The sequence below is a fragment of the Chiloscyllium plagiosum genome, unplaced genomic scaffold, assembly GCF_037043375.1.
Source record: "Chiloscyllium plagiosum isolate Xiang-an unplaced genomic scaffold, Cpla_swu_hap1 HiC_scaffold_2, whole genome shotgun sequence".
Taxonomy (NCBI): domain Eukaryota; kingdom Metazoa; phylum Chordata; class Chondrichthyes; order Orectolobiformes; family Hemiscylliidae; genus Chiloscyllium; species Chiloscyllium plagiosum.
This window is the reverse complement of record NW_028270140.1, coordinates 128,782,839-129,045,787: the sequence shown is the minus strand read 5'-3', so window position 1 is coordinate 129,045,787 and position 262,949 is coordinate 128,782,839. Positions and strand designations below refer to the sequence as shown.

General features: G+C 40.9%; 1 protein-coding gene across 2 annotated transcripts; it reads left to right on the top strand.

Annotated features, from left to right (window-relative positions):
• The first annotated feature begins 29,127 nt into the window (after positions 1 to 29,127).
• On the top strand, positions 29,128 to 259,975 carry snx25 (sorting nexin 25). Of its 2 annotated transcripts, none has more exons than XM_043705938.2 (20): positions 29,128 to 29,402; positions 29,672 to 30,049; positions 59,080 to 59,164; positions 106,688 to 106,904; positions 123,848 to 124,023; positions 134,821 to 135,007; positions 157,431 to 157,501; positions 186,479 to 186,663; positions 198,336 to 198,467; positions 202,698 to 202,973; positions 210,112 to 210,276; positions 214,246 to 214,377; positions 226,379 to 226,516; positions 229,790 to 229,903; positions 231,377 to 231,541; positions 233,776 to 233,893; positions 238,544 to 238,610; positions 244,130 to 244,311; positions 246,483 to 246,583; positions 259,364 to 259,975. In XM_043705938.2, exons 2-20 carry the CDS (start codon positions 29,774 to 29,776, stop codon positions 259,457 to 259,459), a joined length of 2,883 nt encoding a protein of 960 aa, XP_043561873.1. In that variant the 5' UTR covers positions 29,128 to 29,402; positions 29,672 to 29,773; the 3' UTR covers positions 259,460 to 259,975. The 2 variants fall into 2 exon arrangements, with proteins under 2 accessions (XP_043561873.1, XP_043561864.1); XM_043705929.2 differs by having other exon boundaries at positions 29,129 to 29,543.
• Positions 259,976 to 262,949: the final 2,974 nt, after the last annotated feature.

The following is a 262,949-nucleotide window of genomic DNA, read 5'->3' as shown; positions in this document are numbered from 1 at the left end:
AGGAGGAAGAGAGGTGACCTGATCGAGGTATACAAGGTAATGAGAGGCATGGATAGAGTCAATAACCAGAGACTTTTCCCCAGGGCAACATTGACTGGCATGAGGGGTCATAGTTTTAAGATATTAGGAGGAAGGTATAGAGAGGACATCAGAGGTAGGTTCTTTGCGCAGAGAGTCGTGAATGCATGGAATGTGTTGCCAGTGCTGGTGGTGGAAACAGAGTCATTAGGGATATTTAAACAACTGCTGGACATACACATGGACAGAAGTGAATTGAGGAGTACGTAGGTTAAATTATTTTATTTTGGATTAGGAATAATCTTCGGCACAACATCATGGGCTGAAGGGCCTGTTCTGTGTTGTACTTTTCTATGTTCTATGTTCTAGATGTACAGCATGGAAACAGACCCTTTGGTCCAACTTGTCTATGCTGACCAGATATCCCAACCCAATCTAGCCCCATCTGCCAGCACCTGGCCCATATCCCTCCAAACCCTTCCTATTCATATACTCATCCAGATGCCTTTTAAATGTTGCAATTGTACTTGCCTCCACCATTTCCTCTGGCAGCTCATTCCATACACGTACCACCCTCTGCGTGAAAACGTTGCCCCTTACGTCTCTTTTATATTTTTCCCCTCTCACTCTAAACCTATGCCCTCTAGTTCTGGACTCCGTCACCCCAGGGAAAAGACTTAGTTTATCCTATCCATGCCCCTCAAGATTTTATAAGACTCTGTAAGGTCACCCCTCAGCCTCTGATGCTCCAGGGAAGACAGCACCAGCCTGTTCAACCTCTCCCTATAGCTCAAATCCTCCAACCCTGGCAACATCCTTGTAAATCTTTTCTGAACCCTTTCAAGTTTCACAACATCTTTCCGATAGGAAGGAGACTGGAATTGCATGCAACACTCCAAAAGTGGCCTAACCAATGTCCTGTACAGCCACACCATGACCTCCCAACCCCTGTAGTCAATACTCTGACCAATAAAAGAAAGCATACAAAACATCTTCTTCACTATCCTATCTACCTGCGACTCCACTTTCAAGGAGCTAGGAACCTGCACTCCAAGGTCTCCTTGTTCAACAACACTAGGACCTTACCATTAGTGTATAAGTCCTGCTGAGATTTGCTTTCCCAAAATGCAGCACCTTGCATTTACCTGAATTAAACTCCATCTGCCACTTCTCAGCCCATTGGCCCAATGGATCAAGATCCCATTGTAAGCTGAGGTTGAAGAAACTTTCACGCGGCTTATAATTGATTGTGTATGTCCCCTTACGAGAATTAAAAGTGGGAACTAGTACTTGTTAATCATCTTGGATGTGTCTACCAGATTTCTAGAGGCAATTCCATTACGGAGTATCAAGACAAAAAGATAGTAGAAGAGTTAGTAGCTTTCTTCACACAGTATGGGCTACCCAGAGAGATTCAGTCGGACCAAGGGTCAAATCTTATTGCTAGGCTGTTTAAGGAATTTATGGATATCTTAGGTATACAGTGCTTTAAATCCAGTGCATATCATCCTGAATCCCAGGGAGCTTTAGAAAGGAGGCATCAGACCTTGAAGGAGAAAGTGAGGTCTGCAGATGCTGGAGATCAGAACTGAAAATGTGTTGCTGGAGAAGCGCAGCAGGTCAGGCAGCATCCAGGGGACAGGAGAATCAGGATTCTCCTGTTCCCTGGATGCTGCCTGACCTGCTGCGCTTCTCCAGCAACACATTTTCAGATCAGACCTTGAAGACCATGTTGGGAGCATACTGTCAGGATTACCTGAAATAAAGGTATCCCATTTGTATTGTTTGCCATTAGAGGAACGCAAATGAATTTACTCAGTTTACTCACTTTGAGTTAATATTCGGGCATGAAGTGAGAGGCCCTTTGAAATTAATTAAAGAAAATTTGACAGGACCAAAGTCGGAATCTCACACTTAGATTATGTATCGGAGATGAGGGAGAGATTAAACCGAGAAAATGAGTTAGCTAAACAGAACCTAAAGAGGGCACAGTATAGAATGAAGCAGGTGGCAGATAAAAACTCTGAGACTTGGACATTTCCCAAGGGGATGAAGTGTTAGTCCTGTAACCAGTGACAGGGGATCCTTTCAAGGCCAGGTTTAGTGGTCCCTATGAAATTGAGAAAAAGTTGAGTTAGGTGAACTATTTAGTAAAGGTGCCAGATATAAAAAAAAATCAAGTATGTCATGTGAACATGTTGAAATCGTATTATATTAGAGAGAAAGAACTGGAGAAACAGGTGTTAGTTACTGCCCTGCAGAGTGAGGAATCAAATCCAGATGATGTGGATTTTGATGTGCCTCAAAATAAATTTTAAAATGAACAAGTCCTTAAGGTGTGGGATAGATTGGTAAGCTATGTGTATCAGGAGCATAGAACACAGTTGAAAGATTTGTTACTACAGTATAAGGACACATGTAAGAATCAGATGGGGAGGACTAATGCTATTGTACATGAAGTAGACGTAGGAAATACAGCTCCAATAAAACAACACCGCTATTGGCGTAATCCTCTCAAAGTCAAAGAGGTCCAGAAGGTGGTGGAGGCCATGCTCGACAAGGACATCATCAAACAAAGCCAGAGCGAGTGTAGTTCGCTGATCGTCTTAGTTCCCAAACCAGACGGGACACAATGATTCTGCATGGATTATCAGAAGATCAACACCATTCCAAAATTGGACTCATATCCAATTCCTAGATTGGAGGAGTGTATCGAGAAAGTCAGATAAGCCAGTTAGATCACTAAGGTTGACTTAATGCGTGGTTACTGGCAGGTACCTTTATCAGAGATGGCAAAAGACATTTCTGCGTTTGTAACCCCAAATGGGCTATATCCGTTTAAAGTGATGGTCTTCGGAATGAAGAATGTGCCCACACATTCCAAACACTCATGAACAAAGTTGTGGCTGGGTACAAAAGTGATCTTTAGTAAGTCCCTGGACAGATCACATGGCACAGTTGGCAAAGCTCTTTGAACGACTATGAGAAGCAAAACTGGTGGTACACTTAAACAAAACTGAATTCACGAAAGCAGAGGTGACATTCTTGGGACATAATATCAGTCATGGAAGGCTGACCCCATGGAATGCAAAGACGAAGGCCATCGAGGAATTTCCACAACTAACCTCAAAGAAAGAGGTACTTCAGTTCTTAGAACTCCACGAATTCTATCGGAAGTCTGTTCCACACTTCAGCAGTGTAGTGACACCATTAACCGATTTGCTGAAGAAGAAGAACTTCTGTTGAAGAAGTTTCGGTGGACAGAACAATGCCAGGAGGCATTCGGCCATTTGAAATCGATATTAACCACCAAACCAGTTTTAGCTACACCAAACTTTTCAAAACCTTTTAAAGTCACCATTGATGCTAGTGACATTGGAGTTGGAGCTGTCCTCCTACAGGAAGATGAGGATGAGACTGAACTGCCGGTTGGTTACTTTTCGAAGAAGATTAACATCCACCAGAGGAAATACTCCACAATCGAAAAGGAACTATTGGGTTTGGTACTGGCCTTACAACATTTTAATGTGTATGTCAAAGTCAATGTGTGGGAAACCGTTGTGTACACTGACCACTGCTTACATTCTCAGAACATTTTAAAGCTCGGAATATGAGACTATTTCATTGGAATCTTATGTTACAGAGTTTTAATTTAAAAATCATACATATTGCAGGTCAGAAGAATGTCATCGCAGATGTGTTATCGTGGATTTAACTGATAGTGTTTAGATAAACACTTTATTTAACGGTTTATGTATGTATATGGGATAAAGTTAAGAACTTATCTTAAAATTACCTGTATGTTAGGGTAATGTGTTTAAAATGTAGAGAAAAAAAATGAAGATGTCTTTTCATTATGATGGTTCATTTTTTTCTTAACTGGGGATGTGCTATGAAGATGTGGGGAACTGTACTTTTTAAGAGAGTTTTCTACACCAGTTCACGTTCAGTCCAACAGAAAGGACTTGGTTCTTGGGAATGAGATGGGCCAGATCAATCATAGCGTCATAGAGATGTACAGAATGGAAACAGACCCTTTGGTCCAACCTGTCCATGCTGACCAGATATCCCAATGCAATCTAGTCCCACTGCCAGCACCTGGCCCATATCCCTCCAAACCCTTCCTATTCATATACCCATCCAATACAGGAACTTTTGGGGGACAATGATCAAAAGACTTAGCATGATGGTGGAAAATGGCATTGTTAAATTCAGAGGAACAAGAATCAGCTGACAGAGAGTGAATTTCAAGGATGGAGTTGGGCTGGATAAACTGCAATCAAAGATTGACGGGAAAACCAGGAGCTGAATAATGGGCAATTTTCAGAAAATATATTTAATTTGCTAATATACAGCAGTTTCGAAGTGATGCAGTATTAGACATAGAAAGGAAACATGAGGTCCCTTTACTGATGGTAAAGGCGTTCTGTAGAATGGAAGAGCAGAGGTAGCAGTTTTGGATTGGTGTGTGTCTCTTTCTCTGTCTCTGTCTTTCTCTCCCCTCTACCCACTCTGTTGATATCCCTTCTTTCCAGGGCTGGTCGCTTATGATCTCTTAACCATTAGTCTTAATCCTGTCGGCCAGTAACAATGGGGCAGCTGCTCATGACATCAGATGACTGTTGTACCTTGCCTGCCTCCTATTGAAAGTTGCTTTCATTCCTTCTAACAACAACAACAACTTATTGTCCTTAACACTACACTCATAATAGGGTAATGTGGCACTCATCTGATTACCTTTGTAGAAAGACTGTAATGTTTGAACTTTCAGTTTCATATCTTTCTATTTTAGCTTAAAAGTAGGTCTGTAATGTGTAATTTTTAACTTTATTTTATATGTTTTACACTATACTATAATTACTGTCATGCTTAACTTTTAACTTTGTTCTTTCTTTCTACCTTGTTCTTAAGACTCTGCACATAGATATTTGTACCTAAGATGGCATCTTGTGTGGCAATATTATACACTTTTCACTGTACTCCTGTTCTTTTGGACTTGGGTACACATTGCAATAAAAATCGAATCAAATCAGGATGGTTACTACTGTAGGAGAAAGTGAGGTCTGCAGATGCTGGAGATCAGAGCTGGAAATGTGTTGCTGGAAAAGCGCAGCAGGTCAGGCAGCATCCAGGGAACAGGAGAATCGACATTTCGGGCATAAGGGCTTATGCCCGAAACGTCGATTCTCCTGTTCCCTGGATGCTGCCTGACCTGCTGCGCTTTTCCAGCAACACATTTCCAGCTATGGTTACTACTGTAATCTGATGAGGTGTCCTCTAGCTCCCATATGCTTCATAGGATAAGTTGAACGGTAACAATGATGTAGGTACAAACTTTGCTGAGGTATAGGCAACTATATTGGTGAATGAATATTTTTATGGCTGGTAGAATGTTTGTAATAGAATATTCCCCCAGGGTTGTTATTGGGACCCTTTCTTTTCATAATATATGCGGGATGGAAAAGTAGGGAAGTTTAGGTCAAACTATACAGACCACAGCTGGAATACTGTGAACAATTTTGGGTCCCTTATCTCAGAAAAGATGTACTGGCATTGTAGGTACTCCAAGGAAGGTTCACTACACTGATGCCAGGTATGAAGTGACTGTCTTATGGGGAGAGGTTGAATAGGTTACTCATTGGAATTTCAAGCAATGAGGTGTGATCTTATTCATATGTGCAAGTGTCATAGGGGATTTGACAGGGTAGGTGCAGAAAGGTCGTTTTCTCTTGTGGAGAGTCTAGGACTAGATGGCATAATCTCAGGATAAGGGATCGCATGTTTAAGACAATGGGGAGAAATTTCTTATCTCGGATAGTCATGAATCCATGGAATTCTTTACAGAAGAGCGCTGTTGCAGCTGGGCTGTTAAGTATATGTAGTCTGAGATAGTCATCTTTTTAATCAGTAAAGGAATCAAGGAAAAAGGTGGGAAATTGGAGTTGAGGGTTATCAGTCAAGATCCAATTGAATGACAGAATGGCCCATTCTGCTGCTGTGTGTTATGGTAAGTAATCTCGAACCTGGTATGCAGGATCAATTTCAAATTTTGCAAATGTTGCAGAACTTGGGAGAATTGTGAACTGTGAGCAGGACAGTGTAGAAAGTCAAATTGACAGTGACATGTTAGAGTGGGCTGATAAGTGGAAGATAATATTCAAATTGGAGAAGTTTGAGGTGATACATTTTGGTATGAAGAAAATGGGGAAGCAGTATTAAATAAAGGGATCTATTCTGAGGGGAGTGCTAAAGTAAAGAAATGTATTTGCACATATGTCATTAAAGGTGCCAGGACAGGAGCTGTTAATAAATCTAGGTGCATAGAGTACAAGAGCAGGGAGACTATAATGAAGTTATATCAGACATTGCTTAGACTTCAGCTGCAATATTGTGTGGAGTTCTAGGTGCCAATGGGTTCTGGATGCAAATTGGAGATAGTGCAGAAGAGCTTTATGAAAATGGTTCCAGGAATGAGAAACCTTAGTTATAAACAAAAATTGGAGAAATTTCTTAGAGAGGAAAAAGCAAAAAATAAATTTCATCCTCGTTTACAGATTGGAGAGAAGCCTGGACAGAGCAGATAGAGAGAAGCAGTTCCCATTTATAAATGCATTGAAATCCAAGAGAGCACAGTTTTCAAGTGTTTTACAAAAGAATCAAATCTGAGGTGAGAATAAACTTTTTAATAAAATAAGTATTTAGGATGTGGTATGAACTGCGTGGAAGTTTGGTGTAAGTACATTTAATTGAGGTATTCAAGAGGGCATTGGAGGATTAGTAAATAGAAACCACAAATATAGTTATTGGGAAAAGACAGGAGACTAACTTAAAATGCTCAATGAGCCTACGCAGCACAATTGTCTGAATGGCTTTCTTCAGCACTGTAATAATTCAGTGATTCATTGCACATGGCAATCTTTGACCTCATAAAGGCATTTTGCACTGTTAATAGTGAAGAATTATAGCGCATCTGCCTCAATTTTGGCTGTCCACAAAAGTTTATCTCCATTGATGCTCCACAACATGCCAATTGTGATCCTAAGCAATGCATTCGCCACAGAACCAATTAATGGTCAGACTGGGGTCAAACAGGGAAAAATCTTTGCATTGGAGCTCTTCGTGATTTTATTTGTTGCAATGCTCCACCTCACCCATAGCAAGCGTCCCACTGGAATGGAGATAATCGACAGAGCAAACAGGGACCCATTTGATGTCTGCCACCTGTCAGCTAGATCCAAGGCTGTGTCATTCTCTCGGCATTGAACTAAATCATAAAGACAATATGTGCATCTGCACAGACTAGGAGGCTGAGCTGTGAGCTGTTGTCCTCACTCTCACCAAGCATTAAAGGGACTTAACCTTGCTGTAATGAAATATGAATTCAATAAAATTTGCAATAGAGACCACATGACCATTGTCAATTGTTGTAAAAACCTATCTAGTTCACTGATGTCCTTTAAGGAAGGAAAATTGCTGCTATTATCTGGGCTGGCATACATGTGACTCCAATCCGACAGTAATCTGTTTACCCCTCAACTTCCCTCTGGGAAATTAATGTTATGAAGATGTGGGTGTACTGTACCTTTAAGAGATTTAAAGCTAGCAGAACTACCTGATAGCACCAAGTGTTCTGAATTTGATATAATGTAATGTGGCCCAGCAGCTAGGGTAGCTGGTTGCCAGGAAACCAAAACAAATCTGAATTAGGCCAATCAATTTAAATTATATTCCCCCCAAAAAAACAAACTCCAATCAAGTTTGAATTTAGTATATTGACAATATTAAAAGCCAATGACACAATCTGATGCTTTGGGGGTATAAGACCAGGAAAAATTGAACAGTTGGGAGAGAACTGCCAAAAGACCAACAGGTGAAGGCTGCTAATCAGAACTCTCTGAGAGGCACCTGTCTAGAGAAGGAGTTTTCACAGAGAAAAACATCAACACAGACCTGAAGAGCAACTCTGCAGAGGAAGATAAAACGAGAAGATTTGACCGCTGGCTGGTTTTAAAATTTGAATTTTTGGTAAATCTTCATCGTGGGTTTTATTGGATGAGTATTATAGAAGGGAAAGTAAAAGATAGCTTAGAGGAAGGAGTTGTAAATAGTTGTTAATTAATTATTCTCTTATATTTTAAGAAATAAAGTTGTTCATTTTTATTTTAAATTGCTCTTGAGTCTCAAATTTTCACAAATTACTGCACAGGATAAATCTTTTCTGTGTTTCTGATTTAAATTAAGCAGGAGGGTTTACCCCATGTTGTAACAGTTTGGGGGCTCCTCACTGGGATTTGAACGGTTTAGGCGGCTTTTGTCTGTGATTCGAACGTTTAGGTCTTGGATTTGTGATTTGAAGTGCTTTAGACAGATTTGAATAGATTTGTGGGTACAAAACGTCCCAGCAGATTCAAACACTTGCAGGTTAGCATCCTAGATCTTTAAATAAAATGTAGGTGGGACAATTTGTTTAATTTCAGTGACTTGTGGTTGATTAAAAATGAGAGAAATGGCTCTTAAAATTTCTAAACAGGTTCTGGGATTTGAAGATGACTCTCAAATTTGCGAAGACAATTTAGAAAGAAAGAAAAAAGGCCATACTTTCAGAAATAGCAAAGAAATGAGATTTGAGTTTAACTAAGGGCAAAAGTAAAGCTGAATTGTAAGGGAATTACTCAAACACTTAGGTGTATCAGAGAAACAGATAAGTGCAGTATAGGTAGAAAAACTTAAATTGTAATTGAGGAAAATGGAGTTAGAAGATATACAAAGGGAGAGAGAGAGGAAAAAGAAAGAGAGAGAAGGTTCATAGCTGAACAAAGAGAGAGAGAGAAGAAAGGGCGAGAGAAAGAAAGAAAATTTGGATTTGAGAAGTTGCAACTTAGTCAGCAATTCCTGAAGAAGGGCTTATGCCCGAAACGTCGATTCTCTTGTTCCCTGGATGCTGCCTGACCTGCTGCGCTTTTCCAGCAACACATTTCAAGCACTTAGTCAGCAAAGTCAAGTTAACAGCATGGAGATTAGAAGAGAAGGTGGTGTTATGTACAACTATGTCAAAACTCTGCCACATTTTGATGAGAACGATGTTGAAGCCTTCTTTATTTCATCTGAAAAAATTGGCTAGGCTGTTGGAATGGTCCAAGGATTTATGGTTAATGCGAGTTCTGACTAAACTGTTAGGCAGAGCTAGTGAGGTATTTGCTGCACTGTCAGATGAGGGGTCAAGCGATTATGAAGAGGTTAAACAGGCTATTTTAAGTGCTAATGAAGTGGTACTAGAAGCATATAGACAGCGGTTCAGAAACACAAAGAAGGAACCAGGTCAGACTTATGCTGAGTTTGAAAGAATTAAGCATAGTCATTTTGATCGATGGGTGCTTGCTTTGAAAATAGATAGTATGTTCGAAACTCTACGAGAGATTATTTTGCTGGAGAAATTGAAAAACTCACTTCCAGAGATGGTAAGAATTCATGTGGAGGAACAGAAAGTTCAGGAAGTGAGAGAAATAGCAGAATTAGCAGATGAGTACATGTTGGTGCATAAGACCATTGTGCAGCCAGAATTTCGTCCTGTGAATGATAGAAGTTGGGAGAAGGGCAGATCCAACACTACTAAACCACCAGTAGAGAACATTGGTAATAATTTACCATATGTTAAAGAAACCCAAGAGGCTGAAGAGGAGGTGAAAGTCCTCAGGTGTTTTCATTGTACTGGAATGGGACACAGAAAATTACAGTGCTGGTGGTTTCACAAGGGCACTGGGAAAGGTGTTTTCATTGCCAGAAAGTGGAATATGTAAAGTCACATTGCTGGTCGTTAAAGAAAGCCACGATGGGAAATGATGTAGTAAAAGAAAATAAACCAGTGTCATTAGTGAAGATAGTAAAGGAAACCCCAAGAAGAGCTGAGAAGCTGCAGGAGAGTGCCCAATCTAGGCAGGGACAGGGTATAGAGTTTGTACCTGATCCCTATAAAAAATTTACATCTGTGGGTAAAGTTTACTTAGAAAGAACAGGGAGAGGATGACAAGAAGTTACAACTTTGAGGGATACAGGATCTAACCAGTCACTGATGGTAAGGGATGAGCAAATATGCACTCTTTCTGATTTATTACCAAAGAGTGTGGTAATTTGTGGGATAGATGGACAGAAATTTAGAGTCCTCCTATATAAGATCAAGTTGGAGTGCATTGGGAGTGATTGACAGAGTGTCAGTTCCAGGAATTCAGTTTGTTCTTGGGAATGGTTTGGCAGGATCCAAGGTGAGATTGACACCACGTTGTGGAGAAGCCCAAGGAAGACCAAGAAATTGAGGGGTTAAAACAGAAATATCCTGGTATTTTCCCAGATTGCATAGTAACCAGATCCTACTATCATAAGTCACAGCACAAAGTGAAAAGTAAAGAGAAAGATAAAGGTGTTGAGGTTCAGTTAGCGGACACCCTGTTTGACGTAATGGTGCAGGAAAAAACTGAACAGGCAGCGGGTCAGTCAGATGTGTTTAGTCCTGAAAGACTAAGAGACTTGCAACAGCAAGACAAGATAATAACAGATATACATATGAATGTGTACTCCGAAAAGGAGGCAGAGAATATTCCGGAGGGTTATTATCTGAAAGATAGAATCCTAAGGCAGAAATGGAGACCATGGCAGGTTAGTGCAGAGGAGAAATGGGCTGAAGTGCACCAGATTGTGTTGCCTATAGCATACAGACAGGAGGTGTTACAGGTAGTACATGAACTACCTGTAGGAGGTCACCTAGGGGTACGAAAGACACAGGCTAAGGTACAAAAACATTTTTATTGGCCTGGGAATGCACAAGGATGTGGTTAACCTTTGCTGTACATGTCATACACAGGTAAGACACAGGCGGTAATAAAGCCAGCACCTTTGTTCCCAATTCTTGCATTTGAAGAACCTTTCACACGGGTTATAATTGGTTGTGTAAGTCCCCTCTCGAGAACTAAAAGTGGGAACCAGGACTTGTTAACCAAAATGGATGTGCCTCCCAGACTTCTGGAGGCAATTCCATTACGGAGTATCAAGGCAAAAAGGATAGTAGAGGATTTAGTAGCTTTCTTCACATGGTATGGGCTACCCAGAGAGATTCAGTCGGACCAAGGGTCAAATTTTACTGCTCGGCTGTTTAAGGAAGTTATGGGTAGGTTTGGTATACAGCACTTCACATCCAGTGCATATCATCCTGAATCCCAGGGAGCTTTAGAAAGGAGGCATCAGACCTTGAAGACCATGTTGGGAGCATACTGTCAGGATTATCTGAAAGATTGGGATAAAACTAATCCATTTGTATTGTTTGCCATTAGAGATGCCCCCAATGAATCTACTCAGTTTACTCCCTTTGAGTTAATATTTGGGCATGAGAGGCCCTTTGAAATTAATTTTAAAAGACTTGATAGGACCCAAGTCAGAGACATCACACTTAGATTATGTATCGGAGGTGAGGTAGAGACTAAATTGAGAAGATGAGTTAGCTAAACAGAACCTAAAGATGGTACAGTGTAGAATGAAGCAGGTGGCAGACAAAAGCTCTGAGACCTGAACGATTTCCCTAGGGGATGATGTGTTAGTACTGTTCCCAGTGAAAGGAGATCCCTTCAAAGCCATGTTTTGTGGTCTCTATCAAATTAAGAAAAAGTTGAGGCAGGTGAATTATCTCGTAAAGCTGCCAGATAGGAAAAAAAAAGATATTGGGTATTTCATGTGAACATATTGAAACTATTATACTGGAGAAAAAGAACTGGAGAAACAGGTGTTAGCTAATGCCCTGCAGAGTGATGGATCAAATCCAGATGATGTGAATTTTGATGTGCCTCAAAATAGATTAAAACATGAAGATGTCCTTGAGGAGTAGGATAGGTTAATAAGCTATCTATTTGAGGAACATTGAATGCAGTTGAAAGATATGTTACTGCAGTATTAGGACATATGTAAGAATCAGATGGGGAGGACTAATACTATTGTACATGAAGTAGATTTAGGGAATACTGCACCAATAAAACAACACCCCTATTGGCTTAATCCTTTCAAAGCCAGAAAGGTCCAGAAGAAGATGGAGGCCATGCTCGATGAGGACAAGATTGAACCAGGCCAGAGTGAGCCGATTGTCTTAGTTCCCAAACTGGACGGGACTCAATGATTCTGCATGGATTATCAGAAGATTAACGCCATTCCAAAATCGGACTCATTTCCAATTCCTAGATTGGAGGACTGTATTGAGAATGTTAGACAAGCCAGTTACATCACCAAATTTGACTTAATGCATGGTTACTGGCAGGTATGTAAATCAGAGATGGCAAAAGAAATTTCTGCGTTTGTAATGCCAAATGGACTATATCAGTTTGAAGTGATGGTCTTTGGAATGAAGAACGTATCTGTCACACTCTAAAGACTCATGAACAGAGTTATGACTGGGTTAACAAACTGTGCAATCTATTTAGATGATGTAGTGATCTTTAGTAAGTCCTGGAAAGATCACATGGTACAGTTGGCAGAGCTCTTTGAATAACTACGAGAAGCAAAACTGGTGATAAACTTAAATAAACCAGAATTCGTGAAAGCAGATGTGACGTTCTTGGGACATAGTATCGGTCATGTAAGGTTGACTCCATGGTATGCAAAGACGAAGGCCATTGAGAAATCTCCACGACCAACCTCGAAGAAAGAAGTGCTTCAGTTCTTAGGACTCAGTGGGCTCTATTGGAAGTTTGTTCTAAACGTCTGCAGTGTAGTGACATCGTTAACCGATTTGCCGAAGAAGAACACAAAGTTTCAGTAGACAGAACAATGCCAGGAGGCATTCAACCACCAAACCAGTTTTAGATACACCAAATGTATCAAAATCTTTTAAATTTACCATCGATGCTAGTGACATAGGAGTTGGAACTGTCCTCCTATAGGAAGATGAGGATGGGATTGAACTGCCAGTTGGTTACTTTTCAAAGAAGATCAGCATTCACCAGAGGAAATACACCATGATCGAAAAAGAACTATTGAGTTTGGTACTAGCCTTACAACGTTTTAATGTGTATGTCACGAACAATGTGTCGGAGACGGTTGTGTACACGGCTCACAATCTACTTACATTCTTAGAATGCTATAAAGGCAAGAATATGAGACTATTTCATTGGAGTCTTATGTTATAGATTTTTAATTTAAGAATCGTACATGTTCTGTGTCGTAAGAATGTAATCGCAGATGCATTATCGCGAATTAAACTGATAAAGTTAAGATAATATTTGTATTTATTTAAGGTGAACAGACTGAGGTAATTGGTATGTTAGGATAATGTGTTTAAAGAATAGAAACAAAAAGCCATTTTTCATTATGATGGTTCATTTTTTCTTAATGGGAGGAGGTTTATGAAGATGTGGGTGTACTGTACCTTTAAGAGAGTTAAAAGCAAGCTTTAAAAAAACCTATCCAGTTCACTATTGTCCATTAAGGAAGGAAAACTGCTGCTATTATCTGGGCTGGCATACATATGACTCCACACCGACAGTAATCTGTTTACTTCTCAACTGACCTCTGGGTAATTAGTGTTATGAAGATGTGGGTATAGTGTACCTTTAAGAGATTTAAAACTAGCAGAAGTACCTGATAGCACCAAGTGTTCTGAATTCGATACAATGTAACATGTGGCCCAGCAGCTAGGGTAGCTGGTTGCCTGGAAACAAAAACAAATTTGAATTAGGCCAATCAATTTAAATTATACCCCCAAAAATACCAAACTCCAATCAAGTTTGAATTTAGTATATTGACAATATTAAAAGCTAATGACACAATCTGATGCTTTGGGGATATAAGACCAGGAAAAAATGAACAGTTGGGGGAGAACTGCCAAAAGACCAACAGATGAAGGTTGCTAGTCAGAACTCTCTGAGAGGTACCTGTCTAGAGAAGGAGTTTGCTCAGAGAAAAAACATCAACATAGATCACAGAAGAGCAACTCTACAGAGGAAGATACGAGAAGATTTGACCGCTGGCTGGATTTGAAATTTGAGGTTTTAGTAAATCTTAAACAGGGGTTTTATTGGACTAGTATTATAGAAAGGAAAGTAAAAGGTAGGTTAAAGCAAGGAGTTGTAAATAGTTGCTGATTAATTATTATCTGTTATACTTTAAGAAATAAAGTTGTTAATCATTATTTTAAATAGCTCTTGGTCTCTCCAAATTTCACAGATTACTACATGGAATAAATGTTTTCTGTGTTGCTGGTTTAAATTAAGCAGGAAGGTTTACCCCATGTTATAACATTAGGGATGGCTGATTGTTGGCCAAGCTCACAATAAACAAGTAAAATAAAAATAAAGCTACTTCAGGCAATGGCTGAGGTGACAAAAACGTGTCAGTTGTCTTGCATTTGTGCAAAGATAAGAAATAATCTAATCAGCACACCTTAACCTTCAATGACATTACTATTGCTGACTGACCTACTATCACTATTTGGGGTGGCACGTGGCTCAATGGTTAGCACAGGAACCCAGGTTTAAGTCCCACCTCGGCAACTGTGTAGAGTTTGTGTGTTCTCCCCAAATCTGTGTGGGTTTCCTCCGGGTGCTTCGGTTTCCTCCCACAATCCAAAAGACACGTAGGTCAGGTGAATTGGCCGTGATAAATTGCTCATAGTGTTAGGTGCATTTGTCCGGGGTAAATATAGGGTAGGGGAATGGGTCTGGTTGAGTTACTCTCTGGAGGATTAATGTGGACTTGATGGGCCGAACGGCCTGTTTCCATACTGTAGGGAATCTAATCTAATACCCTGGAAGTTTACCATTATCTAGAAACTGAATTAAAATAATCCTGGATCAGAAGCAAGGAATTCTGCAGCAAGTAATTCACTTCCATACACTCCAAAGCCTATACAAGATGCCAATCAGGAGTGTGATGAAATTTTCACCATTTGTCTGGATAAACACTCAGCAAAACTCAAAAAGCTAAACAGAATCCAGGTTAAAGCAGTTGGCTTAATCAGCATCTCCCTCAAACATTTCCTCCACTTTCCAATAGCAACAATGTGTACCATCTTCGAGATGCACTGCAGAAATTCAACGATGCTCCTCAGACCCACAACAATTACCATCTAGAAGGGTTTTCGTCATTTATAGAAATGATTTGGATGTGAGCTTAAGAGGTATAGTTAGTACGTTTGCAGATGACACCAAGAGTAGAGATGTAGTGGACAGTGAAGAAGGTCACCTCGAATTACAATGGGATCTTGATCAGATGAGCCAATGGGTTGAGGAGTGGCAGATGGAGTTTAATTTAGATAAATGCTGCATTTTGGGAAAGCAAACCTTAGCAGGACTTATACACTTTAATGGTAAGGTCTTAGTGAGTGTTGCTTAACAAAGAGACTTTAGAGTGCAGGTTCATAGCTCCTTGAACATAGAGTCGCAGGTAGATAGGATATTGAAGAAGATGTTTGGTACGCTGTCCTTTATTGGTCAGAGTATTGAGTACAGGAGTTGGGACGTCATGTTGCAGCTGTACAGGACATTGGTTAGGCCACTTTTGGAATATTGCGTGCAATTCTGGTCTCCTTCCTATCGGAAGGTCACTGTAAAACTTGAAAGGGTTCAGAAAAGATTTACAAGGATGTTGCCAGAGTCGGAGGATTTCATCTATCGGGAGACGTTGAATAGGCTGGGGCTGTTTTCTCTGGAGCGTTGGAGGCTGAGGCATGACCTTATGGAGGTTTATAAAATCATGAGGGGCATGGATAGGGTAAATAGAAGAGGTATTTTCCCTGGAGTGGGGGAGTCCAGAACTAGAGGGCATAGGTTTAGGGTGAGTGGGGAAAGATATGAAAGAGACCTTAGAGGCAACTTTTTCACACAGATGGTGGTGTGCGTGTGGAATGGGCTGCCAGAGGAAGTAGTGGAGGCGAGTAAAATTGCAACATTTGAAAGGCATCTGGATGGGTATATGAATAGGAATCGTTTGGAGGGATATGGGGCAGGTGGTGGCAGGTGAGACTAGATTGGGTTGGGATATCTGGTTGGCATGGATGAGTTTGACCGAAGGGTCTATTTCCGTGCTGTGCATCTCTATGACTCCATGGCAGCAGATTCATGAGGACATCACCTGCAAGTTCCTGTCTAAGCCACTAACCATCTTGACTTGTAAGTATATCACTTTTCATTCAAAATGAGACTATGTCAAACTTCTGGAACACCCTCCTGAATAGCACTGCAGGTCTCCCTACACCAAATGGACTGCAGTTATTCAGCCGACAGTCGCCACATCTTCTGGAGGGCAATTCGAGATACTGCCCCATCCAGTGAAGTCCACACCCACGAATGAATTACGAAAGAGCATGTGGCTTCTCCTTGTTGTACTGGCCAATACCTAACCCTCAATCAATGTCACTACAATAGACATTTACACTGCCACTTGTGCCGTCTTGCTGTCTGTAAATTCCTTGTCACGTTTCATACACTATGTGTGACTGTGTTTCAACGGTACTTGGTTCCAAAGTATTTTATGATGTCCTGAGTTGATGAAAGGTGCTTTATAGATGCAAGATTTCTTCTATTATGCATGTTATGAGTCAATTATTATTTTTGACTGTTGAATTACTGTTAGTAATAGTCCTACCTTCTAGCAGTAAATTAGAAAATAATTTTTTACTACTTATTCAGCAAGTTAAACATTTAACATTAGGAAAACATTTAATTTTTGATTAGATTACCTACAGTGTGAAAACAGGCCCTTGGGCCCAACAAGTCCACACCGACCCTCCGAAGAGCAACCCATCCCTACACCTAACACTCTGGGCAATTTCGCATGGCCAATTCACCTAACCTGCACATTTTTGGACTGTGGGAGGAAACTGGAGCACCCGGAGGAAACCTACGCAGACACGGGGAGAATGTGCAAACTCCACACAGACAGTTGCTTGAGGTAGGAATCGAATCCAGGTCTCTGGCACTGTGAGGCAGCAATGCTAACCACTGTGCCACTATGCCATCCATTTTAATTTGTATGGGCCAATTGGTTTATCATAACAATTTAGTGTCTTTTTTAAAAGAACTCTGCAACAGAGGAAAGTGTATGTAGTCTTCATATTTTTTTTAAAAAAGCTTTACTTCAGTTTTTAAGCAATGCCACTAGATGGGGCTCCACGCGACACAAATCTGTTTAAAACGGGTTCGAAGCTCAGTCCTTTCCATTTACTATCGCCGATTCTCTTCAGGTCAGTGAGTGTGTTACACAAAATTAAATAAACATTGAAAATAATTTGTACAACTTAAGAACATGCATATCATAAAGCAGCTCGTGGCTATTGTAGACGTCATTTAGCTCTCAATAAAATGACGAGTTGGTGATTAGTTCCAGTTACAGAATTAAGTTGGATCTCTTGGTGCAGGAGTCTTTGTGCCGTCCCCTATACTGTTTATCAGTTTTGTTGCGCTGAGCATGTTTACTAAATTCAGAACAAGCTTAATTCACTTTTTACTTAAACTGGCAATTTTCCTTCTGTATCATTGTCAGTTGGCTTTTGAGATATAAATCATTTTAAGCTGTTAAAACATGACGACTGAATTTTATGCGAATGTATTGGCCAATCTTATTGTCACGAACTGATGTTCTGATAGGACTGGGCTCGTAACCCATAAACTCCAGGTCAATTGTGTAAGGAACAAACGGAGGAGAAGAAATAAATATAATGACTCACTAGAGAAAAATGTGCTCGGGAAAGTAATGAGGTTAATCACAGATTCCCTACAGCGTGGAAGCAAGCCATTCAGCCCATCAAATCCACACTGACCCTCTGAAGAGCAATCCACCCAAACCCATCTCTACCATATCCCTGCATTTCCCATAGCTAATCCACCTCGCCTTCACATTATGGGCAATTTAGTATGCTCAATCCACCTAATCTGCACATCTTTGGATGGTGGGAGGAAATCAGAGCACACAGAGGAAACCTATGCAGACACAGACAGGGAGAATGTGCAAACTCCACACAAACAGTCGCCTGAGGCAAGGATCCAAACACGGGTCCATGGCACTGTGTGCCAGCAGTGCTAACCACTGAGCCACATTGCCACCCTAAAGACAGATAAATACCCTGGACCTGATGGGATGTATCAGGATGTTACAGGAAGTAGCTACAGAGACAGTGAATGCACTGGCAATAGCTTTCAGGAATCCTTAGATTCTGAAAAAATCGTAGAGGCTTGGAAAACTGCCAATATAACCCCTTTATTGAAAAAGGGATGGAGACAAAGAAAAAGGTAACTATAGATTAGTTCGCTTAATGTATGTTATTTGGAACTATATTAGAGTCGATTATAAAGGATTTAACAGCAGAATATTTATAAGGACACATATGACCGAGCAGAGTCAGCATGGTTTCAGAAAGGGGAAATCATATTGAATATATTTATTAGAATTCTATAAGCAGGTAAGAAACAGGATCAATAAAGGTGAAGCAGTGTATTTGGATTTTCATAAGACATTGATAAAGTACCATTTGTTAGTTCTTTAATAATTTAAGAGCTCATGGTGTTGGAGGTGGTATGTAACCATGGATAGAGAATTGGATTGCTAATACAAGACAGGGAGTTAGGATAGAGGGGGCTTTTTCAGGATGGCAACCTGTAACTAATGAAGTGCCATGGAGTTCAGTGATAGTGCCACACAGTTCAGTGCTAGTGCCACCAGTTATTTACAATAGACATTAATGACCTGAATGGGGAAAGTGAATGTATTATAGTCAGTTTGCTGGATGACAGAAAAATAGATGAGAAATCAAGTGGTGGGGTTAACTCAAAGAGTCTGCAGTGGGATAGATACAGGTTAAACAAGTGGTCCAAATTTGACAGCTGGAGTATGACATGGGAAAATATTAAGTTATGGACTTTGGCAGGATGAATAGAGGAGCTGAACATTATTTAAATGAAGGGAAGATGGCAGAGAATTGTGGCAGAAACTGATTTGCGGGTCCTCGTGCATAAATTAAGAAAAGCTAGCATACAAGTCGGGGAAAACAAATGGAATACTAATCTTTATTTCAAGGGGGAGGGTATAAAAATAGAAAAGGCTTGCTAAAACTATGCAAGGCACTAGTCACACCACAGAATACCATGAACAGTTTTGGACTCCTTATTTGAAGAAAGTTATACTAATGTTGGAGACAGTCCAGAGAAGATTCACCAGGCTGATCCTGAGTTTTTAGAGACTGTCCTATTAGAAAAGGTGAAGGAGGTTGGACTGTACTCATTGGAATTTAGAAAAATGAAAGGTAATCTTATTGAAATGTACAATATTCTTAAGGGACTTGACAGGATTCATATGGAAAGGCTGTTTGACTTGTGAGAGAATCTAGGAATGAGGGCAGAACCCCAGAATAAAAAATTGCCCATTTAAAGAATGGAAAATGAATCTGTAGAATTCTTAATTGCAGGGGCTGTTTGTGCTGGATTGTTAAGTATATTCAAGGCTGGAATGCCAGATTTTTAATCAGTAAAAGAATCAAAGGTGATGGAGAAACATCAGAAACGTGGAGTGAAGGATTATCAGATCAGGCCATGATCTAATTGAATGGTGGAACAGACTTGACAGCATGAATGGTCTACTTCTCCAATGTTTCATGGTCTTAAAATTCTGGGAATATGTGTTCAAATTCCACCATGGCAGAATTCAATTTAAAGCTGGAATTGAAAGATAAACTAGTGGAAACCATGCAACCTAAGTTGTTTGTCATAAACACCCATCTGGTACACTCATGCCCATTGGGGAAAGAAATCTACCATCCTTTATGCCTCTCAGCAATGTGGTTTTCTCTTAACTAACTTCTGGACAACTAGAGATGAACAAAATATGCTTGCCTGGCCAGTGAACATCCCATGAATAAATAGAAAGAATCATTGGCAGTACTCGTTGCCCTTAAAATGCATAATCTGTTTTCTGTGTCCGTGGTGATGTCTTCATACCCAAATACTGAGAAAGAATAGAAAATGTGTGTGGGAAAGTGGACACTGCTCGCATCAGAACCCAGCAAAACATATTTTTAAAACGCTCAGCTTCTTAATGATCAGAATCAGCTAGCATAACCTAACATATAAAGTTCAAAAGATCAAATTCCACTGTGTGCTGATGAGTTGGTTCGAACAGAATTGGTGCCTTGCAACAGCTGAAGCATTGAAAATCATCTGAGGCTAGGGAGTGGAAAAATAAACCAAGGTGCCTGTTCCTGATTGGTATCCAACTCTTCCTGCTGGGAGCCAGTATGTATTGCTGTCTGCTGACACTAAAGAAGTAACTGGACCAGCCACATTAATACTGTAGCAGCAGGTCAGAAGCAGGGAATTTGCAGTGAGTAACTCACCTCCTGACTCCCTAAAGCCTGTCCAGAATCCACATGTTACAATTTAGGAGTGTGATGGAATCCTCTCCACTTATTAGGATGAGTCAAAACAACTCAATTGATTAGTACTCCATCCAGCATCTTTCCATTCTCTCTCTAAACCCATGAATCATACCAGCAGCAGTGAGTCCACAAGATGCAATGTGGCAATTTGCCAAGATTGTTTGACAACATATTCCAAATCCACCACCGAGATAGACAACAGCAGCAGATGCATAAGAACAGTGCCAGTTGCAAGTTATGCTCGAAGTTACACACCATCCTGATCTGCTTAACTTTGCTTCATACAGAAGACAAAGTTGTGATGCTGTTTTGTGACTAAAGCCATAACGAAGCATTTTAAGCCCTTTCATGGGATGTCAGCATTGCTGGCTAGGCCATCAATTATTGCCTAACCCCAATTGCCCTTAACAAAGTGATGCTGAGTTGCCTTTTTGAACTGCTGCAGTCTTTGGAATGTATTAGGAACACCTACAGTTTGGAAGGGAGTTTCAGAATTGTGAGCCAGCGACAACAAAAGAATGACAATATTGTTGCAAGTCGTTGATGGCTCTACATTTAGCTGACAATGGCTTAGTTTTGGTTCCTTAACTGAAGAAGGATGTTTTGCTGTGGATGGAGTGCAACAAAGGTTTACCAGACCGACTTCTAGGATGGCAGAACTGACACATGATGAGAGACTGGATTAATTAGGACTATATTCATTGAAGAATGAGGGGGATCTCAAAGGGACCAATAAAGGTCTTACAGGACTAGCTAGACATAGTAAAGACAGGAAGGATGTTGTCGATACCTGAGGAATCCAGCGTCACAGGTCACAGTTTAAGGATATGGGGTAGGCTATATGAGGAGAATTGTCTCAGAGCACCACACAGCCAATCAGTACTTTTGAAGTGTAGTCACTGTTGTAACATAGGAAAACCAGTACAAGTTTGGTCACATAAAACTCACAAACAGCAATGTGGTAATCAGATAATCAGTTTTTATGATGTTGATTGAGGAGTAAAATTTGACCAGGACACTGGAGGTAATGCCTTTGTTCTTTGAAATAGTTGTTTAGGATCTTTTACATTCACCCCAACAGGCAGACTGAAAGACAGCACTTCTAATGATGCAGCACAACCTCAATGCTGTACTGGAGTGTCAGTCCTTGACTTGTGTGTTGAAGACCAGAAGTGGGATACGAACTCCAAACTCTATGCATGGAGCCATAGTTGATATGGTATATACTTCTCTTCTTTAATATTTTTCATCTCGGCATGGAAATAAAAGTTCCAAAATATATCAACATGTGCCCATTATATTTTTATTAGCTTTGTGAAAGAGCTATCCAGTTTGTTCCATATATTTGCCATTTCCCCATCACTTTCTAGATTTCTCCTCTAATAAATTTATTCCCTTGTTAATCACTTGATTGGTTTGGTTTTGCAAACTATGATTGACCTCTTATTTAAAAACAGCTAACAATAATATTCCTGCCCTTATATGTTGTTGGTTCGCTTAGAAGACACTGTGCTGTGTAGTGTGGGTTGTGATTCCCGTGAGACATGGGTTTCTCAGGGGCAGGAATGGTTGCTGGATGTTCCAGGGTTAGAGCATTTAAAAAGAATAAGGAGGTGGGAAAAAGATGAGGGGGTGTAGCACTACTAATCAGAGAGAGTATCACAGCTACAGAAGCTTCCATTGTCGAGGAAGATCTGCCTACCGAGTCAGGATGGGTGGAAGTTAGGAACAGCAAGGGAGCAGTCACCTCGTTAGGGGTTTACTACAGACCCCCCAATAGCAGCAGGGAGATGGAAGAAAGCATAAGTCGGCAGATTTTGGAAAAGTGTGGATGTAGTAGGATTGTTGTAGTGGGTGATTTTAACTTTCCCAATATTGATTGGAACATCCTTCGAGCAGAAGATTTGAATGGAGCTGTTTTTGTAAGGTGTGTTCAGGAGGGTTTCCTAACTCAGTACGTTGACAGGCCGACGAGGGGAGAGGCCATTCTAGACTTGGTGCTCGGAAACGAGCCGGGGCAGGTATCAGATCTTGTGGTGGGAGAGCATTTTGGTGATAGTGACCACAACTGCCTCACATTCTACATAGCTATGGAGACGGAGAGGATTAGGCAAAATGGGAGGATATTTAATTAGGGAAGAGGAAACTATGATGCGATTAGACATGTTAGGAAGCATGGATTGGGAGCAGTTGTTTCATGGTAAAGGCACTATAGACATGTTGAGACTGTTTAAGGAAAAGTTGTTGCAAGTGATGAATAAATATGTCCCTCTGAGACAGGCAAGAAGTCGTAAGATAAAGGAACCTTGGATGATGAGAGCGGTGGAGCTTCTCGTCAAAAGGAAAAAGGTAGCTTACATAAGGTGGAGGAAGCTAGGGTCAAGCTCAGCTCTAGAGGATTACAGGCAGGCGAGGAAGGAGCTCAAAAATGGTCTGAGGAGAGCCAGGAGGGGGCACGAGAAAGGCTTGGCAGAACGGATTCGGGAGAACACAAAGGCATTTTACACTTATGTGAGGAATAAGAGAATGGTAAAAGAAAGAGTAGGGCCGATCAGGGATAGCATAGGGAATTTGTGTGTGGAGTCTGAGGAGGTAGGGGGAGCCCTAAATGAGTTTTTTGCTTCTGTCTTTACGAAAGAAACGAACTTTGTAGTGCATGAAACCTTTGAAGAGCAGGTGTGCATGCTGGAATGGATAGAGATAGAGGAAGCTGATGTGCTGAAAATTTTGTCAAACATTAAGATTGACAGGTCACCAGGCTCGGACCAGATTTGTCCTTGGCTGCTTTGGGAAACGAGAAATGCAATTGCTTCGCCACTTGCGAAGATCTCTGCATCCTCACTCTCCACTGGAGTCGTACCTGAGGACTAGAGAGAGGCAAATGTAATTCCTCTCTTCAAGAAAGGAAATAGGGAAATCCCTGGCAATTACAGACCAGTAAGTCTCACGTCTGTTGTCTGCAAGGTGTTAGAAAGGATTCTGAGGGATAGGATTTATGACCATCTGGAAGAGCATGGCTTGATTAAATGCAGTCAACACGGCTTTGTGAGAGGTAGGTCATGCCTCACAAACCCTATCGAGTTCTTTGAGGATGTGACTAGAAAAGTTGATGAGGGTTGAGCTGTGGATGTGGTGTATATGGACTTCAGCAAGGCATTTGATAAGGTTCCCCATGGTAGGCTCATTCAGAAGGTCAGGAGGAATGGGATACAGGGGAACTTAGCTGTCTGGATACAGAATTGGCTGGCTAACAGAAGACAGCGAGTGGTAGTAGAAGGAAAATATTCCACCTGGAAGTCTGTGGTGAGTGGTGTTCCACAGGGCTCTGTCATTGGGCCTCTACTGTTTGTAATTTTTATTAATGACTTGGATGAGGGGATTGAAGGATGGGTCAGCAAGTTTGCAGACGACACAAAGGTTGGAGGTGTCGTTGACAGTATAGAGGGTTGTTGTAGGCTGCAGCGGGACATTGACAGGATGCAGAGATGGGCTGAGAGGTGGCAGATGGAGTTCAACCTGGATAAATGCGAGGTGATGCATTTTGGAAGGTCGAATTTGAAAGCTGAGTACAGGATTAAGGATAGGATTCTTGGCAATGTGGAGGAACAGAGGGATCTTGGTGTGCAGGTAAAATCCCTTAAAATGGCCACCCAAGTGGACAGGGTTGTTAAGAAAGCATATGGTGTTTTGGCTTTCATTAAACAGGGGGATTGAGTTTAAGAGTCATGAGATCTTGTTGCAGCTCTATAAAACTTTGGTTAGACCACACTTGGAATACTGCATCCAGTTCTGGTCGCCCTATTATAGGAAAGATGTGGATGCTTTGGAGAGGGTTCAGAGGAGGTTTACCAGGATGCTGCCTGGACTGGAGGGCTTATCTTATGAAGAGAGGTTGACTGAGCTTGGACTTTTTTCAATGGAGAAAAGGAGGAGGAGAGGGGACCTAATTGAGGTATACAAGATAATGAGAGGCATAGATAGAGTCGATAGCCAGAGACTATTTCCCAGGGCAGAAATGACTAACACCAGGGGTCATAGTTTTAAGCTGGTTGGAGGAAAGTATAGACGGGATGTCAGAGGCGGGTTCTTTACACAGAGAGTTGTGAGAGCATGGAATGTGTTGCCAGCAGCAGTTGTGGAAGCAAGGTCATTGGGGACATTTAAGAGACTACTGGACATGCATATGGTCACAGAAATTTGAGGGTGCATACATGAGGATCAGTGGTACGGCACAACATCGTGGGCTGAAGGGTCTGTTCTGTTCTGTACTGTTCTATGTTCTAGATCTGTTGGGGTGGTGAGAGGAAGAGTGCCTCTGAGCACTCTGTTAAAATGAAACACAGCTGATTTAACTTGGTCAGAGCTCTTTGGCAGCCCTTGCTCTTTGGATTTTATGATACTAGAATTTCAGGTTGCAACTGTACTTGGGTCCATTCCCATACTTTGGGAAGATCAGCTGTAGGGCTTCTGAAATGCCCAAGAAAGGATGTAGTGGCAATCAAACATAACCATCCTGTTTATTCAACACAATGTGTCCTGCCATTGCATTGGAATGGGATGCCTGTGTTACTGGTGTTTTCGCTGTGTACCTGGAACATTAAATTGGAACCAGCCTGTCTGTACATGTGGTGCAGCTGAAATCATCATTGGGTGCCTGGTGTCTACTGATTGCTTGTCATCCACACTTTTGTCCTCTTTGCCTGCCCAATTAGCTGAATTGCTCCCCACTTCCTGTGTTGCTTTGCTTACTGATCTGCTCACCTCCCTTCTTACCCATTGACATGTGGCTCCCCTTGCCACATTCCTTACTCACCACCTCACTCGCCAACCCCCTTACTGAGTCACTCAATGTCCCACTTACTGCTATAGACAAGATCTGAACACTTCAGTAAACAAAATATGAACCTGAAATATATATCTAAGTTTTAAATAGACTGTGCTTTTTGAATTACAATTAGTTCTATTCCATGTTCATGCAGATAGCCAACTGCGACATTGTTGGTAATGATGTCACATGCACTATGACTCCAGGCACGGTGAGTCAGTTCACTGCAGTTTCAGTGGCAGCAAATACAGACTTTTTTGAAATAACAGGGCTGTTTTCCCTGGAGCGTCGAAGATTGAGGAATGACCTAATAGAGGTTTATAAAATCATGAGGGGCATAGATAGGTATAAGACAAGGTCTTGTCACTGGGTTCGGGAGTCTAGAACTAGAGGACTTAGGTTTAGGGTGAGAGGGGAAAGATTTAAAAAGGACCTAAGGGGCAACTTTTTCATACAGAGGGTGGTGCGTGTGTGGTGAGAGCTGCTCGAGGAAGTGTTGGAGGCTAGTAAAAATTGAAACATTTAAAAGGCATCTGGATGGGTATATGAACAGGGACGGTTTAGAGGGATATGGGCCAAGTGCTGGCAAATGGGACTAGACTAATTTAGGGTATCTGGTTGGCATGGATGAGTTGGACTGAAGGATCTGTTTCTATGATTGTATGACTATGAATCTCATAACTAGAGTGTTGTTGCAGCATAACTTTTTATGAAGATAGATACTGTTCACAGTTATTTCACTAAAGCAGCTTTCTAACTCTTCAGATATTTAAAGTTAACAAAAAATTGATTTTTACTTTTGGACTTTTCCAAATTAACTTCTTGTTTAAAAATGAAACATAACAAAAGGTGAAATGTTTGAAATTGTTTGACAAAATATTTAAGGAATTACATAAATGTTTTACAATTATGCACATTTTTATGACTTGGCTTCTATAAATATTTTAATTTGAAATCTGGGTAGCTTGTGGTAACAAACTATACTTTGAAAGTTGTAGGGGATTTTCAGATCCCCCAAATCTTAATTAACTGATAAATACGGTATTTCCTTCCTATCTTTCAAAATGCACAGTTATTTTCCTCTATCATGCATTATTCCCCACATAAAAATGAAAGACTTGCCACAGTTATCATGTCTACGAAAGGAGTTAACAACCACTGGACCACTTTTGTAGTGTAGCCCCTGTTATAAAGTAGGAAAATATTGTAATGTAGCCAATTTGTACAGAGCAAGCTCGCTCAAGCAATAATATAGTAATGACCTGTTCATTTTTTTTGTGATGTTGCTTGAGCTAAATTCTTGACCAGGACACTAGTGGAGACTCCACTAATTTTCTTCAAAATGGCTTTGTAGGACCTTTTGCAGTCACCTTTGACAGTAAGTGGGAACTCTGTTTAATGTTTCCCCCAACCACACAACATTCTTTCTGTACTGCACTGGAACGCCAATTTAGGTTTTTACACACAAGTCTCTGGAGTGGGCCTCAAGGCCACAATGTGCAATTGAACTCACAGGCACGAGAGCCACAGCTGATGAATAAGGAGAAAACATAGGTCATCCAAAACTGGAATTATCTGCATGATATGAAAATAGGAATTAAGAACAGGAGTAGACAAGTCATCCCCCCGAACATGTCCCACCATTTAGTACAATTATGCTTGATCTCATGTTGGCCTCAACTCCACTTTCCTGTCTGGTCTGCATAACTCTTAGCCCATTACTAATAAAAAAATCTATCTATCTCCTCCTTAAATCTATTCAGTGTCCTGAAGTCCACCATATTCTGCGATAGTGAATTCCACAGATTCACAACCCTGTAAGAGAGGTAATTTCTCATCTCCTTTTTAAATCTGCCACTCCTTTGTCTAAAACTATGATCTCCCATTCTAGATTGCCCCACAGGGGGAAGTATCTGCATTATGTCTACTTTTCAGTCCTCTTTAAGATCATATATACCTCAATTTGTTCTCCTCTGAATCTTCTAAACTCTAGCACGTTTAGGCTTAAACTGTTCAATCTTTCCCCATAAAACAAGCCTTTCATCTCTGGATTTAGTCTTGCAAACTTTCTCTGAACTGTCTTCAATGCAATTAAAGGAAATTTTCTTGGGAGGCAATGGGCAACTGAATGTGAACTTTGTACTTGTCTTCTCTTCATAAAATGGTTGAAATCTGACTTTTTAGGAACTTTGAAAGGCAATTTGGCATGTACTTGGAGAAAATTAATTTGAAGGGTAATGTGGAAATGTGGGATCAAATTGGACAGTTGTTTCAAACAGTCAGCACAGGTAACATTTTTCTATGCTGGATGAATTCTATGGTAATTTATAAAATATAATTTTCTACTGCACTATTTTGTAAATTAACAAAATTTAGTAAAATTCATTTACATATCCACAACATATTAATTGTAAATAAAGTCTAACTATGTCAAACTCTGGTGAGCTTATTAAACAAAACTTACCTCTCATAAATATATTTGATTTTGTCTTATCTCAGTATGGCTAGAACTATTTGAGTTACATGTAGTATAATAAGCACAGATATGATAATAAGATGGTGATGCATATAATGATGCAACAGTGACGACAGCAGTAAAAGGCAAGAGACTGTGAAAGAAGGAATGTTTATTCTGTATTAGTGACAGATGCAGTTACAGGGAACAGTGTTAGCTACAAGATAAATTTGTAAATAAAGGATTTTTACAGAAATCTACCACAGTCAGACAGCAGTTACTCAAGACTAAGAAGATATCATTACAGGCCACAAACCACTAGAAGAGACAAGGATGGCCATTTCTTTAATGTGGAGGATAGAACCCCAAACCACAAGCCTCGAGACAACATTCTCAAACTATTATGTACCTTTTTTTTTAACCCTTTCCATTTCCTCACATATTTCTTTTAAACACCCATAATCAGTGGGAATAAATTATTGTGAGAATATATGTTGAATTCTAAACTAAACATTACATTATGTTCAATTGAATTGTTAATGCTACCATTACATTGCTTAATTCAATATGTTAATGGACCTCAGCCAAGGCTTTTAAGTAGTTGGTCAATCTGGCAGATTTTGTTTGCATTCAGTTACTTATCCCTGCTCTAATTCTTGAAGGAGCACTAAGGTGCGCAGGGAGATATTCAAAAGGGAAAACACAGATTTTAAAAATAAGCTGAAGAGGGAGTCAAGAAAATTAACGACACCTGCAGCTCCCCTCCAACACTAAATTTCCACCAAATTCAGGCACCACAGGACACCGGGCCTCATCAATGATCAACATTTGGCACACATTTTCAATTTGGCTGTTTTGCACTGTACTGTCCTCACTTTGTTGGATAGCTTTGTAATTGCATTTGTCTGCTGGCAATTGATATGTCAGCCAAAACAGAATAAGGCCTCCAAGTTTCTGAGGAAGGGTCATTGGACTGAAATGTTTCTGTCCAAGATGCAGCCAGATCTGCTGAGCTTTTCCAGCAATTTCTGCTTTTGTTTCTGGTTGACAACATCCCCAGTTCTTTTGGTTTCTACAAACTTAGAACCCTGGTGTAACATAGGTGAAAATCTTGGATGTTGGGTGCTAATGACTGCACCTTTACAAGCTTAACTGTTGCCTGGGAGTTGTGGCCTCGATCAGGCGTTTCTCTTGATTTTGGTCTCGAAGTTGTGGGACCCACAACCTTTCATGCGCATCACTTCCCTGTTCCCCCCATAGAATGAAAGTAAGAACAGTTGACTAACTTTAAAAATCAAGTCAATTCCCTTAAGATGTGCGGTCAGGAGGGGCCTGGTGGGGCCCGGTCAAGTTTGGGAGCTTGCCCTTTTAAGAGGTGGTGTCCTTTCCGGATTGAGCTGAGGCGAGGGTAGGGAAGAGGCGGACTGAAAGTGACGGGCACATCATCAGCCCTGCAAGAGGGGGGAAGCAAGACCCAGAGACACACATTGTCTACCAGTTGATGAGTGCAGTGGAAAAGGCAAAACTAACTCCTCTCCCTTGGATGTTTTGAGAGAGGGGGAAATTCTGTAACGTTTTTGGAGGAATAAGCAGCTACTCCTGGAGGTTTGAACACACACAAGAAGAATATTTCAAACATTTAGAGGGAGAGAGACAGAGGGGGAGAAAAAAAGACACCCCCCCTTCCCCCCAAGTGATTTGACAAGAAGGTAGGAGAGGTTTTCATTCACGGGAGAGGAGACATGGTAAATTTGTGATTTTTTTTTACCCTTTGAACAACCCACATGTGAACCAGAGAGAGAGAGAGACACTCAGGAAAATGTAGGATCTGCAACAGCAAATAAGAGAGGGTTGGTTGGCCGTCTTTCTAATTTTATCTTGTTCGTGTCGTTATTTTTTTTGCTGGTTGTCGATTGTAATTTTAAAAGAAAATCGTTCTTCTCCTCCTTCCCCCCCCCCCCCCCCGCCCCCGGTCCAGGTGTCGGTTCCCGAGTCTCTCTGAAAGTGCCTTCTACATGTTTGCAAGTGTTATGGACGTGAGTGTGTTCAAAAGGAGGAGAGGGTCGAGTTGGGAGATGCGATGGTCACTATGTGTCCTGATGGCAGCCGCGGTTACTACTTGCTCCTGGCCGGACTCTGCCTCTTCGCCGCCTCTTGCTTCCACTCCGAGGACGAGTTTCCCTCCCTTCTGGCCTGGCTCTTCTGCAGGCTCCTCTTCTACTCGGCCCTGAGCCTGGGCAGCCTGCTGCTGGGCACCCTCCTGGTCCTGGCCAAGCAGAGCCGCCTCAAGCCACTCCGCTTCCCCAGAGAGATGGACAGGTCGCCCGGGGCTCCCCAGCTTCTGCGCCAGCTCACGGTAAGGTGTACAACTCTCGGACACGCAGGACTTGCATTTATGTAGCGCCTTTAACGCTGATGACACTTCACAGGGAGCATTCATGACCCTGCGCGAGCATAAGGATAAAAAACATTCAAATAGTGCTAGACAATTCAGATTGTGTAAGGGCAATATTTCTTGATTTCTTGTCAGACTTAAAGCAAACCTAAAATGTCATTGGAGGTCTGTACTATTCAAGCCAACGCATTTGGAAGTTTCTGTTGTCTTTCAAATCACTTAATACCGTTTAGGACCATGTAGTCAGATTCCAATTTGGTCCAGTTTGACTAACTGGACTGAACGTGGAACTATTATGTCAGTTGACCCAAAAGTTGGGTTAAAAAGTAGGCGTTGCCTTAAAGGGGGAAAGTACGGAGAAAATGTGTTGGGGAAGTAGTTCTACAATTTGGGACTTAAAGTAGCTGAAGGTATGACCACTGAAATTGGCAGTACATAATGCCAGAATTATAGGAGTCCATGTGGGGCTTGAGAATCTGGAAGGTTTTTGTTTCTAGGGAGAGGGGTGATAGTGTGTGAAGCCTTATAGGGATAAGAGGAAAAAAAACGAAAATTTAAAATTCAAGCCATGCTTGAATGGGAGCTGGGGAGATTGGAATTTTCTGTGACATTGGATAAGAGCAGAAGAGTTTTGTCAAACTTCAAGTTTACAGAGGGTATAATGTGGGAGATGCCAAGATTGTGTTGGTGTAAGAGGATATACATTTTTCACTGAGACGTGAGCTGAGACAGGTGGTCAGGCATTGTAATGGAAGTGAAATGAGTTGGTGTGAGTGATGCATAAATATCAGATTGGAAACTCATCTTGTGATCAGATATGATATCAACACATGTACATTTAAAAAAAAGTTGGTGATTTATTTGGATTCAAAGTAAGTTCTCTCCAAAACAGTCGAGGAAAGGAACGAGAGGGGAGGTGATTCTCTTTTTTTATGAATAATGGTCCATTCCCTGAAAGAAAGCAGATATAAGAAGGAATTTCAAAGGAGGAATTGGATGTATAGTTGAAAGGAATGTTTTTTATAAAAGGGCTACGGGGAAAGGTTTTATTCTTGAATTAATTGGATAACTTGACTAAAGAGGCAGCAGAGGCTTCCTTCTATGTTGCAAGGTTCTATGATACATGATTATGATTCAATTGGAACCCTACTCTAACACTAAAGCAAAGAACTGTAGATGTCAAAAATCTGAAATATCAACAGAATGCTAGAAATACGCAGCAGGTCAGGCAGCATTTGTGGAGAGAAACAAGTAACCCTTTGAGGCTAAGTTTTTTTTGTTAGAATGAAATGTATTCTCTTGGTGACTTGGCATTTACTTCACCTCCAAACTTTATTCCTTTCTGGCGGACATTAATATGATCAGAACATTGTTGAGAATTCAAATAAGACTGGGTCCATGTATGCTGATATTAATATGGTATATTTCATGCTGGCCTGAAAAGATGGCTATCAATTTGATACGGAAATTAATTTCCACTTCTATGCTAGGCTCAAATGCAGGTTCTGCTTTGGTATTAAAGTACGTTTTGTTCTCGCTGTCCGCAGCTTGTTCTCTCTTCCTGACCTCTTCCTTTTATTCCTGCTATCTTTGTCTGCAGGCTCATATTTGGTCTCTCCAGTTATTGCTCCTGGTCAGCAGTTTCTCATCCATTTTTCCTCCTGTTTATGCCATATTAAGAACTACAGTATACTTTCCTCTTTTAAATTATAATTGTCGTGGCCTGAAAGTGGGTAGGTTGGTGAGTGTAACTTAATTGCACCCTGATTTTTGAACCTATTCTGTAGTGAAGTTATTATTTTCTGTGAACTCGATGACTCCTAATGTGCATTGGTGAAATGGAAAGGCTCCATATATAGGTATAAGTTGTTAACTGGTCACCCTGTGATGGAGCCACATGCAATCATATTTGTGTTTTTCTTTCTATGAATTGTCTATTTCAAGGAAATAAATTATTTAAAAACCTCAATTATCATCACTGCCATGGAATTCTTTGGTATCCTTTTGTAAACATTCAATTTTGGAACTAGTGTGTCAAGTTGTTTCATGCAGCAAGTATATGGAGTATTTGTTGTGTCTTCAAAACCAGTTACAGAGATGCCAGTCTCCTCATGGGTTAATAATTCTAGAGTTCAGTTGCAAAAACATTTTACTTTTGCAAGATGATGGATAGTGGCACCAATCATCTCTCCTACATAGTGTTTAGGCAGATGATTATTGGATCAACCGCACCAAGTTCTGTTTGCTTTATATCAGCTATGATATCAACACATTTACATTTTATTTATTTGGATTGAAAGTAAATACTCTCCAAAAACAGTCGAGGAAAGGAACGAAAGGGGAGGTGATTCTCTCTTTTTATGAATAATGGTCCATTCCCTGAAAGGAAGCAGATATGAGGGAATTTCAAAGGAGGAATTGGATGTATAGTTGAAAGGATTTTTTCTTCTTTTTTGAAAGGGCTATAGGGAGAGGTCTTATTCTGGAATGAATTGGATAACTTGACCAAAGAGGAGCAGAGGCTTCCTTCTATGCTGCAAGATTCTATGAAACGCGATTATGATTCAGTAGGAGCCCTACTCTAACACTAAAGCAAAGTACTGTAGATGTCAAAAATGTGAAACCACAACAGAATGCCAGAAATACACAGCAGGTCAGGCAGCATTTGTGGAGAGAACCAAGTTACCCTTTGAGGCTAAGTTTTGTTAGAATGAAATGTATTCTCTTGGTGACTGGCATTTAGATGCAGTGAGAAAAACAAAGTGAGAAGTTACAGGAGGGAATTGCAGAGGAGGGAGGGCCAAGAATAATTGAAATTTGCCACAAGAGAAGAACAGTAGAAAGATTATATATAAAGAGGTATGAAGTGCATATAGGAATTATAGTCTGTGTAATTGACTTTGAAGACATTACAAATACTCTGCACTTGCAGCTTGAAACAATCCCAAACCATATTGAACACTCGCCCCAAAACTCAATGTTAAAAGTAGTGAAGAAGAATTCCAGGGCATTGATATTTTTTAGGCTGTTTGAACGATAGCATGTTACTTCATGTGAATCATCAAATGAGTCTTAGAAAGTGTTCTATCTCTTTGAAATGGACTTCTTTTTTCTCTCCGACCACAAAGAAGGACGCAAGTATACGACTGTAGGTGTCACAAGGTGGCCACTTAACAGCTCACATTTATATAAGGTAGAGTGAGGCAGTGGAGGGATTTAAAAATAAAATTGAGAAGTTAATGTAGAGCAATGAGGACGAGGACATTGGTGTACAGAATTTGATGCGAGGTGTTACAAACACTTTCAGGGTAAAAGAGTAACTAGAGAGAGAATAGGGCTCCATAAAGATCAAAGGAGATAGGTGAGGTACTAAATGAATATTTTGCATGAACTTGGGGAATTGATGTCTTGAAAGGAATTCATATTGCAGAAGAGGAGGTCTTAAAATGCATGAAGGTAGAGAAATTCATAGAACATAGAACAATACAGCACAGAACAAACCCTTCTATATTGAGTATAGAAGCAAAGAGGTGCTTCTGCAGCTGTACAGGGCCCTGGTGAGACCATACCTGGAGTACTGTGTGCAATTCTGGTCTCCAAATTTGAGAAAAGACATTCTGGCTATTGAGGGAGTGCAGCGAAGGTTCACGAGGTCAATTCCTGGAATGGCAGGATTACCTTACACTGAAAGACTGAAGCGACTGGGCTTGTATACCCTTGAGTTTCGAAGACTGAGAGGGGATCTGATTGAGACGCATCAGATTATGAAAGGATTGGACACTCTGGCAGTAGGAAACATATTTCCACTGATGGGTGAGTGCCGAACCAGAGGACACAGCTTAAAAATACTGGGTTGACCATTTAGGACAGAGCTCAGGAGAAACTTCTTCACCCAGAGAGTGGTGGCTGTGTGGAATGCTCTGCCCCAGAGGGCAGTGGAGGCCCACTCTCTGGATTCATTTAAGAAAGAGTTGGATAGAGCTCTCAAAGATAGTGGAATCAAGGGTTATGGAGATAAGGCAGGAACAGGATACTGATTAGGAATGATCAGCCATGATTATATTGAATGGCGGTGCAGGCTTGAAGGTCTGAATGGCCTACTCCTGCACCTATTGTCTATTGTCTTTGGCCCACGATGTTGTGCCGAACATTTGTCCTAGCTTAAGCTATCCAATTGCCGCTTAAAGATCACCAATGATTCTGACTCTGCCATTCCCACAGGCAGCGCATTCCATGCCCCCACCACTCTCTGGGTAAAGAACCTACCTCTGACATCCCCCCCCCCCCTATACATTCCACCCTTCACCTTGAATTTATGTCCCCTTGTAAACTCTGTTGTACCCGGGGAAAAAGTCCCTGACTGTCTACTCTATCTATTCCTCTGATTATCTTATAAACCTCTATCAAGTCACCCCTCATCCTTCGCCGTTCCAATGAGAAAAGGCCTAGCACTCTCAACCTATCCTCTTACGACCTATTCTCCATTCCAGGCACATCCCGGTATATCTCCTCTGCACCCTCTCCAAAGCTTCCACATCTTTCCTAAAGTGAGGCGACCAGAACTGCACACAGTACTCCAAATGTGGCCTAACCAAAGTCCTGTACAGTTGCAACATCACTTCACGACTCTTGAATTCAATCCCTCTGCTAATGAACGCTAATACACCATAGGCCTTCTTATGAGCTCTATCCACCTGAGTGACAACTTTCAAAGATCTATGACCATAGACCCCAAGATCCCTCTGCTCCTCCACCTTACTAAGAACCCTACCGATAACCCTGTATTCTGCATTCTTATTTGTCCTTCCAAAATGGACAACCTCGCACTTGACAGGGTTGAACTCCATCTGCCACTCCTCAGCCCAGCTCTGCATCATATCTAAGTCCCTTTGAAGCCGACAACAGCCCTCCTCACTATCCACAACTCCACCAATCTTTGTATCGTCTGCAAATTTTCTGACCCACCCTTCGACTCCCTCTTCCAAGTCATTAATAAAAATTACAAACAGCAGAGGACCCAGAACTGATCCCTGCGGAACTCCACTTGTAACTGGGCTCCAGGCTGAATATTTACCATCTACCACCACTCTCTGACTTCGACCGGTTAGCCAGTTCTCTATCCAACTGGCTAAACTTCCCAATATCCCATGCCTCCTGACTTTCCGCATAAGCTTACCATGGGGAGCCTTATCAAATGCCTTACTAAAATCCATGTATACTACATCCACTGCTCTACCCTCATCCACATGCTTGGTCACCTCCTCAAAGAATTCAATAAGACTTGTAAGGCAAGACCTACCCCTCACAAATCCGTGCTGGCTGTCCCTAATCAAGCAGTGTCTTTCCAGATACTCATAAATCCTATCCGTCAGTACCCTTTCCATTATTTTGCCTACCACCGAAGTAAGACTAACTGGCCTGTAATTCCCAGGGTTATCCCTATTCCCTTTTTTGAACAGGGGCACAACATTCGCCACTCTCCAGTCCCCTGGTACCACCCCCATTGACAGTGAAGACGAAAAGATCATTGCCAATGGTTCTGCAATTTCCTCTCTTGCTTCCCACATAATCCTAGGATATATTCCGTCAGGCCCGGGGGACTTGTCTATCCTCCAGTTTTTCAAAATGCCCAACACATCTTCCTTCCTAACAAGTATCTCTTCTAGCTTACCAGACCGTTTCATACTCTCCTCTTCAACAATGCAGTCCCTCTCATTTGTAAATACTGAAGAAAAGTACTCATTCAAGACCTCTCCTAACTCTTCTGACTCAATACACAGTCGACTGTCCTTGATCAGACGTACCCTCGTTCTCGTCATTCTCATGTTTCTCACATCCGCATAAAAGGCCTTGGGGTTATCCTTGATCCTACCCGCCAAAGATTTTTCATGGAGGAGAAAGTGAGGGCTGCAGATGCTGGAGATCAGAGCTGAAAATGTGTTGCTGGAAAAGCGCAGCAGGTCAGGCAGCATCCAGGGAACAGGAATCTCCTGTTCCCTGGATGCTGCCTGACCTGCTGCGCTTTTCCAGCAAAGATTTTTCATGCCCTCTCATAGCCCTCCTAATCCCTTTCTTCAGCTCCCTCCTGGCTATCCTGTATCCCTCCAACGCTCTGTCCGAACCTCGTTTCCTCCAACCTTCTGTAAGCCTCCTTACAAGACATTCAACCTCCCTCGTCAACCAAGGTTCCTCACACGACCATCTCTTTCCTGCCTGACAGGTACATACATATCAAGGACATGTCGTATCTGTTCCTTGAAAAAGTTCCACATTTCAATGACATCCTTCCCTGACAGCCTATGCTCTCAATTTATGCTCCTCAGATCCTGTCTTGCAGCATCGTATTTGCCCTTCCCCCAATTGTAAAACCGCCCTGTTGCACGCACCTATCTCTCTCCATAACCAAGGTGAAAATCACAGAATTGTGGTCACCATCACCAAAATGCTCACACGCTAACAAGCCCATCACTTGTCCTGGTTCGTTACAGAGTACCAAATCCAATATGGCCTCGCCTCTGGTCGGGCAATCTACATACTGAGTTAGAAAAGCTTCCTGGACACACTGCACAAACACTGCCCCGTCCAATCTACTTGATCTAAAGAACTTCCTATCAATATTTGGGAAGTTGAAATCGCCCATGACTACTACCTTGTGGCTCTTGTACCTTTCCAAAATCTGTTTCCCAATCTGTTTCTCCACATCTCTGCTGCTATTTGGGGGCCTATAGTAAACATTCAATAAGGTGACTGCTCCTTTCCTATTTCTGACTTCAGCCCATACTACCTCCAAAGGCAGATCCCCCTCGAACTGCCTTTCTGCAGCCGTTGTACCATTTCTAATTAGCAACGCCACCCCCTCCATTTTTACCCCCCCCCCCCCCCAATCTTACTGAAACATCTGTAACCAGGAACGTCCAACAACCATTCCTGTCCCTCTTCTATCCACGTTTCCGTGATGGCCACAACATTGTAGTCCCAAGTACCGATCCATGCCTTAAGTTCACCCACCTTATTTCTGATACTCCTTGCGTTGAAGTATACACACTTGAGCCCATCTCTGTGTCTGCAAGTATTCCCTGTCAGTGCTATCTTCTCCACAGCCTCCCTACATTCTTGGACATCCTGAAAAACAGCTAACCTACTTGCTGAACTGCAGGTCCGGATCCCATCCCCCTGCCAAATTAGTTTAAACCCCCCCGAAGATTGCTAGCAAACCTACCTCCCAGGATATTGGTGCCCTTCTGGTTCAGGTGCAACCCTTCCTGCTTGTACAGGTCCCACCCTCCCCAGAATGCAGTCCAATTGTCCAAATACCTGAAGCCCTCCCTCCTACACCATCCTTGCAGCCACGTGTTCAACTGCACTCTCTCCCTATTCCTTGCCTCACTGTCACGTGGCACCGGCAACAACCCAGAGATGATGACTCTGTCCGTCCTAGCTTTTAGCTTCCAGCCTAACTCCGAGCTCCTGAATGACCTCCCCACCCCTCTTCCTACCTATGTCGTTGGTGCCAATGTGCACCACGACTTCTGGCTGCACACCCTCCCCCTTAATGATTCTGAAGACACGGTCTGCGACATCTCGGACCCTGGCACCCGGGAAGCAACAAACCATCCGAGAGTCTCGCCCATGTCCACAGAACCACCTGTCTGTCCCTCTAACTATAGAGTCTCTTATAACTAGCGCCCTCCTCCTCTCCCCCTTTCCCTTCTGGGCCTCAGAGCGGACATCGTGCCAGAGACCCGGTCACTGCAGCTTACCCCTGCTCGGCTGTCCGTCATCTCTCCCCCCCCCCCCCCCCCCCCCCCAAACAGTATCCAAAGCAGTATACTTATTGTTGAGGGGAACGACCCACAGGGGATCCCTGCACTGCTTGCTTCCTCCCCTTCCCACCTCTAACTGTTACCCAGCTACCTCTGTTCTTTGGTGTAACTATGTCCCTGTAGCTTCTATCTATCACCCTCTGTGTCTCGAATAATCCTCAGTTCATCCAACTCCAGCTCTAGTTCCCTAACGCGGTCTGTGAGGAGCTGGAGCTGGCTGCACTTCCTGCAGGTGAAGTCGGCAGGAGCATCGCTGGTCACCCCCTACCTCAAACATCCTGCAGGAGGAACATTCCACTGCCTGCGCTGCCATAACTCTACACTTAGTCTCCAAAACAAGAACACTAAGTAGTTTACCTGTTCAGCCGACTGAGTCCTTTTTTTTAGGTTAGAGGAGGAGGGAGGGTGGGAGACACTACACGTGTAGTGTCACGGGTTCCTTCTCCACTCAAACTTCTTACCTTCTCAGAAGCCTCTGTTGACGACTTCCGTGTTCCCGCTCCTAATTGGAAAAAAAACAGACTCCGAAAAGAAAAACGTTAATTTAAACTGGTCTCCGCTTACCTTCCGGCTCCCCTCTCTGTGTGCCCGCTGTAGCACTGAGGTCGAAGCCTTGGAGGTACGCGCTTTTAAATCAAACTTCTTACCTTCATGGGACCTGCTCAAGTGTAATCCAGAGCTTTGTGAGAAGCTATGGAAGAGATTGTTGGGCCCCTTGTTGAGATATTTGTACCATTGACAGCCACTGGTGAGATGCCAGAAGGCTGGAGGTTGGCCAATGTGGTGCCATTATTTAAGGAATGCTGTAAGGAAACGGCAGGGAATTATAGACCGGTGATCTGATGTCAGTGGTGGGAAAGTTTTTGGAGGGGATTCTGAGAGACAGAATTTTACATGCAATTGGAAAGGCAAGTACTGATTAGGAGTAGGCAGTAGGGGTAGGGGTGACTTTATGCATGGGCAATCGTGTCTCACTAATTAGAATACAGAACATTAAAGCACAGTAAGGGCCCTTCGACTCTCAATGGTTTCACAGCTCAGCGCAACAATCTGCAGCCCGTCTAACTTACACTATTCCATACTTGTCCATATGCCTATCCAATGACCATATAAATGCCCTTAAAGTTGGCGAGTCGAGTTTGATCATTCAAAGTTAAGCTAAAGTACCAGATAGGTAATGAGATTTATAGCAATAATCGTCAGTATGTAGTGTATTTGTTATTATAGTACTAATTATGTTGAAACAGATAAAGATAATTTATTATTAAGAGGTGATTGTCAATTCTTTGCTGAATATAAAGTTCAAAACACACTGAGTGGCAGACGCAACATTGTTTTTTCAAGAGTGCTGGTTAGATTTTTTGAAGATGGGACAAACCAGAGTGAAAGCAGTGTCAGATGTCATATATATGGACTTTAGCAAAGCGTTTGACAAGTTCCATATGGTAGACAGGTTAGAAAGTTACATCACATGGGATAGAGAGAGTTAACCAATTGGATACAAAATTAGCTTGAAGGTAGAAGACAGATGGTGATGATAGAGGGTTTTGGACTGAATGCCCAAGGATTGGTGCTGCATCCACTGTTTTTTGTCATTTATATAAATGATTTTGATGTGAATATAGGAGGCATGGTTAGTAAGTTTGCGGATGATACCAAAATAGGTGGTATAGTGGACAGTGAAGAAGATTATCTCGAGTACAACAGGAGCTTAATCAGATGGGCCAGTGGGCTGAGGAGTGGCATATGGAGTTTAATTTAGATGAATGTGAGGTGCTGCACTTCGGAAAAAACAAATCAAAACAGACTTCTACAGTTAGTAGTAGGCCCTTAGGGAATGTTGACAAACAAGGAGACCTAGGGGTGCAGGTGCCTTGAAAATGGAGCCTGAGGCACACAGGATGGTCAAGAAGGCGTTTGACTTGCTTGCTTTCATTGGTCAGTGTATTGATTATAAGGAGTTGGGAAGTCATGTTGCGGCTGCACAGGACATTGACCACAATATTCCAAAAGTGGCTTAACCAATCTGGTCTCTCTCCTACAGGAAAGATGATGTTAAACTTGAAAGGGTTCAGAAAAGATTTACAAAGATGTTGCCAGGTTTGGAGGGTTTGAGCTATAGAATAGGCTGAGGCTTTTTTTTTCCCCTGGAGCTTCAGAGGCTGGGGGCATGATATTATAGAGGTTTATAAAATCGTGAGGGGCGTGGATAGGGTGAATAGCCAAGGTCGTTTCCCCAGGGTAGGGGAGTCAAAACTAGGGGTCGAAGGTTTAAGATGAAAGGGAGTTAAGTGACCTGAGGGGCAACTTTTTCATGCAAGTGAGGGTGTGGAACGAGCTGATGGAGGAAGTGATTGAGGCTGGTACAATTACAGAATTTAAAAGACATCTGGAAGTGTATATGAATAGGAAAGGTTTAGAGGGAAGTGGGTTAAGTGCTGTCAAATGGAACTAGATCAGTTTTAAGATAAATGGTTGGAATGGCCGAGTTGAACTGAAGGGTCTGTTTACAGGTCATTCCGCAATGATGCGCAGTTCGTCAGTGCGAAGTGGCTATAATTTGATGTTTGTATAATGTGAACTTTCTACTGAACGGGTATAGTGATTTTCTATTAGTGATCTTGTGCAGTGCGATTTAAAATAAAAATTTAAACATGGTTTTCCTTAGCGCAACCTTTGCAGAGGGACACAACTATCGTGTTATAGCAGAACAACCTGTATATGCTGTAGGACTCTGATTCTGTGTTATGTAAAGGAAGAGCTTTGGACAAATCTGAGCTTGTACAGGCAAGAATTTGGCAGGCAGCTGAACAGGAGATTTGTAAATTCATGGCTTGAGAGTAAACGATTATATAGCCTCTTCAACAGAAGAAATGGGGAGATTGGTAGTTTTGCAAAAATTATAGTATGTTGTTTCTGTCAAGGGGTTTCAAAGAATTTCTAAGGGTGGAATACCAATGTTATATACATTGTCTGATTCAGTTTGAGTGAGTAGCTTGGTAGCGGATTAGAACCAAAAACAAATATGCCATTTTTCTTATGGAAGATAAGTAAGGTCGTTTGGGTTTTCAGCTCTCAATTGATGCTAGTGTAATCCTAATCCTAATCTGAATAGATATTATTGGTAGGCTGTGTAACCACTTAGCCATGTTGATTCACTGCACATTGCTAATATTTCACTCTGGAAGATGGCTTCGACATTGCTAGCAAATGGCTATCTTCAAATTTTACCATTGAGGTTTAACAGTATAAAAAGAATGCAGTGAAGGAGTATTGATATGTTTCAGCAAAATGTTTACTATAGCAAACTGAACACCATTAATTCATAACCTAGTATGTAAAATTCTGTCTTCTCTCCTTCATTTCTCAGACACACCCATGCACATCACTGACCTTCCCCACCAACAATTGTTTATAAACTTTCATTTCTCGTCCAGTTTTAGCACTGGCACCTTGTTTTGTGAGCCTAATACTCTCATTAAGATGCCTCTGGTGAGGTATATCATGACCAGTTGTAGGGAACTTGCTCTGTCACGTTCTTCAAGTGTAGCTTTGTAATTTTTTCCCATTTCTATGCAGCATTCTTCTGAGTGAGAATTGATCATTTGTGACAAATGGTGGTTTTGCACAGAGAACTTGTGCCCACAAAGAACTATATGAAACTGATTCACTATGCCTTAGGGTTTGTGGAATTAAAACATTTGTACCATAAGTATGACCTGAATTCAAATGTATGACCCATAAGAGAAAATATTGTGGGCTGTTGAATTGGCAATATTTCATTTTTAAAGTAGCGTCACCTCCTCCCAAGTTCAGTGGTGGACTGTGACTTTAAGCTCTTTGAACAGGACGGATCATCTCTGAAATAATGCAGTGATTTGAATTTACCCTTCATGGCTAATTGTGGAAATCTGAAATTTCCCATTTTTAATATCTAATCTGACATTGTCCTCACAGCCTTCGTTTGAAAGTGCTAGAAAGAGTTTTTCTTTGGGGGGAAAAAAAAACACCCAGTTATTATATAAGTAGATAAAACATTAGGAAAGAGGCTTGCAAAGGACTGCAAATTCTTAGGCCAGCTCACCCCCTTTCTAGGCTGGCAGTGTAAAGCTCTCTGTAGTAGGTGGTGGTGGTAGTAGGAATAGGTACAAAGCCTCCTATAATGAGGGCGGTTCCTTCAGGAGGCCAACACCTTGTTCCCCATTTAGCAATTGAAGGGAACATTTCACCTTGCTTACTGAAATATGTTGCAAATCAGAGCTAATAGTTAACCACCTTCAGACATGTGTAAATAATACCTTTTGTACTGGACACTTGCACTATCAACCTACATGGTTTAGATAATCTTGTAACATGTGTAATTCTGGAATAAACCTACATAATTATCATTTACAGTAAAATATTTGGGGTTTAATCCAAAGTACAAAGATCATCAGGTTCCCCCTCCCATTATATGAATGCTGGAGGGAATGTGTTCTTACAACACTAGTTCAATAATTCCCAAAATAATTGGATTTGTTGTTGGAATTTGCAAAGCACAATACCGTGTAGGTAGCTTTTTAGACCCACTTTGCTATCTCCAGTGGTGTGGTGAAATCAATTGGAGATCACTTAACATTTGCAGATAGGGGCAAGAAATCGCATCCTGTGTAAACACAGCACTAGTGAGAGCACATCATGTACAGCTCCCACCTAAAAATGGGCAACTGCTAAGAAATTTGGGCTGTTACCCTGGAGGCTTGAATAAGTTCTCCCCTAAATTGAACAGTAGATGCTGTTGAAGGAGGAATGCATTTATGTCAAAGTGAACATGTAGCCATTAATTTCCAGCTTTTACGAAATCAGTGCTAATACACCAACAGCAAAACTGAGATAAATCATTTATTCCTGTGATCATCTTTGCTTCCTTGACTCTGAAGAATGTTAAACTGATGAATGATTATGTGCCAGTAATAGTCTCCATTGCAAATGAATCCAAATCATTCCCAGAAATGTTGAAGCTAGTGTGTGTGTTGTATCATGTTTCAATTTTTAAAATTCATTTGTGGAAATTGATGGAGTGTGGTCTATTCTTTCACAGTAATTTGTTTAATCAGTATTAGCAGAAGCTGCAAATAGGTTGCTGTCATAAACAGTGGAATTTTATAAATTTGGAACTAAATGAAAAATATTAAAGAAGAAAGCAGCTACTTATGTGTTTTGGTAGTAGGAAATATTTTGGATTATTTGGTGATCTCTTGCTATTTTCTAGTGTGAGGGTGATGGCCTACTATCGCGAGGCTATTAATCCAGAGATACAAGTATTGTTCTGGGTACTTGGGTTCAAATCCCACCATGGCAGGTGTTAGAACTTGAATAAAATCTGGAATTAAAAGTTTAATGTTGACCATGAAATCATTGATTGTCAGAAAAACCCATTTGGTTCACCTAATATCCTTTTAGGAAAGTAAATTGCCATCTGAGACCAGACACACCAGAATGTGGTTGAATCTGATTTGCCTTTTGAAATAGCTGAGTAAGTTACTCAGTTGTAACAATTGCTAGAATGTTTTTTAAAAAAAAAAGAAACTGCATGGAGCGCTCATTGATCTAAGCCCTAAAAAGCCAAGGCAAACACCTCTCTGTCAATTTAAAGTGCTCCTTACTGACACCACTTGCGCCAAAATTGGAAGGGGTATCTCCGACTAGTTAAGCGACAGCCTGATATAATCATACTCATCGTCATAGCCTACAGACCTTTCATCCAGGCACCACCATCACCAACAGGACACACCTGGCAGCAGTGCTGGCACTGTGGTATGCAGCCCTGATGTCCTGGGTGTGCTCAACATTGACTCCAGACGCCATGAATCTCATGGTACCAGGCCAAACATGGGCAAGGAAATTAGAATTAGAATCCCTATGGTGTGGAAACAGGCCCCTCGGCCCAAGTCCACACTGACCCTCCGGAGAGCAACCCATTCCCCTAACCTATATTTACTCCTGACTTAATAATCTACAATATAGGCATTCAGCATGGCCAATTCACCTCACCTGCACATCTTTGGATTGTAGGAGGAAGCCAGACCACGTGGAGGAAACCTGTGCAGACATGGGGAGAATGTGCAGACTACACACAGGCAGACAGCTGCCCGAGGCTGGGATCAAACCTGGGTCCCTGGTGCTGAGGGGCATCAGTACTAACCACTGAGCCACCATGCTGCCCAGAAATCTTATGATGATTATCACATGCTATTCTCCTTCGGATGTTGAATAATATTTGTAGGAAGCATTTGAGGATACTAAGGGTGCAGAATGTACTGAGTGGGGATTTTCAGTATCCACCATAGAGTGGCTTGGCAGGATGACTAGTGATTTGAGCTGATCAAATCCTAAAGGACAGTGATGCACAACGGGGTCTGTGACAGGTAGTGATGGAAGACTGTACTTGACCTGATCCTTGTCAGCCTGCATGTGCTGATATCAGTAAGGGAGATCACTGCACGGTTCTTGTGGAGATGAAGTCATGCCATAACATCAAAAATACCTTGCATTGTTGTTTGGTGTGGTACTATCATAGTGCTAAATGGGAAAGACTTTGAACAAATAGAGCAACTCCTGTCTAGAAATCGGAGGGTCATCTGCAGCAGAATTGTACTCCAACACATTCTGCTGAGGAACATTTCAACTCCCTCCTCCCACTCTGCCGAGGACATGCAGATCCTGGGCCACTCCCTCACCACCCGACGCCTGGAGGAAGAACTCCTTACCTTCTGCCTTGGGACCCTTCAACCCCAGGGCATCAATGTGGACTTCACCAGTTTCCTCATTCCCCTTCCCCCACCTTACCCCAGTTCCAACCTTCTAGCTCAGCACTGCCCTTGTGACCTGTCCCACCTGTCAATCTTCCTTCCCACCTATCTGCTCCATCCTCCTCTCCGACCTATCACCTTTATCCCCATGTCCATCCACCTATTGCACTCTCAGCTACCTTCTCCCCAGCCCCACACCCCTCCCATTTATCTCTCCACTCCCCCCAGGGCTCCCAGCCTCATTCCTAATGAAGGCTTCTGGTCCGAAATGTCGATTCTCCTGCTCTTTGGGTGCTGCCTGACCTGTGCTTTTCCAGGAACACATTCCCAACTCTGATCTCCAGCATTTGCAGACCTCACTGTTGCCTTGCAAACGTTGAGTCTCTATATGCTCTCTTCACCACTTACTTTCCTAACTATGTGTCATCAGCAAATTTAGTAACTGTACCAGATGTGCCTTCATCAAAGTCGTTTGTATAAATTGTAAACAGTTGAGTCCTCTGAAGTGAGTCCATTTCTGCAGGAATTTGCTGAAAACTCAGCAGGTCTGGCAGTATCTGTGGAAAGAAATAGTCGAAGTAGAGTTCAATGACACAGTTCTTAGTTTTACTAAATTTTCCAAACTTGCCATCAGCTTGATGGAACTCTGTGCTTTGTTACTGAAATGGCTTCCTAAAATGTAAACCAACTGTGACCAAATGATTGCCTTGCACAAATGTAGTATTGATTATTTTCTCTCGTTCTTTCTGCCTCCCTGTGGGGGGAAAAAAAAAGTGTTTGGCCATTCTTACTTTTTCCACTGGCACCATTTGTATAGAGTTCTTGTCCTGTATCGAATTCATGCAGTTTTTCTTTTTTATTTCCTGTTTTATACTATTTATTTACTTCCATCACTGTCTTTTTCTTTATAATTTCATTGCTGAGTAGAGAGCTATCTGCTGCAGATCTGGAAGTTCATTGTATAACTCCCGGTCCTTGTTTTCCACTCCACATGTATGCCAAACGTAAAAGCACACTTTGCACTGACCCTTGGGGTCGAATACCAAAGCCTTTGTAAAGCAGGACAGTTGTGAGTATTGTTTGTTTCTATTGGTGTTAATTTGAACTAATTCCTTCTAATGCTGTTAGTATTGCCTTGGTGTTTTTCAGTTTAAGTTAATGCCTTAACTCAAATTAATAAGTGAATTTTTTTTTAAAGAAACAAGTCCCTAAGGAATTTAGAAAATTGCTCTGGCCTAAAACCAATATCTTGTTTTAAAAAATTTGTTTTAAGTGTTCCAATGCAAGAGCTCATGTAAACTGAAAGATGGAAAAAGTAGTAAAATCTGGAACTGAAGTATGCACTGTTAAGTCATAGTGACACCAAAGGATTTTAAATAAATAGAACAGAAATTTCTGGGGAGGCTCAGCAGGTCTGGCAGCATCTGTGCAGAGAAATCAGTATTAACATTTTGAGTCCAGTGACACTTCTTCAGAACTTTGTCAAAGGCTTTTTAACTTCTATTTGCACACTTAAAGTTTAATTTTATAACTTAAAAAAATAAATGTTTGTTAGCATGTTATTTATGTTAATGTAACTGGGGATACAACCAAATCAAAACAACCAAAAGGAGTTGATGGCTTTTGACAACTTTAAAAAAAAATTCATTGAAGGGATGTGGCCTTCTCTGGCTGAGCCAATATTTGTTGCCCATCCCAAATTACCCTTGGGAAGGTGGTGGTGAGCTGACTTCTTGAACCACTGCAGTCCATTTTTGTAGATATATCCAGTGTTGTGAAGTCCTTCATATTTTGTGTAGGGAAAGTCCCCAGTTCATTCCAACCATGGGTTATCTGCTCAGCTAGTTGAAATGGCACATACTTAGCTACAGGAAATTATGAAGTCAACTTTTGTTTGATAAGGCTCTGGAGAAACATCGTGAAGATTTTCACTTTGCTTCTGTGCTTGTCAGGTCCCTCATTTTTACACAGTCAACATAATGCTCCCTCCTCTACCATTTCCTCCTGTCAATCACTAAATCTTTTAATCTGCTGTATTCTTGTCACCACAGTCTTCCATCTGATTTTAAGTTTATTCTTTTCCTTTCCTTCCTGGCAATCCCATTTCCATCACTTGGCTCATTCCATAACAAATGGCCATAGAAATCGTTGTGTCATAATGCACGTTTCGTTAAAGTGAATTCGTGGTAACGTGATTGACTAATTTGGGATGCTATTTCTACAGCGCGAACTTTTAAACTGTGTGTTGGCAGTAATGCATTTACAGCTCCAACACTTTTAAGCGCTGTTTCTGAAGCGTGATTTTTCTATAACACAGGATTGCACAAGCATGCAACCATTGTGTTATAAAAGAATTGACTATTTCAATTTCTTGATAGTTACTGTAGTGGATGCTTCCACAGACTTCACTGAGCCCCAATATATTTGTTCCTGATTTTATCCGTCCTTGTTGTTCCACATGTCCGTCTCAGCATCCACATTTTCATCGTGCTGTAGGAGCTATATAAATGTTCTTGTATTATCTGAAAAAGACTGCTGCAGATAAGTTAGTTCTCTTGTCAATAGTAAACAAATTGCATTAAATGCTATTAAAGGAATTTGTTCAGCACATTTTTTGAGATAGCAATTTATAAACATTTTTCTTTTGTATTAAAATATGTTAAGGTATTTTTCCACAAGTTTGATTAAAAAATCTGTAGTTGTGATTTGCTCTTGGGTCAAGTACAAGAAAAATAAAGTGGGATGAGTTCCAAAATGTTGATTTTAAAAAAAACAAACTAATGTCATAAGTGCCATGATTGTGATGATAGACAAATTATTTATTGGTTTGTATGCAAATATGTGGGTACAAGTTTTTCCTAATCTACATAAGCATGTGGTAGTTCTAGGCACTAGTATACTTCATTTTTTTTTCAAATTATTGCAAATACTATACAGGTTATCCCCAACGTTTTGCACGTTTGCTTAATGCCAATTTGCTTTTACAAAGGATGTACTTTAGTACCTCTTTTTGCTAGCCAAAAGAGGATTTCGCTTTTACAAATAAATGTGCACAGCGAGAATGGCACCACTAAGCACCTTCCCTGGAAACTACACTCAGTTTAAGCTGCCATAACTTTGAACCATGTCTATGAGCATCCGTGCTTTGTCTCTATTTATTTTGTGCGTCCGTTCTGAAGATATCAGAAAAGCCCGAGGCAGCTCATAAGGCTGTTACACTTAGCGTAAAACTGGATATAATTAAGCGTTTCGATCGAGATTAACGTAATAAAGATGTGCGTGCATTGAACTTCCCTGCTTCCACAATTTGTACTATTTACACGCAGAGAGAAAGAATCTTGAAAGCTGCTGAATTTACTATTGGTTCTGCTTGTAGCAGAGTGGTCTCTTTTAGTCGGCATCCTGTAATGGATAAAATGGAAAGTCTATTGCTTGATTGAATTGATAGGTATACAAAAAGTGGTGTTCTGTTAAGTTACCTTAAATTTAAGGAGAAATCAGTCAGTCTTTTTTATAAGCTGAAACTGATGATGATGAAAGTGTTGCGAAAGTGGAGTTTAAAAGTAATCGTGGGTGGTTTGATCGGTTTTTGAGGTGAGGGCGGCTTCCTAGGTTAAAGGCTACTGGAGAGTGTGCTTGGGCTGTTACTGAAGCTGTCAAAGTTCCCAGAAGAATTGAAGAGAATAATTACAGAGGGTGGTTATTTGTATAAGCAAGTTTTTAACTGTGACAAAACTGGAGTTTATTGGAAAAGAATTGCTGAGCAAGACATTTATTTCGATAGGAGAAAAGCAGGCTAAGGGTCACAAGGCATCAAAGGACAGGTTTACCCTAATGCCTATTATTAACATCACTGGTGATGCTGTCTTTAGGCCTCAACTAATGTACCATTCAGAAACTCAGAGAGCACTTAAAGAATACACTTCCTGTTGTGTTTCGTTCACATCCCAGTGGTTGGAATACCCAAGTGATTTTTTTTTATGACTTCCTGAGTGGATTCTTGAATCCTTTTTGTTGAAAAATACTGTAGAGAAAATAACACCAATAATAGCTGACTTGTGATTGTCGATAACTGTGCTGCTCGTCCACTTGGCATCGCCGAGTATGGCGGTGACATTAGTGTTGTGTTCTTACTGCTGAATACAACGTCGTTGCTGCAGCGGGTGACCAAGGCCTAATAGCCACAATTAAGGCTAACTATATGCAAAATGTGATGCGTTTTATTGTAAGCACCATTGACATATTGGGCAACTCTGAAGCATCTTTGCGAGAGATCTGGAAACAGTACAATATAAAATTGGCAATCACCAAGCTTGGAGATGCTCTTGATAGGCTAGCAGTCTTGATGAGAAATGGCGTTTGGAGAAAAACTGTGTCCCGAAGTAATGAACAATTTTAAAGGCTGAGAACCAGAAACAATAAATACAGCAATAGTGACTTTGGCTAATGAGGCTAAGTTTGTGAAGATGATGTTGAAGAGGTTTTGGCATCCCATGGCAGATAACCAGCTGATGCAATTGAAAGAGGAAAGGATACGACTTGAAACCGCATGCAATAGCGAACTGCCTAAAAGTGTAGTCATCCAGGAACTGAACGTGAAGCACTTGCTGAGATTTTTGCTATGATTGACAGTGCTGCAATGATTAATGAAAAGCATGACTTTAATTTTGAAAGGGCACGTAGGTTTAGGGCAGGTTTGCAGGACATTTTGAGTGCCTAAAAGGAACTGTATCATAGAAAAATGCGCGAGGCTACGCAGTCAAGCACACTGTCGTATTTCAAGGCTTCCCTCAGTCGTCGACAAACCTATATTCAACATCGAAGCAGGCAGGCATAGAAGAAACTGTAAATGTTAGTGACCTGCCTGTTCTGATGAATTTAGATGATGTTGAGCTGTTAAAAGATGACCCTCTTCCTCTCTCTCCTCCGCCTCAGTCTCCTGTACCTCCCAACACCCCAACTGCTGCTCTTTAGTGTTAGATCCGGTTTTATGTGTTATTTGGAGTGATTTAGTGGATTATGTTTTACATTTGGGAACACGCAAAATTTTCCCATATAAACTAATGGTAGTTGCTTTTTCACTTTACGCCATTTTGGCTTACAAACTGTTTCATAGGAATGCTCTAGTTTCGGATTCAGTATGTGGATGTACCTACTAGAGAAGGTGCAAAACTTGACCTACTCTTGGGAAATAAGGCAGGGCAGGTGACTGAGGTGTCAGTGGGGGAGCACTTTGGGGCCAGCGACCATAATTCTATTCGTTTTTAAAATAGTGATGGAAAAGGATAGACCAGATCTAAAAGTTGAAGTTCTAAATTGGAGAAAGACCAATTTTGATGGTTTTAGGCAAGAACTTTCGAAAGCTGATAAGAGGCAGATGTTCACAGGTAAAGGGATGGCTGGAAAATGGGAAGCCTTCAAAAATGAGATAACGAGAATCCAGAGAAAGTATATTCCTGTCAGGGTGAAAGGGAAGGCTGGTAGGTATAGGGAATGCTAGATGACGAAAGAAATTGAGGGTTTGGTTAAGAAAAAGAAGGAAGCATATGTCAGGTATAGACAGGATAGATCGAGTGAATCCTTAGAGTATAAAGGAAGTAGGAGTATACTTAAGAGGGAAATCAGGAGGGCAAAAAGGGGACATAGCTTTGGCAAATAGAATTAATGAGAATCCAAAGGGTTTTTACAAATATATTAAGGACAAAAGGGTAACTAGGGTAAGAATAGGGCCCCTCAAAGATCAGCAAGGCAGCCTTTGTGTGTATCCACAGAAAATGGGGGTGATACTAAATGAATATTTCACTTGATTGAGTTTTTTGAAGAAGTAACAAAGAAGATTGATGAGGGCAGAGCAGTGGATGTGATCTATATGGACTTCAGTAAGGCGTTTGACAAGGTTCCCCATGGGAGACTGATTGGCAAGGTTAGATCTCAGGGAATACAGGGTGAAGTAGCCATTTGGATACAGAACTGGCTCAAAGGTAGAAGACGGAGGGTGGTGGTGGAGGATTGTTTTTCAGACTGGAGGCCTGTGACCAATGGAGTACCACAAGGATCGGTGCTGGGCCCTCTACTTTTTGTCATTTCCATAAATGATTTGGATGCAAGCATAAGAGGTACAGTTAGTAAGTTTGCAGATGACACCAAAATTGGCGGCATCGTAGACAGCAAAGAGGGTTACCTCCGATTACAACGGGATCTGGACCAGATGGGCCAATGGGCTGAGAAGTGGCAGATGGAGTTTAATTCAGATAAATGCGAGATGCTGCATTTTGGGAAAGCAAATCTTAGCAGGACTTATACACTTAATGGTAAGGTCCTAGGGAGTGTTGCTGAACAAAGAGACCTTGGAGTGCAGGTTCATAGCTCCTGGAAAGTGGAGTCGCATGTAGATTGGATAGTGAAGAAGACGTTTGATATGCTTTCCTTTATTGGTCAGAGTATTGAGTACAGGAGTTGGGAGGTCATGTTGCGGCTATACAGGACATTGGTTAGACCACTGTTGGAATACTGTGTGCAATTCTGGTCTCCTTCCTATCGGAAAGATGTTGTGAACCTTGAAAGGGTTCAGAAAAGATTTACAAGGATGTTGCCAGGGTTGGAGGATCTGAGCTACAGGGAGAGACTGATCAGGCTGGGGCTGTTTTCCCTGGAGCATTGGAGGCTGAGGGGTGACCTTATAGAGGTTTACAAAATTATGGATAGGATAAATAGGCAAAGTCTTTTCCCTGGGGTCAGGGAGTCCAGAACTAAAGGGCATAGGTTTAGGGTGAGAGGGGAAAGATATAAAAGAGACCTAAAGGGCAACTTTTTCCACACAGAGGGTGGTATGTGTATGGAATGAGCTGCCAGAGGAAGTGGTGGAGGCTGGTACAATTGCAACATTTAAGAGGCATTTGGATGGGTATATGAATAGGAAGGGTTTGGAGGGATATGGGCCGAGTGCTGGCAGGTGGGACTAGATTGGGTTGGGATATCTGGTCGGCATGGACCGGTTAGACCGAAGGGTTTGTTTCCATGCTGTACATCTCTATGACTCTATATCACAATATATGCTCTCAATGGGTGACCTTCTAATTTTTTTTTCTCCCTGTTTACTGAACTGGATAACGTTCTGATGAACTGGAGGCAGTTTATTTAGAATATTTTTGTTCTTGGCTGGTTGGGAGGTTTGGTTTGATAAATGTTTTGTTTTTCCCCTCACAGCTACTGATGGCACAGTACGATCTGAAGTTTCTGCCATCATTCAGTTTGTTTTTTTTTGTTGCTGATTCCTCAAATTTGGAGATTGTGTCATATTCAACTTGGAATAGTTGCACATTAAACTTCGAAATCCACAAAATCTTTTCTGATTGCTTTTGTGTTTTGGTGAAATGTTACCAGCAGGCTAACTATGTTTGAATTGATGGGCTGCAAGTCTAACTCTAGCTTCCAGCTATTTCAATCTTGTTGGCTGGAGAACTGCTGCTTTGATTTATACTCTCACTGAATACTCTGATTTCTAGCACCAAACTGGTTATTACCAGGTGTCCTCTAGTCTTTTTTGGGTAACCCATTTGCAAAATAGCAAGACCAAACCTTTTGATTTGCAGTCACAGCTAGTTTAGGTAATATTTATTCAGTGACTCTAATTATTGATAATTTGTGGTGACCCACCGTGAGTAGGTGTCATTGCTGTTTAGAAGAATCCAAATGGAGGGATTACTCCATGATGACTAAGAAAAGCTATTTTACTGCAGCTTGCATTTTCATTCTTCTTGGTTTGAGCAGTGTTGGAACACATGTTAATTTAATTTATTTCAAATCATTTGCCTGCAAGTGGATTTTTTTCAACCTTGTTAACTAGTCTTGCGTGTCCCTGGAGCTGATTTGCAGCCTGTGATGTGAACAGATGGCAGCAACCTTGTCAGGGGTGATGTAATCTGTGCTGTCCTCAGGGAATGCTATATTGTTGAAGGCACCTGCCTTCAAGTACTTCAATTGTTTCCTAAAGACACTGTGGCACCTTTCGAAGAAGGGCAGACCATTCTGTTTCTAATGGCGCATTTCTCCCTTGAGCAGTACCACCAAACGCAAATGAATTAGTGATTCATTTATTGCTGTTTGTAGGAATCTTTTGTTTTTAAAATGGATTCCATATTTGCTTACATAACAACAGTCAGTTGAAAGGAAATAATTGTCTTTGATGTACTGTGAGACGTTATCCTGCTGTATTGATTCAACTCTTCATCTCTTGGGCAGAGACTTAAAAGGTCCACAAATTTCTCCCTATGATAGGTGTATTGCATGGTGCTTTTTCTCAGAGGTTATTTTTGTAGTTTGAGCAGGAGCTGCCCAGTGGTGTTCATTTATGTGACTTCTGCAGTGCATAGACACAACCACTGTATACTTTAAGGACTATCTATAACAGTCCAGGCTTGGTCATGAGAAAGGTTATTGCTGCTGAGAATTAGGTCTGTATTAAGAAGATACAAAAGAAAATAAACCCTTTATAGCTTTCTTTATTATTGCATTTAGGAAGATTTAATTTAGTATGACCTCCACACATTCCTCCCTCCTCAGCCTTTCCTGTGCCACAAACTGTTATCTGACAAAGTGTGGGAAGTCAAGCTGTTTTCAAGCTTCTCTGACTGCAGTGCCATAATTGGATTGAGAGATGGCCTGAGTCGACTTGCTCAATTTATTTGATCATGGTGCCATTTTCCCCTGCACCATTAATGCTTCCTTTCATTGTTGTGCTCACTGAAGCTGAGTGCTCAGCATGAAAATCAAGAAAAACACAAAGCCCAGAGATATCACCTATAAACTGAGCCACAGTATTCAAAGACTGAGCTTTGTTTGTAGCAAGTGCTGCACAGAAGGGTGTTACATTAAGTTTTTGACAAGGTTACCATGTAGGTACTGAACCTAAAACCATGGTAACACAGTTGGGATTAGCGGTTAGCTCCTGTCTTGTGATAAATTTAATTTGACTTTATTATAAATTCAGATTCAAAGTAGATAGGCGTCCCTCCAAACTGAGATACTTGGATGCTTTTCTGTAATTTCGAAAAGGCGCGATGCAATTTATTCATCAATCTCTGCACTTCAGTATAAAATATGATTTCCTATTTTTTAACGAAGGAACACTGTTCGCAACTGATTTGGAAACAAGCAGATGCCACTTACGGAACGTATATAGATAGTAAGATGGGCACTGCCCTATAATTTTATTTAATAGACATATTCCTGTAGTCATAAAGAAACATTAATTTTCTATCCGTTTATACATCTTAAATTTCTCTGTGATTTACCACCTCTGGTGTTAAAGAGACTTGTGCATTTTGGTTTCGTGCTCTTTGTGTTGATTTTGTTCTTTGTGTTGTCAGCAAAATTTACATGAATTTACTCATGTATGTGTCTCTCTACCACCTGGCCTACCCCTCCTTGCTAAATGGTTTCATTCATCCAATCTTTCAATAAATAAGAATGGATATAACTGATATCTCTTGATGGATAGTTTAGCTTTTGATTTAAAAAAAAACAAGATTTGATTGTCAAAGGTTAATCTTTGTTTTGGTTGCCTTGTGATTTTCTTTTTGTTGCCTTATCAGCAGATACTAGTTGCTCAGCGAGAAAGTTGTGAGTTCAAGTTTCACTCTTGAGATGGAGAGTAGAAGGTCCTGTCTAATACTGCTGTGGAGTGCTGAGGGAAAGCTTAGTGTCCCCAAATGGCCATAAGTTTCCTCACCCTTATTTTGAAGTTCCTTGGGTCCGAGCTGATGTTTACTCTTCAAATGATACCACTTTAACCTAAAAAAATTCACATTGCTGTTTGTATGATCTTATTGTGTGTAAAATGCTGCATTTCCTACATTACAACAATGATTACATCTTAAAACTATTCCTTCAGCATTTTGGAACACTCTAAGCTTGTGAAATGTGATATAGAAATGTAAGTTGAGTCATACAGCATGGAAACAGAACCTTCAGTCCAACCTTAATCCCAAAGTAAACTAGGTCCATCTGCCTGTGCTTGGTCCACATCTCTCCAAACATTTCTTATTCATGTACTTATCCAAATATCTTTTTAAATATTGTAACTATACTTGCATTCACCACTTCCTCTGAAAGTTCATTCCAGACACAAACCACTTTATAAACAAAAAAAAGAAGCCCCTTATGTCTTTTTTTAAATCTTTCTCCTCTCACCTTAAAAATATGCCCCCCAGTCTTGAAATCCCCTACCATAGGGAAAAGACACCTGCCATTTGCCTTATCTATACCACTCAATTTTATAAACCTTTATAATGTCACCCCTGGATATTTTGGCACATACATACCTAAATATTACATTATTTGATAGCAACATGAAAAGGCTAGCCTAAATTTGAAATTAAATCTGTAGAAAATTCCGTCCTCCATGCTGTTAGCCAACAACATACGTGATTTCGGAGTTTGAATTGTGACCAGTCACCAAGGTATGACATTCAAAAAATGCACTTAGCCTTACCAAATTTGCAGGATTGTTATACTGAATATGACATGAAAGCTATGGCCTTAATTTCATAAGTCATCAGCTGACCTTATGGGAGCTGACTTAATGCAGGTCACGCATCAAAGGAAAGAAAGAGGGGAGAAGACACATTCTTGTGGCTGTTTTGTTGCTGTGATATTGTCACAATGTGCTGCCAATGAAAGTAGCAGGCTCCAATATCTCTGAATTAAAAAAAGAAATCTGTTCCAGCTTCAAGTATTCCTTTCCTTTACTATTAATAAATGTTTAGTGTTTGCATTGAAGTGCTGATCTAAATGTGCTGAAAGTCCTTGTTATTCTGAGTCCTTGTTAATCCTTTGTATTCTCTCGGTTCCTTATTATTGGGCGAGTAACTTAATTTATAATTTTTTGGTTGATTTCCTTTGTTAAATTCTGCACATAATGTGCTGACCTTTTCAATTTGACCAATTCAAGAACCATTAGCTTTCATATTAAGAATAAAAGGACTGATGACATTCTATGTAACTCTATAATGAAAATTTTATTTCTGCAGCATGTGGCTAAAACTGACTTTTTTTTAAACGAAATGACTCGTCTGGTTTTATCGATTAAACTTTCGTAGACTCAAGGAAAATATCTGGGTGACTGTAGATGGGGCAGGTAATCTGAGAGGGTGTCTCCTGCAACTACCTCTGTCAACAAGTATTCAGTTTTTGATAGTGATGAGGGCGATGGCCCATCAGGTGACATCAGCAGCAGCCAGAGCAGGAGAACCATGTCTGGCACTGCTGTACAGAGGGAAGGGATAAAGCATAGTGGAACTATAGTCAGGGGCACAGATAGGCATTTCTGTTCACGCAAGAGTGAATCCAGGGTGGTATGTTGCCTCCCTGGTGCCAGGGTCATGCATGTCTCTGAGCAGGTACAGGGCATCCTGAAATGGGTGGGTAAACAGAATTGTCCATATTGGCACAAATGACATAGGTAGGAAGAGTGACAAGGTCCTGCACTGACAATTCAAGGAGTTTGGTAGTAAACTAAAAAGTAGGCCTCTAGGATAGTAATCTCAGAATTACTCCCTGTGCCACCTATTACTGAGGCTAGGAACAGAGACAATACAATTGAACACGTGGCTAAAGAGTTGGCATAGAGGGGAGGCCTTCAGATATATGGATCATTGGGATGCCTTTCAGGGAAAGTGGGACCTGTATAAGAAAGTCAGGTTTGCACCTAAACTGGAGAGGCATCAATATCCTGACAGGGGGGTTTAATCGTGCCATTTGGGAGGGTTTAAACTAGTGTGGCAGGGGAGTGGGAGCAGCAGATCAGGAAGTGTGGAGATGGGGGAAGAGCTTGAGACTAAGGCAAATATAGCTAAGAGGAAGAACAGTTAGGGAGAGGTTGCTGAGTTCAACAGAACTGTATTTTCTTCACTGCAGGAAGTACAATGGGTAAAACAAATGAACTCAGAGCCTGGATAAATGAATGCAATTATGATGTTGCTATCATATAGACATGGTTGTGAGAGGAAGAGATTTAGCAGCTTGACTTTCTGGGATATCGTTATTTTGTACGAGACAGAGGAGGAAGTAAAGAGGTGGGGAGAGTTGCATTACTGGTTAGGGAGCATATCACAGCTGTGTTGAGGGAGGACACCCTAGAGGGATCTTGCAAGGCATTATGGGTAGAGCTCATGAATATGGAGAGTGCAATTGCAATGCTGAGATTGTATTACAGAGCTCTCAGCTGACAGCAGGAGATAGAGAAAGAAATGTAGCCAGATTCTGGAAGATGTGAAAATGGTGTTATTGTAGTGGGTGATTTTAACTTCCCCCATATTGTCCGAAACTTCATTAGTGTGTGGGTTTGGATTGGGAACAATTTTAGGTGTGTCCAGGAGGATTTTTTTGAAACAGTATGTGGATAGTCCAATGTGGGAGGGAGTCACACTAGACCTGGCATTGGGTATTGAGCCCAGCCAATGAGTGAAGTTTCAGTGGGGGAACATTTTGGGAATAGAGACCATACTTCCATAAGCTTTTCAGATATTTATAGATAAGGACAAGAGCGGACCTTAGATGGTTGTGTTAAATTGGGAGAAGGCCAACTATGACAGAATTAGGTAAGAATTGGAGAATGTGGATTCGGATCAGCTATTTGGGGGTGTGGGAATATTTTAAAAACCAGTTGATTAGGCTGCAGGGGAATGGCCGATGTTGTTTCTTTGTTTAAAAGGGAAATAGAATCCAGGTAATTATAGCTTAGTGAGCCTGACATCTGATGGGGAAGCTGTGGGAGAAGAAACTGAAACATTTAGAAGCGAATGGACTTGTTAAGAATGGGCAGCATGGGAAAATGTAGGTGGTCTGATTATTAAGTTTGTAGATAATACCAAAATTGGCAAAGTTGTAGGTAGTGAAGAGGATTGTCAAAAGATAGAGTGGGATACAGATTGTAGATTAGCAAAATGGCAGATGGAGCTTAATCCAGACAAATGCGAGGTGATGCATTTTGCAAGGTCAAATTCAGATCTGAATTTGATAATAAATGGCACAACCTTTAGGGGCATTGGCATACAGAGGGATCTGAGCATAACAAAAGTGGAATGGGGGATATAAACAATGTAAAGCCAAAAAGTTAGTGGGTCTAAATAAGGGATAGGAATTGGCACAGGCTTGTGGGCCAAAGGGCCTGTTCCTGTGCTCTACAGGTATTTTACTGTATTGTATAACTTCCTGCGGAATCGAATCTTGGATCTCTCCATCACCCTCGACATGTATTACTAATACATTGCTTCATGGGTTTCTATTGACCAGAAATGGTGATTATTCACATAATCTAAAAGTAATTTGCATGCAGATGTGCATTGAAACAGAAGAAATAGGAACAGGTGTAGGACTTTTGGCCTTTTGAGTCTCTCTGCCTGTGTGGAATAAATTTCCTGAGGAATTGGGTACAATTACAATGTTTAAAAGGCATTTGGATATATACATGAATAGGAAAGGTTTGGAGGGATATGTGACAGGAGCAGGCAGGTGGGCCTAGTTTTGTTTATGATAATGTTCAGCATAGATTGGTTGGACTGAACGGTCTGTTTCCGAGCTGTATGACTCAATAAACAAAAGAAATTCAAGAACCCTTACCAGTAAGATGAAATGTAATAAGTCTTGTCTAAATTGTATAAAGCCATATGTCGTGAAAGTGAAATATTGCTGATAGTAGAAATCAGAAATAAAAACAATATGTTGGAAAATGTCAGGATGTCCGACGCCATCGAGAGAGAGAGAGAGAGAGAGAGAGGAGTCCGGAGTCCAATATGGCGCATCTGTGGACCCGGAAGAATCATTCAGAGTCCAAATACTTTTTCTCTCTGGCTCTCTCACTTGCTCTTTTTGCCCTCTCCCTCATGCCCCCCACACGCAAGTGCCTGTAGCGATTTGATATGACCATCGTGGTAGATTATAATTGCCAACCTTCCAAGCTTTGAAGATGAATTTCCAGGCACTCCTGCAAGTAACCCAGGAAATCAAAACATATGAGCATTAAAGAAATATTTTGAAAAACATTGCTTTTGTTTGAACATTTGTCTGTTACTTTAAAGCAAAATACTGGCATGGATGTGGTGGTGGAAAGATCCACAGACCATCCTATTGAGTCTTTTCAATTATTGTGAGATGATTTATGTGTCATGAAGATGTGGTGGGAATGGATAACGGGAAGCAGGATGTCGGATAACGGGAAGCAGGATGTCAGATAACTAACACCCAGAAATATAAACAGCTGACAGACTGCAGTGGAAAAGTTTGTAGCTTATTTTCTCTAGAAGGGAAACAACATTAAATCAAATGGCATCTATCCTGTGGACAAATTAGTTCATGACACTTAAATATTTAATTTCAGGGTCGTCTGTCGGGCAGTTCATCTGAATCTGTGCACACAAGAAGAGTGGTCCTTTCACACAACATGGATAAAGCTTTGAAAGAAGGTATGTTTGTTTTTGATACTTGGAGGATAATATTTTTCATGCGAAAGAGAATAGTCAATTAATGTAACAACATTTTCCCTATTTAGATCGGAAACTGTTTTTATGAGATGGGTCTCATTATCTAGAGGCATTGAAAATAATTGGTGCAGAAATAACATTTCCTTTGTGATGGCAAATAATGCAAACACGGTATGTGTATGTTTCAGTTTGCACATGGAGATAAAATGGCCAATATTGAGCAACTTACTTTAATTTCTTCTTCTTGTGTGACCAGAGTAGCCTTTCATAATTTTTTAAAGAAAGAGCGCAATTTTTTCCAAACTTTTTCATGTAGCTAAGCTGGGATCACGGCCTATCGGTAATTCTTGAGTAGTAAATGATTCATTTGGATTTCCAACTGTTCAATATTACTTATTGAAATTTGGAATAAATGGCAAAGGAAGGACGTGTAATGAAGAAACTACTGTAATAAATGCTTTCAGGTCATCCTGAATAGATACTACATACCCTATGATTCAAGATGGGTCAATCTGGCAACTGTTTTTAGGAGCGTGTGAGCATAGAGACTGTATCTGATCATTGTGGAGGGAATTGCAGATCAGCGTGCCTTGCGTCACAACAGAGGGTTCAGATCTTTGGAGAATTTTAACCAGGAAGTGTTTGATGATTAAAAATTATGTAAACAATAGAAATACATATAACAGTAAAATCGTATCTTCTGGCATTGCGGGCAACATTCGCAAAGAAGTGTAGTTTCGAAATATTCAGTGGTGAGATGGGGTCACGTGAGCCAGGAGACTGGAGGTGTGGGGACACAGGATAGGGAGAGGGGGTCAAGGGATCCAAGGTGAGTCACGGGACCGTGGGGAGTGACAATAGGGTTCTGTTTCCCAATATCCCCTTCCTATCCCTCTCTGGCCTCGTGATCTTAAGTGAAGCATTTCGCACATGCGCTGGTGTCAGCAAACTCAGCCTAACGGAAATGAATCAAAAACAGAAATTGTTGGACAAACTCAATAGGTCTGGCAGCATCTGTAGAGAGAAAGTAGACCTAATGTTTTGGGTCCAGTGACCCTTCTTTGGAACCTAACACTGGATCCAAAACTTTAACTCTGCTTTCTCTCTCAAGATGATGCCAGGCCTGCTGAATTTTTCGAACACTTTCTATTTTTCTGTCTGATTTACAACATCTGCAGTTCTTTTGTTTTACTTGTCCAATGGTAATGAACATAGATTTTGTGCAACGTAATCTGTGTGGATTTATTTTTATGAGGCAACTAAATTGGATGAAAATAAATATTTGTTTCTTTTCACCAGAGTTTTGTTTTTCCCCCATACAAAAAAAAATGACAGGCCCATTGATTAAATATGGATTATGGTACTCAATCATCCAGGCCAGAGAGTTCCATGTCAAGTACCATTTCTATGCTGTGCTAGTATAACTGCTTTCCGTAATATATATAAATGATTTGCATGTGAACATTGGAGGTCTGGTTAATAAGTTTGCAGATGTCACCAAAATTGGTGGTATGGTGGATAATGAAGAAGGTCACCACAGACTACCACGGCACCTTGATCAGATGGGCCGATCGGCCAAGCAGTGGCAGATGGAATTTAATTTATATAAATGTGAGGTGTCTTTTGGAAAAGCAAATCAGGGCAGGACTTATACACTTAATGGTAAGGTCCTGGAAGTTGTTGTGAATAAAGAGACCTTGGAGTGCAGATTCATAGCTCCTGGGAAGTGGAGTCGTGGATAGATAGGATGGTGAAGAAGGCATTTGGTATGCTTGCCTTTATTGGCCAGTGCATTAAATATAGGAGTAGGGAGTTGTGGCTGTACAAAACATTGGTTAGGCCAATTTTGGAATCCAGTGTGCAATTCTGGTTTCTCTGCTATGGGAGCAATGTCGTGAAACATGAAAGGGTTCAGAAAAAAAAAAATTACAAGGATTTTGCCACAGTTGGATGGTTCGAACTATAGAGAAAGGCTGAATAGGTTGTGACTATTTTCCCTGGAGTATTGGAGGCTAAGGGGTGACCTCTTGAGAAATTTATAAAATCATGAGGGACATAGGGTGTATAGCTAAGGTCTTTACAGGGTAGGGGAGTCTAAAACTAGAGGGCATAGATTTAAGATGAGAGAGGAAAGATTTAAGGGGACCTAAAGGACAGCTTTTTCATGCAGAGTGTGGTGTGAATATGGAATGAGCTGCAGAGAAAGTGGTGGAGGCTGGTACAATTGCAACATGTAAAAGGTATCTGGATGTGTACTTGAATAGGAAGGGTTTAAAGGGATATGGGCCAAATGCTGGTAATGGGACTAAATTAATTTAGGATATCTGGTTGGCATGGATGAGTTGGACCAAAGGGTTTGTATCCATGCTGTACATCTCTCTGTCTCTCTGCCTCTCTGACTCCACCTTAGTCTGTGTGAAAGGAGAGTGGTGTACACTCTACAAGTGCTAAAGTTTATTAGAAAAAGAGCAATCCAAATTCTGATTATGTACTGTACTGCACTGAGAGAAGACTCGGCAAATAGATACACAACAAAAAACCATTATCAAACCAATTTTAGTTGCAGGTGCAGTGACGTTGTCCGGTGAAAGTTTTGAGGCTGCATAGTCTGAGGTAACAATGGGTCAGTTCGGTTCTCTTAGCTTTTCTCTGACCACAATCCCTCACTGTTACTGTCACAAATCTCTCACTTGCAACATGCCTTGACTCTCACAGGTCCCAATCGCTACTCTTACAGGTGTGGGGAACAGCAATTTCCTATCACCAAATAGATTCACAATGGTTTATAAAGGTTTGGGGTGCTGGATGCAAGTTTGCTTGCTGAGCTAAAAGGTTTGTTTTCAGATGTTCTGTCATTGTACTAGTTAACATTAGTGAGCCTCCGGTGAAGCACTAGTGTTATGTCCCGCTTTCTATTTATTTGTCTTGGTTTCTTAAGGTGGGTGATATCATTTCTGGTTCTTCTCTCAAGGGATGGTGGATGGGGTTCAAATTGATGTGTTTATTGATGGAGTTCTGGTTAGAATGCCAGTCCTCTAGGAATTCTCATGTGTCTCTCTGTTTAGCTTGTCCTAGGATGGACGTGTTGTCCCAGTCAAAGTGGTGTCCTCCTTTGTCTGTATGTAAGGATACTAGTGATAGTGGGTCATGTCTTCTACTGACTAGTTTGTGTACATGTATCCCGGTGGCACGTTTTCTGCCTGTTTGGCTGATGTAGTGTTTGTAACAGTCCTTGCATGATATTTTGCAAGTTACAATCATCATTTTGGGATGCATTTTATTAGCCAATAAACAATCTGTTGTAGATTGTTGTGAAGAGACATAGCCTTTGTCAAAGAGCAAAATGAAATTATTGCCTTGCTTGTCACATGGCAAATACTTCTGTAAGCACTTAGCAGTCTGTACAAAATCCTGCTTCTGCAGAACTATTTTATGCTGGGTGTTATTGTAGTATTAGTGTATTTGACTTTAATCGTGCAGAGATATTTGGAACTCTTTAGATAACTGTGGACCGTTATCTGACACCAACACCTATGACTCATAAAGTGCAAAACAACTTTGTAAAGCCTAAGTAGTTTTGACATTCGTGATATTGGATGTGGACTCAACGTTTGTCCACTTTCTATGGTTTTGACCAAAATGAGGTACTCTTTCCATTTCATTCCATGATTTTCTGGTGTTTGAACATGAAACAAAAGAGACTGTAGTTGAATCATTTCTCACTTAGTGACCAACTTCACAGCTTTTCACCTTTTTATCAAAACAAAATACTCTAGGTGCTAGAATTATAAAGTACAAAGTACTGCAGGTCTGCAAGCATCTTTGGAGAGAAAAACAGTTCATGATTTGGGTCCAATTTGAATCTTGTTCATGAAGATTACTGCTTATACTGGCTCAGCCTGGTTTAACCAAATCATATTAAATCACTATCTTCCCATCAGGGAGACTTTTTGTTCCCTCCAAATACCATCAATAGCAATTCATAGGGTAGATTCTGATGATTCATCCAAACAATAACTTGACCCAAAAATGGATAAGTTTTGTAGAAGGCCATGTGATATGGGGGCTGCTTATACTTTTCTTCTGAGAGCATAGGCAACTGTAGTTTATTTTTAATGTCTGACTTGCCTTTCTACTGTGGTTTTTGGCATTGTAGCTTCAGCCTTTATTACTTCTATCTTCCATATGATGTTTTTCTTGCTGAGTATAATTTTTGATCTCTGTGCTCAAGAGCATCTTCTGTTTCCACATACACCATATGAAGGTTTGAAGGTTTTTAAGCTTCTAAACTAGATTAAGATCCACCATGATCTTAGTCTTGAGCATAACTCTTTATGCTGCTTGACCTTCGCAGAATAATTTGATTGGAAAAGGGGCTGTTTAGATGTTTGGTTTCCATAGCAAGAGTGACATATAAATTTCTGACACTGAGACTGTAAATGTGGCTACCATGGCCTTGATACCTCAGATCTGGTGGAATTTCCCTGTTGTTTTTAGAAAAGAGCATGTTGTAATCTGCAACTATTTCTTTCTGCCATTTCCATGGCTGTGGCCTCATCGCGGGGTGCCTGCTATGTCTTCACTCAAAAGCTTTACATGGATTTTATTTGAGTGATGGAATTTTGCAGCACAGAAAGTTGTCTCTGAAAAAGGTATTTTTTTCTTTCTATATACCTACCCCCCCACCCCCCCTCATAAATTTATATACCTTGCTCATGATCACTTCAGACTTGTCTGTTCTAAGGAAAGCAACCCCAGCCTATCTAATGTCTCTGCATTGCTGAAACACTCCAGTCAAGCAACATCTTGGTGAATCTCTTCTACACTCTCTCTAGTGCAATCACATCCTTCCTGTAGTTGGTAACTAGGTTGTCTGTTGATATCTTACACAGCTACATTATAACCTCTTGATCTTGAATTCAATTCCGCAACTAAGAAAGCAGGTGGATTGCTTACTTTTCATAATCCTCTTACAAACCTGTCCTATTGTGCTTCATGGAAGTGCAGACATGTATACCAAGGTCCCTCTGATTCTCTGTACTTCCTAGAGATTCTACAGTTCGTCATGCACTCTCTTGCCTTGCTGTTCCTTCTACACTGCATCACTTTACACTTTTCCAGATTAAATTATTTTTGTCACTGTGCTGCCCATCCGATCAGCTCGTCTATTTTGACCTATAGTTTGAGAACTCTTTCTCTTGTGACATTATGGATGTACCTAGGTCAAATGCTTAGCAACGGCTCAAGAAGGCAACTCACCATCATCATCTTAAGGGCAGCTAGAGATAGGCAATCATTGTTGACCAAGGAATGAGGCTCGTTTAGTTTGGAAAACCTGATCAACATGGACGAATTAGATCGAAGGGTCTATTTCCATGCTGTATGACTAACTCCCACAGCCCATGCAGTGGAAAGTATGTGCATGACATTTAGCTCTGCCTCTGTTGTAGTCGGTTTGTGCTCTCACGTAAGACTAGCATATAAAGAATGACACCTAAAATGGTGTGTTGGGGAATTCCTGTTCATTCATACTGCCGTGCTCAGGGTGCCTTTTGTATTGTTTGCATTGCAAGTCATTACCATGTGTTTTTCTCATTTGTTTTTTCTTTCCAAGCTAAATGACAACCCATTGAACTTCATTTTGTAACCCTACACGGATTTAAATTTTTCTTAACTGTATTAAGGTTTCTAATGAATTAATGAATGCATTGAAGAGAGTTGAGAGAAAAATAAAGATGGCCTCTTGGATTCGATGAGTTTATGTTGACTGTGAACAAAGGTTTGAGAAAAGTGGTTATCCAAGACTGTGCGCAAAATTTTTGGACTCAGAATGGAAAGATGTTTTCCCTACAGATTACAAAAAATTTCTGTCCATGTATAAATTAAAATATTTGGAGCACATTCCCATCAGAGAATCAATGTTGTGTTTCAAATGTCAGTAGCAATGAATGCACAACTGCAGGGCATGCATTTCTGAGTGAGCAATAGTTTGAAAATTGAGCAGGGAGTACCTTGGTTACCTTATTAATGAGCGATATCCGCCTGAATTCTGTAGTATAAGAACGTTTGCAAGGTTTAGAATGTGGATGACATCACCACTGATGGTTACAAATCACCTGGTGAGGATTTGCCTAGCGATTTAATGGAAACAGACTTGTCTCAAGTATCTTGTCAATATGTGGTAATAATTAGTGATTAAAATACAGAAACATTAGCTTCTTTACAAGTTAGGGCAGACTAATCATTTGAGGGAGCATTCCTATAGTAAATTTGTGAGCCCAAAATCTGAATCACATTCACTGAGGTACATATTTGTGGTTTTCAGTTTCAAGTATGCTATTTCAAGTGTCAGATGTATCTCAATTGGAAACAACTTCACCTCCCAAGTCAGATGGCTGTGGGTTCACTTTCTGCCACAGGATTTGGGATAAAATTCAGGCTGACTTGGTAATTCAGCACTGAGTAATACTCCAGTGTTTGAGGTGCGATGTTTCAGATAAATTATTAAATGAGGCTGTGTGCATCAGATCTTTTGCATTTACTTAACACAAATAGAAAGTGGGTCATGACACCAGTGCTTTACCGGAAGCTCACTGATGATGCCTAGTATGGTGACAAAACGCCTGAAAACGAACCTTCTGGCTCAGCGAGCAAACTAACATCCAGAACCTTAACCCAAGCAACAAATCTTCTCCAAACTCGCTGGGATGATGTTATTTTATTGATCATGGAGTTTAATTTTATCCAATCATACAGCACGGAAGCAGACCATTTGGTCACTAGTCCCACCTGCCTGTTCCTGGCCCATATCCCGCCAAACACTTCTAATTCCTGTATCTATCCAAATGTCTTTTAAACATTGTAATTCCACCATTTCCTCAGGAAGTTCATTCCACACACGAACCACCCTCTACATAAAAATAATTTGCCTCTGGTGTTTTTTTTTTTAAAAAATATCTCTCCTCTCTCCTTAAAAATGTGCCCCCTGGTTTTAAAATCCCCCCCATCCTAGGTCACTGAAGAACAACAAGCAGATGAGTGTAAGGGCTAGGTTATTAATTGAAAGCTGTGATATGGGATGTCAGTTTATCTTTCATATGAATGGAAGATATGAAAATTTGTTAATTCAAGAAGTATCTGATCGCAAAAATGACGCTAAGTTTTGATTTATGTTCCCTGTAAATATAACTGTGCAACTCTAGTCTAATTGCAGGCTAAGTGCAGGTTTTGTTTGCACAGATTCTTTAGCGTGGAGAGGAAATAAGATAGAACATACAGTGAACATTAGTTGTTCCATGAAAAATGATTTGGAGAGAGAGCTTGAACTGGTACAAGATGAGTAATGGGGTTGGGGGGGTGGTGGTGGGGGGAGTGAGCATACTCAGAAGTTCTGATCAGTTGTGGAGTTGCTTCTTTCTAAAATAAAGGTAATCGATCAGAAGACAGAATATGAAGAAAATGGCTGGATGCAGAAATGTTTCAGACAAGCCAAATTCGCAGAAGCAGACATTGAAAATTATGAATTGAATGGGTTGCGAATTTCCACTGTGAATTAAATAAGAATGGATGATAGTGTGTGTGAGCGAAGTGTAATTATTTTGTCTTTTCCATTTTGAACGTGACCTGTGGAAACACTTGCATTTCTGCATGTTGTATGTCCTCTGTCAGATCATTGAGAGTTGAACTATTTGGGTGTTGTTTGTGTTCTTGAGCATTACATTGATAGAATGTGCCTGAATTAATCTGAGAGGACTGCTGGACAGAAACAGAAGATAACAAAGGAACAATAATCACTATTTTCCTTTAAAGTAATGGTGCGAGTTGGGCAGTGTAAACAGGCTTTTATAATGTCAGTGTTGGGGAAATAACCTGGAATGATATACAAAGCATTATATATAGCAGCATTGATCTGAAGGCCATCAGTGGTGTGAGATGTAATCAGCAGGATATAAGCAGTATATGTATCTCCTAAGGCTAAATCTATTGAATTTTTTTTTGAAGTAGTAAGTAAGTGAGTTGATCGATTTTAAAAGTCTCCCTAGATTATATATTTTCTGTTTCACTGTGCATTTGATAATGATCTATTTGTGAAGTTTTTGGAAGATAATTTAAAAATGTGGGATTAATGAGCTATCTGAAAATGTGTTGCTGGAAAAGCGCAGCAGGTCAGGCAGCATCCAAGGAACAGGAGAATCGACGTTTCGGGCATAAGCCCTTCTTCAGGAATATTCCTGAAGAAGGGCTTATGCCCGAAACGTCGATTCTCCTGTTCCCTGGATGCTGCCTGACCTGCTGCGCTTTGCCAGCAACACATTTTCAGCTCTGATCTCCAGCATCTGCAGTCCTCACTTTCTGCTTAATGAGCTATCTACCTTGTTGGGAAATAATTTGCCTTTGATGCCTGAAGACTGGATTTCAGCAGAAGCTGTCATTCACATGGCTAATAAATGATGTTGGAGATATTTGTCTTTGACAATAGGATAGAATTTGTCAGAGACTTATCAATGTAACCATGTAACATGCTAACTAGATTGTCCACAATTCTCTGCTTTAGAATATGATTATATTTTAAGTAATGTGCATCATGCCCAACATTTCATGCAGTGAAATTTGTTTACTAAGGAGGACCGAAAAAGCTGTGCTTTTGATACTGTTTTCCCCCCCCCCCACTGACCATCCTACCATATTTTATTCTATTAATCCTGATTTTAGGCTGTCTGGTGTTGTGCATCTACTCCCCATTATCTCTTTTTGTCAGCCATAACCTGTGACTTAGCGTCAGAGGAACAACTCCATTCAGTGTAATTTTCTAATTGCTTACTAATAGGTGCTTGACATTTTTTCTTTTCCTGATTTTGATCAGGAGCTGAGCAGTGCTGAACTTCCTTCCACTGATGCTCCGGAACAGATTGTTGTTTTCAATTGTCTTGACTGGCTGAGAATTGAGCTTGCTCCCCTTGGAGGAAATGGGATGGTATCTAATTCTTTAAGGTGCTGAAAAGCAAAGAAAATTTAAACTTAGACAACGTCTTCAAATTTTTTTATCACTTGTGGAATGTGGGCATCACTGGCTGGCCAGCATTTATTACCAGTCTCTAGTTGCCCTTGAGAAGGTGGTGCTGAGCTGCCTTTTTGAACTGCTGCAGTTCACTTACTATAGGTTGATTCTCCATGCTGTTAGGGAGGGATTTCCAGGATTTTGGCCCAGTGACAGTGAAGGAATAGCAGCATATTTCCAGCCACAATCCTCTTTCTATGTACCAGGAAATCGAGGGTTTGGTTAAGAAAAAGAAGGAAGCATATGTCAGGTGTAGACAGGAGAGATTGAGTAAATCCTTAGAGTATAAAGAGTATACTTGAGAGGGAAATCAAGAGGGCAGAATGGGGACTTGAAAAAGCTTTGGCAAATAGAATTAAGGAGAATCCAGAGGATTTTTACAAATACATTTGAGGACAAAAGGGTAACTAGGGAGCGAATAGGGCCCCTCCAAGATCAACAAGGCAGCCTTTGTGTGGAGCCGCTGGAGATGGGGGAGATACGAAACAAGTATTTTGCATCAGTGTTTACTGTGGAGAAGGATAGGGAAGGTATGGAATGTGGGGAAATAGATGGTGACATCTTGAAAAATGTCCATATTACAGAGGAGGAAGTGCTAGATGTCTTGAAACGCATGAGGTGGATAAATCCCCTAGACCTAATCAGGTGTACCCTAGATCTCTGTATAAGAAGCTAGAGAAGTGATTGCTGGGCCCTTTGCTGAGGCCCTTTGCTGATAGTCATAGGTGAGGTGCCAGAAGCTTGGAGGTTGCTAACCTGGTACCATTATTTAAGGAGGGTGGTAAGGACAAGCCAGGGAATATTGCTCGAGATTAAAGAGGGTCAGGTAGCATCCATGGAGAGAAAGCAAGGTAATATTTCAAGGTTACTACTTACCAACTTGGTTGAGTTTTAACTGCCATCAGCAGCTTTGATGATGACTGTTAAGGGAGGTCAGTTGTTACCTCAAGGAAACTAGGGTTATGTTTTTCCAGTGACCTGAACACTAATCAGAAAAAAAAGAGAATCTAACTGATTCTTAATTCTAGTCTTTTGTTTTATCTTTATCATCTTCCAAAAATAATTTTTGAGGAGATATTGTTTTGAGCACTTCACTGAATGGAATTAAATTTCTTTTATTTGCTTTATAAAGGAACATTAAATCCATTGGGTTGATCAGGCAGTGACAGTTCATCACAGTATTGAGCAGTACTTTATTCTGGCATTTCAAGATTGTAGCTATTCTTTTTCTCCCGTAGTGATCTATCCTTCTGTCATATTTTCAACAACTCAGTGTTATAATTTAAAGCATTACCTTTGCTTTGTGTAATGTCTGCCTGTTTCAGGACAAAAAGTGAAAGGCTGGCTTTAAAATCTGAGGTCTGCACACAGGGTTCAAAGATTTAAAAATTCTGAACTTAAAAAGTTTAAATGCTGGGAAAGTCAGTATCTGTAGGGAAAAAAAAGGTGCACAATTGTCCATGTAGGTGGAGGTAAGAAATAAGGCGAAGATGATACTGTTCGAAGTAGTCTGTTGAACCCCAGGACAACAGCTGGTCTGTAGGATAAAAAACAGTATATCAATCATGGGTGACTTTAATCTTCTTTATAGATCAGTAAAATCAAATTGTCAGAGATAGTCATGAGGATGAATTCTGTGTCTATTTTGGATGGCTTCCAAGAACAATGTGTTCTGGATCAGGAATCGGGCAAGTTGCTAAATCACCCTCGATTCCATGCCTCTGCATTGTCACCAACAGCCTACCATGTGGAACCTTATCAAAGGCTTTACTGAAGTCCATGTATACCATGTCAACTGTCCTACCCTCATCTACATGCTTGGTCACCTTCTCAAAAACTTAGAGGTTTGTGAGATGTGACTTGCCCTTGTTGAAACCATGTTGACTATCTGAAATCAAATTGTTGCTTGCTAGATGATTATAAATCTTATAATCCTTTCCAAAACCTTTCCTAAAATAGAAATAAGGTTCACTGGTCTATAATTACCTGGGTCATCTCTGTTGCCCTTCTTGAACAAAGGCACATTTGCAATCCTCCAGTCCTCAGGTGCTAAACCTGTAGACAATGATGACCCAAATATCAAAGCCAAAGGCTCTGCTATCTCCTCCCTTGCTTCCCAGAGAATCCTCTGATAAATCCCATCCGGCCCAGGCGACTTATCTATTTTCACTCCTTCGAGAATTGATAACACCTGCTCGTAACTAACCTCTATCCTTTCTAGTCTAATATCTCTTACATCATTCTTCTCCTCAACAATATTCTCCTTTTCCTGAGGGAACACCAATGAAAAATGTTCGTTTAACACCTCTCTGATCGCCACAGGGTCCACATTCCACTTCCCACTTCTGTCTTTGGCCCTATTCCTACCCTAATCATCCTTTTATTCCTCACATAATTATAGAAACTTTAGGGTTCTCTTTTTTATTCTATTTGCTAAAGACTGCTCGTGTCCTCTCTTTGCTCTTCTTCTCTCTCTCTGTATCCAAATAGCTAGCTCTCAGTATTCCATGTGATCTAACATTGCTAACCAGTCTATCATGCAGAACCTTGTCAAATGCCTTGCTAAAATCCATATCGACAATGTCCACCACTCTGCCTTCATCAATCCTCTTTGCCACTTCTTTAAAAAACTCAATCAAATTAATGAGGCACATTTTTCCAGGCACAAAGCCATATTCACTATCCCTAACCCAATCTTTGCGTTTCCAAATGCATGGAAATCCTGTCTCTCAGAATCCCCTCTCAACAATTTGGATGGATTTTCTCTTGAGAGTTTCAATACGTTGGGCCTGTAATTGTTGGAGTTTGGAAGAATGAAGAGTGACTTTATTGAAATGTATAGATTCTAATCCACCTGATTATTTTCCCCTTCTGGGAGAGTTTTGTGGTTAATGCAACTGAATGGCTTGTTAGGAGTTGAGTCAATCACGTGTGTGCCACACCAGGTAAGAATAGCAGTTTTTGATTCCCTAAAGGATATGAATAAATATGGATGGGTTTTTCTGACAATTGACAATGCTTTCATTTGACTTTCAATTTTAGATTTAGTCCAGTGGAAATGCCACTGTCATCCCCCTAATGTGTACCTAATGTGACTTTCTGCTTTTCAATCAATGCTTCCCTATTAGCCAGTTTGCCTTCACTGAAATACAAGTGTTTTATCCTTGATGAGAAGTGATAGGTTTTCTTATTGGTGGTGAATGTTGTCTAAAGCTGGAATCAGCCAAAGTATTGTTCTCTCTGTTGTCTGAATAGAAAAAACTCCTGAGTGAAATGTGAAAGTTAAATTCTCTGAATTTCGGACTCTGCAGAGTCCGAAAATAACCTGTTTAGATTTACAGCAAAACTGAAACCCTTTGTAGAGTTCCCACAGACCACTGCAATAATGTCATCTACTACTGTTTTAGAGGACGTTTGAATTAGGAGCAGGATAAGGCCGCTCTTGAGCCTGCTTTGCTATTCAATAAGATTATAGCTGATCTGATTATTCCACATTCCTGTTTATGTCTGATAACTTTTCATCCCCTTGCTCATCAAGAATATGTGTACTTTTGCCTTAAAAAGATTGTCTGCTTCCTTTTTCAGGAAGAATTCCAAAGATGCTGTCAGCCTTTTGTGATTAAAAAATTCTCTTTATTCCTGTCATAAACCAGCAACCCCTCAGTTTAACCAGTGACCTCTTGTTCTAGATTCTTGCGTGAGAGGAAATACTGTTTGCACAGGTATCCCCCAATCCAGGTTGTTGTTCTAACCAATGTAAGGGAGTCAACAAGTGGCAGATGAGTTTAAGGTGAGCAAACCGATGTTGTTCTCTATGGTAGGAAGAACAGAAGACAACTAGACCTTTTTAATGGCAAGGATCAGGGATTTGTGTCCATGGGAATGGGCTGTCCTTTTCCAAGAAACAGAGGTAAGGTAACCAATTATGGAGGTAAATACTATGTTGACCTTTACTGCAAATGAATCAATATAGAAAGTTTTGCTGCAATTAAACAAAATCACAATTTTTATGGTGTAAAAGGAGGTCATTAGGCCCATTATGTCTCTATGGTTTTTTAGGGCATTTTAACTTTGCACCAATCTCCTGCCTTTTCCCCTGTAATCCTGTACATTGGGTGTTTATTTAAACAGAAACAATGCTCTTTGAATCTCTCAATTGAACCTGCCTTCACCACTGTAATGGAAAATTAACATTTATGCTTTTATAGATTTCACAATAATCAATTCAAAGAAGTAAAGGCCTGACTTTGCAAAGCATTTGCAGACAGACAGAAAAATGTACAGACAGTAAGGAAATGCAAGGATGGTAAACTATCACATCCACAGTCAAGGAATGAGAAAAACAACTCCATATGTGGAAAGGAGCTCGAATGTTCCAAGCTCCTGGCCTTGAGATGTGATCAGGAAAAGCGAAGTATAGTATAAAGAGAGTATGTGAAAATCGTTAAGTGCCCCTTATGTAAGGCATCTTGCTAATGTATCGGGTCAACTCTGCAGAATCTGAAAATAAACTTTTTCTTTGCCATTGCTAGCATTTGAGTTGAGTCGATTTAATTTCCACGACAACCACACCTCCAGGAATGCATCTCAGACTCGAACTACCTGTTGAGTGAAAAGATTTATTCTTCACCTCCTGTGGAATGTCTACAAGATTTTTTTTGTTTTGAAACAGCTTGTGGTAAACCCACTAGGGTACGAGCAGTTCTAGATTTCGTGATGTGTATTGAAGCCAACCTGATTAGGGAGTTTAAGGTGAAAGCTAATGCTTCCAAATAAACCTGTTGGACTATAACCTGGTGTTGTGTGATTTTTAACTTTGAACTCCTAGGGTGCAGTGACCATAATATTATAGAATCACCTTGCAGTTTGAGAGGGAGAAGCTGGAATCGGATACAACAGTATTACAATTGATTAAAGGTAACTAGTAAGACATAAGGGTCTGGCTAAAGATAATTGGAAGGGAAACTTAGCAGAGAGGATGGTGGAATAACAATGGCAGGTATTTCTAGAGGTAATTTGGGATGCACAGCAAATTAATTCCAAGGAAGAAGAAACATACTAAGGGGAGGGCAAGGCAACTGTGTCTGACAAGGGAAATCAGGGATGGCATAAAATAAAGCAAAGAGTGTCCAATATGGTGAGGATTGTTATTCTCTGCTGATTTTTGAAAAATGCAATAAGCAGGATGAAAATGAAATGAGTAAGCTAGCTAGGAACATTAAAAGAAGATTACAAGATTTTATTTTAGATATCTAAAAGGTAAGTGAGCAGCAAGAATGGACATTGGACAGCTGGAAGATAAGGTTGGAAAAGTAGTAATGGTGGAAAAAAGAAATGGCGCATGAGAAAAATAGGTACTTTGCGTCTTGCACTGTGAAGCTGATATAAGCAGCATACCAATCAAGAAAGTCAGGGATCAGACGTGAGTGTAATGGCCATCACTAAAGAGAAGGTGCTGGGGAAGTTGGAAGGTCTGAAGGGGGATCAATTATCCAGACTGGATGGACTACACCCCAGAGTTCTGAAGGAGATAGCTGAGGAGATTGCAGAGGCATTAGAGGTGATCTTTCAGGAATAACTGGAATCAGGGAGGGTGACAGAAGACTGGAAGATGGCTAATGTAGCACCCCTGTTGAGGTGGGGGGAGCCAGAAGAGAGGAAACTATAGGTCAGTTAGCCTGACCTCTGTCTTTGGGAAGTTTTTACAGCTCACAGTTGAGGAAGAGATTGCGGAGTACTTGGAAGTGTGTCATAAAGTAGGGTTGAATCAGCATGGTTTTGCAAAGCTGAGGTCATGCCTGACAAATCTGTTAGAATTCTTTGAAGAGGTAATCAGCAATTTAGACAAAGGGGAGCCAATGGATGTGATCTATTGGATTTCGAGAAGTCTTTGACAAGGTGCGCACAGGCGGTTGCTAAATCGGATAAACACATGGTGATAGGGACAAGGTACTGACTGGCGGAAGGCAGATATTAGGATAAAGTGGTCTCTTTCAGAATGGCATCTGGTTACTAGTGGAGTTCTGCAGGGGTTAGTCTTGGGACCCCAACTATTCATGTTATACGTTTTATGATCTCGACAAAGGAACTGAGGGATTTGTTGCTAAACTTGCAAATGATGTAAAGATTGCTGAAGAGATGGAGTGTTGAGGAAGCTTCTGAAGGATTTTGACAGCTAAAGAAGTGGCAGATGGAACACCATGTGCTGAAGCGTGGGATACACACTTTGGTAGGAAGAATAAAAGCGTAGTCTATTTTCTAAACGGGGAAAGGCTTTGGAAATTTGAAGCACAAAGGAACTTAAGACCCCTACTTCAGGGCTCTCTAAAGGTTAACATGCAGGTTCAGTTGGCAAATAGGAAAGCAAATGGAGTCCGGAAGAAGGGTTATATCTGAAGCATTGACTTCTCCTCCACCTGATGCTGGGAGAAAGTGAAGACTACAGATGCTGGAGATCAGAATCAAAAAGCGTGGCACTGAAAAAGCACTGTAGGTCAGCCAGCATCCAAGGAGCACGAGAATCGATGTTTTGGGCATAATCCCTTCATCAGAAATGAAGGCTTATGCCTAAAACATTGATTCTCCTGTTCCTCAGATGTTGCCTGACTTGCTGTGCTTTTCCAGTGCCACACATTTTGACTCTACCTGATACTACGTTCTGCTGCGTTCTTCTAGCCTCCTTGTCTAAATAGGAAAGCAAATGCAAAGTTAGCATTTATTTCGAGAAGAGCAGAGCAGAGATGTACAAGGGAGATTGTATAAGGCTGTGGCCAGACTGCATTTGGAATATTGTGAGCAGTTTTGCATCTCCTATTTAAGGAACAGTGTGCTGGTGTTGGAGAGATCCAGAGGAGGTTTACAAGAACCATCCCAGGGATGCAGAGCTTGTCATATGAGGAGTAATTAAGTACTCTAGATCTATACTCGATGGGGTTTAGAAGGACGAGGGGATATCTTGCTGAAACTGGCAGTATACTGAGAGGCCTGGACAGAGTGGATGTGGAGAAGATGTTTCCATTTGAAAGGAAGACTAAGATCTGTGGGTGCAAGTTAAATGAGGAATTTCTTCAGGTTGGAGGGTGGTTAATTTGTGGAACTCATTGCTGCAGCAGCTGTGGAGACTAAGCCATTGAGTGAATTTAAGACAGTAGTAAGGGGATTAAGGGTTATGGGAGAAGGCAGGAGAATGGGGTTGAGAAATAATCAGCCATGGTATAATGGGCCAAATGGCCTAATTCTGCTCCTATATCTTATGGTCCTATGATCTCCCGATGCTGCTTTTTTAAAAAAATTCTTGAAAACTGTCAAGTTGTGAGGGACAATTAGGTAACTCGCTGGAAGAGGAATCATAACAAATACCCCACCTTCAATTATGGGGGAGCTTAGCACACCAGTGCGACTGCTAAGGCTGAAGCATTTGCAACAACCTTCTGCCAAAAGTGCCAAATAAATGTTCCATCTCATTCTACTCCAGAGGTCCCCAACTTCATAGATCGAGTCATTGGCCAATTTGACTCGGTCCGTGTGAGATTGACAAGTGGTTGGAGGCACTAGATACGGGAAAGGCTGTGGGCCTTGACAATATTTCAGCAGTAGTACTGAAGAAGACGTGCTTCACAACTTGCTGCTCCCCTAGCCAAGCTGTTTCAGTAAGCAACAACACTGGCGTCTAACCAACCACGTGGAGACTGAGCCAGGTATGCCCTGGACACGAAAAGCAGGGCAATTCCAAACTGGCCAATTACTCAGTGTATTCTTGATCATCAATGAAATGATGGAAGGTGTCATAAACAGTGCTATCAAGCAGCACCTGCTCACTTATGGACCATATCATTAGATTACAAGGCCCTACCTCTGGACCAGGAGTCCCACTTGCTCTAGAAATGTATGATAACATCTCTGAACAGATTGATTAAGAAAAAAAACAAACCTCACACTTGCCCAGTTTGGTTTCACTAGGGCCACTATCTGGAAGGACAAGGGTAGCACATACATGAGGATGATCTCCTGTAAGTTCCCCTCCAGGCTATATCATCCTGACTTAGAAATATATCACTGTTCCTTCACTTTTTGTGGGATTAACTCTGGGAAGACCCCCCCCCCCCCCATTGCACTATGGGCATGTGTACACCACATAGATTGCAGTGGTTGAAGAAGACAACTCATCATCACCACCCCCAAGGTAATTTGTAGCGGGCAATAGATAGATATTGCCCGATTAGCAATGCACATGAATGAATAATGAAGTGCGATTGCATTGCACTTCATTATCTTAAACATATCAGTCCTGTCAAGTCCCCGCAGGATCTTCTACATTCAACAAGATCACCTTTCATTCTTCTCAACTCCAATGGATAACTATATTGCAAGCAAAACAAAACGTATTATCATGCCAACATGACAGCGTCTCCTTAAGATTGTCCTAGAATGTAAGGACATGATTTTTGACCGGCTGGACTTTGATTTGATTTTTATTATTGTCATGTTGGCATGATACGTTTTGTTTTGCTTGCAATGTAGTTATCCATGGAGTTGAGAAGAATGAAAGGTGATCTTGTTGAATGTACAAGATCCCATGGGGACTTGACAGGATGAATGCTGAAAGCATGTCTTTCCTTGCGGAAAGGATTTGGGGAGGCAGCTTAAAAATAGAGTCTTCCATTTAAGATGAAGCTGAGGATCATTCTTTTTTTCTTGTGGAGGCCTGAGTGTCTGTGGCATGCTCCTTGCCAAAATGCAGTAGAGCCAGGTACTTGAATATTTTTGAGGCAGCAGTAGAGTGAGTCGTGACTAACAATTAGTCAAGTATATCACCGTGTCAGGCAAGAAAGTAGAATTGGGAATGCAGTCTGAAAAGCCATGTTATTAACCAATAGCTGAGCAGGTGCTAGGCGCCATGTGGCCTATTCCTCCTTCTCCATTTATGTTTGTGTGGATTGATTGACAAAGCGTGACAATTGTACCACACCTGATCGTTTCCATTCCCCTTAACACCTCCACTTATTGGTAGGCGGTTGCTGAGAGATGCTCTTCAATTAAGTCTTTAAACAGTTAATAAGTATAATCTATGACAGTTCTCTTCCTAACTTGTACTTTTCTTATATATGGATAATCATTTGCAAAAGCATGCTTTATCGTCTATTTCTCTAAACTCTGATTTTTGTCATGGCAAATGTCTTTAATTAACCACTGTTGCCTTCAAATGGTAATTGCTTTTTGTTTTATTTCATTTCTCCTTTTTATGGTGATTTCTAAAATGTTAAACATTGCTGTCCTAATTCCCTAGAAGGCAGTGTTTGCATCAGTGACGTACAATGACATATCTGCCAGCAGTGTTCAGGGATCAGGGAAGTAGCAATCTACAGCAACATCAACAAACCCCACCCCCCCCACCCCCAGTAATAAGTCTGAATTGTGTATACCTGGGCTTGTGCGATGCAGAGATTAAATAGAGCTGCTGCCAGTGGCACATGGTGAAGTAATAATCCAAGATTGCCGAGCTTCTAAACTGAGAATCACGTTTAAGTAGCTTGAACCTCAAGATAAATTACTGACAGTAACCCCTTGTGTGACTGCCAATATTGTAAACATGCGGAACAAATTTTTTGATGACTGTTAATGCTGTGTGCGATAGATTGTGCCATAGGAATTGTGCAGACATTACTTTTGGAGGAACGAAGGATTTAAGGGGACAATAACTGATTTATTTTTGCATTTGAGGAGATGGTAGTGAAACGAGAAAATCATGTTATTTAATTACAAGGAACTGTGGTAATCCTTGTGTTAAATTAGGTAAGGTGCCTAGATGGAGTTATGAGACTTAATAGAAGCTCTGTTGATGACTCCTTTTAGAGGTATATTTTGTGTTGGTGCTGGTCATAAATTCTGAATTGGCATTTCAAGTGTTCATCTAAATAAATGTTTAAATGTTGTGATTTCACCTGCCTCTACTATCCTTTCAGGCTTTACGTTGAAGAAACTCCCCATCCTCTGGGTGAAAAATGTCTTCCTTAAGTCCCCTCTAAACCTCCTGCCCTTTTTATTTAAATCTGTTGCCCTTGCTATTGATCCCTCTACAAAAGGGGAAAGTTTCTTCCTGGCTGGCCTATCAGAATTCTATATACCTTTTATCAGCCCGACTCAGCATTTTCAGCATGCTCTTAGGAAAACAGCACCAGTCTGTTTATTCTCTCTTCATTGTTGAAACACTCCAATTCAGACAACATCCTGGAAAGTCTCCTCTGAACCCTCTCCAATGCAGTTGCATCCTTCATATAATGTGGTGACCAGATTGAGCACTGTACTCCAGCTGTGGCCCAACTAATGTCTTCCATCATAATCTTCTTGCTCTTCTATTCAATAACTTGATTAATAAAGGCAAGCATGCCAGGTGCCACCTTAACCTTGATATCTATCTGTCCTGTTGCATTTAAGAATGCACACTAAGGTCCCTCTGATCCTCTGTACTTCTAAGCGTTTGATCATTCATCTTGAATTCCCTTGCCACATTGGTCCTCCCAAAATACATCACATCATACTTTTCAAGAATAAGTTCCATTTGCCATAATTTAGCCCGTTTATATTGTTTTAGACTGAGGCTTTCCATCTTGATGTTTGCCACCTCACCAATTTTCATGTCATTTTTGAAATCAAGCCTCCTATATGCATATCTAGATCCTTAATGGAAATTACAAAGAGCAAGGGACCCAGGACTGAACCTTGTGGAATGCCTCTGTAAACAGTCTTGCAGTCACAAAAACAACCCTTTGACAATCATCCTCTGTCTCCTGACCCTAACATAATTTTTGATCCAATTTGTCAAATTGCCCTTGATCTCACAAGCTTTTGCCTTCCTGACCAGCCTCCCACAAGAAACCTTATCAAAAGCTGATATGCAACTTTAATATGCAAAGTTCCTTTTTGCTGATTGCAGTCTTGCCACCCAGTGAGAGTCACTGGATGTTTCCTGGAGATGAGGTCTGTGCCTGGAGTGCAATTCTGAAAAGTTGACAGGAACCACCCTCTGCTCGCTGCAGCCTTGCAGATTGGAGCTGGTAGGAGAGTAACAGGCCAGCATCCTTGCTAATGAGTTACTGACTTGTTATCACAAGATCTTTGACCCTCTTTGATAGCAACTTTGTGCCACTGCTTGAGCAGCGTGGATACAATAACACTTGTGTTTAAACAACGTTTTGATTCACAGCAACATTACATTCTAGAATCCTTCATTGCTCCTGACTTGTGTGTACTCGTGTTCCATAGAGTCCTACAGCATGGAACAGACTCTTCGGTCCAACTTGTCCACCCACATCAGACAGCTCAATCTGACCAAGTCCCATTTGCCACATTTGGCCCATATCCTTCAAAACCCTTACAGTTTATACAACATCCATCATCTGATCAATCCCTTGAAAGGATTAAAAAAAGAATTATGGTGCTGCTTGCAAGATGAGCATTTGTTACCCATCACAATTGCCCTTGAGAATTTGGTGGAGGGTTCGTGAAATGGCCGAGGTTGATCACTTGATTTCCAGAGGTTTCTGAATCACTTGATAGGTAACCTCATCATAGTTGATGTAAAGAGACTGAAGACAAGTCATCCAACTCCAGCCATGTTTGGACGAAGGAAAACATCAATATCCATTGGACTGAATATTACCAGAAATTGACTACATCTAAACTTTTGGAGGAATTGTTTTCGTGAGCTCCAGCAAAACTTTTCATGCCATTTTCTGAAGTACACCTCTATCTATACGCCATGCCTGTACCATCTCCACTCATCCGACCTCGCTGTCATCAGAAGCAGAGGAACTGCTGAGGCCTTACCCCGCCCCCTCAAAATCTTTGTATGAATGTTTCTTGCCATTGTCAGCCCCTCCTGGTCTTGCTGCATCTGGACAAAGGGCAACCTCTAATTTTAAATTGATGCCCCGAGTTCTGGATCTGTCCACCAGAGTGAACATCCTCATCATGCCAACCTTGTCAACACCATACAGGATCAAATAGTCTTTTGATCTTCAGTGGAAACAAACACAGTCTATTCCACCAATCCTCATTAGACAACCTATCCATTTCCGATATCAAATCTATTAACTCTCCACTAAAGTGCCTTCAACATACTTATGTCTATTCTTAAACTGCACGCAATATTCGAGATGTGGTCTCTCCAATGCCCTACATAACTGAAGTGTTACATTCTTACCTTTGTTTAATTCTTTCATAATAATCAAAAAGGCTAATGAAATGCTGCTGTTTATATGCTATACCTGCACACCAAATTTTTGTGACTCGTGCATTGAAACAACTAGATACCTCTGAACCTTGGGATTTAATCTAGTCAAGCAGAGTCAGCGTATATATTGGAAGCAGTTCAGAGGAGGTTCACAAAGATGATCCCCAGTATGGAGGGATTGTCTTATGATCAAAGGCTAAACAGGTTGCCATCACTTGAGTTCAGGAAATGAGAGATGATCTCTTTGAAGCATAATAGGACTTAGGGGCTTGACAGAGCAAATGCTGAGAGGATGGGAGAGTCCAGGACCAGAGTACGTAGTCTCATAGCTTTTACCGAATCCAGTGCTTTCAGCTAATTAATTTTATCGTGTGGAGTGAATCAAATTATTTGAAGACTGGCATCTGTGACGCTATGGGTCTCAGGAGGAAACCAGGTTGGATCATCTGCTCTGTTCTTTGGCTGAAAAGATGCATATGGTTCAGCCATGCATTTTACACTGATGTGCTGGACTTTTCCCACCATCGAGAATGGGAACATTTTTGGAGCCTCCACTTCCTGCATATTGTTGAATTATCCACCACCTCTGGATGTGGCACGACTGCAGAGCTTAGATTTGGTTCATTGGATGTGGGATTGCTTTATCCATTATATGCTACTCAAGCTGTTTAGCATGCAGGGTGTCCTGTGCTGTAGCTTCAGTTTGACATGTAATTTTAATGTATGCTTGGTACTACTTGTAGCGTGCCTCCTTGAACTCTTCTTTGAAAGCATGTTGATTTTCTGTTTGATGGGAATGGTAGAATGGGGGTAGGTTACAGATTGTTGAATACAATTCTGCTACTGTTGATTGCCCATGGTATCATTTGGATGCCCCAGTTTTGAGATGCTGGATCTATATAAAGTCTGTCCCATTCAACCAGTTCTTCAGTTTAATAAGGAGGGGAAAAAATTCCTTAGCTTTAGCTTTGTGGACATAAGCGGGGATCAATGCAAGACCAAAAGATGAAATTAGTAAAGGATGATCAAGAATGAAAGTAAGAGTGTAGAAGCAAAATACTATAAAATAGCAGCTGACCCATATTAATAATGGAAGCATTAGCATATGCACGAATAAATACATGGTAAAAGCTGTCAAAAATAAGACTGCTAACAAAAATGGATTCCCACAAAGCGCAAAAGAATATCTGTGGGTAAAGTAGTCTTGTATTTTTAATCAGGGAGTCACTTTATTGGAAGTGTAATTTTACAGATTAATGGCCTTAAATTTTCTTTAATTCTAAAGTGCTAATTTGTTTCTTTATCTGAAAGACAGAAGCTATTCTTGGACATCCAATCATTGTCTTTTGGCACTTTTGTTGCACTTACTGTACAGTGAAATATCTCTTTTGGCTCATGGGGCTTTGCTGCAGCAGATGAAGGGGAGAAGCAGCCATAGCCAGACCATAGGGTCTGGACTGGGGGCTGTTGGGCCTAGTCAGTTTTGCAAGTGGAGCGAGCAGAATTTCTCACGAAATGATGCTGTAAAGGATGGGAAGTTGAGTTGTCTGTCCTCAGGAGAGAAGGAGGGGGTGGGTGGGTGAATGAGCATGTGCATGTGCACGTACATTGAATTCAGGAATGCACGCTAGAAAGAAAATAGCATCTTTTATGCCTACATTTCCCACTGAGGGTGCCTGGGCTCGGGGAGGATGCAGGAGGCAGCCTTGCCAATGCTTCCTCTGAAGCATTGGTTCACTTGTCTTCGGAATTCCAGAAGGGCAGTTCTTCTGCAGCTGACCATTTTCCATAAACATCAGGAGGCTTGTGGAGTATGCAAGGCAAAAGAGAGAAGTCATTGTGGCTAACTGTTGTAATTAGTCTGCAACATCATAGAATAACATCGTCAATAGGCAGGTAGTAGTTGCTTAAGAAGTGATATTGATTTATTTAACAGGGTATGGTTGTTTGACATCCCCACAGTGTGTTCCTGGTCTTCAGTTGTAAGGGCCTGGACACACACTTCATAGTGAGTGAAGGCATGAATGTCAGGATGCCTTTTCCAGTATGATAAAAGTGGCAGATAGGGGGAGATTGCAGAGCAGATCAAGGTTGGCACAGCTGTTAGTCCTGGTGCATATGTGGAAAAGATATTGAGATGGTTCAAAGACTGGGGAGGCAGTGTAAAGAGCATGCAGAGTAACTGGTGTAGGAAGCTTGGAGGATTGTGTTGCAATAAGTAAGGTGGGTGTTGGGGAATGAATCTTGGTGGGAGATATGAGCAATGGCACTGAAAACTTTTCCCCTGTATTTTTAGCTACTCTTCTCAACCTTTTAGAAATGGCACTGATCCAGGTGATGACTTCAAACCAGATATGGTGGTGCCGCCTCCTCTGCTGGTCTCCTTAGTGGTCCTTTGGGAAGAGGGTACCACTCTTTTGCACCACCCCATTAACCTGGACTTTGTTATCCCTGTCAGAGAAACATGATGCCATCTCTCCCTTTTCTGTCAAGTTCCAATTCTGTCCTCACAAGCAGTTGCAAGGTGGCATTGCTTGTTTGGGTACACTGCAACTTTTTAAAGATGGCCTGGGCTCAATGATGCCAGTCTTTTGGCAGATATCAGAAAGTGACAAGTTGTTTGAGGAACAGTGTGAGATAAGGTGGATTAGAGGTTGGATGTGAGAAGTCAGATAGACGAAGGGTTGTTAGGTACAGTTATGAGACAGTTTAGTAAGATTCAATGAACAAATTCGCTGGACTTTGTGATGAAAAGCCCTTTTAAAAAAAAAATTAATACACCTCAGTCTCAACCAAAAAAAATGTTGCGACAGAGGCAGTGAAACAAAGGTTTACCTGACTTGTTCCTCAGATGGCGGGACTGTCCTATGAAGAGAGAGTGGAAAAAAATTTGGCCTGTATTGTCTAGAGTTTTGAAAAATGAGATTGCTCTCATTGAAACCAACAAAATACTTAAATAGCTAGATGGGTATGATGTTTCTCTTGGTTGGGCATCTAGAACCAGAGGGCACAATTTTAAAAATAAAGGGAATGTCATTTAGATCCAAGGTGAGGAGAATTATTTTTTTTTCCTCTCTGAAGGTTGTGAATCTTTGGAATTTTCCACCCCAGAAGCCTCTAGAAGCTCCATCTTCAAGGATGTTCAAACCTGAGATTGGTCGATCTGTGATTACAAATGGCATAAAAGATTATTGGGGCATTTTAAGTAAAAGGCATTGATGTGTTTGATCAGCCATGATCATAACAAATGTTTGAGAAGGCTTGATGGGTTGAATGGCCTATTCCTGTTCCAATGTTCCCAATTATGCTGCTACTAATGACCACAAGTATTTTATCAATGCCCAGCTTGGAGCTGCTAAATGTTTTTGATTGTATCCCATTTAGCACCCATTTACCATTTAGTCTACTGCCACACATTACAATGGAAAATTTTCAGTGTCTTTGTATTTACTGTAAGGGTGAAATTCTATAAAGATAGGGAAGCGATGTTGCAAGTGTCCAATACATCGAGAGTACTGTGTACAGTTTTAGTCTCCTTATGTAAGGAAAGATACTTGCACTGCAAGCAGATGAGAGATTTTAAAGTCTAATTGTGATGTTTTTTTCTAAATTGTTTGCTGGATTCAAAGTTTGTGCGAAGATTTGTAGCTCGGGTGCTCGTTGTTGTGGTTCTGTTCGCCGAGCTGGAAGTTTTTGTTGCAAACGTTTCGTCCCCTGGCTAGGCGACATCATCAGTGCTTGGGAGCCTCCTGCGAAGCGCTTCTTTGATGTTTCCTCCGGTGTTTATAGTGGTCTGTCCCTGCCACTTCCGGTTGTCAGTTTCAGCTGTCCGTTGTAGTGGTTGGTATATTGGGTCCAGGTTGATGTGTTTGTTGATGGAGTTTGTGGATGAGTGCCATGCCTCTAGGAATTCCCTGGCTGTTCTCTGTCTGGCTTGCCCTATGATAGTAGTGTTGTCCCAGTCGAATTCATGTTGCTTGTTGTCTGCGTGTGTGGCTACTAAGGATAGCTGGTCGTGTCGTTTCGTGGCTAGTTGATGTTCATGTATGCGGATTGTTAGCTGTCTTCCTGTTTGTCCTATATAGTGTTTAGTGCAGTCCTTGCATGGTATTTTGTACACTACATTAGTTTTGCTCATGTTGGGTATCGGGTCCTTCGTTCTGGTGAGTTGTTGTCTGAGCGTGGCTGTTGGTTTGTGTGCCGTTATGAGTCCTAGGGGTCGCAGTAGTCTGGCTGTCAGTTCCGAGATGCTCCTGATGTATGGTAGTGTGGCTAGTCCTTTTGGTTGTGGTATGTCCTCGTTCCGTGGTCTTTCTCTTAGGCATCTGTTGATGAAGTTGCCCGGGTATCCGTTTTTGGCGAATACCTTGTATAGGTGTTCCTCTTCTTCTTTTTGAAGTTCTGGTGTACTGCAGTGTGTTGTGGCCCTTTTGAATAGTGTCCTGATGCAGCTTCGTTTGTGTGTGTTGGGTTGGTTACGTTCATAGTTTAGGACTTGGTCTGTGTGTGTGGCTTTCCTGTATACCCTTGTAGTGAATTCTCCGTTCGGTGTTCTCTGTACCATCACGTCTAGGAATGGGAGTTGGCTATCCTTTTCTTCTTCTCTCGTGAATCAGATTCCTGAGAGTGTGGCGTTGATGATCCGGTGTGTTTTTTCTATTTCCGTGTTTTTAATGATTACAAACGTGTCATCGACATATCTGACCCAGAGTTTGGGTTGAATTTGTGGTAGGACTGTTTGTTCTAACCTTTGCATAACTGCCTCTGCTATGAGTCCCGAGATTGGTGATCCCATGGGTGTTCCGTTGATTTGTTCGTATATCTGGTTGTTGAATGTGAAGTGTGTTGTGAGGCACAAGTCCAGTAGTTTTAGTATGCTGTCTTTGTTGATAGGTTCAGCGTCCTGTTTTCTGTTCTGTATGCCCAGTAGGTTGGCTATTGTTTCTCTGGCTAGGGTTTTGTCAATCGAAGTGAACAGTGCCGTCACGTCGAATGATATCATGGTTTCTTCTTTGTCTATGTGTATATTTCTGATGATGTCCAAGAATTCCTGTGTTGATTGTATAGAGTGTTTGAATCCGCTGACCAGGTGTTTCAGTTTGTTTTTTGTTCTTTGGCCAGTTTGTATGATGGTGTCCCTGGCAGTGATACTATGGGTCTGAGTGGGATGTCTGGTTTGTGTACTTTAGGTAATCCATAGAATCTGGGGGTGTTGTTGCTTTCCGGTTTCATTCTTTGTAGGTCAGCTCTGGGTATCTGTCCGTTTTTTTTGTAGATTCCTTAGTGTGTTATTTATCCTATTGGTGAGTTGTGGTGTGGGGTCAAATTCCTTCATTTGGTAGGTGTTGATATCTGCAAGTAGTTGTTGTGCTTTTTGGATGTAATCAGATTTATCTAGGATGACCGTCATTCTGCCTTTATCTGCTGGTAGTATGATTATGTTCTTATCGTTTCTTAGTGATTTCAGTGCTTCCCTCTCCTTGGTGTTGAGGTTATGTGTTTGTCTTTTCCTTATTATCATAGGTACGACAGTTTGTCTCACTGTTTGTTGTGTCTCTTCTGTCAGTCCATTGTTCCTGAGCGTGCATTCTAGTGCTGCTAGGAAGTCTGCTATCTTGGCGTCCCTGTGGTTGTAGTTGTTTGCTGGATGTGGAGGCTGTTGGCTGGAACAGAATTTGTTACCTGTCTGTAGTTGCCTTGAGAAGGTGCTGATGAGATGCCACCTTACTGCTGCAGTCCACGTGCTGTAGGTTGATCCCTAATGCCCTCAAGTTAAAATCCTGGAATGCTCTCCCTAACAACAGTGAAGGAATGGCGATATATTTCCAAGTCCGGATGGTGAGTGGCTTGGAGGGAAACATGAAGGTAATGATATTTCCATATTTCTGCTGTTCTTGTCCTTCTAGACGGAGGTGATTGTGAGTTTGGAAGTTGAGGTCTAAAGATCTTTGGCAAATTTGTGCAGTGTGTCTTGTAAAAACAGTGCACAGCCCTGCTACAGGCCCTCAGTGGTGGAGCAAGTAAATGCTTATGAATCTGGTGCCAGTCAAGCAAGTTAATTTGGTCTGGATGATGTCAAGCTTCTTGTTAGAGGGAAGTAGGAAGTATTCTGTCACACTCCTGACTTGTGCCTTTGTAGATGGTGGACATATTTTGGGCAGTTAGGAGGTGCAGTATTCCTAACCTTGGACTTTCTCTTGTAGCACTATTTATTTGATGAATCCAGTTGAGTTTCTGCTTTTGGTAACCCCCCAAAATGTTGTTTGCTTGGTATTCAGTGATGATAATGCCATTGAATGTCAAGGGATAGTGGTTACATGATGTCCGATTGGAGATGGTCATTGCCTGGCATTTGTGTGGTGCAGATGTTACTTGCCACTTGTCAGCCCAAGTGTGGATATTTGACCAGATTTTATTGCATTTGAATGTGGACTGTTTCAGTATCTGATAAGTTGTGAATGATACTGAACATTGTTCAATCATCAATGAATATACTCAGTTCTGACCTTCTGGAGGGAAGGTCATTAACAAAGCAACTGAAGATGCTTAGGCCTCAGGGATTTTGCTGAGAAACTCTCACAGAGATGTCTTGGAGCTGAGATGACTGACCTCCAACAACTACGACTGTCTTCCTACATAATAGGTAATACTGCAACCTTATGAAGAAATGTTTAGCAGTTTGCGTTTGTCCATGCTGGAGTTTAGAAGAATGTATTGGCATGTGTAAGATTCTGATAGGAGAGAGGCTGAAAGAATTTTCTTCTCTTAGAGGAATCTATAATGTTGGGACAGTTTATTTTTTTGAAAAAGCAGCCTTCCATTTAAGAAAGATGAAGAGAACTCTTTTCTGTGAGAGAGTTGTTAGTCTTTGGAATTCCATTCTCCAGTAAGTAGTGAAGGCTGGGTCATTGAATATATTCAAAGCAGAGTTATTCAGATGTTTGGTCGCAAAGGGAGTAGAGGATTATGGGGTCAGGCAGGAAAATGTGGTTAAGGCCTTAGTCAGATTCGTCGCTATCTTAGTGAAAGGCAAAACTAGCTTGATGAGCTGATCAGCATGTTCCTCCTATTTTGAATGATCTTATGATTCATTTAGGTTTAGGCTAGGCTTAGATCTTAGGCTTCATTTTGTCAAGGAGGCATATGGTGGTCACTGCAATGGTTTGTCTTGGACAGCTGATGTACTGATGAAGATGATGTTAGGTAGGTATCTCTAGCCTTGGTTCACTTTGCACTGGTAAAGATGCACAAATTCAAATCCTGCTCGGAAAGTTGTGTGGCATTATGTTTGTTTAGTTATTGTGGTACCATTCATGTACTGGGGAGTCTAGAACTAGGGAATAGAGTCTCAGGATATGGGTAGGACATTTAGGACTGAGATGAGGAAGCCTTTCTTCACTTGATGGTCAGTGCGGCATTCACTGCCACAGAAGGCTGTGGAGTCTGGGTCACTCAAGACTCAAAGATTGATATATATTTTTTAGATATTAAAAGCATCGAGGGGTCTCAAAGGAAAGCGGGAATATGGCATTGAGATAAAGAATCAGCCATGATGATATTGAATTGCTCGCAGATTCAAAGGGCAGAATGGCCTATCCCTGCTCTGTTTACAGTTGACAGTATCTTTAGTTGAAGAAGTACACAAAGATTAGCATTGATTTTTTCATTGATCTTGGACTGTTGGATTGTGAGATGTTTAGTAAATAAACGGAGTAAAATTGTATGAAGCCTGTGTTTATTTGCTGATGATCAGTGCATGATCTGTGACCAGTGAAGTGTGTTAAGTCTTTGTGACTTGAAATGAAATGAACATTGTCCTGCAGGCTCTGGCACAGGGCAATATGTGCCAAAAGGATGTTCAAATTTAACAATCTAGAATTGCTATGGAATATGGAATTGAAGGAGGGTAACTGGACTCTAAATGTTATCTCTGTTTCTCTCCCCACAGATGCTACCAGACCTGCTGAATTTCTCCATCAATTTCCATTTTTGTTTACAGAATGCATAGAATGGGATTAAGTAAAGAAGTGCAGATGCTGGAGATCTGAAACAAAAATCAAAGTTCTGGAGAAATTCAGCAGGTCTGGCAGCATCTGTGGAGAGAAAAAGGGTTTACCTTTTGAAAGTTTTAATGTTGGGGGAAATGTAGTCTCCCCACCATTTCCCAGCTGCTTTCAGTTCTGACTTAAACTGTTAACCTTATTTTGTTTTCACAGATGCTGCCAGACCTGCTGAGTTTCACCAGCACTTCATTTTGTGGCTAGAACTGAAAGTCATTGTGTTTTCCATGCCTGCAGTTTGCAAACAAAAACTAAAAGAGAATTTTTTTTTTCTCTGAAGAAGTTGTCATGCTGTTTCCATTTGTGCTATCTTTTTCAGATAAATTATTGAAAAATGCAATGGTGCAAACTTTTTCAGTAAGGCAGACTATGCAAATTCTGCCTTCATCATACCTCATGCTAGACATTGTATTCAAAAAGGCTGTTGGGCAATAAAGCAACTAATTTTTAGCGTAGGAGGAACTAGTAGCATGGAGAGCTGCAGGCACAATTGAGTAGGTGTTGGCGGTAACAGCAATATACAAAGGCTTGTCTGAATTTCTTTTGCTTAGAGAGAGATGATACCAGCAGAAAGAGAGGAGGGATGTCTGGGTTGCTGGTGAAGCAAAAAATAATATTTGGTAGCACTTCAACTAATTGAGTATTCATAAAATATTGCCATATTCCGTTTACTGCTGCAATGCATCAAACAGCTGATTAAAACTTGGTGGGTACTGACTTCTGAAGGAGTGTTGCATTAGCTGACCATTTATTGGAATCATGCTGTTTCTTTCAGTTGCTTAAAAATCTCCAAGCTTCTTTTTATTTAGAGAATTATGGAGGCAGCCTTCAAACTGAAGTTCAGTACCATGCAGTATTAATGTTTTCTTCCCTTTCCAGAATAGTTTTGCAACCAGTAAGTTCAAGTGCATACAACAAATATTCATGTGAGTGAGGACATGCCCTTTCCTGTTTTGACCCTGCTCCTGTGTTCGATAGGCATTTGGCTTCCTTTTGTATCTTTACTCTGTATTCTGTCTTCACTGGTGAGCTGCATGTTTTTTATTTGTTGGTATTTGTGCCAATTGTACTGCTGCAATGTATCTTGATAGTGGAATGAGAGACTATTATCTGGTGCTTCCCAGAACAATCCCATAATCTCTACTGGGAAATTTAAATAGTTTCAAGAGTCCACTGTAACTTTCAGGAGGGGAAATTGAGAAAGCAGAGGAGAAAGAAAGCACAGCAGAGAACTTTTACAAAAGGACCAAAATTGTTTGGGCGTAAAGATTGACATACTTGTATCCTCAAATAAAATCATCAGGGAAAATATTTTTCTTAGTCTGCAAGCCATTAAAGTTAGGATATCATCTCAAAAACATTTTATCATCTGGCCATAATTTTGAATCTCATTGGGAATTCATACCTCGGATCAGAAAGGATTACTTATTTGAAGATGTAGGAGCAAAAGCAGGCAATTCAGCCCATCAAGATTGGTCATGACATCATTGTTGATCTCATCATCAAGTCCACTTTGCTTCGTTATCCACATAATCCTTGAGTCCCTTACTGACTGTAAAAATGTGTATCTCAACCTTCAATGTACTTAACCACCCAACCTCAGTACCCTTTTGTGGTGAATAATTTCATAAATCCACTACTCTCAGAAGAAATTTCTTCACCTCTGCCTTAAGTATGTAAACACTTACTGTAAGATTAAGCCCTCTGAACCTAGACTCTCCCAAAATGAGCAGCAACCTTTCTGCATCTATGGTCAAGCCCTTAAGAATCTTGTATGTTTCAATAGGATTGTCTCATTCTTCTCAATTCCCATGCTTACAGGTTCTCTCATAAGACAGTCGCTCAATACCTGGTATCAGTTGAGAGAAAACCTTCTCTGGATTCTTTCCAATGCCAGTATTTCTTGACTTCCTTGGTGTGGTGCAGTTTCTATGGTGCAAGCTCCAGCTCCTTAACTCATATCTGAAGTTCCTGGAGCTGCAAACATTTACTTCAGATGTATTTGCTCTGGATCACAATAGTGTCCAGCAGCTTCCACATGTTGCAGCAGCAACGCATTATCCATCTTGCCATCACTATCTGATTTAACTTCTAACTTCCCTGCTCTTTATACATCACTGTACTGGTATTGTTTTTAAAAATGCAAATCCAGTATCAATTTAATACTTAAATAGTTATTTCTAAGATAAGGAAGAAAAACACTGGAAACCAAAACGCATCTGAAAAGCAGGCTTTTACTTGAAAGGCTAGAAATATTCACCAATCCTACTGTCCAACCAGCTTCTTTGCCCGCACTACGCTACAGTTTGTGATGCCACTCCACCGCTGGCCTCATTGCAGGATAACCTCTCGGATATGCTTTTTATCCTTTCCCACTTACCTTTTGCACTGTGGAGTTTATTTCTTGCAGTAAACCTTAGTTAAATCACCTCTGTCCCCTTTGCACCCAATTGCCAACAATCGTCAGTAACTTGTTTGGTTTTCATCTCTCTGCTGCAGTCCTACACTGACCATGCTATTTGCTGTAAAGTTGTCTAACATAGGATGATGATTAAAACTCAGAGTCTTTACAGATTTAGTTTCAGTCATTTGCTGGTTCATCAAATTTGTTTAACACAATACATTTTCTCTGTAATGCAGTTAGCTATGCTATTTCATTACTCAGAATTTGCCGATAATTTAAACTGTATTTTTGGTATGCAAACTTCACCAAATTATTAACAGGCGACAGTAACTACTTCATAGGAACATTGTTTTGCACAGACTGCTCCTGTTGCTATTAGCTGCTTTAAGCTTCTTTGGAGATAAGATACTGGGACTTAGCACTTTCCTTTTGTATGTATAATGTGTGGACTATTGTCAGCAGTGGACCTTGGATCAGCATGGTAATCTCTTTGGCTATACTGTAGCTGTATATTGTGCAATATTTGAGTTCACAATTCCATGTAATTTACATAGATTTCTGTTCCAACTGTTAACAACTAGTTCTTGCAAAGCATGGTTTAAAGTCTGTACAGCTGCTGTGTTTTCCCATTTCAAAATAAAACACCTTGGCAGGGTGAAATAACTTGCTTGAAAAGTACAATTACTGTTTAAGCCCACAACAAGTACACTTGTCTTATCCCTGCCATCCTACATTCGAGCATTCGCATAAATGCTAGAGGTCCAAAATTTGGTTGGTTGACTTGTAAGCTTTTGGCTAGATTTTGTTTTAGTTTCCTGGTTTGTTTGTTCAGGGAATATCTTAAAGGATGTAAAAGAAAAACTTTTGAAATATTGACCATTCTGTTAGTTGTCTGACAGTGAAAGGCCAGACTTGTTGTTTGCAGGCTGATGTGGGATAAAACTATCTAATACATTGAAGTATTTTCACTCCTAACTTGGTAACTGCGTTGTGAGGTGGCAATGTTAGCCTTGTGACCTGCGAACATTGGCTGAGTGTTCCTCATATGAAAAGCTAGTAAATAACTCCTAAACCTGTCAGTGTTAATTAGTGTGATGATGAATAAGTGAACTACTTTTAGAAGCCAGTTTGCCACAGCTGCTCACCATCTTTACAAACGTATGGATACAGAATAAGATTTGACCTTGATGATTCTGGAAGCTAAGGCTGAACTGAAAAATATACCATACATTTTAGTCTATTCAGGAAAAAATGGTTTTGAACTAAAATGCCGATGCAGGATAATATGGAGTGTGAGATTAGTTGGGGTTGGAATGATGACTGTACTTGGCAACTATAACGAAAGAACTTCCATTTATGAAGTGCCTATCACGTACTGAGGACGTAATGTGCTTTATGAACTGCAGGCACTTTTGAAAGCTCAATAGCAGATGCTAGTGATTTGAAATATAAATAGAAAGTTCTGGAAGCAGGCAGTAGGACAGTCGGGCAGTATCTTTGCGGAGAGAAAAAGTTGATGTTTCAAGTCTGTGACCTTCCTACAAAAGTAAAAACTATTATAGGTGTAATAGGGTTTAAGTAGGCACAAAGGAAGGGGAAAGTGCCTCTTTAATCTCAATACCATGACACCATAACTCTTGTGTATCATAGTTGTAAAAGTTTCTTTTAAGTTCAGAACCATTGATGGGATGGGATTTTTTTTTAAACATGACTGAGAAACTCGGAGACATGTAAAGCACAGAAGTTTCACTGTTGTGTATTTTTTTCCAGATAAACCCATCTTTGACAACTGCTAACAAATGGATGGGCCATGTAAATTCAATCCTGGCTGTCTTGAATATAAATGAGTTTGGTTCCTTTGTTAATTTGACAGAAGATGTTAATCGCAACTATGGGTCAACACTTCGCTCAAAGAAAGCCTTGTTTTTAGTTTGGCTGGTTTATTTATGCGTGTCTCAGTCAGTATAAAAATGTAAATGTAAAAACTAAATCCTCAGTAATCCAGCTGTGTGAAGAGAACAAAACTGCTACGGTATTGACTACATGACCTGCATGTAACCATAAACTACCCTTTCTTGAATTAAGCATCATCTATGTTGGGTCTAAGGTAATTTTGTGAGGTTCCTTGTACAGGGCCAATTTGCTTGTGAGTGATAACTGAATTGGCACTGTTTGAATATCTACTCTTCTCAACTACTAATCTATCTGACGCTTGTAATTTTAATCACTTGAGGTTGAATAAAAATTCTAGTGATCTTTTCCTCAAATAAAAAACTATGGCAGAGACAAGGGTAGATGGGACAAACGGCATTTTATGGACTATACTTATAAATTTTCTCTGTTGTTTTTGGTCCCCTGGGAAGGCCGTCAAAGACAGGCACTTGTTTTGCCTCAGATTTTCCGGTCCCTGGGCAATTCATGTTGCAGAAATGATTTTGCACTGTGGGCTTTGGAATTAAAGTTCTCATCTTTGCTCACATAGGTACTGGGAGGCCTTAGTGTTCACCACTGGAGGGAGAAAAAGGTCTCTGTTTGTATGCACAACATTTTATTTAAGTCTTTAATTATCCTGGAATCCTCATGCTGTCTAGACTGGGGTGGAGTGGTTTGTGCGGTATATTAATAATGAGGTCTCAGTCTTTGTAATGAATATTTCAAGAAAAAGATGAAAGTGTCTTCTGAGAAAATAATGTGCAGATTTTCGCTGGCATTGTATTGCACAGACTGTAATGTGAATTGTATTCCTTATAGGTGCTGGTCGTAAAATTGTTTCTAAGAGATCTTGATGCTACTGCAGAAAAATGAAATGTGATTTATTCCCAGTCTGACTTTTGCTCACAGACCTGAGCTGTCTTGTGAGCAGCTGGGGTGCTTGAACAAACTTTTTAATGTATTTAATGTAACCGTCCTGTCCTGTGATCTGTATTTCTTTAAAACTTGCCCTTCATAAAATGGTGTTGCATGGCATTATATTTGTCTTGATATTAGAGGTGCACAAAAATTTTATTTGGATATAACCGAACTTGTAAAATTGTTAAGAGCCATGAAATGAATATTATCAAAAGGCAAATGTACGTTGTAGGCTGGAGTGAGAAGACACAGAAAACAACTTGGGTTGATCCTAGTTATAAATTGAATTCACCTACAAGAACAGTTATATCATGCCTTTTTATTCGTTGTTGTAATTTGATTGATGAATGCTACATTGGGAAATAATTAGATAATACTAGTTCAATAATACAATTCTGAGTTTCGTTGATCACACCAGTGGCCAGATCAAGCTCAAGTAAGTGGATATTTGAGACTCATGCAGTATTTTGGCTTGTGTTATTAACTCCAGGATCTGTAGAGTTTGCGATCCTGGAAATTCAGAATATTCATTCCCATCTTGAATATTTTTTGGCTTCATTCATAGGAAATGTGAGCTAGTGAGACCAGTATCTCTTGCCTATCCCTAATTTCACTGGTGAAGCTAGTGGGTGAGCAGCCTTGCTGGTATAGGTGTATCCATTGTGCTCTTAGGCAGGAAGTTCCAGGACTCTGACCCAGCAGCAATGAAGGAAAGGAGGCACAGTTTCAAGTCATGATGGTGGGTGGCTTGTTGAGGAGGTATCGAGGTGATGTTTCCATTTTTCTGATGTCCATGTCTTCCTAGGTGGTAGGCATTACAGGTTTGGAAGGTGCAGTAAAAGGTGAGATAAGCAATATTTCTTAGATGATACACATGACTGCCATGGGCATCAGTGGTGGAGGTATAGAAACCTAGAATATAGGAGCTGGATTAAGCCATTTGTACTTCACACCATCCAAATCCAAATTTGGCTGTTCATCCAAATTCGTACCTATGTTCTTTAATCCTGTGAGAGTCATACACCATGGGAACACACTGGTTGATATAACTCATTCAGGGCAACCAAGCTTTCCAAACAAGACTAACCCCACTTGCCTGCATTTGGCTGTTTTTCCCTCTAAATCTTTCCTATTTATTTACATGATCTTTTAAATGTAACTGTACCTGCATCTTCCACTTTCTCTGTCAGTTCATGACACTTATGAACCACCCTCTGTTTGGAAACAAAATTGCTCTCTGGTCCCTTTTTTTAAATCTTTCTCCCCTCACCTTAAATGTTCCCTAGTTTGAAACCCCCCACTCTAAGATCTCCGTAATCCTGACCATACTTGTTTGCTTGATTAGTTAATCTGCTTTGTGAATACTCCATGCATTAAGGTACAAAGCCTTAAGTCTTGCCTTTTTTTAAAATATATTTTTATTGAAAAATAGATTTTTTAATATTACAACAAATACAATTCAAAACAATACAAAGAAAGAACAAAGATTTTTTAAAAAACCACCCTCATGTACAAATGTGTTAATATATTTAAAAGTATTTTAAAAACCCTAACTAACTACTTAATAAATAATAACGAACAACAAACTAATAACAATGCAGTTCAGCAAAAAAAAAACCCACTAACACTCTCTAATATCGAAGGCATTAATTTTCACACATTGATACATTCGCAGTTCCCCCTCTCTGGATATTGGACTCGTAAAGCACAATCATTTTGGCTACATAAAAGCTCATATCAGTATGGTAGACAAATCTCTGTTCAGGTAGCCCAAAAAGGGACGTCATTTCTTCTGGAAATTCTCAGTTTTGTGGTGTACTATACTTGTAAGAAAATCCAAAGGAATATGCTCAATAACAATCTCTCACCAACCCAACAGACCTGGGGGATTTTTGGACATCCAACCTAACAAGATATTCTTTCCCGTGAGGATGTTGAAAAGTTTTTTTTTCTTATGCACATCTACAGGGAATACACTGGGCAGGCCAAGAAGAGGAGAGATTGGGTCCTTCTCCACCCTTACACCCAAACTCCCCTCCATTGCACCTGCCACAGCACTCCAGTATGTTTTGAAGCCTACCACAGGAACAGACACAGTGGATAAGAGTGCCCATACTAACTTTACACTTGAGGCATGTTGATAATACTCCCCGCTTAAGTTTTACCAAATGATCCAGAGCCAAGTGGACCCTGTGGAGAATCTTTAACTGTAAAGCATGGGTCCTATTGCAAATTGATATCCTTCTTGTGTTTTCCCAAATATCTTCCCATGCCTCTGAGGAGACCTCAACATCTAGCTCTCTCTCCCACACACTGCAAAGCCAATTGAAGTCATCTGAGGGGCTCCCCCCAGCTGATGATACAAAGTGCTGACAGAAGTGTACTCTTAGCACTGAGTGCCCTCCTCTCTCTGTTGGATTGTAGGGATCAGTCAGATGTAGTCTTTTTTTTTGAATAAAATCCCTAACATGACGAAAACGAAAGAGGTCCCTGTTTGCTCATATTTCCATGCTGACTGATCAGAAGACATCGTTGTGTCTCCCTCAAATAAATCACCCATGCAAGACACCCCCTAGCTGCCCAATCCTGAATCCATCGTGTCCGGATGAAAACCTGGCATACCCACTATAGGTGTAAGGAAAGATGCTTTGCCAATATTGCCATTCCTCTGCTGAATTGCCCTCCTTGCTTTAATAGTATTGATAACAATATCCCTTAACTGTCCTCATTCTGTCCAAAAACAGCAAGCTAGTAAAGGGACACTTTGCCTGAGAGGTTTTGATATCTAACTATATTGAAAGAGGGGCTCGAAAGCCCAATCACTCACGTAAGATAAAAGCAAGCTTTAGTTTTTAATATCCAGGAGAATCATTCCCCCCCCCCAGTCTGTGAGGTAGTTGCAATTTAGCTAATTTAATAAGGGGCTGTTTAAGAGCTAAACCAGCCATTCAGTCTCCTGAATGTTTGCTTATCGAAAATCAGAGGGAGCATTCATATAGAGTACAACAAACGAGGGAGGATGTTCATCTTAAGAGCTATCCGACCTAACCATGAGACCAGAAGCGTCTCCCATCTTTGAAGGTCTTGTTCGATTTTGTTGAATAATTGAACAAAATTAGCTTTGAACAATTGATCCAGAACTGGAGTGATGAATATGCCCAAAAACACGCAACACCCCCTGTGACCACTTAAATGAGAATCGAGATTTTCCCTCAAGGTGTAACACCTTCATAAGACCACCTATAGGCATAGCCTCTAATTTTGCAAAATTAATCTTGTACCTTGAAAAGGTGCCAAACGTGCTGATGCATTGTATCAGGTGAGGCACTGAAACTGCTGGATTTGACCAAAAACTGAGCACGTCGTCCACGTACAATGAAATCTTATGTAATTTTGACCCCACTTCTGGAGCCGATTATATTAGGATCCCTACGAACGGCCTCCGCCAACTGTTCAATCACCAATGTAAAAAGCAATGGCTAAAGGGGACAACCCTGTCGGTTTTCCCTAAAAATGTTAAAATTGCTGGATCGCACCCCATTGGTGATGACTGCAGTGAGAGGGTCACTGTAGAGAACCTTAACCATCTTATAAAGACTTCATCCAAGCCAAACCCGCTATAGAGTATAGAAAATGTACGGCCATTCAATTCTGTCGAATGCCTTCTCTGCATCTAGAAAAATCACCAATCCCTGTATTGACTGTTGTTGACATGCTTGAATTATATTAAGCAGCCTCTTAACATTATTGGAGGATCTGCAACCCTTTATGAAGCCCATCTGGTCGTTTTTAACAACAGCAGGTAACAGAGTCTCCAGCCTTAACGCAAGAGTCTTAGAGAGATTTTTAAAATCAACATTCGAGAGTGAAATGGGCCTGTATGAAGCACAGTCCTCTTGGGGCCTTCCCTTTTTAAAAGATTAAGCAAACATTGGCCTCTCCCAGAGATGGCGGGAGACAATAGTGACTGTATGAGTCTTTAAACATGTTGAGCATCAGGCCTGACTATGCTTATAAATTCCTTTAGAGAATTTGTTGGGAAGTCTGTCAGGACCGGGTGCCTTTCCACTCTGAAGCTGCTTCACAGCCCCCTGCACCTCTTGCTCTGATAAGGGGGCATTGAGAAAAGACTCTTATTCGGGGGTCACATCCGGGAGAACCAGATCCTTGAAAAAGGACTCCATCTTGGTCTGTCCTCCTCACAACCCTCAGATTGGTATAATTCAGAGTTAAATCTCTGAAATGCCTCATTAATCTTTTTGGAATCACATGTTAGGTTCACAGACCCTTTCCTAATCAACGTAATGGCTTGAGGGGCACTTTTTTTTTCCTGGCGAGGTACATAAAGTATTTGCCTGGTTTGTCGTTGTGCTCATATATAACCTTTTTTGTGTTGCAAAAGTAAGCTCCTTCTTTGCTGTCTGTATGAGCATGCAATTCAATGCAGACTACAAGGCCGTAATCCTCTGTAGCTTGGCCAACGAGGCCCTGTCAAAGTAAATCTTCTTGGCTGCTTTTAACCATGCTTCGAGGAGATGTTGCTGCTCGCCCTTCTGCCGCTTCCTACTGGCAGAGTAGGAGATAACTAGCTTTGGCAGTTTCCCAAAGGACAGACAAGCTACTAACTGAGCCTGAGTTAATGTCTAGGAATGCCCTAAATTCCTTAGGGAAGTACTCCACAAAACTATTATCCTTAAGGATAAAGGGATCCATTCGCCAATGTCTCGGGCCCACTATAATGTCCTTAATCTTAACCAACAGGTACACTGGAGTGTGATTGGAGGTCGTAATATTACCAATCATACAAGATGTCACCAAGTCCAGAGTTGCCACGAAGGTCAGGAAAAAAATCAGTCCTGTTGTGACATCTGTGTGGATTGGAAAAAAACGTAAAATCCCTGCCTGTAGGGTAGACATGCCTCCAGACGTTCACCAACCCTAACTCCACACACGCATCCACTAATTGTTTAGTTTATACAGGGGGCCTTTGGGCAACTGGTCTACTGTGGGATCCATAAGACAATTAAAGTCTCCCACGATGATGATATGTCAAGATTCAAGACTATTCAATTTAGAAAATTAATATACCAGAGATTTGAGGGGATGGGTTGGAGGGCAGTAAACATTTAAAACGCCATATTCTTCCCTGTTTATCAGGGCTTTGAGGATTACAAACCTCCTGTGTGTGTCTTTAACTCACTCTGGTAACTTAAATGGGAGATTCCTCCTAACCAATATAACCACTCACCGACTTCTGGTATTAAAAGATGAAAAGTAAACACGATCAAAGCCATTCTGCTGTAGTTTCAAATGCTCCCCATCATCCAAGTGTGTCTCCTGTAATAAAGCAATACCCACCTTTTCCTTTCTAAGACTCGAGAGTACCTTTTTCCACTTAATTGGCGAGTGGCTCCCCTTGATGTTCCAAGTACACCATTTACTCCAGTCATAAGCCATAATGACTTTGTGGGCGGCACGGTGGCACACTGCTGCCTCACAGCGCCAGAGACCTGGGTTCAATTCCCGCCTCAGGCAACTGACTGTATGGAGTTTGCACATTCTCCTCGTGTCTGTGTGGGTTTCCTCCCACAGTCCAAAGGTGTGCAGGTCAGGTGAATTGGCCATGCTAAATTGTCCCATAGTGTTAGGTAAGGGGTAAATGTAGGGGTATGGGTGGGTTGCGCTTCGGCGGGTCCGTGTGGACTTGTTGGGCCAAAGGGCCTGTTTCCACACTAAGTAAGTAATCTAATAACCTTCTGGAGTAACATTGAGATTCCAGAGAGGAGGAACTCGAACTACAAACTGCCGAGCCTTAGTGTTGCAAGTTCCATCGAACATAAAAACTACCTAAACTACAACCACTACATTTAACAAGCCTACAAAGCTATCAAAGATTATTTACAACAAAAACCAAAATACAAACCGGCATATAAAGTGCCAATGGCGCTGTCTCAGGGAACTCACCCAACTTCCCAAACTGCTTCCAATACAGCAGCAGGGCTTATAAATACCTGAACCAGGCATAAATTGCCCGTAAGTAGGCATTTAGCCATCCCAACCATTTTCCCTCCTCCTAGCTAGAGCTGCATCACAAACACAAGCAGCAAAGAAAGAAAGACGCCATGGAATAACAACGTGAAAAAAAAAGTCCCCCACCCATTCTTTTTGGTATAACTTAACTTAGAAATTGAAAGTAAACATCCCAGCCACCCCCGAGCGCAGTTTAGACCAGACTATCACCGATAACAGATAGGAAAAGAAAGCCTTGACAAGACTTCCTCATTTTTTTAACAAGTAGAGACATACCCAAACGACACTACTATTTGCACAAACTAAATTGTTCAGATTAAGTTAATTTGTCCACAGATTCTCTTGCCTTCTCTGATGTGTCAAAGAGATGTACTGGTCCATCTAAGGTGACCCGAAGCACCGCAGGATACCTCAGAGTGCTGGATCCCGAGCTCCCCCGGTCTTTTCTTGAAACGTAAGATTTTCTTTTCCGGATCACCACCACTGAGAAGTCCAGGAAGAACATGATCTTTAGAGCCTCCCTAAACTAGGGCCTTCGGATCTTTCCCCTGGATTCTGGAAGCTGCCACTATTCTCTCCTTATCTCAGCGGTGATGAAATCGCACCAAGATGTGATGACAATGTTGGTCCAGACCTGACCTCTGTGCCATGATCTGGTGAGCCCTCTCAATCTTTAATCCTCCCATTCCAGCCTCCAAGTCAAGGAATTTCGGCAAGCAGTCCTCAATAAATCCCACTGGTTACTCACCTTCCTTACCCTCTGACAGACTGACGATCCAAATACTTTTTTTTTTCCAGCCCCTGGTCTTGAGGTCATCAACTTGGTCAGGCAAATTACGGACCTGAGTCTCCAGGGCCTGGATCCTATTGTTGGATGAATTGGTATCAGCTTCCACCACTGTGACCCTGTGTTCTACCTCATCCGTCCTTTTCTCCAGGTCTCCTAGCTGCTGTTCATGCTTCTGCAGCCTGATAGAGATGGGGGCCAGCTTCTCCTCTAGCTCCTTCCCCAACATCTCACAAGGTTCCTACTTTACGAGGAGCTGGTCGAAAATAAAGACCAAGCATCCTGCAAGCTGGGCCCCTGGCCCGGCCTCTGACATACTTGCTCCCTCCTTCGGCATCCTTGGACATCGAAAACTGAGCTAAGTTGTTCTCTAACGTTTTTCTGGGACTCCATGACCTTTCTAGAGTCCCAGGATATCGTAGTGATCCGGGTAGGCTGGGTTAGGATTTCGTCCCATTTGCGATGTGGTATGGAGCTCTGCAACGTGATCTTTCTAGATCACCACCATCTTGGATCCTCCCAAGTCTTGTCTTCCTAACATTACTTGTCCTGTGCCTACCATTATTCACCATAAATGGATCATAAGCCTGAAATCCCCATAACATTTCATAACTACTTAACTGATGTAAATATTTGCTGTACTGAAGTCTGTGCATTTGAAGATTGGCTACTAATTCCTTGAAGAAGTGCTAATGCCCGAAACGTCGATTCTCCTGTTCCCTAGATGCTGCCTGACCTGCTGCGCTTTTCCAGCAATACATTTCCATCTACTAATTCCTTGAACAATATTACCTTCATATTTTTCAGTTACTTTGCAAAATCATAATATTTCAGCTAATGCAAAGCATAAGATTAAATTTGAATTATTTATGTCTTTTATATTTGTTTTCATTCTGCTGTTTGACAAAATGTAATTCTGCAGTTTTGTCTTTGTGTGCTATGCTTATTTTCTTCAGCAATCTCGACAATTCTGAAGAATTTCTAATTTAAAAAAATGAAGAAATCAATCTTGGGGTTCTGTTTGTAATGTTTATCAATCTTTTTAGACTTTGAGTTTAAATCTGGAATAACATCAGTATAGACAGCAAGAACATCTTTAAATCTGTAAAAAAAAAAGATGTCAAGGTGAACATAGGCACTTTAGAGAATGAGGCTGGAGAAATGATAATGGGAAACCAGAAAAGAGCAGAGTGGCTGAATAAATTGCATCAGTCTTCACAGTAGAAGACAATATTAGCATTCCAGAATTAGGAAATAATCAAGGGGAAAAAGGAGGAGTGGAAATAACTATTGTAAGACACCAAGTGCTAGGGAAACTAATGGAGTGAAAGACAGTAAGTACACTGGACTTGATGGGATGCACCTTGGGATACTAAAGGACATACCTAGAGAGACAGTAGATGTAGTGGTAGTAAACTTCCAATAATCTGGAAATGTCCCAGAGGATTGGAAAACTGCCAATGTAATACCTCTATTGAAAATAGGAGACCAATAACAGATAATATTAAGCTAGTTAGCTTAATGTCTGTTATTGGGAAAATGTTACTATTAACGAAAGATGTATATTGAGCACTTCGAAATAAATACTACAATCAGGCTGAGACAGCATGGCTTCATGCTTGGCAAATTTAATCTCATTCTTTGGTGTGGTTAAATGCGGGATTGATAAAGGGGGAGGAGTGGATATAATATACTTGGATTTTGAGACCGTTGGCACACATTCAATACTTCATAAGTGTCCAAGGTGTTGGAGATCATTTATCAGCATGTATCGAAGATTGGCTAGCTAGTACAAAAGAGAGATTTGGGATAAGGGGTGAATTTTTCAGAATGGCAATCTGTACCTAACAGTGGTGTACCACAGGGATCAGTGCAGCGGCCTAAGTATTTATAATCATATATTCATATTCATATGATTCATATGCAGACATATTCATATGTAGACAGAGTTTACAAAGGGATATAGTTAGATTAAGCAAGTGGGCAGAAACATGATAGATGCAATATATTGCAGGAAAATTGAGATGATGCACTTTGGAAGAAGTAAAAAGACAAAGGAGTACTTAATGACTGGTAGGACATTGGAAGCTCAGAAGGATATTGGGGTACTTGTCCTTAGGTCCCTGAAGGTGCAAAACAGGTGGACAGATTGGTTAAGGCGGCACATGGGACACTTTATCTGCCTTTGCCTTTATCCAATTTGTGGTAATAATTATAAGAGAAGGAGGTTATGTTTGAGCTGTATGAAGCTTTGGTTTGGCCACAACTGGCGTACTGTGTGCTGTTCTGGTTGCCATTACAGGAAGGGTGCGACTGCACTGGAGAGGGCACAGAAGATTCACCAGGATACTGCCTGAAATAGAACAGTTTAACTGTGAAGAGAGACTGGATAAACTCAGGTTATTTGAGGAGTTTGAAGAATGAGGATCCTGAGCACAGGTTTATTTGCAGATAAGAGGAGTGGGATTTAGGTTTCTAGTTCTGCACATGCACCACTTCATGGTCCATAGGGAAGCAGAGGTCCAGACCTATATCTGTCTCAACCTCTTGGAGTTGCTCCTCCTCATAGAATCTCTACAGTGGGAAAGCAGATCATTCAGCCCATAGAGTCCACACTGACCCTTCGAAGAGCATCCCATCCAAATTCAGCACTACCCTAGCCCTGTCACCCTGCATTTCCCATGTTAATTAACCTAGTCTGCATATTCTAGATGCTATGGGGCAATTTAGTATGGCCACTCCACCTAACCTGCACACCTTTAGACTGAAAAGAAACCGGACCGTCCAGAAGAAGCCACAGAGACACACAAAATGTGCAAACTCCATACAGACAGTCACCTGAAGGTGGAATAGAACCTGGGTTCCTGGTGCTGTGAGGCAGCAGTGCTACCCATTGTGCTGTCCCAGAGTGCATCTCACTGCTCTTAATTTGTAACAAGAAACGAGAAAAGGTTATACTGATTAAGCATGCAACCCCTGCCATTCAGGCTGCACTCTTCATCTAAAGAGGGTGGAAAGCTGAGACGGTGGAATTTTAGAGGAGTGAGGGCCTTGGGTACTTGCCTTGTTATAGTATCCAACTCTTTCCATCAGAGTCTTCGCATGCATAAGATTTTTGTAAAAGGGCAATAAACCCAAAAATTGTTTAAAAATGTACTCCTGTTCAATATCTCTCCATTGATTTAATTAGTCAAGTTTGACTTTCATCACAGTCACTGTGGTTTGATAGCTCAGAAACTTAATTTCTTGGGCGTTAGAGCAGGATTTATATCTTGACAAATTTCCTCATTCTCTCATACTTTCTCTTTCAGTAGCTTTTCAGTGCATAGTGAATCCGCGTGCACGTGAAGTTGGCCCCAGATTCAATTTTCATTTTCCTAATTGGCATGGCCTGACAGATTGAACAGTCCTTTTGTAGTGCTATCTGTGTTTTTGTGTTATCCACAGGAGCTCTGATTCCCTGTCCCTGTGGATAATGAGAATTTGCTATGCTTACTGTACTTGCCTTGCTGAGGCATTGAAACTCTTAGATAATTTATGTCAAACTCCAACTCATCCAAAATGTCACTGCTCAAAATGTTACTCCTGCTTTAAGCCACTGGTCATTATGAATCTGTACTGGCTTTGTGGCTTTTGATGAAATTTAAAATCCTTAGCCTGGAGTGACTTTGGTCCTCATCCTCAAATCCTTCCATCCCACAGTCTTTGCTTTTACACAGGGGACTGTGAATGGTTGGAATTCTCTAAGCCCCCTTAGAGGGCTTTGGAAGCTCAGTCTTTTAATCTGTTTAAAATAGAGATTGATAGATTTCTAATTACCAATGGGCATAAAAGGCTATGGAGTTAGTGCAAGTAAAATGCATTGAAGCAATCGATCATCTATTACTATATTTAATGATGGAGCAGGCTTGTTAGGCTGAATGGCTTATTACTGCTTCTGTGTTCACTGTATTCACCTTGCTGAACTGCTCCAGATTTGCCACATCAGAAGAAACTCTGCTAGGCTATCAGAAACTTGACTGTGGAGAGAGGTTTCAAAGAACATCTCAAAAGAGGAAAATGAGATAAAGAGGTGGACAGAGACAGGAAGAGAATTCCACAACTTAGGACCTAGGCACCGATAGTGGGCCAAAGGAACTGGAGAGCAAACACCAAGTTTTTGGAGGGGTGACATAATCTAGGAGTTCATAGGGAGAATCTACTTATGCTTACATTTGTATAAGTTTAAAATAAATAGCTGTCAATTTTGTTAAAGTCACTGTATGAAGCTTGAATGGACACTATGAAAGGGTGTTAAAGATGAGTATGCATGTGTCCATTGTCTGTGGTAGAAAGGGTTTGTTTTTCCCCTGGATATCATGTGCTGCATGACAATCCTGATGAACAGCAGTTACAGGCTAATAGCTGCAGCTTGATAAGAGCAATGACTTAAATTAGTCTCCAATGTCAGACTATATACATGAATCAAGACCACAGCTTAACAGTCATTACTGACAGAACAGCCTATGTGTTCAGTACATGACCTCTAGTTTCGAGGTCGTTCTTATTACTGATTCTGAATTCCAGTTTAACATCTGTTTCCATGCTGTATATCTCTATTACTCTTCTATTACTCTATTAATTGTCAGACTCTAGACCTTACCAAAATCATGTGTTTAGATTAGATTCTCCAATGTATTAAGTTATCAAAACAATATGCAGAAGTGTCACTTAACAAGCAGTGTACTTGGCTGATTCATGGTGGAATACTGACTCTGTTAGCAGGGGTGCTGTCTTCTCCAATTTCCTACTTTTTGCATGCTGTGTCCAACTGAAAAACCAACCTTACTAACCCTTTGCAAATCACAACCAATGAGGTCTCTACTCTGGTCCAAGGCAGGGCATGGTTGGATTTTGTTGGCTAGTTAAGGCATACATTGTGCATGGCCACATGCTGATGTTTAACCTCCTAGGATATGAAGTACATAGTAGTTAATTACCTTGGGTTTAACTTATTTAATGTGAATTCCTCGTAAATTGAATACATTCCTTACTGTGTCTGTGTGTGATGTTGATCAGATCAGATTCTATTTTGTGGGGACCTTCTGGATGATGTGCTTTATTGAGGTTGCTGTGCTTGGAATGGCTATTTTACTTTGTATAAATAGATTGCAAAGTTACTTACAGCTTTAAAAGCTACCAGAATCTTGATCAAAGAGAGATTTCAAAAAACAACGCAAAGGAGGAAAATATGGGAAAGAGGCTGTTGGTTTTGTAGAAGGCTTTCAGTAGGAACCCCCACAAGAGGTTAGTAACCAAATATAAAGGACGTGCAATAGTGGATAATATGCTGATGTGGATTGAGCATTGAATAATGAAAAGACAATAAGCGTGTAGGAATAAATTAGCTCATCATTCTCAAGTTGGCAGGCTGTTTGGGCAGCGCGTCGCAATCTATGTCAATGTCAAAGGACCACTGTTTGGGCAGCGCTTCGCAATTTATGTCAATGACTTGGATATGATGATCAAATGTAATATTTCCAAATTTGCAGATGATATAAAACTAGGTAGGAATGTGATTTGTCAAGGATGTGCAAAGAGGCTTCAAGGGGATTTGGACAAACTGAGTGAGTAGGCAGATGGAATATAATCTGGAAAAGTGTGAAGTTATGCATTTTGGTAGGAGGATCAGAGTTGCAGCGTATTTCTTAAATGGTGAAAGATATTTTTATGTAAAGAAGAATACTTGGCTCCCTTTTGACAAGACCTTGAAAGCTAACATATAGTTGTGGCAATCAATTAGGAATCCAGATGGTACGTTGACCTTGTTGTTGCAAGAGGATTTGAGTACAGGAACAACACGCTGACCAGGCTCTCTCGGGCCATTTTCAGCTGTGTATCTGGGAGAGGTTTTCAGTTTTTCCTTCCAGGCTAGACTTAAATCCCATTTTTGGATGAAAACATGCTTGTGGAGTCATTTAATCTTTTACCTGGCCACTTAATACCTTTTCCAATGAAATGTATTACTTGAGATTTTTAAGAAGCTCTGCATTGCCTGTCCAAGATTCAGGAAAATCTCACAGCTTGTATCATTTTGTCTTTCAGTTTTTGACTACAGCTACAGGGATTACATCCTTTCCTGGTATGTGAAGATCAGCAAAGATGAAGGACATCTGTACCATATGCTCTCAGAAGATTTCTGGGAAATGACAAAGCAATTGCGCATTCGACTCAGTAATATTGACACAGTTAAATTAGTTTGCAATGATGTGGTCCGGACTGTACTCACTCACTTTTGTGACCTCAAGGCAGCAAATACAAGGTAAAAGTTTGGTTTGGGATGCGCGATTTATATTTAATGACGTTAGTCATTTTTTTGTTCCTTCTCAACCTGGTGCAAGTCTGTTCTTCGCAGAATTATGGTTACATGGCACATTTTGTTACTTTTGGTCATGATCCCAACTGGTTTATTTGAGCTTTCACAGTGTAAACAGTTGGACTGGATGTGATATTGTAACTGATTCCAATTAAGTCTTCACCCATTAGAGCAGAATTTCTGTTTAATCTCCTCTGTGGGTTAGCTACTCTACAAGTAATTCTATTGGTCATACCTTGGCTCAGGTTAACCACCTCAACGATATTGAATTAGGTGTGATTCATTTATTGAGCATTACTTTTGTTCACAAAAAGATGACTGTCGAATGTTTTCCGTGTCGAAAAAGATTGTTCATGTGCTGGTTAAGATGATGATCTAATCTAAATGATTTTAATGGCACCCTCAAACAGAGAATTAACAAACATTTCTGTTAAAACGTGTGCACATAATACTTTAGATGTTTATTAATGTATGAAAAATATTTCTTTTTTCATTATGATCCTTTAGAAAGTAATATCTGTCACTGCAACTCAAGGGTACCTTGCAGTATACCAGTTCATTCTTCTGTTACGATCCATTTATTATCTTGCCTATCTGTAACCTTCAATCCTCTGATAATTCTGCTGCTTTCAATTCTGGCCTTTTACAGCAGCCTCATTCATACCTCATGTGAATGGCTTAGTGTTCAGCTATCTAGACCCTAGTCTGTCTTGCCTCTGCACATTTCTTCCTTCAATACACCCACCTATTTATCCATGCTTTAAGTCACTTCTGGGCTGCTTTTGGCTTGGTCGAATTGTTTTTTGATTATGCATCTTGAAAGATTTTCCCATGTTGTGACTTCTGTCACTGAGTCAATATTGAGTACTTCCAGGGCAACCCCTTGCCATTAATGTAGAATTGTGCCTCTAATTCTGCTGGAAAGGACATACTCATGAATTGTATCTGTAAAGTGTGATTCTGAGTGTGTGTCGGAGTAATTTGTGAAATAGCTCTCCCAAAATTGACACAATATCCAAAAAGTTGGCAAGGATGACATTGCAGGGGCAACAGGCTGTTTACTTTTGTCTTTTCCTGTGCTGAGATGGATACCATGGTCTGTAGGGTGTCATTCCTTTTTGTTTAGAAGATTTGGTAGTGATTTATGCAATTGAGTGGCTTTCTAGATCATGGCAAAGGCATTTAAGAGGCGGCTACATGGCTGTGGTTATGGAGAGACTTGTAGGCTAGTCCAGGTAAGAGTGTTGGTAAGCCATAAAAATTTTAACGACCCTCGTTACATGCTTGGCATTAGAACATTTACAGCGCAGTACAGGCCTTTCAGCCCTCGATGGTTTCACAGGGCGGTGCAACAATCTCACGCCCATTTAACTTACACTTCCATTCTCGTCCAAATGCCTGCCCAATGATCATTTAAATGTCCATAATATTGGTGAGTCTACCTACTGTTGTAGGTAGTGCGTTCCACGCCCCTACTACTGAGTAAAGAAATCACCTCTGACACCTGTCCTATATCTATCACCCTTCAATTTGAAGCTATGCCCCTGCGTGCTAGCCATCACCATTTGAGGAAAAAGGCTGTCACTGTCCACCCTATCTAATCCTCTGATCATCTTGTAAGTCTCAATTAAGTCACCTTTTAACCTTCTTCTTCTCTCTAACGAAAACAGCCTAAAGTCCCTCAACCTTACCTCGTAAGACCTCCCCTCCATCCCCAACATCTTTGTACATCTCCTTTGAACCCTTTCCAAAGCTTCCACATCCTTCCTATAATGTGATGCTGGAACGGTACGCAATACTCCAAATGCGGCCGCACCAGAGTTTTGTACAGCTGCAGCATGACCTCATGGTTCTGAAACTTGATCCCTCTATTAATAAAAGCGAACACACTGTACGCTTTCTTAACAGCCCTATCAACCTGGGTGGCAACTTTGTACATGGACATAGAGATCTCTCTGCTCATCTACACCACCAAGAATCTTACCGTTCGCCAAGTGTTCTGTATTTATGTTACTCCTTCCAAAGTGAATCACCTCGCACTTCTCTGCCTTAAACTCCATTTGCCACCTCTCAGCCCAGCTCTGCAGCTTATCTACATTTTTTTTAGATGACTTAGATTACTTACAGTGTGGAAACAGGCCCTTCGGCCCAACAAGTCCACACCGAACCTCCGAAGGCCAACCCACTCCGACCCATTCCCCTCCCATTTACCTCTTCACTTAACACTATGGGCAATTTAGCATGGCCAATTCACCTAACCTGCACATATTTTTGGACTGTGGGAGGAAACCAGAGCACCCGGAGGAAACCCACACAGACACAGGGAGAATGTGCAAACTCCACACAGACAATTGCCTGAGGCGGGAATTGAACCCGGGTCTCTGGCGCTGTGAGGCAGCAGCGTTTACCACTGAGCCACTGTGCCTGGTGGTCTCGTCCGGGATCTCTCGCATGTCCCTCTGTTACCAACAACATCCTGCAGCACTATCTACAGCTGTATCGACCTTCGTGTTGTCCGTAAATTTACTAATCCATCCTTCTACGCCCTCATAAAGGTCATTTATAAAAATGACAAACAGTAATGGTCCCAAAACAGATCTTTGCGGTACACCACTAGTAACTGAACTTCAGGATGAACATTTCCCATCAACCACCACCCGTTGTCGTCTTTCAGCTAGCCAATTTCTGACCCAAACTGCTAAATTGCCCTCAATCTCATCCTCTGTAATTTGTGCAGTAACCTACTACAGGGAGCTTTATTAAATGCCTTACTGAAATCCATATACACCACATCAACGGCTCTACCCTCATCCACCTGTTTGGTCACCTTTCCAAAGAACTCTAAGGTTTGTAAGCCGCAACCAACCCTTCACAAGACAGTGTTGACTATCCCTAATCAACTTACTCCTCTCTAGATGATGATAATTCCTATCTCTTATAACCTTTTCCAACACTTTACCCACAACTGAAGTTAGGCTCACTGGTCTACTCCCTTTCTTGAACAAGGGGCCAACATTTGCTCTCCTCCTATTCTCTGGCACTATTTCTGTGGACAGTGAAGGCATAAAAATCCAAGCCAAAGGCTTGGCAATCTCCTACCTGGCTTCCCAGAGAATCCTAGGATAAATCCCATCTGGACCAGGCTAATTATCTATTTTCACACTTTGCAGAATTTCTAACACCACCTCCTTGTGATCCTCAATCCCATCTAGTCTAGTAGCCAGTATCTCCGTATTCTCCACAACAATATTGTCTTCCAGTGTGAATACTAATGAAAAATATTCATTTTGCACTTCTCCTATCTCCTCTGACTCCACGCACAACTTTCCAGTACTGTCCTTGATTGGCCCTAATGTTACTCTAATCTTACCCTAATCCTGAAGAATGTCGATTCTCCTTCTCCTTTGTTGCTGCCTGACCTGCTGCGCTTTTCTAGCAACACATTTTTAAGCTCTGATCACCAGCATCTGCAGTCCTCACTTTCTCTTACCCTAATCTGGCTAGCTTTTCATGAGGTCAAATGTTACTGATTGCCAAGGCGGGAATCTAACCTATGTCCCTAGGAAATAAATCTGGACTTTTGGATTACTAGTCTAGAGACATTATCACTCCCTCCCTATGGCAAAGAAAATAGTATTAACATTTCCTGTCCAAGGAGAACTTCTGGACTGAAAATATTACAAAGAACGTCATGTTGGACTTGAAAGGTTATCTGTTTCTTTTCCCACACATGCTACCAGATCTGAGTTTCTCCAGCACTTTTTGTTTCTATTCCAGATCTGCAGCATCCACAATATTTGGCTCTTCTCACTAAATTGATGAAGTTTGTGATTTATGCCACCCTTTTTACTTCCACCTGGAAAAAGTGTATATAACTAACTAAAGAGACTGAAATAATTATCCTGACCGTCATGAAGCTTAATCATACGATTCCTTGTAGTACATTCCTATAAATAGTGTTTCTTTTTAAGAGGCTGTGTACCTATGCCTTAGGACCCTGGGCTTCATTTGTTGTCATTGCTTATTCTTCATTTTTTTAACCTGGACCACTTCAGACATATATTTCTTTTGTAATTTTGTTCATTCACCATCCGTGGACTTGTTATTTATGTTTACAGTATCATAAAGATTAATTCATTTTCATTTTGTAATTTTCTTCTCGTTCTTATCTATTTATATTCTGGTCTCTGCTTTAATTGTCTTTTTACATTGGGAATACGCACAATCCACACTTGCCTCAAAGAATTCAGGGGCTTGGAGCAGTAATGGGGGGAAATCGACAGTGGCGGCAGAACCTTTTTTGGGGTGGAGCTTTCCCACCGGCACCTATTAACCCTGACCCAAAAAAAATCAACCATCACCACCACAACACTGAAGTGGAAAGATTCCTAAATCTTGCCGTTTTAAAATATGTTGTGATTTACTGTCTGCATGATCACAAGGAATATAACATTTTGGTTAATTTCCCCAGTTTGTTTTTACAATATTACACTATTATTTTATTGAAGATTTCCTGAATCTTTTCTGAGTTCACGGTCATTGCGTTGCACTGATTTTACCTAATTTGTTAGGGAGTAGTAATTCCTTCATGTTCCCCTTCTAATGGTTGCCAAAGCATTGCTTGGAGTGAAGCTGTCTGCCATTGAGCTGCTCTGTTTTAAGGTGATGTGTTCTTTTTAGGTTACATATTGTCATATGAGGCTAATCACAGTTACTACAGGAAGTTTGTCTTTAAGTCCTTTTCGATCATTTTGAAGGTTTCCCACTTGTAGTCATCGAATCATGCACTTGATACAGATTGTGACCTGCTTCATTTGTGCTGTTGTTTGATTTATCTCTTGGGTGTTCCCCAGTAATGTTTTGAAGAAACCTCAAAACAGTTCAACTAAGTTAGCAAAGGTCATGAGAAATAAGTGCTGGATAAAGTACAGATCACTGCTTTTCTAATTTGGGTGGGAGTCAGGACTTTGTATAATGTGAATTGAACAATTCCCAAAGTGAGCATTTTCCTTCTTGTTACAACTCTGTTGTTTGGAATATTTTGATTTCATGAGGTGTCTGTAAGAATTGGTGGACAGAAAAGTGATAACCCATCTACAAAACATGAAGTTTTTTTTGTGCTGGCTTGGCAAATAGATAGGGGGATGGGTAAAGTTGCATAGAAAATTATGAAAAAATTAAAGGGCAAAGAGAAGTCTCAGCAGAGGTTATTAAAGTTGCCAGAGCAAGTAATAAAATGAAGAGTACAGAAAGGTTCAAGAATAGAACTTCAGGCACAACAGGTAAAAGAGCTACTATGAGAAGGGCAGCCAATGCCAGAATGGGGTTGAGATGGGGTGGTGTAGAGGATGGGGTGCAGAAGATGAAATGAGGGTGAGCCAGCTAGTAATATAAAAGTAGATTTCAAGAGTTTCTTTAGATATGTGCTTTGCATTGAATCCAGGGGATTTATTAAACTTTATCCCTATCAGTTTCCCCAGCACTTTTCATTTGAGCAAATGCAAAGTTAGCATTTATTTGACAGGGCTACAATACAAGCATCTTTGAGACTGTGTGTAAGGCTTTGGTCAGACAGCATTTGGAATATTATGAGCGGATTGTGCCTCATATCTACTAGAAGCATGTGCTGGCTATGGAGGGGGTCCTGTTGAACTTTATGAAAATGATCCTAGGGTGAAGAGCTTGACAGGAGCTGTTGAGGACTCTGGGTCTGTACTGGCCTTCATAACAAGAGGAATTGAGTATAGAAGCAAAGAGGTTCTTCTGCAGCTGTACAGGGCCCTGGTGAGACCACACCTGGAGTACTGTGTGCAGTTCTGGCCTCCAAATTTGAGGAAACACATTCTGGCTATTGAGAGAGTGCAGCGTAGGTTCACGAGGTCAATTCCTGGTTTGGCGGGACTACCTTACACTGAAAGACTGGAGCGACTGGGCTTGTATACCCTTGAGTTTAGAAGACTGAGAGGGGATCTGATTGAGACATATAAGATTATTAAAGGTTTGGACACTCTGGAGGCAGGAAACATGTTTCCGCTGATGGGTGAGTGCCGAACCAGAGGGCACAGCTTAAAAATACGGGGTAGACCATTTAGGACAGAGATGAAGAGAAACTTCTTCACCCAGAGAATGGTGGCTGTGTGGAATGCTGTGCCCTAGAGGGCAGTGGAGGCCCAGTCTCTGGATTCATTTAAGAAAGAGTTGGATAGAGCTCTCAAGGATAGTGGAATCAAGGATTATGGAGATAAGGCAGGAACAGGATACTGATTAAGGATGATCAGCCATGATCATATTGAATGGTGGTGCAGGCTTGAAAGGCAGAATGGCCTACTCTTGCACCTATTGTCTATTGTTTACTCGATGGAGTTTAGAAGGATGAGGAGAGATCTGTTTGTAACTTACAGAATACTGATAGGATAAAGTAGTTGTGGAGAAGATGTTTCCACTAATAGGAGCGGCTAGGATCTGAGGGCACAGCCTCAGAGTGAAGGGACAGTTCTTCAGAACTGAGATGAGAAGGCATTTCCTCACCCAGGGGATAGTTATTCTGTGGAATTCATTGCCGCAACAGACTGTGGGGGCTAAGTCATTGAGTATGTTTAAGACAGATATAGACAGGTTTTTAGTTAGCAAGGGGATCAAGTGCTATAGGGAGAAGGCAAGTGAATGGGGTTGAGAAACGTATTAGCCATGTTTGAACGGCAGAGCAGACCTGATGGGCCAAATGGTCTAATTCTGCTTCTGTATCTGTGGTCTGATGCTCTGTCACTTTGTGTCCTGTGGTATTAGACTAAACTATTTTGATGGAGATCTTGATAATTGATTTTAAAATCATTAAAATGCTGAACTGTTACAAGCCAAGCAGAAGAAAGAAATATAAATTAGTGTGGGCGAAACTCAGCAAGTGTAGCAGCATCGATGGAGGGAGAAAGAAACAGTTAGTTTATAATCTGATATGATGACTTTGGAACTCGAAGAAATCTAATGCGTTAGTTAAGTTTGTGTGAGTGAATGAAAACAGCTGTTTTTCTGTAGTCATTCATGCAACTGTGCTAATTGTCATTATCCCTTATTCTGTCATGTGACTAAAGTCTAGCCAGCAAATGTTTATTTAAACATTAGGAGTCAGTGGCATGAGAGAATGAAACTAGAGTTCTTGATTGACACAGATTGCTATGATTAGCAACCAGGAAATGGGAGAAGAGTTTAATAAATACTTTGCATCAGTCTTCACAGTTGAAGATACGAATAGCATTTCAAAATTACTGAATTTTTAATGTTAAAAGGAGAAGAGAAAATAAATACAATAACTGTCAGCAGAGAAAAATGCTGGGGAAACTGATAGGGGCGAAAGTCTGATGAAATGCATCCCATAAAAGGATGTTAAAAGAAATAGCTCCAGTGATAATCTTCCAAGAATCCTTAGATATTGGAAAAGACCCAGAGAATTAGAAAGCTGCCACAGATTCAGAAAGGCAGTTTACCCTTCTGGGAAAATCTAGGATCAGAGGCCATAATCTCAGAATAAGGAGGTTTAAGACCGAGACATTTAAGATGGAGATGAGGAGAAATTTCTTCTCTTGGATAGAAATGATTTTGGGGCATTCTTTCCTGCAGAGGGTTGTAGATGCTGAGATGTTAAGATTTTCTAATCAGTAAAAAGGCAAGGATTATGGGGAAAAGTGGAGTTGTGGATTATCAGATCAGCCATGATCTCACTGGATGGTGAATGGACACACTGTATTGGATGGCTTCCTCCTACTCCTATGTGTTCTGTAGCCTTACAAATTGCAGCACTAGGAAAAGGAAGGTTGCATTGGGGTCTCTGTGGAGTTTGCACATTCTCCCAGTGTTTGCGTGGGTTTCCTCCTGGTGCTCCGGTTTCCTCCCACAGTCCAAAGATGCAAGTTAAATGGCCATGCTAAATTGCCCATAGTGTTAGGTGCATTAGTCAGGGAAACGTACCTGGGTGGGTTACTCTTCGGAGGGTCGGTATAGACTTGTTGGGCCGAAGGGCCTGTTTCCACACTGTAGGGAACCTAATCTAGTCTAATCTAAACCGCTCAAAGTTTAAGATAGCTAAATAACACTTAAAACAATAGAATTCTGTAATATATTTGATAAAATAGTAGAATATTACAGAAGCTAACTATTTAGTTCCACACCCATATAAGGACATTTTGAAGGAAATATTTAAGTATTTCCTTGTCTTTCATCTAATTTCATGTTTTTATCTTTTCAAATATTCTTACCTTTTTAAACACTTGAGAATTCTGTTTTTAACCAAACCTCATATACTTTGTTATATGAAGTAAAGTAAAAGGCTTGAAATGGAGAAGTGTGCAACACAGTAAATTTTTTTTTCCTGGTTCCAGATCTCCAGCATCTGCAGTTCTTTTTTTTTTAAAAATGTTATGCCAAAATATTTTTGTATTGTTATTCTCACTAGGTTGCATTTTGGAAGAGTGACTTACTAAAGAAAAACTCGTCTAAAATCTTTGTCAAAACGCGCATAAGTTGTGTGCTGTGTTGGGGGGAAAGTCATGTGTTGAACCAGAAGAGAGTTCTTGAGGGGGATGAAGATTTCTCTTCCCACTGAGAGTTGTTAGGGTCTGGAATGTCCTACCTGAAGAAAGCTGACTCCATACGTGATTTTACAGGGGAGTTGGGTAACTACCTGAGGTTGAACGTCTTGGAGGCAAAGAGCGTGGATGTGAAACTAAAAGCAACAGCTTGGTGCAGGAGCATGTTGGGCTGAATTGTCTCCCTTTGTGCTCGGAGTATAAGACAGGGTGACAAAAAAATGCGAATAAAAGAACCCCTTCAAAGAAACCGGGTCAGACTGCCATTCAAACAGACTATCTCATCCAAATGTTATGATTCCAGCTGATGGTAAGATTGGAAAAGTTAGATCCTGGAATGAAAGTTGATTTGATAACTTGAGAAGTGTAATTTTTACATTGTGTATCATGATGGTTAGTAATTGAAACACACTATTATGAGGCTACAATGATTTTTTTCATAAACAGATTTATTGCACAAAAGATGAAAATAAACCATCATAGCTAAATGTATGTGTTCTAAATGACTGACCAAAATCCATATGCATCTGTTTTAAAAATCCAAATTACAGAAGTTTTATACTAAATACATTTATCACATAGGATAAACCTTTTTATGTACTTTGGAATTTCTAGCTGCAGGAGAGGAAACATCTGAAGGATGCAGCAATTATTGTAACTCCAGTCAACTTATTCTTACTTTCTTTTTGCTCCTGTGTATTTAGTTTCCTTTCTTAGTTCTGTCCAGCTTGGTCTCTTTACCCACAGTCTATTACTTAGTGCCAGCTGTGTGAGCCATCAGTTAGCAGCTGCATCCTATCCTAGTCTGTACACAGAAAAGCAAGGAATACCCATGGAAACGAGTGGAAGAGCTCTTCTGAAACAGGACCTCAATGTTAATAGAACCTCTTCCTTGTACTGTGGATTTACTGTGGCTACTGTGCGCCTTTCTTATCTATTCCATGAATAGAGCTGTGCTTAACCATGTCACCAACAGCTTCAGGCTAACCTGGATATGGACTTGATGACAGGATAAGAATAATAAGACACTTGGGAATTGTTGTGTTTGAATTAAAGGAACATTCCGCATGCTTCTGCTTTATAGGTTTAGGTTTGTGATTCCATGAAGATTAGAATGCAAAGCCAAGGATGAAGCAAAATGACACATTCCACCTCTGATGTGCATTGGCAGTGGAGTGCACCACATAGAATATGCACTATAGCAACTTGCCATGGTTCCTTCAACAGCATCTTCCAAAAGCACGACTACTATCCAGAAGGACAAGGAAAGCAGACACATTGGAATGTGCTGCCTCCAAGCAACTCATCGTTTGGAAATATATCACTTCGTTTGTTGTCACTGAATCAAAATCCTGGAACTCTTGACCTTAAAGGAGTTTAGTTGCGATTAAGTTTGTCCTTTCTCTCTAAGTCTTATCACATCTTTTAGGTGATTGTAACTACCTGAAAATGATTGAGCTAGTAATTCTGTTGACTCCCTGCTGTTAAGTAGTTGAGTGTCCAATCTTTGTAGGGTCATCAAGTCATACAGCCTATCCATGCGTACTCCTTGAACAAAGGAACCACATTAGCTATCTTTCAGTCTTCTGGCTCTTCACCTGTGGCCAGTGAAATATTAAATAGCTCTGTTAGGGACCCAGAAATCTCCTCCCTTGTCTTCCATAGCAGCCTGGGATAGATCTCGTCAGACCCTGGGGATTTATGCACACTAAAACATTTAATAACTCCTCCTCCTTATTCATCCTAACATACTTTTAGAACCTCACCATTCCAGCTGAAATACCTGGCTACAATGTCTTTCTCCTCAGTGAATATGGATGAAAAGTATTCACCTCACGCACAGGTTGCCCCTTTGGTTTCTAATATGTCCCATTCTTTCTCTGGTCTTAGATATATTTATAAAAAGCCTCTGAGATTTTTCTTGATCCTATCTGCCAATATATTGTGGCCCCTTTTCGTACAACGTCTTTTGTAGCATGGCATCTTTCCACAGCCTGGCTGAGATATTCACTGTATGGAATGGAGCCTTGAGTCAGACCTGTACAATGTGGGACCAGACCCTTCAGCCTAACTCGTCCATGCCAGCCAGATACCCTAAATTAATCTAGTCCCATTGGACCATATCCTTCTAAATCCTTCTATTCATGTATCCATTCAGATACCTTTTAAAAGTTGTAATTTGTATCAGCTTTCACCACTTCCTCTGGCAGCTCATTCCATACACACACATCCCTCTGGGTGAATAAGTTGCCCTTTTAAATTCTCCTCTCACCTTAAACCTATGCCCTCTAGTTTTGGACTTCCCCACCCTAGGGAAAGACTTTGTCTATTTATCCTATCCATGCTCTTGATGATTTTATAAACCTCTAGAAGGTTACTCTTCAGCCTCTGATGCTCCAGGGTAAATAGTCCCAGCCTGTTCAGCCTCTCCTATAGCTGAACCCCTCCAACCCTGGCAACATGATTGTAAATAATTTCTGAACCCTTTCAGGTTTCAACACTGTCTTGCCTTGCCATTCTGGTTAGTTCTTAAGTTGAAATTTCTTTGGAAGGCACTTTGTCCAAGTAGCGTGAATTAAGACTTAACTACTGCTGTTTAATAATGACGGTAGTATAAAGATTATAATATATAAATATCAAGTACTACTGGATAGAAGAGACAAAGGATTGGAGTAAACTCGAACTGAGCTAAATTTCCTCTGCAATGGCTGACTTTTGTCTGCTATACATGTGCTTACCACTTCAGCAACTGGATAATTTCCTTGGAAAGACTGAGCCTTAATTCCTTGAAGCTCAACATTTTACAATTTGGATCATGAATTATGGAACATTCATTTTATTCCTCACTCCACTGATGCTGGCAGATCTGCTTAGCACTTTCAGCATTTCTTTGTTCTTATTTCAGATTTCTGCACTTCGTGTTTTGTTTAGGCATTTACGAATTTTTAGTTCCTCAGTTATGACAGCATTTTTTTGGCCTTGAATTTTATATTGACATCTCTTCTTGGTATCTCTTTGTCACTCTGCTTCAGGATGCAGTGTGTGTATGATGGCTTATCCTGAATTGAGCTTCAGATCTATGCTCAGCTCTTACCTATTTGTACTTCTCTGCTGCTCTCTCACTTTGGTGATATTGAATTCCTGTTCAACCACAAATCGACTTGTCTTCGTGCTGGCTACGCATCAATAATATCTGCTATTACAAAGTCCCAAGGCAGTTTGCAAATAAGGCTAGATTGGAAAATCAACTAGGAGAAAGTGAGAAGTGCAGATGCTGGAGATCAAAGTCGAGAGCAGGTCAGGCAGCATCCGAGAAGCAGGAGAATTGACGTTTCGAGCATGAGCCCTTCATCAGACTAGGAAATGTGGGCTAAACCGCGAACAAAGAAATCAGCAGCAGTGTCCACCAACCTCATCAAAATAAATTTGTTTTAAATGCTTCTAAATGAGGTGAGATGATGTAGAGGTGGGGAGTGTGTAGATGTTACTGGTTTCCATCTCATGCACTTTCCTTCCTTCGTTGTTGTTGGGTCTACGGACAGTTGGTCACTGTTAGAGTCACTCAAGGCTCAGTTTGGCATTCACCTCCGATCTGTTCATCACACTCTGACTTCGCAATCTTGACGTTTCTGACTTTCAATCGACCGACAAAGCATTTGAAACTAGGCTCAAGCAACTAGCATCTGCAAGATTTATCAAGTGGATCCTCCTGTACCATCAAGTTTCTGTTTCCACCCCAGAAGCTAGAGTTTGCAATCTGGGCTTGCAGAATGGAGAATTTTATTTTGCACTGGGTGTTAAACTGAAATCTTACCTATGAATGTAAGCGATACCTTATCATTTGGAGAAGAGTTGGGGAGTTCACCTGGTGTCCTGGCCAATGTTAATCCTACAACCAATATAATAAAAACAAATTATTTGGTCATTTAATTGATGTTTGTAGGACTTTGGGCACAAATCAACTGGCACATTTCCTGTGATTATTCTGGGTTGTAAAGCACTTTGAGAAATCTTAGGTTACCAAAAGCACTACTTGATTCCTTCTTCAACTTCCTCATTGAAGTTGCTCTGTATAGTATTTGAAGGTTGAAGGTACAGTAGTACAGATTTGTATTTGACACATTGTTAATGAAACTTGTTGCACTTGTCCATGGTTGATATTGTCCCTCTAATGATATTTTGTGAAGATGATATAAAAAAAATTAAAATCTTTCATCAGATATTTACAAGATGATTAGGGGTTTAGATAGGGTCGACAGTGAGAATCTTTTTCCACGTATGGAGTCAGCTATTACAAGGGGGCATAGCTTTAAATTAAGGGGGGGTAGGTATAGGACAGATGTTAGGGGTAGGTTCTTTACTCAGCGAGTCGTGAGTTCATGGAATGCCCTGCCAGTAGCAGTGGTGGACTCTCCCTCATTATGGGCATTTAAGCAGGCATTGGATAGGCATATGGAGGATAGTGGGCTAGTGTAGGTTAGGTGGGCTTGGATCGGCGCAACATCGAGGGCCGAAGGGCCTGTACTGCGCTGTATTCTTCTATGTTCTATGTTCTATTTTTCTAGTGGATCGTGTTGTGTAAGGGGCTTTAAACTTGTATTGTCATGTAAAATCTAGTTTTACAAATTTATATTGCTTGTCTAAATATTTTTTATCCCAGTCCTTTTATACATATAAATTAGGAGCTGGTACAGATCATTCAGTCCCTAGAGCTCGCTCTGCCATCAGTAACATCATGGCTGATCTGATGGTGGACACTACTCCAAGTCCTAGTTACCCTGATAACTTTTGACTTAAGAATTTTCTTTGCCTTTGCCTCAAAAGTGTTCAATGATGTTGACTCTATACTCTGGGAAAGAAAGTCCAGAGACTTTCAACCCTCTGAAGGCAAGAACTCATCATCTGTGCCTTTTAAAAGGAGACTCCTTGATTTTTAAATCATATACCCTTGTTCTATCTGTCCCAAAAGTGATAACACCTTTTCAAATCCCCTCAGATTTATGTATGTTTCAATTTAGAAACATAGGAGCAAGGCCATTCAGCCCTTTGAGCCTGTTTCCCCCATTTATTATGATCATGGTTGGTCATCCAATTCAACAGCCTAGTCTTGTTTCTCCCCCATATCTTTGACCACCTCCATTAGCCCCAAGTGCTACATCCAACTCCTCCTTGACATCATATGATATTTCGGTCTCAGCTGCTTTCTGTCGTAGCGTCATTCTTCTGAATTTTGCATTCGGCCCTCACTGTCTACTTTTTCCTAATAAGATAAACCTTCAATCCCAGGTATCACATTTTTCTGAATTGTTTTTAATACATTTACATCCTTCCTTAAAGAAAGAGATCAACATTGCGCACACAGCTTCACATGTGGTCTTACTAAAGTCCTGTATTACTTTAGTAAAACATCAATTATATTCCATTCCCCAAGTTCCATTTGACTTGTTAATCATTTGTTGCACCTCCATGCTTTTTTTTTGCGATCAGTGTGCGAGGATACTTAGATCCCTCTGTATCTCAGTGCTCTGCATCTTTTTTTTAGATCATATGCTGCATTTCTATTCTTCCTGCCAAAATGAATGGGTTTGCTTTTTTAAATATTATACTTCATCTGCTAATGTTGTCCACTTAACCTATTTTATATACCTTTGCAGACTCCTTACGTACTCTCCATCACTGAATCTTTCTACATATCTTTGTGAAAATGTAACAACCATATATTCAGTCCTGTCGCACCTTGCAAACCCATATCCACTTCGATATAGAGGGACAAAGGCAGCAGATATTTGGGAACACGTAGACGTTTTCCTCCAAGATACTCACCACATCCTGACTTGGAAATATTTTTGCGTTCCTTCATTATTGTTGGGTCCTAGAAAGTCCTGGCAGCACGGTAGTTCGGTAGTTGGCACTGTTGCCTCATAGTGCCAGGGATCTGGGTTCGATTCCACCCTTGGGCAAGTTTGTGGAGTTTGCATGTTCTCCATGTTTGTGTGGTTTCCTCTGGGTGCTCCAGTTTCCTTCCAAAGTTTAAAGATGTGCAGGGTAGGTGGATTGACCATGCTAAATTGCCCAATGTGTCCAGGGATGTGCAGGCTAGGTGGGTTACCCATGGAGAGAGGGTAGGGGGTGAGAGGCTCCTCAGTGGGTCAGTATAGACTAGATGGGCTGAATGGCCTTTTTCCACACTATAGCGATTCCACGGTTTCATGATTTCCCTCCCTAAAGTTATTTTGAATCTACCTAAAGCATATGGATTGCAGTGGTTCAAGAAAGCAGCTCGCCACCACCTTGACAAGAGCAAATAAGGATGAGCAATAAATGCTGGCCTGGCTAGCAACACGCACACGCATACATGAATAAAAATGATCCAAGTCATTCTGATAAATTGTAAATAATTGAAGGTTTTGCACTTATCCAAATGGCACTCCAATTGTCATGTCTTGACAACCTGAAAATGTCCTATTTATGACTAATTTTGTATCATGTTAACTAATCTATCCATCTCAACATGTTACCCCCTTTACATCATGAGCTCTTATTTTGCATCGTAATGTTTCTTAGTCCAAATTTAGATGTAGAGCACATAGTGTAACATGTAAGTACTAACAAGTCATGCTGGTGTTTATGCTGCACCTGAGCCATGTCCTGTCCTTCCAGAACTCTATCAGCAGAACCCTCAATTTTCTTCCCCCTCAGATACTTGTCTAGCCCCATGCTTTAACTGCATCTGTAATATTTGTTTAATCAGCCCTCTGGGTAAAGAGGTTTCTTTTTAAATGCTTTGTTGGATTTCTTGTGTAATCCTATATTGATCTTGAGACTAGCTGCTGTGAGAAATCAGAATCTGGGAGCGGGATGTTGATTTGGCCTCTTGTTATGTCAATTGTTTATTTAGTCAAGGTCAGAAATACTGCTCTCGCATTCAGCTCAATGAAGAGTCCTGGTGGCATGATTGATTAGTTTTGATATTCAATCGCTCAATTTCTCTGCAGATCGTATTGGTTCTCTTCAGCCCATGGCTAACAGTGATAATGATGGTGAGCTGTGTGCGCGAGGGATAGCTTATGACTCCAGTGTATACTTTAATACAGAATACAAATCTCTATTCTACCAGTTTCAGGAAATGAAAAATTCAGAAGTGAGACTTTCAATGAAAATAAAGGATAGTGTGTTTCCAAGCCTTGGTCTGCAAATGCTTTTACACTGCTTCATGTTACAGAAGAAATATTCCAAGTTTAGGACTGTATTAAAAGAGGAATTAAATAATAAATGCAAGTCAGTGCTATTTCTTGAAATGTCATATATTCAAGGTCGTCTATTATATTGAGACTCCTAACTGTAAGTGAATTGTAGTGCAGACCTATCTAAAATTTGGCCCTTGAAAATGTCATGCAGAAAGCCTGCAATAATATATACTTGGCCTTAAAATAGGAAGGTTCACGGTGATGGAATAACCAATGTTCTTACTTGAGATGTGATATTTTGGGGCAGTTGACTGTATTGTTTTATGAGCCATTGGAATTGTGGTGTAGATCAGGTGTGATTTCATTAAATAATAGAACAGGTTTGAGAGGATGAATGACCACCTCCTGTTCCCTCGATTCCTACATTCCTCCCCTACTTGTATATTGTACCTTCCCCTGTATTGATTTCCTTTAAAAGAACATCATTTTCTCATACACTTATTGACCCCTAGAAAAGAAAGCACACCTGTAGAAAAGAAATATTGCCAATGGAGGTGGCATGGTGGCTCAATGTTAGCACTGCTGCATCGGTATCAGGGACCCGGGTTTGATTCTAGTCTCTGGCGACTGTCTGTGTGGAATTTGCATGTTTTCCCCATGTCCGCATGAGTTTCCTCTGTGTGCTCCAGTTTCCTCCCACAGTCCAAAGATGTGCAGATAAGGTGGATTGGTATTCCTGATGAAGGGCTTTTGCCCGAAACATCGATTTTACTGCTCCTCAGATGCTGCCTGAACTGCTGTGCTTTTCCAGCACCACTCTAATCTAGACTCTGGTTTCCAGCATCTGCAGTCATTGTTTTTACCATGCCAAATTGCCCATAATCTTCAGGGATGTGTAGGTTAAGTGCATTAGTCAGGGGGAGTAATAAGGGAATGGGTCTGGGTGAGTTACTCTTTGGAGGGTCGATGTGGACTTGCAAGGCCAAAAGGGCCTGTTTCCACAGTGTACAAATTTTAAAAATATTCACAGACAAAGAGACTTGTGTCTCGGTGCCAAGGTTGTACTGTGGAGAAAATTGAAGATGTGCTTGTTTAATTCTGTATGGCTATTTATCCCTTTCAGGCAAGAGGACCAGCAGCCGAAACCCTTTGCTCTGCATCCATGCTTGAAGAGCTGTGAGGATGAGGACCAATTCCTACGCACATGCTCAAGGGTGCTGGTGCTTTGTCTCTTAAATACAAAAGATGTCGCTTCTCATAGCCTGAGGATTGTTCTTGCAGAAATATTAGCCATGAAAGGTAGGCATGAATCCTTGGGAAGTTGGTTTGCTGTGGCAGGCTGTTGCTGAGTTGTGCCTCAATCTGTCATGAGCATGAGCCATTTTATTATCACCTTCTGTACTTACAGATCTGAGTTTAAAGTCGACTAATCACTGCAATAAATTTATCCAGATTAAAGAAATGCCTTCAACATGGAAAAAGAAACAAGTGGGGAAACCAACAAAAAGTTAATTTTATGTTTAGTTATAGAAGCACTTTTTACTGAGATGTTAAAGAAGTTCTTATCTCTGTGTAAATTTAACAGAACTGACTTGCTGGTAATGGCTCCATTGGAATGCTGATGGTGAGTTGCCCAATTCAATGTATGAGGAGGAAGAATTAGTTTGAGAAAGGGTAATTAGTTTGAGGAAGATAATGGACAGTTCTTATATCATTAGTTTGATTAGCTTTGTCACAATCTGTCATGAAAAATGAGTTAAAAGTCACAACACCAGGTTATGGTCCAACAAGTTTATTTCCTGTTTGTGATTGCTGCGTGGTGTCCATTCCTCCATTGTCGTAGTGTCTGCTCGGTCTCGCCAATGTACCATGCCTCAGGGCATCCTTGTCTGCAGCGTATGAATTGGCAGAGTCATAGGAGTGCCTGCCGTGTACATGGTGTGTGGTGTCCCCACATGTAATGGTGGTATCCATTAAGTCTTGTAGTAGTTGCCATGACAGGGTTGTACAGTGTTGTGGTTGATGTTGTCCTGAAGGCTGGGCTTATACTCCATTGCAAACATGTGCTCTGTCCCTCACACGCTGTCCCTCTGTCTGTGGGGTGAATTTGTATTTGCAGATGCATTCTATTTTGCTCAAAAAATGCACAATCCTACTTTGGAAATAGAACAAGTCTGACTCAAGATTGGGATACAGACAGACTCTAATCTCACACCTTTAATGCATTGTCCGAGCTGAGATGTCACCTTTTCCATATAAAACCTTAAGTTATCTCCAAAGGTGATTTAAAAGTAGTTCTGGGATTTACATATGAATGACTTAAAGATGAAAGACTTAACAGCAATTCAGGTTTGTTCAATATATCATTACAGTTGTATGACACTGTGTAATCTTTTGCTATAAATTCTGTTTGATGGTCCTGCTCCATAGCTACCAGCTGAAGGAGCAGCACTGCAAAACTAAGCGATTCCAAATAAACCTGTTGGACTATAACCTGGTGTTGTGTGATTTTTAACTTTGTCCACCCCAGTCCAATACTGGCTCTTCCATATCATGAAAAATGAGGGAAGTAACCACAGAAACGTACCATGTTTTATTTGTTACTGGCATTATCCCTCTGGAGGTACCCTTGAGATACAGCTGAATGAATGGCTTGCTATACAGTTTCAGGTTCCAGTTAAGAGTAACATAGGATTGAGTTTCCTTAAGGAAATTATTGAATAACCACGCAAGTTATAACAAAAAAAAAGTAGTTTGATTATAATTTCTGTTAAATTTTTCTCATTCCAGATTTGCTTGTTGAATTATTAGATTCTTCAGCTGTGTTGCATTTTGAGCTCATGCATCTAGTCCAATCCTCTGGATTACTAAGCCAATAACATAATTAACTTATCATATCTCCCTAAAGTTCAGCTTTGATTGGAGCATGAAACGTAGAAATTGGAAGCAGAGGAAGGCAATTTGGCTTTGAGTTTGCTCTGCTATTCAGTGTGATCATGGCAGATCTTGCAACTCAGTTGCGCGTTCCTACTTTCTCCCCATACCCTTTGCTCCCTTTATCCCTAAGAACTATATCTAGCTCCTTCTTGAAAACATTCAATGTTTTGACCTCAATCACTTTCTGTGCCAGAAAAACTCCTTTGGTTCAGTACTGAGTGGAGACCATTCTCCTCATCTCTGTCCTAATGGCTTACTTTGTATCCTTAAACTGTGACCTCCAGTTCTGGAGAGTAAACGGTAGTAGGGAGAAAGCAATGTAACCTACTGTCATCTCACCATAGCTGGTTTGAATGACTGTAACAGGAACGTATGTCTTTTTTTATTTTATATATTATGTTAGAAATGTGCTTTGGCCTTGTGTTTTTTTTTGGTCAAACTTGGTTGATTTTCTTAAGTTTTGATCAAAGTGGATTTATTCACTTCTCAATTTTAATTCTGCAACTTGCTTCATTTTTGTGACAGTTGCCAATCACTTTGGCTTCACCTTTTTGAGAGTGTCAACTCCAGTGTTAAGACTGAAAGAAATAGAAAGAGGAGTAGGCCATTTGGCCCCTAGAGCCTGCTCTGCCATTCATTCGGATTATGGCTGATCTGACATTCCTCATATTCACTTGCCGGCCCTTTCCCTGTAACCTTTGATTCTCTACTTATCAAGAATCTATCTATCTATCTATCTCAACCTTAAATGTATGCAACTCTACCTCCACAGCTTTGTGTCCAAGGAGTTCCAAAGACATTTAACCCTCAGTGCGAAGAAATTTCTCCTCATCACAATCTTAAATTGGCACCCATTTATTCTGAGACTGTTCCCTCTAGTCCTAGAGTCTCCCATGAGAGGGAATGTCCTATCAGGATTTACCCTGCCAAGCCCTTTGAGAGTCCTATATGTTTCAGTGCAATCAGCGCTCATTCTTCTAAATTCCAGTGAATACAATCCCAACCTGTTTAGCCTTTGCTCATAAAACAGTTCCTCCATACTGAGAATCATCCTACTGAACCTTCTCTGAACTGCCTCCAACGAAATGATATCTTTCCTTAAATGGATCAGAACAACTCCCAGTACTCCAGATGTGGTCTCACTAGCTCCTTGTACAGTTGCAATGAGACATCCCTACCCTTATACTCCAATCTCCTTGAAATAAGGGCCAACATTCTATTAGCTAAAATGCTTGTTAAGTGTTGTTTCTATTTTATTCACTGCACCCTTTCAAGGGAAATAAGTGTTTGCATATGGGTGTGCATTGAAAATAGCAGCAGTTTGGCTGTCTCAAATCCACTAGAAATTGTTACTTAAACTGTTTAAACAGCGAGTACTACATGAAAATCATTTTGTTTTCCCTTAGCATTTCTTATGGGAGAGTTGGTATGAATTTGTCACTCAGTCTTGTAGTAGACTGAACTATAGGCAGAATATGTGACAGCAGTATGTTTCTTAGTTTTGATGTGACAAATTTCAGAAGAAGCACTCCAGGCCCCAGATTGTTTGTGTGTGAAATGATGAGAAATTGAGTAACATCAATCAATTTGGGATTCAGTGAAATAAATTAACTTTATCATGCAAGTAACCTTGCTTTCTTGAGTCAGATGCAAGCGTCTCAATGTGGATTTCTGCAAATGCTTCTTGCTGATTTCAGTTCTGGTGTTCTGGCACTGTGACTTACCCTGACAGAATTTCGGTCAGTGTCACATGTAAACAATGTCAAATGAGGTTCATGATCTCTGGGAAAAAAAATGAATCCAGTTTCCCGTTGAATTAAACAAATGTCTTTTGTTTTGTCCCCCTAGTCACGATTTAAGTATGTAATGATTTAACTTTCCATATAAAAGATGTTGCGACCTGAATCATGGGCGATGGGTGTAATGTAAGCCTTTTGAAATGTGTGCTGCTTTAATGGATTTTCATCTTTCATGGATTTTCACCCTTAGCTGGTTCAAGTATGAAAGTGTAGTTTAGTCGTTTGATAGTACGGAACTTGAACGTTGCTAAAATAATGGGACACCATTTCTGATTGTTAAAGGCATTGCCAGGGAGGGAGAGTACCAGTTAACTCCCAAGCTTTGTTTAAATTTTAAACAAGTTGGGTTGATTCTGATTTGTCAAGACATTTTGTTGATTTGAAGCTGATGCAGTGTGTGTACATGTCTTTCTGTCCGCAAAGAACAAGACCCTGTGTATTGAGATTTTTAGTGCAGATAGTACTGAAGACTTGTGCTCTACAGCTTGCCACATTCCTAAGTAGTTCCAATACAGCTGCAACACTGGAATCCACCTGAAAATGTGGAAAATTGCCCTGTACTCAAAAAAGTAAAACAAACCCAACATGGCCAATTTACTGCATCATTGGTCCACTTTTGATCATCAGTGATGTGACATTAACAGTGTTATAAGGCAGGGCTTCCTTAGCAATACTCCACTCACTGGTGCAGTTCTGCTTCCACTCTGGTCACTTGGCTTCTGATTTTGCTCCAAACATACTCAAAACAGTTGAAATCCAGAAGTGAGGTGAGATTAATTTTCCTTGATAACAAGAGCACATTTTAGCAAGAAGCTCTGGCAAAACTGTAGTTAGTGAGAATCAATGGGGAAATCTATCAACAAAATGCACTGCAGAAATGATCCTAAGACAGGATGCTCCAAACCCATGAATCTCTTCCAGCAAGAAGTTCAAAGGCAGCGGATTCATGGGAACACCAACAGCTGCATGTTCCCCTCTCACATTCTGAGTTGGAAGTATATCACCATTCCTTCAGTGTGGCTGGGTCAAAATTCCAGAACACTCTGTAATGGTACTGTGGGTGAATGTACACCAAATGGACTTCAGTTCAAAACGGAAGCTGACCACCACTTTCTCAAGGGCAACTTGGGTTGGGCAATAAATGCTTGTCCAGCCAGTGACATCTACATTCAGTTATTATATATTTTTTTGTAAAATTCAATCAGATTGTGGGTTTTTAGTTCAAAGTCCACTTGCCAACCAACCAAGACTCTCCTCTCGCACAGTAAAAACATTGTTTTCCTTTACATTGGCCTTTCTTGTGAATTGTCCCGAATAGCGTAAGATGAAAAGATTCAACAGAATGCCTTTCTTTCAGTCATATTAAATGTATTTTGGAAAAGGTTGAATAATTCACCTATTAGCTATGACACTAGTTGGGCAAATAGGCCATTATTTCTCTAAAATAGCAGGACCATGATCACAATTCATTTTCAGTTGTTGCAATCATTAATAGCTGATACAAACTTTACCCAGTGTGTTCCAACACATGATATCAGCATACCTAGCCCTGGTGCAGAAATAAGATTAGATTAGATTACTTACAGTGTGGAAACAGACCCTTCGGCCCAACATGTCCACACCGCCCCGCCGAAGCGCAACCCACCCATACCCCTACATTTACCCCTTACCTAACACTACGGGCAATTTAGTATGGCCAATTCACCTGACCTGCACATCTTTGGACTGTGGGAGGAAACCGGAGCACCCGGAGGAAACCCACGCAGACACAGGGAGAACGTGCAAACTCCACACAGTCAGTTGCCTGAGGCGGGAATTGAACCCAGGTCTCTGGCGCTGTGAGGCAGCAGAGCTAACCACTGTGCCACCGTGCCGCCCAATGTTTCTGCTGTGCTTCCAGTTTCTACAAAATCACTGACAGTCTGCTGACCAGGCCTTTTCCTCCTTCAGTGTTAGTTGTGGCTCAGTTGGGAGTGCTCAGTTAGAAGTTCAAGTCTTACTCAAGAGATTTGAGCACAAAATCAAATTTTGACACTCCAGTCCAGTACTGAGGTGGTAATGCATTGTCAGAGATCTAGCCTTTTAGATAAGGTGCTAAAGAGTTCTGACTATCCCCTCTAATAGATTTAACAAAAAATTCTATTGCATTGTTTTGTAGAAGAGCAGAGAATTAATCCCCACTATCCTAGTCAATATTAATCTCTCTCATTGCACCATAAGACAGATTGGTTGTGGACCTTATAGATGCACAGCAGCAGCATATACCATTTACATGATGTAGCAACTCTATACACTGCAATTCCCATTGTGCAGCAGCTCATCAGTGGGTTCGATGATGGAAACATCCAAAGACACACAGTCTACCTCCTAGAAGGACAAGGACAGCAAATGCATGGGAATCTCACTATTTGCAAGTTCCCCTCTAAGTCACATATCATCCTGCCTTGGAACTTTTGAGACATGAAACTTAAAATCTGGGAATTGACTTGAATTTGTCACGTATACTGAGGCACAGTGAAAAGCTTTGTCTTGTGAGCAATACAGACAGATCACAGAGTTAAATAGCATAGATATGTAAATAATAGGTTAACAGTGGCAAAAACCAAAACACAGGTACAGGCGAATGCTAAGAGTTTGTGAGTCCATTCCGTATTCTAACAACAGTAGGGTAGAAACTGTTTTGAAACCGGCCGGTGTGTGTTCAGGCTTCTGTACCTTCTCCCTGATGGTAGAGGTTGTAGAAAAGCATTGCCAGGGTGGGATGGATCTTTGAGAATCCTGGCAGCCTTTCCTTGACAGCAGGCCTGGTAGATGGATTCTGTAGATGGGAGGTTAGCCTTTGATTGTCTGGGCTGAGTCCACCACTCTTTGTAACAGTCTCCAATCTTGAATGGTACAGTTGCCATACCAGATAATGCTCTCGATGGAGCACCTATAAAATTTGGCAAGGGTATTTGTCATCATGCCAAATTTCCTCAGCTGCCTCTAAAACAGGTATACCATTTTGGATACTGTTAGGGGAGTTGGCTCGCCAGGGGAGGGCAGCAGTTGCCAAGATCATGGCACTGTGGTGGGCACTGCTGTTCAGAAGGGCGGGAAAAAGACTCCTAGGGCCACAGTCATAGGGGATTCTATTGTGAGGGGAGTGGGTAGGTGGTTCTGTGGCCGAAAACGGGACTCCCGGATGGGATGTTGCCTCTCAGGTGCTCGGGTCAGGGATGTCACCGATCGGCTGCAGAGCATTCTAAAACGGGTGGGTGAACAGCCAGTTGTCTTGGTGCATATAGGTACCAACAATATAAGTAAAAAATGAGGTGAGGTCCTGAAAATAGAATTTAGGGAGCCAGGAGAGAAGTTAAAAAGGAGGACCTCTAAGGTAGTGATTACTACCAGTGCCACGTGCTAGCCGGCGTAGAAATTAAAAAATAGGCGGGATGAACACATGGCTTGAGGGATGATGAAGGAGGGAGGGGTTCAGATTTATTGGACATTGGGACCTGTTCTGGGGAAGGTGGGACTATTACAAAATGGACAGTCTACATCTGAACCAGACCGAAACCAATGTCCTTGGGGGAGTTTTTGTCACTGCTGATGGGGAGGTTTTAAACTAATGTGGCAGGGACTGGGAACCAGAAGAGAAAACAAGTAGACAGTGAGGTGGAAACTGGAGACTAAGAATCATGAATATAGCATCACTAAAGGGAAGAGTAGGCAGAAAGCAGATGAAGGCAAAAGAACTACTTTAATGCAAGAAGTATAGTGTGTAAGGCAGATGAACTTAGGGCTTGGATTGGTGCCTGGGAGTATGACGTTATTGCAATCACAGAGACTTGGTTGAAGGAAGGGCATGATTGGTAACTAAATGTTCCAGGATATAGACGCTTCAGACAGGACAGGGAGGGAAGTAAAAGGGGGGGTGAAGTTGCATTGCCAGTCAGGGATGATATCACTGCTGTGCCACAGAAGGATACTATGGAGGGCTGGAGTAGTGAGGCATTATGGGTGGAATTGGGAAATAAGAAGGTGCAGTTACACTGTTGGGGCTGTATTACAGGCCTCCCAACAGTGAGCATGATGTAGGAGAACAAATAGGTAAACAGATTATGGAACGATGTAGAGGCAATAGGGTAGTGGTGATGGGAGATTTTAATTTTCCCAACATTGACTGGGATAGACTTAGTGTCAGAGGTCTGGATGGGGTAGAATTTGTAAGAAGCGTCCAGGAGAGTTTTCTAGAGCAGTATGTCAATAGTCTGATGAGAGAAGGGGCCATATTGGACCTGGTGTTGGCGAATGAACCAGGCCAGGTGGTAGAAGTTGTGGTGTGGGATTTCTTTGGGAACAGTGAGCACAATTCTGTAAGTTTTACAATACTCCTAGACAAAGGTGAGATTGGTCCTAAGGGAAGAGTACTAAACTGGGCCAAAGCCAATTATATCAAAATTAGGCAGGAGCTGGGAATTGTGGATTGGATACAGTTATTTGAAGGAAAATCCACGTTTGATATGTGGGAGGCTTTCAAAGAGTGCAGGATAGGCATGTCCCATTTGAAGGCAAAGAACAGGAAGGGCAAGATTTGTGAATGGTGGATGACAGGAGAAATCGTACAGGAGGAAAAGGGAAACGTACATTAGGTCCAGGCAGCTAAGAACAGAATGGGTCCTGGAGGAATATTGGAAGAGTAGGACCAATCTTAAACGAGGAATCAAGTGGCCTAAAAGGGGTCATGAAATAGCGTTAGCAAGCAGAATAAAGGAGAATCCCAAAGCCTTTTATTCTTATATAAGAAGCAAGTGGGTAACTAGAGAAAGGATTGGTCCACTAAAGGATAATGAAGGAAGGTTGTGTCTCGAACCGGAGAGAAGGGCGAGATTCTGAATGATTACTTTGCATCAGTGTTCACTGCGGAGAGGGGCATGATGAACGTTGAGATTAGAGATAGAAGTCTGATTAGTCTGGATCACATTGGCATAAGTAGGGAAGATGAATTGGGTAGGCTAGAGGTTATTAAGGTAGACAAATCCCCAGGACCGGATGGGATCTATTCCGGGTTGCTGAGGGAGGCGAGAGAGGAAATAGCTGGGGCCCTGACAGATATCTTTGTGGCATCCTTAAACACAGGTGAGGTGCTGGAGGACTGGGGGGTTGCTCATGTTGCCCCCCCCCCCCAATAAGAAGGGTAGTAGGGATATTCCGGGTAACTACAGACCAGTGAGCCTGATGTCAGTGGTGGGAAAGTTGCTGGAGAAGGTACTGAGAGATAGGATCTATTGATATTTAGAAAAGAATAGGCTTACCAGTGATGGGCAACATGGTTTTGTGCAGGGGAGATCGTATCTTATCAACTTAATAGAGTTCTTTGAGGAAGTGACCAAGTTGATAGATGAAGGAAGGGCTGTTGATGTCATATACATGGACTTTAGTAAGTCGTTTGATAAGGTTCCCCATGGTAAACTAATAAAGGGAAGTCGCAGGGTGTTCTAGGTAGGTGGATAAAGAACTGGTTGAGCAACAGGAGACAGTAGTAGTTGAAGGGAGTTTCTTGAAATGGAGTAAGGTGACCAGTAGTGTCCCACAGGGATGGGTTCTGGGGCTACTGTTGTTTGTGCTATACATAAATGATCTGGCAGAGGGCACTATTGGTCAAGTTTGCAGATGACACAAAGCTTGATGGAGTACCAGAAAGCGTAAGGGACTGTCAAAGAATACAGGAGAATATAGATAGATTGGAGAGTTGGGCGGAGAAGTGGCAGATGGAGTTCAATCCAGGCAAATGAGAGGTGATTCATTTTGGCAAGTCTAATTCTAGAGTGAATTATACAGTAAAAGGAAGAGCCTTGGGAAAAGTTGATGAGCAGAGAGATCTGGGAGTGCAGGTCCATTGTACCCTGAAGATGTCTGCACAGGTGAATAGAGTGGTCAAGAAGACCTATGGTATGCTTACCTATATCGGATGGGATATTGAGTATAAGAACGGGCAGGTTATGTTAAAATTGTACACGACGTTGGTTTGGCCGCATTTAGAATACTGTGTACAGTTCTGGTCGTCACATTACCAAAAGGATGTGGACGCTTTGGAGAGGGTACAGAAAAGGCTTATGAGGCTTATTGTAATGTAGACCTTCCCCTGTTTATTTTAAAGGATTTTATTTTAAAAATCCTTCTGCAATCCACCCCTTTGAGCTTCTCTTCCGTTGGCTCTGCGTCTACTTTCTTGATTTAAGGCTTATGAGGATGTTGCCTGGTATGGAAGATGCTAACTATGAAGCGAGGTTGAGTAGGCTCGGTTTGTTTTCACTAGAAAGAAAGGAGATTGGGGGGGGACCTGATTAAGGTCTACAAAATCATAAAGGGTATCAACAGGATAGATAGAGATAAACTTTCCCCAGGGTGAAGGATTCAGTAATGAGAGGTCACACTTTCAAGGTGAGAGGTGAAAAGTTTAAGGGGGATACACACAGCAAGTACTTTACAAAGAGGGTGGTGGGTGTCTGGAACGCATTGCCAGCAGAGGTAGTAGAGGTAGACATGTTAGATTCATTTAAGATGCATTTAGACAGATGCATGAGCAGTTGGGGAGCAGAGGGACACACAGACGTTTAGGAACTGGGTGAGAGGTTTAGACAGTAGATTTGGATTGGCTCAGGCTTAATTTTTCGGGAGGCAGCTGATTTGAAGCTGACAGGCAGATTCTAAAAGAATCCGGTGTGACCCTCCACAAGAGAGGTTGACTTGCTTCACTCTGTGACTAGAGAGTGTGCTGCTCAGTATCAGAGTCCTAATGGAGGCACCATTGATCTCATGAGAGTGGCTGTCCTGATAATTGCAATGGCTTGTTTCTAGGAAGTCCTGAATTGATGGTAAGGTTGTGATGTAGGAATGCAGAAGCATTGGCATTTTCTCCTGGTAACCACTATAACTCCTCACTGTGAAGTTATCTTCCCTTAGTCGCTGGGGTGAGCTGTGGTAAGTTGCCAATAACTAGTCACTTAAACTTTAATTGCATCTTGTCTGAATTGACAAACTACACCTGTGGTAATAGTCTGAGGTGAGACAAACAAACCAGCCTGATGCACATTTACTGGAATTTGTCTCTCCTTATGCCTGTACGGACCTGGGAATATCTAGCCCAAAGGCTGCAACATCTAGTGCCTCCCCACCCTCTGAAGAAATATTACTACCTGGAAAGTTGTCAGTACTTGTGGAATTCATACCTTTCTGAAACTGAACTCCATAAAGAACCATATTTTCTTATAACCTTTTTGGTGTTGGTTCGTAATTACATCTTTTGGACAAGAGTCAACTTGGGTCTGTGTTCTGAATTTAGTTCTAAACTCTTGACCTTCATCTGTTTTGACAGTCCTAAAACCAATGGTGGAACTACTGAGTGATCCAGACTACATTAATCGAATGCTGCTAATCCAGATGGAACACAGGGAGCAGATAAATGAGCATCACAAGAAAGCCTACACTTATGCCCCTTCCTATGAGGAGTTCATCAAACTTATCAACAGCAGCTGTGATGTGGAGTTCTTAAAGCAGCTGAGGTAATGGCACCCTATTTCTATACTGTACTCTTTTTTTTATATAGAAGCTAGTCTTTTGGGACCAGTTGTGACCCTATTGTAATGTAGACCTTCCCCGATTTATTTTAAAAATCCTTCTGCAATCCACCCCTTTGAGCTTCTCTTCCGTAGGCTCTGCGTCTACTTTCTTGATTTTAAGCTTCTGTAAGCACTTTGAGATATTTCCCTATTTTAAAAATGCTATTTCAGTGCAAAAGTATTGTCAATGTTAAAGCACTTTAACAGTGTAGGATATTTTAAGTGAGAGTTTCCACTCAGGAGTAATATCAATGTAATCTTGGAGGACTCATTTCACACCAGTGTAAAAGATTGAGGTTTGAATTGGGCTTACGTGCAAAAGAGGCCATGTCTCACTGTCCCCCGTTTCTCTTGCTTGCTCTCGCTCTTGATCATGGTCTCTCTTGTGCTGCCTCTGTATACCCCCACCCCATCCTACCCCACCTGAATGATATGAAATTCCACTGCCTTTGGTGGTTCTAAAAGGCCCTTCAAATTGTGCTGACTTTAATAAGTTTAGGTTCCTTTAAATTAAAAATATATATGAATGATGTATCTAGTGTAAACCAATGAAATTATTAAAAGATTGCACATAGTTTTCATTTTATTGCCTGTTAAATTGTGTTACTCAGAGGTTGGATTCCCATATTAAGGTGTTGCAGGCATTTTCAGTTCTGTTAATCAAACCTCACCAAATCCCTCAACCAGGAAATGTTTTAATAAAGAGAAAAACAGTGGTATTTTGTTATACTGCCTTATTGTGCTTTCTTGGAAGATTTTACATTTACAGTTACGCAGTTGAACTGTAACCTAATTAACAGAAGTTTGGTTGTAATTTTTCGATCAAGCCCAAAGTAGGAGTCGGTCTCCTCTGGTATTATTTTTTGCAATTCTTTTTTGCTGAAGTTAAACTTTGGCATCTTTGGAATTGCAAACTGTGTGAGGAAGAATTAAATTCTGCGTGTAAGTCATTTTAAATTGATAGGGTCTACTACCTAGGTGGTTAAATGATAGGATAGAAGAAACATGTACAGGTTATTCTGCTATAACGTATGTTTTGCTAACAGTGAATTCACTGTGACATGGTTGATGAATTGGGGACATTGTTTCTAAAGCGCAATTTTTCTGTAATGTGGGATTGCACAAGAATGCAACCATTGCATTATAGAAGAACTACTTGTATCCTAATTTTGGGTGACGTGCAGAAAGGTGCTGAAGAGAAGCGAAATTGATTATTTGGAAAAAGTTTTAAAAGAAAGCGACCATAATATGAAACATGATGCATTGAGCAATTTATGGTGGTTTTTAAGGACATTGTAATGGGATGTGAAACTAGTCTGATTTCCCTGGGAATTGAAATACATGGGCTGTGGTTGGGTGCTAATTTCAGATATGGTTCCTGAAAACCGAGGAGTGACTTTGGGGGAGCAATGTGTCTTTTTTTATATAGAATCCCTACAGTGACTTTCTAGCCCTTAAAGGTTGAATTTCTATAGTGTTACTTCAGGAACTCTGACACCTGAGGAAGTTTGTATCGAATCCTACTGTAATGAACATTCTCAATTGCTAAATTTAAATCTGACTTTGTGACTCTAGTTGCAATAATTAGGGTTATAATTGCATGATTAAAATGTTTGTGCATGTCCAATTAGAAATGGATTGTTATGATCTAACCTTCCAGTTTGCGAAAATTGTGTTAGAGATGGGATTGTGTATGTCAGCCATTTTGAAAAAAAATCCTTTACCTGTTTTCATACCTGAATTTAAGCAGACACACTTAAAATTAATGCTTTCTGCATCTAATGTGCAGTTTAGTGGGGACTTGAGTAATAGAAGTATTGATGAATTATTCTGATAACACTTTTTTGTGAAAGTCCAAGTCAACTACAGAAGGTATGCAACAGCATTGGCCTGCTACTTAACAATCCGTTTCTTATTAGAAAGGGCAAATAACTGGTCCTGCAGCAGATTCAGAGATGGGCTTAGTCATTTAAGCCTTGCCTCACAAACAAGTCAGTCAAAATCACAAATTAAAATAAAGAAGATTAGGAATTTGCTGCAGGATTGTTTTTATTACCATAGAATTAGACAGCAGGTTTTCTTTGTCTTTTAAATGTCATTTAAGTTTTAATCCATTAGGATGGGCATTTATTTGTTCCTGTCATAACAAAATAGTACAAAGCAGTGTTTGGATTGAAGTCGAGGTAATTTTATTTTGATTTGTTTGAATGCTTCAGACTATTCTGGTGCTGTTGGATATGTTCTGAATGAATGCAGAGTTGAAGATCTCTTGATATTTTGCTGTAATGAGCATTGTGGGTATTAATCAATCAATTATATTTTGTCTATATTTTTGCTGCAGAATATTATTGCAGATTTGTTATTTGAATATATTTGTTATTGTCCAGCTGACCACATGTGACCAAGATTTAAATAAGTTTTTAACATTTTGGCATACACTGATTATGTGAATACCAAAATGAGGGATTATAATCTGTATTTTTGCTTTACCGTAGGAGTCTTTAATAGTGTAATCAAAATAGTTCAACTGCTGTTATGATATTGAAACAAGATGTAATCATCAAGTGAAATAACTAATCATAAGAATATTTTGCTTCATCATGAAATGTCTATTTTTATTGAGGAAATTGATGTTCATTAGGTGGCTGCTGAGTCTGAATAAAGTTGTTTCCTAATTTGTGATAACTTAGTTTTGAAATCCTAAATTTGTAAGGAGATCTTTATTATCTGTAAGAATAATAGAGTGGTTATGGTAGGGGACTTTAACTTTCTAAACAGTGACAGAGACTGCCACAGTGTTAAGGGTTTAGATGGAGAGGAATTTGCTCACTGTGTACAAGGAAATTTACAAATTCAGTGTGTGGATGTACCTACCAGAGAAGGTGCAAAACTTGGCCTACTCTTGGGAAATAAGGCAGGGCAGGTGACTGAAGTGGGGGAGCACTTTGGGCCGGTGGCCATAATTCTATTAGATTTAAAAGAGTGATGGAAAACGATAGACCAGATCTAACAGTTGAAGTCCTAAATTGGAGGAAGGCTAATTTTGACTGTATTAGACAAGAACTTTCAAAAGCTGATTGGGGGGCAGATGTTTGCAGGAAAAGAGACGGCTGGAAAATGGGGAGCCTTCAGAAATGAGATAACGAGAGTCCAGAGAAAGTATATTTCTGTTCGGGTGAAAGGAAAGGAAAGGCTGGTAGGTACAGGGAATGCTGGATGACTAAAGAAATTGGGGGTTTGGGTAAGAAAGAGAAGGAAGCATATGTCAGGTATAGACAAGATAGATTGAATGAATCCTTAGAGTATACTTTAGAGGGAAATCAGGAGGGCATAAAGGGGGCATGCGATAATCTTGGCAAATAGAATTAAGGAAAATCCAAAGTGTTTTTACAAATAAATTAAGGACAGAAGGGTAACTAGGGAGAGAATAGGGCCCCTCAAAGATCAGCAAGGCAGCTTTTGTGTGGAACCCCCAGGAGGTGGGAGAGATACTAAACGAGTATTTTGCATCAGTGTTTACTGTGGGAAAGGATGTGGAAGATATAGAATGTAGAGAAATAGATGGTGACTTTTTGAAAAATGTCTGTATAATAGATGACGAAGTGCTGGATGTTTGAAATGCATAGAATTGGATAAATCCTCAGGACCTGATCAGGTATACCCCAGAACTCTGTGGGAAGCTAGGGAAGTGATTGTTAGGCCTCTTGCTGAGATATTTGTAGCATCGATAGTCACAGGTGAGGTGCTGGAAGACTGGAGGTTGGCTAATGTGGTGTCACTGTTTAAGAAAGGTACTAAGGACAAGCCAGGGAACTATAGACTAGTGAGCCTGACGGTGGTGGTGGGCAAGTTGTTGGAGGGAATCCTGAGGGACAGGATATACAGATATTTGGAAAAGCAGGGACTGATTAGGGATAGTCAACATGGCTTTGAGCATGGGAAATCATGTCTCACAAACTTGATTGAGTTTTTTAAAGAAGTAACAAAGAGGATTGATGAGGGCAGAGTGATAGATGTGATCACTGTGGACTTCAGTAAGGCATTCGACAAGGTTCCCCATGGGAGACTGGTTAGCAAGTTTAGATCTCATGGAATACATGGAGAACTAGCCATTGGATGCCAAACTGGCTCAAAGGTAGAGGTCAGAGGGTGGAAGTGGAGGGTTGTTTTTCAGACTGGAGCCCTGTGACCAATAGTGTGCCAGAAGGATTGGTGCTGGGTCCTCTACTTTTCATCATTTATACAAATGATTCGGATGCGAGCATAAGAGATATATAGTTAGTAAGTTTGCAGATGACACCAAAATTGGCATTGTAGTGGACAGTGAAGAGGGTTACCTCAGATTACAACGGGTTCTTGATCAGATGGGCCAATGGGCTGAGAAGTGGCAGGTGGAGTTTAATTTAGATAAATGCGAGGTGCTGTATTTTGGGAAAGCAAGTCTTAACAGGACTTATACACTTGATGATGGTAAGGTCCGAGGGAGTGTTGCTGAACAAAGAGACCTTGGAGTGCAGGTTCATAGCTCCTTGAAAGTAGAGTCGCAGATATTTCGGATAGTGAAGATGGCATTTGGTATGCTTTCCTTTATCGGTCAGAGTAGTGAGCACAGGAGTTGGGAGGTCATTGCAGCTGTACAGGACATTGGTTAGGCCACTTTTGGAATATTGTGTGCATTTCTGGTCTCCTCCCTATTGGAAGGATGTTGTGAAACATGAAAGGGTTCAGAAAAGATTTAAAAGGATGTTCCTGGATTGGAGGATTTGAGGCGTAGGGAGCGGTTGAATAGGATAGGGCTATTTTCTCTGGAGTGTCAGAGACTGAAGGGTGACCTTATAGAGGTTTATAAAATCGAGGGGCATGGATAGGCTACATAGACAAAGTCTTTTCCCTGGGGTCGGGGAACTAGAGGGCATAGGTTTAGGGTGAGAGGGAAAAGATGTAAAAGGGCCATAAGGGGCAACTTTTTCGTCCAGAGGGTGGTACATGTATGGAATGAGCTGCCAGAGGAAGTGGTGGAGGCTGGTACAACTGTAGCATTTAAAAGGAATCTGGATGGGTATATGAACAGGAAGAGTTTGAAGGGATATGGGCCAGGTGCTGGTAGGTGGGAGTAGATTAGGTTGGGATATCTGGTCGGCATGGACGAGTTGGACCGAAGGGTTTGTTTCCATACTGTACATCCCTATGACTCTATATAGAACAATCTGGTGAAAAGAGTACCCTGCTAACAGTATCTGTAGAAGTCCAGCAATGTCTCCGATTTTTAAAATGTCATTGTTCTTTGTAAGTTGCATCACAGTAGACAGGGTAGTTAAGAAGGCGTTTAGCATGCTTGCCTTTATTGCTCAGACCATTGAGTATTAGTGTTGGGACATCATGTTCAGGTTGTGCAGGACGTTGGAATACAATGTACAGTTCTGGTTGTCCTGCTATCAGAAAAAGTAATTAATTGGAGAGGGTTCAGAAGAGCTTTTTCCAGCATGTTACCAGGCCTGGAAGGTTTGAGTTATAAGGAGAGGCTGGATAGGCTGGAATGTTGTTTTCAGTGGAGTGTAGGAGATTGAGGGGTGACCTTACATTGGCTGATAAAATCATGAAGGTACAGATAAGATGAATAGGAAGAGTCTTTTCCCTTAAGGCTGAGCAAGTTCAAAAATGAGGAGCATATTTTTTAAAGGTGAGAGGAGAAAGATTTAAATAGGGAATGAGAGGAAGCTTTTTCACTCAGGGTGGTTCACTCATATGTGGAATGAACTGTCAGAGGAAATGGTTCATGCATGTACAGTTACAACATTTAAAAGGCATTTGGACAGGTACATGAATAGGAAAGGTTTAGAGGGATATGGGTAAAATGCAGGCAAGTGGAACTAGTCCATGTAGCTGAATCCTGGTGCCATTCAAATAAATATTTGCAACCAAGTTCCATAACGTCCAAAGGTGATATTTTGCTGAGTTTGTTTTGACTTGGAGAATCACTGTAGGTGAATTTGGGGATTGAATCAAGGGGGATTTGGGAGTCCTCATGCATAAATTGCAAAAAGCTAGCAGACAAGTTCATCAGGTAATAGGGAGCGCAACTGGTCTTTATTTCAAAGGGAATAGAGTATAAAAATTGGACGGTCTTGCTAAAACACTGTAAGGCATAAGTCCACAGCTGTGAATACTCTGCCCTGGTTTGCAAGGAAAAATGTAACCCTGAGAAGATAGTCTCCAGTAATGATCTCCTACAACCTCTTCCGTCAGGCAGAAGATACAGAAGCCTGAACACATGAACCAGCAGGTTCAGGAACAGCTTCTTTCTGGCTGTTATTTAATTGATGAATGAACTCCCTAGCCTCAAATAATGCTGATCTTGCCAATGTTGATCTTGCCTAGTGCATGTCTGTACAATGTAACCTGTAAGCCTCTAAGTCTTTTACAATCTCTGATCTGTACATCCTTGCTTACTATGATCTGCCTGTGCTGCTCATCAAGAAAAGTTTTCACTTTACTTAGGTATTCTTGACAATAAATCAATCAATCACAATCAATGCTGGAGATGATAGCAGGTCAGAGAGCATCCATGGAGAGAGAGCAAGCTAACATTTCAGGCGTACATTCTGTGAAATTGAAATCACTTGTTTTGTATTCTAGCCAGGTTTATCTGCATATTTCGAACACAAAAATGAAACTGATGATCTGAAAAGTTTTTTTTGTTTTAATCAATTACAGAATCTTGACAACGGATTGCAACATTTAAATTTTAGTCTTTCGTTGAGTGGTCTCTCATTTTTTCAGTGTAAGCAAGGGGCAGAAATGTATGGTTCCCCATTTACACGTTTGATTTTTTTTACCTCTTGTATGAATGTTGGTATTACTGGTAATGCCAGTAATAGGATTAGAGTCTTAAAAACAACCAAATTATGGTACTTAGATATCTTATCCAGTTCAGTTTCTGGTCTGTGGCAACCTCCAAGATATTTGTGGTGGGGAATTCAGTGATGGTGGTGCTATTGAATGTAAGAGACAATGGTTAGATTCCACTCTTGTTGGATATGGTCACTGTTGTGCAAATGCAACTTGTCACGTATCAAGCCAAGCTTGGATGTCATCCAGGACTCGTAGCAAATGAACGTAGACTGTTATTTTATCTCAGGTGTGATGAATAATGCTGAACATGGTCAGTGAACATCTTCTATGATGGATTGAAGATGCTTGGGCTTAGGGCCAACCCGGAGGAATTCCTGCAAAGATGTCCTATGGCTGATTGATCTTCACCAAACGCAGCTATCTGGCTTTGTGCTAGGTATGACTTCGGCCAGTGGAGATTATTTCTCCAGTTCTTATTATTTCCAGTTTTACTAGGGCTAAAATTTTGGAATAAAGCTTTAATGCGATCAAGAGTTCAGTGGCCCTGCTAGAACTTAAACTGAACAGTGAGCAACTTATTCCTTTACAAGTGCTGCTTGGTAGAACTGTTGATGATCCCTTCCATGACTTTGCTGATGAATGAGAGTAGACAGGTGGGATAGTAGTGACCACATTGGATTGGTGCCACTTATTGTGTATAAGACTAACCTGCGTAATGTTCCACACTTTTAGATTGCCAATGTTATAAGCTATATTGGAATAGCTTTGCTCGGGATGTGGATAGTTTTGGAGCACAAGTCTTCAGCACTATTGTTGGAATGTTGTCAGGGTCTAGAGCTGTGCGATGCCTTTAACACTGGATATCACGTGAGGCGAATTAAATTGGTTGAAACTGGATTTGTTTTCAGTGTGGCCTCCATTGCTGTCTCTTCGTTGGAGCTTGGCTTCGTCCCAACAGCAGCCACTTCTCGAACCTGATGTTGTTTGGAATACAGAACTGGTGGTACCCCACTAAAGTGAAAGCCCCTCCCCGATAGGGTTGAAGACTTGCACTTAGGCACTTGATGGCATGCAAAACATTAAATGGCTACAAGACAGCTGATATTGGCAGACAATAATGTCACTGGACTAGAATCCTGAAGCAGAGCCCTGCATTCTAGGGACATGGGTTTGAAGTCTGCTATGGCAGACGATGAAATTTGAAGTCAGTATTAAATAAAAACTGCAATCAGCGAGATATGGCCTAATGACCATATAACTCTTACAAAAACCCACCTGGGTCATGAATATCTTTTTTAGGGAGGGATATCTGCCATCCTTACCTAATCTGACCTACATGTGACTCGAGACCCAACATGACTCTCAACTGCCTTCTGGGCAACAAATGCTGGCCTCGCCAGCGATGCACATATTCTATAAACAAGTGTTTTCTTTTCCTTATACTGTGTTTCTCCATCCAGCTACCTTTGTATTATATAAGGTGGGAGCTATATTCATGGATGTGACACATTGGGAAGATGTATAGAGTGCCAAGAGCCAGTGTAAATGGATTTATTTTCTGCTTTGCTTTTTTGCTGAGAGCTTCCAGCAGTGGGCCTGATGAATATGAAATTTATGATCAAAAGCAGGGAGCAAGGTCATGCAATTGATGGGTTTGATCAAAGTGTTCAGTTTACATCTCAATATTCTGTGATTTGTGAGGAATCAATAAGTAACTGTGCAATGAATGCCTTTCTGTGCTCTCCTTTGTTCTCTCGTGCTGATTCACTGTGGCAGCTGCCATCATGCAGTTTCATGTCGGAATGGGGTCAGAATTCATTTTCTCATTTGTTTTAAAAACTAACCTGGTGATGAAGCAAATAGTGTCATCAAATCATGACTTCACTTACGTGAAATATCACTGCAATGAAATAGAATGCAGTTTCTCTTGATCTTGCTCTTTCAATGCAATTTTGCCATACATTTTCTCCCTGAAAGCAGTTTCTCTTAAATATGTTTTTAGAACTAGATAAAAGTGCAAATAATCCCTCGTATTATGTTGGAAGCAAAAATGTAATCATGTTCACCTGGCATTCATAAAGGACTTGAGCTCTGGTGATGTCAAAATTTCTTGATTAAATTAGTGCTTTGAACTCATTCGAGCCACTGTTACTACATAATGTGCTAGTCTTTGCCATTATTAGCATTATTGAAACTTTCATACTGTCAGTTTTTGTTGATTATTGACCCTCTTGTGTCATGTTTGCATCTATATAAATTGCTTTTCTCATTAACACCATTCCAAAGATTGAAGTATTGTAGTTTAAGGTAAGCTGTCTGTTTACTCTTTGCATGTCTGAGAATCGAACACTGATAATCAGGTGCAAGCCATATCAACTAATGTAGTCCAATTAGCATTAGCACCAAAACATGAATGATGAGGTCTAGTTCAGTTATTAAAAGTATGACATTTATTATTCATTTCATGATGTTCGTTCAATCGGAATCACTTCCTGCTCTACACCAGTGTTGACCAATAGAAGTTGCTAACTAGCTAGCTGTTGTTGTGTTGCCACTTAATTCAGCTATTGTGATGTATAAGCCAACCTTTTGAAGCTTCCAAACGTTGTTCCAAAACAGGGGTCAACTTATCCATCAAAAATAATATCAACTGCTGCTGTGGGTTGTCACTTTGAAATGCGAATAAAATTCATAATTCATTTTAAATAAACCGTGCCCCACTAAATTAGTGAATTAAATGACCAAATAACTTTAATCACAACCAAAGTGTTTTAAAACCATCAAATTCATTATCTTTAGCATCCGATGCAGAGAGTTCATGAAATTTATTGAGTCGTTTTTGTTTACAGTACCATTGTAATGATCCTCTCTGGACTAGATTTGGTGCTTTTGCTGGTTATTCCTCCACACAAATCTTCATCATCATCTTCATCTATTGAATTGGATTTATCTAGGCCCCAGGGATGTTTGTTCCACCTATTGTCAATCTATTAATTAACTCCATTTTTGTCTAAGTTGGCATGGATATGCACAAAATCTCTTACAGCAAATTTGATTTTCAGCATGGCTTCACATTTCAAAATTATCATTGGCTTTAATTTTGTCTATCGGCCGTGCAGGCTAGTACCATGGTAATTTTGGTTTTTTTAATGTCGAGTATTTTTTCCACTAGATCTGTTTTGAAATCTTTGAATTTCACAGTTTGGCTGCTGGGCATTTCATCCATGTTGGTTCAATGATGTGATGGTTACGTGATTTTGCTGCTGTGTGATGAAATGTTTTTGCTTCTATAATGATAAATTGTTGGAAACTCTTACTTCTGGCGTTGAAGTCTTTTGGAAACCTCTGAGATATCTTGGTGTTCTTCCTCTCGAACACAAAACTGTTTTCTTCTGTAAAGTGGTGGCATGGTGGCCCAATGGTTAGCACTGCTGCCTCACAGTGCCCTGGACCCAGGTTCGCTGCAATCCTTGGAGTCCCGTCTCTGTGGAGTTTGCACGTTCTCCTTTGTCTAACTTGGTCATTACCACCTCAAAGAATTCCAACCGATGTTTCAGGCTTGACCTCCCCTTGATGAAGCCATGCTGACTAAGCCCTATTTTACCATGTATTTCCAAGAACCCTGCAGACTCATCTTTAACAATGGACTTGCAAATCTTACCAACAACTGAGGACAGGGTTGCTGGCCTATAGTTTTCTCCCTTCTGCCTCCTTCGCTTCTTAAATTGGGTGTTACATTAACCATTTTCCAGTCCACTGGGAACCTTCCTGACTCCAGTGATTCCTGAAATATGACCATCAATGCTTCTACAATTTCCTCAGTTATCTTCTTCAGAACTCTGGAATGCAGGCCATCTGATCCAGATGATTTATTGACCTTAAGACCTTTTAGTTTCCCCAACACCTTCTCCTTAGTGCTGGCCACTACACTCACCTCTGCCCCCTGAAGCTCTTGAAATTCTAGTATGCTGCTGGTATTTCCTTGATTGGTTTTTAAAGGCTTCCCAATCCTCTGACTTTCCACTAACTTGACTACATGTATGCTTTTGCTTTTATGCAGTTTTGGCTTCCCTGGCTGTCCATGGTTGCCTCCCCCTCCCTATACTATTGCTGCTGCTTCTTTGGGATGACTTTCTGCTGTGCTTCCTGAATTACCTCCAGAAACCCAAATAACTTTAATCACAACCAAAGTGTTTTAAAGATAAATTCATTATCTTTAGCATGCCATTGCTGCACCACCATCCTCTTGGCTACTTTTTCCTGCCAATTTTGGCCAGTTCTTCTTCCCCTCTGTACCAACATGCCACATTGCCTCCAAATTCCTCAAAGTGTATACTCACTTGGGCTGTGAGTTGCTCTAGATGCTACCTCTCCTTCCTTACCGTGTTAGTTTACTGGAGGTATAGATCCTCAAAATTGTTATTAAGTCATAAATCTATCTTATTCAGTATCATTGTACCGAACCCAGGAGCACTCTGTATCATGCTGGAATGATCGCTGTTAATAACACTTCCACTGAGTTGAGACTGATGATATTTCAAGATAGAGAAAAATAAAAATGTTTTAAATAAAGAACACAGTGACTAACAATGATGGGTGGATTGAAAAACCATTACCAAACCCATGATTTATAGTCTGATTTGATTTATTACTGTCACATGTACTGAGGTACAGTGAAAAGTGTTGTCTTACATGCTTTAGGTGCAGATCGTAGTATAGAAGTGGAACAGGGTAACAGAATAGAGTGCAGGATACAATGTTACGGCTGCCGATTTTGTGTTTCTATTGATGAGCAGATCTAGAATGAAAACTATTAATGTTTTTGGACTGAATGTCCTTCTGATATGTCAGCAATACTTTTTTTTTGAGAAAAATGAATTCAGAAATTGCCAGATGCAGACTGTTCATTTTAATCCTCCTGTCAGGATTAGTAAACTGGCCCATCACCCCCCTTTTCTACCCTTTTTTAAGAACATGTTGTTGCTGTGGATCATAGATATGAAAGGAGCAATCTTCCTTTGTTTTGTAGTTCTTTACAGCATAAATTGACTATTAAGTAACATAATTCCTTGTTTTTCTGCTGAATTGCGGCATTCCAAGTGTCAAGGACGGCACAACAAGATTGTCAAAATGACCAAAAGGCTGTTGTACATCTTAAGGCTGAAATGGTAATGAAGGTTTCAAAATAAAATACTTTCTACTTTAGTGAATTGGGAACTGCAACTGGTTTTTTGAGTCATTTAACAAATACAAGAATTGATTGGGAAATGCTTTCTTGTTGTAATTGTATTTGTGCCATGTTAATTTTTGCGTGTGCCTATTAGATTAGATTCCCTAAGTGTGAAAAAAGGTCTTTCGGCCCAACAAGTCCACACCGACCCTCCGAAGAGTAACCCACCCCCCTCTAACAACTATGGACAATTTAGCGTGACCAATTCACCTGACCTGCACATCTTTGGACTGTGGGAGGAAACCGGAGCACCCAGAGGAAACCCATGCAGGCAAGGGGAGAATGTGCAAATTCCCCACAGACAGTCTCCCGAGGCTGGAATCGAACCTGGGACTCTGGCGCTGTGAGGTGGCAGTGTTAACCACTGAGCAACCATGTCGCCCGTCCACTGAGCCACCGTGTTGCCCTATAAAGGGTGTCTTTAAAATGCTTCATATTGCTAAGCCAATGGCACATTTTTCTGGGCCTTCCTATTTTCTGTGTTGGGGAATAGATGGTTGGAGTGTAGAAAGACATATGCTTTTTATTCTTGAAGTAAACTAACATTTTATGTAATTACATCCCTGAAATGGAAATAAAACCAAATAAAACTTCAAGTCTTGAACACACATACATTTATAGCATAATGGCGAAAGAAGACTTTGTTACCATATTAACCATCTTGTGAAATGTACTTGAATTTAATTTTGACATCACTTAGGAACAGGTTTGTAGAACTCAAAAACAATAAGCCCCTAGTAACAACCAAGAAATTATAAGTTAGGACTGAAAGTCACCATTTGCATGTCAGGTTGGGGGAAGTTTGACTAAATGAGGTACATGCTAATGTGGGATTTTTGAGAAAAGTTGAATGAATTACCTAAGGCAAGCAAATATCCATTACTCTGTTGTAATTGGTATACAAATGACATTGATCATTATGAATATACTTTGGTAAAAGGATATATATTGAAAAGAAAAACAACTCTCAAATCTCTGAAGTGAGAATTGTGCTTGACAAATAATCTCTATTTGACATTCCTTTGTGGGCCAGGCTTTCCTGTGAGATGGAGGGAAGCAGCATGGTCTAGTGCTTGAACTACCAGAAATCCTTGTTATGAAGTTGAAGGCGTGTACTGTACCTTCTTAAGAGAGAGTGAAAGCTGTTTTGCAGTGAGAGCTTGCAGGTACCTGTCATGTGACTGACTAGCTGTCTGAGTGTACTGGTAACTTGAAAATTTGTAACATTTGGCTGTGAAACCAAGACCTGAGTCTTGATTGCAATTTTCACAACAATTTGAATTTAACTAATCAGTTTAAATTATGCCTGAAGATACTAAAACCCAGTTGAATTTGAAATTTATTGTTTTTACCAACATTGAACCAATGAGATAATCCAATGCTTGGAGTATGAAGAAGCCGGCATTTTGAGAGTTAGTGAGAGAACGGTCAACTGCCATTGTCAGAGTGATTGTGAGCAAAAGTCTCTCTATCAAAGGTACCTTTGGAGCGAAGATGATGACACAGGGAGATCTTCAGCTGAAAGAAGATAGACACACGGACAGAACGCCCCTGGTGCTCACCTTCCACCCTACAAACCTTCGAAACAGTTCCACCATAGAACACACCAGATGGCCTCCTTCTTTAGAGACCGCAATTTCCCTTCCCACGTGGTTAAAGATGCCCTCCAACGCATCTCGTCCACATCCCGCACCTCCGCCCTCAGACCCCACCCCTCCAACCGTAACAAGGACAGAACGACCCTGGTGCTCACCTTCCACCCTACAAACCTTCGAAGGTCTCCTCTACATTGGGGAGACTGGGCGCCTCCTTGCAGAGCGCTTTAGGGAACATCTCCGAGACACCCGCACCAATCAACCACACTGGCCCGACATTTCAACTCCCCCTCTCACTCTGCCGAGGACATTGAGGTCCTGGGCCTCCTTCACCGCCTCTCCCTCATCACCAAATGCCTGGAGGAAGAACGCCTCATCTTCCTCCTCAGAACACTTCAACCCCAGGGCATCAATGTGGACTTCAACAGCTTCCTCATTTCCCCTTCCCCCACCTCATCCTAGTTTCAAACTTCCAGCTCAGCACTGTCCCCATGACTTGTTCGGACTTGTCCAACCTGCCTAGCTCCTTTTCCACCTATCCACTCCACCCTCTCCTCCTGACCTATCACCTTCATCACCTCCCCCCCCCCCCCCCCCCCCCCCCACCTTCACCCATTGTACTCTATGCTACTCTCCCCACCCCCACCCTACCTTAGCTTATCTCTCCACGCTTTAGGCTCACTGCCTTTATTCCTGATGAAGGGCTTTTGCCCGAAACGTCGATTCCGCTGCTCGTTGGATGCTGCCTGAACTGCTGTGCTCTTCCAGCACCACTGATCCAGAATCTGGTTTCCAGTATCTGCAGTCATTGTTTTTACCTAGAAGATAGACACACACAATGACAGCCACTGGGTGGTTTTGAAGTTAAGTTGATGTAATTTTAATCGAGGCTTTTATCGGATCAGTGCATTGTTATGGAGTTCGAAGTAGGATAACCTGCGTTTAAGAGAAAGGAGGCTTAGAATTGTAAATAGTTGTTGTTTAGTGTTTATATGGATGGTGATGGGATAATGTAGGGGGACAGGCTTAGATTAGTTCACAGGTCGGCGCAACATCGAGGGCCGAAGGGCCTATTCTGCACTTTATTGTTCTATGTTCACTTCGAATTAAATAATAAATTGATATCTTTTTTTCTTTTGAATAGTGGAATTTGGGAGTTCTCTGTCACTCCTACTTTAACAGGTTACGAGATAAGGTGAGCTTTTGAGTGTTTGGTTTAATTAGCAGCGGGGTTCACCATCGTGTCATACTATCCTTCAGTAAAATTAACATTTAAATGCTGCTATAGAAGGTAGATTGATGCAGAATGGTACCATGTTCCAGTGTACATAAATAACTTGGTTTCACAAAAAGAATGCAAGTTGGTCACATTTACAGTAATTTTCAACTTGTAATATTGAAGAAGTGAGGCTAAAGGATATATGGGTGTTGTGGTTAACAATTATCGACCATAACTAGTCATTGCAATAATTAACAAGAGACAAGAGTGAAGTTTGCCAAATTATCAGTCTGAGCTCTCCATAAAATGGTTGCTTTGTGCTCAGGTGAGGCTATAGCTTAAATACCATGTTCCAGTGAGCTCACGAAGTGCAATGTGAAAGAGGTTCATGAAACTGACCTGAGTGGTAAAGGACTTTTTGTGCACAAATTAGAAAAACCCAGAAAAAAGGCAAATGTCAGACATTTGTGAGATAGACATGTTTGTAGAATAGAATAAGTTAATCTATAATGTGTTCAATTACGGAAGGAGAATACACATTGATAAACACTGAATTCAGGAACTTCACTGAACACAAGAATAGTTAACTTCAAGAGGAGTTGCCTGAAAAGATCAAAAAGTTTGGAACAATTGAACAAGCAGTTGAACGTTGAATGAGACATCTTGAATAAATTAAATAGTTACCATTCCTCTGTTTAAACCTCTCTTATGAGACAGATTTTTGACGTATGGGTTGCAAGGAAGGATCTTGCATTTGTGAAAACATTTCTCAAAAGTGGGTAGCTAAATATATTGCACAGCCAATGAGTTGTAACTTACTCCAGTATAATACCTTTCAGCGCACTTTGTTCAACAGTGGTTTGAAACTAATGTGACATCCTGATTTTGAACATCATTCTAAGTTTGCAAATTCATCATGATGTGGGCAGACGATGGCCGAGTGATGTTATCTCATGAGTAGAAGAAATCTAGTTTGGTTCTGTGGACCTGGGTTCGAATTAAGATTAGTGGGGGCAAAGATTGGAATTAAGAGTCTAATGATGACATTGAAATCATTGTCACTTGCTTGCTTCACCAGTGTCATTTAGGGAAAGATACTGGTGTCCTCAGCTGGTCTGGCCTACTCCTGACTCAAAACCTCAGCAGTGTAGTTCACTGTTAACTGCTGTCTAAAATGCCCTAGCAAACCACTTCTGTGTAACTATCGGTAGACAGTCTGAAAAAAGAAATGAAACCAGAATGACAACCTGCATTGACCTAACTACCGGAAATGCCAATGGTAAGAACAGCCCTGTTGACCCTGCAAAGTCTTCCTTGCTAGCATCTGGCAGTTAATGCTTAAATTAGGAAAGGGATGTTTCACAGTAGTCAAGCATGAAATAGTCATGCTAATGGAATAATACCTTTTGCAACATTCCAGACACTACCATTACCATCCCTGGATATATCTTGTTCCACTGGCAGGACAAGCTTGGCAGAGGTGGCAGCACAGTGGGGTGCAGTCAGGAAGAAGTTGCCATGTAGTTTTGTGGCACCAGGTCAAATATGCCATGAAGTCTTGGGTACAAGGTCCTGATTGCCATGCATGGATATTCCTGAGTTGATGAATCAATATTGTTCCATGTTGAACGCCACTTGCAGGGATAATTGAGATTAACAAGGATGTAGAATGTACTTTGGATGCGGAATTGTAATGTCCACCATCAGTGGCTTGACAGCATCACAGCTGATCAAGCTGTTTGAGATCTGTAGGACATATCTGCTATATAGGGCCTGCAGTGAGGGAACCAAAAAGAAGGGAAAAATGTACTTGACCTCATGCTTACCGTGCTTTGGAGTTGCCTGCAGCTGTTGTAGCTGTCCATGATAGTATCAATAGGAGAGACCACCCACAATCCTTGTGGAAACAAAGTCCCTCCTTGAAAGTAAGAATGCCTTTCATCCGTGTTGTGTGACGCTATCAATATGCTAAATGGGACAGTCTTCAAGCAGATCTGGCAACTCGAAACTGGGCATCCATGAGGCATCGTGGACTGTCAGTAACAGCTGAACCTCCAATGCAATCTGAACCCCATCGTTTGCCATATCCTTCATTCTGCCGTTATTGCTGAGCTACTGGTTCAGTGAAGATGGAGGCCGGCATGCTAGGGGCATGTGTTGCTGATGTGTTTATATAGTTGGAGAACTTCAGTTTGTGATTAGCAGTAATTTCAGGTTACCGCTGGTCAGGCATTCAATGATGATAAAGACGTGAAAGTTAAGGGGAGATGCTTTAGATTCTCCCTTGCTGGAGATGGTCATTATCTGATGTTTTCATCATACAAATATGATGTGCCACTTGTGACTCTTGTCTTATTCCTTGTTTGAGGAGTTACGTTGCACTGACCACCATCATGAAATATAGCTGAGGAGGAGTTACTTTCCTGGGTCTTTGTCCCAGTGTATTGGATTGACTGAGAGTAAATAATATTAGAAAACCTGGCGTGATCCTTTTACAAGGGCAGATGAGCTAACGTGACTGGACAGTGACTCAGGGACATTTTCCCCCCCCTCCTCACTTAATTGTAAAATGGATGTGGCTTTTTAAAAAATCTAATTGCATAAATGGAGTTTTCCTCAAAGTTGAACATATGGAACTGAAAATATAAATGAGAGATTCCTCTATTCAACAGAATGTCGTACGATTGGAATCTACCCAAGTATTCCTGCTGCAGCCGATGCAGTATCCTACTTGGAGAACACCGAAACACACTCAATGTTCTTTACGCGGTTTCTGTTCAAAAATCAAGTGATTCGTACCCGAGAACTCTGTGGTAAGCTAGAGAAGTGATTGCTGGGCCTCTTGCTGAGATATTTGTATCATTGATAGTCACAGGTGAGGTGCCGGAAGACTGGAGGTTGGCAAACGTGGTGCCACTGTTTAAGAAGGGTGGTAAAGACCAGCCAGGGAACTATAGACCGGTGAGCCTGACCTCGGTGGTGGGCATGTTGTTGGAGGGAATCCTGAGGGACAGGATGTACATTTATTTGGAAAGGCAAGGACTGATTCGGGATAGTCAACATGGCTTTGTGCGTGGGAAATCATGTCTCACAAACTTGATTGAGTTTTTTGAAGAAGTGACAAAGAAGATTGATGAGGGCAAAGCAGTAGATGTGATCTATATGGACTTCACTAAGGCATTCGACAAGTTTCCCCATGGGCGACCGTTTAGCAAGGTTAGATCTCATGGAATACAGGGCGAACCAGCCATTTGGATACAGAACTGGCTCAAAGGTAGAAGACAGAGGGTGGTGGTGGAGGGTTGTTTTTCAGACTGGAGGCTTGTGACCAGTGGAGTGCCACAAGGATTGGTGCTGGGTCCTCTACTTTTTGTCATTTCCATAAATGATTTGGCTGCGAGCATAAGAGGTACAGTTAGTAAGTTTGCAGGTGACCCCAAAATTGGAGGTGTAGTGGACAGCGAAGAGGGTTACCTCCGATTACAACAGGATCTTGACCAGATGGGCCAATGGGCTGAGAAGTGGCAGATGGAGTTTAATTCAGATAAATGCGAGGTGCTGCATTTTGGGAAAGCACATCTTAGCAGGACTTATACACTTAATGGTAAGGTCCTAGGGAGTGTTGCTGAACAAAGAGACCTTGGAGTGCAGATTCATAGTTCCTTGAAAATAGAGTCGCAGGTAGATAGGATAGTGAAGAAGGCGTTTGGTATGCTTTCCTTTATTGGTCAGAATATTGAGTACCGGAGTTCAGAGATCATGTTGCGGCTGTACAGGACATTGGTTAGGCTACTGTTGGAATATTGCGTGCAATTCTGGTCGTCTTCCTATCGGAAAGATGTTGTGAAACTTGAAATGGTTCAGAAAAGATTTACAAGAATGTTGCCAGGGTTGGAGGACTTGAGCTATAGGGAGAGGCTGAACAGGCTGGGGCTGTTTTCCCTGGAGCATCAGAGGCTGAGGTGTGACCTTATAGAGGTTTACAAAATTGAGGGGCATGGATAGGATAAATAGGCAAAGGCCGGGGAGTCCAGAACTAGAGGGCATAGGTTTAGGGTGAGAGGGGAAGGATATAAAACAGACCTCAGGGGCAACTTTTTCATGCAGAGGGTCGTAAGTATATGGAATGAGCTGCCAGAGGGAGTGGTGGAGGCTGGTACAGTTGCAACATTTAAGAGGCATTTGGATGGGTATATGAATAGGAAGGGTTTGGAGGGATATGGGCCGAGTGCTGGCAGGTGGGACTAGATTGGATTGGGATATCTGGTCAGCATGGACGGGTTGGACCGAAGGGTCTGTTTCCATGCTGTACATCTCTATGACTCTATGATTCTATGGTATAAAGGTTAACAAACATACAAGTAACATTTGGGAAAATCTCTTCCTTTATTATCAAAACCAAAGAAAGGCTCTCAAAAATTGGTATTTGATTTGAAATCTCCTAAATAAATAATTGAAACATCTTTGGTATAAACAGCCCAAAGACATACTATCAAAATGCTGATTTGAAATTATACAAAATTTCGAGATCTATGAGGCTACATACAATGCTCTCCATTTAGAAAAGTGCAACACTTGACAATTCTTCTCCATGGCAGACGTCTAAGGATTGGATCATAAAGTCACAGAGTGGAAACAGACTCTTCAGTCCAACTTGTCCATGCCGACCAGATATCTCAATCCAATCTAGTCACACCTGCCAGCACCTGGCCCATATCCCTCTAAACCCTTCCCATTCATATGCTGCGTATTAAATATTGCCGTTGTACTTGCCCCCACCACTTCCTCTGCAGCTCATTCCATACACATACCATCCTCTGCATGAAAACGTTGCCCCTTAGGTCTCTTCTATATCTTTTCCCTCTCACTGTAAACCTATGCCCTCTAGCTCTGGACTCGTCCACCCCAGGCAAAAGACTTTGTCTATTTATCCTATCCATGCCCAATCCCTTGGACCTTATCATTAAGTGTATAAGTCCTGGTAAGATTTGCGTTCCCAAAATGCAACAACTCACATTTATCTAAATTAAACTCCATCTGCCACTTCTCAGCCCATTGGCCCATCTGATCAAGATCCCGTTGTAATCTGAGGTAACCTCCTTTGCTGTTTGCTACTCCTCCAATTTTGGTGTCATCTGCAAACTTACTAACCATACCTCTTATGCTCACATCCAAATCATTTATATAAATGATGAAAAGTAGAGGACCCAGCACTGATCCTTGTGACACTCCACTGGTCACAAGCCTCCAGTTTGAAAAACAACCCTCCACCACCACCCTCTGTCTTCTACCTTTTGATCCAGTTCTGTATCCAAAAGGCTATTCCATGAGGTCTCATCTTGCTAACCAGTCTCCAGGGGGAACCTGGTCGAACGTCCATGTAGATCACATCTACCACTCTGCCCTCTTCAATCCTCTTTGTTAGTTCTTCAAAAAAACTCAATCAAGTTTGTGAGACATGATTTCCCATGCACAAAGCCATGTTGACTATCCCTAATCAGTCCCTTGTCTATCCAAATACATGTACATCCTGTCCCTCAGGATTCCCTCCAACAACTTTCCCACCACCGAGGTCAGGCTCACCGGTCTATAGTTCTCTGGCTTGTCCTTACCACCCTTAAACAATGGCACCATGTTAACCAACCTCCAGTTTTCCGGTACCTCACCTGTGACTATCGATGACACAAATATTTCAATAAGACGCCCAGCAATCACTTCCCTAGCTTCCCACAGAGTTCTGTGATACACCTGATCAGGTCCTGGGGATTTAGCCACTTTTATATGTTTGAAGACATCCAACACTTCCTCCTCTGTAACATGGACATTTTTTCAAGATGTCACCATCTATTTCCCTACAATCTATATCTTCCATGTCCATCTCCACAGTTAATACTGATGCAAAATACTCATTTAGTATCTGCCCCATCTCCCGCTCCATACAATGGGTGCTTTGCTGATCTTTGAGGGGCCCTATTCTCTCCCTAGTTACCGTTTTGTCCTTAATGTATCAGTAAAAACCCTTTGGATACTCCTTAACTGTATTTGCCAAAGCTATCTCATGTCCCTGTTTTGCCCTCCTGATTTCCCTCTTAAAGTATACTCCTACTGCCTTTACACTCTTCTAAGGATTCACTCAATCTCTCCTGTCTGTACCTGACATATGCTTCCTTCTTTTTCTTAGCCAAACCCTCAATTTCTTTAGTCATCCAGCATTCCCTATACCTACTAGCCATTTCTTTAAGTCTAACAAGAATATACTGTCTGTGGACTCTTGTTAACTCATTTCTGAAGGCTTCCCATTTTCCAGCCGTCCCTTTATCTGTGAACATCTGCCCCCAGTCAGCTTTTGAAAGTTCTTGTCTAATACCATCAAAATTGGCCTTTCTCCAACTTAGAACTTCAACTTTTCGATCTGGTCTATCCTTTTCCATCACTATTTTAAATCTATTAGAATTATGGTCGCCGGCCCCAAAGTGCTCCCCCACTGACACCTCAGTCACCTGCCCTGCCTTAATTTCCCAAGAGTAGGCCCAGTTTTGCACCTTCTCTGGTAGGTACATCCACATACTGAATCAGAAAATTTCCTAGTACACACTTCAATTTCTCCCCATCTAAACCCTTAACACTGTGGCAGTCCCGGTATACATTTGGAAAGTTAAAATCGCCTACCATAACCACCCTATTATTCTTACAGATGACTGCGATCTCCTTACAAATTTGCTTCTCAATTTTCTGTCTGAGTATTGGGGGTGTCTATAATACAATCCCAATAAGCTGATCATCCCTTTCTTATTTCTCAGTCGACCCAAATAACCTCTCCGGATGTATTTCTGGGAATATCCTCCCTCAGCACAGCTGTAATGCTATCCCTTATCAAAAACACCACTCCCCCTCCTCTCTTGCCTCTTTTTCTGTCCTTCCTGTAGCATTTGTTGTTAGGCTTTGTTGAGTAAGCTTTTAACGGTGGGAACGTGAGTGGAGAGATAATGGCTGAAGATTGTACCAGCAGTTGAAGTGCACGATACGTGGAGGGCCAGAATAAGAGAACAAAGATTGCAGTATGAAATGCAAGACAGCAATCTGTATGTACAGACTGATTTGAAAATGAACTTGAGTTTAATTTCAGTGCAAGGAGGAGTAGAAAGTGAGTCTAAGTGCAATCCTGAAACATGGGTAAATATAATAATATTACTTTAATCAAAGAGTGCATTATTGGCATGGGAAAGATTTAATAGGGACCTGAGGGACAGCTATTTCATGCAGGGGGTGGTGCTTGTATGGAATGAGCTGTCTTTAAAAGGCATCTAGATGGTTATGTGAATAGGAAAGGTTTAGAAGAATATGGGCCTAACACTGGCAAATGGGGGAGTTTAGGGATTCTGGTCAACATGGACTTGTTGGGCCAAAGGGTCTGTTTCCATGTTGTATGACCTTATGACTCTAATTCAAAATTTTCTCTCTCTCAAACAGGTATCAAATTGTCGTTGAAATAATTCAGGCAACTACAATCAGCAGCTTACCTCAGATGAAGAAACCAAAAGGTAAGCATCCTGCTTGGTTCCTTTCCAGTGCTTTCTGACCAATAATTAATTCACTACCTGCATAATCTCAACATTTAGTTGTAGTGTTCTTATTAATTTCTCATGCAGTATATGAGCTGGGGACCTTTTAATTTATGTGCAATGTAAGGGAACATCCTTACTGTGTAGTTAAGTCTTGCCATTACCCCAGACCTAGTTTATTGTTGTAAATCACTATCTTGAAGGTTGAAGGGTTATTACTAGACTTCCACAGACTACTCTGGCCTCTGGGTAGATTGTCCTAATGTTGGGTTATTTGTGTGTTTATCAGCCTATTTTGTTTGACACACCATCAGCAGTGAGACAGACAGTGCCCTTGGCTGTGAATATTGCAACAGAAGCAAACGAGTTAGTCATCAAAACTGAGATTCTTGTCTCGTCGTTTCTTATTTTTGGTTACTTGTCAAATAACTGGACTGACCTATTCTCATTTGAGTTTGCATTTAATAATTCAGCACCAAGCAGGTAGGGAATGAGTTGAATAGTTTTCCATATTTTCACTCCTGCATTCCACATAGATAACTCTGATTGAATTGAGTTCATTTTGTTCCCACTTCTTATTGAATTATAAATCTTGCCAAATACTGTCAGAAGGAAATTACAATTGACTTCAGCCACTGTAGTTTGAGAGTGGACTGTCAGTGTGAGAGTGGACTGTCAGTGTAAGAATTGATGTCAGGTAAACACTGTCTTTGTCTGCAAACTTGGCTAGAAACATTGACATTTGCTATTTGTTTCTGCTGTTTAAAGCTTAGGTCTTGGCAATCTTCTGGTAATGGTTTTGTGTAAAACATTTGTGGTATGAAGTTACTTGTTTGCTTGAAATTAGACCATTGATTATTAATGTTATTAATACAGACCATCCACTAGAATGATATTCTGCAGTACTCCACTGCCTAATAAGTCAAGTATTCATCCCCATTAGTTATTGCATGGCAAAGAGCACTGGAACTGTTAGCTTGTTTTTGAATGTGACGGGAGGGTTGAATGATAGATCTGTGCACCGGTCCTTGTATTTTGGTGTATTAGTGTAGATCATATTGAAAATTCCAAGAGTAGCTCCCCTCAATGTTCAACAATTTTATTCAGTAAACATTTTAATTGTGTAAGAAGGATTAGTTGCAGATTTGATCTCGTCTGTCCTCAGATTTCTAATCAACATCCTAATGCAGATCTGGTACGTTGGTGGAAAAATTTCTTCCCAGATGAAGAAGAGGAAGAATTGACGGAACTTCCCACTTTTGATCCCTATCTAGCAACTCCTGACTGAAGTACCTGGATGTGGACTAATTTGGGTTCAACTGTGATAGTCTCTGAAAATAGCTTTCCATCTCTGTGAAACCTCATACGGATGTATTGTGCACATTGAGCAGATTATTGCACCACACAGTGAGCGCATATTCTCTAAGTCTTTCACAAAAGAATGGGACAAGTTCCAGAGATGGGCAAATGTTATCCATTTTTTAAAATTATTTGGAATTAGAAGGATTTGTGGGTCACCATCATCTTTTGAAGACTTTGCACGGTTCCCCTTGGAGGGCAGAGAATAATTCCCAAAATTTGACAAGTTCGGTCAAAAATTGGGTTGTTGCTAGGAGATAGAGGATGGTGGTAGACGCTTAGTTTGTGACTGGGCTCATGTCCTGTTGTGTACCACGGCGATCACTGCTTAGGTCCTTTTTGTTTGTGATATATGTAAACCAATATAATTGAGAATGTGAGGGATAGATGATTAAATTTGTGGATGACATGAAGATTGGCTGGCTGAATAATAGTGAAGAAGATGATCTTAGGTCACAGGAAATACGTATGTGTTGATTAGATAGAATGTAACCCTGAAAACTGAGAGGTGATGTCTTTTGAAAGAAATAACGAGAATGAATGGCAGGACACTAGGAAGCTCAGAGGAGCAGAGCGATCCTAGGGTACCTGCCCACAGATCCCTGAAGGTGACGTGATACATTAATACAGGACACTAGTCTTTATCAGTTCTGGCATGGATTATAAGAGTAAGAAGGTAATGTTGGAGCTATGCAAAGGTTAGGCCACCACTGAAGTATTGTCTATAGTTCTGGTCACCACACTATGGGAAACATGTGATTGCAGTTGAAGTGGTGTGGAGGAGATTCACCAAGATGTTGTCTGTGATGGAGCATTTTTGGTATGAAGAGAGGCTGGACACGTGTGGGTTGTTTGTAAAGCAGAGTAGGCTGAGGGGCTCCTGATTGAGAGGCATAATATTACGAGGGACATGGATAGAGTGGGTTGGAAGAAGCTATTCCCCTTAGTTGAAGGGTCTGTCATGAAAATGCTTAATTTTGAGATTAATGGCAGGAGGTTTTGAGGGGATTTGAGGAAAATATTTTTCACTCCAATAGTTTGTGGAGAATCTGTTATGCATTGCGTGGGAAGGTTGGAGAGGCAGAAAACCTCGCCATCTTTATAATGTGTATGGATAAATATTCAAGATGTCAAGATACTATGGGCTGAGTCCTGGAAACTGGGATTAGTCTAGATAGTTTGGCGGAGACTTAGTGAGCCGAAGACATCTTCAGTGCTGTCTGACTTTTGGATTATTACTCTGAAATAAACAGGATTTTTTTTTTTGGAACATGTGAAAGATGCTTGCAAAAGGTTTGAAGTCAGTGAATCTGAGACAAATCTAATGGGGAAATGAGGTGATTTTATGTCAGATTTTAATTTGGTTTTGATAATATTGCTTTGTTAGCTGCAACAATCCTGAAATCAGTAGTTGGTTAGTTGGACATTAGTTGAGTTAGAATCTTTCTTTCTCTTTGCAGTCTTTATTAAAAATATTTTTTATTCAATCATAGATTCTGTGTTGCAGACTAGGCCACTATGTGTTTGTCCCTAATTGCCCAGAGGGCATTTAAGAGTCAAATACATTGTTGTAGGTCTGGAGTCACATGTAGGCCCCTTACTGGAAGGCTTGAATGTCCGATTCCCTGCTGATTGCTTGATTCTCAGTTCAGTTACAAGCTGGCACTTCAAAATCTAGAAACACAGAAGCAGGAGTGGGCCATTTAAGTAATGGGTAATCATCGAACTGAGGACTGTTGTTCCTGCTTTATCCCCATACCCTTTGCTCCCTTTAGCCCTAAGAACTACATCTAACTCCTTGAAAGTATTCAGTGTTTTGGCCTCAGTGCTTTCTGTGGCAGAGAATTCCACAGGCTGGCCATTCTCTGGGTGAAGATGTTTCCCCTCATCATAGTCCTAAATGGCCTATCCTGTATCCTTAAACTCTGCACTCTCATTCTGGACTCCTCTGTCATGAGGAACATCCTTTCTGCATTTACTCTATCTAGTTCAGTTAAAATGGTGTGTGTGTGTGAGAGAGACCACCCCAGCCAACTCCAATAATTGTGATCTCTGATTAAGTTTTGTTCATATGTCAGTTCTGCCATCCCAGGAATCTCTCCGGTAAACTTCTGTTGCATTGCATTCATGGTGAGAACATCTTTCCTCATAAAGAGACCAAAACTCTACACAGTGTTCCAGCTATTGTCTCAACAAGGCCCTGTATGATTACAGTAAGACCTCCTTGTTCCTGTACTCAGATCTTTTTTGCTGTGAAGGCCAAAATGCCATTTGTTGTCTTCACTGTCTGCTGCACTTGCATACTTTTTAGTGACTGGTGCTCAAAAACACCCAGATCTATTCAGTAATAATCTGCCTCCCAGATTTTGCTACATAATTGCATAAGCTCACATTTCAACCAATTTAATCAAGTTGACAACACAAATGCCAGGCTATGACCGTCACCAATAAGAGACAATCTAACTCCTGCCCCTTGGCATTCAATGGTGTTACCATCACTGAATGTCCTATTATCAACATCCTGGGGGTTATCATTGACCAGAAACTCAACTGGACTCACCACATAAACACATTGGCTACAAGAGCAGGTCGGGCTAGGAATACTGTGGTGTGTAACACATCTCCTCACTCCCTAAAGCCTGTTCACCATCTACAACTCACAAGTTAGGAGTCTGATGGAATATTCCCCACTTGCCTGGATGAGTGCAGCCCCAACAACATTTCAAGAAGCTTGACACCATCCAGGACCAAGCAGCCTGCTTGTTTGGCACTACTTCCACTTGCATCCATGCCCTCCACCACTCTCACCCAGTAGCAGTAATGTGTACTATCTACAAAATGAACTGTAGAAATTCGCCAAAGATTTTCAGATGGCAGCTTACAAACTCATGAGCACTTCCATCCAGAAGGATAAGGAGCACCACTACCTTCAAGTTCTTCTCTGAGCCACTCAACATTCTGACTTGGAAATATATCACTGTTCCTTCACTGTCGCTGGGTCAAAATCCTGGAATTCCTTCCCTAGTGGCATTGTGGGTCAACCCACAATTATGGGACTGCAGTGGTACAAGAAGGCAGCTCACCACCACCTTCTCAAGGGTAACTAGGAACAGGCAATAAATGTTGGCCAGCCAACGACACCCACATCCCACAATAAAAATTTGTTAATTTTTTTTTAATCAAAGTCACCTGGTGCCGACGCATACCACAGAAGTGTCAAAATCCAACTTCCAGAAAAATTGTATGATCTTGTATGAGCATTAAGTGACCACACAGTATATCATTAACAAATGACTCAAGCTGAAGAGTGTATTTGCAGATAGCTTCCTATGACAAACTAACTACGCAGCTTATTTATTTTTAGAAAAGAGTTAGATATTGTACTTTGAGCTCCCATAATAGATCAGTATGATCCAGCTCAAAGTTTGCTGGTAGCAGTTTGGTAGGAGCACTGATACTAGTTTTCAATGTCACAAGACCGTAGACCATATGTTGCTGATGTGCAGAGTCCATTTCAGAAGATTTGCTTGGAATAGTGCATAGCCAATTTTGATAACCTAACCACAGAATGAATCACAATGAACATGCTGGAATAATATGCTGAAATATCGTCTCGTTCTCGATTGTGATATTGAATAAGAATTCACCTCCTCAAAAACAGGTCTGTGTCTTTTTTATATGCCAACAGCTCTTATGTTATTACCTCTTTGTTACCTCTTGGTAGCTTTAAAATCAGATCAGCATAAGCCCATCAAATGGCAGAACAAGGATAGAATGGCTTACTCCTGCTCCTGATTTGTATGCTTGTATGTTCCTACCTATAAAGACTGCTAATATTGGTGAGGTTAAAGTATAGTCTTTAGTTTTGTTTATTTTTCCTATTTCTAATTAATTATTTGCAACTTGTTCTTCATCAGCGATATTGTGAAAGTCAAGTCTCAATTCGTATTTTCCGTTCATCTCATTGCATCAGGAAAGTGAAGCCACGTGAGCTGTTATCCCTAATCAACTCTGATTTGACTTTACAAATAACACCACGTGCATGTTTCTTAAAAAAAGATCACTGATTTGAGGCTGGGTAGCATCGCATGGAAACTCTAAATGAGCTGTGGCATATTTCAGTTACTCTAGCTGATGTCTCTTCGCGCTGCCTCACTCCACTGAATATTTCAGCTAATATCCTAAGTGTCCCTGATGACTAATACATAGTACTCCCCATATAAAGCATGACTATAGCCTGATTTTCAAAGTTAAGCAACTGTACTGCAATGCCAAAAAGCCAATGTTTGACTCAACTCTCACAGACTGCATCATAGTATGTACTAAAATCAGTTCTTCTGAGATGAATACATTATAAACAGGAACTACAATTACAATTACCACGTGACTGTGTAATACCAGGCTTTCTGTCCAGACTGTCTACTGTTTGAGGATATTAGGACAGAGCTGGTTAAAACGAATTTGGAAATTAGCTTAAGTAAGGTCAGTGGAGGGTCAATGGCAGTGATTCAATGAAGTATTTCCTATCACTTAGTGGAGATACATCTGATCCCTCCAGTCTCTCACTGGAATGTATCATCTGTGGCTACTTAAGGAGGCTAAAGATTGAAAGCAACTATGTACAACTTCACAAACGTGGCACTAAGGTTAGTGACAGGTTAGAAGATTGGGCAGAATATCAAAGAAAACAGCGAACAAAATGTCTTTTTTTTTTAAAAAAAAGGAGAAAATAAAGCAGGAGGAAAAGCTAGCTAAAAATATAAAACAGATGTAAAATTTCTGCAGACATTTAAAAAGGTAAAGAGTAAGCAAAGTGAATATTCACCTTCTAGAAAGAGAATGAGTATCTGGGGAATTAGTGAAAATTAAATCAGTCAGGTATTTTAAATCTGGCTAATGAAACTTTTTTAGCACCTTCCTCAGAATCACAACTTTTGTAATACGGGGAAGATTCTTTTTGGATAGTGGGGTTTCTTACCTCATCACCCAAAGATTCAGTAGAGAATATATTCTTGCATAATCACTGCCACACCAGAGCTATTTAAAGTTCCAGAGAGTATTAATTAGGAGGACTTTGGCCCCTCACCTGGAGAGAAATCCTTGAGTGCTCTTGGCAGTTTTGTAATCCCCTTCCCATAATGGCCAGGACTGAGATTACAAACTGCCCCCAGATTCTAAGGCCCACAGTCCAGGATCAGATTAATGTGGGAAGGAGCTATTGTTTGTGGCTTTCACAACAAGGAGCAGACGGGAGACCTGAGAGGTGTTGGTAGCATGAAGGGTTTGTGTGTGTCTGGGGCAGATGGTGATGAGAGGCCATGGGAGGGTAGATTTGCATGGGTTGTTGTGAGAGCACATGATGTGGAAAAGCATCCCTAGAGTATAATGGCCCTTGCTGCCAGAGGCCTGAACGCAATGATTTGGGTCTGCTGCAGTGATCCTAGCATGGCTCAGCACAGGCTTGAAGAATGGCATCTCGTTTTCTGTTTGGAGACCCTGTAGCCCAGTCATGATATGGGCTCCTTTCACCCTCTTACGGTCTCCATTAGCAGCTTCTCTCCATCCCTGGCTCAATATAATCTGCCCCTTTGTCTGCCTCTTGTCTTTATGTCTCTCTCTGAGCTCCATCTCCCCCCCTCTGGTCACTGCTGTATGCATCCTTCCTCCTCCACCCTCTGCCTTCAGTGTATGTGCCACCTTTTCCTAGATACCGCTAGTTCTGAAGAAGGGTCACTAGACCCGAAGTGTTAACTCTGCTTTCCTTTCTCAAATGTGACCAGATCTGAGTTTCTCCAGTAATTTCTGTTTCTGAGTAAAGTGCCCTGCCATTAAAACTCAACTCGGCCAAATATTGATAATGACCACCGCTATCAAGACAATAACTTCCCTCTCCATTTCAGTTTTTGTTCTTGGGTTGTGAACCTTTCTAATCAGGTCAGTATTTATTAAACATCCCTAATTACATTAGAGAATTTTTCTTTCATTCATTCATTGGCTTCACAGCATCGAGCTAGGCCAGCATTTATTTCTAATCTCTAAATTCCCAGAGGACTGTTAAGAGGCATTGCTGTGGGCCTGGAGTCAGATGTAGGCCAAACCAGGTAAGGGCTGAAAAATGTGTTGCTGGAAAAGCGCAGCAGGTCAGGCAGCATCCAAGGAGCAGGAGAATCGACATTTCGGGCATAAGCCCTTCTTCAGGAATGAGGAGGGTGTGCCAAGCAGGCTAAGATAAAAGGTAGGGAGGAGGGACTTGGGGGAGGGCCGTTGGGAATGTGATAGGTGGAAGGAGGTTAAGGTGAGGGTGATAGGCCAGAGAGGGGATGGGGAAGAAGATTGCAGATCAAGAAGGCGGTGCTGAGTCTGAGGGTTGGGACTGAGATAAGGTGGCGGGGAGGGGAAATGAGGAAGCTGGAGAAATCTGCATTCATCCCTTGTGGTTAGAGGGTTCCTAGGCGGAAGATGAGGCGCTCTTCCTCCAGGCGTCGTGTTGCCATGGTCTGGCGATGGAGGAGGCTAAGGACCTGCATGTCCTTGTGGAGTGGGAGGGGGAGTTAGTGTTCAGCCACAGGGCGGTTGGGATGGTTGGTGCGGGTGTCCCAGAGGTGTTCTCTGAAACATTCCACAAGTAAGCGGCCTGTCTCCCCAATGTAGCGGAGGCCACATCGGGTGCAGCGGATGCAGTAAATGATGTGTGTGGAGGTGCAGGTGAATTTGTGACGGATGTGGAAGGATCCCTTGGGGCCTTGGAGGGGGGGGGGGGGGGGGAGTTGTGGGCACAAGTTTTGCATTTCTTGCGGTTGCAGGGGAAAATGCTGGGAGTGGAGGTTGGGTTGGTGGGGGGTGTGGACCTGACGAGGGAGTCGCAGAGGGAGTGGTCTTTCCGGACGCTGATATGGGAGGGGAGGGAAATATATCCTTGGTGGTGGGGTCTGTTTGGAGGTGGCGGAAATGACGAAGGATGATACGGTGTATCTGGAGGTTGGTGGGGTGGTAGGTGAGGACCAGTGGGGTTCTGTCCTGGTGGCAGGGTTCAGGGGCAGAGCTCAAGGACAGAGGAGCGGGAAGTGGAGGAGATGTGGTAGAGAGCGTCGTCAACCACATCTGAGGGGAAATTGCGGTCTTTGAAGAAGGAGGCCATCTGAGTTGTTCAGTATTGGAATTGGTCCTCCTGGGAGCAGATGCGGCGGATGCGAAGGAATTGAGAATATGGGATGGTGTTTTTACAGGGGGCAGGATGGGAGGAGGTGTAATCTAGGTAGCTGTGGGAGTCGGTCGGCATATAGTGAATGTCCGTGTTGAGTCGGTTGCCCGAGATAGAAATGGAGAGGTCTAGGAAGGGGAGGGAGGAGTCTGAGACTTTCCAGGTAAATTTGAGGTTGGCTTGGAAGGTGTTAGTAAAGTGGATGAACTGTTCAACCTCCTCGTGGGAGGTTATAGATCCCCCATCCATTCTCCTCATTATCTCCTATTAAGACAATCTTTTCATCCCAGGAATCAATATGGTGAACTTTGGTTGCACCCTCTGAGGCAAATATTTCCACTTTTTGGGAAGGAGACCAGAATTATTTACATGCATCAGGTGTAGTTTCATCAAATGTTTGTACAGTCTAGCAAAGCTTCCTTCTTCTCTTGCTTTGGCCCTCGCAACTGTTCTTGTAAAAGAAAAAGCTTGTCACAAGATTGAAGCCCAGTCAGCACATCTAACAAAGGACCCATTGCTTTCTTTTTGGTGTCTGTCTGACCTAGATTAGATTAGATTCCCTACAGTGTGGAAACAGGCCATTTGGCCCAACAAGCCCACACCAACCCTTTGAAGAGTAACCCACCCAGACCCATTTCCCTCTGACTAATGCACCTAAGACTGTGGGCAATTTCTCATGGCCAATTCACCTGACCTGCACATCTTTGAACTGTGGGAGGAAACCCATGCAGATACAGAGAACGTGCAAATTCCACACAGACAGTCGCCTGAGGCTGGAATTGAACCTGGGTCCCTGGCACTGTGAGGCAGCAGTGCTAACCACTGAGCCACCGTGACCTACTTGGAGCACCAAAAAGGAAGAAAAAGTCTGCATTGTAAAAATATGTTTTTCAATCTCTGAACATTTCACAGCATTTTACAGCCAATGTCGATGTTTCGCTATTATACAGTAGGAAACCGGAAACCCCATTTTTCACAAGTTGAAGTTCAAGCCTGATTCAGTTGAGGGAGCAGATCGGACTTCGGGTTGATGTAGCCAGTGATAACGCAGCACTTATTCCTAGTGTACCAACGATTATTAGATTACAGTCAAATTTTGGGATTGGAACAAGAACCCATAGCCTTTGGGCCTGGAGGTGAGTGTGCCATTTTGAGTCAGAGCAGATACCCAAGTTAAAGTCAAAAATTAAAACAGGAAATGCTGGAGAGATTCGGTAGGTTTGGCAGCCTCTATGGAGAGAGACACAGAGTTAATGTTTTGAGTCCAAAACTCTTGAGTTCTGAAGAGGAGACTTGAACCATGACTTGGACTTGAAATTTTAACTTTCTTTTCCTTTTTCTGCTGATGCTACTTAATGTGCTAAGTTTCTCCAGCAACTTCTGTTTTTATTTCAGATTTCCAACATCTGTTGTATTTTACCTTTATTAAAGTCAACAGCTATGTGAAGGAGCAGAGCCTAGTTATGTTCCATCTGTCAGATAATTTTAATCTCCTGCTTTCCCACGTGCACAGGGTTGAAGTGAACAAACCCAGACATGAACAGTTTGCCAGCAGTGCAGCATTTCATCAGGATACAGGGTTACACATTGTCAGAGAAAAGTTAAATCTTTCCCATCAAACTTGGGTTTGAAATCCAGGGTAGAGGACTTTTGCACAGTACCAAATGTGAGTACTGCATCTTCCGTTCAAAATACCTAATAAACATGCAATCGATAAGTAAATGAAATGGGAACCCACTTAGGTAATGGAATAAGCACTGTGCTGCAAGCATTATACTTGAGCACTGTTACAAACAATGATTCAGAACTTGATTTGGTCTGATTTATCAAATCAGATCATTAAATCCATTTTAGTGGAGCACTTGGTAAATCTATCTTATTTCACCCATAATTTTTCTTCAGTTATTTGGCGTACAGTACTTTTTGAATTGCATATAATCGCCCATAACACTTGAACTCTGTCCGATTTCCCCTGACACTTTTTTGCCCCTGCTGAATCTATTATTTTCTTTGCATCCACCCTTGCCCTCCTTCCTCATTACAGCCTCCAACCCTTACCCCAATCCCCTTGGCATCCTTCTCTCCTGCCCTTAAATTCTTATCCAGTCTCTTTCTTCCTTACATCCCTTTGCATCTTATTCTTTCATACACTTCAGTTTGAGCCTCTTTTCCCTAGCTTCATTGGAGTCTTAGTTTTTCGCTGTCTTCTCATAATCTGCCTCTTCCTTCCACTCTTTCCCCCCCCCCACCCCCTCCTCCAAACTCTCAAAATGGCCTAAAAGCTCTTGAGCAAAAGACTTCCTCACTGTTTCTCCTCTGGTTCTGTCCATTCCACTTCATTTGGTTACTCTTCCTATCACTGAATTTCCCCGCGTATGTTGGGGTTTTTAGTGAATTTTCCTGCCACTCCTGTGAATTAAACACTGTAGTACACCTGCATCCCTCTATCTCAGCGTTAGAGTTAAAGTAACATTTTTACCGCATGGGAAAAGCCCAGTGTGTTGTGTGGTATTCTTCAGACTGTAGGTTATTTTTGAGAAAGTGACCGCTCTTCCTACAATGAATATGTTATTGATGCATGACTGGACAGTTATGTTTTTGCTGATGAGGTTTTCACTATGATAAGATACTGTAGCATTAGATTGCTTAGGATTTTACAATGTTGTGTGTCGCATGGTGTATTGCAGAAGTGTTATAGTGCCGAAGGAAGCTATTCAGCACATCTGTATAACCTCTTCAAATAAGCATCATTTTCCAGAGCTAAACCCATGCCTTTTCCACGTAGCTTTGCACATTACTTCAATCCAGATCATCCAGTGCCCTCTTGAATGTTGCATTTGAACCAACATCCTCTGCACTTCGAGCCAGTGCATTTTTTCAGATGAGAAGCTTGTGTCTTCTAGTAAAATGGTTTATTGTGCTTTTAGTAGTCAATACATTGTAGAATTCTGCTGTTCAAGGTGCTGCGTTTAATATAAAACTTGGGTTTCCTTTACAACATGACATCTTCAGAGAGATGGATTAATATATTCCTTTTCTGAGATGGGTGATAGATTTCTAAATGATATGTGGGTATAAACATTTTCAGAATGGCATCAGTCAATACAATGATTTTGTGACTGCATAAAGTGGCTGTCATTGACATTTTTGCTTCTGATTTGATGCCATGTGATCAGATTAACACACTACTTATTCATTTTTAGTTTCCTCCTCCTTAAAATCAGTAAAAATTATATAGCCTCTCCATTGTTCAATAAAACCTGACAAATTATAGTAATAAGATTTAAGCTAATTTTACTGCTAGGGCTCTGAAACTGCAAAGGCAAATAAATGATTTTGCTGTTGATTTCTTTTTTTCCATCTACTAACTTTTTAAGCCTATTACTGACAAAATTTCTTCATTTGCTTTGTCAGAGTTATGTGTGTTTGTTTTTTCACTGGCCAGGCAAAAGTTTATTTTCAATCCACTTATCATCGAGTAAATAACTTGAATTCTTGAATTATCTTAATTCTGTTTACAACCTAACATTTGGAGTGGTAAACATTTTTCTTTTCAGAATGGAATTTGCTTTGGTTGTCCAACCACCTTTTGCAGGTTCACTGTTCGAATTTATTCCCAGGTTGCTTTTGGGCTTTTACTGCATTCTGTTTTAAAGGCTTGTTACCCCTATTACTCAGTTTCTGGCTTTATTTACCTGCACAGACTGTGTGTTCATGTTTCCATCATAGCAGCTGTTCAGCTCTGTGGCTTTTCTGGCTGTTATCCGGTCCTAAAAGATTTTGTAAAAAGTGTCTTTTTTTAAAAAAATTCTCCAAACAGTTTCCATTCTGTTTCTTAATCTTCATTGCTACCACTATTTTCCAGGCAGTGGATCCCATTGCTGCCACCACCTTTTGTTGTGTGGTTTTATGCCTACATCCAAGAATTTGAGTTTAAGACAAACTGGTTGAGGAGAAGGAAAGGTCAAGAACTGTCTTCAGGTTTAGGCTTCTTTCTAGCACTTTGTATATCTATGAAGACAAATACTACAATACATTGTATTCAAAGACATAGCAGGCTCTAATCTTACTGTTACAATATTGAAAGACTATTCGATAAACTCTCCCATTTAATGCTAGCTGGACTACTGCACAAGCTCCTATCTACCCGTTTCTAACATTCCCACTTCAGTTGTCAGCCTTGTTCTCCATGTATTTCTCTCTTTCCTCCTTAATTCTATTCACGTTGCTATTTGTGCCCAGTAAAGAGTAACTCCATGGCATCGTAAGATTGTGCAAGGGCTTTAAGATCCTGGAACAATTTCCAATTGGGATACTTAAACTTGGAGGGCATAAGTGGTAAGTTAGCATTACTAAATAGAATAAAGAATTTGGGAGGAACTTCTTGATTAAGAGTGGTTAGAATATGAAATTTGTCACCATGTGAAACTATTGAGGGGATGCTTAATATCAAAAGCTTCCTGAAAATTCAAATGTACCACATCCAAGGGTTCTCCTTTAACTATTCTATTAATTACATTCTCAAAAATCTCGTAATCTTGTTAAACATGATTTGCTTTCAATAAACCCATGTTGGTTTTGTCCAATCTGTTAGTGCTGTCCAAGTGTTCCATCATCATGTCTTTTATAATTTATAAATTCTATATTCTGAATCTATAATTAGGGGGACAGATAATATCCTATGCAAGCAGGATTGGTAGTCCCGTATGGTGTGTTGCCTGCCTGGTGCCAGGGTGAAGGACATCTCCGATCAGCTTGAAAGGATATTGGAGTGGGAGGGGGAGGATCCAGTTGTTGTGGTCCAAGTTGGGACTAATAACATAGGCAAAGCTAGGGTGCAGGACCTGTTTGGGGATTATCAAGCACTAGGAAGGAAATTGAAGTACAGGTCCTCAAGGGTCATAATCTCTGGATTACTGCCCGAGCCACGTGCCAATTGGCATAAGGATAAGAAAGTTAGGGAGGTAAACACATGGCTAAGGGATTGGTGTGGGAAAGAGGGATTCCATTTCATGGAGCATTGGCATCTGTTTCAGAACTGGGGGATCTGTACTGTTAGGACGGTCTCTACCTGAACCGATCTGGAACCAGTGTTCTAGCAAAAAGGATAAATAGGGTGGTCACTAGGACTTTAAACTTCTGAGTCGGGGGAAAGGGAAAGCGAAAGAGACAGGGAGTAGGGAGTTAAATGGAAAGATAAGTAGCAGGATAGCATGTGTGTAGGCGGGTTTAAGCTCCAGGCAGAATAGGAATGCATGATAACTTAGGACATCTTACAATTTCCAATATCTCCAATAATAAGAAAGTTTAACATTAAGACACTTTACCCGAATGCTCGTAGTATTCGTGACAAAGTAGATGAATTAACAGTGCAAATCATTGCGAATGATTATGATGTGGTAGGTATCACAGAGTCGTGATTGCATGGGGGTTCAGGACTGGCAGTTAAACATCCAAGGACTTACAACTTATCGAAAAGACAGGGAGGTGGGCAGAGGGGGTGGGGATTGCCTTGTTAGTTAAGAATGAAATTAAATCTATGGCACTGAATGACATAGGGTCAGATGATATGGAGTCTGTGTGGGTGGAGTTGAGGAACTACAAAGGCAAAAAACCGGAATGGGAATTATGTACAGACCTCTCAACAATGGTCAGGACCAGGGGCGCAAGATATACTGGGAAATAGATATGTTATGTCAGAAAGGCAAGGTCACGGTGATCATAGGGGACTTCAGTATGCAGGTGGACTGGGTGAATGATGTTGCTGGTGGATCCAAAGAAAGGAAATTCATGGAATGCTTACAGGATGGCTTTTTGGAACAGCTTGTGATGGAGTCCACAAGGGAACAGGTTATTCTGGACTTAGTGTTATGTAATGAGCCAGACGTTATAAAAGATCTTAAAATGGTAGAGTTCAGTCTGCAGTTTGAAAGACAGAAGACAAAATTGGATGGAATTGTGTTGCAGTTAAATAAAGGTAATTACAGGGGCATGAGATAGGAACTGATGAAAATCAACTGGAAGCAGAACCGAGCGGGGAAAACCGTAGAGCAACAATGGCAGGGGTTTCTGGGTGTAGTTGAGGACACAGTACAGAGGTTCATCCCAAAGAAAAGAGAGATTATCCAGGGGTGGAATTAGACAGCCATGGCTGACAAAGGAAGTCAGGAAATGTAAAGAAAAAGAGAGAGCCTATAAAGTGGCCAAGAACACTGGGAAATCAGAAGATTGGGAATACTACAAAGAGAAATAAGGAAGGAGAGGATCAAATATGAAGGTAGGCTAGTCAGTAGTATTAGAAATGATAGTAAAAGTTTCTTTCAATACATTAGAAACAATCAAGAGGCAAAAGTAGACATTGGGCCCCTCCAGATTGATGCTGGAAGGCTAGTGATGGGAGATAAAGAAATAGCTGAAGAACTTAATAGATACTTTGTGTCAGTCTTTGCAGTGGAAAACATGAGTAATATTCCAACAATTAAGAAGAGTCTGGGGGCAGAGTTGAGCATGGTAGCCATTAAAAAAGAGAGAGTGTTAGAAAAGCTAAAAGGTCTAAAAATTGATAAATCTCCTGGCCCCAATGAGCTACCATCCTAGAGTTCTGAGGGAGGTGGCTGAGGAAATAGTGGAGGCGTTGGTTGTGATCTTTCAAAAGTCACTGGAGTCAGGGAAAGTCCCAAATGTTTGGAAAATTGCTGTTATAACCCCCTTGTTCAAGAAAGGATCAAGACAAAAGACAGAAAATTATAGGTCGATTCGCCTAACCTCCTGTTGATAAAATTCTGGAATCTGTCGTTAAGGATGAGATTTCTAAATTCTTGGAAGTACAGAGTCAGATGAGAACAAGTCAGCATGGATTTAGTAAGGGGAGGGTGTGCCTGACAAATCTGTTAGAATTCTTTGAAGAGGTAACAAATAGGTTAGACCAGGGAAGTCCAGTGGATGTTATCTATTTAGACTTCCAAAAAGCCTTTGATAAGGTGCATCATGGGAGGCTGCTGAGTAAGGTGAGGGCCCATGGTGTTCGAGGTGAGCTACTGGCATGGATTGAGGATTGGCTGTCTGACAGAAGGCAGAGAGTTGGGATAAAAGGTTCTTTTTTGGAATGGTAGCTGGTGACAAGTGGTGTTCTGCAGGATTCTGTGTTGGGGCTGCAGCTGTTCCCTTTTATATATTAATGATCTGGATGAAGAGACTGGGGGCGTTCTGGCGAAGTTTGCCGAGGATACGAAGTTAGGTGGACAGGCAGGTAGCACTGAGGAGATGGGGAGGCTGTGGACAGTTTTAGACAGTTTAGGAGAGTGGTGCAGGAAATGGCTGATGAAATTCAATGTGAGCAAATGTGAGGTCTTGCACTTTGGGGAAAAAAAGAATACAGGTGTGGACTAATTTCTAAACGGTGAGAAAATTCATAAAGCCAAAGTACAAAGGGATCATCTGGGAGTGCTAGTCCAGGATTCTCTAAAGGTTAGCTTGCAGGTTGAGTCTGTGATTAAGAAAGTGAATGTAATACTGTCATTTATCTCAAGAGAGTTGGAATATAAAAGCAGCGATGTGCTTCTGAGATTTTTAAAGCTCTAGTTAAGCCCCATTTCGAACACTGTGTACAATTTTGGGCCCCACACCTCAGCAAGGACATACTGGCACTGGAGCGTGTCCAGCGGAGATTCACACAGATGATCCCTGGAATGGTAGGCCTAACAAATGATAAACGGCTGAGGATCCTGGGACTGTAATCGTTTGAGTTTAGAAGGTTGAGGGGAGGTCTAATAGAAGATTACAAGATAATGCATGGCTTAGAAAAGGTGGACACTGGGAAGTCGATGGGCCAAATGGCATTACTTCCACTCCTATGTCTTATGGTCTTTTATAATGCAGTAGTGTTTTGCCCACTACTGATGTTGGGCTAACTGGCTTGTAACTTTTTTTTCTTTCCTTTTCATTTTAAATAGTGCCATTATATTTGCCAGCCTCGAATCTGTAGGAAATGCTCCAGAGTTTAGGGTTTTGGACGATGAACACCAATATTTGCAGGCGCACTTCCTGTAGTGTAAAGAGTGGAAGCATGAAGTATAGACACCAACATGATGCAGTTGGGCTGAATGAGCTAAGTCAGGGCTGTAAAATTTTATATTATTGGATGTTTAGCATAGTTTGGAATGGATTTATGTTCAATTATTTTTTTTCTCTGCTGCTGATGTTGAGTTTTTTAAATTTTAACAGGTATTTTACAGCATCTACTGCACCCTTGTGGTCTTGAAAGAATAACAGCTAAAATCTCAGAGCAAAACACAACCATTCCACAGTTTATTTGTCAGATTGCAACTAGATTAGATAAGATTAGATTCCCTACAGTGTGGAAACAGTCCAATGGCCCAACAAGTGCACACTGACCTTCCAAAGAGTAACCCACTCAGACCCATTTCTCTCTGACTAATGCATCTAACACTATGGCCAATTCACCTAACCTGTACATCTTTGAGGTAAAAACAATGACTGCAGATGCTGGAAACATCTTTGGACTGTGGGAAGAAACAGGATCACATGGAGGAAACCCACACAGACACTGGGAGAATGTGCAAACTCCACATAGTCACCCGAGGCTGGAATTGAACCTGGGTCCCTGGTACTGTGAGGCAGCAGTGCCAGCCACTGTACCGCCCCTAAATGAAAATAATTCTGATAATGTATTATTCTCTTAAACACAACCATTCCCAGTGTAGTACACTTGAATCATTAAAAAACATTTGTTAGACAAAATTGAGGAAAATGCAAGTCAGTAATCCTTGATTTTTCAGAGTTGTGATTTTATATTTGTTTGCATGCATTTAAGAATAGCTGAAGCTTCACCTTAATTACAAATTGATGATCATTACATATCTCTCTCAATTGGCTGCAAATCCTGACTTCCTTTGCCAGTGCTCAGTGATCTGTGATTTATTCCCCATATAGAATTAGATCGTTGTTTGAAATCCACTTATTCAACAACAACTGGTATTGATATAGCACCTTTTAATAAAATGTCCTTAGTCACTTCACAGGGGGGTTATCTTTATTTAAACGACTGGTGTAAGAAGACCTTTGAAAGCTTGGTGAAAGAGTTTTATTTTAAGGAGTGCCTTAATGGAGGAAAGTGAGGAAGTGTTAGGAGGACATTCCTGCACTTAGGACCTAGGCAACTGAGGATGCAGGCTTAGTGGTGAAGTATTCAATATCAAGAATGTTTGAGGATTGAATTAGTGTCTTGAAATCCTGGTGGGTTGTGGTGATTGAGGATGAAAATTTGAGAATTAAACTATTGAACACGAATGGGATTTCCTGTGTGTAGCAAGATAGGCTACAGAGATTTTCATGATCTTAGGTTTACAGAAGGTAGAATGGAGAAGGTAAAAGGCCAGCCAAGTGTGCAGTGGTATCCTCTTATTCAGAGACAACAAAGGCATGAATGTCTTTCAGCAGCAGATGAGCTGAACTGGTGGCATAGTTGGGAGACGTTATGGTGGTGAAAGTAAGCTGACTTGGGCATGGTGCAAGTATGAGATTGCAAACTCATCCACTATCGTATTTTTTAATAAAGCTGGCCCTTCTATCATAGCCAATTCCCCTTCATAATTTCATAATTTCATAATTTCCTTTGTTTAGGTTTAGGACCCTAATTTCAGATTAGACTGATTCACTTCCTCATGTTATAAGTACTGTTTCCTAAAAGACTTTGTACAACAAGATTAACACCTTCTCATGGAACCAAACCAAATAGAAAAACCTCTCTTTGGTTGGTTCCTCAATGTACTAATCTAAAAAAATTGCACAAAATCTAGGAATTCATCTGCAGTAGAATTGTTGCTAATGTGATTTGCCTATGTGCCGTTAAAATCAGCCATGAGTAGTGTTGTACCAATGTTGCATGCATCTCTAATTTCTTGGTCAATGTCATTGTTTACCTCATCAGTACTGTTGAGATGCCTGTATTCCCACTGCATATCCTGCCTCTTGTCGCTTATTAGCTGTATCCACGCTGATCCCACAGGTAGATTTTCTGTTCCAATACTCTTTGTCACTATTGCACTGATGTTATCATTCATCATAATCGTCATCCTCATTAACACTTACCCCTGGGGGGCTCCAGTGTTTCATACTCAACCCCCCCACTGTACTCCTGTATACCCATGACTGCGTCGCCAAACACTGGACTAATGCCATTTGCAAGTTCGCTGATGACACCACCATAGTTGGTTGAATCTCAGATGGCAACGAAACAGACTACAGAAGGGAGGTGGAAGACCTGGAAAAATGGCGCACTGAGAACAACCTATCTCTCAATGCCGGCAAAACCAAGGAACACATTATTGACTCTCGGTGAGATGTAACTCATGATCCCTACACATTAATAGCACAGAGGTGGAAAGTGTCAATCTCCTGGAAGTGGTCATCCACAACAAGCTTTCTTGGACTCTTCATGTGGACACACTGGTTATAAAGGCCCAATAACTTCTCTTCTTCCTCAGGGAGCTGAGGAAATACCCTTGCCAACTTTTATAGGTGCACCATCGAGAACATTCTGTCTGGATGTATCACTACCTGGTATGGCAACTGTACCATTCACGATTGGAGATGGTTACAGAGAGTGGCAAACTCGATCCCGACGATCACAAAAGCCAACCTCCCAACTGTAGAATCCATCGACCAGGCCCGCTGTCAAGGAAACGCCACCAGCATTCTCAAAGATCCATCCCATCCTGGCAATGCTTTTCTACAACCTCTAACATCGGGGAGAAGGTACACACACACACCAGCCGGTTTTGAAACCGTTTCTACCTTACTGTTAGAATACTAAATGGACTTTCAAACTCTTAGCATTTCCCTGTATCTGTGTTTTGGTTTTTGCTGCTGTTTACCTATTATTTACTTATCTGTGCTACGTAACTCTGTGATCTGCCAGAATTGCTCGCAAGGCAAAGCTTTTCACTGTGGCTCTGTACACATGACAATCCCCTCCCCCTCCCCCTCCCCCTCCCCCTCCCCCTCCCCCTCCCCCTCCCCCTCCCCCTCCCCCTCCCCCTCCCCTTCCCCCTCCCCCTCCCCCTCCCCCTCCCCCTCCCCCTCCCCCTCCCCCTCCCCCCTTGAGATTGCCTCCAACACATTAAGGCAGTGTGTTCCACACCATTTATTACCACTCAATGAGTGACAAGGTTTCTCCTCCTGTCTCCATTGTTTATTTTGCCAGTCACTTAAATTTGTGCCCTTTGTTTCTTGATTTTTCCACCCAGTGTGAATGCTGCTCCCTATTTGTCCATAGCACCATGATTTTGAATATCTCTATCAAACTTCCAGTCAATCTATTTCCCCAAAGAAAATAATCCTAATTTCTCCAAGCTCTCCATCTATTTATGTAACTGAAATTCCTCATTCCATCCATACATATGATTAATTTCTCCATTCTCTCAAATCCTTTCAAATCTTGCCAAGCTTTGGCACTTAGAACTGGACAGTGTTCCAGTTGAAGTCAAACTAGTGTTTTATTCAATTTTGTAGATCCTCTTTGTTCTTGTACTATGATCCCCATTAATAAAGCTTAGTGTGCTGTAAGCATTATTAACCACGCTGCAAACCTGTTGTTACCTTGAGTGTCTTATGTGTATATATGGAGCCAAGTCCCTTAGTGCCTCATTGATTGAATGGCTTCTATTTCTTTGAATTAGTCTGCAGCAAGTGAGTCCTTACTTCACTTACTTACAAACCGAGGTTCCCCACCTCCTCTTGTGCAAATACCGCTGTTCATGCAAACTTCTTGTTGTCATCTTCACCATTTTTTCACTGTTTCCAATCCAGTGTTGTTCTTGATATCTGCAATTGTACATCCACTTAAAATATTTCTACCATTATCTTTACCATCCTAGTTATTCTATTGAGTATAGTATTGCTATCTTAGAAGAGGTCTTAGCCATTTTAAAAAAAAAAGTCATCCACTTCCTAATTTCTGTTTATATGATGCATTCCACGGGTTTTAGAAAAGTATGAACTTGATGATTCTAGCCCAATATTTGCCTTTCATGTGCATCCTGTTGTGTGTTCCCATAACCTTTTTTAAATGTTATAGATTTGGTTGCTTGAGTCAAAGTACAAATGATTAAACTGCTTTATTTCATGACAATAAAGCATGCAGAGTAGTGGCTGTAATTGAACTGGGCAGTCTAATCAGAACAAATTATAATAAAAATACTGAAGTATAAACTGAACAAATTCCCAAATCAGAGAGTCATCCTAACTTTATTTGTAACCAATAGCTACCAAATCCACAAGTAAAAACCTCCGAGGCAGACCATGTGAAAGGATTTAGCAAGGATTTTTATTTGAGAGTGGAGCAGTGTCACTGCTTGTTCAACCAAGGAGAGTCGGGGAGCCAGTGACTCTTTTTAGGGTCAGTGCAGTCTAACATCATCTCTTTTCTGGTATTGTTTTGCTTCCCTTTTCACAATGCTTTCTAATGATGCTAATCACGTGTTTCTTAAAGCCCTCCGATAATCCTGTTAATTTCCAAAACATTGGATTTTGCAATCTCCTTCCCTCAAAGTATTACAGAATGTGGTGAAATAGATGGTGGCATCTTGAAAATTGTCCATATTGCAGAGAAGGCGCTGGATGTCTTAAAATGCATAAAGATGGATAAATCCCCAGGATCTGATCAGGTGTACCCTAGAGCTCTGTGGAAAGCTAGGGAAGTGATTACTAGGCCCCTTGCTGAGATATTTAGATCATTGAAGTGCTGGAGGACTGGAGATTGGCTAACGTGGTGCTACTATTTAAGAAAGATAGTAAGGAAAAGCCAGGGAACTATAGACCGGTGAGCCTGTCATCAGTGGTGGGCAAGTTGTTGGCGGGAATCCCAAGCGACAGGACTTGCATGTATTTGGATAGGCAAGGACTGTTTCGGGAAGTCATCAAGGCTTTGTGCATGGGGAATCATGTCTCACCAACTTGATTGAATTTTTTTTTTGAAGAAGCAACAGAGAGGATTGATGAGGGCAGAGTGGTGGATGTGACATATATGGACTTCAGTAAGGCGTTCAACAAGATTCCGCATGGTATACTGGTTAGCAAGGTCAGATCACATGGAATATAGGGAGAACTAGCCATTTGGATACAGAACTGGTTTGAAGGTAGAGACAGAGGATGGTGATGCAGGGCTGTTTTTCAGACTGGAGGCATCTGGCATAAGCATCAATGTTAGGACCATGCTTTTCATCATTTATATAAATTATTTGGATGTGAACATAGGAGGTATAGTTAGAAAGTTTGCAGATGACACTAAAATTGGAGATGTAGTGGACAGCAAAGAAGGCTACCTCAGAGTACAACGAGTTTTGATCAGATTGGCCAATGTGCTTAGGAGAGGCATGTGGAGTTTAAGCTAGATAAATGTGAGGTGCTGCATTTTGGAAAAACCAATCAGGGCAGGACTTATACACTTAACGGTGACGTCCTGGGGACTGTAGCTGAACAAAGAGACCTTGGAGTGCAGGTTCATAGTTCCTTGAAAGTGGAGTTGCAGGTCAATCTGATAGTGAAGAAGGCATTTAATATGCTTTCCTATTTTGGTGAGAGCATTGAGTATATGGAGAATTGGAAGGTCATGTTATGGCAGTGCAGGACATTGGTTAGACCACTTTTAAATATTGCGTGCAATTTGGCTCTTCCACCTATGGAAGGAAGGATGTTGTGAAACTTGGAAAGGGTTCAGAAAAGATTGACAAGGATGTTGCCAGCATTGGGGAGTTTGAATTATATGGAGGGGCTGAACATGCTGAAACTGTTATTCATGGTGCATCGAAGACTGAGGGGTGAGGTTTATAAAATCATGACTGGCATGATTGTAAACGTGTAAATAGACAGGTTTTTCTCCCCCTGGGATGGGGGAGTCCAGAACTAGAGGGCATAGGTTTAGGGTGAGAAGGGAAAGATTTAAAAGGGAACTAAGGAGCAGCTCTTTTCATATAGAGCATGATGTGTGATGGAAAATGCTGGCAATAGAAATAGTGGATGCTGGTGCAATTACAGCATTTAAAAGGTATCTGGAAGGGGTTTTGAATAGGACTGGTTGAGAGGGATATGGGCCAAGTACTGGTAAATGGGAATAGATTAATTTAAGGTATCTCTGGTCGGCATGAACAAGTTGGACCGAAGGGTCTGTTTCCATGCTGTACATCTCTACGACTCTATTGGAAAATAGTCTGCCTTTTGACATTCTGCTGTCTTTATCTCTAACTTTCCATCACCACTGTCTCAAAGGTTTTCAGTTATAAATCATATTTTTTTTTTCAAAGAATTCATTTAGAAAGTTTCTGGCTTTTTTTTATTTTTCAGACTCACCACCTACTTTATTTGGTGATACAACCATGTAGTAACATTGCCATCTGTATTTGAGATGATATATGGGTATTTGGACAAGCACATGTAGTGTCATTGTTTCTGACCCTTCCTATCTTCTCCCTCTTCACTATCTCCCTTCCTTCCTTCTCTCGTAGCTTCCCTGTCTCTTCCCCTTCCCTTTGCATCCTATTCCTGTGCCTGGCCCCACATCCCACTAAAGCCTCCCTGTCTTTCCTAACCTATTATGATCTCCTTGTGTAAACCCCTCAATTCCCAACCAAGATTTTCCCATGCCTCTATCCAACCTGCCCCTTTCCTGCTTTGCTGACTCTTGCCCCATCTCCAAACTTCCCTTGCAGCCTCCTCCTTCCTACCCCCATTCCCCAAATGCAGTGGGTAGACAGCTGCCTCAGCAAAGAAGCAGCTTTAATTTGTCTCCTACACTCAATGGCCAAGTGTCCAAGCCCCTCTACTTTGTGTCAATTCATAAAAACATAATTTTTTGATTGCATCATCTATCCTCATACACTATTGCATGGATTTAAACCCAATGAATCATTTTCGAGATGCTGCTATGCTTATTTTTGCTGTGATCCTTTGGATGATGCACAAGCAATGCCGTCAGCTGCTATAGCTAACAACATGAGTGACTACAATCATGAGTCATCATATATAAAATTGTTCCTCTGCTTTCAATCTGGCATATTGATCTCTCACTTGGTACATCTCATAGGGTATCTGACATCTCACCTACTGATGCAAGCACTTTGCATAATATGTTCCAGGATTCAAAATGTGATGGTTTTGTTATTTTTCAAATGGCTCAGGCTACTGATCTAAGCTCACCCTTTCAAGTGAATGGTACTTAACAAATACACAAAGTTTACTCCATTCTCCAGAAAAAAATGTTGCTAACACAGAATCAGACAGAATCCCAGAACAGTTACTCATATTTTAGAAGCAAAATAATAGAATATTTAACTTAATTACATGGCACTTTTTTTATGTGGAATGTTTACCACCAAAGACATTTATTCACTTTGGTGATAAGATGGCACGTAAAGTTCCTCTTGTCTTATTCAGTCTGAGCAAATGGACATGCCACAGAGTCATACAGCACAGAAGAGATCCTTTGGCCCTTTAAGTCTGCACTGACCTATATACTCTAATGCCACTCTCTAGCACTTGCCCTATAGCCCTGAATCTTATGACATATGAAGTGCTTATCCATGTATCTTTTGTCTCCCTGACAGTGCATTTGCCTGAATATCATGTACCCCAGATTGAGAGTTGCCAATCTTGCACAAGCTCGCCCCACTCCCAACCACATCTGTGAAGGCAATATCACAATGCCACATGCCAATCCACTTCTTAAATTGTCTGTCTTCTCTGTAATACACCTAGTATCAGAGGCCGACCAGTGTCACCTACTCCCTTGAATTGCAACGTGGCTCAACGCCCTCTTTCTTGGTTCCATGATCATATTATACTGTGTCCCTATTGTATCAGCTCTGTGTACCTCCTCCTCCCCATGCCGAGCTAGTTCAATTTCCTCCAACAGCACTATCAAATTGTGCCGCAAGGATGTTAGTCCAATTCTGGTTCAAATGCAGACTGCTGCCTTATACAGGTCTCACCTTCCCAGAAACCGTTCCAGTGATCCAGAAATCAAAAAACCCTCTTGCTTGCACCAACTCCTGACCCACATGTTTGTCTACCCTATTCAATTTCTGTACTCGCTAGCCTGTGGTACTGGCTACAACCGTGAACGAACTGCTTTTTAATTTACTGCTTAGCTCCCAGAATTCTTGATGCAAGACCTCACGCCACATTCAACCTGCATAGTTGGCACTAATGTATTCCATAATCTGAATTAACCCCTTCCCCCTTCAGGATGCCTTAGTCACAGATGTGACTACAACTATAGAAATGCTATAGATCAAATCGGGTATCGCTAGTTCCCTTGGATTCTTGCTCCTTTGTCCTTGTGCAACTGGACCAACCTTCATTCTGAAACCTTAACACACAAGACTGGTTATTGAGTGGGATTCTCACTGCGACTTTTGAACTTGCCTCCCTTTCCTCTGCCAGGTGTTTACCCATTACCTCTCTTCCTATAGTTCCTTGGTCCATATGGTGATCACTTCAGAAAACATGTAATGTATGTGCCTTCAGCCTTGCGGATACACCTCTGTGCCTCTAGCCAATGCTCATCTTCCAAGAGTGGGCACTCAAGCTGTTCAAACTGGCAGCACTTCCTGTAGATGTGGTCATCCAGACTACCAGAAGTATCTAGGAATTCCCACATGCAGCAGATGGTACAACGCACTGCTTGGGCTCCCTTACTATATACAATTAAATTTAAAGATGTTTAAGATGACTGGAAAGAAAGAGCTAAAATATTATCCTGTAGACCCTATTTGCAAAAAGCTAAAAAATATGATGAAAACAGAATAAAAAGAGTGTGGATGCAGTATAAGTTACAATAGGATATTATAAATGTCAGAACAGGTAAAAAAGAGAAATATTCACTAATCAATGACATGGTATGTTCACTCCATGTTACAGAACTGCTGTGGCTTATTTCCCAGCTCTGTAGAGGAGAAAGATCCAATTTCTACAGAGCAAGGTGGGTGGAAATGTACCAGCAAATGCCAACAAACAAACACCTTCTTCCCTATTCACCAAACTCCAGAGAGTTGCACTCCATCTCAGACGCACTCAGTTGCAGAGCTGCATTAAACCCTCCCAATTTATACTTGGTTTGTTTCTACAAGGCTGGTTTAGGCTAGTCAGCTGACACGGTAGAGTTTGTGGCTTATGCCAGAGCATAAGCTTCAATGAGTAGCACTTTCCATCCTTCTTACAAACTACTTTAGAATTAAATTCTACATTTATATGCAAGGTTCCTACTAACTAAACTCTGGAAACTTGCACTCCATCTCAGCTGCACTCATTTTTAAAGTCTTTTTTCTGATGTACTTTTCTGGCTTTCCCTTAAGTGAAACGATTGAGTTCACTGATTACTCTTGCGTGGTTATGACCTCCACATTGTCAGCACTAAACAAAAGTTTCTCCTGAAGTCTTTAGTGTGTTTATTAGTCTGTATTTGTATTTGTATTTATGGACCATCACGTTGGATTTGCTGCAAGTGAGAAAATGCTCTTGGGATTACCGTATGAAATGCTGTCTTAACATTTATGGATTTAGGTAATCTGTCTTTTCTCTCATGTATGGGAGAGAATCCCAATTTGTCAGTCTTTGATAACCAGTGCCTTCACAGTTCCAGTATCATCCTTGTGGATCGTTTTTATAATTCCTACACTGTTTCAAAAATCTCTAATAATTTTGAGATTGTGTACTTTTCAAGAAATACGCTCATTAGATCACTAAAATTCATTTAAATTTTTTTTTGTTTACTCTATTAATTTGGGAAGCTTGTTTTGGACTCCTGATACTTGAATAATCATAGAGCTGGTTCTTAGTGTGACCTGTTCTTCAAGTGTTTACTGTTAAATTTACTTAGATTGCTGGTTTGTAATATGTTCAACTATAACAATACCTTACTGTGAACAGAGATACAGTATAGGTTCACTTGAATCAATTTTTGTAGAAAAAAAATGCAAAACATTGTAGTTGTAATAGTATTTATTTTGATTATTAGATTTGTTAATTGTTCAGATTTGTTCAATTTGCATCTTGCACATTTACAGTACAGTTCTTTTGTGACTCTGAGGAAGGGTCACTGGTTTTGCAACGTTAGTTCTGTATCTCTCTACAGATGCAGACCTGTTGCCAGATTTGTTGTGATTCTCTAGGACTTTGTTTCTTTTTCAGACTTGTGGCACCCACAAGTTATTATTTATGTCCTGGTGTGATGGTTTTATTCAGTGTTCTGGATCTGCAATATTGTGCTGGCAACTTGAGGTATAATCATCTTGTAAACAGAGCTTAAGCTTTAATCCAAATGCCAATATTCAATTTGTCATGCTTCCTTTAAATGAAAGGACAGATATATGGGGCAATGAAGTTGTTGACATCAATGTATAATTGGATAACATTCTGTAGGTGTTTGTCTTTCTCTTGGTTTCTGTGTATACCTGCCTCCCTCTTCTTCCAGCCATGGTATCTATCTGGTCAGAACTGGTGTAAGATATATAATATGTCCTTGATGGGCTGCATAATAGAATTTTAAAAGTACAAGCCGCAAAGATAGCGAACGTACTTGTAGGAATCGTCTCCCAAGAATCCCGAGGTTCAGGCAAATCCCATAAGATTGGAAAAGTGCTAATGTGATGTACCCTTATGTAAAAAGAAAGCAAGGCAACAATCTGGTAACCAAAAGTCAGTTAGTTCAATACGTGTTAATTGAAAAATGCTAGAATCTGTTGGAAAGTGTAACATTTAGAAATGTCTCGTAAAATCATGCAGTCAGCATGGCTTCATGAAGGGGGAATCATGTCTGTCAAACCTTTTGAGGAGGACAAACAGGATGGATAAAGGAGAGCCAATAGGTGTAATATATTTGGATTTCCAATGGGTGTTCGATCAGGTACCACACATAAAGCTGTTTATATGCGATAGCAGGTCACGATGATAGTATATAAGCATGGGTAGAGGATAATAGAAAACAGAGTTGGGTTAAAGGGGTCATTTTCATGCTGGCAACCTGTACCTAGTGGAGTGTCACATTAATTTGTGCTGGCGCGCAATTATTTCCTATATGCATTCATATTGATGACAGAAGGGAATGTACTATCAGAACGATTATGGATCACACTAAAATAGGTGGGAAAACAGTAGTGAAGATGACACAAGGAGTTTAGAGTATATAGATTCAGTGAGTGGTCAGAAATGGAATATAATGTGGGAAGATTTGAGGTTTTGCACTCTAGCAAGAAGAACAGAAGATCTGAATATTAAATAAGGAAAGCTGCAGCAGTGATTTAGTGGTCATTATGCAGGAATCTCAAAAATTTAACATCCAAGTTCAGTTGATAATTGGGAGGGCAAATGGACTGTTGGCCTTTGATTCAAAAGGAATGAAGTATAAAAGTAGGTGTGGTCTTGTTAAAACTAGAAGGCATTGTCAGATCACAACTGGAGTTTTAAAAAGGTTTTGGTCCACTTACCAAATGAAAGATGAACTAGCACTGAAGCCAGTTCACAGCAAGTGAACTTGGTTGATTCCAGATACAAAGGGATTATCTAATTAGAACAGTTTGAATAGATTGGGCCTGTACCCATAAATGTTTAGACTAACGAGGAAGCAACTTCATTGAAACATGTAAGATTCTTAAGGAACTTGACAGTAGATAGGGACAGGTTCTCTTTTGTGGATGAGTCTTGGTCCAAAGGAGATGAAGAGGAATTTTCTCTGAGGATGTGAATCTGTGGAATTCATTACTGCAGAAGGCATTTTATGCTGGAGTAGACAGAATTTTAATCAATAAGGTAATCAAAGGTTATAGGGAAAAGATAAGAAAATTTAAGTTGAGTATTATCAGATCAGCTATAATCACATTGAATGGCAGATGGGTTGAATGGCCGCCTTCTGTTTCTGCATCTTGTGTTGTAAAGATTGTAGAGATCATCCATCAGTGAGTTTTCTGCTGTCCATTTGTGTGTTTTTGTAAAGGATGATGGATACAGGTTTATGATTCACTTAGCCAAGGGCAGTCATCCTCAATTTGCCTGTGGGATTCAGTTCTTTGACTTTTTAGAATTTAAGTTTTAGTAATAAAATTACAAACATCTCGAACTTGGATAGCACATGTGCGAATGGGTAGTGTTGTGAAGCAAGCCCAATTCTACAGTCCACGGATATGTTTGAGGATTATAAGGAAATCACATGAGATTTTCCTTTTGTCAGACTCATTGCAGATTTTTGCTTCAGTGATGAGCTCCTGAAGCAGGCAAGGTATTTAGAGTATTTTGAAGGTTTTTATGATTTCCATGATCATTCATTTCCCTTTGTTTTGGAAAGACCGACCCAGTCACCACCTTTCTCCTTTGAATGTCCCATGCAGATAGCAAAGGAAAGGAATCAGCTGCCATGAAAGCGGATCTCCTCCGAGCTCGCAACATGAAGAGGTACATCAACCAGCTCACAGTTGCTAAGAAACAGTGTGAGAAGCGAATAAAACTTCTTGGGGGTCCACTGTATGGTCAGCAGGAAGATGCTGATGAGACAGATACTCCTACAAATCAAAAGGTAAAAAGGCAAATAAGTTTTTGATTTTTGGGGAGTTTGTGATCACATTTTCCTAATATAGACAGTTGACAATTTGTACTAATTTTCTGATGGTTTATTAAGTGTGTTTAGTGGCAATTTAAATATGATATATTAATTAGTCAAAGAAAAAGTGTGCAACCGTTACAACTAGAGATTGTTCATTGATAACAGAGCACTACCAGCCTATGGATATGGAGTATGTTAGTCTCATTAAAGTTTTGAAGGTGGCATCTTGCTATCAAGCTGAGATGATAGGGAACTCTTCCTGGGTCATTGTCTTCCTCTTGTCCATTTTGCACCTGAAGAAGACAGCTGTGTGAGAACTACAAAGGCTGTAAGGAGAAGCCTAGCAACTAAAAATCTGAGAGTCTGATATCTCTGACTCTGACACGTTTTTAGAGGGGATTCTGATTACATTCATTTGGAGAGATAAGGAATGATTAAGTATGTTCAGCATGGTGGCTCAGTAGTCAACACTGCTGCCTCACAGTGCCAGTGACTCTGGTTCAATTCCAGCCTCTGGCAACTGTCTGTGTGGAGTTTGCACATTCTGCCTGTGTCTGTGTGGGTTTCCTCTGGGTGCTCCGGTTTCCTCCCACTGTCCAAAGATGTGCAGATCAGGTGAATTGGCCATGCTGAATTGCCCATAGTGTTAGGTCCATTAGTCAGGGGTAAATGTAGGGGAATGGGTCTGGGTGGGTTACTCTTCAGAGGGTCGGTGTGGACTTGTTGGGCCATACAGCCTGTTTCCACACCGTAGGGAATCTAATCTTTGTGTAAGGAAAATCATGTCTGTACCCAACTTGGTTGAGTTTTTTAAGGAAGTACCAAACATTTGGCTTACCTGAGCAGTAGATGTTGTTTACATGGACTTTAGTAAAGCCTTTGATGAGGTTCCACATGGTACACTGATTAGTAAAGTTAGATCACATGGGATTCAGGGAGAGCTTGCCAACTGGATGCAAAATTGGTTTTATGTACGAGACAGAATGTGGTGGTGGAGGGTTGTTGTTTTGGTAGGCCTTTGACCAGCAGTACAGGGATTGGTACTGGGTCCACTTCTGTTTGTTATTTATAAAAATGATTTGGAAATAAAATTTAGGAGAAAGTGAGGACTGTAGATGCTAGAGATCAGAGTCAAGACGTGTGGCGCTGGACAAGCACAACTGGTCAGGCAGCAAATTAGGAACAGGAGTTGACGTTTTGAGCATAAGCTCTTCATTAGGAGACTGGTAAGTTTGCAGATGATACCAATATTGGTGGTATAATAGACAGTGAAGAAGGTGATTAAGATTACAAGGATAGGACTTATGCAGTTAATGGTAGGGCCTTGGGTAATGTTGTAGAACAGAGACCCAGGAGTTCAGGTACATAATTCTCTTGAAATCTGTGTCACATATAGACAGGGTGATTAAGAAGGCGTTTAGCATGCTTGCCTTCGTTGCTCAGACGTTTCAGTATAGGAGTTGGGACGTCATGCTGAGGTTGTATAGGACATTGATGAGGCCTCTTCTGGAATACTGTGTTCAGTTTTGGTCACCCAGAATAAGGAACGATATTATTAAATGGGAGAGGGTTCAGAAATGATTTGCGAAGATGTTGCTGGGAATGGAAGGTTTGAGTTACAGGGAGAGGCTGGATAGGCTGGGATAATTTTTACTGGAGCGTAGGAGGTTATAGGGTCACCCAAGAAGTTTATAAAATAATGAGGGATATAGATAAATGAATAGCAAGGGTCTTTTTCTCAGGTTGGGGTATTCAAAACTATGAGGCATATTTTTAACTTGAGAAAGATTTACAAAGGATACAAGGGACAACTTTTTTTACACATACGAATAACTTTCTGTGCAATGAACTGTCAGGGAAGTGATGGAAACAGGTCCAATTGCATAATTGAAATGACATTTGGATAAGTACATGAATAGAGAGATATGGGCTAAATACAGGCAAGTGGGACTAGTTTTGTTTAGGATTATGGTTGGTGTAATGAGTTGAACTGAAGAGTTTGTTCCCATTCTCCTGGGGTGATCTTAAAATCATTGCTGATTTGATTGGAACATATTGCTATAAAGCATAATTTCCCAAGGGTTTTTATTTATTCATTCATGGGTTGTGCATGTTACTAACTAGATCAGTGTTAACTGCCCACCCGTAATTGCCCAGAGGACAGCTAAGAGTCAGCCACGTTACTTTGGTCTGGAGTCACATGTAGGTTAGAGCAGGTAAGGACGGCAGATGCCTTTCCTGAAAGGAGATTCGTGAACTGGATGGCTTTTCCTGACAATCAACAATGGCTTAATGGTTATTATTAGACATGTTTGTTTCCAGATTATCATTAAATTCAAATTCCACCATCTGCCATGGTGGGATTCAAATCCAGGTTCCCAGAAATTTACCTGGGTCTCTGGATTAATAGTTTAGCAATAATGCCAGTAGGCCATCATCTTATTCTATAGGTTGCATATAACTCACTAACAGAGTAAACAATGAGGGTGATTATAAGAGCGAGAAACAGACAGACTGAAAAATGGTCAATGAAATTTAGAGCACAGAAGCAAGAAGTGTATACAGGTGGTAAGACAAGTTGAAAAGGCTTTTAAAAAGATTGTTAATACCTTGGCTATGTACATAAAGAAATAGAATATCAAAGCAAGAAACTAGATGCTAGTAGTCGGCATGCTTCCATCTTGGAAGTCACTTCTGATTTGAATATTGTCTGTTGTATAAAGGCCAGTTAACTAAGCTGGTGTAGATATGAATAGTATTGACTCAAAGTTGACTGAAATTATTTTCCTTCCTCCAAGTTTTCTCTTCCACCTGTTTGATTTGTCATCTGCATTTTCCACACTCTTCTCACTGCTTGATGCCTGGCACTCTGTTCAGCAGTGCGAGCTTCCTGTGCATTGATTTGATCGTGATCTTGCTTGCAGATGTTACAGCACAAATGTGAACTTGTGCCAATAGGCTATCAATAAAGAATATCTGTTGATGTGACCATCATCGATTCAGTTCGCGTGACTGAGCCAACAGAGTTGCTGTTGCCTTATTAAGTGTTGACAATCTGTATGATGGTGTTACCTCTGCATCTTCTGGCAGCAATCTATCCTGTCAGGAGATGTCTGATATTCGGCTGAGGCAATGGAAGCTGTTCAGCACATTTTCTTGCTTTCCAAAAATTGTCCATCCTTCACTGTGTAAAGGAGGGTGCAGAGATCACAAGTGGGTCTTTTGGTTGGTTTGCTATTCTCAATCACTTTCTCAATTTTGACATGGCAGTGGTAGTCTTTCCAATGTGCTGCTCGTTTTGTCATCAAGGGACTGTTTGCTGGTCCAAGATATTTGATCGAAGGACTATGAAGCTGTTGATGATTTTCAGAATGACATTGTCCTTGTGAATGCAAGGTAGAATTACTACATCTATGCCTGTAGTATAATTTTCCTGGCCCTGATCATCAATCAGAACTCTTTTTGGAGTCAGGAGAACAGATCTATAAGATACTGCAAGTGAATGTTAATCTGGGATGACGTCATTAACAAACAGCGACTCTCAAACTTGGACTTGGTGCACAGTTGTGCAAAATTGAACAGCTTGCTGTCATCTCTAGTTTTCAGGAATAGAGTACCAAGGCAACAATATATGCTAACACTTTGTAAACCATTGGTCAGATGTCAGAAAGGGTATTATGTTTAATTCTTTCCCTAGGAAGGCCTCAGATCAGCAGAAGAAGATATTTACTATTTATTAGAAATATGCCGGAAATAAGAGATTTCAGTTAAGTGGAGAGAGTGGTGAAGCTGATGTGCTTTCCTTGGAGTTGTTAGAATTGAGGGAATATTTGATAGAGATGTGGGTTTTGGGATGATGAAATAAACTGTTTCCAATGACCGGTCAGTAACTGGAGGATACAGATACGCGGGGTTAGGGATTGGTCTCTTAAAAGAGCAAGCATAGGCATGATGGGCTGAAAGGTCTCCTATGCTATATCTTTTTTTAATTGAATCAGTTGGCTACAAAGTGTGGTCTACGTTTGCCAACATTTCGTAGTTTTCAACAAGTGATTGCCTCCTCCTGTTCTTACTGCTGCACTCGTAGAGTCATAGAGATGTACAGCATGGAAACAGACCCTTCAGTCCAACCTGTCCATGCCAACCAGATATCCCAACCCAATCTAGTCCCACCTGCCAGCACCTGGCCCATATCCGTCCAAACCCTTCCTATTCATATACCCATCCAGATGCCTTTTAAATGTTGCAATTGTACTAACCTCCACCACTTCGTTTGGCAGCTCATTCCATGCACATACCTCTGTGTGAAAAGTTGCCCTTTAGGTCTCTTTTATATCTTTCCCCTCTCACCCTAAACCTATGCCCTCTAGTTCTGGACTCCCCCACCCCAGGGAAAAGACTGTCTGTTTATCCTATCCATGCCCCTCGTAAATTTTATAAATCTCAATAAGATCACCCCTCAGCCTCCGTTGCTCCAGAGAAAACAGTCCTAGCCTATTCAATCTCTCCCTATGGCTCAAGTTCTTCAACCCTGGCAACATCCTTGTAAATCTTTTCTGAACCCTTTCAAGTTTCGCAACATCTTTCCGATAGGAAGGAGACCAGAATTGCACGCAATATTCCAACAGTGGCCTAACCAATTGGAAAGCAAACACTCCCTTTGTTAGCTATTTGAGTGATTCTTCACTGCTGATGAAGCCACTTACATTTCTGTCTCTAACATTTTTATAACTAATGAACAAAAGTATTCCAGAAAAGTAAGAAAAGACTTTTTTTCCACACCTCCATTATTTTCCCATGTCACTTGCTGCAGTATCCCAGAAATTAATTTGTAAACCTTGAGATAATGCTGGAGGGTTGGCAACGTTAGTACAGACAGATATAACCACTTGCAATGACTTACTAATGCTAATCCTGATGTGATCAGGGGCTCTTTCTGCTGTCAAGCAAGTGTGTTAGAAACGTGAAAATTTTACCATCACTGTAAACCAGCAAAATAGAACTTGTCTAAATGCAAGTCTCCAATTTCTACTGATCTTCGATTTGCCATCTCTGAGCAGATATTGGTCTCGAGGTAGCAACCACAGTTTATTAGATTTCCTACAGTATGGAAACAGGCACTTTGGCCCAACCAGTCCACACTGACCCTCCGAAAGATACCCCAACCAGACCAATTCCCCTACCCTATATTTGCCCCTGACTAATGCACCTAATACTGGGCAATTTAGCACGGCCAATTAACCTAACCTGCACATCTTTGGACTGTGGGAGGAAACAGGAGCACTCTGAGGAAACCCACGCAGACACTGAGAGAGTGTGCAAATTCCACACAGACAGTTGCCCGAGGTGGGAACCGAGTTGAAAAATGTGATGCTGGAAAAACATAGACCAGGCAGCATCCGAGGAGCAGGAGAATCGATGTTTCGGGCATAAGCCCATCTTCAGGAACCGAGCCTGGGTCCCTGGCGATGTGAGGCAGCAGTGCTAACCACTGAGTCAACGTGCCATTTAATTGTAGCCTCATATCGGGTATCTTTTAATTCCTTTAGTATGAAAACAGAAAACATTGCAAGTAGGCAGCATCTGCAAAACAAGATACAGAGCAAATGTTTCAGTTTGATTTTTCAGTAGACCTTGTGTATTATTTTATAATTGAGTTTGTGTCATTCTCTCAATTCTACTGTTTTGCAAAGCTGATGGTCTTTTCACTTAGTTCTCAACATGCCTGCGGAATTCATCTTCTCAGTAACTTCTGCATTGTTTCCTATTTGACACTGTCATTTTTCTGTTCCACTTAACATTGTTTTAGTTTAGTCATAGCATTTTCAATCCTTTTTGCGCACTTAAGTGGTTCACAGTGGCAGTGAAGTCTGGAAAGCTGCTTTTAACAGATTCAAATTGTGTATATAATTAGGAAACACTTAACTAATTATCACACTGTTTATAGCATCGTGTTTGGAAATAGCTGATTGTTTGTGACATGCGAGGGAGTTTTATAGAATTTTAAATAGCTCCATACTAAAGGAAGAGATATAAAGATTTAATTTTCAGTGTTTGACCCTGAAGCTTCACATTAACCATGCTGCTTTGCTTCAAAATGAAAAATTTCTAGGTTTCAAATTTATATGCAAATGAAGAAAACCACCCATACTACATACAGTGTATTAGGGGCAGTGTTAAAATAACTATTCCCTCTTTAATCCATCTAGTGAATGGTTATTGATTAAATATTAACTTTTTAAAAATTTATTCATTGATAAAGGCATCACTGGCTGTGCCATCATTTATTGCCTGTCCTTAGTTGCCCTTGAGAAGACGGCAATGAGCTTCATCCTTGAACCACTGCATTCCATGTATTATAGTTGTCTCACAATGCCCTTGGGGAGGGAATTCCAGGATTTTGACCCAGCAACAGTGAAGGAATGACCATATACTTGCAAGTAAGAATAGTAAGTGGTTTGGAGAGAGACTTGCAGGTGATGGTATACCTATATATTTGCTGCTCTTGTCCTTCTGGATGGAAGTCATTGTGGGTTTGGAAGGCGTTGACATTTGGTAAATTTCTTAATGGTACACACTGCTGCTACTGTGCGTTGGTGGTGGACAGAGTATATGCTTGTAGATATAGTGCCAGTCATGCAGACTGCTTTACCTTGTATAGTGTCAAGCCATTTTTTAAGCCCAAACTATGGTCCAGGTGTTGCTGCATTTGTACATGCACTGCTTCACTATCTGTGTGAAAATTAAGATGGTTTTGAATAATGCATAATTGTCTGTGAACATCCTCATTTCTGATCTTATGACGGAGAGAAGGTCATTGATGAAGCAGCTGAAGATGGTTGGGCCTAGGACACTACCCTGAGAAATTCCTGCAGAGATGTCTTGGAGCTAAGATGACAAACCTCCAATAACCACTACCATCTTCCAATCATGGAGAGTTTTCCCCTTGATTCCCATAGATCCAGTTTTACTTGGGCTTCTTGATGCTACACTCAGTTGACTGTGGTGGTTACTGCAGTAAGGAATGTGTCACTGCTATGGCCTGCAACGCATGAGACAGAATAACTGTCACTTCATTTTGAAAATCCAAGAGGTCAGGTTGCTTTGCGAATGTACAAACACTGACCTTGCAGCATGAGGCTAACCAAATCACCGGAATGACCTCTAGAATTTTTGAGATGTGTACCATGGACATGGACAAAAAGTATGATTTATTGGTGACCCTGAATAATCTGTATGCCTGCCTGCTTCCTTCATTGAAACTGCAAAGACCACTGAGATACTACATGTTTTTGCATTGCAGTATTTTGGTGCCTTTTGGATAAATAAAAATTCTGCAAGCTTTTAAAATATTTGTTCTTTATTCCATGTTTTGAACCCAAAGTGTGGAGTTAATGTTTAGTTTATTGTTTTCTATTTAAAAATGGGCCAAATGTGAATTTTAGTAGAAGACTGAGAAAATCCCAGTTTGAAAGCTTTGAACCAGTAATTTGAAACACTATCTCTAGGGTAGTGCACTAGAAATCAAGCTCCACTGTTGCTGGAGTTGTCACAAATGTGAAGAGATTTAATCAAACTATCAAAGTCTCCAATTTACCCAAGTCACAAACATGGGTTAAAAGAAATCAGGTTTTTGTACTTAACAAGTAACAGTTAATTGTTGTAAACATGTTTTTAACTGCACAGAAGAAAAATGCTAATTGTTAACTTACAGCTGTCTATAAAATTCCCAATCACACAAAACCAGACATACAAGGCACACGCATAGGTGAGGAGGTAAGCACAAAAGCCAATGAAGCACATGTCTGGCACCAGATTGAATTCCAGGATTTGGCCATATTTTCCTTCAGTTCCTTTCCAATTCTGTTCGAGTCTTTCAGGGAGAAATGATTTTGTGGACACACTGATTCTCAGTCTTTTGTTTACCAGTTGAAGACTTGCCCTTTCAGGGTTCCTTTTCTTCTTTAAAGAAGGGAATTTGCAGAGTGTGAAAGTGTACCTAGCTACTCTGGATTTATTTTTACTTTTCTACCCAAAGAAGGGAGATTGAGAGAGAGATTTTCTCCTTCACATACTAGATATTTCAGCATGAATGTCCAAACACAGCTGTAGTCACTCTCCCTGGAACAATCCAGGGGTTATTGCTGTGCTTCGTATTCCTGAGCACATGAATGATCTTGGTTGAAAAAACCAAGCAAAGTCTGGTATTGGGCAAAATCATCTTGAAAAAAGTGGAAACCTGGTTCATAATTGGGCCAGTGAAGCCCAGCAACTACAGGACTGTGTTTATACTGTAATTCCTACCATTGACTAAAAAGGTGCTTGGAATAGCTGCAGCTCAGACAACTACCACCAATACACAGTATATCATGCTTTCCTGATTAGGAGCAGGTTGGGATTTCTGCCTAACTCCTGGGTATTTACCTTGGTTTTGATAATTTAATTTAAGAACTGAAACTGAATGACACTTCATGCCTCACACCACTGTCTAAAAATGCATCCAGGGATTTTGAAAGACAAATGGCTGGCTCACATGCAATACTTAAGCTTACCCCAATCCATGATAAATCAGTCTATAAAACTAAAGAAATAAGTGTATGTACTTAAAATGTTTGAACTGCTATTTTCCTTCCAACCTGTTAATGATTTTTGAATACTGTTCTGATAACAGTTCATGTTGCCCAGGTAATGGAACCCTTAATCCAAGATTAGTTGTTTAGAATCCTACATTAATTAATGAACATTTCTTAAGTATTTTATTCAAAGTACGTTTTTAATTGAATTTTACCTAAAAATGTTTGGCAGGGGGAGTAGTTGATAAATGACAGGTCCACCCTAGATACAATAAATGAAAATTGTTTAAGGACTGCACAGATGTAAAAAATAATTGATAATATAGTTAAAGTTATCAGTCTAAGTCAAGTCAACTTGACATCTATCAATTCAGTCTTGAGTAATAGAATAGTAGACTATTTATGGCACAGAGGAAGGTCATTTTTGCTCATCACGTCTGCACCAGCTGAAAAACAAGCCACCCATCTTAATTCCTCTTTCCAGCAATTGGTCCATATCCTTGCAGATTATGATACTTGAATGCCTATTTGGAATGAACAAAAATAAAATGAAAGCAAAATACCTGTGCTGGCAATCTGAAATAAAAAAAAGTGCTGAAGAAATTGAGTCGGTTGGTTTGCATCTGTGGAGGGAAAAACAGCTAACGTTTCAAGTGTGAGATGATTCCTTTTTAGTGTTCAAAGAAGCATCCAGTTAGAGTTGAAACATTAACTCATTTTCTCTCTCTATAGATCCTGGCACACCTTTAGTCAAGGCATTGGGAAACAGCAGTAGGTAGAGTGCTGCCATTAATGATGCCCACTGTGTCCATATGCATTCACGCAGTTGCGTGTAAAAGTTCTTGTGTTTTACTTTGGATGAATTCATAAGCTTGTATATGTATGCTTATTGATATAACATATGCGACAGTTGCCAGTATGCACTGAAATTAAAGTTTGTTATCTGTAAGTAAAATTACTTCTAATTTAGATTAAAGTGATTAAACATTTTTAAAGATGTTCAATGTAATCAGCTTGCGAATACCTGGAGGGAAAGTTTTAATTAACCTGCTTTGGCAGCAAAATGGGTCAGAAAAGCCTTTTACGTGGGATTTTCTTCTCACGATCATTCTTTCAAAATATATTTGCATTTTGCTGGCCCTGATGACCTCATTTCCATTCACTTATAGTGTGCTGTGGGTGGGAGTATTAACACCAGATTATGATTGTATGAATGTGCATGTGGCACTGTACTTCGTGGTGGCATTGGCCACAAACACAACTATTTGATAAAGTGCCACATACAGGATTATCAGTTAATGACAACGTGAACAGGAATTGGCTGAATGATGATGGGAGGATTTGTAACAGTTTTTTAATTTGTAGAAAGTATGTTGTGAGGTTCAACAGTTGGTTTTTATTGGGACCACTTTTCTTGGTCTGCATGAGGCGTCAATGTGCAAGACAATTTCAAAATCCGAAATTACAAATGTGGACATATTGCGAACTGTGAGAAGAAGGATAAAGATGGACTTTAAAAGGACATAGCCTGGAGGAATAGTTAGATCCTGTTTAATGTGGAGAAATGTGAAGTGATTATGTTTTGCTAAGGAGGGGAGGCAATAAAAAGTAAAAGTTACTATTTTATAAAAGGAAGGCAGATACCAAAGATAACAGGGATATTATTTACAAAAAGTATTGAGGACAGTCATGAAGTTTGAAAATGTTGACAAGCATGCAGAATCCTCAGTCAAAAGCTAGTCCAGCTCCAACCAGAATATTGTGCCTAGTTCTGGGCATCGCATAATGAATGATGCAAAAACATTACCAAGGGTGCAGTAAGTAAATAAGTAAATGGGGTAGGCAACTTCAGTTAATTGGTTAGATTAACAAAGGTGGGAGAGTTCTCCTGAAAGAGGTTTTAGAGGAGATTTGATAGAGGAGAGTTCCATACAGAGTGGATACGGACAAACTGTTCCTGTTAGCAAAGAGATCTGAGTTTAAGGAGATCGACAAAAGTCATGCTGACCTGAGAAAAGTCATCTTTCATGCAGCAACTGCTTCGGGTCTTGAAGGCAGTGCCCGAAAATGAGTTTGAGGGTGATTCAATTGTAGCTTTTGAATGGGAATTGTAGACTTCATTGAAGAGAGGAAATAAAATCAGAGCAGTAAGGAGAAGCAGGTGGTGTGAGACTAGCTGAGTAGTTTCTGCATGGCATCCTTTTGTGACTTAAACCATTCTATGATTCTTTGATTCTGTTTCCTGCTTGGAATACGCACTCGCACACACGCACTCGCATTCTCACACACAAAAACACACACACACACACGTTCTCGCACTTGCATTCACACACACACACGTTCTCGCACTTGCATTCACACACACACACGTTCTCGCACTTGCATTCACACACAAACTCCAGTAGCTCATCTGTGGATCTGAAAAGGAGGTGTCTCTGCTGTTGAGTGGGTTCTGACTCCATGAATATTTGGACAGCACCTTTTTTTTTTACTGTGGCTGCGTTGCTTTTTTGCTGACAGTGATTTATTTCTTAACCAAAGCAACACATTTGTGGATGCCTTGTTCTTTTATTTCTCCTACACTTATCTGAATTGTGAAGAAATACTGTAGAGATTGTGCTGCTTAATTAAGAACATGAATTAAAACAATGACTAGTTTTCATAGAAACATTATGGTGCAGAAAAAGCCATTTGGCCGATCGTGTCCACATCCTCTCTGTCCCTATGTTGTGCCATTCTCTTGCTTTTTCCTTAACCTGTGCATTGCTTCTATTGGAAATACTTAATTAGTTGTAAAGCATGTTTAGATATTTGAGGTTGTGAAAGTTAATATATGAATGCAGTTCTTTATTTCTTTTTCCAAATAAAAAGTGCAAACCATCTACAAGCTGATAAAGAATTTGAAGATTTTGTAAAGAAAAATTATAAAAATATGAAATTAAATAATGAAGCAGATAAATTATTCAGATCCTTTAAATTACAAATTGTCAGGCCCTCCGAGGCAGTGAAAGGTGTAAAGGTTGTGTTAAGTTCTGCTGCATACAGTTTATCCTGTTTGTTTATTTATTTCAGATTCTTCAGTTTGAAGAAATCTTGTCAAATCCATACTACAGGGAACATTTCAGAGTATACATGGAAAGGATGGACAAGAGGGCTCTCGTTAGCTTCTGGGAGTCTGTTGAATACTTGAAAAATGCAAACAAGGTAGTGTGATTTTAGACTTAGTGCAATGCATTTAATTTGACTTTCGGGCTATTCGTGTTCATATTTGTGAACTGATTCTCTGCTTGAATATTTCAGAGGGATTGATGTGATGGGCAACCAACCTGTCATTGACATCCTGGCCAATAATATTGATCAGATTAGCATTATAAATTTTGAGCAATGTTACTCAGGGATTCCCATGCCCAATATCATCTTTGTAGTACTTGAATTAGCCATGCGAAATTGCCCAAAGTGTTAGCTGCATTGATCAGGGGTAAATATGGGGAATGGGTATGGGTGGGTTACTCTTTGAAGGGTCAGTGGACTTGTTGGGCCGAAGGGCCTGTTTCCATACTGTAGAGAATCTAATCATATTTCCCTATACATCAGCACAAGGAGACTTTTGGTGAAGATGTTGGAAATGTGAAATCTCATGACAAATTAGTAGAAGTGATTGGCAAGTCTGGCAACATCTGTGGACAGTATTGATGTTTTAAGTCTGCGACGTTTCAACAGAACAGTTCAGTGACCTGCCTGTTTGTAACACCATGCAATGTCTGTTCTGTGGCTGGTGTAAGCTAGACTTGTTGGAACAAGTGAGGAAGGTTGGAACAGGAGTAGACCGTTGAGCCTGCCCCACCATTCGATATAGTCATGGTTTATTGAGTGCTTCAATGCATTTTACCTACACTATCCTCATAACCCTGTACACTACTGTTAAGCAATTTCTATATTAATTTCTATATTTCTATACCGTCAATTTCTATATTAAACACGCTCAAAAGGCTGAACTTCCGTGGCCTTCTGTGAATCGCAATTCTCTGAGTAAGAAAAGTTCTCCTCATCTTGAACCTAAGTTACATCCTCATTTTTAAATGTTATCCTCTGACTCTAACTCCTCAGCCAGAGAAAACATCTTACTCACACACGCCTTGTCTATCCCATTAAGCATTTTGTACATTTCAGTTTCATTCTTTGAAACTCTAGAGAATCCAGGCCCAGTTTGCCCAATCTCTCTCTCAGTTCAGCCATCCTGGGAAAAAGTTTGGTGATGCTTGGTTGCAGTCCTTCAATGGTGTTAATACCTTTCCTGAGATAAGGAGATCAGAATTGCACACAGTATCCTAGGTGTGGTCCAATCAAGCAATTGAAGCAAGATTTCTGTACTTAAGTTCTCTTGCAATAAAGGCTAACAATCCATTATAACTTATCATCAAGGACATAGAGGTCCCTTTGTACATTTTCACTTTCCAGCCTCTGACCATTTACCAGAAACATCTGTGTCTCCCAGCAAGGTCTCATTTATCCACATTTCATTCCATCTACCATGTCCCTGCCCATTCACAAAGTCTATCCAAACCCTCCTGAAACTGCTTTACATCACCTTCACAGCAGATTCCTACCTAACTTTATATCACTTGCAAATTTGGAAGCATTATATTTAGACCCCTCCTCTAAATCACTGACATCTATTGCAGATATCTGAGGCAAGTACTAATCCTTGTGGTACTCACTAGCTACACTGTGCTAACATGAGAATGATCCGTTCATTCCTCTGCCTAACAGACAAAACAAAAACAATCCATACCAACACATTACCTCCTAGACCATGTACTTTAGTTTTTTTTGCACCAGAGCCTGTGGGGGCTTTGTCAAAAGCCTTCTGAAAACCTAAGTTTATTCTGTTCATTGGCTCTCCTCTATCAATTTTGTTAGTGACATCTTTGAAAAAAAGCTCTGAGTTTGTCAGGCGCAATTTCTCATTTGTGAAATCCATGTCGATTATACTCAATCAGATCATTATCAACCAGGTGTCAATTTATCCCACACTTTATAATAGATTCTAGCATCTTTCCCTGCTACTGATGTAAAGCAAACAGGTCTATAGTTCTGTTTTCTGTATTTCTCTCTCCTTAAATAATGGAATCATATTTGCTACCTTCCAAACCACAGGAATCATTCCAGAATCTGTAGAATTTTTGAAGATAATTATCAGTGCATCAATTATCTTTAATAGCTACCTCCTTTCAATGCTGACGTACATCATCAGGTCATGGGGTTTTATCAACTTTCAGCTTTGAAAACATTCGATGTTCCCAAGAGGACTTAGGTATAGTTCTTGCGGCTAAAGGGATTGAAGGGTATGAAAGTGTGAAGAGAATATTTGGTTGGATAATCAGGCATGATCATATTGAATGTCGAAGAAGGTTTGGAGGGCTGAATGGCCTACTCCTGCTCCTATTTTTTTGTTTTTCAATCTTCCTTATTAATATTGATTTCCTTCAGCTCTTTATTCTTCCTAGCCACTTGAATCTCTGGTTTGGGGAGATTTCTGATCTTTTTTGGTGAAAGCAAACCCAAAGTAACATTTAGTTTATCTGCCATTTCTTTGTTCCTCATTATAAATGTCCTGACACTACTTACAATGGATGCACATCTGCTTTAGCCAAATATTTCATTCTTACATACCAATAGAAGCTTTTCGAGTTCATTTTTGATTTTTTTTATCTTTTTGCCAAATTGTATTCATATTCTATTGTCCCTTTCCTAATCAGGTTTTTGAGTCTATTCTCTAAGGTATGAAAATTCTTGGGGTCTTGCCACTATCACCTGGCTAGGTGAACCCTACAAATGCCGCCCTCTATTCTCCAGTTGGCTGTCTAACTGGAAGCATTGGTATTCACTGCATTCTAACTCAGTGATGCAAATTTTAAAATGGCTCATTGTTTTGTGATAGTCCTGTACAGCTCCTGACAGCTTCAAGGCGAGCAGCCAGTGAGTCTATGTTGGACCCAGACTTCAAGTGCCTGTTCCCGTGAGAAATCAGACAGAATGCAAACCAAAAACATCAATCCTAAGTTCCATCCCATGGTGAAGTGGCACATCATGAATGTTCCAGATAGAGATGTAACCTAATTACTCCCAATATTAAAATTTTCATTTGTGCCAGGAAACAAATGTTGTCGTAGGGGAATGGGCTTAAATTAGTTCACTGGCAAAAGTGAGGACTGCAGATGCTGGAGATCAGAGTCAAGATTAGAGTGTTGCTGGAAAAGCACAGCAGGTCAGGCAGCATCGAAAATGGAATTTTCGAGCAAAAGCTAATCTTGACTTAGATTGATTCGGGAAGTCTTCACAGATGTTAACCTTTTGTAATGTCAAGAAACATCAATTTTTCTTTTTGCGTATTTTTCTGTTTTCTTTTATTCATTTATGGGATGAAGCTGTTGAGTCAGCATTTATTGCCCATCCCAGAGGGCAGTTAAGAGTCAAACACATTGCTGTGGGTTTGGAGTCGTACATAAGCCTGATGAGGTAAGGGTGGCAGTTTCTTTCCCTAAAGGACATTAGTGAACCAGATGGGTTTTCCCTGACAATCAACAATAATTTCAAGATCATCATCAGACTCTTAATTCCAGATTTTTATTGAATTCAAGTTTCACCATCCATCACGAGGGGATTCAAATCTGGATCCCCAGAGCGTTACCTGGGTCTGGATTAACAGTCTGGTGATAGTACCACTAGGCTATTGCCTCCCCTGAGCTTGGAGCATGAACTACAATTTAGATGTTTAAGGGCTAATATTAACACTTATTTTCCAGTGTGCAAGAATATTTGTGGACAAGTTGGGAAGGTAAGTGAAAGTTGGCATAAAGTTGGCATAAAGCTCCTGCCCGAAACGTCGATTCTCCTGCTCAGTGGATGCTGCATGACCTGCTGTGCTTTTCCAGCACCAAAATCTTGACTCTGATCTGCAGTCCTCACTTTCTCCATAGAGTCGAGGTGGGCAACGCGGATTGTTAAAAGGGCATCGGTGGCTCAGGAATGAAAAACCAAGAGGATGGTTAGATTGGCATAGGGGATACAAGGGGCCATGGCACTTGATAGATTGAGCTTGGATGGGGCATGAGGGTTCTGAGGGGGATTGAGCAGGAGGGTTGTTTCACGTTTTCAAACTTTTCTTTATTTTCAAACTTTGACAACAATATTGGAGTCCCTGGCAGCCTCTTGTACCAAACTGCCCTCTCCCCCTCCGAATTTATAATCCGAAACATACACTCGTGAAATTAGATGTTCATAAAATATATATTAGGGACTCCAATGACAGTAAGTTGCTGTGCTGTGATTCAATGGAGGCATGCAAAAGTCCCATTCTTTGACAGAAACGTGTGTTGGATAATGACTGCAATGCCCTTTAATACCTAATAGTTTCTGCATTTATCCATTTAGACTGAAATACCTCAACTCGTCGGTGAAATCTACCAGAATTACTTTGTGGAAAGCCGAGAAATTCCAGTGGAGAAGGCACTTTATAAAGAAATCCAGCAAAGCCTTGTGGGCAACAAAGGAACTGATGTCTTCACCAAAATTCAGAGTGATGTTTATGAGACTCTTAAAGAGCGGTATTACCCATCGTTCCTTGTAAGTGATTTGTATGAAAGACTTGCTAGAAAGGAAGAGGAAAAGAGCACTTTACAATCCAGTCCTGACAACCGTGATGATGTGGTAAGACGTGCTTTTGCACAACACTATATTTTGAACAACCTGGCTGCTCTTTCACTTTCATCCTCATATACTGAAGCATTAATGTGATTGAAGGCTTCAGGTTAGGTGGGAGATATAATTAGAGTTTCTGAAGCAGATGTAAAGTGAATTTTTCAAAAAAAAAACAATGTTGCAACTTCAGGGAAGTGGTAATCATAAACTATTTATGATTTAACACTACAATAGTCAACCTTAAAGTTACATTCTTAAAACTATAAGTTATAAAATATGGAACAAGAATGAGATTATGACATATATTGGAGAGATCATTTTTTTGAAAAAAGTATTATCCAGATTGAGAGGCTTGGTTGTGTGCCCGTTGATTCTGTCATTTGCCTGTGGATTCAATAAAGTAAATCACTGGCAGTTTCTGATTCTGAAACATTTTTAAGAGTTTGAGAAGAGTTTGATGAAATTAATTTTAATGATATTTGGATATTGGAGTGGCAGTGGCTTACATAGATAACAGTGTTCATAGTCTGTTGTGGTTAATATAGGTGACAAGATGTAGAAGTTGACTGGGGTTAATGTACCAATGTGGAGGTTCAGAGGTTGGCTCAGTGTCGATGATGAATTGTAGAAACTGACTATGGTTAACATAGATGGCATACTTTAGGAATTGGCTTTGAGATGTGTTTATTTGAATGAAGACTGATTGTAGCCAGTCTTTTCGAAGATAGTATGTAAGTTGGATGTGGTTGCAGATGATCAGGTACAGTGTTATGATCCTAGCTGATGTTATTACTGATCCCAGACCGAAATCTGGCTTAATAGATTCTATGTTTTGATTTATTTAACAAGGTGATTTGTCACTGAAATGTAGGCATGCATTACTAGCTTAACACTGGTTTAATACATAAAAGTAAATAAAAAAAAGAACAAACGAGGCCATTCACATTAAACATAGTATTTGTGTGATAAAGTTTTTACAGCATGGAAAATATCCCTTCAGCCCATCATGTCTCTGTCGGTCATCAAGCATCTATCTATTGTAATCCAATTTTCGAGCCCACAATCTTTTATGCTGTGGTGTTCCTGCCTTTACCACCTTTTTAAAGCAGAGAATTCCAGACTCCTACTCAAATCCCCTTTCAATCTGATCTTTATCCTTACTTTAAAGCTATGCCCATTGGTTCATTCTTGTAAGGAGAAATGTTTCTCCCTTTCTAGCCAACCCAAGCCCCTCATAACTTTGTACATCTCAATTAGATTCCCTCTGTTTTCTCTACTCAAAAGAAAACAACCCCAGCCTATCTAGTCTTTATTCATAGCTTAATCACTGCAGCCCATCAAAATGCTGGTCAGTCTCTTTTGTCCCATCTCCAGTGCAATCGCATCCTTCCTGTTTGGTAACCAGAACTGTATGCAGTACACTGGATGTTCCCTAACTAACGAGACATACAACTCCATAATAACCACCTTGTTCTTGTATTTCATCCCTTGATTAATTAAGGCAAGTTTCCATAGACTCATAGCGATGTACAGCATGGAAACAGACCCTTCGGTCCAACCTGTCCATGCTGACCAGATATCCCAACCCAATCTAGTCCCGCCTACCTGCAACCGGTCCATATCCCTCCAAACCCTTCCTATTGATATACCTATCCAAATGCCTCTTAAATGTTGCAATTGTACCAGCCTCCACCACTTCCTCTGGAAGCTCATTCCATACACGTACCACCCTCTGTGTGAAAAAGTTGCCCTTTAGGTCTCTTTTATATCTTTCCCCTCTCACCCTAAACCCATGCCCTCTAGTTCTGGACTCCCTCCACCCCAGGGAAAAGACTGCCTAGTTACCCTATCCATGCCCCTCATAATTTTGTAAACCTCTATAAGGTCAGCCCTCTGCCTCCGCGCTCTAGGGAAAACAGCCCCAGCCTGTTCAGCCTCTCCCTATAACTCAAATCCCCCAACCCTGGCAATATCCTTGTAAATCTTTTCTGAACCCTTTCAAGTTTCACAACATCTTTCCGATAGGAAGGAGACCAGAATTGAACGCAGTATTCCAACAGTGGCCGAATCAATGTCCTGTGCAGCCACAGCATGACCTCCCAACTCCTGTACTCAATACTCTGAACAATAAAGGAAAGCATACCAAACGCCGCCTTCACTATTCTATCTATCTGCAACTCCACTTTCAAGGAGCTATGAACCTGCACTCCAGCTGGATGTGTGAATGTACACACCAAAGTCCCAATTATCCACTCTGCTTCCTAGGGTACTACCATTCAATGTGTACTCCTTTTCCCAGTTAGTCCTCCCAAAACGCATCACCTTACACTTTCATGTCATAATTCAGCCCATCTGACTAACCTGTTTATGTTGTCCAGTAGTCTAGGGCTTTCGTAGAAACATAGAATACTTACAGTGCAGATAGAGGCCATTTGGTCCATTGAGACTGCACTGACCCTCCGATGAGCATCCCACCCTTGCATTTCACTGAGGTAATCTATTTTTTTAAACTACTCTAACATCCCTTTTCATCAGATGGAACTGTGTTTTTACATGTAACTCCAAGCCAAACTTCTGCAGACTGAAAAATGAAAGCTTTCCAAGCTATACATTTTCCCATAATTCAAAAACATGGTCAATTCTTAATTCTTCTAACTAAAAGCAAGTATTTTTCAATGTTGATTCTTTTTGCTCGGTAAATCTATCCCAGTGCAAACAAATTCCTGTCAGTGCTCCAGGGACGCATGCACATACTGGATTTTTAAAAAAAAAATCAAACCTCCAGAACTTTGTCTGGTCTGAGCAATTTAGTGATTAAGCCCACATGTCACTGGTTCAAAATCCAAACCTTTAAAATAAATTATCATACATTTTATATTGCAATAATGGCTGCACCTGGTTAACACAAAATATGCATTACAGGTTGCCCATGGTTAATGTAGCTCATAGAACATTTAATGTTTGTTGTGGCTATGTCTATGACAGAATGTTGACATTTGCACAAAAGATTGGCTTGCTTATATTTACCCATGTGAACCAGAGCAATTTGTTCATGTATATTTGTGTAAGCTGTTGAAGACCTTTTTAGACTATTTATTTATGCCTCTGCCTTTCTAACTTGCGAATGTGGACTTGACCAATTGATTGTATCAATTTAGTTTAATGTCAGACCTCAAACAACTGGTTTGAATCTGAATGAGAAATGTACATTCTTCTGCGTTTGCTTATATGTAGGTAATGTTCTTTATGAAAAGGCTGAAAGTTGACTTATTTTTATGACTGGACCAGCATTTACTGCTCATCAGTATTTGCCCTTGAGAAGGAGGTGATGTTCTGCAGCCCATTTGGTGTAGATACACTTACACTGCTGTTCGGGAGGGGGTATCAGGATTTTTGCCAGATATACTGAAGGAACAGTGATATATTTCTAAGCCAGGTTGGGGAATGGCTTGAATGGGAACTTGTGGGTGCTGGAGTTCCCATGTATCTGTTGCTCCTGTCCTTCTGGATGGTAGTGGGTGAGGTTTTTGAAGGGTATGTCTCAGGAGTCTTAGTGAATTGATGCAGTGCATCTTGCTGTACGTTGCTGTTACTGAGCATTGGTGGTGGAGGGAGTAGATGCTTGTGGATGTGGTGTCAGTCAAGCGGATTGCTTTGTCCTGAATGGTGTCAAGGTTCTTGAGTGTTTTTTGAATTGTGACCATTCAGGCAGGTGGGGATTATTCCAATTACACTCATGATTTGTCCCATATAGATAGTGGACAGGCTTTGGGGAATCAAGAGCTGAGTTACTTACTTTTGGATTCCTGGCTTCTGGCCTGTTCTTGTAGCCGCTGTATTTATATGACTGTTGCAGTTCAGTTTATAGTTAATGGTAAACCTCAGGATTGATGTTGGTGGATTCAGTGATGATAATGCCATTGACTGTGAAGGGATATTGGTTGGATTTCCTCATTAGGGATGGTCATTGTATGGCACATGAATATTACTTCACACTTTTTCAGCCAAACCTAGATTTTGCCGCCTTTTGAACATAAGCTGCTTTAGTATCTGAGTAGTCATAGAGTCATAGAAATGTGCAGCACGGAAACAGACCCTTCAGTCCTTTTGTCCATGCTGACCCAATATCCAAAATTAATCTAGTCCCATTTGCTAGCTCTTGGCCCAAATCCTTCTAAACCCTTTCTTTCACGTACCCATCCAGATGCCTTTAAATGTTGTAATCATACCAGCCTCCACCACTTCGTGTGGCAGCTAATTCCATACATGCACCACCCTTTTGCATGCAAAAGTTACCCCTTAGGTCCCTTTTAAATCTTTTCTCTCTCACCCTAAACCTCCCTAGTTCTGGACTCCCTCAACCCAGGGAATAGACCTTGTCTATTTACCCCAACCATGCCCTTCATGATTTTATAGACCTCAAAAAGGTTATCCCTCAGCCTCTGATGCTCCAGGGAAAAGAGCCCTTGCCTATTCAGCGCCTCCCTATATCTCAAACCCTTCAACCTGACAACATCCTTGTAAATCTTTTCTGAACCCTGAGTAATTTTGAATGGTACTGATCATTGCACACACATCTGTAAATGTCCTGATACCTGACCTTGGGATAAAGGGAAGTTCAGTTACGTGCACACCAAGATCTGTTAGTTATGCCCAGCCGTTGATTAACCACAGACCAAGAGATTGAGGTTACCATGTTAAGGGAATTGGTGTGATCTACAATTGCATTCGTGATATTGTTAGGCTTCACGTGAATATTTTTGTCTTGTCTGGAAATTAGTATGAACAGAAACCAGTAGCTAAAACATTGCAAATTTGTCTATCTTGTTTAACTTTGAAATGCCAAAAGGCTGGATGAAAATTTATTGTTTTTTTCCCTCCTTCGCTTTGATTGTGAGCCATATGTTTTGAATCCAATTTATGTCTGTGCTCAAACCAATTTCACATCCCCTCAATGTGTCACATAAATCTTATCTTAATGGTGAATTCCAGAGCAGTATTTAATTATTTCTCATTTAAATCACTTGCAAAGTTCCTTCCCTTTTTCTTTTCAAGCTTGTTTTTCAGCTGGTTTCGTTGTACACAGGCAGCTGAATGGGCAATCAGCATCTGTCTCTGCATCATTTTCAGCTGCCTGTTCCTATAAATCCAGTATCTCAGAGTAAGTCTGAGGAATAAATCATCGATTGCACTGCAGGAATGAGTTTAATGCCCTAGAAGAACATTGGATTCTTTGGGATTCTTTAAGAGATGCTGTTTCTCCCTTTCCCATTTGAAGTTTCTGTGTAACAGAGGCATGGAGCATTTGGGAATTCTCCCAATTTCCTAGAGGCTCCGTTTGGAAGAGGTGGCAGCAAGTGCTGTACAATTTCAAGGGAATGGGCTTCAATGTTTTTATCATTTAATCTGATAACAGGTCCTCAGCTGATAAATTCTAACTTGTCCATGTTGAACACCAATTGGAAGAGCGACCGAAGGAGTTAAGAGTAAAGAATGCACACTGAAATATTGTAGTGTACATGATCAAGAATATGATTTATGTGTACCACTACTGTCTGAACTGGCAGGGTGTGAATCACTCATCTGCCTGACGTGGGCCTAACTGGTAGTGAGGGAACCAACAGAGAAAAAGCTTCTTGACCTTACCCTTGCCCATGTATTGTCGCAGATACCTCAGCCCATGACAGTGCAGGTAGGAGCAATTACAGCACTGTCTTTGTGGGAGACATCTCCATCATGTCATATGGCACTGCCACCACGCTAATTAAAATAGTTTCAGGACGGGTCTACCAGATAAAATCTGGACATTCTAAAAACACAGGCTATCAAGAAGAGGATTATACTGCAAAACAATGTGCAACCTCATGATACGGCTATCATTGCTCCCTGTGGATGCAGTAAAAGCTGTGGGCCCCAACAAAGTCCTGGATGTAGCTAAATAGTCAAAGATGATGTTGACAATACTATTAAGTGACACTTCTTCTTTAATATTCTGCTCGTCAGTGGTCAGTCTGGGCCTCATCAGGACCATTCTGCTCCAGATCTCATTACAACCATGACATAAAGATGACCAAAAAAAACTCAACTCTGAGGTAAGTAGGGAGTAATGTTTTCTCTATTCTGTATTTATTCTGTGACACTATTGGTTGGACTTAGTTTTTTGTTAATTCACTTGTGGAATGAGGATATTGTTGACTGGCCACCATTTACTGTCCTTCTCTAGTTGCCCTTGAGAAGGCGGTGGTGAGCTGCTTTTCTGAGCCTGTACACTCCATGTGCTGTAGGTTGACCCACAATGCCATTGGGAAGGAATTCCAGGGTTTTGACCCAGTGACAGCAAAGGACTACTCTTACATCTCTAAGTGGTGTATTGAGTGGCTTGGAGGAGAAGTTGCAGGAAATGATGTTTCCATGTATCTGTTGCCCTTGTCCTTCGAGACAGAAGTGGTTGTGAGCTTGGAAGGTGGTATCCATGGATCTTTGACAGATTTCTATAGTGCATCTTGTAGATAATACATATGCTGCTACTGAGCATTGGTGGTGGAGGGATTGGATGCTTGTGGATGTGGTGCCAATTAGAGAATTGTCAATTTCGAGGCAAGGTAACCATGGTTGGGCAGTACCTTTGGAAGGAGGAATTCCTTCAAAAGTTGGGAGGAAAAGCCAATTTTCTTGTTTGGAACTAAATTAAATTCTTTCCACTGCCCTCAATTGAGATGGCAGATGACTAATTTGTTTACAGGTCACCATCTTAGCTGGCCTTTGATCTTTTCAGGAGCCACCTAGCCTCTGTTCAGTATAAATTCACCATAAATGCATTCTGGATGAGTTAGATAGCAAACAATGTAATTCTGTAGCAGTGATACTGAGGCGCTTGTATGTGTAGTGCAGGGAAACTCTATCATTTGTTTCAGCCATGCCTTTACACATCTGGTTATGTCGTCTGGATCTGATGTCAAACATGCAGCTGTAGACTAATGCTTGGCAGCAAGCATCACATTTGAGAGGAACAATCATTCAAATGAGTCAAAAGCCATTTTCATTACACAACCTGACATTAATTTTAATTCTGAAAATTGAAAATCAACAATGGCTTGTATTTATATGGTACTTAAATTCTTTCTAAATCCACATCCTCTTCTTCCAGAACCAGGTTTGTGAGAGCGGTGAGGAAGTCTTGGATGAAGGAAGTAATGGCATTAATGAGCAGGCTAGTTACGCTGTCAACAAACTGCGACAGTTAAATGAGAAACTTGAATACAAGAGACAAGCTTTGGGCTCCATCCAGAATTCGCCGAAGCCTGACAGAAAGGTAGACAAGTTATTATCTTTTCAGTTTGTTTTTGTCAATTGACTTTATCATACATTCTTGTGTCGATTATATACAGGGGAACCTCGATTATCCGAATGTATGGGTGGGCACTATTTCGTTCGGATAATTGATTAAATGTCTTTCCTCTGGGGCTCCAAGTTTTTAAAGTCTACTCCTCGTCCAGGAGACTGCCGCAGCATACACTGTGCGAGGCCTCGCCTCCAACACCGCCCCAGCCCCTGTGCAACATCCCCCCGCCCCCGACACAGTCCAACACTGCCCCCCAGCCCCAACACCACCACCCTCCCCCGTGCAACACCCCCCCCCCCACCCTCAATCCTGTCCAAAACCGCTCCCTGCACCCAACACCCCCGCCCTCAACCCCGTCCATCACCGCCCCACCTTCAACCATGTCCAACACCAGGCCCCCAACCCTGTACTCTCCGCCCTCTCTCTGGGGCAGTTGGACTGGATACCAACAACAAGACTGCTGCAGTTGCCTTTGTAGGGTAAGTCTCCAAATAGTGCGCGTGCGCGCGCGCACACACACGCACACCATTTTACTGCAACCTTTTGACAGGTTCCACCTTTGCCCTGTACAGGGCAATATTGGAGAGATTTTCTGGGGAAGGGGGTTTAAGGTACACCCCTGTATAGAACTCCAGGGAAAGTGTGGGGAGAGAGAGAGGTTGGATAGACAGTCATTTGGAGATGGTGCCTGTTTAATCACTGTAAACAAAAGAAGCGATCACAATTGGAAACACGTCTTTGATGTAAAGTTTCCATTGGGACCTCGCGATCTCCTTTGGATAATTGGTATTTGGATAATCGCGGTTCCTCTGTAAATGAAATGGACACAAAGTTTTCGACTTCCCATTCAGCGAACTGATGTTGTGATCTCTTGCTGGACAAAAAAAACATGCTGGATTAGTTGTAAGGCATTACATGGATAGTTTAGAGAACAGAATAGTCTAAGAGGAGATTTAATAGAGATTTAGACCCATGACTGGTTTTGAATCGGTGATATTGTGTCCAAAGTCTTGAAAGGCACAATTTTAAGGTCATTGGTAGAAGGACCAGAGGTGACATGAAGAAACCAACCTTTATGGTTTAAGGATTTGGAATGTATTATGTCTTAACATGCTAGACATAGATTGAGCATGAGTCTTCAAAAGGGGTTTTCACAACTATTCAAAGGAGGAGAATAGCATGGGGATGGAGTGAGACAAACTGGATTGCTTTAAAGGCTGATGTAGATCCAATGGCCACCACCTGTACAATGTTTCTGTCTGGTTCTATGAATAGCCCAAGGCCAGTAGAGAAATATCTGGCAGCATGTATAGGAAGTACTTAGACCATTTACTATATATAAAATCACTTCCTTTCTATGTGATGAGGCACTTTCATCATTGATGTGTTTTGGCGATTAATGTCTGAAAGACTGCGAAAATTGATTCAAATGGAGTTTTAAGATAACTGGCCTTGTCATGATTTGAAAGAACACGGCCCATTTTTTACTTCCAAAGCCTGTGTCACATGTCTCAAACTATGTATGCAGTCAGGGGTGATAGATTGTGGAACCTCCTGGACATTACATGCCTGAATTTAAGGTTGTCAGGAGAGTTGGCTATTTGATATTGTTTGGATTCCTTTTGTAGTTTAGCCTAGGAACCATTTTAGAGAGAAAGTGAGGTCTGCAGATGCTGGAGATCTGAGCTGAAAATGTGTTGCTGGAAAAGCACAGCAGGTCAGGCAGCATCCAAGGAACAGGAGAATCGACGTTTCGGGCATAAGCCCTTCTTCCTGAAGAAGGGCTTATGCCCGAAACGTCGATTCTCCTGTTCCTTGGATGCTGCCTGACCTGCTGCGCTTTTCCAGCAACACATTTTCAGCTAGGAACCATTTTACCCAGCTCAGCCTTTGTCACTTTTCTGAGAACCATTTTTGAGGATCCTGTGTGAGAGTAGATAATGTGAAACAGCTGTTTATCTCCGAGGCATTTGAAAGACTTCGTCTTGACATCTGAATGTATTGAGATGTTTCTTCAGTGGTGAGCCTCTGCCACTGAAGGTGATTGAAACCGATATGTTGAATGTTTTCAAGAAAGATTTAGGGAGAATCCTTGAGGCTAAAGAGATGAAAGAATATTAGGAGATAACAGGTACAGGATATTGAAATGGTTGATTGGTCATGATCATTTTGAGTGGAGCAGGTTCATCGGGCCTATTTTCTAAGTTTCTATGTATTGCTTTGGGACGATCCCAATTATAACTGAATATGTCTAGTGGCACTTGTTTGCATATGTAGGGAGGCTAGACTGAAGGATATCTGGAACATTTTGTATCTCATCCTTTTATTCTCTGAGAATTAACAAGTATTTGGCTGAAATATTTCTTTGAAAAGTGAAGGTAATCTTTGCAGCACAAGGTTTTTTTTTGTTAAACTGTTCAGAAGGGTAAATATGTAAACTTTGACATTTTGAACACTGTTAATCGGCTTTGCAACTTTATCCAATATGCCGTGTTTGTATAATCAATACATTGATTCACTGAGGAAATCTGTTTGATGGAACTTCTTTTCTGGACCTGATGTGGGTAGAGTATATAATTTGCCATATTGATCATTGGATAAATAATTTGAATGTGTCTTGAGACCAGTGGAGTAGTGGGACTGGAGAGAGACAGTGCACCTCTCCAGCCTAGGTCTTAGCAGATTGTAAAATACACCACCTGTCTCTTGAGCCAGCAGCATCCAATTCACCACGTTACTGAATCACTTTCCAGAATCTCTCGATTAGGCCAAAGTAAGCCTGAAATTCAGCATTCCCCTGCACTGTGAGCAGTTTTGATCCTTCTGTCTAAGAAAATATATAATTTCACTGGAAGCTGTTCACTGAAGATTAATTGGAATGATTTCTGGTGTGAAGGGATTGTCTTATGAGCAAAGACTAAACAGATTGGGACTCTACTTACTGGAGTTTAGGAGAATGAGAGGTGGATCTCATTGAAACATATAGAGTTCTTAAGGGGCTTGAGAGGTTAATGCAGAGAGAATGTTTCCCCTTCATGGGAGAGGATAGGACTAGAGAGTAGAGTCTTAAAATAAAGGGTTGCCAATTCAAGATGAGATGATGAGGAATTTCTTCTATCACAGGGTTGTGAATCTTTGAGACTCTGCCATAGAGAGCTGTGGGGCAGAATCCTTGTTAATATTTAAGGCTGAGATAAATTATTGATCAGTAGGGGAATTGAGAGTTGCTGGGAAAGGACAGGAAAGTGGACGCGAGGAATGTTGGAACTGCCATGATATTATTTGAATAGCTGAACAGGCTCAAGGGGCCGAACAGCCTACTCTTGTTCCTAATTCTTGTAGCCTTATAAAATCAAAATACTGCTGATGCAGGAAATCTAAAACAAACAAAGAATGCTGGAGAAGCTCAGTGGGTCTGGTAGTATTTGTGGAAAGAAATAGTTAACATTTAGAGTCTAGTCTGACTGTTCTTCAGAACATTGTTATGATCTACAGGGCTATGGATCAAGAAATGAAGAATAGAATTAGGCTGGTGATCTCTTTTGCAGCCAGCAGTGTCGACATGTACTATATTGCCTCTTTAATGTTCCATTAACTTTGAGTTTTTATGTGATGTTCTAAATTGCCTTCCTCAGGAAAAGACTGAGTGAAGAAGATAATGGATCAACTTATTCAGCAGCCTAGCTGGAAATGAAGTTGGTTTTTTTCTTCCCTATTTTAGTGAGCTTAAGTTCTGAATCTATAAAACTCCATTGAGAATATCGTGAATTGAATAACAGGCACTGATGTCAAATCGATCTCTCCCTGCTTGAAGACTGGCAGCTTCAGATCTTATTGTCAACTGCAGAAACAGATATTGAAGAGTAGTCATGATCAGGTTTTTTTTTGCTTTTTCCTAGAAATGTACCTTGTGAATATTTACCAATCTGTCTCATTTAGATTGTTACAAAGTTGAAGGATGAGATTTCCATGATGGAGAAAGAACATGATGACCTACAGCAACACATTGTCCGAACAGACTGGTGGTGTGAGAATCTCGGGCAGTGGAAAGCCACCATTAGCAGCAGTGAGGTGGGTCTTTTCAAACTATCCATCACAGTGCAGAACCATGTTGCTGCCCTGTCTTATTTTTTTTTTGTAAATTCAATTCAATTTAATTTAGCACAGGAACAGGCCCTTCGATCCACTGAGCCTGCAACGATTCTTAACCCTTATTTAGACCTGCTACTTATTGCCCATGTGCAGTTTCCATCCCTCTGTTCACCTCCCGTTCATGCGTCTATCAAGATACACTTTAAATGTGCCTGTTTCCACCACCTCCACTGGCAGTGCGTTCCATCTAACCAGCTCACCCCTGATCCCATGAGACTCTACCTTCTCTAACAGCCTGCCATGAGGAGCTTATCAATTGCTTTACTAAAGTCCATGTAGACAACATCCACTGCCTTTCCCTTATCAATTATTCTTGTCACCACCACAAAAATCAAGTTGGTGAGATATGACCTTCCCTTCACAAGCCCAAGCTGTCTGTCACTAACAAGTCCATTCGCTTCAAATGAGAATAAATCCTGTCTCTCAATTTCTTCTACAACAGCTTCCCCACCACTGATGTCAGGCTTACCAGCCTGTAATTACATGGATTAGCTCTGTTGCCCTTCTTAAACAAAGGAATGACATTGTCAATTCTCCAGTCTTTGAACCTCACCTGAGGCCAAAGAAGATGCAAAGATATCTCATAAGGCCCCAGCTATTTCTTCCCTTGTGTCTCACAGTATCCTGTGATAGATCCCTTGGGACTTGTCCACCTTAATCTAATTGAAGACACCCAACACTTCTTCCTTCATTATATTGACCTGCCCGAGCGTATTCTTACACTTTTTTCCCTAACCTCAACATCCCACAGTCCCTCCCTTTGGGGAATACCGATGTAAGGTACTCTGGCTCCACACATAACCTCCCTCCTTTATCCTTGAGTAGGTTTACTCTTCCACATGCTACACCCTTTTGCGCCTAATACTTGTATAAAATGCTTTGGAATTCTCCTAAACCCTGCTGGTCGATGACATTTCAAAGCCCCTTTTAGCCCTCCAAACTCCCCGTATGAGCTTGTTCCTACCTTCTCCATATTTTCCAAAGACTTTGCCTAGTTTTAGTTGCCTAGACCTTTGATGTGCTTCCATTTGGTTTTTATAAGCTGCTAATTTCCCCTGTCACCCAAGGTTTCTGAATCCTGCCATTCCTGTCCTTCATTTTCACAGGAGCGTGCTTTTCCTACACTCTAATCAACTGATCTTTAAAAGATTCCCACATCAGACATGGATTTACCCACAAACAGCCTCTCCCATTCCATGTTCTCCAATTCTTGCCTAATTCTGTTCTAGTTGGCCTTCTCCCAATTTAACACCGCCATCCAAGGTCCTTATCCTAAAGTAGCTGAAAAATGTGTTGCTGGAAAAGTGCAGCAGGTCAGGCAGTATCCAAGAAGCAGGAGAATCGACGTTTCGGGCATAAGCCCTTCTTCAGGCAAGGGTGCTTCTGCTGTCAGCTGAGAGATCCTTAGTACAATCCCAGCATTGTGATTGCACCCTTGCCCGAAACATTGATTCTCCTGCTCCTTGGATTCTGCCTGACCTGCTGCGCTTTTCTAGCAACACATTTTTCAGCTCTGATCTCCAGCATCTGCAGAGCTCACTTTCTCCTTATCCAAAAGTATTCAAATATGTATGGAATTATTGTCACTGTTCCCAAAATGCTCCCCCACTGAACCTTTTGATGATCTGGCCGATCTCATTTCCCAATACCTGGGTCCAGTATGATCCCCTCCCTCATTGGTTTATCACATAGCATTTCAAAAACCCTCCTGGACTCGCTGAACAAATTGCTCCCCATTCACACCCCGGCACTAAGTGTCCCAGTCAATATAGGGGATGTTTAAAATCACCCACCACAACAGCCCTGTTATTTTGACGTCGTTTCCGAGTCTGACTACGTATCTCTTTCTCTATCTTCTGCTGTCAGCTGAGAGATCCTTAGTACAATCCCAGCATTGTGATTGCATCCTTGCTATCCCTTGAGTTCTACTTTGCTGCAAGATCCCTCCAGGGTGTCCTCCCTCAACACATCTGTGATATGCTCCCTAATCAGTAATGCAACTTCCCCGTCTCTTTTACTTCCTCCTTTTTCGTGCCCATAACATTGATATCCCAGAATGTTCAGCTGCCAATCCTGTCTGTCTTTCAACCTCTTTCTGTGATAGCAACAATATCATAACTGCAAGCATTAATCCAGGCTCTAAGTTCATCTGTGCTACCTGTTATACTAATTGCATTGAAGCAAATACAGTTCAAGCCTCCAGTTCTACTGAGCTCAGCAACCTCTCCATGACTGCACTTGCTCTTCAGGTATATTTGCCTTAGTCTCAAGCTCTTCCGAGTTTCTATATTTACTGACCTGCTGCTCCAGTTCCCCCACTCATGCCATGCTAGTTAAACCCTCCTAAGTGGCACTCCCTGCCAGGACATTAGTGCCCTTCCAGTTTAAGTGCAACCCATTCTTCTTGTACAAGATCCCACCTTTCCAGGAAGACATCCACATATCTGAAGCCCTCCCCCTAAACCCCCTCTTTAACCATGTGTTTAGGTGTACTCTGTCTCTGTTCCTGGACTTGGTATGTGGCACGGAATAATCCCGAGATTCCTACCCTGGAGGTCCTGCTTTTTAGCTTACTACCAAGCTCCCTGAATTGTCATTGCAGGACCCTCTCACTCTTCCTATTGTGGTCACTTGTGCCAATATAGACAGAATCTTCAGTGTCCCATTTCAGATGTCCTGTACCTGCTCAGACATTCAACAGGGAAACAACATACCATCCTGGAGCTTGCTCACTGATTTGTAGGAGTGGAGAAAAGGGAGAAATCGGTTGTATTATTTTTATATTTGATTGGTATAATCAAGAAAGAAAACTAGCTATCTCTGTTCATATCATTCTGTATGGGGTGATGATGACTACCTTTGATGATTGGATGGAAAAAACCGTCTCACTCCTTTGATGCTCAGGGATTTTAAGATGCTGCATGATTAATGGAGCAATTTGCCTTTTTCACTTTGTCAAACAGTCTCAATCAACCCTGTTTGAAGTCTGTGAACAAATGCTAATGGGATGTAAAATTTGACCTCTGGTCTTAGTTAATGATGCTGTGTTCTCCTTTTACTGGAGCACTAATTTGTACAATGTTTGGCACTTAGCATTTATGTAGAATTGACCAATGCTGAATGTCATATTTATCAAACACGCTAGCTCTCTGATTTGCACTGAATGACAACTGTAAGCATTAATTTTGGTGATGCTACACTTGAATTCTTATCAGAAATAGATTGTTCATTTGCAGTGGCAGTGCACTCTTCAGCTGTAGTGGATGGTAGTGCTGTGTTCTTTTTCGAATTTGAAGATGCCCTTGTGGACAGTGTAGCTGTACAGTGGAACCTCAGAATTATCTAAAATTTATTACTAGCAATAACAGATTTCAGAATCACAAAGGTGTTATGACTCAGAAGGAGATCATTCGGCTTATCATGTTTGCTTTCCAAATGAGCATTGTGATTTAGTGCCATTCTCTTACCTTTTTGTCTTTGCCCTGAGAAAGAACTTGATATTTGGTAGAGGATTTACCCATGAATGAGATAACAGTGCAAGGACAGTAACTGTCCTGTGTGGTGGCTTAGTGATTAGTACTGCTGTCTCACAGCACCAGGGACCCAGATTTGATTCCCACCTTGGGCGACTGTGTGGAGTTTGCACATTCTCCCCATGTCTGCGTGGGTTTCTTCTGGCGCTTTGGTTTCCTCCCACAATCCAAAAATGTGCGGGTCAGGTGAATTGGCCATGCTAAATTGCCCATAGTGTTAGGTGCATTGGTCAGGGGTAAATATGGGGAATGGGCATGGGTGGGTTACTCTTCGAAGGGTCAGTGTGGACTTGTTGGGCTGAAGGGCCTGTTTCCATACTGTAGGGAACCTAATCATATTTCCCTATAAGTCAGCGCAAAGAGTCTTTTGGTGAAGTTAAATTTCAAGCTAAGCAGACTGGTTGGGGAGAATGTGTAAATTAAAACAATGTTGGCATGCCTTGTGCTTCAGGAGTAATGTTGATGTAGATCACTGGTGTAAATCAGGAAGTAGATGCTGTAAGTCTCGCAAAAACGTCTTTCTGTGGCAACTTGGATATAAATGTGAGGTGATAACCAACAAATATTTGGATAACAATTTGTATAATAAAAATTTAAAAGAGGAAGGATCAAATCAGTTGTAATTATTTTATGCCAATTGAATGAAAGTGACAACTTATCAAATGGTAGAGCAGGCTGGAGAGGCTGAGTGACCTATTCATATAAACTCCTCGTTTATATGTTAGTATCAGTAATTTCAAGCTAGAGTCAGTTGAGCACCTTGATCTAAAACTGCTAAGAGCATCTTTAGCTCTTTACCATGTTTTCAAATACTACAGTGAAACAGTAAAAAAAAAACTAATTTGTATTGTGGCATTGGAATCTAGTATTGTTGCATTGCGATGCTGCTATCATAACCCAAGTAAGAATTTTATTACTTTCTTGCACATGAACAATTAGATAGGATCATACAGGATTTATGGTAGCTTCCTGAGAGGATCCCAGGAGTCCATGGCATCAGATTCTGTACCATTTGGTAGTGGTCAGTTTTGTACAATAAGAAACTAGATGTTTGCTATTAACCAGATAATGTGTGATCCTCGACCACCAGTGCAGAGTTCAACAACAATCCTAACCTAATCTGCAGCCAGTAGGAATTGAGGGAAGCACTTGGTCCAGTCTACTGATGCTGTACATATAAAGTTCTACATCAGCAGAAGTGTATCAGTTATGTTTCAGTGTGACCTTGATTACTTTTGAAGTGGCGAACTGTCAGCTTCACTCAATCAAGCTAACAGGAATTTAATTCTAAAAATGGATCCAATCTGCCTGAGTCATAGCAAATGGGAAAGTAGTGTCAAATAAAATAGTTTTATGTGTATTAAGATATCATCATAGGCTATATTCCAAATAAAAGAACAATAAAATGAAATGCAGAGTTTAAACCTATATTTTCTAATACTTCAGTATAGGCTGCATTTTATGTTGTGAAGAAATAATTATTTTTAAAATTGGGTTGTGAAATGAAAGAAGCTTTGAGTTAAAATTAAATCATTTGGGTAGGTCGTGTCCATACTCATTGAAGGATCTGCTTACATTCCTGAAGAAGGGCTTATGCCCAAAACGTCGATTTTCCTGTTCCTTGGATGCTGCCTGATCTGCTGCGCTTTTCCAGCAACACATTTTCAGCTCTGATCTCCAGCATCTGTAGTCCTCACTTTCTCCTCTGTTTACAAAGCCAACTCTATTTTTTTTTTAAAAAGAGAATTTCTTAGTGCTGTGTATCCTTCAGTTGATGGGGCTCACGTTTAGAAATTTGGTGCATCCTATTCTGTCGTTAATCTAGTATCAAGTATTTTTCTCAAAAAAACCCAATGTTTTTGGGGAAATGATGCCTGAAAGAATTTTCAGCACCAGAACATTTCATGTTTTTAGATTCCAGTAACCTCACTTCTGTTGTGCTTGGTCAGCATTTATTATTGAGACAATGTCATGAAAAGGATTATCTGATCATTAATTGCTGCTTTGCACCTTTGCTTAATGTTGATTAATTGCCACATTTCTCTTAATCACAATAGTGTAATTAATTACGCATGATTTTCTTTGAGATGTCCTGAAAGCTCTTGTATAATTGCTGAATTGTTCATTTTCGAGTAATTTCAGCTGATGCCTGATATCAAATTGAAAATATGTAACTGTGTTGGTGCAGCAATTACTGTTGCACATTATGAATTTTTGAAAGCTCACTGCTACAATGAAAACATTGTGACACTTTTTAGCTGCTTTTTCCAAGTTTCCTGAAAGCCTTGGGACCAAGTTATTTCCAGATTTCAGAGTTTTCTAGATTATAGAATTATGTGTAAAATGAACAGTGCAATAATAAAATACAAAATAATGACAGAACATTGTAAAGTACCAGTAGAAATTGTATTATTTGTCTAAACACTGCATCTTCCAGGATTTACTTCCTGAAGTGCTGTACTAAAATGACTACAGAGAGAGAATGCTTGGGTCTGCATGAAAGGTTTCTAGACAACTACTGTTTGTGAACATTAGATTTCAAAACTGGAGAGGTTGCAGTATCTTATAACTCGTCTACTGCAACTGAGCTCCAGGTTGTTGTTGAGTACTTCTCCAAAGTATATGAGAAAATGGATCTTTATTAAACATCCCAGAAAACTAAGTTCATATACCAACCAGATACCATAGCGCAAACTTCTTCCCCACAGATTAAGGTAGTTGTGAGATCCGTGAAAATGACGGCAATTTTCTGTATCTTGGGAATGTCGTGACAAAATTCAGAGTCCATTCCAATGTACAGGTGGTTCTGGAATAGCACATGTTTCGGCAGCGCTGAAGGATCAGGGAGCAGTATTTTCAAGAACACTGACCTCCATTGGCAATAGTGAGATTCGAGCAGGGATCCGTTTGCGCGCTTCATTCTGCGCATGCGCCGATGTGAACGCTGAACCCTCCGTGCTGTTTTGCGCATGTGCTGGTGTCTTTGCTGAAGGCTCGATACATGCACAATGTCAGCGCTGGTCTTCATGCTGGCTTGCGCATGCGCCGGTTTCAGCTGTCTATGGTGCAGTTTTCTATGAGAGACACTGTATAGAGAGCAGCTTTCTTTTTTTTTAAATGCGATGTGTTAAATTTACTTTTGTTTTGTTAATAAATATGATTTAAACCTTCATTCAGGCTGTGCTATACTTTGCGTTAGACTATTGGGTGATTTTTGAGCTTGTGATATTTGTTTGCTGGTCTGCCCCTAACCTCCTATCAAATTCAGAGACTTAGACAACTTGCAGGGGGCACTTGAAAGCACCGGAAAGTGGAAGATCCGTCAAAATCTCCATTCGAGAAAAGCTGTTTAAAAGACCAGCTTCTGCCAAATTAATGTGCCCAGCATCCTGAAATGATTGTTTTACTTAGAATCATAGAGATATACAACACAGAAACAGACCCTTCCATCCAACTTGTCCATGCTGATCAGACATCCCATCCTAATCTAGTCCCATTTGCCAGCACTTGGCCCATATCCCTCTAAATCCTTCCTATTCATATACCCATCCAGATGCCTTTTAAATGTTGCAATTATACCAGCCTCCACCACTTCCTCTGGCAGCTCATTTCATAGGAGAAAGTGAGGACTGCAGATGCTGGAGATCAGAGCTTAAAAATGTGTTGTTGGAAAAGCGCAGCAGGTCAGGCAGCATCCAAGGAGCAGGAGAATCGACGTTTCGGGCATAAGCCTTTCTTCAGGAATGAGGAGGGTGTGCCAAGCAGGCTAAGATAAAAGGTGGGGAGGGGCATTGGGAATTCGATAGGTGGAAGGAGGTTAAGGTGAGGGTGATAGGCCAGGGTGGGGGTGGGGGTGGAGAGGTCGGGAAGAAGATTGCAGGTCAAGAAGGCGGTGCTGAGTCTGAAGGTTGGGACTAAGCTAAGGTGGGGGGAGGGGAAATGAGAAAGCTGGAGAAATCTGCATTCATCCCTTGTGGTTGGAGGGTTCCTAGGCGGAAGATGAGGCGCCCTTCCTCCAGGCGTCGTGTTGCCATGGACTGGCGATGGAGCAGGCCAGGGACCTGCATGTCCTTTGCGGAGTGGGAGGTGGGGTTAAAGTGTTCAGCCACAGGGCGGTTGGGTTGGTTGGTGCGGGTGTCCCAGAGGTGTTCTCTGAAACGTTCCGCAAGTAGGCAGCCTGTCTCCCCAATGTATAGGCAGCCTGTCTCCCCAATGTATAGGCAGCCTGTCTCCCCAATGTATAGGCGGCCTGTCTCCCCAATGTATAGGAGGCCACATCGGGTGCAGCGGATGCAGTAAATGATGTGTGTGGAGGTGCAGGTGAATTTGTTACGGATATGGAAGGATCCCTTGGGCCTTGGAGGGAAGTGAGGGGGGAGGTGTGGGCGCAAGTTTTGCATTTCTTGCGGTTGCAGGGGAAGGTGCCGGGAGTGGAGGTTGGGTTGGTGGGGGGTGTGGACCTGACGAGGGAGTCGCGGAGTGGTCTTTCCGGAACGCTGATAGGGGAAGGGAGGGAAATATATCCTTGGTGGTGGGGTCTGTTTGGACGTGGCGGAAATGATGAAGGATAATACGATGTATCTGGAGGTTGATGGGGTGGTAGGTGAGGACCAGTGGGGTTCTGTCCTGGTGGCGATTGGAGGGGCGGGGTTCATGGGCAGAGGAGCGGGAAGTGGAGGAGATGCGGTGGAGAGCATTGTCAATCACGTCTGAGGGGAAATTGCAGTCTTTGAAGAAGGAGGCCATCTGGGTTCGGTATTGGATTTGGTCCTCCTGGGAGCAGATGCGGTGGAGGCGAAGGTATTGGGAATATGGGATGGCGTTTTTACAGGGGGCAGGGTGGGAGGAGGTGTAATCTAGGTAGCTGTGGGAGTCGGTTGGTTTATAGTAAATATCCGTGTTGAGTCGGTCGCCCGAGATAGAAATGGAGAGGTCTAGGAAGGGGAGGGAGGAGTCCAGGTAAATTTGAGGTCGGGGTGGAAGGTGTTAGTAAAGTGGATGAACTGTTCAACCTCCTCGTGGGAGCACGAGGTAGCGTCGATACAGCCATCGATGTAGTGGAGGAAAAGATGGTGGGTGGTGCCAGTGTAGCTGCGGAAGATGGACTGTTCCACATATCCGACGAAGAGGCAGGCATAGCTAGGGCCCATGCGGGTGCCCATGGCTACTCCTTTGGTTTGGAGGAAGTGGGAGGATTGGAAAGAGAAGTTGTTCAGAGTGAGGACCAGTTCAGTCAGTCGAAGGAGGGTGTCAGTGGAAGGGCATGGTTGGTTCGGCAGGAAAGGAAGAAGCGGAGGGCTTTGAGGCCTTCGTGATGGGGGATGGAGGTGTGTCGGGACTGGATGTCCATGGTGAAGATAAGGCGTTGGGGGCCGGGGAAGCTCATTCCATACACATACCAGCCTCTGCGTGGAAAAGTTGCCCCTTAGGTCTCTTTTATATCTTTCCCCCCTCACCCTAAACATATGCCCCTCTAGTTCTGGACTCCCCGTGCCCCAGGGAAAAGAGTTTTGTCTATTTATCCTATCTATGCCCCTCATGATTTTAGAAACCTCTATAAGATCATCCCTCAGCCTCCGAAGCTCCAGGGAACCATCCCCTTCATGCTCAGCCGCTCTGTATTGGTTAAATTCTACAACTCTGGCAACACCCTTATAAACCTTTTCCGAACCCTTTCAAGTTTCACAACATCTTTCCAATTGGAAGGAGGCCAGAGTTACACGTAATATTCCGACAGTGGCCGAACCAACATCCTGTAGAGCCACAACATGACCTCCCAACTCCTGTACTCAATCCTCTGACCAATAAAGGAAAGCATACCAAACGCTGCCTTCACTGTCCTATCTACCTGCAACTCCACTTTTAAGGAACTATGAACCTGCACTCCAAGGTCTCTTTGTTCAGCAACACTCACCAGGACCTTACCATTAAGTGCATATAAAATGCAACATCTCTCATTTATCTAATTTAAACTCCATCTGCCACTTCTCAGCCCATTGGCCCATCTAATCAAGATCCTGTTGTAATCGCAGGTAATCTTCTTCGCGAGGCAAAAGTGAATACTGCAGATGCTGGAGTTATCAGAGTCAAGAGTGTGGTCTGGAAAAGCACAGCAGGTCAGGCAGTATCAGAAAAGCAGGAAAATCGATGTTTCAGGCAAAAACCCTTCAGCCCGTCACCAGCTTTCCTGATGAAGGGCTTTTGCCCAAAACATCGATTTTCCTGCTTCTCTGATGCTGCCTGACCTGCTAACCTCCTTTGCTGTCCACTACATCTCTAATTTTGGTGCCATCTGCAAACTTACTCACCATACCTCCTATGTTTACATCCAAATCATTTATATAAATGAAGAAAAGTAGTGGACCCAGCACCTATCCTTGTGGCACTCCCTGTATTCCGAGATCTAACCTTGCTAACCAGTCTTCCATGAGGAACCTTGTCAAACGCTTTGCTGGAGTCCATATAGATCACGTCCACTGCTCTGCCCTCATTAATTCTCTGTTACTACTTCAGAAAACTCAGTCAAGTTAGTGAGACATGATTTCCCACATACAAAGCAATGTTGACTTTCCCTAATCAGTCCTTGCCTTTCCAAATACACCTAATCCTGTCCCTCCGGATTCCCTCCAACAACTTGCCCACCACCAGCGTCAGGCTCACTAATCTATAGTTCCCTGTCTTTTGCTGAAAACCTTTCCTACTATGTTAGCCAACCTTCAGTCTTCTGTCACCTCACCTGTGACTATTGATGATACAAATATCTCAGCAAGGGGCCCAGCAATCACTTCCCTAGCTTTCCACTGAGTTCTAGGGTACACCAGATCAGGTCCTCGGGATTTATCCACCTTCATGCGTTTAAAGGCATTCAACACCAACACCTCTGTAATATGGACATTTTTCAAGATGTTGCCATCTATTTCCTCACATTGTATATCTTTCATAGTCTTCTCCACAGTAAACAGTATCTTCCCCATCTCCTGTGGCTCCATGCATAGGCTGCCTTGCTAATCTATGAGGGGCCATATTTTCTCCCTGGTTACACTTTTTGTCCTTAATGTGTTTGTAAAAACCCTTTGGATTCTCCTTAACCCTATTTGCCAAAGCTATCTCATGTCCCTTTTTTGCCCTCCTGATTTCCCTCTTAAGTATACTCCTACTGCCTTTCCAGTCTTGTAAGGATTCACACGATCTCTCCTGGCTATACATGATATGTGCTTCCTTTTTCTTAACCAAAACCTCAATTTCTCAAGCCATCTTGCATTCACTACACCTACCAGCCTTTCCTTTCACCCTAACAGGAATATACTGTGTCTGGACTCTTGTTATCTCAATTCTGAAGGCTTCCCATTTTCCAGCTGTCTCTATACCTGTGAACATTTGTTGCCAATCAGCTTTTGAAAGTTCTTGCCTCATACTGCCAAAATTAGCCCTCCTCTAATTTAGAACTCCAACTTTTAGATCCAGTCTACTTGGAACTAGATTGTGGCAGGAGACCTCGAGAAGAACAGCAGAAATGTTTTAAGGTGTCCTTAAAGTATCTCTGTAGAGGCCAAATGTTCCCACTCACTCATAGGAAACCTTGTCTTGTAACTAACAAAAGTGGAGAAGATTAATTTGCACAGGGACTGAACACACAGAGAGACTTTGTACATATCATGCAGAGGAGAAATCAAGGCATCAGAGAGCATTCAAGCCCTCAAATGCCTCACTTTCCCCACCCTTCAAGTACCAGACTTGCATGTGGAACAATCTGCAGATCATGCATTGGACTTAACAATCCTCTCAAAAATCCATCAGACTTCAGTGGAAGCAAATCATCCTTGATCCTGAGAGACTACCTCAGAAAAAGCTGTAACAAAATAAAATTGAAGTAGTGAAGTATATACTGTTTTTTTTCTTTGAATAACTAGAGATTTATGAGGGTTCTTTGGTTATAAGGATGTTTGGATCCCTTTGTCTTCATAATTCACTCTCTGCAAGGTTGCTAAAGTTAACATCTTCCTACTTTGTGGCGAATCTGTCCATGTTGTGTTTAAAAATAGTGTTCATTTGCTTGAGAGCTATTATAAATGAAATTGCCCATTTCTAGTGTAAGTAGTTTATTATCTGTTCTGATGTCTCACTTTCATTGATGTTGGGACTTTGTTTTTAGCAACTACTTTATATAAAGGACAACTAAACCACCTTTGGATCTTGCTATCATCAGTAGAATGGACTGGACTAGATAACTTTTTTTAACTTTCTAAACTTGTGTTGAATTCCCCACAAGTGTAATTTTATTCTTGTGTAGGTAAATAGACTGATGTAAGAGGAAAATGATAACTGTATGATTTTTGTTGAATTGCCTTTGCATCTGTCAACATTCTTTCTACTTCTTTCTTGGACAGGTTGTGGAAGAGAATGGGGAGCAAATGCCCTGCTACTCGGTCACAGTAAAGTTGAGTTTGTCTGAACCTGAACATAATGGCTGGGCAGTAACCAGGAAGCTTAGCGAGTTCCAGACGCTACATAGGAAGCTCTGTGAGGTATTTGTCACAAATGTCATCCTGTGTGACTGTGATGAGGGCCGGCTATCTTCATCCTTCTGAACCACTATACAGTCTTTGCAACGGCTGTTAACATGGGTTTTCTCTAAAACCTTTCCACCATCGTTCAACTGAGTAGAATCACACTCCATTTTCATCTATCCAGTTGTAGCCAGAGAATTGTAAGGAGTTATCCCCGAACATTATTCCTTGCATCCATTCCTAATTCTCATTTGTTTGCTACTTTTCAGCAGAGACATCTGAAGACATGTTACGCATGTACATTTACACTTTACCTCACCTGATAGCTATTTGGACCTCTCCACTGTCTTTTACGATACTAAACTGCTGACATTCCAGTTTGGATGAGCAGAAATATTTTCCCATTAAATATTGGGAAGACTGGCTCCTTACTACCTGCTCCACCCCTCTATCTGACTTCTCTTTCAGGCTAAAACAGACTGTTCTCAACTGTGCTGTCATATTCCATTCTTTAAGTTAACATCTGCACTGTCACTAAGATCATCAATTTCCCCCTCCCCAATGTCATCTGTTTCCATTGCTGCTTTGGTTCATTTGCTGTTGAAAATTAATTTCTGCTTTTACTACCTCCAGACTTAACTGTTGCAGCACACTCTTAACTAACCTCCAGTATCTCCCTTCAAAGATTTGAGATCATCCAAAACTCTGCAGCCAGCATCCTAATTTGCACCAAATGCTGTTCGTCCATTGGTGTGACTGAAATGGTGGTGTACTTTTAATATCATTGAACAAGTGATCCAGAGGCTTGAACTTTTCTGCTGGGAGCAATGTTCGCAATTAATCAAATTAATGAAATCTGGAATTGAAGGCTCGTGTGCCACCAAACTCACAGTGATATGATTGACTGACCTATCCTCTGAAATGGCTTCGTTACCACTCAGTTCAAGGGCAGTTAGAAAGGGGTAATAAATACTGTTCTTGTCTGCGCTGTTCACATTCTATAGTAAAGATAAAATTCTGTGTTTCCTGATCTGCCCTGGCTACCAGTCAAGGAATTTCTTGATATTAAAGCTCCCATCCTTGTTTTCAAATCCATTCATGGTCTGGCTGCTTCCTATTGCTATAATTTCCTCCAACCTCTCAAAGCTCTGACGTATATATGCTGCTCTAAATTGGCCTCTTGACCATCAATGATTTTAATTGCTCCTTCATTGATGGTTGTTCTTTCAACTGTCCAGACACTAGGCTCTGAAATTCCCTCTACTGGTCTCTGTTTCTTTACGTCATGTTCCTTCTTTGAAATACTTGTTAGATTTTGCACGTTTGACAAATCATTATCCCTAACATTGCCTTGTATGGTTTTGTGACATATTTTGCCTTATGAAATACTTCTGTGAAGTGACTTGGAATGTTTATTATGTTAAATGTGCTATGCAAATGAAAGTTGTTGTTTACCTTTAGTATATTTTTATTGGCACCGCCAGTAGCATTTTAGGTTTATGTTACGCACCTGCATTAAATTCTATTCTTCCGTTCTGGAAGATATATTGAAGATCTAACAAATCATTTAAAAACAACTGTCCAATACCTGATAGTTACATTGGTGAAGCCAGAAATGATTAAAATCTTTACATTTCTGTATTATATTTCTGAATGACCAAAAGGATATGTAACTTCACTGAAGAGACTCTATTCCTCCCCACAAGTCAAGAAATCCACAATGTGGGGGCAGGATTATAAAACTGGATTGAGTCCTGTTGCAATTTAATCCACAAAGGAATTATTCTCACACAGGATGGTGAATATGTAGAATATTTAGGAGGGGGCATTGGTGTAATGGTTATGTTACTGGATTAGTACCTCAGGCTCAAAGTGTGGCGCTGGAAAAGCACAACAGGTCAGGCAGCATCCGAGGAACAGGAGAATCCACGTTTCTGGCAGAAGCGCTTCACTAGGAATGTGATTCACATGCCACGTGAAGGCTAATGCCCAAAATGTTGACTCTCCTGCTCCTGGGATACTGCCTGACCTGCTGTGCTTTTCCAACGCCATACTTTTCGACTTTGACCTCCAGCATCTGCTGTCTTCACTTTCTTCCAGTTGCTGTAAGCTTACTATGAACCTCTTCCGAGGATGCCCACCTTGAAGAAATTCTTCTCCTCCTTCCTCCACAAGGATCTGTGAGTCTCTTTCTCACTGCATCCCCAGCTTGTCACCTCTGCCCTGAACCTCTTCAACCACATTCCTGATGAAGGGCTTATGCCTGAAACGTTAACTCTCCTGCTCCTCCGATGCCGCCTGACCTGCTGTGCTTTGCCAGCGCCACATTTTTCGACTCTGATCTCCAGCATATGTTGTCCTCACTTTCTCCTAGTACCCCAGGCTAATGTTCGAGGGGTAAAAAAATCCCAAAAGAACTGTGGAGGCTGAAAATCTGAAACAAAATCAGAAAATCTCAGCAGGTCTGGCAGCAGGTCTGAGGAGAGAAGTCAGAGTTAATGTTTTGGGTCCAGTGACCCTTTCTCAGAACTGTTTGTATGTTCTGGGGAAATGTCCTGAGTAAATATTAGAATCTTTGTTTGCTCCATATATTGTTGTCTTTTATCATATAGTTTCAGTTGTTAAATTAAATGAATTTAGTTCTTTAATTTTCTTATGGTAGAACAAAAATAACTACTGCCTTCAATAAATCTGTGTACAACCAATACTTCATAGTAATAACTCAGTTAGCAATGGTAGACAGCCAGATTACAAACACAGCTAAATTTTACAAGCGAGATTAATTCTTGAGTTTTTGTTTTGGATTTACCATTTGTTTGTCCCGTTTGTCAATTTATCATCTCCCAGGGATTACTGCTTGGTTGCCTTCCTTCAGGAATTAATTTCTCTGGGTTTTTAGTAAATCTCCAATTTTAGGTATCAGCTAATGCTGCTCTGAACTGATTTCACAACTTGAATATCATCTCCCTCTTGTCTGATCAAACAGACACAATAATCGAGGTGGGAATAAAAAGGAGTGCAGCTGTAAAATGCCCATTATTTTCTCTGCAGTTTATAGATATTACTTCCAGCATAATTGTACACTTATGCCAATGAAGAATATTTTTACTGCTCTGAGAGCTCCAGTCCCATATATGCAATGTGAAATGGTGCGTAAAAATGTTCAGTGTGAAAGAGCAGATTCCTGCAATGTTTAGGTAATGGGATTTGAAGAATAAATTACATTTGTGCTAGCCCTGTGGTGATCCAGCAATGTTGAAGCAGTAAACTGTTTGATTTTGTGTTTTGCAGTGTTTTCCGATGTTAAAGAAAGTGCAGCTACCATCAATGAGTAAGCTGCCCTTTAAATCCATTGATCAGAAATTCCTGGACAAGTCAAAAAATCAGCTGAATAATTTCTTACAGGTAAGTGGAAACAGAAACTGAAACTCCATTCGTTTCATTAAAACAACTACCAGTGTTAAATTGAATCTGGGCATATCCAGGATTCACTAGGAGAAAGTGAGGACTGCAGATGCTGGAGACCAGAGTTGAAAAATGTGATGCTGGGAAAACACAGCAGGCCAGGCAGCATGAGAATCGACGTTTCTTTAGGACGTTTCTTTAGAATCCTAAAGCCCTTCTTTAGGATTCACATCCAGGACATCCAGCACTTCCAGGATTCAAATGATGATGATCAATTTCTGTATCTGAGCATCACTTTTTATTCTGTAGATACTTCTGGGTGTTTGATGGCTTTCTGAATCTGCTTCCATTCTTCTCTTTAATGTTGTGTTTTGGGCAAAATTAATTCTCCACATCTGTGAAAAGATTGATTTTGCAGCTGCCATATCTTAAGTAGTTGGCCATTTGGCCGCTTGAGCTGGCTCCACCATTCAGTACAATCATAATTGATCAGGTTGTAGTTTTAATTCTACTTTTTTGCCTGCCACCTGTAACATTAGACCTTCTTGTAGGACAATAATCTAACTTAGTCTTGAAATAGATTTAATGACCCAACCTCCACTGCTGTTTTAGTTAGTGAATTCCAAAGATTAACAGACTTCTGAACGAAGAGATTCCTCCTCAAAATGAGAGATCCTTCAGTTTGAAATTGTGCCCCAGTTCTAGATTCCCCTGCTAGTGGAAACATTCTTTTACATTTACTCTGTTAAGCACTCCCCCACGCCTCTCAAAATCACATGTTTTAATAATATTGTGTCTCATTTTCCTAAACTTGTATGAGCCTAGGTTCGACCTGCTCAACCTTTCTTCATAATGCATTCCAGGAATCAGGTTAGTGATCTTACTCCGAACCTCCGATGCAATATCAGCTCCAGGGTCAGTGGGCATTTGTTAATTTTTTCTTTGTGTTGAAGGTCTAAATAGAGCTTCAGTTTCTGAATCGTGCAATGACTTGAATGTTACTGTTCAAGGCAAACACCAAAATAAACTCTATTCTTTCTTTAGTTGAATATATTGAAAAAATAAGTGTACCATCTTTCTGCAGCATATTCAGAGCTATTTAATGTTTTGAGTAAACCAGTTTTTCATGTTGGTGATTGTTACTGTTAGAGACATGCCATTAAAAATAATGACTTAGAGTATTCATTGCATGACATTAAGATCCACTTCAAGCTATTCATCAAAGTCTAACCATAAATCATTGCCTCAAAGATTTCTGACTAGCTGCATCTTTGCTAATTTATGAGAACGGCTTACCAAAGCTTTTGGAAGATGGATGTTGATTCACTCCAAGAGTGAAGGAAGAGTTTATTGCTTTAAAAGTCAATTATTTTAAGAAATACAGTGGGTTATTTGTAGGTGTAAACAAGAAAACTACTGTCCTCTGGGTTTTTTTGTCATTGCTACTTTCTCTCGTATACTTTCATCCTACAGAAGCTTCTTACAGATGAGAGACTGTGCCAGAGTGAGGCACTTTATGGTTTTCTAAGTCCTTCTCCAGAATACCTTAAAGTTGTCGATGTGCAAGGGAAGAAATCTACTTTCTCACTGTCATCCTTTCTGGAGAGGCTCCCTGGCGATTTCTTCTCTCATCAAGAGGTATACGTCAGTAAATCACTGCGTGACTTGAAAAGAAACTACATAACACAGTTTATTTTGTGTCACTTTGGCTTAACAATGAGCTTTGTAATCCCTCATTAAACTTCATAATGTTTGTTAATTGGATAGATTATGAATTCTGTTATCATGTTCAGCAGGACTATTAACTTGACAAAAGTAATTTAAACAGGAGTTGAACCAGGGTCCCTGGTGCTGTGAGGCAGAAGTGCTAACCACTGAGCCACTATGCTATTCCCCACCCAACCTTGTGATGAAGATATACGACCATTAAGAGTTTGGCAATATTTGTAAATACAAAAATGACCAAAATTTCATTCCTACATAAACTTAATTATTTACACTGGATGCCAGCATCACTTTTAGAGAGTACACAGTCAGCCACACCACCCTCGCTGTGTGTGTTTTTGACAGAGACCAGGCACCAGAATGAACAGTACATCTACCATAATTAAATAAATAAAGGAAGGTCAATTGAACTTGTTAAAAGCACAATTAGCCCAAACTATAACATGCTCCTGTCATAATCTGGTGAAGAGAGGGACTGCATTTCCCATGCCCTAAAATGGGTGCCGTGGGCAACCTGCCTTGTTTTTAGTTTTCAAAACTACAGGAAACAAGTGGATACTTACTTTGGAAGGTCCCATTTTTCAATTAGGGGCAACTCTCAGATGACAGAACTCCTCTTCCTTCCTACCACATGGACTTTAAAACCCACTGCTCTCCATCAAGTAGCATAACCTTACCTATCAATGTCCACAACTTAGTTGGGTCTGGACATTGTTGTGCATTGTGCCGGGCCTACAACCGTAGAGCACTGTGGGAGGGCTTACTTAATGCAGACTGGATTAAGTAGAACTCTTCCTCGTTGGGGAGGAGGTCCCTTCCTATGGAGCTACCAACCAGCTAGATTAGCTGGCAGTGCCAACTATCCTACAGTGCCAGAGCTCTGTGGTGGGTACTGCAGACAGACCATTGGAGATCTGATAGAATCCAGACCCAACTAAGTTATGGACATTGATAGGTAAGGTTATGCTACTTGATGGGGGGTAGCATAGTAGCTCAGTGGTTAGCACTTCTGCCTCACAGCACCAGGGACCCTGGTTCAACTCCTGTGTGGAGTTTGCACATTCTCCTCATGTCTGCGTGGGTTTCTTTCAGGTGCTTCGGTTTCCTCCCACAACCTAAAGATGTGCAGGTTAGGTGGATTGGCCATGCGAAATGCGGGGTTTCAGGGATAGGGTAGAGGGATGAGTCTGGGTGTGATGCTCTTCGGGAGTCGGTATGGACTTGTTAGGCCGAATGGCATGTTGCCACACTGTAGGGATTTTATGATTCTATGACTATTCTAACCATCTTGGTAGTACAGTTTCTCAGAAATAGAAGCATACAAGTAGACCATTCAGCCCTTCAAACCTGCTGTGCCATTCAACTCAGTACCCCATTACTGCTTTCTTCCCATGTCCTTTCATCTCTTATAACTCTCAGTACTCTATCTAACTCCTCCTTGAAAACATTGTGGGTTATTCTGAACCCCTTTCTGTGCCAGAGAATTCTACAGGCTCACCACTCTGAAGAAATTTCTCTCCATCTGAACCCTACTCCATATCCTAAATGGTTCTGGACTCTCCAATCATCAGGCACCTCCTTTCTGTGTTTACCCTGTCTCATCCTGTTGGGATCTCTCAGAAACCTATAAAACCCTTTCTCTTTTTTTTCTAAATTACACTAAATATAGTCCTAATTGATCCATTCTTCATACGTCAGTCTTGCCATCTCAGAAGTCAGTCTGGTAAACCTTTGTTGCACACCATACATAGCTAGACGTCCATCCTCAGAAGTACACCAAAACTGCACACAGTGCTCCAGGCGTGGTCTCACTAAGGCATTGTATAATTGCAATAAAATATCCATGCTGATATACATAGATCCTCTTGCTATGAAAGCCAATATACCATTTGTCTTCTGTGAGTAACTGTGTGAATAATTCTCACATTCTGATGAATTAGAAATGACCTACAAATGGCAAAATTAGCATTTCCTGAGATGTGCATAAGGAGCTAATGATATCCTTGTAGAAATGATGGATTCTTAGCTGTATTCAGTCTGCAGGTAATCTTTCATTTTAAAGTCTGTCAATGATGGCAGAAGCTGTGTGCACCAGGAGTTCCTCCAAATATACTTTTTAATTATTGTTTCTCCATGACTGTCCTCAGGAGGAGGCCGAGGATGATAGTGATCTATCTGACTATGGGGATGAGACTGACAGCAAAAGAGACTCACTTGCTGAACCTTGCTTCATGCTCATTGGAGAAATCTTTGAGCTCAGGGGAAGTAAGTAAACTTAATACAGTCTTCCATTTGTCATTTCTTGAGATAAATTGCACTCCATCTTTCAGTTTGAAATACTGAAAAGAATTTTCTGTGAGTGGCTGGGATGCAAGTACTGTGATCAGCCTTGGTTCACTGGTCACATCCCTGCCTCTGGGTGTGGGTCCAAACTTCATTGTGAAAGAACTTGACTGTAATTTAGGCTGAGACCATCAGTGCCATACCCAAAAGAAATGAAAGGTGAATCATCTTGTTTAAGTCAAGGGCAACAGCAAACAATGGAATTGAAACTGAGTCAGCAAACCTGGTGCATTTTGCCTACTCATCTGTTAATTTTTGACAATTACAATAGCATATTTAACTCTCAACTGACATCTTATTTGGAGTGCCCCAAGGTTTGGTGTATTTAGTGATTTTGTCATAAGCGTGTCAAAGAGTCATGGGGATATATAGCACGGAAACAGACCCTTCAGTTCAACTCATCCATGCTGACCAGATTTCCCAACCTAATCTAGCCCCATTTGCCAGCACTTGGCCCATATCTCTCTAAACCCTTCCTATTCATATACCCAACCATATGTCTTTTAAATAATGTAATTGTACCAGCCTCCTCCACTTCTTCTGGGAGCTCATTCCATACATGCAACACCCTCTATATGAAAAAGTTGCCCCGAGATCCCTTTTATATCTTTCCCCTCTCACCCTAAACCTATGCCTTCTGGTTCTGGACTCCCCCACCCCAGGGAAAAGACTTTGTCTATTTATCCTATCCGTGTCCCTCAGATTTATCCTATCCATGCCCCTCAGATTTTCTAAACTTATCCATGCCGCTCATGATTATAAGTGCCAGGACTCTGATTTACTCACATGTCAAGTACAGCAGCCATAATTTTTTGCTAATCAACAATTGAACAATCAATCAATTTCTATTAGAATTTTTTACAGCTTGCATGATCCTGCCAACAAAAACACGAGTGATTAATCCATTGTAATCGTTATCCATTATCACTTGCATTTTGAAAAGGCAAGGCCAACAGCAGTGTTGCTGTTTAATGACTTCATATAATTAGATTTGATAAGACCACAGTGCAAGTCTTAACAGTCAGCTGAATAAAATGTCTTCAGAAAAGCTGATAATGTTTCTACAGCAAGCATTCCTTGAAATGACATGCAGTTACACTTTTAGTGATATAAAAGCAAGACACAGCAGCTGATAGAAATCTGATATTAAAACAGTACATGCTGCAGAAGCTCAGCAGGTATGTTTTTATTTCACATATCTAGCATTTTGAGTACTTTTACTTTTATGAGTCTGCATTCTCCAATGCCTTTGCATCGTATTTTCTTACCTGTCTTCATGTCATCTGCAAATTTAGTTCCCACGCCTTCAATGTCTTCATCATTGGTATAATTGATCACTGGCTATTGGTATAAAATGTAAAAACACATGTGCTTTTGGGACTCCCTGCCTATCAATTCAACAAAGATTCATTATTAGGCCATATTAAGGAGCAAAATTAGGTCTTTTGGCCCTCTGCCATTCAATCATGGCTAATATGTAACTCGACTGCATACTCCTGCTTTCTCCCTGTAACCTTTGATCTCCTTACTAACCAAGAACCTATCTATCTCTGTCTTAAATGCACTTAATGATTTGGCATCCACAACCCTCTGTGGTAATGACTTCCACTGAATAACCACCATATAACTGAAGAATTTCCTCCACATTTTAGTTCTAAAAGGTTGTGCTTTCACTCTGAGGTTATGCCCTTGGGGTCCTAGTCTCTCCTAGTGGAAACATCTTTTCCACATCCACACTCTGCAGGCCTCTCAGTATTCTGTATGTTTCAATGAGATTTCCTCCTTATCCTTCTAAATAGACCCAAAGTTCTTATCAGCTTCTCATATGACAAGCCTTTTATCTCTGGGATCATTCTTGCAAACCTCATATGGACTCCTTGCAAGGTGAGGACATTCTTTCTTAGATACAGCATTCAAAACTGCTCACAGTATTCCAAATGCAGTCTCACCAGAGCCTTATACTGCCTCAGAAGTAAATCATTACTCTTGCATTCTTGCCCTCTTGAAATGAATATTAATATTGCATTTGCTTTCCTAACTGTCAACCGAGCCTCACGTTAACCTTAAGAGAATCCTGAACTCTGATTCCAATGTCCATTTGTGTCTCAGATGTCTGAAGCCTTTTTCTGTTTAGAAAATAGTCTATGCCTCTACTTCATTCAAAATTGCATAACACCACACTTGCCCACAATATGTTCCATGTAACATAGAATATAGGAGGAGGAGACAGCCATTCGGCCCTTCGAGCCTGCTCCGCCATTCATCACAATCCTGGCTGATCGTCCAACTCAATAGCTTGATCCTGCTTTCTCCCCATAACCTTTGATTCCATTTGCCCCAAGTGTTAAATCTATCTACCTCTTGAATGCATTCAATGGTTTTGGCATCAACTATTTCCTGTGATAATGAATTCTACAGGCTCACCACTCTTTAGGTGCAGAAATGCCTCCTCTGTCCTAAATGGTACACCCTGAATCCTCAGACTATGACCCCTGGTTCTGGATGCACTGACCATCGGGAGCATCCTCCCTGCATCAAACCTGTCTAGACCTGTTAGAATTTTATAAGTCTTTATGAGATCTCCCCTCACTGGTCTGAACTCCAGCGAAAACCATCCTAACCTAGTCAAATCATCTTATGTCAGTTCTGCCATCCCCAGAATCAGCCTGGCAAACCTTCACCATACTTCTGCAAGAGCAAGAGCATTCTTCCTCATAAGAGGAGACCAAAATTGCGCACAATTTTCTAGGTGTGGCCTCACCAAGGCCATTCCAACTGTGCTAACGCTTCCCGCTCCTCGAAACCTCTCGCAATGAAGGCCAACATTCCATTTGCCTTCTTTACCCCCTGCTGCATCTGCATGTCTAATTCCAGCAACTGGTGCACAAGGGCACCCAGGTCTGCTGCATACTGCCCTCTCCCGATGTACAGCCAATCAGGTAGTTATCTGCTTCCTTGGTTTTGCTTCCAAAGTGAATAACCTTGCATTTATCCAAATTATTCTGCATCTGCCATTGATTTGCCCACTCACCCAACCTGTCCAGATCATGCTGGAGGATCTATCCATCCTGCTCACCGTTCACCCTCCCACTCAACTTGGTATCATCTGCAAACTTGGAGATGTTACATTTTGTTGCCTCATCCAACTCATTAATATATATTGTGAATAGCTGGGGTCCTAGTATCGATCCCTGTGGCACCCCACTAATTACTGCCTGCCAATTTGAAAAGGACCCATTAACTCCTACTTTTTGTTTCCTCTCTGCCAGCCAGCTTTCTATCCATGTCAATATACTTCCCCCAATCCCAAGCACTTTAATCTTGCATAATAAATGCTATCTCAGTGTTTATCTCATCAAGCCTATTCAGAATCTTGTATGGAAGACAGAGTTTACACCATTAGGATTTTTCTTTAAGTTTAAAAAATGTTTTGCAATATGCCAAGTCTGATACTTATTGCCCACCCCAGTGGCTGATCTGTTGCTTCTTTGCCAACTCTGTTAACATTTCTAAGTCCTTCTGCGGCTTCCCAGCTTGTTCAACACTACCTGTCCCTCCACCTATCATTGTGTCGAAAGCAAACTTAATCTGATAAATTTGATTTCGTATTGTCACATATACGAAGACACAGTGAAAAATATTGTTTTGCATGCTAATCAGCGCAATCATACCTTAGATAAGTACATCAGGATAACAGAATAGAATGCAGAATAATTGTGTTATAGCTACAGAGATGGTGCAGAGAAAGATCAGCTCCAGTATATAAGCGGTCCATTCATAAGTCTGAAAACAGTCGGGAAGAAGCTGTTCTTAAATCTGTTGATGTGTTTTCAAACATTTGCATCTTCTTCCTGATGGAAGAGAGTTGAAGAAAGTATAACTGGGGTGGGAAGGTCTTTGATTATGTTGGTTGCTTTCCCAAGGCAGTGGGAAGTATAGACAGAATTTTGATAAATTAGCAACAATGGACCTATTATCTCAGTAGCCACCACAATTAAGACCCTACAATGAAGACCATCAAAACCAAGGAACTTGTCAACCTATAGCTCCCTCAGTTTGCTTGGCACTGCTTGAGTCATGACTGAAATGTATATGAGAAAGGAAGTTTGCGTATCCTGAAGAACGTTTTTTTAAAAATGACTATTATGCAGAATATAAGTCAGGATATAGGTTTGCTCGCTAAGCTGGAATGTTCATTTCCAGACGTTTTGTCACCCTACTGGGGTAACATCTTCTGTGGGCCTCCGGGTGAAGCCTGATTCTATCTCCTTTGGAAAAAGGATTGTTAGATATAACCTTTTATACAGTGTAAAGATTTGTGAGACATCCTAGATATGGAAATGTCATAAAGAAATTTGTATCCTTTGTGACCTTCATATTAGCATGAGTTCACTTCTGTTGCATGTAAATAATGCTTTAAATATCTGTTGAAGAATATTTGATATAGTCATGCAATGGTTTTCAGTGATTCCTTGTAGAGCACGGATTTGCCTCACTTTTTTCTTTTGAAAGAAGACAAGCTATTAATAAACAAACTATCTATGTTTCATTTTGTTAACCTCTGCTTTACAGTGTTTAAGTGGGTCAGGAAGACACTTATTGCTCTTGTACAAGTTACTTTCGGAAGGACAATCAACAAGTGAGTAGTTTTTTTTCCATCTTCTTTCAATAAGATGTTACATACATGTCCTATGGCAAGGCTTGACTCTGCTATGTTCGAATTCCAGGAATTTAGTGCAAGGACTGTTTTTCAGACAGCACCAAAACATTCAAGACCATCGTACTTTAAATTGTTCGACAAGTGGAGAGTGGGTATAGAGAATTAGGAATATTTGTTCAGGACACCTGAGGAAAAGTCAATCTTACGATTGGCTTTATGAAAACTCTTTTGCATGACTTGGGCTTCTGGCACCTTTTGAGATAGTTACTTTTCATAAGTGAGCTTCTGATGTCAGTCCATCCATCAGATTTCCATTTTTGTATCAGAAAATATTGATGGATGGAATTGCAGTAACTGAATGATTTGACTTCTGGGTATATAAACACTCATAGTACGTCCAGAGTTTGAAGTGGATTGTAATTGAAGTGGTTGTTCCTGAATTTATAGACTTCTAATTGCTGATTGCAACATTGTACTCCGATCTGACTTATAGCAATGCTGTTTTGGCATACTTGTCACATCAGCCACTGGGGTGGGCAATAAGTGTCAGCCTTACAAAATAAGTTCGAAACGTCATGGAAAGTCCTAAAGGTGTGAACCTTGCCTTCCATACAAGATTCTGAACAGGCTTGATGAGTTAGCCAATTGGAGAGTGTTTCTGCTGATCAGAGAATTTGAAATAAAGGAGGCAATCATTTCGAAAAGAGTTGAGATGAGGAGACAGTTTTTCACTGAGTTGTGAATTTTTGGAATTCTCTGCTGCAGAGGGTTGTGGATACCCAATCAGTGAATACAAAATGGCTGGGTTTGACAGAGTTTTGATCTCTTGGAATCCAGGGATGTGCGGAATAGGCAGGAAAGTGCAATTGAAGCCTGAAATCAAGTCATGATTGTAATGAATAAAGAGGCAGGCTTGATGAGTCAAATGGTTTTCTCCTGCTCCGATTTCTTGTGCGTTCTGTGGCAGATTGTGCTGCTTGCTTAGTACCTTACTTAGTTCTTAATATCTGAGGTTGGTCCATCAAAACTTGTGTTATGAGGGAAACAAACTTCTTAGTTCCAAAGTTGAATAGGTTCCAAGATAGTGTATTCAGTTTTGGAAGTTTAGAAGCAAGGCAACTCCTCAGTGAGATATTTAGTTATTCAGTATCTGATCCAGACTATGTGGAATACTCCAATATGCTATTGGTTATTGGATTCAGGGAAGAATAAATTGTCACAAAATTAGAAATTGTTGGTGACACTCAGCGGGTCTGGCAGCATCTGTGGAGAGAGAAACAACTAACATTTCGAGTCCAGTGACCCTTCTTCAGAATGGAGATGGATCTGAAGAAAGATCACTAGACTTGAAAAGTTTACCCTTTTCTCTCCATAGATGCTGCCAGAATTGCTGAGTTTTTCTGTTTCCCAATTTCCAATATTCACAGTTCTTTGTTTTATGTAAGGATAGATTTTCACTATGGACAAGAATTCTCATGACTTGGGTTTTAAAGAATTTGAGTTAAAGCCTGAATTGATTGAACTAGTTGCCATATCCAAACGTACCTTGAGATTTCTCAGTCTTGACACATCTGAAAGTGCACGTAATTCATAGATGAATGAAGCTCTGATTTTGGATTACCTCAGGTTAGTGACTGTTAAGCAGTGATTGGATTTTCACATGTCCCAACCACCTTGTCTGTCGATGAATCATCCAAAGCAGGCTAAAATTGTTCAATTTGGCTTTAAGCTTAAAAGTCAAAGAGAAAAGAGTAAAGTGCATTTTGAAACTTATTTCTGTCCTTAATGCCATTGCTGTATTTTAGTCAGCTCTAGTCACTTGCTGAGTTTTGACTCCATTGTTAAACTAAATCAAAGACCGCTTTGATTAACTGACTGTGAAGGTCATGTATTTCACAGTGTAATGTCACTTTCTATCATTTAATTCAGTACAATGCATCTAATCTTAGTAACAGTATGAGGAAATAACTGCAGTGGGGACTTGTAAATGTCATATACAAATCTGTCGCCTTTCCACTTTTAATTACTTTTCATTAATGCTTTTACAATCACTCAATGAGCTAGAAAGCAAGAATGGAATATATGCTTTCCCATAAAATTGGCTTTTACCAGCTTCACGAATATAAATATATATTTAGCATCTCTTCATGAGCATAGATCCTGTTGTATTGACTGAGAACTTTAGCTTCTAATTTTGGCATAGAGATGGGTAGCATAGGGGTCTTTCCCTGTCCCTGAATGGTCAGAGCCTGAAGCTCAGGTTCAGCCTGATGTTGAAGTCCAGCCTCTGATCTCACTTGCATTGAGTAGAAAAGGCAGCTCATCAGCAGAGCACTACTTGTAGGTCAGGGCAGTGGTCTTATGGTGGGATGTGGGAGTTATCGTGCCAAAGACGATAAAGGGAGGGAGCAACTGAGCTCTATACCAAGATGAAGCATGGCGACTAACAGCAGTTCCGTTCTGATCCTTGCAACTCAACATTCTGGTCGGTATACTCTAAAATGTTATCTTTCTCGCAGTGGCTTGTTGCAATCCATTAGGGCTGGTTGTTTTGAATATAGAGCAAGCTGTCCACGTCGGTCAATTTTTGTTGTTCAGATCTCTGACAGATCCAGTCAGTCTTTGGTGTCTTATTTTGATATCTTGCATGTTACAAGACCTTCCCCCAACCCCCCACCCCTCTTTTTGAGCTTTTACCAAAGTGGTACACTCTTAACTTATGCTTAATAAGCTTCTTACCTCGGTTGGAGACATATTGGCATTGTTGGAGATGGGTTATGGCCTAAAAAAGGAGACATGATACAGCTGATTCTCCATAGCCATTGGTCGTGAATAATGCTCACCTGCAAATTCTGTTCTGTGTTGTTAGTGAGCTGCTTCCTTGATAAAAAGGACAAGGCAGCCCACTTCATTGATACCCTGACCATCACCTTAATCTATCAGTTGCTTTACCACTGATGTGCTGTGGCAGCCCCATGCACCATTTACAAGGAGCACTGCAGTAACTCTCACTGCAGCTCCTTGTGATCTTGACCACCTAGAAGGAATAAGTGTTTATATGTCAGTACTTAAATGCATCTGAAGCCGCTAAATATCAACTTTTTTAAAAATTGGATGATAAATGCAATTTAAATCATGCCACATCAACCATTTAATTTGTATGGTCCTGCCACAGTTGAAAGTGTTGTTTTCAAACTCTGTCCTCCAGCTTCTTGGCTCGAGCTGGTAGGTGCCAGTTCTCTGTGGCCTTCAGTTTGTCAGTCCAGAGGTGCACAAAACAATGCCCTAGTCCTCTTGCAAATACCAGCCATCACCAAGCACCTCCCTGACTGTGTTTGTGGTCTATTATTCTGGGGGATGCTGGGGAGGGGGATAGGGAAATCTGTGAAACTAATAGGTAGCTGAATGTGCCACAGATAGGAAGCTGAGAGTTGCGAATCTTGAATAGATTTGCATTTGAGAAGATCATCATAAATAATGAAAATTATGAGCCAGTTGCAGCATACTTATAGTTTTTCCACTCCTCATGTAATTGTTCTGAGAGATGAGAGGGAACTTCTGCATGGGAAGTTCAGAATATTGCTTGTCACCATTAATTCCTTGATAGGACAGCATGATAGTGGTTTCTGGGTCCAATGCTGAGACTTAATGAGAAGGGAAAGAATGATTTGCACCTCAAAGCACTTTATGGCCAATACACCCTTTGAAGTACAATCACTGGCAATACGTGTTCAACAAACTCCCACAAACAGCGATGTGATGATAAACAGATAATCTGTTTTTAATAGTGTCAGCAGAAAAATTGCTGAATAAACTCAGCAGGTCTGGCAGCAACTGTGGAGAGGAAAAACAGTGAACATTTCAAGTCCAGTTTCAGACTGTGGAAGAGTCCCCAGACTTTAAACATTAACTCCGTTTTCTCCCCACAGATGCTGCCAGACCTGCTGAATTTTTCCAGCACTTTGTTTTTTGTTTCAGATCTCCAGCATCCACAGTTCTTTGTTTTGTTTTAATAGTGTGATGTTGATGGGGGATAAATGTTAACTCTGGTTCTCTTTGAAATACCTGAGCAAACAATGTTCAAGAGCAATGGTTCATGCAAAAGACAGTGCCTCCAACAATGCAGTGCTCCCTCAGTACAGGAGTGTGGGCCTTAAGCTTTATGCTCAAGCCCTGGAGTGGATCTTGAAACCAGAACAGTCTGATTCAGAAGTGAGGGTGCAACCAACTTAGCCAAGCTGACAAGAGAAACAACCAGTCTAGGATGATTGATAAGGAGTTCAATCCTATCACAACAGCTGTTGAATTTGGATTCGGTTGGAAAAACCTGGAATGTAACAAAAAGTTAGCCTCAGCAGTAGTGACCGTAAAATCCCGGGTTGTCATTAAAAGCTCATCTGGTTCACAAATGTGCTGGTGGGAAGGAACATTTTTTCATTACCAAGTGTGTGACCACAGATCCACAGAACTACGGTTGACTCTGAGCTGCCCTTTGAAATGTTGTGGTTCTGTTCACCGAGCTGGGAATTGTGGCGAACAGAACCACAACAACGAGCACCCGAGTTACAAATCTTCTCACGAACCTTGAATGCCCTCTGACATAGTAAGTCATCTTGTCATGTAGAAACGGTTCATACAAAAATTTCCATGTCCTGTCAGTGAATAAAAACAATTTCATGAGGTCATTTAGATGTGTGCTTTTGTTTTGTACAATATTGCTTCAGCATGTAGCAAAATGTTACAGAATAAAGTGAAGCATGAGAAAAGCTAGCCACTACAGAAAAATCAACATTTACCAATGTTTTCTATCACTGAGATTGTTCACTTGCTCGCTGAGCTGGTAAGTTTGTTTGCAGGTGTTTCGTCACTATATTAGGTAATATCGTCAGTGTGCACTAATGCGACCTAATATGGTGACAAAATGCCTGCAAGCAAACTTACCAGCTCAACGAGCAAGTCAACAATGTCATCCACAACCTGAGCTATGAATCTTCTCAAGTTCGCTATCACGTTCATATTAGAAGTATACAGGATCATATGGCAGTGATGCATCATTTATTGGAATAGATTGAATCCTTAAAATAAATCTAGCCCCTTCGATAATGTATATTTTAATAATATTTGCACTGCAAAGGTTCCCTCAGCCATGTTCTAAAGCTGCAAGCTGTCATTTATAAGAACAAGGGCAGAAGACAAGTTGGAGACTGGTTCCCCTCCTAGAAACACACCAACTTGACTTGGAATTATATAAAGAACCTTCCCTGTCACTGGGTCAAAATTCTGAAATTCCCTTCTGAATGGCACTCGAGGTTCACGTGCATCAGACGGGCTGCTGAAGTTCATATCCACTTTCTCAAGGCAACTTATGGAAAAGCAAAAATGCTGGATTTGTTAGCTATGCTGCAATTCTGTGAAATAATTTTATATGAAACGTTTTGAGTTATTGGGCTGTGAGGAATGTTTGACAATGACCAGATAATGTGCATTATTCATTTTAGGCAAATCCGTGACACAATCAACTGGATAGTCAGTGAACAGATGCTAGTTTACTACATCAATCTCTTTCGAGATGCCTTCTGGCCAAATGGTAAATTAGCGCCTCCTACAGCTGCCAGAACACAGCAACAGCGATTGGAGACAAAGCACAAAGCCCAGCAGAAATTGCTCGATAACATTCCAGGTATGGCTAGTGATGCATTGCATGAAACCCTTGTGCATAATTCATGTTGAATTTCTGCATGTAATTGATTTTGACTTTTTCGCTAAAATCAATTAGTCCTGCAGGCTGACCTGATTTGTCAGCCGAAGTACAATGTATTATTCATTTTGATGACCATGGAAAAGGAATGACATGGTAACCAAAAACTTCAGATTTACTTTGCCATCCTTTAGTGATAATTGAAATGGAGAGTTGTTACAAAGTTATTAAGTATGAATAGGGATTTTTTTGCACAACATTTTTATACTAAATTTTTATACCAACAAAATCCAATCCCCTGGATATTAATGATGTTTAATCCACTACTTAAATGTGAAAACTCGCACTCAGTGAGTGAGTAACAGTCAGTGTTTTAACACAAAATTGTGATTGTTTTAAATCTCTCTGCAGAAACTGGACTGCTACAGTATGTTCAGAGAAAAAGCATTAACGGTTGACTACTATATTAGACTGGCTGTGGTTTTTGGACGTTATAGATTTTTGTTACTTAAAGGAAGTGCACTGCAGGTGTTTTGCCTTTTTATAGACGGTTGTCTAATTTAATCCACTGGTGAAGTGAATATTCTGATGATGTTCCCTCTGCTAAACACACACACACCCCTTTTGGAAATGTACTTTGGCCACCTTGTGAATTCCATGTTGGGAATGAGAGTTCTGGTTTCTGCACTGATTTCCCCTCTCTATGGCAGGATGCATCTGGCAATATTTGTGTCTCTACGAGCTCCAAATGGTTGAGGCATGAACAGACCCCTGTCTTGCTAATTCCCATCAGTTGAGCAAATGAGCACTGTGGATGCTGCACTAGTGTTAATCCCCTGTGTGCCTGATATACAGCTAACACTGGCTCACATGTGTGCTGATATGTTGGGTATCTGTTGGGAGTATTGCTGTGCATGGGTGAGCACGGTGTTGCAGACAAAGTGCATCTATTATTCTTCACACAGGAGTAAGACTAAAACACAGCCTTTTCTTGTGAGGTTAAATCCTAAGTGAATAGGAGAATTTGCCAGTTTTATTGCCATAATTTCAAAAGGGAGAAGAGATGTAAATGATTCCTTGTCCAATCAGTGTTGCATGACTGACGTTGATGTATTATTTTGAAACTGGTGTCATTTGGAGAGAATTTAGAGTTTATAAATCGAGTTTATAAGTTTGGTATTTCAGGAGGTCATACCCTTTTTCCTGATATCCATCATTGTAAAATGAATCTGTATGTTTATACAAATTGGTTCAAGCTGAACATTTGTTTTGAGAGACCATTTCCGATAAAGATAGATAACCTTATTTAGGGAGTGAGTTCATTGTCCTATAAATTGATGCATTTCAAGCATAGTCTCTTCCCTTCATTCACTTGGTCCTAGGTAGTCACAGGCTTGATGTTGTTAAGGTTCAGGTCAGGATGTGATTGGCTGTTCGCAGACTCTATAAAATAGCTGCCCTGTAGTTACAAAGCCGACTCTGGGGAAGACCTTGGCTTTGGAATGGAAACTGGGACATGTTCCTTATTTGGTCTTTATTTTTTTATTTTCATTCATGGGATGAGAGTTAACTGCATTGCTGAGAGTCTGGAGTCACATGTGGGCCAGACTAGGTAAGGATGGCAATTTCTTTCCCTAAAGGGCATGAGTGAACCAGATAGATTTTTCTAACAATTGACTACGAATGCATGGTCACCATCAGACTGTTTACTTCTAAATATTTTTTGAATTAATTCTAAATATTTATTGAATTCAAATTCTGCCATCTGCAGGAGTTGAACCGAGGTCCCCAGAAGGTATCTGGGTCTCTGGATTAACAGTCAAGCGATAATACCATGAGGTGATTGCCTCCACAACTTTTGCCTTCCTCATTCAGTATTTTCAACTTTAACAATGTTTAAATGTAATCAAACACAAATTGAACATAAACAAGTGAATTGCCTGTGTATTTAGTTACAGCTACAGATTGGAAAGAGGTGGTCTTTGATCCTAACCAATGCATCATGTGTGTTTAGGGAAGTGTGTTCAGATTTATTAACATTATTGCCAATAGTATTTTAATTTCTCTTATGGTACTCTTCCTTGTGCTGGATCAACCATAAACCCCACCGTGAACCAAGAATTATTAGTTATTGTCTGGTATTATTTTCCTAGATGCACTGCAGAATCTCGTCGGACAGCAGAATGCGCGACATGGAATCATTAAAGTTTTCAATGCACTCCAGGAATCCAGTGCCAACAAGCATCTACTCTATGTGAGTATCATAGAATTACTTCACCCAATGTAGGCTCTGCATTGTGATCAGCAACTTGGAGAAAAGGGAATTGAGTCAGCTAATATGACACTTAATCACTGCTTTTGTTCGCCACTCTGTGAATGAAGTCAGCTGAGGGAAACCAAGGTTGAGTTTTGAACTTTGATCTCTTTGACACTGGTGTTTTTTTTTCCATCTTGTACTCAGCTTTGAAAAATAATTTCAATAACAAGTAATCAACAAAAGAAATATGTCAAGCTCATGCGTAAACCTATGTGGGTAGCTTGGAAACACATTTTAACTAGGTTGGTAAAGCCCTATACAGTGAAACTGCCAAATATGATCAGATACCATGTGATATGACTAAGAGACAAGGCAGAGATTGAGGGTGAGATTTTCCCTTGAGATTTGCCTGACATTTACCTTCCTTTAACAAAATGCACTCATCATGGGTAAGTATTAAGATGACAAAATCACAAAATTTCACCCCTAAATGTTCTGATATGATGTGTAATGAAGGTGAAATTTGGCTTATTCAGTAAGTGTGTCAATCTGGTGATGGCTGTTGTGAAGTCAAACATAATATCCCATTTGTCTTATTGTTCAGACCTTTGAGTATAGGAGTTGAGATGTCTTGTTGAGGTTGTCCAGGATGTTAATGAGGATTCCTCTGGAGTGGTGTGGGCAGTTCTGGTTGCCCTCCTATCAAAACGCTATTATTAAACTGGAGAGGGTTCAGAAAAGATTTACCAGGATGTTGTCAGGAGTGGAGGGTTTGAGATATAAAAATAGACTGGAAAGGCTGGTACTTAGTCATAGTAAAGATGTCACTAGTAGGGGCCAGACTTTGAAAAATTACTGTTCAGGAGGTTACAGGGGGCCAGGAGCAGACTTCCGTTGGTTTCGTAGGTCAAGTCAAACATACAGCTTGGTTTTCACCAGCTCAATTGTTGAGCTTCTAGTTCTACTCTGTATGATTTAGAGTCATACAGCACAGGAACAAACCCTTCAGTCCAACCAGTCAATGCCAACCTTGTCCCCAAACTAACCTAATCCCACCTGCCTGCACGTCACTCATATCCCACCAAACCTTTCCTATTTATGTACTTATCCAAACGTCTTTTAAATGTTAGAGCTGTACTTGCATCCACCAACCTCTTGGGCAGTTCATTTCACACAGTAATCACTCTGTGCAAAACAAAAGTTGCCTCTCGTGCTTTGTAAATCTTTCTCCTCTCATCTTGAAAATATGCTCCCTCGTTTTGAATTCTCCCACACTAAGAAAAAGACCCTTGTCTTTCACCTTATTCATGTCCCTCACAATTTTATAAACCTCAGTAAGGTCACCCCTCAACGGCCTGTGCTGCAGTGGAAAATGTCCCAGCCTTTTCGGTCTGTCTTTATATATCAAGCCCTCCATTCCTGACAACATCCTGGTAAATCTTTTCTGAACCCTATCCAGTTTAATAATATCCTTCCTATAGCAGGGTGACCAGAACTACCCACAGTACTCCAGAAGAGGCCTCACCAACATCCTGTACCATCTCAACATGGTGTCCCAACCCCTATCCTCAGTGGTCTGAGCAATGAAGACAAGTGTTCTAAAGGCTGCCTTAACAACCATGCCTACTTGTGACACAAATTTCAAAACGTTATTTGCGTAAACCCCTTGGTCTCTCTGCTACAATACTACCCAGTGCCCTATCATTAATTGTATAGGTCCTGACCTTGTAAGTATTATCAAAATGCAATACCTTGCATTTATCCAAATTAAACTCCATCTGCTACTCCTCAGCTTATTGATACAAGTGATCAAGATCTCTTTGTCATCTTAGATCACCTTCTTCATTGTCCATTATACCACCAATTTTGGTGTCATCTGCAAATCCTTGACTTTTGCCAACCTTTCATAAATTGGGGAAATTGTGGAGGGAACACAATACAATAGCACAAACTGGAGATTCATTTTTACTGCATAATATCAAGTTACACTCATACTTTGCCAAGTTCTGGTCTTCTGCATCTGTTATCTATTAAAACTGACTTTCTGTAATTGTTTATAGTTTTAAAATAGAAATGTCAACCACTCTATCTTCACAGAATTATATCCTGTTCAAAGTTTGGGAGAAGATTTGTAGCTCGGGTGCTCGTTGTTGTGGTTCTGTTCGTTGAGCTGGAAATTTTTGTTGCAAACGTTTCGTCCCCTGTCTAGGTGACATCCTCAGTGCTTGGGATCCTCCTGTGAAGTGCTTCTGTGGTGTTTCCTCCGGTGTTTATAGTGGCCTGTTCCTGCCGCTTCCGGTTGTCAGTTTCAGCTGTCCGCTGTAGTGGCCGGTATATTGGGTCCAGGTCGATGTGTTTGTTGATGGAGTTTGTGGATGAGTGTCTTGCTTCTAGGAATTCCCTGGCTGTTCTCTGTTTGGCTTGCCCTATAATGGTAGTGTTGTCCCAGTCGAATTCATGTTGCTTGTTGTCTGCGTGTGTGGCTACTAGGATAGCTGGTCGTGTCGTTTCGTGGCTAGTTGATGTTCGTGGATGCGGATCGTTACAGATGAAAGCAACCACCCCAACACACACAAACGAAGTTGCATCAAGACACTATTCAAAAGGGCCACAACACACTGCAGCACACCAGAACTGCAAAAAGAGGAAGAAGAACACCTATACAAGGTATTCGCCAAAAACGGATACCCGCGCAATTTCATCAACAGATGCCTAAGAGAAAGACAACGGAACGAGGACATGCCGCAACCCAAAGGACTAGCCACACTACCATACATCAAGAGCATTTCAGAAATGACAGCCAGACTACTGCGACCACTAGGACTTATAACAGCACACAAACCAACAGCCACCCTCAGACAACAACTCACCAGAACGAAGGACCCGATACTCAGCATGAGCAAAACTAATGTAGTGTACAAAATCCCATGCAAGGACTGCACAAAACACTATATAGGAAAAACAGGAAGACAGCTAACGATCCGCATCCACGAACATCAACTAGCCACGAAACGACACAACCAGCTATCCTTAGTAGCCACACACGCAGACGACAAGCAACATGAATTCGACTGGGACAACACTACCATGATAGGGCAAGCCAAACAGAGAACAGCCAGGGAATTCCTAGAAGCATGGCACTCATCCACAAACTCCATCAACAAACACATCGACCTGGACCCAATATACCGGCCACTACAGCGGACTGCTGAAACTGACAACCGGAAGCGGCAGGGACAGGCCACTATAAATGCCGGAGGAAACACCACAGAAGCGCTTCACAGGAGGCTCCCAAGCACTGAGGATGTCACCTAGACAGGGGACGAAACGTTTGCAACAAAAATTATATCCTGTTGCTTGCAGCTCTTTGGAATTTCAGTCAAGTTGAGCAAAATGATTAGATTAAACGGATATTGTACTAATTACTGGAGCTCTAAAGACCTAAGGCTGCCTTTTATATTCAGAAAGTTGAATGACAAACACTACATGCCATATGTCATTGGTTTAGTTAAAGGAATAAAATAAAATATTGCCTTCTGACGTCTGACTGTTATTGTTCAATATCTATACATAAAATGTGGTCTGGTAACTGTGAAGATATTCAAGAATGTGACTCAATGGAAAAATGTTTTTGAAAAGATATTTTAAATTGAGTAAAAACTCATTTTCACTGGAAATATGTGATAAACATGATTTTAACCAGATCATTTGTGGCTCTGTCGTTTGTAGATAGTCTAATCAACCTCCCATTCTTCTCAGCTGACCGTATCAGAACCTCTGTCATTTAGCTTTACTGTTCATCACTGCCAGCTGTGAAATGCGATAAGCTATGAAATGTAGCCAACTTCAAAGTGGCAATGAGTCTATATCCTGCTGTGTACATTTTCCATTGCTTGGTCTGGAATGAACTCCGATTACCCTCAACTATTTATAACCTCTGTGTGTCCTACAATCTTCCAGGATTTCCATGCTCCTCCAGTTCTGGGCACTTGGGCATCCTAACAAAGTTCTAAGTTCTGCAGTTCACTCTGGCAACTCCTCTGCCTCTCTCCCTCCTTTTATAATGCTTCAAAAAGCATAACTCTGGCAAAGCCTAATCTCCCCTGATGCATGTGTTTGTTGTGGTGGAGATGGTGCATGTATGCTATTCAAACTGGCCGCATTTATTATCAGCAACTGTGCATTGCAGAGACACAAGTCACTGTCAGTGACATAGCTGCAGATGCCAGGTGTAAAGATGGCACTACCCATATAATCACACTGCAGGTTGCTGCTGTTTGAAATCAACACTTGAGAGGTCAGGCCAGGTAGAGTTAGCCTCAGCTTGTGGAGAGAAGGACAGACAGAAACAATTGTGGCAGCAATACATCTACAATCCCAGGATACAATCATTTTAGAAAGAAATATTACTGCCTGTTCTGATTGTTTCGAATTTGCCTGGTTTGTTTCTTGTCATTAGCTTGACAGGGACTTTTGGGTAAGTGAATATATTTCCTAGATAGCAAACCTCACCCTCCGCTGAAAAACCTTCAATCAGCATCAAATGTCCAGCTGAATTGGCTGTGATTAAATCAGAATTGCACTTATCCCATGTACCATACCAGAAATGGTCCCAACTAACTATATACCTGCGTGTGCATGTGTAATGTTGACTGTTCAGGCACAAACTCATTCCAGCTTAGGGATGTCTGTAACTTGCATCACAAACCATATGTGCAGGTGTACATTTTGATGGCTGCCTTTGCATTCGGATAATTACTCTGATTTAAGCTTACCTAATCTATATTAAATGGTTATCATAAACACACATCGCATGTAGCATTGATAAGCATTCCAATAACGTTAACAGCAACTTGCATTTTGTAGCAGCTTTGGATGTTGCTATCAGGATAGATAAAGATGAGGAAAATAATTCAGCCCAACTTCCTAGGACGATGTTGAAGTAACTTCCCTCTACTCCCATCTTTTCCAGCATTCAGTTCTTTCTTACTTCCTCAGGAGGCTAAGCAAATTTGGCATGTCCACATAGACTCTTAGCAATTTTTACAGATATACCATAGGAAACATCCTATCTGGATGCATATGCTAATTGCTCTGCCCAAGACCACAAGAAACTACGGAGAGTCATGAACATAGACCAGTCCATGCAAACTGCGTTCCATCCATTAACTCTGTCTATACTTCCCACTGCATCGGGAGGGCAACCAACATAGTCAATCCCAGTTATGCTCTCTTCCACCCTCTTCCATTGGGCAAAAGATTTAAAAATTTGAATATACGTTTAAACCACTTCCCCGCTATCAGACCTTTGAATAGACTTCTCAAATGTCGATTCTGATCTCTCTCTGCACCTTCTCTGTGGCTGTATCACTGTACTCTGCACTCTGTTCTGCTATCCAGGTGCACTTTGTATGGTATGATTTGCCTGTATAGCACGCAAAAAACACTTATTACATGTACAGTCTGTTCTGCTATAATGCATGTTTCTTCAATGTTAATTGACTTTAACATGATTGAAGAATTTAGACCATTATTTGTAGAATGTGAACTTTCCTTACTTGTATTGGCTATTAACGCGATTCCAGCCCCATTAGATATTGTTTTTTTTTTAATAAAGCGAGATCGCACGAGAACGGAACTATCGCATTATACCAGAACCGACTGGACTGAGATACAGTGAAAACAATAAATCAAATTCAAACTCAGAAAACCATGGTGTATACTTGCTGAAAGTAGCACAGGAATGCCATTGTCATGTTTCCCCATAGCTCTAGAAATCTTTCCTCTTCATATTAAGATTATCACTAGTCATCTTGGAAATCCATTTCCCACCTTGATCAACACTAAATTTACATGCATCTTCCCCATGTATGTTCTCCATTCGCTAAATCTTTGCCCACTTGTGTATCTATTTAACCAGTCCATCCCTTTGTAGCCTCCTAACATCACCTTGGCAACTGACTTTCCAATCTAACTTGTGCCATTAGCAAGTGTAGCAACCATGCCTACGATCGTTTTATCTAAGTCATTTATTTCGTTGTAAGAAGTTGAAGTCTTGGCATAGATCTCACACAATGCTGATTACACCTTTTCAACCAGAAAAAGACCAGAAAACAGGAAAGCTGAAGGTTTGGGGTGAGATGTAAAAGCAAAGAAGATGAGCTAAGAGGAGCTATGAGAAATGACTAGTAGTTAACATAAATGAAAGTCCAAAAGCGCTCTATATAATCATAAACTGTATAATCACTCTCTTACTGTTTGGAATGGTGTGGATCAGAGACCCAAAAGGAGATTTACATTTTGAGGCAGGGGGGTGGTTGAGGAATAGTTTGTATTTCTCTTTACAAAAGAGGAGGATGCTGTCCTGGCCACTCTTACTGAGGAAGAAACTAGAAGGGATCAAAATTAACTCAGAACAAGTCTTGGATAGGTTGTTGCAACTTAAAATGAACAACTCACTGAGACCAGATGAGATGCAACAAGGATTTTGATGGAAGTGAGAATAGAAATTGTGGAGACACTGACCTTAATCTTTCAGTCTTCCCTAAACTGTGTGGAGGTGCCAGAAGACTGGAGGAAACATTACGGTTACATTCAAAAAGGTTGTAACGGTAATCCCAGCAATTACAGAGCAGTTAGTGGAGGACCAGGTGTACATGTGCATAAACCACTGTAGATGGCAACACTGGTATAGCGAGCAAAACATAAACTATGTTCTCAGCTTTATTAATAGAGCATAAAATAGGGTTCAGGGAGATGATGTTGAACTTATGGAAAATACTTGTTAGACCTCAGCTGGAGTATTGTGTACAGTTGTGGTGTCACATTATAACGAAAGACGCAAATACTGGACAGAGTGCAGAAGTGGTTTACAAGAATGGTTTCCTGTTTGAGAAATGAAAATGTGTTGCTGGAAAAGCGCAGCAGGTCAGGCAGCATCCAAGGAGCAGGAGAATCAACGTTTCGGGCATGAGCCCTTCTTCAGGAATGAGGAAAGTGTGCCAAGCAGGCTAAGATAAAAGGTAGAGGAGGGACTTGGTGGAGGGGCGTTGGAAATGCGATAGGTATCCCCCAAGTCCGTCCTCCCTGAATCTGTCTCCACTTGTAAAAGAAATAAGAACACGATGGTGTTCAAGGTTTGTGTGAAGATTTGTAACTTGGGTGCTGGTTGTGAGTATGTTAGCCGAGCTGGGAAGTTGATTTGCAGACGTTTCATCCCCTGTCTGGGTGGCCTCCTCTGTGCTTTGGAGCCTCCTGTGAAGCACTGCTGCTGTACTGTCTCTTCTGGAATTGATTTGGTTCCTTTACTGCTGGTTGGTTGGTTTACATTGAAAGTGATGAACAATTGAAGCAAGGGTAATGCTTGAAAAACTTTCTCAGTGAGTAGTTCAGGGAAGTCTGGTGGAGGCAGGTTTAGCTGAGGTATTCCAGAGGGCATTGGATGATTGTTTTGATAATGGTGATAGTGTGTAGGAGATTGGCACGAGTTAAAATAGCCAGTACAGGCATGACTGGCTGAATGGCTTTGCACTGTATAATTTTGTAATTCTGTGATCTATCCTTTTATTCCTACTCTTTGCTTCCCGCCAACTTGTCAATATTGTATCCATGCTGGAGTGTTACCGTGTAAATCATGAGCTGTGTTCCCTCTAAGCTGCACAACCAAGCTCAGCAATGCCTTCAGAAGTTGCTGCTGTTGAAGGACCTTTTGAAGCCCCGTGCACTGAACAGATATTAGAGGAACTATTGATCATGAGCTTTAGTTTTTGCCAATAGCTTTTTGTCGAATGCTTTCTCAAAATCTAACTAAATGAATCCATTCCCTTTTATCCAGAGAAACTCAATAAATTGATTAAACATGATTCCCTTTTCAGAAAACCATGTTCGTTCAGCCTGATTGCCTTGAATGTTTATAAGTGACCTGTTGTATTGTCTCTAATATTACTTTTAACATTTTCCTTTTGACTGATTCAGGAAGGCTACTCACCACAGTCTTCTCTGGGGCAGTTAAGGATGGGCAGCAAATGTTGGCTCAGCCAACAATGTCACCGTCCTCTGAATAATTTTTTTAAAGCATAAAGCCACGTGACCTGTAGTTACCTGCTTTCTATCTCCCTCCCTTTTTGATAAAGGAGTTACATTCACACTTTTCCAATCTAGGATACTTTGGGAAAATTTAAAGTCAAAACATCAGCTCTCGCATTGGCCACTTCTTTTAAGGTGTTTGCATGAAGGTGTCAGCCTGCAGCTTCAGTGGTTCGTTTGTTACCAATTCCCTGGTGATTGTAACTTTTTGACATTCCTCTGTTCCTTCCATTTCCTGCTTCACAACTATTTCTGGGATTGTTTATATTTTCTGTAGTTAGAATTAATGCAAAATACCTGTTCAATTCATCTACCATCTGCTTATGTTCCCTTATTAATTCTCTAGATTCACTTTCAACAGGACGAATGCTCGTGTTATTTTTAAATGTCTATGGAAACTCTTACTATCTATTTATTTTTTATATTTCTAACTAGTTTTCTTGTGTACTTTAATTTTCCCTAACTTAATAATCTTTTATTATTTATATTCTTCCAATCTTCTGTCATGCTACCCATCTTTTTGAAATTGTATACTTTTTCTTTATGACTCTGATAGAAAAGTTAAAGTCATAGAGTCATGCAGCATGGACACAGAACTTTTGGTCCAATCAGTCCATGCCAAACATAATCCCAAACTAAATTAGTCCCACTTGCTTGCTCCTGGCCCATATCCCTCCAAACCTTTCCTATTCATGTATCCATCCAAATGTATTTTAAATGTTCTAATTGTACCTTCATTCACAACTTCATCAGGAAGTTCATTCCACACGTGAATCATCTTCGGTGTAAAAAAAGAAAAAATTCCCTCCAGTCTTTTTTAAATCACTCTCCTCTCACCTTAAAAATGTGCTCCCTAGTCTTGAAATTCCTCGTCCTGTGGAAAAGACAACTACCATTTAACTCAATCTACACCCTTCATTATTTTATAAACTTCTATCACGTCACCTCAACCTCCTATGCTCCAGTGAAAAAAGTCCCATAACTCAAATAACTCAAATCTTCCATACCCTGTAACATCTTGGTAAATCTATTCTGAACTCTCTCTAGCTTGATAATGTCCTTCCTCTAACTAGGTGACCAGAACTAGATGCAATATTCCAGAAGAGACCTCCCCAATGTCCTGTACAACCTCAACATGACTTCCCAACCCCTATACTCAAAGGACTGAACAATGAAAGCAAGCATGCCAAATGTCTTTTCAGCCGTCCTATCTATATGTGACACAAACTTTTAAAGAATTATGCCCCTGCACCTCTAGGTCCCTCTGTATAACACTACCCAAGGCCCTACCATTAATTGTATAAGCCCTTTGTTTGTTGAATCAAAATGCAATACATTGCATGTATCCAGATTGGACTCCATCTGCCATTTTTCAGCCCTTTGACCCATTTGATCAAAATCCTTTTGTAATCTTAGAAAACCTCCTTCAGTCATTTTGGTGTCATCCACAAACTTAGCAACCATGCCTTCAAAATTCCCATTCAAATCACTTATAAATGACAAACAAAAGAGGACCCAAAGCTGATCCTTGTGGAACACCGCTGGTCACAGGTCTCCAGCCCAAAAAGCAACCGTCCATCATTACTCTCTGTTTCCAATCATGAATCCACTTGGCAAGTTCACCCTGAATTCCATGTGTCCTAACTTTACTAATCAGTCTACTGTGCTGAGCCTTGTTAAAGGCTTTACTAAAATCCAAATAAACAAAGTGTACTTCTCTGTCGTCATCAACTTCTTGGTAACTTCCTCAAACAACTCAATCAGGTTTATGAGGCATGATTTTCCTCTCACAAAACCATGCGGACTCTCCCTAATCAATTTTTGCCTATCTAAATGTCCATAAATCCTTTCAAATTACCGCAAACAATTTACCCACAACCAAAATCAGACTCTCAGGTCTGTAGTTCCCGGATTTCTCCTTACAACGTTTCCTAAACAACATTAACCACCCTCTAGTCATCAGGCACCTCAGCCGAAGTTATAGATGATGCAAGTATTTCTGCAAGGAGTCTTGTAACTTCCTCCCTTACTTCCCACAACATTCTGGGATACATTAGATCAGGTTCCACAGATTTATTTGCCTTTACATTCTCTGAGACATTTCGAACCTCCTCTTCTGTAATGTGAACTGTTTTTAAAATATCCAAGTTTATTTCTCTGCATTCTCTAGACTCCATTTCTTCCTCTGCAATAAAAGCTGACATGAAATATTGTCTTTAACTTTGTTAGTCAAGTGGGTTAGTAGTTTCTACCCTTGGATTGCTTTTCTCCTTCTTCTTTGAATGCATTCATTGTATTTTAAAATATAAACTTAAATGTCTGTTGCATTTGTGTTGGCCTAATTAAGTTTTTCTGTTCAGTTTAACTAGCTTTGCTTTCATGTCCTCATAATAACACTGTATTCATTTCAGTACTTTGACATCATGCATCTGTCCTTAAAACCAAATATAAAATTCAATCATTATGGTTGCTGCTACCTCAAAGCACCTTCATCATAAGATTGTTCATTAATCCTATCTCATTGCACAGTACCAGATCCAGTCTGCTGTTAGGTTGGCTCCACAAAGTGCTGCTTTAAGAAAGGATCTCGCAAACTTTCTATAGATTCCCCATCTAGGCTCCATTTGCCAGTAAGTTTCTTGTTTTAATGTAAATTGAAATGCTCGAAGATTACCTCCGTACCTTTTTGACAAGTTGCCATTATCTTGTGGTTGCTGTTAGGCCTGAACACCACTCTCACAAGCGACTTCTTGCCTTTTTCATTCCTTATTAGTGCACAAACAGCTTCCATATCCTGGCTCCTGAAATTAAGCCATGCTTCTTTAATGTGTTAATACCATCATTAAGGAGAGAGCAACCTCACCGCCTCCACTCTGTCATCCTGTCTCTGTACTAGCTATCAGCATATAGTCATTTGTATCTATTTGCACATCTAGTTCGTCTATTTTGATTTGAATGCTATGTGCGTTCAAGTATGGAGTTTTTAATTTTGTTCTTTGTATTATTTTTGTAAACTCTGGCCTCATCTACCTAGCTTCCTCATTTCCCCTTCCCCCACCTCATCCTAGCTTCTAACCTCCAGAAACTCGATCCCCTGACCTGTCCGGACTTGTCCGACCTGCCCAGCTCCTTTTCCACCTATTCACTCCACCCTCTCCTCCCTGACCTATCACCTTCATCTCCTTCCCCACTGACCTATTGTACTCTATGCCACTCTCTCCCACCCCCACCCTCCTCTAGCTTATCTCTCCATGCTTCAGGCTCTCTGCCTTTATTCCTGATGAAGGGCTTTTGCCCGAAACGTCGATTTTGCCTGTCCTCGGATGCTGCCTGAATTGCTGTGCTCTTCCAGCACCACTGATCCAGAATCTGGTTTCCAGCATCTGCAGTCATTGTTTTTACCTCATCTACTGATGTACGCTTTGATTTGTTCAACCTCTTCCCGTCATGGTGTGATATTATCATTTCCTGTGTTAATACCTAGGCTCAAGCATGCAATGGCCAACCTTTGCTCCCTCTTACTGCTCCACTCATCCCAGCTACAAGACCCTAGCAATGACCTCCCACCTCACAGCTTTATATTCTTACCTTCCCACTGATGTCTTTGTCTTAGTACTGGTGGTCATATTCTGGGTGTGCCTGATCTATGACCCTCCAGCCCACTGCTGCATTCTGTAGTAAATATACCAAATTCTTACAAATGTTTTCCTGAGGGACAGCATCTTATTAAGAGAAAGCTGGAACCCATTTCCACTTTGTAAAACTATGGTTACTTTAATCAAACATTAAAATTATATTTCTAGATCCCCTGTATTCACCACACTTGATTATGGTGAATCTTTTGGGGAAACAGGTCAGCATGGGAATTGTTTATAAGTATTGTTATAATATGCAAGTTAATACTCTCAGTTTTGACTTTTACAAAATGAGTGATTCTCAAAAGAAAAGCATTGACAGGGTATGGCCACTACAAGGTCCATTCCATTGCCTTTGAGAGGATGACAATAAGTTACTATCTTGAACACAACTGAATGATTTGTTGGCGGCTAGTTACGAATCTCTCCTTTTACAGTAATAATTCTGAATAGGTATTGTATCAGACTGTGTATTTGTATGTTACTGGACAGAGGTGTGATCAGCATATTTGCATGCTAAAGAATCTCTGTCCAAAATATATCCTAGTTCTGTATCCAGCAGCCAAAGTTATGAGTGTTTGGCTCTTGAGAATTTAGAATGTTTAATGATTAATACACATTCCATCAGCTACTGCTAAATATTCTGTGTGAAATTGAAGTTATGTGCACAATTGAAAATTAATTTGGGTAAGCTTGTCTCAAAATATCCAATAACTCATGACTATATACAATAATGCAAGCTGTTTTGAACAACACTGATGTGGACAGCTTGCAGTGGACTCTTGGCTAGTGCTGTAACTTCCTGTCTGCTGATGGAGCTAAATGAAAAACCACCTTCTCAACCAAAACTTGATAAGGGTTTCAGCACCTTCCAGATATGTGGTAGAGTATCCTCTTGTGTGGTTTTGTGTAACATCCCTTTCTGTGGACCATGCTGCAGCAAATGTTCTGCATAGGATGTGTTCGGTTCAGATCTGGATTTAGAGAGATGTTGTGATAGTCGTGTGCTAAACATTGCTTCTTCATTCTTCTCCCCCTGCCCTCCCACATCTTTCAGATGCTGCTGGAGCTGTTGCTGATAGAGTTGTGTCCAGAATTGCGAATTCATTTGGAAGAGCTTAAACTCTGCCCGAGCCTATCTGGCACCTCATGAATATCTGTGAAGTAAAAGTAATAATGGACCTTGGTTCTTTTTTTAAAAAAAACACTATCTGCAAACTTTTTTCCCCCCCAGAAGGACAAATAGACTGGGATTTATTGATGTTTGTTGTTTCACCTCACACGTGACAGATGTAGCACTAAGTGAAATGACTTTATGCTGAAGCATAAAGCCACTTACTGTTTCCTTTCATGCTGATATCCAGTAGTTTGTTTCCTTAAGAAGTTCAGATGCCAGTAATTAATGTTGTGAGAAATGGAATAAATATTTTTTAAGACAACTTGAGAATTGTATTATTTTTGGTGGTGCATGTGTCATATCTAAGTTGCAAGCTCCTCACAGAGGAATTTAACATTCCTTTCTTATCGGTGATCATTGAGTAGCCTTCGTGTGCAATATGTATGTAGATCATTGTGAATATTTTATTGTTAAATAGAGCTAGATTTTATTTTTACCAAAGATTTCAATGGTGTAGATGATTTATAAGCAATAAATTATGACAAAACTTAACCTCTTCAGTGCAATTCTTTTTCTGCTATTCTATTAGAGGGTTCATGATGATTTGTTGATTTCCACTATACTCCCTCTTTGATCTCATGTTTATATGAAATAAATAGCCTTGGCTATTCCACATTGTGCACTCCACTGTGCAGCTCCAACTGTTGAAAATGAATTTTCTTATTGATCTTTGCCTCCTAAATTGGGAATATTTCTTGATTTCTCTCCACCATCATGGCTGAAAATTAGAAGTAGCTGTATGAAGATTCATGAGCGTTTAGCCATGCTCAATATTTGTTGAGGATCCATTGCACCGTATCACTGACTTCACTGTAACATTATAACATGTAAATGGTGTGATTTGTAAGTAATATCTGTCACAATGCACATGTTATTGTCTAAATACATTTTGTAATTATATGTTTGAAGAATGAATTATGGTTGAGGAATCTAAATTAGTTTTTGTTCATCTATTCAATTGATTGTGATGCATAACTGTATTATCAATGGCACACCGACACAATGGTAGTAAAGTCTCAGCCAGTGCATTAATCAATGAATGATAAATGAATGAAAATCAGTTGTGCTGGTGGTTTTAAACATGAATATTCAGTAGGAGAGCTGAAAATGTGTTGCTGGAAAAGCGCAGCAGGTCAGACAGCATCCAGGGAACAGGAGAATCGACGTTTCGGGCATAAGCCCTTCTTGAGCCTATTTTCACTAACAATGATACCCTCGCCACCACAACGGTAGCTCCTTTGTTTATTTCTCTCGGCTCATCCAGTTGCCATACACTTTCCACCACTTCTCCCTGTTCTGCATTGACAAATGAATTGGCTCTCACTGTGGGTAACATCATTCATTAAATGGTCAGAATGACCAGGTTCAAAATTACATTCTAGCACTAAAACTACAATTTTCCATTTTATCAGGCAGAATTATAGAACGGCAATGGACAATTCTGCCTATCAAGCCTACTTGGCCTGTTTTTAAATCATGACTGATCTCCATTTCAACTCCAATTTCCCACTATTGGTCCACATTCCTTGATACCCTTACTACTTAATTGTGCAACTAGTTATAAAATATGCTCAGTATTTATAGGAGCATATAGCAAATAGAATTTAACCCCTATCAAAAATCTAGTGTTTTCAATCTTAGAAATTTCGATTGGCTCAGCAGCCATAGCCTTTCTGGAATTCTAGGGTTTCATTGCTCTTTCCTGTTGGGATGTGAGCATTGCTAATAAGCAATGGCATGGGGAAGTGATAGCCTAGTGGTATTAGTGCTGGACTGTTAATCTAGAGTCTAGATTAGAGTGATGCTGGAAAAGCACAGCAGGTCAGGCAGCATCCAAGGAGCCGGAAAATCTATGATTCGGGCAAAAGCCCTTCAGGAATGAAGCCTCCAGTGTGGAGAGATAAATGGGAGGGGGATGGGCTGGGGAGAATGTAGCAAAGAGTACAATAGGTGGATGGGGGTGGGGATGAAGGTGATAGGTCAGAGAGGAGGGTGGAGTGGATAGGTGGGAAGGAAGATTGGTAGGTAGGTCAGGTCGTGATGGTGCTGAGCTGGAAGGTTGGAACTGGGGTAAGGTGGGGGTTAGAGAAAGGAGGAAACTGATGAAGTCCACATTGATGCCCTGGGGTTGAAGTGTTCCAAGGTGGAAGATGAGGCGTCGCTTCAGGTAATGTTCATGGGACTAGGTTTGAATCCTGCCATAGCAGATGGTGGAATTTAAATTCAATAAAAATCTGGAACTAAGAGTCTAGCAATGACCATGAAACTGTTCCTGATTATCAGGAAAATCCCATCTGGTTCACAACCGTCTTTTAAGATGGGATATTTGCCGTTCTTATTCAGTCTGGTCTCTGTGACTCCAGACTCTCAGCAATGTGGTTGACCTTAACTGCCTTCTGGGCAATTGGGGATGAGCAAGAAATTCTGTGACGCAAAAGCCAGTGATGCCCACAACATGTGAATGAACTTTTAAAAACTGTATTACCCATCCCTAACTGCCTCAGAGAAAATGGTACTGAGACACTACTTTGAAGTGCTGTGGGACATTAAACATGTTCGTCATCTGAGGTGTTTTAGAGTTCAAAAAGGTAAGTTTGGCTATCTGCATTACGAATGTTCAGCTGCAAATAAAATGGGTTACTATAAGAAACTGCATTTTGGGTGATTGTGTGGCTCCAAAATTCCTTCACTTGATGTGCTGTTTTGAAGGAACAACTCCAAATAAAGTTTGTGTTCCTGCCATCATGAATGTTGGGCATTTTGAAAAAAAGTTATCATTCACCTTGGTCCATTTGTATCATCGATACATAGATCCTGTGGCCAACCAACATCATACATGCCAGGTTTGACCAATTAGATTTACTCCATGTGACATCCAGAAACTGCTTAAGGCAGTAGATGCAAAAAGACAATATCCTTTTGTATAACAAGCATTTAGTTGCTCAGGTGCAGCGATGCTGGCCACATTTCCCCCAGAACTTGAAATGAATATCAAAACTCCCAAATGAAGAATTGAGGAGTGTCTTTTTAGTGCTTTTTTGCCATGTAAGCATCCCGCAGACTCAGTGTATAGGCTGCCATTACTGGTGATCATCTCACTGTTGATTGGATCAAAAATCCTCCACTCTACAGTGTGGTGATGGATCGGCAATGTAGGTGGGATAGTTTGAGGTTTGGAGAGAAACTTGCAACTTTTGTCCCTGCTCATCCAAGTGGCTAGAGATCATAGATTTAGAATATGCTTTTTGTTGAAGAAGTCTTGGTGCTTTGTTGCAATGTATAGAATTAATGGTGTTTACTGCTACCACTGTGTACCAATGGAAGAGAGAATAAATGTTGAAAGTAGTGGATGGGATCCAGATTGAGCAAGCTACTTTGTCATAGATGTATTGATTTTTTTTCTCTCTGCTGGAGCTGCACTCATCAGGATAAGTATACAGCATTCTATCAAAAGACAGACTTGTGA

Bases quoted from the DNA above. Each gene is read 5' to 3' on its own strand.
- snx25 (XM_043705938.2), top strand. From the start codon at position 29,774: ATGGTCACTATGTGTCCTGATGGCAGCCGCGGTTACTACTTGCTCCTG. The intron at 30,050-59,079 runs GTAAGGTGTACA...ATTTAATTTCAG, and splicing joins AGCTTCTGCGCCAGCTCACG to GGTCGTCTGTCGGGCAGTTC. The intron at 246,584-259,363 runs GTGAGTATCATA...CACATCTTTCAG, and splicing joins CCAACAAGCATCTACTCTAT to ATGCTGCTGGAGCTGTTGCT.